General features: G+C 44.9%; 1 protein-coding gene across 1 annotated transcript; it reads left to right on the forward strand.

The window, feature by feature from the left end:
- The first annotated feature begins 44,493 nt into the window (after positions 1 to 44,493).
- Positions 44,494 to 182,141, forward strand: LOC143796654 (uncharacterized). The gene is made up of 7 exons (XM_077281041.1): positions 44,494 to 45,460; positions 46,552 to 46,660; positions 102,859 to 102,996; positions 103,082 to 103,238; positions 104,460 to 104,555; positions 143,620 to 143,735; positions 181,875 to 182,141. Exons 1-7 carry the CDS (start codon positions 44,494 to 44,496, stop codon positions 181,879 to 181,881), a joined length of 1,590 nt encoding a protein of 529 aa, XP_077137156.1. The 3' UTR covers positions 181,882 to 182,141.
- The last annotated feature ends 75,153 nt before the right edge of the window (positions 182,142 to 257,294 follow it).

Below are 257,294 nucleotides of genomic sequence, written 5' to 3' on the forward strand. Positions count from 1 at the left end.
TCACAATGTGGTATTATAATAATGTAGACATATATTTATTAATGTCAATATAAAACAATTTTTCCATGCACTATTTACCCTTCAGTTACCAATTTAACCTTCATGTAGTTACAGGGGCCCTGGTTAATCCTGTGCTTTGCATTCTCTCTCATATGACATCCTTTCAGCATAGTACTGCTGTGTGTAGACTGGAGCTTAAATATCCACATATCCTCATCAGAGAGAAATAGGACTAGAACTTTAGTGCCAACTAATGGAGTAGCAATCATAAAAGCTAATATCAACCATTGAACGAGCTTTGTCATATGACTTACGAAAGGGATGGGGAACCTCAGGTCTGTGGACAGTTTATGGCCCTTGATGAACTTTTATCCGGACCTGGGCAGGTTCCCGGAGACTGCAGCTGTATTTTGACTACCACTAGCTAGGGTTGAGCAAAACGGATCGGACAAATTCAAAAATCGCGGACTTTCGGCAAATTCGGGTTTCATGAAACCCGACCCGATCATAGTGTGGGATCGGCCATGCGGTCAGCGATCTTTGCGCCAAAGTCGCATTTCGTATGACGGGTTCAGCGCCATTTCTCAGCCAATGAAGGAGGACGCAGAGTGTGGGCAGCATGATGACATAGGTCTCAGTCCCCACCATCTTAGAGAAGGGCATGACAGTGATTGGCTTGCTTTCTGTGGCGTCACAGGGGGTATAAAGGGGCGTTCACGCCGACCGCCATCTTACTTCTGCCGATCTTAGCATAGGGAGAGATTGCTGCAGCTTCGTTAGAAGAAGGGATATAGTTAGGGAGGGAAGATTAACCCCCAAACTGCTTGTGCTGTAGCGATTTCCACTGTCCAACACCACCTTTTTATGCAGGGACAGTGGAGGCTATTTTTTTGTGCATCAGCTCTGTAGCTTATTAGGCTGACTTATAAGGCTCCCTGATAGCTGCATTGCTGTTTGCACGCTGCTGTGCAAACCAACTGCTTTTTTAAAAATCAAAAATCTTGTTGCTCCTTTCTGCAGTTATCTTGTTTATTTGTCCACACTTTTGTGTGCAGCAGTCCTTTTTGTTGCTGACATACTTGTCCTGAGATCATTGTAGGGAGATTGAAATTGTACTACAGTCCTTGGATTTTTTCAGATATCTTCCAGCCACTTTCTGCCACTTACATTGTGTTGTGTTACACACTGTGCCTGCTGTCTCCCCCCCCAAAAAGGGAGATTCAAAGTGTCACAAAGTGGATATACGTCAGTTCTGTTAGTTTGTCGTGTATCAGCCAGCCACGTTGTGCCACTTACATTGTGTTGTGTTATACACTGGGCCTGAGTTGCGGTGCTGTCTCCCCACAAAAAAAGGGAGATTCAAATTGTCACAAAGTGGATATATGTCAGTTCTGTTAGGTTGTGGTATATCAGCCAGCCACGTTCTGCCACTTACATTGTGTTGTGTTATACACTGTGCCTGAGTTGCGGTGCAGTCTCCCCCCAAAAAAAGGGAGATTCAAATTGTCACAAAGTGGATATACGTCAGTTCTCTTAGTTTGTTGTATATCAGCCAGCCACGTTCTGCCACTTACATTGTGTTGTGTTATACACTGGGCCTGAGCTGCGGTGCAGTCTCCCCAAAATAAAAAGGGAGATTCAAGTTGTCACAAAGTGGATATATGTCAGTTCTGTTAGTTTGTCATATATCAGCCAGCCACGTTCTGCCACTTACATTGTGTTGTGTTATACACTGGGCCTGAGTTGCGGTGCAGTCTCCCCAAAATAAAAAGGGAGATTTAAATTCTCAACAAGTTTAGATACACCTTCTACCTTGTTTTACAGTACCATATAACGGTTGTTATTTTGGTAACATTTTCCCAAAAATGAGGAAGTCTGGTGGAAGAGGCCGTGGGCGGTCATTGCCAGCTGGTGATGGTGGTGGTGGTGGAGCATCTGGTGGTAGTGGGAAAAGCAAAATAGCACCTAAAGCTGGAGGTGTTGAGCCAGCGTCATCGTCTGGCTACACAAGGCCTCGAAGGTTCCCTTATCTTGGAGTAGGAAAACCGCTTTTAAAGCCGGAGCAGCAGGAAAAAGTTTTGGCTTTCCTTGCTGACTCAGCCTCTAGCTCTTTCACCTCCTCTTCAGAAAGTTCCAAATATAAAAGCAGCAAGTCGTCAGTGGATGCTCCCGGTCAGGAACAAGACGTTTCCTTGTGTCCTTCACCCAAACCAAAAGTGAAGGATGCGTCAGGCGACACTACAGGATACTCCATGGAGCTCTTTACACATACCGTGCCTGGGTTAGAAAGGGAAATTGTTAACATGCCATTACAAGATGAATCGGACATGGAGTGCACTGATGCACAGCCACAGCTAGATTATTATGCTGTTCCATTGACTCAGATCACTAAATTGCCCTCGCAGTGTACTCAGCCAGAATCTGACCCTGATGAGACTATGGTGCCCCGTCCCAAACGCTATAGCATCTCACACGGTGACACAGAGGAAGGTGCACATGACATTGAAGAGGAGGTGATAGATGACCCAGTTGTTGACCCAGATTGGCAGCCAATGGGGAAAGAGGGTGCCGCTGCCAGTAGCTCAGAAGCGGAGGAGGATGATCCGCAGCAGCCACATCTACATCGCAACAGCTGTCTAGGCATTCAGGACCTGAAAATTACGTCACGGCTTGTTGTGATTGGTCGCGTCCCGGTCACATGGGCGGCACGCGACCAATCAGAAGCCGTGACGTCACGGAAGGCAGTAAACGCGCGCATTTTGAGCAAACAAGGCTGCCGGTTTCCTCGGTAAGGTGCAGGCTGCGTCGGAGAGGTGAATATAGCAATATTTTTTATTTTAATTCTTTATTTTACACATTAATATGGATCCCAGGGCCTGAAGGAGAGTTTCCTCTCCTTCAGACCCTGGGAACCATCAGGGATACCGTCCGATACTTGAGTCCCATTGACTTGTATTGGTATCGGGTATCGGTATCGGATTAGATCCGATACTTTGCCGGTATCGGCCGATACTTTCCGATACCGATACTTTCAAGTATCGGACGGTATCGCTCAACACTAGCGGTGATGGTTCTCACACGAGCCATAGGGGGCAACATGGCAGAGGTGTTAGAGGTGCACAAATCCGAAGTGGCGTTGGACAGAGGGGTTTTATGACCAGGTTGTGGAGTGATTTCGCAATGACCGCTGACACGACAGGTACTGCTGCATCGATTCAAAGTGACAGGAGACAGCATTTTTCCAGTATGGTTACGAACTACTTTTCCTCCCTCATCGATTTCTCCCTCAAAGGTCATTCCCCTTTGATTACTGGGCATCTAAAATAGACACCTGGCCTGAATTGGCAGAATATGCATAACAGGAGCTCGCTTGCCCTGCTGCTAGTGTGCTATCCGAAAGAGTCTTCAGTGCTTCTGGTTCAATACTGACCGAAAAAAGGACACGTCTGGCTACCCGAAATGTCGATGATCTAACCTTCATTAAAATGAACCAATCATGGATTTCAAATTATTTGGCCCCACCTTCCCCTGCTGACACATAGCTTGCCTGAAAAATGTCTTGCTTTTGGCCTCCTCTTACTGACTTCTCTAATTACTCCATTTGCAGCTGCTGAAGGCCCACTATAGGCCATTTTTATACCTCCCTAAATGGGCTGACTCCCCCCACAGGGCCGTGGTCACCACCTGGCGCAAGCACCCGTGCGAGTGCCGTTTGCCTGGAGAGGTGGGTGTGCCCACTCTTGGGCGACGGCACTGGCAGAGGGTCCCTCATAGTACAATGAAGTGTCTCTGACGGTGGTGGTGCACAACCAACGTCAGACACACCGTCGTAATATGAGGGGCCCTGTGCCAGTACTACCGCCCACGAGAGAGTGTTCCCCCCCAGCTCGAACAGTGCTCTACCACTTGCAATACTTACGTCTCCCTGCTCCACCACTGTGTAGTCTGTGCTGTTAAATCCTTCAATGGCACTGCCAATACAAATTTGTTGAAATGATAGATGATAATTAAAATATACAGGGGCACTGGCCTCCATTTAGACCAGTTAATACTTTGTACCTACTACCACTGTCTGCTACTCAGCAGAGGAGCCCACCCCTGTACCTAGCTATGCCACCTGTTTATTTATGAATAATTTGATTGGTAGAAATTTAGCCTACTTAATTATTTGGGCCTACTAACTGTGTCAGTCTCTCCTTACAGTTGTCCTCCGCTGAACAAAGCAATGCCGCCAGTTTAGTCCTGTTACCAATTTTGAACTGCATTTAGCCTACTTACTTATTTGGGCCTACTCACTGTGTCAGCCACTCCTTACACTTGTCCTCCGCTGAACAAAGCAATGCCGCCTGGTTAGTCCTGTTACCAATTTTGAACTGCATTTAGCCTACTTACTTATTTGGGCCTACTCACTGTGTCAGCCTCTCCTTACAGTTGTCCTCCGCTGAACAAAGCAATGCCGCCAGTTTAGTCCTGTTATCAATTTTGAACTACATTTAGCCTACTTACTTATTTGGGCCTACTCACTGTGTCAGCCACTCCTTACAGTTGTCCTCCGCTGAACAAAGCAATGCCACCTGGTTAGTACTGTTACCAATTTTGAACTGCATTTAGCCTACTTACTTATTTGGGCCTACTCACTGTGTCAGCCACTCCTTACAGTTGTTCTCCGCTGAACAAAGCAATGCCACCTGGTTAGTCCTGTTACCAATTTTGAACTGCATTTAGCCTTCTTACTTATTTGGGCCTACTCAGTGTCAGCTACTCCTTACAGTTGTCCTCTGCTGAACAAAGCAATGCCACCTGGTTAGTCCTGATACCAATTTTGAACTGCATTTAGCCTACTTACTTATTTGGGCCTACTCACTGTGTCAGCCACTCCTTACAGTTGTCCTCTGCTGAACAAAGCAATGCCGCCTGGTTAGTCCTGTTACCAATTTTGAACTGCATTTAGCCTACTTACTTATTTGGGCCTACTCACTGTGTCAGCCTCTCCTTACAGTTGTCCTCCGCTGAACAAAGCAATGCCGCCAGTTTAGTCCTGTTACCAATTTTGAACTGCATTTAGCCTACTTACTTATTTGGGCCTACTCACTGTGTCAGCCACTCCTTACAGTTTTCCTCCACTGAACAAAGCAATGCCGCCTGTTTAGTCATGTTACCAATTTTGAACTGCATTTAGCCTACTTTATTATTTGGGCCTACTAACTGTGTCTGCCCCTCATTACAGTTGTCCTCCGCTGAACAAAGCAATGCTGCCAGTTTAGTCCTGTTACCAATTTTGAACTGCATTTAGCCCACTTTATAATTTGGGCCTACTCACTGTGTCTGCCACTCCTTACAGTTGTCCTCCGCTGAACAAAGCAATGCCGCCTGTTTAGTCCTGTTACCAATTTTGAACTGCATTTAGCCTACTTTATTATTTGGGCCTATATCTGTGTTTCCTCCTTATCCTGCCCATTGCCCAGCCACTGCTAGATGAGTCTGCTGGTACATTGACCCAGACCACTACATTCCCCTTGCACTCTACACAGCCAGAATCTGACCCTGCTGAAAGTCAGGTTCCCCTTCCCGCATACTATACCACCTTTCACGGGGACAAAGAGGAAGGTGCAGATGAAAGTGCAGGTTCCTTCATCAGGTGGGGGGGCATACTCATTGGCGACGTCACTGGCACAGGGCCCCTCATAGTACGCAAAAGTGTCTCTGCCGGTGGGAGGCGCCACCCGCTGTCAAATACACCGCCGTACTATGAGGGGCCCAGTGCCAATGCCAACGAGTGGGCCCCCCTGCTTGCTCAGGATCACAGCTCTTGCAAAGTTGAAATACTTACCTCTCCCTGCTCCACCGCCATGACGTATTCCGCGTTTCCTGGGCCCACGAAAATCTTGAGCCAGCCCTACCTCCCCACAACTTTAGCCAAATGACCCCCAGTTTTCAATGCCTAACTATTATTATAAAGTAAATTAAGATTGACAAGCTTCTGTAATAAGAATTGATGTTTTTGGCATTAAAATGGGCACTGTAGGTGTTTTCCTGTCCTCCACTCACTGCCGACTTTGATTCCCCATTGACTTGCATTGGGTTTCGTGTTTCAGTCAGCCCCCGACTTTTTGCAATAATCGGCCGATTTCACCCGACCCGACTTTTGACAAAGTCGGGTTTCGCGAAACCCGACTCGATCCGAAAAAAGTAAAAGTCGCTCAACTCTACCACTGGCCCTTTAATTCCTTCTTGCTCTCTGAGCAAGCGCATGCAGTGTTCACTACTGAACGCTGAGATGTGTGCAAAGAAAGATTATATTTGAAAAAACTGACCGTCACATCCAAACATAGACTAAGTGTGAACAGGTGCTGAACCTTAGAGTCACCAACTCCTATACAGTCAAGCAAAAAAGGCAGCACACTGCAGCGCTAACACATGCAAACATGAAACACAGAAATTGAACTGCATTACTGCACTAGAAATATGAAAAATGAGAGCGTTTAGCGCATAAAAAAGGCCAATTTTATGTGTACCTGGTAGCCACTTTACGGCATCTCTCTTATACCAGGTCCTACGCTTTCCTTCCTCGCTGAGAATAAACGTCTCCATGTGAATGGGTACTGTTATGGTTCTGGTGGTTAGGAACACATGAACTGACCAGATAAGTAAACCAAAAATAAGGACAAGCTCTGGAATGTGGGAACTTTACTGACCGCAATCCTGATCCTATCAAACACACACTAAAGGCAGCCATGGAGCGTACCTGACTCGGCCTAGACGCCTCTTCACAGCCTGAGAAACTAGCTACCCCTAGAGAGAAACAAAGCCTTACTTGCCTCAGAGAAATTTTCCCCAAAGTGAGAGCAGCCCCCACACATAATAACGGTGAGATAAGAGGAAAACACAAACAAAGAAATGAAAACAGGTTTTAGCAAATGAGGCCCTCTAATAACTAAATAGTCAGAAGATAGCAAGGAATCTGTGCGGTCAGTATAAAATACTACAAAAATTATCCACACAGAGAATACAAAAAGACCCCCACACCGACTCACGATGTGAGGGGCGCAACTCCGCACCCCAGAGCTTCCAGCTAGCAATCAAATAGCATATAAGCAAGCTGGACTGAACTCATCATATACTGAGAAACATTTTCCAATAGCAATGAGCAAAAATAGACTAGAATAAACTTAGCTTCTCCACGAGGAGACAGGTCACAAGGGAAGTCCTAGAGAGATCTGAACCAGTACTGAATACAACGACAGAAGGCAACAAGTAAAGGTCCAGGTGGAGTTAAATAGGCAGCAAGCCTAGCAGGAAACGAGGCAGCTGGAGTCCAGCTACAGGCCAGCTGTAACACTCAAAGCCACCAGAGGGAGCCCATGAACAGAACTCACAAAGTACCACTCATGACCACCGGAGGGAGCCCGAGAACGGAATTCACAACAGTACCCCCCCCCTTGAGGAGGGGTCACCGAACCCTCACCAGAGCCCCCAGGCTGATCAGGACGAGCCAAATGAAAGGCACGAACCAAATCGGCAGCATGGACATCAGAGGCAACAACCCAGGAATTATCCTCCTGACCTTAGCCCTTCCATTTAACCAAGTACTGAAGCTTCCGTCTCGAAATACGAGAATCCAAGATCTTCTCCACCACATACTCCAATTCTCCCTCGACCAACACCGGAGCAGGAGGATCAACAGAAGGAACCACAGGCACCACATACCTCCGCAACAATGACCTATGGAACACATTATGAATGGCAAAAGATGCTGGGAGGTCCAAACGAAATGACACAGGATTGAGGATTTCTGAAATCTTATAAGGACCGATGAAACGAGGTTTAAACTTAGGAGAGGAAACCTTCATAGGAACGTAACGAGATGACAACCATACCAAATCCCCCACACGAAGTCGGGGACCCACACAGCGACGGCGATTAGCAAAGCGCTGAGCCTTCTCCTGTGACAACCTCAAATTGTCCACTACGTGGTTCCAAATCTGCTGCAACCTATCCACCACAGAATCCGCCCCAGGACAGTCAGAAGGCTCAACCTGATCTGAGGAAAAACGAGGATGAAAACCAGAATTACAAAAAAAAGGCGAAACCAAAGTAGCAGAACTAGCCCGATTATTGAGGGCGAACTCAGCCAATGGCAAAAAAGTCACCCAATCATCTTGATCAGCAGAAACAAAACATCTCAGATAAGCTTCCAAGGTCTGATTAGTTCGTTCGGTTTGGCCATTCGTCTGAGGATGGAAGGCCGAAGAAAAAGACAAATCAATGCCCATCTTGGCACAAAAGGACCGCCAAAATCTGGACACAAACTGGGATCCTCTGTCAGACACAATGTTCTCCAGAATACCATGCAAACGAACCACATTCTGGAAAAACAGCGGAACCAAATCAGAGGAGGAGGGCAACTTAGGCAAGGGCACCAAATGGACCATTTTAGAAAAACGATCACAAACCACCCAGATGACAGACATCCTCTGAGAGACTGGAAGATCCGAAATAAAATCCATGGAAATATGCGTCCAAGGCCTCTTCGGGACAGGCAAAGGCAAAAGCAATCCACTGACACGAGAACAGCAAGGCTTGGCCCGAGCACAAATCCCACAGGACTGCACAAAGGAACGCACATCCCGCGACAAGGAAGGCCACCAAAAGGACCTGGCCACCAGATCCCTGGTACCAAAAATCCCAGGATGACCCGCCAACACCGAAGAATGAACCTCGGAAATAACTCTACTGGTCCATCTATCTGGGACAAACAGTCTCTCCGGTGGACAACGGTCAGGTCTATCGGCCTGAAATTCCTGCAGCACCCGCTGCAAATCAGGGGAGATGGCAGACAAAATCACCCCCTCTCTGAGGATACCAGCCGGCTCAGAAACTCCCGGAGAGTCAGGCACAAAACTCCTAGAAAGGGCATCAGCCTTCACATTCTTTGAGCCCGGAAGGTACAAAACCACAAAATCAAAACGGGAGAAAAACAGCAACCAACGAGCTTGTCTAGGATTTAACCGCTTGGCCGACTCGAGATAAATCAAATTCTTGTGATCCGTCAAGACCACCACGCGATGCTTGGCTCCCTCAAGCCAATGTCGCCATTCCTCGAATGCCCACTTCATTGCCAACAACTCCCGATTACCAACATCATAATTCCGCTCGGCAGGCGAAAACTTTCTAGAAAAGAAAGCACATGGTCTCATCACCGAGCCATCAGAGCTTCTCTGTGACAAGACAGCCCCTGCTCCAATCTCAGAAGCATCAACCTTGACCTGAAAGGGAAGAGAGACATCAGGCTGACGCAAAACAGGAGCCGAAGAAAACCGACGTTTCAGCTCCTGAAAGGCCTCAACGGCCGCAGAAGACCAATTTGTCACATCAGCCCCCCTTCTAGTCAAATTCGTCAAAGGTTTAACCACACTAGAAAAATTAGTGATGAAGCGACGGTAAAAATTAGCAAAGCCCAAGAACTTCTGAAGACTCTTCACCGATGTAGGTTGAGTCCAGTCATAGATGGCCTGGACTTTAACTGGATCCGTCTCGATAGTAGAAGGGGAAAAAATAAAGCCCAAAAAGGAAACCTTCTGGACTCCAAAGAGACATTTAGAGCCCTTCACAAACAAGGCATTGGCACGCAGGACCTGAAACACCATCCTGACCTGCTTCACATGAGACTCCCAATCATCAGAAAAGACCAAAATATCATCCAGGTACACAATCATAAATCTATCCAGATACTCTCGGAAGATGTCGTGCATGAAGGACTGAAACACGGAAGGGGCATTAGAAAGCCCAAAAGGCATCACCAAGTACTCAAAATGACCTTCGGGCGTATTAAATGCTGTTTTCCATTCATCGCCCTGCTTTATACGCACAAGATTATAAGCTCCTCAAAGATCTATCTTGGTGAACCAACTAGCCCCCCTAATCCGAGCAAACAGATCGGACAGCAGAGGCAAAGGGTACTGAAATTTGACCGTGATTTTATTTAGAAGGTGATAATCTATACAGGGTCTCAGAGAACCATCCCTCTTGGCCACAAAAAAGAACCCTGCACTCAAAGGTGACGAGGACGGACGAATATGCCCTTTCTCCAAAGACTCCTTTATATAAGTCCGCATAGCGGTATGTTCTGGTACAGATAAATTAAAAAGTCGACCCTTAGGGAACTTACTACCAGGAATCAAATTTATAGCACAATCACAATCCCTATGAGGCGGTAGGGCACTGGATTTGGGCTCATCAAATACATCCTGGTAATCCGACAAAAATTCAGGGACTTCAGAAGGAGTAGAAGAAGCAATTGACACCAAAGGAACATCGCCATGTACCCCTTGACAACCCCAACTTGATACAGAAATTGCTTTCCAATCCAGGACTGGATTATGAACCTGCAGCCATGGCAGACCCAACACGACAACATCATGCAAATTATGCAACACCAGAAAGCGAATAACCTCCTGATATGCAGGAGTCATGCACATAGTCACTTGAGTCCAGTACTGAGGCTTATTCTTGGCCAATGACGTAGCATCAATTCCCTTTAGTGGAATAGGGAATTGCAATGGCTCCAAGATAAAACCACAGCGCCTGGCAAATGACAAATCCATCAAATTCAGGGCAGCGCCTGAATCCACAAAAGCCATAACAGAGTAGGATGACAGAGAGCAAATCAAAGTAACAGACAAAATGAATTTAGGCTGTACAGTACCAATGGTGACAGACTTAGCGAACCTCTTTGTGCGCTTAGAACAATCCGAGATAACATGAGTGGAGTCACCACAGTAAAAGCACAACCCATTCTGACGTCTGTGATTTTGCCGTTCCATTCTGGTCAGAATCCTGTCACATTGCATAGACTCAGGCTTCTGTTCAGAAAACACCGCCAGATGGTGCACAGGTTTGCGCTCCCGCAAACGCCGATCAATCTGAATGGCCAAAGACATTGACTCATTCAGACCCGCAGGCGTGGGGAACCCCACCATAACATCCTTAAGAGCTTCAGAAAGACCCTTTCTGAAAATCGCTGCCAGGGCACACTCATTCCATTGAGTGAGCACAGACCACTTCCTAAACTTCTGACAGTAAACCTCTGCTTCATCCTGACCCTGAGAGAGAGCCAGCAAAATCTTTTCTGCCTGGTCTACTAGATTAGGTTCCTCATAAAGCAATCCAAGCGCCAGAAAAAACGCATCCACATTTAGCAATGCAGGATCTCCTGGGGCCAGGGAGAATGCCCAATCTTGAGGGTCACCACGTAACAAAGAAATAATAATTTTAACTTGCTGAGCAGGGTCACCAGAGGAACGAGGTCTCAGAGAAAGAAACAATTTGCAATTATTTTTGAAATTCAAAAACCTAGATCTATCTCCAGAGAACAGCTCAGGAATTGGTATTTTAGGTTCAGACATAGGACTGTGAACTATATAATCCTGAATGCTTTGTATCCTTGTAGCGAGCTGATCCACACAAGAGGACAGACCTTGAATGTCCATATCTGCAGCTGAGTCCTGAACCACCCAGAGATTAAGGGGAGGAGAGAGGCAAAACACACTGCAGAGGAAAAAAAAAACCCTCAGAGCTTCTCTTATCCCTCTTTTGCGATGCATTAACACTTTACGGGCCTGCTGTACTGTTATGGTTCTGGTGGTTAGGAACACATGAACTGACTAGATAAGTAAACCAAAAATAAGGACAAGCTCTGGAATGTGGGAACTTTACTGACCGCAATCCTGATCCTATCAAACACACACTAAAGGCAGCCATGGAGCGTACCTGACTCGGCCTAGACGCCTCTTCACAGCCTGAGAAACTAGCTACCCCTAGATAGAAACAAAGCCTCACTTGCCTCAGAGAAATTTTCCCCAAAGTGAGAGCAGCCCCCCACACATAATAACGGTGAGATAAGAGGAAAACACAAACAAAGAAATGAAAACAGGTTTTAGCAAATGAGGCCCGCTAATAACTAAATAGTCAGAAGATAGCAAGGAATCTGTGCAGTCAGTATAAAATACTACAAAAATTATCCACGCAGAGAATACAAAAAGACCCCCACACCGACTCACGATGTGAGTGGCGCAACTCTGCACCCCAGAGCTTACAGCTAGCAATCAAATAGCATATAAGCAAGCTGGACTGAACTCATCATATACTGAGAAACATTTTCCAATAGCAATGAGCAAAAATAGACTAGAATGAACTTAGCTTCTCCACGAGGAGACAGGTCACAAGGGAAGTCCCAGAGAGATCTGAACCAGTACTGAATACAACGACAGCAGGCAACAAGTAAAGGTCCAGGTGGAGTTAAATAGGCAGCAAGCCTAGCAGGAAAAGAGGCAGCTGGAGTCCAGCTACAGACCAGCCGTAACACTCAAAGCCACCAGAGGGAGCCCATGAACAGAACTCACAAAGTACCACTCATGACCACCGGAGGGAGCCCGAGAACGGAATTCACAACAGGGCACCTATGAAAACCTCTTCTTAGACAACATTCTCTCTCTCTGTGGAGGGGTACTGGACCTGCTGCAATTAAGACACCTGTGACTAGGAGGCGGAGTGCTCGGTCAGAACGCTAAATAATACATTTGAAAAAACTGATCATCACATCCAAACATAGACTAAGTGTGAAGAGGTGCTGAACCTTAGAGTCACCAACTCCTATATAGTCAAGCAAAAAAGGCAGCACACTGCAGCGCTAACACATGCAAACATGAAACACAGAAATTGAACTGCATTACTGCACTAGAAATATGAAAAATGAGAGCGTTTAGCGTATAAAAAAGGCCAATTTTATGTGTACCTGGTAGCCACTTTACGGCATCTCTCTTATACCAGGTCCTATGCTTTCCTTCCTCGCTGAGAATAAACGTCTCCATGTGAATGGGTACCTATGAAAACCTCTTCTTAGACAACATTCTCTCTCTGTGGAGGGGTACTGGACCTGCTGCAATTAAGACACCTGTGACTAGGAGGCGGAGTGCTCGGTCAGAAGGCTAAATAATACATTTGAAAAAACTGACTGTCACATCCAAACATAGACTAAGTGTGAACAGGTGCCGAACCTTAGAGTCACCAACTCCTATACAGTCAAGCAAAAAAGGCAGCACACTTCAGCACTAACACATGCAAACATGAAACACAGAAATTGAACTGCATTACTGCACTAGAAATATGAAAATTGAGAGCGTTTAGCGCATAAAAAAGGCCAATTTTATGTGTACCTGGTAGCCACTTTACAGCATCTCTCTTATACCAGGTCCTACGCTTTCCTTCCTCGCTGAGAATAAACGTCTCCATGTGAATGGGTACCTATGAAAACCTCTTCTTAGACAACATTGTCTCTCTCTGTGGAGGGGTACTGGACCTGCTGCAATTAAGACACCTGTGACTAGGAGGCGGAGTGCTCGGTCAGAAGGCTAAATAATACATTTGAAAAAACTGTCACATCCAAACATAGACTAAGTGTGAACAGGTGCTGAACCTTAGAGTCACCAACTCCTATACAGTCAAGCAAAAAAGGCAGCACACTTCAGCACTAACACATGCAAACATGAAACACAGAAATTGAACTGCATTACTGCACTAGAAATATGAAAAATGAGAGCGTTTAGCGCATAAAAAAGGCCAATTTTATGTGTACCTGGTAGCCACTTTACAGCATCTCTCTTATACCAGGTCCTACGCTTTCCTTCCTCGCTGAGAATAAACGTCTCCATGTGAATGGGTACCTATGAAAACCTCTTCTTAGACAACATTGTCTCTCTCTGTGGAGGGGTACTGGACCTGCTGCAATTAAGACACCTGTGACTAGGAGGCGGAGTGCTCGGTCAGAAGGCTAAATAATACATTTGAAAAAACTGTCACATCCAAACATAGACTAAGTGTGAAGAGGTGCTGAACCTTAGAGTCACCAACTCCTATACAGTCAAGCAAAAAAGGCAGCACACTGCAGCGCTAACACATGCAAACATGAAACACAGAAATTGAACTGCATTACTGCACTAGAAATATGAAAAATGAGAGCGTTTAGCGCATAAAAAAGGCCAATTTTATGTGTACCTGGTAGCCACTTTATGGCATCTCTCTTATACCAGGTCCTACGCTTTCCTTCCTCACTGAAAATAAACGTCTCCATGTGAATGGGTACCTACCTCCACAGAGAGAGAGAATGTTGTCTAAGAAGAGGTTTTCATAGGTACCCATTCACATGGAGACGTTTATTCTCAGCGAGGAAGGAAAGCGTAGGACCTGGTATAAGAGAGATGCCGTAAAGTGGCTACCAGGTACACATAAAATTGGCCTTTTTTATGCGCTAAACGCTCTCATTTTTCATATTTCTAGTGCAGTAATGCAGTTCAATGTCTGTGTTTCATGTTTGCATGTGTTAGCGCTGCAGTGTGCTGCCTTTTTTGCTTGACTGTATAGGAGTTGGTGACTCTAAGGTTCAGCACCTGTTCACGCTTAGTCTATGTTTGGATGTGACGGTCAGTTTTTTCAAATGTATTATTTAGCCTTCTGACCGAGCACTCCGCCTCCTAGTCACAGGTGTCTTAATTGCAGCAGGTCCAGTACCCCATCCACAGAGAGAGAGAATGTTGTCTAAGAAGAGGTTTTCATAGGTACCCATTCACATGGAGACGTTTATTCTCAGCGAGGAAGGAAAGTGTAGGACCTGGTATAAGAGAGATGCCGTAAAGTGGCTACAAAGAAAGATTATGTCCTGACATCAGTGACAGCATCAGGACGTACTTTGTGCTTGGACAGGGCTGGCTTTAGGGGCAGGCAGACCAAGCAGCTGCCTAGGGCCCCTGCTCTTCTAGGGACCCCAGCCAGTGGGGTGCCGCTAATAGCCACATGCCATTATGGGGCCCGTGAATAAGAGGCCCGGCACCGCCCCACCACATCACGCATTCAACTTATCGGCATCACAGATGCCAGTACAGTTGAAAGCAGTGATGGAAGAGAGTGCATCAAATGACGCTATCTCTCCAATCATTCCCCCTCTGCCTCTGGCTCAGTGTGTGCCAGCAGTGGAGCTGATGAGATGCTCTGCAGAAGCCAGAGCAGCCAGGGAAACTAGTAGGAGAGGTAAGTATTGTGTGTGTGTGTTGTGGGGAGGCTGCATTATACTGTGTGTGGGGAGGACTGCACTATACTGTGTGTGGGGAGGCTGCATTATACTGTGTGTGTGGGGGACTACACTATACTGTGTATGTGGAGAGACTGCACTGTACTGTGTGGGGGGGGCTGCATTATACTGTGTGTGGGAGGACTGTAAATACTGTGCATGTTGGGAGGCTGCATTATACTGTGTGTGGGGGCTACACTATACTGTGTGTAAGGGGGGCTGCATTATACTGTGTCTGGGGGGCTGCACTATATTGCGTATAGGAGAACAACCAAAACAACAAGGAAAATGGACAGCCAAGAAAATATCAAGCAGGAAATAGATTATAAAAATGCCTTTATTAGGTAGAAGTGGCAGAAAATAAAATAAAAAAGAAATGTGCACGTATCAGGACAAAAAATCACATATAAAAAAGCCAGATCATAACGGCAGACCCGATAATTTACAAATATATTCCTCCATTGTGCAATTCATTGTGATAAAAAATCATGATAGACTGTGCAAATAAAATATCAAAAAGTCCAATCAATGTGGTTTAGTATATAGAATAAAAATCATAGTGCTGCGTGCAGGGAGGAAGTGTAACAATATATTGTTAATATACCTGTAAAGTAAAGGTCGCCACATCCTGTGATTGCGCACCCAAATGCGCGTTTCAGAAAACTTCCTTCGTCAGGGTTTTTTTATATATATATGTGATTTTTTGTCCCGATACACATTTGTATTTTATTTTATTTTATGCCTTTTCTACCTAATAAAGGCATTTTTATAATTTATTTCCTGCTTGATATATTTTTGGCTGTCCATGTTCATTGTTGCTTTGGTTGTTCTCCTAACTTAGTGGCACCCACTGTCTTTCACAGAACACCATCACTATTGATTTTATTTTTACATATGCACAATTTCTTTTAAATATTATAATTGAATAGTGTCTTTGGTGTGTCTGTGTTTTTAATGTTTGTAAAGAATGTAAGGCACTGTCGTCACTTGAGAGCGGTGTCCAGTAATGCGTTCATCGGGATATTGTCGGTCACAATGGGGAGGACCGGTTGTCCTCCCACGTACTTGGCTCGCCTGTTTTGTGGAACTCCTGGTCGTTTTACTCCTGAACTGCCCTCTGCATCGTTTAAATTGCAGAACATTGCGATGTGTCTCACCTGGTTACAGCGGCGGCAGATGGGTCGGCCGTCCTGATGAGGTGGGATCCTCTTCTGTCGTCACCAGGGGACGTCATCTGGACTGGAAGCCAGCTGGATTTTCTCCTTTGGGGATTTCTGCACTGACTGCATGGTTCTGGCTAGTGCAGCTACGCTTTTAGTCAGTTCCTGGACCTGGAGGAGCAGTCCTGCAGAGGGGTCATCCTCCAGGATCTGTGCGTCGGCCTCCAGGGGGGTCTGATGAAAGGTTGCCACCTCCTGGTGGTGCATGATTGCTGAACGCCTAGAGGGCACTGTGCGGCTGGGCAGTGGTTCATGCAGCACCGGGATGGCCCTGTCCTTAAAATGTGCAAAGTCCAGGTCAGGGTTTTGCAAGGCCAAGATGCGCAGCTGTGTCCTGTGGGTGCTGGACAGGAGTCCGTCAATGAACTGCTCCTTTAATAGCTTGTCCCCATCCTGCATGCTGTTAGGGTCAACCTGTTCAATAGCCCGCAGTGCCTCCTGGAGATTAAGGGCATAGTACCGTATGCTATCCTGTGCTCTTTGTTTGCACCCAAAAAACTTAATTTTGATTTCTGCAGCGGTGTGGGTGTCAAAAGTGGTTTTAAGTTTGGCAAACATCTGCTTAACAGTTCCTTTTTCCATATCCGGCCAGGATTTCACTTCTCTTTGGGCTGCGCCAATTAATTGACCAGTTAGAATGTTGACCTTTTGATGTTCTGTCAGGGGTGTAAGATTGTAGTAGCATCGTATGTAGTGAAGAGGCAGTGACCCACAAAGTTCCAACACAAAAGTCTCTTTAATGTGTTTCCTCACAGCATTCAAGTCCAATTCACACAAATGCATTTAACTTCAGTGTATATTATCAGTGTTCAGTTCACACCAGTTCATAGCAATACATATTATATGGCTTTAGATTTACAGTCCCTAAACAGGCCAGACTTCCCTTGTCCAGTTTCCCTGGACGACTGCATGCCATATTAAAGTCCCCATACACACAGCCTCATATGTTGCAGACACTACACACACCAGCCCCCTCCAACTAGTTCCCGTGGGTGTCCTGCATCACTGTATATGCATTTAGAAAAGCCGTGGAGACACCATCACGTGTTTCTCAACACAAGCAATGAATAGCCAGGTCTTTCACCGGGAAGGAACAACCACGGGAAGGGCAGCATCCAATAAAGGAAAACCACCTATGCCAAAACATGGTATCCATCCACAGATGCTGCCCTTCCCGTGGTTGTTCCTTCCCAGTGAAAGACCATATCCACCTGTTTGCAATCGTTACACATGCTTGTCCTCTTTCGGGCACAGGACATCCACCTCCAGGCACAGGACTGTACACATCTGACGCCTTCATGCCCAGGACATTCACCTCCGGGCACAGGACTGTCCACATCCGAGACCAGTTCCATGGATGACTTGCATCGCTGTATACACTACAGGTGCTAGGCTATTCAGCTGCCCTGGGTGCTGGCTCCGCTGGCCCATGCCTCCATGCTCTCAGCCAGGGCTCCGCAGGCCTCTGCTCTGCACACACCAGACTGACACTGACGTGCACCTCACACACCTGACACACCCATACCTCTTACTGCAGGGCTTTTAACACACACAAACCTGTGGCCTTCAGCCACATGGAAAACCCGGATCGGAAATCCATGACTCCCATGCACACCTATTGACTTCATCCATGCGCATTCTGGGGAGCACAAACAGTGCCCCCTAGCTGTAACAGGGGTCACTGCCTCACAGGGGATATACTTCAAACAATCTGCATAGCCTTTCTTCAAAGTCACTCAGCGTATGAGACTCCCCTGAATATTGTGGCAGCCAGGCCGCTCCTGGTATATAGGGCAAGGATATCGGCATTATAGGCGCTGTTACTGCGGCGGAGTTCAGCTGGTATGCAGGAACTGCGGGCATCACGGGGCCTGATGGCATCATGGGACCTGTGGCTGCATCCACCGCGCGGGCCTGGGGGCATCATGGGGCCTGCGGCTGCATCCACTGCAGGGTCTGGGGGAATCATGGGGCCTGTGGCTGCGTCCACCGTGGGGCTTGGGGGCATCATGGGGCCTGCGGCTGCGACCGCCACCAGTTCTCCCCTAGGGTCGGACATGTCCCTTCCCCCGTGCTAACCTCGCAGAGGCATGACGCCTCTCCTCCGGAGTCTGCAGCGGTTCCTCCTGCGCGCGGTCAGGTACTTCTCCCGGTCCTCCTTCTGGGGCTCCCGACGTCCTCACTTGCGGCTCTCCTGTCAGCACGGCACCCTCTTCCTCTTTGCGCTCTTTTTGCAGGCTCTTCCCACGAAGGTACGCCTCTTTCTTCTCCTCGCGCGCCACGTGGCATGGCAATGGCGGCTCACATACAAATCCAACACAGTCTATGGCACACAGTACCTGGCGATGCCAGGGCACGAAATCCTGTTCGTGACGCCAAGGTTGAGTCACCCGCCAGGGCCTAGGGGTACTCAGTACCGGGTCCAGTCGTCTTTAAAGGGGTGGTCACAGTGACGGCGACCCGGTCCGTGGCCCTGGGCGCCCAAGTAAAAGGGGTAGTTTTTAAAGGGAGTTGTAAAGCAATAAATGTTTGTGACGCCACCTGTGGTACTCGGCCAGGGTTGACTGATGCTTCTTAGAGGTGTCCTCTGGGGTTGATGGTACGGCAGCAAGATGGTATTGCTTCCTACAGGTGAAGCGGGGTCCCCAGGGCTCCCAATGTGTTTGGCAGTGATAGTGAAAGCCAGCAAATAAATGGAGTACACAGGGTTGCAGTCTTTACCTGGTTTACTGATGTTGGACAGCCTCAGTCCAGGGTACTGGCAACACGTGTCGATGGGGTCCAGGCAGCCTGAAGACAAGAGAAAATCCCTTTGTAAGGTCAGTTTGGGAACCTTCCACTTTGCGCTGATTACTAGTCCCTTGCTGCCTGTAGTGTCCTGACAAGGTCCTCGGTTACTCTCTGTCCTGGGACAGTCCCTGCATGGTAGGCAACCTGAGCCATTCCCTTGGGGTCTCTGTACATGGTGACTCAGGGCTCTAATTGTTGCTGTACCTCAGGTATTATGTGGGCAAGTCACTTTCAGCTTCCTGCCCTCCGGTTCTGCTGTGGGACTTGAAGTTCCACACAGGCTCGGGCTCCCGGTGCTCGGTTTTTGCATTCAGCTTAGAGGGGCCCAATCGCAGCCCTCCTCTAGCTCTTAAGTGCTCCTGTGCTCCTTCACTGTCTCTTGTCTGCACCAGACTAAGTAACACCTCCTCCAGACCAGAAGTATATAGGGAAGTTCCCCTAAAACTGAGTTCAGAACTCCCCTTTCTGGCCTGGAGTCAGAAAGTGTTGAATGTAAGATTACCTGCCAAAGGGATTCCTCCTTTCTCCAGGCATGGCATCACCCTCCCCGAGAGGAAGGCAATACCATTGTGGTACCTGAACTCCTGGGGTGCCACAGTGACTTCTAGGCGGCGGAGTGATACAGTGCTGGAGGATACCTCCTCTCACTGTATCACCGGAGCCCCTGTGGAGTGGTCACATCTCCTGATGTGACAGCTCTGCATGGGAGATCGTCGTGGGACACTCGTTATTAAATGGATTACATCGGAAAAGGGAGTATTGGGTTGGTTTATTATTTTATTTTTTTGCAGGAGATCAAAGGCATCGGGGATTAGCTGTTTGGTAAGTATGTACTGTATGTGCATATGTATGTACTGTATGTGTATATGTATGTATTGTATATGTATATGTACTGTAAATGTTTTTTTTCTTGGAATATTCAACACAGTAGCAGGATGATGGGACTACTATCCTATCATTGGCTAATGCTGTCACTATTTTATGTGACAGCAGACATAGCCGGATGGGACTAGTAGTGCCTACACATAGACCCGCCGCACACACACACACACACACACACAGCCGCGCAAACCCTCGCACAGACACACACGGACACGCACATCTTCTCCGCTCACACATAGTCTCCACCCACACACTCTTCCTCCTGCCTTTCTGCAGCGTTTTTCGCACGCACATCCGCTGCAAATCTGGACATCTTTTTACACCTGCGGTTTTGCTGCGGATTTGACTAACTCAGTGGAAGTAATTGGGGGCAGAAACGCTGCAGATCCGCAAAAAGAATTGACATAGCATGTGCACACCAATTCTGGATTCACATAGATTAACATTGGTTGTGCACTACATTGCAGATTTGGCGCAATTCCAAAAACGCTGCGGATCCGCAACAAAATCCACACCATGTGCACATATCCTAACAGTTGTACTGGCAATGTCCGTCGTGTTGGTGTTATGGGGAATGGTTGCCCATCTTCTGTCTGCGGCCACCACACTGCTTCTTCCTGCCTGTTGGGGTGCTATGCCCCCCTCCCCCTATGTGCTGCTGTCCTAGCTCTGCATGTCCTCCTGCCAGGTTGGGTCAGTTACTATATCATCCACCACCTCGTCTTCCAATTCTGCACCCTGGTCCTCTCCTGACTTTCTGGCAATTGTGTCTCATCATCGCCCACCTCTTGTGACACTTTCCAACCGTGGCCTTCGTGTGACTGTGGCTCCTCAAATATTTGGGTATCGCTACATGCGATCTCCTCTTGCCCCACTTCAAGTAGACCGGGCGAAAGGCCCGAATCTGTAAATGGAAAAGTGAACAGCTCTTCAGAGTGTCCAAGTGTGGGATCAGTTGTCTCCTGGCACTCGGCATGGTGGTAGGAAGGAGGATCAGAGTGAGAAATATGAGGTCCAGATTCACAGCTACTGAGACTTGACTGTGTGGAAGACAGGGTGGTTGTGGTAGTCGCAAAGTGACTGGAAGCATTATCCGCTATCCAACCAACAACCTTTTGACACTTCTCTGGGTTCAATAGTGGTGTGCTGCTATAGTCCCCTAGTAATTGGGACAGGAAGGTCAGGCGAGAAGACGTGGGTGTTTGTTGTGGCACAATTTCAGCTTGCCCACGGCATCGGCTTCTGCATGCACCATCACTGTCACATCCAGTTCCACGTCCTTTGCCACACGCCTTGCCCATTTTAAATGGAGGACAAAATTTTCCACGTTCACTACAAATGGCTGAATTATAGTGAACTTATATGTGATCTGTGTGATGGACAAACCACAGTTTTGAATAGCTGGCCTATAGGTAATTATTTTTACCAGCAAACTGGTGTCAATAACTTTGCTATCACACTGCAACAAAATTTAAATTGAGGCCAGAAATGGCAGAATTTTGAGCGCAATTATTTGTGATTAGTGTTGAGCATTCCGATACCGCAAGTATCGGGTATCGGCCGATACTTGCGGGTATCGGAATTCCGATACCGAGATCCGATACTTTTGTGGTATCGGGTATCGGTATCGAAACAACATTAATGTGTAAAATAAAGAATTAAAATAAAAAATATTGCTATACTCACCTCTCCGACGCAGCCTGCACCTTACCGAGGGAACCGGCAGCGTTGTTTGCTTAAAATTCGCGCTTTAACTTCCTTACGCGAAGTCCCGGCTTGTGATTGGTCGCGCGCCGCCCATGTGACCGCGACGCAACCAATCACAGCAAGCCGTGACGTAATTTCAGGTCCTTCAGGATTTTAAAATTACGTTCCGGCGTTGTGATTGGTTGCGTCGCAGTCACATGGGCGACGCGACCAATCACAAGCCGTGACGTCACGGGAGGCAGGAGACGCGCGCATTTTAAAATGCGCGCGTCTCCTGCCTCCCGTGACGTCACGGCTTGTGATTGGTCGCGTCGCCCATGTGACTGCGACGCAACCAATCACAATGCCGGAACGTAATTTTAAAATCCTGAAGGACCTGAAATTACGTCACGGCTTGCTGTGATTGGTTGCGTCGCGGTCACATGGGCGGCGCGCGACCAATCACAAGCCGGGACTTCGCGTAAGGAAGTTAAAGCGCGAATTTTAAGCAAACAACGCTGCCGGTTCCCTCGGTAAGGTGCAGGCTGCGTCGGAGAGGTGAGTATAGCAATATTTTTTATTTTAATTCTTTATTTTACACATTAATATGGTTCCCAGGGCCTGAAGGAGAGTTTCCTCTCCTTCAGACCCTGGGAACCATCAGGAATACCGTCCGATACATGAGTCCCATTGACTTGTATTGGTATCGGGTATCGGTATCGGATTAGATCCGATACTTTGCCGGTATCGGCCGATACTTTCCGATACCGATACTTTCAAGTATCGGACGGTATCGCTCAACACTATTTGTGATCCATGTGACGGACAAACCACAGTTTTGAATAGCTGGCCTGTAGGTAACTATTTTTACCAGCAAACTGGTGTCAATAACTTTGCTAAGGCTACGTTCACATTTGCGCCTTTGGGCGCAGCGTCCGCGACGCAACGAACGACGCTTGGTGAACGCATGTAAAACTCACGCTTCATAGACGCATGCGTTCGCCGCATGCGTCGTAAAACGCTGCGTTTTTTTGTAAAAACATTGCGTTTCTTACAAAAAAACGCTGCGTTTTCCGACTCATGCGTTTTCATAAAGTGATGTCATTCTTTACACAATTGCACAAAAAAAAGCCCCAATTAGTGTCTAGACACTAGATAAAGACCACCAATGGCTAGAAGAGGGTGGGTGTAATGAAATTTGTGTATATATACCCTGGCAGAGATGAATTCCTCACATTTTGCTGGTGTGCATCTTGATGGAGTGTCCCATAGTGAGTATCTACATGAATATGGAGTTGGATTTTGCCTTGGCTAATGCTTATGCTATTGCCTATTACGAGCAAAGGAAAAGAGATAAACGGAGAAGGAGTCATCGTCGCTTTTGGCTACACCCTATAGTGGAAGTCCGGGAGAGCCATGGAGCCAACCATTGCTTGTTTGGCAAGCTAAATGACACAAAAACAGCAATATATAATAGTTTGAATGTATCACATGATCCTACAAAAATCTTGAGAACATAGCATAAGCAGGAATTACCCTGCTTAAGATTAATAGGGGTGCCCAAACTCTTTCATATGACTGTATATTAAATAAACTGTCACCCAAAAAGTGTATCGATAAAAAAGTACTACTATACCCTTTCAGGGGACGTGCCATAAAAAATTTAGTACTTATACAAGATTTTATTTCAGACGCTGGCAGTGGTCCAGTGTTCTATCACTCAATCCAAGGTACCTGATTAAATGGTGATAATGCCTGTAGAAGAAGCATTTATCAAGTGTCAATACAAATAAACAGATAGCCTTGGTTGCATTAATATTAGCAGTTATCACAAAGCAAAGGGAGGGGTAAGATCAATTGGAAAAGACATGTACACAAAAGTAATATTGGAACAATCTCACCAATTGCTGAGGATAGGTAAGGTGGAGCCCCAATTCGCTTAGGTGGAGAGATTCTTCAAGCCACAGCAGCAGGAGACAATTCCCTGTCAGTCCCTGGAGGGCTATCAATAAATCTCAATCCCCGAGCTCCTGCCCTTACAAGGACAGTCCACATCTACCCCTAAGGTATAACATGCCCTGCACTCTCCCTATTTCCAGGTCCCAACGCGTTTCTTTGCAAGCAGGATCATCAGGGGACTAGCTTGCATGGGAGAAAAGGTGCTTCAGTGCTACAAAAAGAGCTGCCACCCTCTATACTATACTGCAGTATAGGGGTAGATACAGCTTCTCCTTGTGCAAAGTGCATTGTATAGTTGACCGATGCACAGTGACACCATCTGCAGCAAGGTGATGCTGCAGCTCTCTGGAGATGTATATATAATCCGACAAAGGAGTTTACACAACTGCCATTTAAAGTATAAAAAGTATTAACATTTATTTGGTTACCATCATAAAATACAGATAGGGTACATAATAATTAATCACAAAAAGGATAATATTCAAGTAACTATATGAAAGACCAATACAGGTAACAGGCACCACATAACACACCTAGGACTGGACCTCACTCATAGTCAGTCGTGGTGTGTATGCAGCAGCGCCAGCCCCTACGCGCGTTTCGCGTAGGCTTCTTCGGGGGGCTGTACAGCATACACACCACGATTGACTATGGGTGAGGTCCAGTCCTTTATATGACTATAGACTTATCGCTGGTAGAGGGTCCATAGTAGGACTAGCTGTACATACATGCTCTTAATTCACTTGATATGCTGAACTTGTGACCTCCAGTCATTTACCTTAGGTGTGTTATGTGGTGCCTGTTACCTGTATTGGTCTTTCATATAGTTACTTGAATATTATCCTTTTTGTGATTAATTATTATGTACCCTATCTGTATTTTATGATGGTAACCAAATAAATGTTAATACTTTTTATACTTTAAATGGCAGTTGTGTAAACTCCTTTGTCGGATTATATATGTATTGTGTTGGAGTTTCTTCTGTCCGCTTTAGGACTCATATGTGGCTCCGTTCTACTTATTTATAGCTCTCTGGAGATGGTCTGAGGATTGTCCTTGACTGATCTCACCATTCTTCTTCTCTGCCTTTCTGATGTTTTTCTTGGCCTGCCACTTCTGGCCTTAACAAGAACTGTACCTGTGTTCTTCCATTTCCTTACTATGTTCCTCACAGTGTAAATTGACAGGTTAAATCTCTGAGACAGCTTTTTGTATGCTTCCCCTGAACAACTATGTTGAATAATCTTTGTTTTCAGATTATTTGACAGTTGTTTTGAGGAGCCCATGATGCCACTCTTCAGAGGAGATTCAAACAGGAGAACAACTTGCAAGTGGCCACTTTAAGTAGCTTTTCTCATGATTGCATACACCTAGCTATGAAGTTCAAAGCTCAATGAGGTTACAAAACCAAAAAAAGTGCTTTAGTAAGTCAGTAAAAAGTAGGTAGGAGTATTTAAATCAAGAAAATAATAAGGGTGCCCATACTTATGCACCTGTCAACTTTTGTTTGAATGCAGATTGCACATTTTCTGTTAGTACAATAAACCTCATTTCAAGGCAGAAACATTACTGTGTCCAACAGTTATTAGATATATGAAACTGAAATAGCTGTTGCAAAAAAAACAATTTTTACAAAACATTAAGCTTAAGATTAATAGGGGTGCCCAAACTTTTTCATATGACTGTATTCCTTTATTTGGTTATACATTAAAAGTTATGTTTTAATTTTAATTCTTGCTTATGCTATGTTCTCAAGCTATATGACAACCTGGAAAAATATTTTGAATATACCAGGATGTCTCAAGACAGCTTCCGCTATCTGCTGCATCTGGTGGAAGGATCCATTACCAGGCAGGACACACAGCTCTGGAGATCAATTTCTGCAGAGGAACGGCTGCTGGTGACTCTACGGTACGTAATGTAGCTATATTTGAATGACTGATATTCTGCCCTTTTTTTTTTTTTTTTTTGAATTTTTTTTGGGTGGGTATGGTAAATGTATTTTTTTTATTACAATGTACTTTAATTACATTTATTTTGTTTTTCTTCTTGGCAGTTTCCTGGCTACCGGAGAGACCTTAAGATCCCTGCATTTCCAGTTTCGGATTGGAATCTCCACACTTTCTGGAATTATTGCCGACACATGCCGCGCTTTGTGGGACAATCTCCGGGATGAATTTTTACCCCTCCCTACAACTGAAATATGGGAGGCCAACGCCAATAAATTTGAACAACTGTGTTCTTTCCCTAACTGTATTGGAGCAGTGGATGGGAAGCACATTAGGATTACAAAGCCTGCAAGAAGTGTATCTCTGTTTTACAATTATAAAAAATATTTTTCCACCGTGCTCATGGCAATTGCAGGTGCGGACTGCAGGTTTCTCGCCATGGACATTGGTGCGTTTGGCCATGCTAATGACTCACGGACATTTATGGAGTCTGATATGGGCCGAAGGTTGTATGGGAACAATTTTAATTTCCCCCAGCCACGACCTCTTTCCAACACCGAAGGCCCGGCAATGCCATTTGTTGTGGTTGGGGATGAGGCATTTCAAATGTGTGCCAACCTACTGAAACCCTACTCCAGTCGGGGCTTGGACCACACCAAAAGTATTTTCAATTACAGACTGTCCAGGGCCAGAAGAACTGTGGAGTGTGCCTTTGGCATCCTGGTCTCCAAATGCAGTATTTTAGGATCCGCCATTAATCTGAAAATTGAGACAGTGGATGAGGTGGTGAAGGCTTGTGTGGTTCTCCACAGTTATATTATGGCCAAAGAGAGACTGAACGTGGAACTAGATGAACCCATACCAAACCCATTGCCTGATTACCAAGATCATCTACTGAGGACAACTGTTGAAATTGCGCAGATGAGGGATCAATTTGCTTCCTATTTTGTTTCTGATGTTGGCCGTGTGTCATGGCAAGATACAATGGTGTAGTGTTTATGTTTTACTGTTATACTTTATTCTGCTTCTAACTGAAAAATAATACCTTTATTGTGCTAAAAATAAAATAATATAATGACAATAAAAGATTTCTACACTATTTATGTCCACTAAATGTCACCAGTTAAGGTGCCTAATGTAATGTTATTTCTAATTTGGCATCTAGCTAGGTTTTAACAATGTTTGTGTTTTGACTAAACTTACTTTAATGTGCCCTAACATATAAAAACTTGCTACCCTTTTTTTCAAATGTTGTTATTAATAAAAAATTTTTTACACTTCTCCAAAGTCCATTTGCCTACCAACTGCTCTAAAACTGTGTACTGCCAAAAATGTACTCAGGTGATCACCAGATCCCAAATATACTCAGGTGATCACCAGCTCCCAAATTGACCCAGCAAAACCACCACACTTTTGTTCACATGGCCGTGTGTTGGATAGGTGAGCGAACTTGATCGTCTCCCTCCTTGGCAAACTGTCAAGCTTCCAGACTAGTAGCATATGAAACACGGCTTCACTGAGCGCGCTGGTTGATCATCAGTTTTCACCCGCCGCAGCTGCATGTGCCGCGGCAGTGTGACAGTCACTACACATGCATGGCAAGGGCAACAAATAGGCTTCGGTTGTGCATCTGTTGTGCCAGTCACACAGCCTTGGAACATGCGGCTGCGGTGCCGGAAAAAAGCAGATCATCAACCGCACACCAGGAAGCCGGGTCCATATGCAAGTAGTTGGAAAGTGTTTAGCTTGCCAAGGAGAGAGCCAATCTTGTTCGCTCCACTCTTGCGAGTCTAAACTATTGAAATCAGGATGCTGAAATACATTCTGATTCAAATAGTGTCGACACTTGGCCACGTGACCATTGCAACCACCTCACCACTGCCATGACCTCATTGCATGTGTACAATCTATGTGATAATCCTGTTTGTGTTTGTAAACACCTCATAGAACAATGAGAGACAGAAAAAAAAGGCAAATTAAAAATTGAGAAAATAGTGTCTGACATTGCATATATGAGGTGTCTAAAACACAAAATTTGTGTCGACGGCTCACGGTGTGAGTTACCGATAACTATAGTAAACAATAAAAACAAATAGTGATTGAAACAGAACTTGTTTATTAGGGGAAACAAATAAAAAAAGGGGGAAAGAGAACTATGGGGTATCTATTTCTGCTACCAGGGGTGAGTGGTAGCTCCCTGCTTGGGAGTGGTTAGAGGAAGAGGAGGATTTTGAGCCGTAGTCTAAAAGACTGGATGGCAATTCTGACCACCCAGTGTGTGATGGCGATGATACAGCCACCTCTGCAGGGGAGGGAGGAGGCAAAACAAGTCTGGTTAAAGGTCTTGACTGGCTCTGGCTGCTCCTGCTCCGGCTTGACCCCCGCCGAGATCTTGGTGTCTGTGTTGGAGCAGCCAGAGCCGCAGCAGCTGTTCGGCTTGTCTTCCTCCTTTTTGGTTCTCCCTCAGCGCCTTCCCCAGCAGGACGGGTTCGGGAGGTTGAGGTCCTAGCAGGAGCAGGACTCGGCGGCTCTGTGTGATGGTGTCGGTGGCGGCGTCCCTCGGCACCCGGACGTCGGTACAGTTGCTCTGCAGCAGGAGTCGGAGTCATGCTAGCCAGCGATGGTACTACGGGCATTGTAGTCGCTGACTGCATGATCCGAGCCTGCTGCAGAGCACTCACATAGGCATTGTTGCAGGCCTGCATCACCGAAATCTGGAGTTCCGGCGTAAGATGTTCCACCATGCCCTTCGCAATGGCACTAAAAAAATGTTTTGCCGGCCTCATGAGCTCGGATTCCATTGTTTCAAGGCGCCGGTCGATAGTGGCCAGAGCAGTGTCCATTCTATCTCCCAGTGCCTTGAAACAATTTTGGAAAACCGTGCCCAAATGAAAATATTCGGGCATTAGCGGCCTGTCTGAGGCTCGCTGACGCTGGCGGGAATACCCAAAAGAAGGAGCGACAGAGGCCTCGGCCAGGGGAACACCTGATGGACCGGCTGCCGGTTCTCCAGAAAGTGGTGCAAGCCTGCTCTCGCTGTGGGATTGCTGTGACGGGTCAGATGGCGATTCATGAAGGACCGCTCCAGATGGCCCAACAGGCTCGAGGGTGCTGCTGTGTGTTCTGTGAAAAGATAAGGAAAACATTAGTATTCCAAAAATAACATATGACATACGCCAAGTCCTGTAATATAATAAAGTTAACATGACATCACACAACACTATAAAATAATTTAAAATATAATTGCACGGTAACTTACGTCTGTCAGTCTGTCTGTCCTTAACTCACGGTTCATTCACTGATTGTTCTCGCCAGCTGCCTGTCATGGCTGACGCAACCAATCAGCGACAGGCCCAGTGCAGAAGAAAATGAGCGCTCCTTCGCACAGTCAATGCCTGTCGCCCGCATACTCACCACTGTCGGCCGGCGTTAACTCAAAAAGTTTTTTGACGAAAAACAGTGGTGTCAGCAACTGCTTAGTATTGACGCTGCCTAGGTCGCATCAATATTAAACAATTTAAAGTTACCAATTTGATTTTAACAAATAACCTGCTATGCTTGCCCTCTGTTGGCGTTTGAGACGACGGCCAGCTTTTATGCTGATCGCAGGACCTGCCATGACTTCACGGTCATGTGACCAAGACGTCATCACAGTTCCTGCGATCAGACCTACCCTGGCTCGGAACAGAACCTGTCGTGGACTACAAGGACTGACACGGACTGACGCGTTTAATTATTTTTTTTTTTTTTAAACTGTCACAATCCTGGATGGGCAATATACCGTGCCACTAGGGAAAATGTAACGTGGCTGGCCAATATACTAGGTGTACTACGTGGATGGCCAATATACTACATGGATGGGAAATATGCTATGTGGCTGGGCAATAAACTAAGTGGCTTGGCAATATACTATGTGGATGGGCAATGTAATACGTGGCTGGGCAATGTGCTATGTGGACACGCATATTGTGCAGTACCCTATGCGTTGCACTAGGTACACCATAAATACTGACTCTCGGCGGCCAAGGACCGGTCTCAGGAACTGCAACGCCCTTGTATATTTGTATGTGGATGACCTGGCCCAGCAGCACCACTTCGAACCTGTTCCTCCTTCCGCAGGCCCCGATTGAAAGGGTCCTTCATGGATCGCCATCTGGTCCTCAACTTTTTGACTGTGAATGCAAACAACAAAAAAGGTTAGATTTTGTTTATTTACAAATGATAACACAACCGTGTGCGATGCATCAAAGTTGAAGGAGTTTATCACATCACACACGGTTGTGTTATCCTGGACTGATGGGTCTGAGCGGAGTTTCAGAAATACTTACCAAAGTTTGATTTGTCCGCAGCGGAAGTGCTGTCAAAGCCATCTCACAGCGATTTTGCCACCTCAGCCCACATGCGCCTCAACACGACCTAGTCCGCGTGCCGGGGTCACGGCTGTCCCACAACGGGCCACGCTCCGGTATGCTGGCAATAAGGAGATCGACATTTAGACTCTCCTCGCGGTCCCGTTGTGAAACCTAGAATAATATAAAAACATTAGTGTTATACATTTTTGGAAAAATTGCCAACAAAAAAAACAATTGACAAAGAAAAAAAAACAGGCCCCCCCAAAAAAACAATACATTACAAAGAGCCATACTTTACAATACAAAAAAACAAGGACGGAGATATACGCCATACGGTTACAAACGTCTGAACTACATCAGAAACAGATAAAAAAATATAATAAAATATATACAAACAGAAATATACAATGGAAAATACAATGGCATATAGCCGCATGGACCAACCCAATAAAAATTTACTGAAACACCATAAATGTAGCCCCTCCCCCCAAAAAAAAGGCACACAGGCAAAAAAAAAAGACGGAAAACAAAAGGCAATCCAGTATAAACCGCCATACTTTACAATAAAAAACAGCAAGACATGAGCCAAGAAAACACCATACGGTTACCCACAGAACTGGAAACCATAATATAAACCACATAAACCAGACATTAAACAAGAAAATCATTAAAAACACAGTGGAACAACAGCATGACAACAGAACAACCCAAAATAAATTTAAACCAATCCAAAAACAAGCAAGGCCGGAGACAAGAAAACGCCATCATATAACGCCAGAAATAAATCAGAGCAAGATCTCAAAACACAAATTTTCAATAAAAACCCACAGTGGCATTGCCGTACTGAAGTACAGACCAAAACATTGCTCAAATTTAATTCAAAATGAAGAAAATAAAACACAGAAGAAAAATGCAATGAGAAATTATATACTTACAGCTTTGGAAAGCAGATCACTAGTGTTCTCTCTAGACTTGTGTCCTGATGCCAATTGAAAGACAATGCCAATCTCTTTGTTTACATATATAGGGTCTTTTGTCAGTGTCTAGACACCGTCTAGACACTTTTCTTGTCTTTTAATTAAAGGACGCATGCGTCGTGCAACGCGCTACGACGCAAGTACTTGCGTCTTCTGCGTTTCCAATAGACTTCAATGGGGGTTTTGGCACACAGACGACGCAAGCGCGACGCATGCGTTTTTTGAAAATTTTATGACGTCGAAAAACTGCAACATGTAGCGTCTGCTGCGCCCTGGCAGGTGCGCCGAAACGACGCATGCGTCGCTAAACGCAACAAAACGCATGACAACGCATGTCCATGCGCCCCCAATGTTAAAGATAGGGGCGCATGACGCATGCGTCGTTATGAGTCGCCGACGCTGCACCCAAAGGCGCAAATGTGAACGTAGCCTTATACAGTACATTGCAGCAAAATATAAAAGAAGGCCAGAAATGGCAGAATTTTGAGCGCAATTATATGTGAGCCATGTGACAGACAAAACACAGTTTTAAATAGATGGATTTTTAGAGCTGTAATATGGAAAAGATCTGGCTGCATTCTGCAGTGCCAACAAGCAAATGGAGCAGAAAAACTGTGTTCTCTGGATTGGATTTTAATCAAATAATCAGGATTAAGATCCAAAAAAATTATTCCTGGCCCCTGATACCTGGGTCTATGTCTAAAAATATCTGTAATAGCAACAGCAGCAGACAGAATTGGAATGTACCCTATTGCTTTATGCACTGCAGTCTGCCACATACACTGCCTGCCTGCCTAGCACTGATATCTATGCAGCTATTAGTCCTCAGAAGGACTGTTAGTTGAGATGGATATGTGTATAATATATGGTATACCCACACTAAGTAAGAACCAAGCAAATCTCTCCCCTAACTCAGCAGCAACTCTAGCTACACTGCCTCATTCCAGAGTAGACTGTGACGAGCATGGCGGCCCCAGGTCTGATATAGACCTGATAATGCTGGGCGGCCAGCCAATCACTGTAATGCCACAACCAACATAGCTGCGGCATTACAGTGTGAGGCAGACAATTCCTGCATGTTCATTGACTCTCTAAAGATCACCAAACATGCAGGGCAGGGACTCGAGCTTCCGCCGAGCAACCGCGGAAATACTCCGTGAGCTCCCAGCATCTCGAGCAGTGAAATGCTTGGGCGAGTACTGAGTAGTGGCGAGCATGCTCGCTCATCACTATTAAGGAATATACAGTCATATGAAAAAGTTTGGGCACCCCTATTAATCTTAAGCTTAATGTTTTGTAAAAATAGTTTTTTTTGCAACAGCTATTTCCGTTTCATATATCTAATAACTGTTGGACACAGTAATGTTTCTGCCTTGAAATGAGGTTTATTGTACTAACAGAAAATGTGCAATCTGCATTCAAACAAAAGTTGACAGGTGCATAAGTATGGGCACCCTTATTATTTTCTTGTTTTAAATACTCCTACCTACTTTTTACTGACTTACTAAAGCACTTTTTTTGGTTTTGTAACCTCATTGAGCTTTGAACTTCATAGCTAGGTGTATGCAATCATGAGAAAAGCTACTTAAAGTGGCCACTTGCAAGTTGTTCTCCTGTTTGAATCTCCTCTGAAGAGTGGCATCATGGGCTCCTCAAAACAACTGTCAAATAATCTGAAAACAAAGATTATTCAACATAGTTGTTCAGGGGAAGGATACAAAAAGCTGTCTCAGAGATTTATCCTGTCAATTTACACTGTGAGGAACATAGTATGGAAATGGAAGAACACAGGTACAGTTCTTGTTAAGGCCAGAAGTGGCAGGCCAAGAAAAACATCAGAAAGGCAGAGAAGAAGAATGGTGAGATCAGTCAAGGACAATCCTCAGACCATCTCCAGAGAGCTGCAGCATCAACTTGCTGCAGATGGTGTCACTGTGCATCGGTCAACTATACAACGCACTGTGTTTTTAGCCGCCATGCATAACGCCTTTTTGTATTACCAAACAACTCACTCTTGGTTTCATGAGTCCACAGGACCTTCTTCTCCAAATGTGCTTTTGCATACCTCAGCCGACTGTTTGTAGCGTACTTGCAGAAACGGCTTTTTTCACATCACTCTCCCATACAGCTTCTCCTTGTGCAAAGTGCGTTGTATAGTTGACCGATGCACAGTGACACCATCTGCAGCAAGTTGATGCTGCAGATCTCTGGAGGTGGCCTGAGGACTGTCCTTGACTGATTTCACCATTCTTCTTCTCTGCCTTTCTGATGTTTTTCTTCGCCTGCCACTTCTGGCCTTAACAAGAACTGTACCTGTGTTCTTCCATTTCCTTACTATGTTCCTCACAGTGGAAATTGACAGGTTAAACCTCTGAGACAGCTTTTTGTATCCTTCCCCAGAACAACTATGTTGAATAATCTTTGTTTTCAGATCATTTGACAGTTGTTTTGAGGAGCCCATGATGCCACTCTTCAGAGGAGATTCAAACAGGAGAACAACTTGCAAGTGGCCACTTTAAGTAGCTTTTCTCATGATTGCATACACCTAGCTATGAAGTTCAAAGCTCAATGAGGTTACAAAAACAAAAAAAGTGCTTTAGTAAGTCAGTAAAAAGTAGGTAGGAGTATTTAAAACAAGAAAATAATAAGGGTGCCCATACTTATGCACCTGTCAACTTTTGTTTGAATGCAGATTGCACATTTTCTGTTAGTACAATAAACCTCATTTCAAGGCAGAAACATTACTGTGTCCAACAGTTATTAGATATATGAAACTGAAATAGCTGTTGAAAAAAAAACAATTTTTATAAAACATTAAGCTTAAGATTAATAGGGGTGCCCAAACTTTTTCATATGACTGTATGTCGGTGAGGGTTTGTGGGGAAGTTTTTCTTTTGCAAAAAAGATAATTCCCCTCTGACTAGATATCAGTTTTTGGTTTTAGTCAAAGCTGGTATTAGAGAGTTAGGTTTAGTTCCAGCGGTATTTGGTACGCAGTTGTTCAGGATAGGGGCAGCTACTACAGCAGATGCTTGTGGTATGTCGGCTAATGAAGCGAAGACTTTGGGTAGTTCAAAATCAGAGTGTTTTCAAGTTTACATTTCTCCAGATTTGGTAAATAAAGGTTTTTTAGTTTGATGTTTTTTAGAATTTAGATTTGTTTTTAATAAGAGGATTGTTGTGGTTTATTGTTAATTGCATTATGTATTGCAGTTTCTATTCAGTCTTCTATTCAGTCAAAGGTGGTTTTTATATTAGGACTAGTGTTGAGCATTCCGATACCGCAAGTATCGGGTATCGGCCGATATTTGCTGTATCGGAATTCCGATACCGAGATCCGATACTTTTGTGGTATCGGGAATCGGAATCGGAAGTTCCCAGTGTATGGTTCCCAGGGTCTGAAGGAGAGGAAACTCTCCTTCAGGCCCTGGGATCCATATCCATGTAAAAAATAAAGAATTAAAATAAAAAATAGGGATATACTCACCCTCGGATGCGCCCTGGTAGTAACCGGCAGCCTTCTTTGCTTAAAATGAGCGCGTTCAGCACCTTCCATGACGTCACGGCTTCTGATTGGTCGCGTGGCGGTCACATGAGCGGCATGCGACCAATCAGAAGCCGTGACGTCATGGAAGGTACTGAACGCGCTCATTTTAAGCAAAGAAGGCTGCCGGTTCACAGCGGTAAGGTTCAGGCTGCGTCGGAGAGGTGAGTATATCAATATTTTTTATTTTAATTCTTTATTTTACACATTAATATGGATCCCAGGGCCTGAAGGAGAGTTTCCTCTCCTTCAGACCCTGGGAACCATCAGGATACCTTCCGATACTTGGTGTCCCATTGACTTGTATTGGTATCGGGTATCGGTATCGGCGATATCCGATACTTTTCGGGTATCGGCCGATACTATCCGATACCGATACTTTCAAGTATCGGACGGTATCGCTCAACACTAATTAGGACACATACATTTTCTGGGCAGAAAGGTGGTTGCAATTTGGGTATGCCACAAGTTTCGCTTTTTTAGAAAGATGTTAGAGGTTTGCGGTGGACTCTGGTGTTACCTGCAATTATCCTATGTAGCAAACAATATGCAGGTAATATGGTGCTGTTGATTCATGAAGGGGGTAACGATCTCTGCAAGGTGAAGGTGGGTAATTTATTGGAGCTAATGATGCAGGACTTGTCAAGGTTCGGGGAATTTTTTGAAAAAGTTACAGAAGTGTGTTCTGAGATTGTGCCAAGGACAAATTGGTGAGAGGCTGGAAGCCTTCATGGAGTGTAAAGAGCTAGAAGGTTGCTGAAAGTGAGGGTATCCAAACATGTGCAAGCAATGGGGGACATAGCAGTGAGACATAGGGAACTGGTAAGAGATAATGCCAATGGTTGAAGGACAGAGTGTTAATTTAAATGACATATGGATGGATATTTTCCTGTCGGGACTACAGGGCGGCTTGGAAAAGGCATTCATTCTTTCCGGTGGGGTTGGTTGGGTCACAACGTATGGTTACATTGTCCATCTCCATGGCGGTGTCTCTTCCATGCCCAATTGAGTTTCTAATTGCAAGGCCCACTGTACAACAGTGGTTGGCCTTTGGTTTAACAGGAAAGACACAAGGAAAAAAAACGATGCTTCAGCTCACCCTTATTTCAAACAAGATGGTGGATATCAGTCCGAGCACGGAGACAAAGTGTTGCTGCCACAACACTGGTTGACATGTAGAAAAAGACGGTGTGAATCCAGCTCCAAGGATAAAATGCAGAAATTTTATTTAATCATTTTAAAACGCTGCTAGAACATGACCGGCATGGTAGGTGACGGAGAGCAACCAGCACCTGACTGGACGCGTTTCGGGCAACAAATGTGCCCTTAGTCCTCAGTATGCTGACAAGAACATTTGGTTGCAATAAAACAGTTCACAGCAGGTGAGTACAATTAAAATGAACACATGATCCAAATACAAACGTGATAAACTCAGCAAAAGTGAACATAAAATTACATAACAAAAAGGTTGGCAGAAATAAATATAAAGAATGTATACATCTATATATAAAGAACGTGCAATTTTACAAAAAAGATAAGAAAAGCACAAACCACAGAATACTTTAGTAGTGGAGCATGATCTCCTTCCTTAAGTTTAACCCTAATGGAGCCCTGGTGTTGAGTCTAAAGATCCAAAAAGCCTCCCTATCACGCAGTTTCTTTTCCCGATCACCACCACGTATATCTTTTGGTATCTGCTCAATGGCAAAAGTTTTAAGATGCGTAGTTTGCCTGTTATGAATATTAATGAAATGATTTGAAACATTAGAGACATGTCGGAGTGTGGGATGCACTATATCATAAAGATGCTCCCTAAATCTTTCTTTGAACCTCCTGATGGTAGATCCAACATAGAACAATTTGCATTCAGTGCATTCCACAATATAAACTGTGTAATCAGAATTACAATTAAGAAATTTCTTTATAGAAAACATAGTTATATTTTGTGAACAATTGAAATGTGCGGTTTTTTTCATATACGTGCAAGTTTTGCAGGAGCGTGAACCGCACTTAAAACAGCCCGTAACAGACAGCCATTCTGCATTATTTTTAGTTTTTTTGGAATGTAAAAAACTGGGCGATAAGGCATTCCCTAAAGTGGGGGCTCGTCTGGAAACAATACTGATACCATTTTGCAAAATACAATCCATAATATGGTCATCTCTAAGTAAATTTAGATTACGTGTGACAATTTGAGAAACTGATTTAAAAAAAGTGCTATAAGTGAGAACCAACACAGGCTGTGTCAGATGCGCTCTGCAAGAAGAATTTATGTTAGGCCAGTCTCACACGTCCAGATAATTCCGGTACCGGAAAAAAACGGTACTGGAATTATCCGTGTCCGTGTGCGCCTGCGTTTCTGTGGCACATCAGTGTGGCACACATGTGCCTCCCGTGTGCCCACTGGGTACCACACGCACCATGCAGGAGACAGCGCTAAAGCCTCCCTCGTTGGCTGTCACTGCTTCCTGTCCTGGCCGCACCTTCTACTGTATGCGGTTACGTGGGGCCGCTCATTTACAGTAATGAATATGCGGCTCCACCCCTATGGGAGGTGGAGCCGCATATTCATGACTGCAATCGGCGGCCCCACGTGACCGCATACAGTAGAAGGTGCGGCCAGGACAGGAAGCAGCGACAGCCAACGAGGGAGGCGGGTGAGTATTTTCAGAACAGCGGGGGGGGCGCACAGGGGGTGGGGACATGGAGCTTTATTTTAAACATGAAATACCACTAAAAAAATAGATTATTCATATCTTCTTTACAGCAAACGTTGCTGCACAGAAGATATGAATCGCGGCTTCAGCACCATGTGGGGGGGACAGCGCTTACTGGAGTGCTGTCTCCTGCACGGCACACGGAGAACGTCCATGTGCGGTACGTGTTTTACACGGACCCATTGACTTTAATGGGTCCGTGTAATACGTGCTCTCCCACGAACACTGACATGTCTCCGTGTTTGGCACACGGAGACACGGTCCGCAAAAAATCAATGACATCTGCACAGATGCATTGATTATAATGTGTCTACGTGTGTCAGTGGCTCCGGTACGTGAGGAAATTGTCACCTCACGTACCGGAGCCACTGACGTGTGAAACCGGCCTTAGATGCAGTATCTGTTTGAGTGCGGCTATTAGTCACAGCGGGTTCAATAAGCTCTGACCTTTGTTTAGAGTCAGCAATATCGAAGGCTCTGTTCACAGACCAATTAGGATATTTTCTCTGGTGAAACCGCTGTTTGATAATTATCAAACAGCGGTTTCACCAGAGAAAATATCCTAATTGGTCTGTGAACAGAGCCTTCGATATTGCTGACTCTAAACAAAGGTCAGAGCTTATTGAACCCGCTGTGACTAATAGCCGCACTCAAACAGATACTGCATCTAACATAAATTCTTCTTGCAGAGCGCATCTGACACAGCCTGTGTTGGCTCTCACTTATAGCACTTTTTTTAAATCAGTTTCTCAAATTGTCACACGTAATCTAAATTTACTTAGAGATGACCATATTATGGATTGTATTTTGCAAAATGGTGTCAGTATTGTTTCCAGACGAGCCCCCACTTTAGGGAATGCCTTATCGCCCAGTTTTTTACATTCCAAACAAACTAAAAATAATGCAGACTGGCTATTTGTTACGGGCTGTTTTAAGTGCGGTTCACGCTCTTGCAAAACTTGCACATATATGAAAAAAAACGCACATTTCAATTGTTCACAAAATATAACTATGTTTTCTATAAAGAAATTTCTTAATTGTAATTCTGATTACACAGTTTATATTGTGGAATGCACTGAATGCAAATTGTTCTATGTTGGATCTACCATCAGGAGGTTCAAAGAAAGATTTAGGGAGCATCTTTATGATATAGTGCATCCCACACTCCGACATGTCTCTAATGTTTCAAATCATTTCATTAATATTCATAACAGGCAAACTACGCATCTTAAAACTTTTGCCATTGAGCAGATACCAAAAGATATACGTGGTGGTGATCGGGAAAAGAAACTGCGTGATAAGGATGCTTTTTGGATCTTTAGACTCAACACCAGGGCTCCATTAGGGTTAAACTTAAGGAAGGAGATCATGCTCCACTACTAAAGTATTCTGTGGTTTGTGCTTTTCTTATCTTTTTTGTAAAATTGCACGTTCTTTATATATATAGATGTATACATTCTTTATATTTATTTCTGCCAACCTTTTTGTTATGTAATTTTATGTTCACTTTTGCTGAGTTTATCACGTTTGTATTTGGATCATGTGTTCATTTTAATTGTACTCAGCATACTGAGGACTAAGGGCACATTTGTTGCCCAAAACGCGTCCAGTCAGGTGCTGGTTGCTCTCCGTCACCTACCATGCCGGTCATGTTCTAGCAGTGTTTTAAAATGATTAAATAAAATTTCTGCATTTTATCCTTGGAGCTGGATTCACACCGTCTTTTTTAACAGGAAAGCACAGAGACAAGAAAGGAAATGAGCATGGAATGAGATATGTTTTTGTATGGTTTGTTATAATAAAGCTGTGGCTTCCCCCTTTCCACAAACAAAAGTGTCAAGTGTTTTATTATATGTGTTAGATATAAAGCTGGCTGAGTTTTGTTAAAGAAGAGACTGGGGGGTTTAACACTCCTTGCAGTCAGTTTTAGCCGTCATTTCTGCTGCGAGCCATATTTTACCCCAGAAACCACCTAGACAAAAAGTATGGCATCTTACGGAACATCCTTCAAGCACTCTATACATACCACACATGAATATGGGCGATATTGCGTTCCTGTGGGTCTTCAGCTAACAAACAATTTAGCAATTTTACTCACTGATACGAATAGGATCACTGATCATGAGTTTTGTGAAACTAGAATCATAATCCAAAAAACCTTAAAATATTGAAATATTGTTTTACCTTGTCTTGTCTGTGCAGTATATAGGGAACAGCTACACAGGGTGAAATAATTGATTCCTCTGCATTTAACACATATATAACTCATAACTCCACTTATGATACTGAGTTTGTATCATTTTTCTTTACTTTGTCTCAGCAATTTGTTCATTTCATTTTTGCCTGCTCTTTTTTTTGTCATTTCCAATGGTATTCAATGGTGTGATCATTGGGATACATCTTCTTGAACACCTTTCTTGTTGCTGATGTGGAAATCACTATATTGGATCCGGAAAAAAAAAGAAGGGTATACAAATATGACAAGAAAGTAAAGTGGATTGAAAACTCTGTGAACTGAGCTGATCGTTTATGATTTTCCCACTTTATTATTGTTTGTATCACTATCTTTTTCCAACTTGAGGGAGGGACCAGCAAACCACGTGTTGGGGTGTTCCAGGCAACGGTTACACTGTTGGGGATGCAAAATGCATAAGAATTTTATTAAATACCTGTTATAATATGTGAAAGTGATATGGGTGAGTAATAATAGTAATTTTGCAATTGGTTGTCAAGCCCTCTGTGGTTGAGTGAATACTATGATTCTAATGACACAAATTGCTTAAAATGTAACTGCTAGTTACACCCATGATCTATTTCAAATATATGCTTATATTTCTATTTTGTTATTTTGTGTCCTGATACATTCTCTATGCTTGATATCTTGTTTGAGTTCTCCAAGAAGGTCTCCTCATTTTAGTATATACGTGTATTAGATTTTATTACTGCATATAAAATAAAAGTGTTTTTTTAACGGTATGGTATTTGTGGCACAATGGCTCAGTGGTAAGCATGGTAGCCCTGCACAACATCTGCAAGGAGTTTGTATGTTCTCCCCGTGTTTGCGTGGGTTTCCTCCGGGTAGTCTGGTGTCCTCCCACACTCCAAAGACATACTGATAGGGAAATTAGTTTGTGAGCCCCATTGGGGACAGTGATGCTGATGAAGACCTAATAGTGCTATATAAGCAAGGAAAACAAAAAAAAATAAATATAAATTTGTGAGTGACTCTTCTCTTAGGTGAATCAGTGCTTTGTCTGCAGTGACGATGTCACATTCACATGACAGATCACTGCTGCAGCCAATCAATTAGCTCAGCTGCTCAGCCAATGTGGACGGCGTGAGCCCCTGAGCTCACTGATTGGTTGCAGTGGTGCTGTGAGCTGTTAATGTGATGTCACCACTTCAGGCAAAACACCGAGACCGTAGCAGCGGCAGAGAGACGGCTCTGGACCAGGGAGGGTGAGTAACTGATCTGTTTGTTATGTTATACAGATAAAAAGGTTTGGGTGCACTTTTTTAAGTGGAAACCCTCTTTTAAGGCTACAATAAGTTTTTTTGTGAGTTTTTAAATTCTGCTATTTTCAAAAAATGCAAATAACCTATTTAATGGGAAATCTATTTAATGGGTTTAGAAATGGTGCAGAAAATCTGGAACATCAAAACTCACCAAAAGCTCAAAGTGGGAACGCAGATTCAGTATAAGTTCACAAGTCATGGATTTGTCTATGACAAAATCTGGCATGTATTTTACTGAAGGATCCACTGCAGAAATTTGCATCTGATACTTATTTCTGCCACAGTTTTTGCCTTAAATTCATGGATTTGCTCCACTGTAGTTTTATTGGGCTGTCCTTTCCACATGGAATCCAAAAGAATAATGAACATAATCAATATTCTTGCAGATGGCAATGCAAAAAACCTACTTTGGAAATATTTTCCATTTCATGTAAATGGGATTACAGAATAGCTCAGCGACTGAATTACTATCGAAGGCAATTATGACTTAGGAAACCAATGTTTCGTTCCAGGCACCAGAGGAAGGTTGCAGGAGGTTTAGTTTTGCTGCTTTGATTGTATTCAATTTGACCAAAGATAAAATGAATATGATTTAAGTTTGTGAATTATGTTCTTTGCTTCTGCACATAATATAAATGAATAATAACAAAAATAAATCATATGGACAATATATGGATTTGAGGCAACTAAACTACATGAGAAGACTCTGTAAGAAAAATGAGTCCGGCACCTGGAAATGACATGTCACACTACACTTAAGGCTGCAGAAGTATGAGAGCCTCTACAATACCTTTTTTCAAAGCAAATGTAGACTGAAAAAGTTAGCAAGGTGGTGAGAAAGTGATTGGGGGAGGAAACCAGATTTTTGGAGACAAGTACTGTGTGTGTAAGGAAGTGTGAACAAACACTGTGGAAAGGTCACTAAACATAGAGTAAGATTATTCTATTCAGTGGCTCTGACAGCTGGACAGAAACACAGAAAGTGTATGATATGTACTTGAGAATTTTCAGACACAATTTAAAAATACACATGTACAAGTGTAGAACTGCGTTACAGATGCTTTCTTGTTAAATATTATGGAAATGAATCCCTAGATCTCTCCTGTTTTTGTCCATACATTTAACATTGATGCCTGTGAATGTTTGATTTTGATCACCATTGAGATCGGAACAACATGGTGGCCGCGAGTGTTCCAACCTGAGCGTGACAGCCTCTTTGAAATATATAAAGCTGTCACACTCAGGTCACAATAAGTCCTGCTGCCAGGCTCTGCATTAGCGGTCTATTCTTGGACCGATTTGCATGGACGTCTGAATGAGACCTAAGAGGTCCATTGCTTTAATAGCAACTCCTGTATTTATCACCCACTCCTGGTTTTAGCTTATACATACTGAGGTAAAATACTGACCAATACTGATAGCGTGAATGAGGCCAAAGGGTGGTGAAACTCTGATAGTAAAAAATAACATGGATCAAAAAGTAAATGTGAACTGTTTTTTCGTACAAGAAAAATGACTTACATCTTAATGAGCCCTTATTCGTGGCATCAGAAATGACTAAACTACCAACAGAACCTCCAACTACTACAGATTTTAATAGAGACTTAACATGAATCGCAGTGGAAAACCCCTTGAGGAAGTGTCCAGTGCGGACACGAAACGCGCGTCGGGTCATCTACGATCACATACGGGTCTGCTGCGCACATTGCGGTAAGCTTTGCTGTACTCTGCTTTAATTCCATGTCATTTGTGAGGTTATATTATAACATTATTTATGCCTGCCCTATACCTACTAGAGCTATACTAGGCCGTTTGTTTTACTCTATATGCCTCCGCTGCCATGCTTAATACTCTATAGCACTGCTTGCCCGCCTAACTAATTACTGAGGCAATTACAGTGCCCCCTTTCAGTAATAATATGTGTGCGCACTCTACCTGTTACTGTCTATTCCTGAATATATCTGATATTCCGTTGTATGCACCGTTTTTATAATATTTTTCTAATAAAATTTGTATTTTGTTATATTCTATAAATTCGAGTTGACTCTACTATGTTCTCCTTATTCTGTAGTGGAAAACCAGTAGAGGAAGTGTGAACATATGCTAATATATATATATATATTTAACATCTACGACATTGCTTGATAGATTGATATCACTGTGAGGTCCACAGCATAAATTTGCATCTTTCTATTCAAAAATACATCACTGGTCAATTTCTGCAGATTTTTTTCCACAGAATGTAGATAAGACTTGGTAAAAATGTAGCACTCTGCTGTCACAGTAATGCACTGACAAATACTGACAAAATCTGAAGTGTATTTGTCACCATGTGAACATATACTAAAACATTATACATATACATTACTGGCTGAATATTAATGATTTCTGACAGGAATTTAGGCCTAGAAGTCATGCCTAAAATCCTGACAGAACAATCAGCATGTAAACATGACCTTACAGGATCCAAGTAGCCTATTGGAAGCCCATATAGTGCCTCCAATTTTGTATTCCACAGTCTGTGTTATTAGGCTTCAGTCAGATGATGATCTTAGTTTCTCATGGACTTGTCTAGGAGTGTTTTTCACGGATAGAACATGTTAAAGTCTATAGAGCTATTAACATGTTTATGTTTTTTGCTGGTTGTGTTTCCATGCAAAAATCAGACATGTCTATTTTTGATCATACAAGTTTGTGGGTCTGTGAAAATCAGACAGCACAGGGATTAATTAAGTGAAAATCACTGAAGAAACACAGGCTAAGCATCGATGAGACTCAGACCATTTTTTTATATATATGAAAACCACAGACATGTGAGTGAAGTAAATGTAATACCTCAAACACAGAGGCCAATATATCTACTATAGATGTCCAAACATCTAGTAGCCAAGTCTTTTTTTCTTCTGAAAAATCAAACACTTTTATTAGGACCTTTCAACTTGATTAACTTTTGAATTTATGCTATAATGGTTTAATTCCAGATTTTTATTGGATAGTCTTTTTATTTGAATCCTACAGTCATAGATTTGATAGATCATATTTTTATGTACTGCCTAATAGCATAATCTCTGATTTGTAATTTCAGGGTGCATGACTTCAATCGTACGTAGACTTTATACCAAACTAAACATACATGTCAATGTCTCCATCAGCCATTGTACAAATGTTCTTTTCAATAACTTATTATATTTCGACCATAGGATTCTCATATCTGAAAGATATCTGTTATTTTCAAGGGTTTGAGGACAGGACAGATCTTTGCATGTAATGAGCTACAATGTGCCAATGTGGCAGAACTTGAATTGTTATAAAAAAAAGTTTTATGTTGAGCAATACCAATTGAGCGACACTAAATTAGATTGCCATGTGTTTTAAGTTAGCCACCCTTTAAACTGAAGTGCAAAAATTTATTGTAGAGGTGTTGTATGTACAGAGAAAGCAGGAGAGGAAGCCACATAGGCATCTCAGAGAAAGGAGGTGTTATCTGTAGAAGGAGGGGGTGGTGGAAGTAAGAGGGTTTTACATTCACAAATGAAAAGACAGTATGATGTGTAAGAAGATAGAATCACTACACCTTACAGCTGGATATATCTGAGAAATGGCAATCCTATGAATCACAATACACCTCACAAGTACGGTGGCAAGAAACCATCCCCTTCAAAGAAATCTAAGAAGAACCTCAAGTACAGTATCCAAACAATCAATAGATGACCTGCATAGCCTCAAGGAAGCTTTATTTTTGTCAAGAAAGTGAATCTACTGCCTCTACTTCTCCAAGTTATGCCTCCTATCCTATTTATTCCATTGCTTCTACTGCTCTTTTCTCGTGGAGCACATCAAGATGGACCAAAAGGATCCTGGAGACGCAGATTTCGATGGGAGACTAATGGGAGAGTTTTTAGTCTTCAGAGTTCTGGCTCTGATCATAGAGTTGGTACTTTCTACATCTCTGAAATTCAAAATCATGCTAATCCAAGAAGGTTCTCGGGGCCACAGAAAGGAGAGCCAAGTAGTAGTAGACAAGGAGTCATTGACCAACGTCGAGGCATAGCTCAGGTTGCTATTCAAAGGAATGAAGCTACCTTACGAACGTCAACAAGTGAGGAAGTACATAGAGTTTCCACTACACAAAGAAGTGAGATCAATCAGAGGGAGACACTCCACAAGAATGATGTGACACGAGTACATCCAACACTATCCAAAGGGGAACTACAGCCCTCTTCTTACCAGGTTGGAGTCACAGAGGTGGCCAGTACACAGAGAAATGAAGCCACACTAAGATTACCTACACAAAATAGTGATGCTAGGGAGAACATTGTTACACCAAGGAATGCTGTAACAAAGGGAAGTCTAGCACAAACAAGCAAGGACACTCCAAGGACTAATTCACTGAGAAATAACATTACTCCAATGCAATCTAATACTATTAGTCACAGGCTAACTCTTCAGGTGAATGAAGCTCTGCAGAGGAGTTCTCTGGCTCAGAGATCTGTTACTCACAGGAATGAAGTCACTAATGGTGAGGTTAATCAAGGAACAACTTCCATTCAGAGAGATGTAACACCTGCAAATACAAATTACAATTCACGTGAAGCAGTGGTACCTATAAGTCCACCACTCGAGTCTCCAGCAGCCACACAGAGAATGGCTGGGGATGACCCCAGGAGCCCCTACAGAAACAGGAATTCAGTACAGTCCAATATGGTCCCAACAGGCAGGAGACCTGGAACAAGAAACTATCAGTATGGTAAGATGAGTAGTTAAAATGTTTACTGATATATTATTATTATTTATTTATATAGCACAATTAATTCCATGGTGCTGTACATGTGAAAAGGGGTCACATACAGGGTTATAGATATCGTTAACAGTAAAGAAATTTACAATGACAGACTGGTACAGAGGGGAGAGGACCCTGTCCTTGCGGACTTACATTCTTCGGGATATAAAGAATGAGTAATAAATATTAGTTTGTCAGACAGTGGCTATATGGGGTGCAGAGAGCCAATACACACAAATGCTGTGTGTATTGAACACCCACATTCTGTTTAGGTGATGTGGAGACACAACCTTACATTATGCTAATTGAACAGTAATATTTCTGTGCCATGCAGAGCTATTTCAAGCTAAATTTGATCTTTAAAGCTGGAATCTGGTTGTTATGTGCCCTGCTGTGGCTGGACCTTAATATTAGCAGAACCTCTTTCCCACAAAGCCTCCATTGCTCTTCTGAGTCTAGTGCTGTCTTAATCCTCTCCTGGCCAAACAGGAGCCTAAACTGAGTCCTTCTAAAGGATGCTATGATGCTGTGATGTACTGGTATGCTATGATGCAATATGCAGTATTTCCATGATTTGTTTTACCCAATACACATTTTGCAAAAATATATCTGCTATGCCTAATTTGTTCGGTACTTCTTGCCCATTCGATGAATGAGCAAGAAATATCTTCTGAATACATTCATTAAAATTACAGCGATTTACATATGCAAATTGTCTTTTCAGAGAGGAAGAGGACTAGAACTCTAGTGCCACCTATAGGAAATAGCAATCCTAACAGTCAATATTGACCATTTAATAGAAGCCCTGGCTGTCACGTGACTCGGGATTAAAGCCGAAACCAGAATCTCAATTTACAGACACTGTGTTTCGGGGTACTGCCCCTCGTCAGTGCAAAGTGTGAGATCTGGTTTAGCTGATACCAATTTACATTGAAATGAAGAAATAACTAATAAATCCTTTTCCCAGAACAATGATATGTGATAGTGTGTACATATAGTACTGGACCCTATTTGTTCTAATTCAGGTATATTTTGCTTCTCAATTGCCTCATTCATAGGACTTCCTGATCTGATTCCTGATGTTCTTTTCATCCAAACTGCCACGTATATCCAGAGGGTTCCTTTGTACAGTCTTCAATGTGCAGCAGAAGAAAACTGTTTAGCCAGGTGAGAGAAAATACACATGATCACAATTTCCTTTTTTTTGTTCTATAATTTCTCCCCTGTTGTAGAAAAATAGTGGCTCTATGGCGCAGTGTGTTTTAGGTGGTACAGTATGAATTCTGCAGAATGAAGGTGTGAAAACAAACAGTGAAAACACTTCAGGCTGTTTGTCTGTAATCCAGTACTCATCTGGAGCTTTCTCATGTCTCCATTGACTTCCATCGATCCAAGGGAGCATGCCATCATACAGATTGGTGTATTGTGCAGACACCAGAATGTCACCATTAAGTGGTCCCAGTTTCTCTGTAATCTGTGTAGATTGTAAACATACAGACCCCAGGACCACTGGGAGATAACATTCAGTTATCACCATAATGAGACAATCTGGATGATTTATAAACTACAGGCTATGCAGCAGCCAGAATTGGGTTTACAATGGGATGCTGACCTGTAAACTAGATGGCAAGGTGAACCACTCTACATTTTGTAAAGCAATGGAAATAAAAGGGAATCTGTCACCAGGTTTTCGTTACCCCTTCTGAGAGCCAAATGATGTAGAGACAGAGACCCTGATTCCAGCAATTTATCGCCTACTGGGCTGCTTGCTGCAGCTTTTATCTGACCACTATTTTCTCTGCTGCAGACCTGCCAGTTCTCTGAAAGCTGAGATCTGTGTAAGCCCGCCCACACCACTGATTGGCAGCTTTTTGTCTACACTCTGGATAAGGAGAAAGCTGCCAATCAGTGGTGTGGGCGGGCTTACACAGATCTCAGCTTTCAGAGAACTGGCAGGTCAGCAGCAGAGAAAACTGATTTCACAAAAACTACAGCTAACACATCACTGGAATCTTAGGTCTCCATCTTTATATTATGTTACTCTCACTTTAGCTGGTAAAAACCTGGTGAACTACTCTCTTTAAAAATTTTGCAGTAGAACATTGCGTCATTGCATCTTGCCAATGCACAGTCTAGGATCTTACACTGTATTGTTAAATATTAACTCGGTACCTCCTCTAATTTCAGCTACTCCATTGATTATGGGACACATTTTCTTTTTCTTCTGTGCAACTTTGGAATGGAGTGGCACAGAACAATAACAGAAACTATCCCAGAATTAGTGGAGCAGCATCAGACGGCGGAGGTTCTCAGTTTAAATAAAATATAAAATACATTCTCTTTAAAGCAAATCTGTCACTAGATACATATTTTTTTAAATACATCCCTACAACCTAATGTGGCTGGTGTATTTACTATGAAAACCTGTTCTGTTGGCTCTAAAATCCTTTCTGCAAGCCTTGGTGTTATCCATTTTGGCATTTCCATTTTTTGATCCCTGCTGTCCCCTTTTTTATTTTTCATTCAATATGGCCATGTGAGGGCTTGATTATTGCACATATCATGTGCTGGAAAACAGGAAAAAAATTCCAAGTGTGGTGAAACTGCAAAAAAATGCAATTCCATAATTGTTTTTTTTTTTTTACCATGTTCACCAAATGCTAAAACTAAAACCTATGTAAGAGCTCATACCCATATGTGAGAAAAAAAACAGTCTGATTTCCGGACCAAAAAAACAGAGTGTCATGCGAGTACAATGCGATTTTTACACCTAGCATCCAATTTACATCTGAGTGCATTGCGACTTTAACATGATCTTTCACATACAGCAGTTCTCTGTATGTAAAAGCTCATGTTAAAATCACATTGTAAGGCCGGCGTCACACTCAGCGTATGGAAATACGGTCCGTATTTTACATGCGTAATACGCAGAAATGTTTCCAAAATAGTGATCCATATGTCAGTGAGACACATATACATACACTAGATGGTGGCCCGATTCTAACGCATCGGGTATTCTAGAATATGTATGTATGTATGTATGTATATAGTAGCCACATAGTATATAGCACAGGCCACGTAGTATATAGGAGGCATGTAGTATATATCAGACAAATAGTATGTGGCCTGTGCTATATACTATGTGGCTGCTATATACATACATACATATTGTAGAATACCCGATGTGTTAATACAGGCCACGCAGTACATAATACAGCCTACGTACTGTATAGCACAGCCCACGTAGTATATAGCAGCCACGCAGTATATAACACAGGCGACGTAGTATATAGCACAGCCCCTGCAGTATATCACACAGCCCACGTAGTATATAACACAGCCCATGTAGTATATAGCACAGCCCCCGCAGTATATCATACAGCCCATGTAGTATATAGCACAGCCCCCGCAGTATATCACACAGCCCACGTAATATATAACACTGCCCATGTAGTATATAGCACAGCCCTCGCAGTATATCACACAGCCCACGCAGTATATCACACTGCCCATGTAGTATATAGCACAGCCCCCGCAGTATATCACACAGCCCACGTAGTATATAACACTGCCCATGTAGTATATAGCACAGCCCCCGCAGTATATCACACAGCCCACGCAGTATATCACACTGCCCATGTAGTATATGGCAGAGCCCCCGCAGTATATCACACAGCCCATGTAGTATATAACACTGCCCATGTAGTATATAGCACAGCCCCCGCAGTATATCACACAGCCCACGCAGTATTTAGCAGTGTGGGCACCATATCCCTGTTAAAAAAATAATTAAAATAAAAAAAGGGAATTAGACCTACCGGTAATTCGGTTTCCAGGTAGTCCCTCAGGACAGCACCATGGAGGACGTCCTTCCTTGACCTATAGTGGGACAGGATCATACAGAGGTTAAAAGGACCCTCCCACCTCCACCCTCCAGTGTTTTTCAAAGTACCACAGAAGGATGGAAATAAATAGTCTAAACGTGCCCTTACAAACACGTGTGTAATAAACCATTTAACGGCTTCATCTTAATTTCGAGCCATGGTGACCCAAAGGACGAATGATCTGCCGGTAGATTAATCCCGCACAAGCCTAAAAAGAGAAACATAAGGGTGGGAACTAAGGGTGCTGTCCTGAGGGACTAACTGGAAACCGAATTACCGGTAGGTCTAATTCCCTTTTTCCATTATGTCCCTCAGGACAGCACCATGGAGAATACCAAAGAAACGCTCCCAGGGTGGGTACAGAAGCCCAGGAATCAAAGTTCCAGGCAAAAACCAGACTAGATATATAAATGATCTGAAAGATCAGAAAAACCATAGATATCTAAAGAGATCCGCAAAGAAAATCACCGTAGTGAGTGTCTGATATACATCTATAATGGCCAATTTCAGTATGAATGTGGTAAACGAAATAAGCATCAGAAGCAGAGAGGGAAATTCACCCATTGTACTCCAATACCAATAATGAACCACAGCAAGTTATTTATTGTGACAGATACTTATAGACATCACAGCCCCAGAATAGGGTTAGAAAACCTTATTGCCCAGCAAAATATGGTGAAAGTCACAGCCACCACACAATGAGCACTGTACCAACCAATAATAAGCTGCATGTGCTTATAACAGGACTGTTCCTTCATCGGACCTTCTGGGCTCAGGTTAAGCCTTGGTTACAGACCAGCTTACCGTACTACAAGGAGACCTGCAGGACAGAGGTCCTGGACTGCGGGAAGATCAAACCAATAATAGTTAGTACATGGATAATGGCACAGCATTGGGATGTACGCACATTACTCATCCAGGAGATCACGCCTATTCCAAATCCTTAGATGCCTAACCCCAAGAAGAGTTATATATTATTGAAGCTAAGGAATACACCATCCGGCAGGTAATATCTCCTGCCATTACCAACGTCGGGCTTCTCATTAGAAGCGCTGAAAGAGAAACGTGGGTCATCACTCCTGTTTTACTGATGTTAGACACAGGGAGTCTGGACTCTGAATCGATGAAGGTGGTGGTGCTAGTAAAAATCTTCCGACACTTGAAATTATTCGAAACTGCATTTATACGAGTCATTAGTCCAGACATTATAAGTATGGACTTATTTGTCCATATATGCATATATACACATATACGCACATACATATCCCCAGCGGCAATCTTCTAAGGGATCTTTATACACTCAGACTGCCATTGTGGGAGTAACCATATTCCATGGCTAGAGAAAAGGTAGGTTTCTTCCTCATCACAGAGGGAGATTATCTACTGTGAAGCAGTGAGACTATGGGGTCTTAACAGTAAGAGCCCTGGATCCCGTTTCATTTATCTTAGGAGCCGTGACTGCTGTAAGAGCCGCGAGTATGGGATCCTCTGCCACACGACACAGTGCTGCTGCTTCACCACAAGGTACAAAAGGCAGTGCTGATGTCCCTGGAAAACAAACCGCAACAGACTTATGGCACAAGAATCTGTCTGATTGCCGAATGTGGAGTTTGGGAAGGATTAATAATAATAACAACAACAATAAACTTTATTTATATAGCGTCAACATATTCCACAGCGCTTTACAGTTTGACAGTTTCAAACACAACAGTCATAAGTAACAACCATATAATAATTAAAGCAAAATAAAACGACCCTGCTCGTGAGAGCTTACAATCTTCAATGAGGCGGGGAAGATACAATGTACAAGTGTGTATTAACAATGTTGTATTTACAATGATGGCACAGCCATCTTCAGGGGGTGGGGGATAGATGGAGATAGTGAATGGGCTACACACACACACAAACATAAAATGACTGATTAGGGAACGTGATAGGCCGCTCTGAACAAATGTGTTTTGAGGGAGTGCCTAAAACTATGCAAATTGTTGATGGTCCTAATATTTTAGGGCAAAGCATTCCAAGGAGGAACGAATCCTTCCTTTCAACTCCTGGGATTTTCGGCTCCCAGGACAGTAGTATGTCCTTTTATAGGATTATAGGATGTACCAAAATGACATATGTCATCTTTTAAAGCTAATTATGTAATAGACTTGCCTTTAGCACTCAAGGTAGAACCTACCTGAGAGATCAGTTCCAAACAGAAGAAATGCAAATTTTACTAAGCCAATTCAAGCATATCTGTTTGCTTGACTAAGCCCTGTTGTAAAGAATGAAGTAACAGAAACTGGATCTGGGTCCAAAAACACAAGGACTCTATATCCAGAGTTGAGGCCCAAGACAAAAATGTGAAGTGGTTGGCCGATGATACAATGTGCGGCCACACAAGGCACCAGACAGAAGGTCTAACCCAGTGGTTCACAGCCAGAGGCGAAAAAACCACCAGCCCCGACACACTAATGATACCCCCTGAGGCACAGGGCACTGAAACCCTATTATGCAATATGATGCATATAGGAACTATGAAGCAATATAATGCAATATGATGTCCAAAGGCACTATTAAGTAATCTGATTCAATACGATGCAATATGATGCAAAGTCACTATGAAGCGCTAAGATGCATATAGCAACTATGAAGAAATATGATGCAGAAAGGCAATCTGAAGCACTATGACGCATACAGGAACAATGAAGCAGTATGATGCATGAAGTAACTATGAAGTGCTATGGTGCATATGGAAACAATGAAGCACTATGATGCATATAGGAACTATGAAGCAATATGGTGCAATATGATGCATATAGGAATAATGAAGCACTATGATGCATATAGGAACTATGAAGCAATATGCTCTAATATAATGCACAAAGGTAATATGAAGCACTATGATGCGTATAGGAACCATGAAGCAATATGCTGTAATATAATGCACAGAGGCAATATGAAGCACTATGATGCATATAGGAACCATGAAGCAATATGCTGTAATATAATGCACAAAGGCAATATGAAGCGCTATGATGCATATAGGAACCATGAAGCAATATGCTGTAATATAATGCACAAAGGCAATATGATGCACTATGATGCATATAGGAACAGTGATGCAATATGATGCAATATGATGCAGAAAGGCAATATGAAGCACTCTGATGCATAAAGGAACCATGAAGCAATATGATGCACAAAGGCAATATGAAGCACTATGATGCTTATAGGAACAATGAAGCACTATGATGCATATAGGGACCATGAAGCAATATGATGCAATACGATACATGAAGTAACTATGAAGCGCTATGATGCATATAGGAACTATGAAGCAATATGATGCACAAAGTCCCTATGAAACAGTATGATGCTGTATGATGCCACAGGGGCACTCGGTATGTTGCATAGATGTACTACGATGCAGTATGATGCACAGAGGCACTCAATATGATGCATAGAGACAGTATGACAGGAAAAACACTGGAGGGTGGAGATGGGAGGGTCCTTTTAACCTCTCTATGATCCTGTCCCGCTAAAAGTCAAGGAAGGACGTCCTCCATGGTGCTGTCCTGAGAGACGTAATGGAAAATAGTTCTATACTCACCCAGGATCCACCAAAGCTCCGCCGAGCTGCGCACGGCTGCTGCCATCTTCCGTTCCCAGGATGCATTGCAAAATTACCCAGAAGACTTAGCGGTCTCGCGAGACCGCTAAGTCTTCTGGGTAATTTCGCAATGCATCTCTGGGAACGGAAGATGGCGGCAGCTGCGTGCGGCTCGGTGGACTACGGAGGGTGAGAATAGCAGGTTTTTTGATTTTTTTTATTATTTTTAACATTACTTTTTTTACTATTGATGCCACATAGGCAGCATTAATAGTAAAAAGTTGGGGACACACAGGGTTAATAGCAGCGGTAACGGAGTGCGTGCGGTCTGTTACCGCTGCCATTAACCCTGTGTGAGCGGTGAGTGGAGGGGACTCGAGAGTATGGAGGGGCACCAGGCACTGACTGCGGGGAGTAAGGAGCGGCCATTTTGCCACTGGACTGTGCCCATCGCTGATTGGTCGTAGCCGTTTTGCCGTGACCAATCAGCGACTTGGATTTCCATGACAGACAGAGGCCGCGACCAATGAATATCAGTGACAGACAGACAGACAGAAGGACAGACGGAAGTGACCATTAGACAATTATATAGTAGATTAGATGGTGGCCCGATTCTAACGGATCCGGTATTCTAGAACATGCATGTCCACGTAGTATATTGCACAGCGACGTAGTATATTGCCCAGCCACGTAGTATATTGCCCAGCCACGTAGTATATTGCACAGCCCACGTAGTATATTGCCCAGCCACGTAGTATATTGCACAGCACATGTAGTATATTGCCCAGTCATGTAGTGTATTGCCCAGTCATGTAGTATATTGCCCAGTCACGTAGTATATTGCCCAGCCACGTAGTATATTGCCCAGCCACGTAGTATATTGCCCAGTCACATAGTATATTGCCCAGCCACGTAGTATATTGCGTAGCCCACGTAGTATATTGCGCAGCCACGTAGTATATTGCCCAGCTATGTAGTATATTGCCCAGTCACATAGAATATTGCCCAGTCACATAGTATATTGCACAGCGACGGAGTATACAGCACAGAGCCACTTAGTATACAGAGTTAAAATAAAAAATAAACATATACTCACCCTCCATAGGCCCGTTGAAGTCCTGGCCCTGTGCGCGGTGCAGGCGTCAGCTTGCGGTCCCAGGGTGTGATGACGTCGCGGTCACATGACCATGACGTCATGGCAGGTCCTTCTCACGCAGGACCTGTGATGATGTCGCGGTCACATGACCGTGACAACCGCAGGGGGCAGCTTCCGGTCCCAGGATGGTATGCCAGAAGGATCTTCCATGACGTCACGGTCATGTGACCACGACGTGATCACAGGCCCTGCGAGAAGGACCTTCCATGACGTCACGGTCATGTGACAGCGACGTCATGGAAGGTCCTTCTCGCAGGGCCTGTGATCACGTCGCGGTCACATGACCGTGACGTCATGGAAGGTCCTTCTGGCATACCATCCTGGAACCGGAAGCTGCCGCTTGCATGGAGCGGTCACCGTAGCGACGCTAGGAGCGCGAAAGGTGGCCGTTGGTGAGTATAGCAGGTTTTTTTTTTATTATTATTTTTAACATGATATATTTTAAGCAGCATCAATAGTAAATAGTTGGGGACACACAGGGTTAATAGCAGCGGTAATGGAGTGCGTTACACCGCGGCCCGTTACCGCTGCCATTAACCCTGTGTGAGCGGTGACTGGAGGGGAAGGGGATTATGGAGCGGGCACCGGGCAGTGATTGCTGGGGAGTAGGGGAGGGACAAATCGGACTGTGGCCGTCGCTGATTGGTCGCGGCAGCCATGACAGGCAGCTGCTGAGACCAATCAGCGACTTGGATTCCATGACAGACAGAGGCCTTGACCAATGAATATCTGGGACAGACAGACGGAAGCACCCCTTAGACAATTATATATATAGATATATTTATATTTTATACAGCGCTAGATAGCAGAACAGCGGGTAATTCAATTGCCGGCTTTTGCTATCTCCTTCCCAAACCCGACATGATATGAGACATGGTTTACATACAGTAAACCTTTTCATATCCCTTTTTTTTGCATATTCCTCACTACTAATGTTAGTAGTGTGTGCGTGCAAAATTTGGGGGCTATAGCTGTTAAAATAAAGGGTTAAATCGTGGAAAAAACTGGCGTGGGCTCCATCGCAATTATCTCCGCCAGAGTGGGATAGCCAGTGACTGAGGGCAGATATTAATAGCCTAGAGAGGGACCATGGTTATAGGACCCCCCTGGCTAAAAACATCTGCCCCCAGCAACCCCAGAAAAGGCACATCTGGAGGATGCGACTATTCTGGCACTTAGCCTCTCTCTTCCCACTCCCCTGTAGCGGTGGGATATGGGGTAATAAAGGGTTAATGCCACCTTGCTATTGTAAGGTGACATTAAGCCAGGTTAATAATGGAGAGGTGTCAATAAGACACCTATCCATTATTAATCCAATAGTAGTAAATGGTTAATAAAACACACACCCATTATGAAAAAAGTATTTTATTGAAATAAAGACACAGGGTGTTGTAAAAGTTTATTATACTCTCAATCCAATTGAAGACCCTTGTCACCTGAAACAAAGTTAAAATAAAAAACCAACAATATCCCATACCTTCCGTCGTTCAGTCTTGTCCCACGCTGTAAATCCATCTGAAGGGGTTAAATAATTTTACAAGCAGGAGCCTGCTAATGCAGCTGCCCCTGCCTGTAAAAACTGGGGAATGAATGGGAAGAAGGGGAACGTAGCTACCTAGACTTGCGGTGCTGCGCCCCCTGCTGGTATAACCTCAGATGAACTCGAGCGTGAGAAAATATTCAGAAAAATTCCCACGCTCGATTATTGTTGGTCCATGTGTAATCCGTATTTTTCTCGCCCCCATAGACTTGCATTGGCGTATTTTTTGCGCAATACGCTGACAAACGCAGCATGCTGCAATTTTCTTCGCCCGTACAATACCGTATAATACGGATGTGTAAAATACGGCAGATAGGAGCTGCCCCATAGAAAATCATTGGTCCATGTGCAATGCGTATTTTCTGCGCCTTTCATACATCCGTAAAACTCGCTAGTGTGATGCCAGCCTAATACACACTGTACACATCCTTTTAAAACCAAATATTCTTCAATATATATACATACCGTATATACCCGAGTATAAGCCGACCCCCCTAAAACTTAATGACTAGAGTATAAGCCTAGGGTGGGAAAAGTAAAATTAATTGAGGCATCAGTAGGTTAAGTGTTTTTGAATATCCATATTGAATCAGCAGCCCCGTTAATGCTTTATAGTTTATGATGGCCCCATATGATGCTCCATATTAAAATATGCCCCATATAATCCTGCATAAAGGTTAATAATGGCCCCATAAGATGCTCCATACAGACACTTGCCCCATATAATGCTCCACAAACGTTAATTATGGCCCCATAAGATGCTCCATACAGACACTTGCCCCATATAATGCTCCACAAACGTTAATTATGGCCCCATAACATGCTCCATAAAGATATTTGCCCCATATAAAGCTGCACAAAAGTTATGGCCCCATAAGATACTCTATACAGACATTTGCCTCATATAATGCTACACAAATGTTAATTATGGCCCCATAAGATGCTCCATACAGACACTTGCCCCATATAGTGCTGCACAAATGTTGATTATGGCCCCATACAGACACTTGCCCCATATAGTGCAACACAAACGTTGATTATGGCCAGATATAGTGCTGCACAAACGTTGATTATTGCCCCATACAGACACTTGCCCCATATAGTGCTGCACAAACATTGATTATGGCCCCATAAAGATGCTCCATACAGACACTTGCCCCATATAATGCTGCACAAACGTTGATTATGGCCCCATACAGACACTTGCCCCATACAGTGCACGTTGTTATGACCCCATAAGATGCTCCATACAGACACTTGCCCCATTTGCTGTTACTGCGATAACAAAAAAAATCACATACTCACCTCTCCGTCTCTCAGGCCCCCGGCACTTTCAATATTCATCTGACTTCATTCTGGCGCCGCTCCATCTTCAGCGTCTTCTGCACTGACTTTCAGGCAGAGGGCGCGCACTAACCACGTCATCGCGCCCTCTGACCTGAGCATCACTGTAGAAGATGCTGAAGATGGAGCGGCGCCGGAACGAGGAGCAGGTGAATATCGCGCAGCGCTCCCCCCCCCATTATACTCACCTGCTCCTGGCGTGGTGCAGTCCCTGCTTCCCGGGCGCCGCAGCTTTTTCCTGTATTGAGCGGTCAACGTTACCGCTCATTACAATAATGAATATGCGGCTCCACCACTATGGGAGATGGAGCCGCATATTCAATACTGTAATGAGCGGTACCATGTGACCGCTCAGTACAGGAAGAAGCTGGGGAACTGGGGAACCAGGGACGTGCAAGGACCGCGCCAGGAGCAGGTGAGTATTATTACACTGCTCCGCTCCCCCTCCCCTGCCGACCCCTGGGTATGAATCGAGTATAAGCCGAGAGGGGGACTTTCAGCTCCCAAAAATGGGCTGAAAATCTCAGCTTATACTCGAGTATATACGGTATATAAATATTAGATAGAGTACAGTACAGAATAGAATAGGTTTTAATAGAATAGACACATAGAATAGTTGTATATATGTGTGTATATATATATATATATATGTCAGTGACACACACATATATATATCTCTTTATATTGCATAGAGATATAGATAGAGATTAGCTGTTAATTCATTTGTTGGCTTCTGTAAAATTAATGCAGGAGCTGACAGGATAGGAGACATTGTTTACATACAGTAAATCCATGAAGAATAGTTAGATATATAGATGTGTGTGATCAATACAATTAGTACAGTGTGTGTGCAAATTAGGGGACATGTGTCATGTCGGACGCTGTTCATACTAGGGTGTTCGACAGAGAGCGGTAATTCCGCTTTTGTCCACTATGCGCTCAGTGGCGTCGGCTAGATTTTGTCTAGCTGGTCCGGGGTTAATTTAGCTGGTGCTCGGATTGGAAGCTGGGTCACGCCCACTGCCTTTAAATTTTTCTTCTGAACATTGGGCGTCGCCGATTATAGCTTCTGTCTTGTGCTTGGTATCGTATCTGGTGGTGTATATTTCCCTTTGTCATATTTTCCTCCTTCCTATATTTGTATTTGTTTTGCCCTGTGCACTTATTGTATTCCTGGCGTGGTGTATATTTTCCGTTATCCTTGTCTGTGCTAACTGTGGGTATTGGTTAGTGGTCTCTTCACTGGGTGGTGGGTGGAGGTTTCAGCCTAGGGTTGAAACAGGAGACAGGGTGAGGGTGGAGGCCCAGACATGCACACCATCAGTGTAAACTCTGGGAGAGGGTCAGTCAGGGTTTCCCAGAGTTGAGGGAAATCGCAGGGGCCTGGGTTATTAGCTCTTGCCTACCTAGGCTTCCCGTGACATTATAATCAGCCAACATTATTTGAATTCCATGGATCCCATGACTTCCGTAACCCACCAGTTGAGGGCGCTGTTCCTACAGGTCACTGAGTTGAGGGGGGCAGTGCAGCAACAGGGACTAGCAGTATCTAATGTGCAAGCTGGACCCCGGGTCAGGGCCCGGGTCATTAGCTCTTGCATACCTAGGTCTCCCGTAACAAACGCTTTCCAAAATTTTGCCACAAACTGAGACCCCCTATCAGAAACGATGTCAGACGGAACCCCATGAAGTCTGACCACCTCCTGCACAAATACCTGAGCCAGAGTCTTAGCGTTAGGCAATGAAGGCAAAGACACAAAGTGTGACATTTTTGAGAACCGATCAACAGTCACCAAGATGACCGTGTTCCCAGCTGAGGAGGGCAAGTCAGTGATAAAATCCATGGAGATTTCCATCCATGGCTTACTAGGTACCTCGAGAGGAAGTAGTGTGCCAACAGGATGGGAGCGGGGCGTCTTAGCCCTAGCGCACGTGGTGCAAGCTGACACGTATGAGACCACGTCCTGTCGGATCTTGGGCCACCAAAACTGACGTGACACCAACTCCAAGGTACCCCTAACCCCTGGGTGGCCAGCCAGGACAGCATCATGATGCTCCGCCAAAACCTTTAAGCGGAGATGAAGCGGTACAAACGTTTTGTTGATGGGAAGCTCAGATGGTACCTCCTCCTGAGCCTCGGCAATCTCAGCCTCAACCTCGGTAGTGAGAGCCGAAACCACAACACCCTTTTGGAGGATGGGTACTGGATCTTCCCGGGGTTCTCCCCCCGGAAAACACCTGGACAGAGCATCCGCCTTAGTGTTTTTAGACCCAGGTCTGTAAGTGACAACAAAGTTGAACCGCGTGAAAAACAATGCCCAGCGAGCCTGCCTGGGAGACAGACGCTTGTCAGACTCCAAATAAAGCAAATTCTTATGGTCGGTAATAACAGTAACCTGATGAACCGACCCCTCCAAGAAGTCTCACCATTCCTCAAAGGCCAATTTGATTCCCAACAACTCTCTGTTGCCGATATCGTAGTTACGTTCGGCGGGCGACAGTTTCTTGGAAAAATATGCGCATGGTCGCAAACCACTCAAGGATGAGCCTTGTGACAGCACCGCCCCCACACCAACCTCCGACACATCGACTTCCACAACAAAAGGTTTCGATACGTCTGGCTGCACAAGAATGAGGGCCGAAACAAAACTGTTTTTAAGAAATTCAAATGCGCGCACAGCAGCCTCAGGCCAAACGGAGAAATTGGTACCCTTTTTAGTCATGTCAGTTAGCGGTTTAGCAATGATAGAAAAATCTTTGATAAACTTCCTATAGTAGTTAGAAAACCCAAGGAACCGCTGAAGAGCTTTTAGATTATCAGGCCGTTCCCAATGCAACACCGCTTGCACCTTAGCGGCATCCATTTTGAAACCAGAAGCAGACACAATATAACCCAAGAAAGGCAACTCCTGAACAGAAAAAACACATTTCTCAAGTTTTGCATATAGCTTATTCTCTCTGAGAAGCTGTAACACCTGCCTGACATGATCTAAATGAGTATCACGGTCGCAAGAATATATGAGAATGTCATCTAGGTACACAATAATGAATTTCCCCAAAACATGCGAGAGCACATCATTTATGAAATGTTGAAACACTGCAGGTGCGTTTGTCAACCCAAATGGCATCACCAAATTTTCAAAATGACCCTCAGGGGTATTAAAAGCCGTCTTCCACTCATCACCTTGACGGACTCTTATGAGGTTGTATGCCCCCCTGAGGTCAAGCTTGGTAAACCACTTAGCACCTGCCACCTGGTTGAACAAATCCGGTATCAATGGCATAGGGTATGGTGTTGTGAATTAGACTTTTTTGGCTCCCTCTTGTGGTCACTGGTGATATGACTCTGGGATTGTCTTTCTCAGTTTGGCACCCACCTGGGTCGTTAGTCCAGGGGTGTTGTTATATAAGCTTCCTGGATTCTCAGTCCAGTGCCTGGCATCGTTGTAATCAGATCCTTTCTGTTTGCTCCTGTCTGCTGGTCCTGGTTCTTGCAAAACTAAGCTAAGTCGTGCTTCCATGTTTTTTGGTTATTTGTATGGCTCTTATTTTCTGTCCAGCTTGTACTAAATGTGATTCCTGATTTTGCTGGTAGCTCTAGGGGGCTGGTATTCTCCCCCTGGGCCGTTAGACGGTTCGGGGGTTCTTGAATATCCAGCGTTGAAATTTTGATAGGGTTTTTGCTGACCGTATAAGTCATCTTACTATATTCTGCTATTAGCCAGTGGGCCTCTCTTTGCTAAATATCTAGTTCATTCTTACGTTTGTCTTTTCTCCTTACCTCACCGTTATTATTTGTGGGGGGCTTGTATCCAACTTTTGGGGTCTTTTCTCTGGAGGCAAGAAAGGTCTATCTTTTCCCTTCTAGGGTTAGTTAGTTCTCCGGCTGGCGCGAGACGTCTAGAACCAACGTAGGCACGTTCCCCGGCTGCTGCTATTTGTGGTGCTAGGATTAGATATACGGTTAGCCCAGTTACCACTGCCCTATGAGCTGGTTTTTTATGTTTGCAGACTTGGTATGTACTTTTGAGACCCTCTGCCATTGGGGTCATAACAGTATGCCAGGCCAAAGTTGAATGTTTAATGCATTGCAGAAGTGGGATAATAAGAAAGGAAATTCTGAGTTTTTTTTTCTTTTTCCTCTCTTTGTTCCTCCCCTTTACCTCTGAGTGGCTTGTGCTTGCTGCAGACATGAATATCCAGACCTTGATTACAAGTGTGGATCAGCTTGCTGCTCGTGTGCAGGGCATACAAGATTTTGTTACCAGTAGTCCAATGTCTGAACCTAAAATACCTATTCCTGAACTATTCTCTGGAGACCGATTCAAGTTTAGGAATTTCAGGAATAATTGTAAATTGTTTCTATCTCTGAGACGCCGTTCATCTGGAGACTCAGCTCAGCAAGTTAAAATTGTTATCTCTTTTTTACGGGGCGACCCTCAGGATTGGGCCTTCTCGCTAGCGCCAGGAGATCCGGCATTGGCAAATATTGATGCGTTTTTTCTGGCTCTCGGATTGCTTTACGAGGAACCCAATCTTGAAATTCAGGCAGAAAAAGCCTTGCTGGCTATTTCTCAGGGCCAGGATGAAGCTGAAGTGTATTGCCAAAAATTTCGGAAATGGTCCGTGCTTACTCAGTGGAATGAGTGTGCTCTGGCCGCAAATTTCAGAAATGGCCTTTCTGAAGCCATTAAGAATGTGATGGTGGGTTTCTCCATTCCTACAAGTCTGAATGATTCCATGGCGCTGGCTATTCAAATTGACCGACGTTTGCGGGAGCGCAAAACCGCTAATCCTCTGGTGGTGTTGTCTGAACAAACACCTGATTTAATGCAATGTGATAGAATTCAGACTAGAAATGAACGGAAAAATCATAGACGTCAGAATGGGTTGTGTTTTTACTGTGGTGATTCTACACATGTTATATCAGCATGCTCTAAACGCCTAACAAGGGTTGTTAGCCCTGTCGCCATTGGTAATTTGCAACCTAAATTTATTTTGTCTGTGACTTTAATTTGCTCATTGTCTTCCTACCCTGTTATGGCGTTTGTGGATTCAGGTGCTGCCCTGAGTCTTATGGATCTGTCATTTGCCAAGCGCTGTGGTTTTGTTCTTGAGCCTTTGGTAAATCCTATCCCTCTTAGAGGTATTGATGCTACGCCATTGGCGGAAAATAAACCGCAGTTTTGGACACAGGTTACCATGTGCATGACTCCTGAACATCGGGAGGTGATTCGTTTTCTTGTTCTGCATAAAATGCATGATTTGGTCGTTTTGGGTCTGCCATGGTTACAGACCCATAATCCAGTCTTGGATTGGAAGGCAATGTCTGTGTCAAGTTGGGGCTGTCAGGGAATTCATGGTGATTCCCCGCCGGTGTCTATTGCTTCCTCTACTCCTTCGGAAGTTCCTGAGTATTTGTCTGATTATCAGGATGTATTCAGCGAGTCCAGGTCCAGTGCTCTGCCTCCTCATAGGGACTGTGACTGCGCCATAGATTTGATTCCAGGTAGTAAATTTCCTAAGGGAAGACTATTTAATCTGTCTGTACCTGAGCATACCGCAATGCGTTCGTATATCAAGGAGTCTCTGGAGAAGGGGCATATCCGTCCATCCTCTTCCCCTCTTGGTGCGGGATTCTTTTTTGTGGCCAAGAAGGACGGATCTTTGAGACCTTGTATTGACTATCGGCTTCTGAATAAAATCACTGTTAAATTTCAGTATCCTTTGCCTCTGTTGTCGGACTTGTTTGCCCAGATTAAAGGTGCCAAGTGGTTCACCAAGATAGATCTTCGTGGTGCGTACAACCTTGTGCGCATTAAGCAGGGAGATGAATGGAAAACTGCATTTAATACGCCCGAAGGTCATTTTGAGTACTTGGTGATGCCTTTTGGGCTCTCTAATGCTCCTTCAGTGTTTCAGTCCTTTATGCATGATATTTTCCGTAAGTATCTGGATAAATTTATGATTGTTTATCTGGATGATATTCTGTTTTTTTCTGATGATTGGGACTCGCATGTAGAGCAGGTCAGGATGGTATTTCAGGTTTTGCGTGAGCATGCTTTGTTTGTTAAGGGCTCAAAGTGTCTCTTTGGAGTACAGAAGGTTCCCTTTTTGGGGTTTATTTTTTCCCCTTCTGCGGTGGAGATGGACCCAGTCAAGGTCCGAGCTATTCATGATTGGACTCAGCCCACGTCAGTTAAAAGTCTTCAGAAGTTCTTGGGTTTTGCTAACTTCTACCGTCGTTTTATCGCTAATTTTTCTAGCGTTGTTAAACCTTTGACGGATATGACCAAGAAAGGTTCTGATGTTGCTAACTGGGCTCCTGCAGCCGTGAAAGCTTTCCAAGAGTTGAAGCGCCGGTTTACTTCGGCGCCTGTTTTGTGCCAGCCTGATGTCTCACTGCCCTTTCAGGTTGAAGTGGATGCTTCTGAGATTGGGGCAGGGGCCGTTTTGTCGCAGAGAGGCCCTGGTTGCTCTGTAATGAGACCATGTGCCTTTTTCTCTAGGAAGTTTTCGCCTGCTGAGCGGAATTATGATGTTGGCAATCGGGAGTTGTTGGCCATGAAGTGGGCATTTGAGGAGTGGCGTCATTGGCTCGAGGGTGCTAAGCATCGTGTGGTGGTCTTGACTGATCACAAAAATCTGATGTATCTCGAGTCTGCTAAACGCCTGAATCCTAGACAGGCCCGCTGGTCATTGTTTTTCTCCCGTTTTGACTTTGTGGTCTCGTATTTACCAGGTTCAAAGAATGTGAAGGCTGATGCTCTTTCAAGGAGCTTTGTGCCTGACTCTCCTGAGGCGTAGAACCAGTTGGTATTCTTAAAGAGGGAGTTATCTTGTCAGCCATTTCTCCGGATTTGCGACGTGTGTTGCAGAGATTTCAGGCTGGTAGACCTGACTCTTGTCCACCTGACAGACTGTTTGTTCCTGATAAGTGGACCAGCAGAGTCATTTCCGAGGTTCATTCCTCGGTGTTGGCAGGGCATCCGGGAATTTTTGGCACCAGAGATCTGGTGGCTAGGTCCTTTTGGTGGCCTTCCTTGTCACGGGATGTGCGGTCATTTGTGCAGTCCTGTGGGACTTGTGCTCGAGATAAGCCTTGCTGTTCACGTGCCAGCGGGTTGCTCTTGCCCTTGCCTGTCCCGAAGAGGCCTTGGACACACATTTCCATGGATTTCATTTCAGATCTTCCGGTGTCTCAGGGCATGTCTGTCATCTGGGTGGTATGTGATCGCTTTTCCAAGATGGTCCATTTGGTATCTTTGCCTAAGCTGCCTTCCTCTTCCGATCTGGTTCCTTTGTTCTTTCAGAATGTGTTTCGTTTACACGGCATTCCTGAGAATATTGTGTCTGACAGAGGATCCCAGTTTGTTTCCAGGTTCTGGCGATCCTTTTGTGCTAAGATGGGCATTGATTTGTCGTTTTTGTCTGCCTTTCATCCTCAGACTAATGGACAAACGGAGCGAACTAATCAGACTCTGGAGTCTTATTTGAGGTGTTTTGTTCTGCAGATCAGGATGATTGGGTGACCTTCTTGCCGTTGGCTGAGTTTGCCCTTAATAATCGGGCTAGTTCCGCTACTTTGGTTTCGCCTTTTTTTTGCAACTCTGGTTTCCATCCCCGTTTTTCCTCGGGACATGTGGAGCCTTTTGACTGTCCTGGGGTAGATTCCGTGGTGGATAGGTTGCAGCAGATCTGGAATCATGTGGTGGACAACTTGAAGTTGTCACAGGAGAAGGCTCAGCGTTTTGCCAACCGCCGCCGCGGTGTGGGTCCCCGACTTCGTGTTGGGGATTTGGTATGGCTGTCTTCTCGATTTGTTCCTATGAAGGTCTCCTCTCCTAAATTTAAGCCTCGCTTCATCGGTCCTTACAAGATATTGGAAATCCTTAATTCTGTGTCCTTTCGCTTAGATCTTCCGGTGTCGTTTGCCATTCACAACGTGTTCCATAGGTCTTTGTTGCGGCGGTACGTTGTACCTGTGGTTCCTTCTGTTGAGCCTCCTGCTCCGGTCTTGGTTGAGGGCGAGTTGGAGTACGTGGTGGAGAAGATCTTGGATTCTCGTCTCTCCAGGTGGAGGCTTCAGTATCTGGTCAAGTGGAAGGGCTATGGTCAGGAGGATAATTCCTGGGTGGCTGCCTCTGATGTGCATGCGGCCGACTTAGTTCGTGCCTTTCACGCTGCTCATCCTGATCGCCCTGGTGGTCTTGGTGAGGGTTCGGTGACCCCTCCTTAAAGGGGGGGTACTGTTGTGAATTAGACTCTTTTGGCTCCCTCTTGTGGTCACTGGTGATATGACTCTGGGATTGTCTTTCTCAGTTTGGCACCCACCTGGGTCGTTAGTCCAGGGGTGTTGTTATATAAGCTTCCTGGATTCTCAGTCCAGTGCCTGGCATCGTTGTAATCAGATCCTTTCTGTTTGCTCCTGTCTGCTGGTCCTGGTTCTTGCAAAACTAAGCTAAGTCGTGCTTCCATGTTTTTTGGTTATTTGTATGGCTCTTATTTTCTGTCCAGCTTGTACTAAATGTGATTCCTGATTTTGCTGGTAGCTCTAGGGGGCTGGTATTCTCCCCCCGGGCCGTTAGACGGTTCGGGGGTTCTTGAATATCCAGCGTGGAAATTTTGATAGGGTTTTTGCTGACCGTATAAGTCATCTTACTATATTCTGCTATTAGTCAGTGGGCCTCTCTTTGCTAAATATCTAGTTCATTCTTACGTTTGTCTTTTCTCCTTACCTCACCGTTATTATTTGTGGGGGGCTTGTATCCAACTTTTGGGGTCTTTTCTCTGGAGGCAAGAAAGGTCTATCTTTTCCCTTCTAGGGTTAGTTAGTTCTCCGGCTGGCGCGAGACGTCTAGAACCAACGTAGGCACATTCCCCGGCTGCTGCTATTTGTGGTGCTAGGATTAGATATACGGTTGGCCCAGTTACCACTGCCCTATGAGCTGGTTTTTTATGTTTGCAGACTTGGTATGTACTTTTGAGACCCTCTGCCATTGGGGTCATAACAGTATGGATCACGAACCGTAATCTGGTTTAACTCCCTGAAATCCAGACACGGGCGTAGTCCGCCATCTTTCTTCTTAACGAAGAAGAACCCTGCTGCCACTGGCGAGGATGAAGGCCTGATGTGCCCTTTGCTCAAACTTTCAGCAATGTAATCCTTTAGCGCTAGGGTTGAGCGAAACGGATCGTTCATTTTCGTAAGTCGACGACTTTTGGCAAAGTCGGAGTCTCATGAAACCCAACCCGATCCCTGTGTGGGGTCGGCCATGCGGTACGCGACTTTCGCGCCAAAGTCGCGTTTCAATGTTGCTAAAAGCGCCATTTCTCAGCCAATGAAGGTGGACGCAGAGTGTGGGCAGCGTGATGACATAGATCTCAGTCCCCACCATCTTAGAGAAGGGTATTGCAGTGATTGGCTTGCTTTCTGCGGCGTCACAGGGGCTATAAAGGGGCGTTCCCGCCGACCGCCATCTTACTGCTGCTGATCTGAGCATAGGGAGAGGTGCCGCTTCATCAGAAGCAGGGATAGTGTTTTGCAGGGTACATTCACCCCCAAACCGCTTGTGCTGTAGCGATTTCCACTGTCCAACACCACCTTTTGTTTGCAGGGACAGTGGAGGCTACATTTTTTTTCCCTCAGCGCTGTAGCTCATTGGGCTGCCCTAGAAGGCTCCCTGATAGCTGCGTTGCTGTGTGTGTATGCCGCTGTGCAAACCAACTGCTTTTTTCAAAGCACAAATCCTGTTGTTCCTTCCTTTCTGCACAGCTATGTTGTTTGTTTGTCCACACTTTTGTGTGCAGCAGTCCTTTTTATAGCTGCCTGCCATACTTTTCTGAGATTACGCAGGGAGATAAAGATTGGCAAGTCTGCCTCTGTGCCAGTGCTGTGTGTGGCATCTGTCTCTCATTGTGTGCCACCGAAAACCAGTGTGTAATACTGGGCCATTTTTTTTTGTTTTGTAAATTCTCCCTGTAAAAAAATAAATAAATAGTGGGAGATAAAGATTGGCAAGTCTGCCTCTGTGCCAGTGCTGTGTGTGGCATCTGTCTCTCATTGTGTGCCACCAAAAACCAGTGTGTAATACTGGGCCATTTTTTTTTGTTTTGTAAATTCTCCCTGTAAAAAAATAAATAAATAGTGGGAGATAAAGATTGGCAAGTCTGCCTCTGTGCCTGTGCTGTGTGTGGCATCTGTCTCTCATTGTGTGCCACCGAAAACCAGTGTGTAATACTGGGCCATTTTTTTTTGTTTTGTAAATTCTCCCTGTAAAAAAATAAATAAATAGTGGGAGATAAAGATTGGCAAGTCTGCCTCTGTGCCAGTGCTGTGTGTGGCATCTGTCTCTCATTGTGTGCCACAGAAAACCTAGTGTGTAATACTGGGCCTTTTTTTTTTTTTTTTTTTTTTTATTCTCCCTGAAAAAAAAAAATAGTGGGAGATAAAGATTGGCAAGTCTGCCTCTGTGCCAGTGCTGTGTGTGGCATCTGTCTCTCATTGTGTGCCACCGAAAACCAGTGTGTAATACTGGGCCATTTTTTTTTGTTTTGTAAATTCTCCCTGTAAAAAACTAAATAAATAGTGGGAGATAAAGATTGGCAAGTCTGCCTCTGTGCCATTGCTGTTTGTGGCATCTGTCACTCATTGTGTGCCACCGAAAACCAGTGTGCAATACTGGGCCATTTTTTTTTGTTTTGTAAATTCTCCCTGTAAAAAACTAAATAAATAGTGGGAGATAAAGATTGGCAAGTCTGCCTGTGTGCCATTGCTGTGTGTGGCATCTGTCTCTCATTGTGTGCCACCGAAAACCAGTGTGTAATACTGGGCCATTTTTTTTTTTTTTGTAAATTCTCCCTGTAAAAAAATAAATAAATAGTGGGAGATAAAGATTGGCAAGTCTGCCTCTGTGACAGTGCTGTGTGTGGCATCTGTCTCTCATTGTGTGCCACCGAAAACCAGTGTGTAATACTGGGCCATTTTTTTTGTTTTCTAAATTCTCCCTGTAAAAAAATAAATAAATAGTGGGAGATAAAGATTGGCAAGTCTGCCTCTGTGCCATTGCTGTGTGTGGCATCTGTCTCTCATTGTGTGCCACCGAAAACCTAGTGTGTAATACTGGGCCATTTTTTTTTTTTGGTAAATTCTCCCTGTAAAAAAATAAATAAATAGTGTGAGATAAAGATTGGCAAGTCTGCCTCTGTGCCAGTGCTGTGTGTGGCATCTGTCTCTCATTGTGTGCCACCGAAAACCAGTGTGTAATACTGGGCCATTTTTTTTTTTTTTTAATTCTCCCTGTAAAAAAATAAATAAATAGTGGGAGATAAAGATTGGCAAGTCTGCCTCTGTGCCATTGCTGTGTGTGGCATCTGTCTCTCATTGTGTGCCACCGAAAACCTAGTGTGTAATACTGGGCCATTTTTTTTTCTCCCTGTAAAAAAATAAATAAATAATGGGAGATAAAGATTGGCAAGTCTGCCTCTGTGCCATTGCTGTGTGTGGCATCTGTCTCTCATTGTGTGCCACCGAAAACCAGTGTGTAATACTGGGCCATTTTTTTTGTTTTGTAAATTCTCCCTGTAAAAAAATAAATAAATAGTGGGAGATAAAGATTGGCAAGTCTGCCTCTGTGCCATTGCTGTGTGTGGCATCTGTCTCTCATTGTGTGCCACCGAAAACCAGTGTGTAATACTGGGCCATTTTTTTTTGTTTTGTAAATTCTCCCTGTAAAAAAATAAATAAATAGTGGGAGATAAAGATTGGCAAGTCTGCCTCTGTGCCAGTGCTGTGTGTGGCATCTGTCTCTCATTGTGTGCCACCGAAAACCTAGTGTGTAATACTGGGCCATTTTTTTTTGTTTGGTAAATTCTCCCTGTTAAAAAAACTAAATAAATAGTGGGAGATAAAGATTGGAAAGTCTGCCTCTGTGCCATTGCTGTGTGTGGCATCTGTCTCTCATTGTGTGCCACCGAAAACCAGTGTGTAATACTGGGCCATTTTTTTTTGTTTTGTAAATTCTCCCTGTAAAAAAATAAATAAATAGTGGGAGATAAAGATCGGCAAGTCTGCCTCTGTGCCAGTGCTGTGTGTGGCATCTGTCCTCATTGTGTGCCACCGAAAACCAGTGTGTAATACTGGGCCATTTTTTTTTTTTTAAATTCTCCCTGAAAAAAAAAAATTGTGGGAGATTAAGATTGGCATTTCTGCTTGAGTGCCGGTCCTGTGTGTGCCATCTGTCTCAAATTATTGGGGCACAGAAAACCTAGTGTGTCATACTGTTATTTATTTTTATTTTTTTTTTAAATTCTCCCTGAAAAGAAAAAAAATAGTGGGAGATTAAGATTGGCATTTCTGCTTGAGTGCCGGTCCTGTGTGTGCCATCTGTCTCAAATTATTGGGGCACAGAAAACCTAGTGTGTGCATTGGGCCTGATTTTCCTTTCAGTGTCAGGCACCTATAAAGGTATATATAAATCCTACAGAAGTTTGAGTTCACCTTATAAGTTGTTTTACAGTAACAAATACCGTTACTTTGGTTACGTTTTGCAAACAATGAGGAAGTCTAGTGGAAGAGGTCGTGGCCGTGGGCGGTCATTGTCAGCTGGTAATGATGGTAGTAGTGGTGGAGCATCAGGTGGTCGTGGTAAAAGCAGTACAGCACCTAAGTCTCGAGTTGTTGAGCCAGGTTCGTCGTCTGGCTACACAAGGCCTCGAACGCTCCCTTTTCTGGGAGTAGGAAAACCGCTTTTAAAGCCGGAGCAGCAAGAACAAGTTTTGGCTTTCCTTGCTGACTCAGCCTCTAGCTCTTTTGCCTCCTCTTCTGAAAATACTAAATGTAAAGGCAGCGCGTCGTTAGTGGATGTTCACGGTCAGGGACAAGTTGCTTCCTTGTCTTCTTCACCCAGAACAAGAGAGAAGGATGCGTCAGGCGACACAACGGGTTACTCCATGGAGCTCTTTACACATACCGTTCCTGGGTTAGACAGTGAAACAGTTAACAGGCCATGCCCATTAGAAGTTGAATCGGACATGGAGTGCACAGATGCACAGCCACAGCCAGATTACTATGCTGTTCCTTTGACTCAGACCAGAACATTGCCCTCGCAGTGTACTGAGCCAGAATCAAACCCAGCGGAGACTATGGTGCCCCGTGACGAACTCTATACCACCGGCTTACACAGTGACACAGACGAAGTTGCACCCGACATAGAAGAGGATGTCATAGATGACCCAGTTGTTGACCCCGATTGGCAGCCATTGGGGGAACAGGGTGCAGGCGGCAGTAGTTCTGAAGCGGAGGAGGAGGAGCCACAGCAGGCATCAACATCACAACAGGTTCCATCTGCCGGGCCCGTATCTGGCCAAAAACGCTTGGCAAAACCAAAACCAGTTGGAGGACAGCGTGGCCATCTGGTTAAAGAAGCTCAGTCTGCAATGCCTGAAAAGGTATCCGATAGTAGAAGGAGTGCAGTCTGGCATTTTTTTAAACAACATCCAAATGATCAGCGCAAAGTCATCTGTCAAAAATGTTCAACTACCTTAAGCAGAGGTCAGAATCTTAAAAGTCTAAATACAAGTTGCATGCATAGACATTTATCCACCATGCATTTGCAAGCCTGGACTAACTACCAAACGTGCCTAAAGGTTGCAGCACCCTCGGCCAATGAAGCTAGTCAGCAACGCTACATCCCTTCCCTCACTGTAACCCCACCATTTCCCGCAACACCTGCAGTATCTGTGCAGCTTTTGTCTCCAGGCCAAAGCAGTCAGGGAATCACCAGGTTCATAGTAGGAAACACTGCATGTAGGGCACCGGCAAGAATACCATCTCCAACCCTCTCTCAGTCTGCCATGTCCACCGGCACCACCGCTAGTTCCACGATCTCCAGCTCTCCAGTCCAGCTCACCCTACATGAGACTCTTGTTAGGAAAAGGAAGTACTCATCCTCGCATCCGCGTACACAGGGTTTGAACGCCCACATTGCTAGACTAATCTCATTAGAGATGATGCCCTACCGGTTAGTTGAAAGCGAAGCTTTCAAAGCGCTGATGGACTACGCTGTACCACGCTACGAGCTACCCAGTCGACACTTCTTTTCTAGAAAAGCCATCCCAGCCCTCCAACAGCATGTTAAAGACCGCATCGTCCATGCACTCAGGCAGTCTGTGACTACAAAGGTGCACCTGACAACAGATGCATGGACCAGTAGGCATGGCCAGGGACGTTACGTGTCCATCACGGCACACTGGGTGAATGTGGTGGATGCAGGGTCCACAGGGGACAGCAATATTGGGACAGTTCTGCCTAGCCCATGGTCAAGGAAAGAGTTGGCTGCAGGCGTTCGCCCCCCCTCCTCCTCTTCCTCGTCCTCCTGCAGAAGCGAGAGCTCGTCCACAGACCCCAGTCGCACATCCACTCCATCCGCAGCTGCCACTGTTGCACACCAGGTGTGCCATTATGGGACAGCTAGTGGCAAGCGTCCCATAATGGCGTCAGCCAGCTGTATTGGCAATGAAGTGTTTGGGCGACAACAGACACACCGCGGAAGTTCTGTCCGAGTTCTTGCAGAAAGAAACTCAGTCATGGCTGGGCACTGTACATCTTGAGGCAGGCAAGGTAGTGAGTGATAACGGAAGGAATTTCATGGCTGCCATAGCCCTTTCCCAACTGAAACACATTCCTTGCCTGGCTCACACCTTAAACCTGGTGGTGCAGTGCTTCCTGAAAAGTTATCCGGGGTTACACGACCTGCTCCTCAAAGTGCGCAGACTTTGCTCGCATATCCGCCGTTCGACCGTACACTCCAGCCGTATGCAGAACTATCAGCGGTCTTTGAACCTTCCCCAGCATCGCCTAATCATCGACGTTGCAACAAGGTGGAACTCCACACTGCACATGCTTCAGAGACTGTGCGAACAGAGGCGTGCTGTTATGTTTTTGTGGGAGGATACACATACACGGGCAGGCAGTTGGATGGCAGACATGGAGTTGTCAGGTGTGCAGTGGTCGAAGCTAGAAGACCTGTGTCAAGTCCTTCAGTGTTTTGAGGAATGCACACGGCTGGTTAGTGCAGACAACGCCATAATAAGCATGAGCATCCCCCTAATGCGTCTGCTGATGCAAAGTTTGACGCACATAAAGGAGCAGGCGTCTTCAGCCAAGGAAGAGGAAAGCCTTGATGACAGTCAGCCATTGTCTGGTCAGGGCCGTGTAGAGGACGCGGTAGCGGGCGAAGAGGAGGAGGAGGACGAGGAGGATGATGGGGATGAGAACTTTTTTAATGAGGAAGCTTCTCCTGGGCCAACCGAAATTAGTGGCGTTGCAAGGCCGGGTTCTGTTTTTTTAAGGGAGACAAGTGACGTAGATTTGCCTGTAACTGCCCCTCAACCAGCACAACTGCAGATTTGATAACTGGAACTTTGGCCCACATGGCGGATTATGCCTTACGTATCCTCAAAAGGGACCCACGCATTATTAAAATGATGAGCGATGACGATTACTGGTTGGCCTGCATCCTTGACCCTCGCTATAAAGGCAAATTGCAAAATATTATGCCACATGAGAACCTCGAACAAATATTAGCAACCAAACAAGCTACTCTTGTAGACCGTTTGATTCAGGCATTCCCAGCACACAGCGTCGGTGATGGTTCTCACACGAGCTGCAGGGGGCTACAGGGCAGAGGTGTTAGAGGTGCACAATTCAGAAGTGGCGTTGGACAGAGGGGTTTTCTGACCAGGTTGTGGAGTGATTTCGCAATGACCGCAGACAGGACAGGTACTGCAGCATCTATTCAAAGTGACAACATTTGTCCAGTATGGTTACTAACTATTTTTCATCCCTTATCGATGTTCTCCCTCAAACGTCATTCCCATTTGATTACTGGGCATCCAAATTAGACACCTGGCCTGAATTGGCAGAATATGCATTGCAGGAGCTTGCTTGCCCAGCAGCTAGTGTGCTATCAGAAAGAGTATTCAGTGCTGCTGGTTCAATATTAACCGAAAAAAGGACTCGTCTGGCTACCCAATATGTGGATGATCTAACCTTCATTAAAATGAACCACTCCTGGATTTAAAATTATTTTGCCCCACCTTTCCCGGCTGACACATAGCTTTCCTATAAAAAGGTCTTGCTTGTGGACTGGTCTTACTGAGTGTTCCAATCTCTTAATTTGCAGCAGCTGTTTGTCCAGCATACGACATGTTTACACCTCCCTCAATGGGAAAACTCACCCCACGGGGCCGTGGTCTCGCCACTTGGCGCAAGCACCCGTTAGAGTGCCGTTTGTCTGAAGAGGTGGGTGTGCCCGCTTTTGGTCGATGGCACAGCCACTGGGTCCCTCATAGTACAATAAAGTGTCTCTGGCGGTGGTGGCGCGCACCCAACGTCAGACACACCGTTGTAACATGAGGGGTCCTGGGACAGTACCGCCGGCCACAAGACAGTTCACCCCCCCCAGCTCAAACTGTGCTCTACCACGTGCAAAATTATCTCTCACAGCTCCACCAATGTTTAGTCTATGCGCTGACATCATTCAATGCCTGGCACTGACAATAACAATTTGTTGACATCTATGATGCTAGGTAAAGTAGTCTGGGTCAGTGTCCTATATTGGCACCAGTAAATACTTACTGCCAAATTACTATGTCAGAAACTCAGCAGATGAGCCCACCCCTGTACCTAAGTATGCCACACTTTTTTTTTTTTTTTGTTGTTGTTTTGCGAGACATTAACATCTATTTATTTTTTGTGAGTACTGTGTCAGACACTCCTTGCAATCGTCCTCCGCTGACCACAACAATGCTGCCTGTGTACCCCTGCGAGATAACTCTAAGTGCCTTGAGCCTATTTTTAGTTATTTTAGGCCTAGTAAGCCTGTCTGCGGTCCCTCCTTGCAATCCTCCTCCACTGACCACAATGCTGCCTGTGTATCCATGTAACCGATTTAAAACTGCCTTGAGCCTATTTTTAGTTATTTTAGGCCTAGTAAGCCTGTCTGCGGTCCCTCATTGCAATCCTGCTCCGCTGACCACAATGCTGCCTGTGTATCCATGTAACCGATTTAAAACTGCCTTGAGCCTATTTTTAGTTATTTTAGGCCTAGTAAGCCTGTCTGCGGTCCCTCCTTGCAATCCTCCTCCGCTGACCACAATGCTGCCTGTGTATCCATGTAACCGATTTAAAACTGCCTTGAGCCTATTTTTAGTTATTTTAGGCCTAGTAAGCCTGTCTGCGGTCCCTCCTTGCAATCCTCCTCCGCTGACCACAATGCTGCCTGGGTATCCATGTAACCGATTTAAAACTGCCTTGAGCCTATTTTTAGTTATTTTAGGCCTAGTAAGCCTGTCTGCGGTCCCTCCTTGCAATCCTCCTCCGCTGACCACAATGCTGCCTGTGTATCCATGTAACCGATTTAAAACTGCCTTGAGCCTATTTTTAGTGATTTTAGGCCTAGTAAGCCTGTCTGCGGTCCCTCCTTGCAATCCTCCTCTGCTGACCACAATGCTGCCTGTGTATCCATGTAACCGATTTAAAACTGCCTTGAGCCTATTTTTAGTTATTTTAGACCTAGTAAGCCTGTCTGCGGTCCCTCCTTGCAATCCTCCTCCGCTGACCACAATGCTGCCTGTGTATCCATGTAACCGATTTAAAACTGCCTTGAGCCTATTTTTAGTTATTTTAGGCCTAGTAAGCCTGTCTGCGGTCCCTCCTTGCAATCCTCCTCCGCTGACCACAATGCTGCCTGTGTATCCATGTAACCGATTTAAAACTGCCTTGAGCCTATTTTTAGTTATTTTAGGGCTAGTAAGCCTGTCTGCGGTCCCTCCTTGCAATCCTCCTCCGCTGACCACAATGCTGCCTGTGTATCCATGTAACCGATTTAAAACTGCCTTGAGCCTATTTTTAGTTATTTTAGACCTAGTAAGCCTGTCTGCGGTCCCTCCTTGCAATCCTCCTCCGCTGACCACAATGCTGCCTGTGTATCCATGTAACCGATTTAAAACTGCCTTGAGCCTATTTTTAGTTATTTTAGGCCTAGTAAGCCTGTCTGCGGTCCCTCCTTGCAATCCTCCTCCGCTGACCACAATGCTGCCTGTGTATCCATGTAACCGATTTAAAACTGCCTTGAGCCTATTTTTAGTTATTTTAGGCCTAGTAAGCCTGTCTGCGGTCCCTCCTTGCAATCCTCCTCCGCTGACCACAATGCTGCCTGTGTATCCATGTATCCGATTTAAAACTGCCTTGAGCCTATTTTTAGTTATTTTAGGCCTAGTAAGCCTGTCTGCGGTCCCTCCTTGCAATCCTCCTCCGCTGACCACAATGCTGCCTGTGTATCCATGTAACCGATTTAAAACTGCCTTGAGCCTATTTTTAGTTATTTTAGGCCTAGTAAGCCTGTCTGCGGTCCCTCCTTGCAATCCTCCTCCGCTGACCACAATGCTGCCTGTGTATCCATGTAACCGATTTAAAACTGCCTTGAGCCTATTTTTAGTTATTTTAGGCCTAGTAAGCCTGTCTGCGGTCCCTCCTTGCAATCCTCCTCCGCTGACCACAATGCTGCCTGTGTATCCATGTAACCGATTTAAAACTGCCTTGAGCCTATTTTTAGTTATTTTAGGGCTAGTAAGCCTGTCTGCGGTCCCTCCTTGCAATTCTCCTCCGCTGACCACAATGCTGCCTGTGGATCCATGTAACCGATTTAAAACTGCCTTGAGCCTATTTTTAGTTATTTTAGGTCTAGTAAGCCTGTCTGCGGTCCCTCCTTGCAATCCTCCTCCGCTAAACCACAATGCTGCCTGTGGATCCATGTAACCGATTTAAAACTGCCTTGAGCCTATTTTTAGTTATTTTAGGCCTAGTAAGCCTGTCTGCGGTCCCTCCTTGCAATCCTCCTCCTCCGCTGACCACACCAATGCTGCCGGTGTACCCCTGGAACCTATTTTAAAGTGCATAGAGCCTATTTCTTTTTTTTATGTAATATTAAAAAAGCCATGATGGACTACGCTGTCCCACGCTACGAGCTACCCAGTCAACACTTCTTTTGCGAGAAAAGCCATCCCAGCCCTCCACCAGCACCACCTCCATTGTCCATGCACTCTGGCAATCTGTGAGTACAAAGGTGCACCTGACAACAGACGCATGGACCTGTAGGCATGGCCACGGAAGGTTACGTGTCCATTACGGCGCAATGGGTTAATGTGGTGGATGCATGGTCCACAGGGGACAGCCTACTAAGTCTGTCTGCAGTCCCTAATTCAAATTGTCCTCCACTGTCTAAATGTGAGCTTCAACCTTCTGGCTCTCATTAAGTGCTGTTTTTAAAAAAATTGGGGGTTAGGGCCTACTAACGGTGTCTGCCGCTCCCTGGTGTTGTCCTCGACTGTATAAATCTGAGCTTCAACCTTCTGGCTCTCATTAAGTGCTGTTTTTTAAAAAAATTGGTGGTTAGGGCCTACGAACGGTGTCTGCCGCTCCCTGGTGTTGTCCTCGACTGTATAAATCTGAGCTTCAACCTTCTGGCTCTCATTAATTGCTTTTTTTTAAAAATTGGTGGTTAGGGCCTACTAACGGTGTCTGCCGCTCCTGGGTGTTGTCCTCCTGACTGAGTGTTCTCCTCCTCCTTGGTGTTCTCCTCCAGGTTGCCTTGTCTGAGCTTCAACCTTCTGGCTCTCATTAAGTGCTGTTTTTTAAAAAATTGGTGGTTAGGGCCTACTAACGGTGTCTGCCGCTCCCTGGTGTTGTCCTCGACTGTATAAATCTGAGCTTCAACCTTCTGGCTCTCATTAAATGCTGTTTTTTAAAAAATTGGTGGTTAGGGCCTACTAACGGTGTCTGCCGCTCCTGGGTGTTGTCCTCCTGACTGAGTGTTGTCCTCCTCCTTGGTGTTCTCCTCCAGGTTGCCTTGTCTGAGCTTAAACCTTCTGGCTCTCATTAAGTGCTGTTTTTTAAAAAATTGGTGGTTACGGCCTACTAACGGTGTCTGCCGCTCCCTGGTGTTGTCCTCCACTGTATAAAGCTGAGCTTCAGTCTTTTGGCTTTCGGCCTATAGTATCAGATATTAAACTGCATTTGGCCTTCAACTTTGGTTACGGCCTACTAACGGTGTCTGCCGCTCCCTGGTGTTGTCCTCCACTGTCTGAACCTGAGCTTCAACCTTCTGGATCTCATTAAGTGCCTTTTTTAAAAAAATTTGGGGTTAGGGCCTACTAACGGTGTCTGCCACTCCCTGATGTTGTCCTCAACTGTATAAATCTGAGCTTCAACCATCTGGCTCTCATTAAGTGCTTTTTTAAAAAAAAATGGGGGTTAGGGCCTACTAACGGTGTCTGCCGCTCCCTGGTGTTGTCCTCGACTGTATAAATCTGAGCTTCAACCTTCTGGCTCTCATTAAGTGCTTTTTTAAAAAAAATTGGTGGTTAGGGCCTACTAACGGTGTCTGCCGCTCCTGGGTGTTGTCCTCCTGACTGAGTGTTCTCCTGCTCCTTGGTGTTCTCCTACAGGTTGCCTTGTCTGAGCTTCAACCTTCTGGCTGTCATTAAGTGCTGTTTTTTTAAAAAATTGGTGGTTACGGCCTACTAACGGTGTCTGCCGCTCCCTGGTGTTGTCCTGCACTGTATAAAGCTGAGCTTCAGTCTTTTGGCTTTCGGCCTATAGTATCAGATATTAAACTGCATTTGGCCTTCAACTTTGGTTACGGCCTACTAACGGTGTCTGCCGCTCCCTGGTGTTGTCCTCGACTGTATAAATCTGAGCTTCAACCTTCTGGCTCTCATTAAGTGCTTTTTTTAAAAAAATTTGGGGTTAGGGCCTACTAACGGTGTCTGCCACTCCCTGGTGTTGTCCTCAACTGTATAAATCTGAGCTTCAACCTTCTGGCTCTCATTAAGTGCTTTTTTTAAAAAAATTGGGGGTTAGGGCCTACTAACAGTGTCTGCAGCTCCCTGGTGTTGTCCTCCACTGTGTAAAGCTGAGCTTCAACCTTCTGGCTCTCATTAAGTGCTGTTTTTAAAAAAATTGGTGGTTAGAGCCTACTAACGGTGTCTGCCGCTCCTGGGTGTTGTCCTCCTGACTGAGTGTTCTCCTCCTCCTTGGTGTTCTCCTCCAGGTTGCCTTGTCTGAGCTTCAACCTTCTGGCTCTCATTAAGTGCTTTTTTAACAAAAAATTGGTGGTTACGGCCTACTAACGGTGTCTGCCGCTCCCTGGTGTTGTCCTCCACTGTATAAAGCTGATCTTCAGTCTTTAGGCTTTTGGCCTATAGTAGCAGATATTAAACTGCATTTGGCCTACTAGTGTGGTTGGGCCCTTAAAACAGTGTCTGCTGCTCCTGGGTTTGCTACTCCACTGAACAAAGCAATGCCGCCTGTTTAGTCCTGTTACCAATTTTGAACTGCATTTAGCCTACTTTATTCTTTGGCCCTATATCTGTGTTTCCTCCTCATCCTGCCCATTGCCCAGCCACTGCTAGATGAGTCTGCTGGTACATTGACCTAGACCACTACATTCCCCTTGTACACTACACAGCCAGAATCTGACCCTGCTGAAAGTAAGGTTCCCCTTCCCGCATGTTATACCACCTTACACAGGGACAAAGAGGAAGGTGCAGATGAAAGTGCAGGTTCCTTCATCAGGTGGGGGGGCATACTCGTTGGCGACGTCACTGGCACAGGGCCCCTCAGAGTACGCAAAAGTGTCGCTGCTGGTGGGAGGCGCCCCCGCAGTGCAAACACACCGCTGTACTTTGAGGGGCCCTGTGCCAGTGCCAATGCCAACCAGTGGGCCCCCCCTGCTTGCTTAGGATCACAGCACTTGCAAACTTGACATACTTACCTCTCACTGCTCCATCGCCGTGACGTAGTCCACGTTTCCTGGGCCCACTAAAACCTTGAACCAGCCCTACCCCCCACAACTTTTGCCAAATGACCCCCAATTTCCAATGCCCAACTATTATTATAAAGTTAATTAAGATTGACAAGCTTCAGAAACAAGAATGGATGTTTTTGGCATTAAAATGGGCACTGTAGGTGTTTTCCTGGCCTCCACTCACTGCCGACTATGCTTCCCCATTGACTTGCATTGGGTTTCGTGTTTGGTCGATCCCCGACTTTTAGCGATAATCGGCCGACTGCACTCGACTCGACTTTGGACAAAGTCGGGTTTCGCAAAACCCGACTCGATCTTAAAAAAATGAAAGTCGCTCAACCCTATTTAAGGCTTGTCTCTCCGGACCGGAGATGTTAAACATCCTTGCTTTAGGCAATTTGGCCCCTGGTTTAAACCTGACAGTACAGTCATAGGGGCGATGTGGTGGCAACTCTGAACAACCCTTCTCAGAGAACACATCCACAAAATCCAGAAGTGACTCAGGAACGCTTGAAGTCACAGCAGACACACATGTGGCCAAGCAATTCTCCTGGCAGAATTTGCTCCACTGAATTATGTCCTGAGTTTTCCAGTTAATAACCGGGTTGTGCATAGACAACCATGGAAAACCCAGAACCAATTGTGCTGGAAGACTCTTGAGCACCTTACATGTAACCTGCTCGAAATGAAGAACCCCAATGTGGAGTTTCATCTCAGCCACAAGCTCAGTAATCTCCCCCTGTGGGAGAGGAGCAGCATTGATGGTGACCATGCGGATAGGATGAGGCAGTTTTTCGACCCTAATACCTGCTGTGCGCGCAAACTCCTCATCAATGAGATTTGTAGCAGAACCACTATCCACAAAAACCGTGATTGGCAGCTCTCTGCCAGCGACAATAACTTTGGCAGGGAGCATGCATTGAGAAACCACCATGGAAGATATACATAAGCTCAGATTGGACTCTTCCACACCCTCTGAGCTTAGAAGTTTTCCGCCGTTGCATTTTTCTTTGACAGCAGAGGACAAATATTAACAAAATGACCAGTTTTACCGCAGTAAAAACAGGCTCCCTGCTTTCTGAGCACAGGGGCTCGATGCTTAACATGTGACACCCCTGCGATTTGCATAGGTTCCGTGGGCTCACCTGCAGCAACCTCACGTGAACCTAAACCTTCTCCCACAGGCGGCGTCTCATGCTCCCCCTGACGCAAACGGCGATCAATGCAGACAACAAGAATCATAGCGGAATCTAGTGAAGCAGGAGTCTCGTACATCAGGAGGGCTTTTTTAACCCTTCCAGAAACCCCATGAATAAACTGACACCGCAGCGCGGGATCATTCTACTGAGTGTCGACCGCCCAGCGGCGAAATTCAGAACAGTAATCCTCTGCAACACGCTCCCCCTGGCGAATAGTGCGTATCTTAGATTCTGCTAGAGCCATTGTGTCAGGATCATCGTAAATGTGTCCAAGAACAGAAAAAAAACTCTCCACAGAGTTAAATGCAGCAGAATCAGATGGCAAAGAAAACACCCATGCTTGGGGGTCCCTGTTTAATAATGACAACACCAGGCCCACACGCTGAGCCTCATTACCTGTGGAGATCGGACGCATCCGAAAATACAGTTTGCAAGCTTCACGAAAAGGAACAAATTTACTGCGTTCCCCAGTAAACTTTTCAGGCAAAGGAAACTTAGGCTCAGCAACTCTACCTGTCACTCCGGCTTGCACATTAGATACTGCTAGTCCCTGTTGCTGCACTGCCCCCCTCAACTCAGTGACCTGTAGGGACAGCGCCTCCAACTGGCGGGTTATGGAATTCATGGGATCCATGGAATTCAAATAACGTTGGCCGATTATAATGTCACGGGAGACCTAGGTATGCAAGAGCTAATGACCCGGGCCCCTGCGATTTCCCTCAGACTAGGGAAACCCTGACTGACCCTCTCCCAGAGTTTACACTGATGGTGTGCATGTCTGGGCCTCCACCCTCACCCTGTCTCCTGTTTCAACCCTAGGCTGAAACCTTCACCCACCACTCAGTGAAGAGACCACACACCAATACCCACAGTTAGCACAGACAAGGATAACGGAAAAATATGCAACACGCCGCAGTCATTCAGGAATACACTATAAGTGCACAGGGCAAAATAAATACAAATATAGGAAGGAGAAAATAAGACAAAGGGAAATACACCACAAGCAACGATACTCCAACTCCTAGCTCACCACTCCAGACCGAGATAACCAAGCACAAGACAGAAGCTATAATCGGCGACGCCCAATGTTCAGAAGAACTATTTAAAGGCAGTGGGCGTGGCCCAGCTTCCAATCCGAGCACCAGATAAATTAACCCCGGACCAGCTAGATAAAATCTAGCCGACGCCACTGAGTACATAGTGGACAAAAGCGGAATTACCGCTGTCTGTCGAGCGCCCTGGTATGAACAGCGTCCGACATGACAGCATTTTGCTCACAGCTGGGGATCAAGTTGTCTCATTCTTCGGCGTTTCATCCTCAGTCGAATGGTCAGACCGAGCGTATGAACCAAAATTTGGAGCAGTACTTACGCTGCTTTGTTTCTGATAACCAGGAGGAGTGGTCGACGTTCCTTCCTTTGGCTGAGTTTGCCATCAATAATCACCGCCAGGAGTCTTCTGGGGAGTCTCCGTTTTTTTGTGTTTACGGGCTACATCCTCAATTTTGTACTTTGAGTCAGGGGGGCTCTTCCGCTGTCCCAGAGGAGGACCAGTTAGGAGCACAACTGTCATCAGTCTGGAGGAGAGTTAAGCAGCGCTTGTTGAGCGTGGGTGCTAGGTACAAACGTGTGGCTGACAGTAGGCGTGTGCCAGGTCCGGACCTGAGTGTGGATGACTGGGTGTGGTTATCCACAAAAAACATAAGACTCAAAATACCATCCCTTAAATTGGGTCCTAGGTTTATTGGTCCGTTTAAGGTCACCGCTGTCATTAACCCAGTAGCTTACCGATTGGAGCTTCCTACAGTGTATAAGATACACAACGTGTTCCACAGATCGTTGCTAAAAAAGATGGTGGGTCTTGTGGACGCGACACCGAAGCCTCCTCCAGTCTTGGTGGATGGTAATTTGGAATTTGAAGTCTCCAAGGTGGTTGACTCTTGTGTAGTGCGACGCACCTTACAGTACTTGGTACACTGGCGTGGTTACGGGCCGGAGGAGAGGTCTTGGGTACCAGCCTCGGACATTCATGCGGATCGGCTGGTCAGTATGTTTCATCGCCGCCCTCCGGACAAACCGGGTCCTATAAGTCGTGAGGGCCCTGGGGTCTCTCGTAGAAGGCGGGGTACTGTCATGTCAGACGCTGTTCATACTAGGTATATGACCATAATCAAAAAGCCCCCATACATATACACCTTGAGAGTATAAAACTCTCCCCGGATGCCCCAAGGGCCTCCACCTATCTGGACAACTTCAGAAATATAGCAACACAAACAAATGGAGTACGACAGTCCAAAGCAACATTATAATACGATTTATTAATAAATAATCAATTTAACAAGCATAAATATATATCTGCTGTAGGCAGAAATATACCAAAACAGAAAAGGCAGTACACGGAGGATATGACGGTACATCAGGTGGGATGTGGTATAGGTGAGCATCATCCCTAACTGGTACACATAGTATAAACCTGGTTAAGTATGTCACAGGGAAATAGTATCACAAAAACGCCATAAGTAAACACATAATCCCTGCCCCAGTGAACATACAAATGAAGTTGTTAGTATTAATCATGTGCACTTACCCATAGAACAGAGGGAACCCAGCCACAAACCACCTGAAGGCCCTGGACGCGCGTTTCGCGGTGAGCTTTTTCAACAGGGATAGATGAATAGCCCGTCTTGAGTGTTTAAATATAAGAAATACCGGAAGTCTGGCCGGGGAAAGCGGCGCATGCGCAGTTGCGGTCCGCGCACATCCCCCTCAGTGGCCGTTTCGAGAGACAGTCCTCCATTCTCACTAAACGCTTTGAGGACCGGGGGTACAGTCGCCGATGTATTAGGGCAGGATATAGAAGGGCCAGGTCCACACGTAGGGACGACCTATTATCACAGCCCAAAATTGAGTCATCTACTGAGTCTGAGGTGAGATTCATCTCTACCTCTAACTGCCACTGGGGCCGGATCCGTGAAACTTTGAATAGACATTGGTCCGTGCTGATGACTGATAGTGTCTTGGCAGCACAACTTCCTAAGGCACCGCTGATGACACAACGGAGGGGAAAAAATCTGAGGGATAATCTGGTGAAAAGCCATTACGTGGCCAAAACAAGAAATGTTTTTGGCATAAGCCAACCACGACAGGGCTGCTATCCCTGTGGCACGTGTGTCGCGTGCCCTAACATCCTGAGATGTGGGACCTTTAAAACATCAGATGGGAGTAGGGAATTTAAGATTCGAGAGTTCATCTCATGCAATTCCACCTTTGTGGTCTACTATGCCACATGTCACTGCTCCCTTATCTATATTGGTCTCACGTCACGGGAGTTGAAAGTTAGGACACGCGAACACGTGCGTGACATCGCAGCGGCCAAGGAGGTGATAGATATATCTAGTCTAAAAACCCTGCCAAGACATTTTCGCACCCATCACGGATCCGACCCCAGTGGCCTAAAGGTGAGGGGCATAGACAGAGTCCATGGTGGTATCAGGGGTGGCAATATGGTAAAGATCTTAGCACAGTGCGAATGTAGATGGATGGTCACCCTAGATACCATCGCCCCTAAAGGACTCAATGAAAGGCTTAGTTTTGCCCCCTTCCTATGACCGGCCCATATATTTAGTATTTGGCATCCTTCCCCCCCCCTTTTTGCACGTTCCACCATTTTTGTTCCGTCTGTGTGACATGTCAGGGGTTCTGGTGGTCATGGGACAAGGTCCTCTCTCTCTGTTAGATATCCCCTACTCATTTTAATTGTTTATTGTTTGCTGTTTATTGTCTTCTTTTTGTGTTTTTTAGTTTTTAATATTCTTCTCACCACTGAATAAAGACCAGAGGTGTTATAAAATATGTTGGACTCTTCTTCACCCTCACGTCGGATTTTTCTCATGGACCACAGAATTTACGGAGTCATCTTCGTTATAATACTGCACTTATAGCACTTTATTTAGTATGTAATATGTATTGCGACATATTTGTCACGATGTTCTTCTTATGTTATACATTAATATTTAGCTGACCTATATAGAGGATGTTTCTTGTTTTCCTCTTATTTTAATATATGGCTTTCCACTGATGTCCCCTTTGTGATATATTGTCCTTCTCTATATGATTGTGCCTCTGGTCTTCTGTAAAATGGCGGCGGGTGGAGCGCATGCGCGGTTGTCGTTTCCAGCGCTCACTCCCTCTAGTGGCTATCGTTATGCAGTAGTGCGTCCATACTATGACGTCAGGAGGCGGGTTTCCGCCCACATGGACGCCCTGCTGTGACGGCCACTGAGGGGGATGTGCGCGGACCGCAACTGCGCATGCGCCGCTTTCCCCGGCCAGACTTCCGGTATTTCTTATATTTAAACACTCAAGACGGGCTATTCATCTATCCCTGTTGAAAAAGCTCACCGCGAAACGCGCGTCCAGGGCCTTCAGGTGGTTTGTGGCTGGGTTCCCTCTGTTCTATGGGTAAGTGCACATGATTAATACTAACAACTTCATTTGTATGTTCACTGGGGCAGGGATTATGTGTTTACTTATAGCGTTTTTGTGATACTATTTCCCTGTGACATACTTAACCAGGTTTATACTATGTGTACCAGTTAGGGATGATGCTCACCTATACCACATCCCACCTGATGTACCGTCATATCCTCCGTGTACTGCCTTTTCTGTTTTGGTATATTTCTGCCTACAGCAGATATATATTTATGCTTGTTAAATTGATTATTTATTAATAAATCGTATTATAATGTTGCTTTGGACTGTCGTACTCCATTTGTTTGTGTTGCTGTTCATACTAGGGCATTCAACAGACAGCGGTAATTCCGGTTTTGTCCACTATGCGCTCAGTGGCGTCGGCTAGATTTTGTCTAGCTAGTCCGGGGTTAATTTAGCTGGTGCTCGGATTGGAAGCTGGGTCACGCCCACTGCCTTTAAATTGTTCTTCTGAACATTGGGCGTCGCCGATTATAGCTTCTGTCTTGTGCTTGGTTATCTCGGTCTGGAGTGGTGGTCTAGGAAAAGGAGTATCGTATCTGGTGGTGTATATTTCCCTTTGTCATATTTTCCTCCTTCCTATATTTGTATTTGTTTTGCCCTGTGCACTTATTGTATTCCTGAGTGACTGCGGCGTGGTGTATATTTTCTGTTATCCTTGTCTGTGCTAACTGTGGGTATTGGATAGTGGTCTCTTTACTGAGTGGTGGGTGGAAGTTTCAGCCTAGGGTTGAAACAGGAGACACGGTGAGGGTGGAGGCCCAGACATGCACACCATTAGTGTAAACTCTGGGAGAGGGTCAGTCAGGGTTTCCCAGAGTTGAGGGAAATCGCAGGGGCCTGGGTTATTATCTCTTGCCTACCTAGGCTTCCCGTGACAACATGTATGTATTTAATAAAAGATTATTTTCTGGGGAAAAAATGGCATGGGCTCCCTCGCAACTTTCCATACCAGCAGAGGGGAAGCCAGTGACTGGGGCAGATTATAGCCAGGGAAGGGGGTAATACCCATGAAGCTTCCCAGGCTATTAACCCCTTTCTGACCTTGGACGGGATAGTACGTATGAGGTCAGAAGCCCTTCTTTGATGCGGGCTCTGGCGGTGAGCCCGCATCAAAGCCGTGTCCGTCAGACATGTCCGTCAGCTGTTTTGAACAGCTGACATGTGCCCGTAATAGGCGCGGGTAGAATCGCGATCTGCCCGCGCCTATTAACTAGTTAAATGCTGCTGTCAAACGCAGACAGCGGCATTTAACCTGCTCTTCCGGCGGGGCGGCCGGAAATGAGCGCATCGCTGACCCCCGTCACATGATCAGAGGTCGGCTGTCATGGTTCTTAATGGCAAGAGACCGTAGTAAAGCATACAAAAGGACTAGCTCTTGGAAGATGGGAACTCGAGCTGACTGTGAGCTAAACCTACCGCACAACTAACAGTGGCCGGGTAGCGTGCCTACGTTTTATCCCTAGACGCCCAGCGCCAGCCGGAGGACTGACTGACCCTAGCAGAGGAAAATACAGACCTGGCTTACCTCTAGAGAAATTTTCCCCAAAAGGCAGACAGTAGCCCCCACATATATTGTCGGTGATTTTAGAGGAAATTGACATACGAAGTATGAAGATAGGTTTAGCAAATTGAGGTCCGCTTACTAGATAGTAGGAAGACAGAAAAGGGAACTTCACAGTCAGCTGAAAACCCTTTCAAAACACCATCCTGAAATTACTTTAAGACTCTAATATCAACTCATGACACCAGAGTGGCAATTTCAGCTCACAAGAGCTTCCAGCCTCAGAAATATTCAAACACAGAGAACTGGAACAAAAATGCAAAACAAACTTAAGACTACAAGTCCAACTTAGCTGATAGTAGTCTAGGAGCAGGAACATGCAACAGAAAGGCTTCTGGTAACATTGTTGGCCGGCATAGAAATGACTGAGGAGCAAGGCTAAATAGAAAACTCCCACATCCTGATGGAAACAGGTGAACAGAGGAGATGAAGCACACAAGTTCAGTACCACCAGTGACCACCGGGGGAGCCCAGAAACCAAATTCACAACAGTCGGCGATGCTTGTACATTGTAACCATAGAGGTCCTTGAGACCTCTATGGTTACTGATCCCCGGCAGCTGTGAGCGCCACCCTGTGGTCGGCGCTCACAGCACACCTGATTTTCTGCTGCATAGCAGTGAACAGCAGATCGCTGCTATGTAGCAGAGGCGATTGTGCTGTGCCTGCTTCTAGCCTCCCATGGAGGCTATAGAAGCATGGCAAAAGTTAAAAAAAAGGTTAAAAAAAATGTGAAAAAAAAAAAAATATAAAAGTTTAAATCACCTCCCTTTCGCCCCAATCAAAATAAATCAATAAAAAAAAATCAAACCTACACATATTTGGTGTCGCCGCGTTCAGAATCGCCCAATCTATCAATAAAAAAAAGCATTAACCTGATCGCTAAACGGTGTAGCGAGAAAAAAATTCAAAACGCCAGAATTACGTTTTTTTGGTCACCGCGACATTGCATTAAAATGCAATAACGGGCGATCAAAAGAATATATCTGCACCGAGATGGTATCATTAAAAATGCCAGCTTGGCACGCAAAAAATAAGCCCTCAAACGACCCCAGATCATGAAAAATGGAAACGCTACGAGTATCGGAAAATGGCGCAAAATTTAATATTTTTTTTAGCAAAGTTTGGAATTTTTTTTCAGCACTTAGATAAAAAATAATCTAGTCATGTTAGGTGTCTATGAACTCGTACTGACCTGGAGAATCATAATGGCAGGTCAGTTTTAGTGAACCTAGCAAAAAAGCCAAACAAAAAACAAGTGTGAGATTGCACTTTTTTTGCAATTTCGCCTCACTTGGAATTTTTTTCCCGTTTTCTAGTACATGACATGGTAAAACCAATGATGTCTTTCAAAAGTACATCTCGTCCCGCAAAAAATAAGCCCTCACATGGCCAAATTGACGGAAAAATAAAAAAGTTATGGCTCTGAGAAGGAGGGAAGCGAAAAACAAACACGGAAAAACGGAAAATCCCAAGGTCATGAAGGGGTTAATATCAGCTCACAGCTGTATACTTACCTTTACTGGACATTAAAATGGGGACCCCCCAAAATAAAGAAATGGGGTTCTCCCATAATTAATAACCAGCAAAGGCTATGCAGACAGCTGTGGGCTGATATTAATAGCCTAGGAAGAGACCATGGATATTGGCCCCCCTGGCTAAAAACATCAGCACTCAGCCACCCCAGAAAAGGCGCATCTGTAAGATTCCAATTCCAGCACTCAGGGCCCCTTTCCACTTGCGAGGAAAACGGACGAGTGCAATCCGATAAAAAATCGGATTGCACTCGGACCAATGTTATTTAATAGGTGTCTTTTCATTTGTGATTTTTTTCTCAGCCGAAATTGGACTGAGAAAAATCTGGGTCGGCTGAGAAAAAAATCGCAGCATGCTGCGTATTGCTGCGATTCTCGGACGAGACTCGCCAATGCAAGTCAATGGGTGCGAGAAAAAAAATCGCACAGCACTCGCACCATGCGAGTTCTGTCCGATTTTTACGCACCGGTGTCCTTTGAAAAGCCGGCAATTCAGCGCGGTGTACAGTAAAATCACACTGACAGGTTAGAATAGAGTAGATATATACACATAGAATGTGTATATATACGTACAGTGGGGCAAAAAAGTATTTAGTCAGTCAGCAATAGTGCAAGGTCCACCACTTAAAAAGATGAGAGGCATCTGTAATTTACATCATAGGTAGACTTCAACTATGGGAGACAAACTGAGAAAAAAAAATCCAGAAAATCACATTGTCTGTTTTTTTATCATTTTATTTGCATATTATGGTGGAAAATAAGTATTTGGTCAGAAACAAACAATCAAGATTTCTGGCTCTCACAGACCTGTAACTTCTTCTTTAAGAGTCTCCTCTTTCCTCCACTCATTACCTGTAGTAATGGCACCTGTTTAAACTTGTTATCAGTATAAAAAGACACCTGTGCACACCCTCAAACAGTCTGACTCCAAACTCCACTATGGTGAAGACCAAAGAGCTGTCAAAGGACACCAGAAACAAAATTGTAGCCCTGCACCAGGCTGGGAAGACTGAATCTGCAATAGCCAACCAGCTTGGAGTGAAGAAATCAACAGTGGGAGCAATAATTAGAAAATGGAAGACATTCAAGACCACTGATAATCTCCCTCGATCTGGGGCTCCACGCAAAATCCCACCCCGTGGGGTCAGAATGATCACAAGAACGGTGAGCAAAAATCCCAGAACCACGCAGGGGGACCTAGTGAATGAACTGCAGAGAGCTGGGACCAATGTAACAAGGCCTACCATAAGTAGCACACTACGCCACCATGGACTCAGATCCTGCAGTGCCAGATGTGTCCCACTGCTTAAGCCAGTACATGTCCGGGCCCGTCTGAAGTTTGCTAGAGAGCATTTGGATGATCCAGAGGAGTTTTGGGAGAATGTCCTATGGTCTGATGAAACCAAACTGGAACTGTTTGGTAGAAACACAACTTGTCGTGTTTGGAGGAAAAGGAATACTGAGTTGCATCCATCAAACACCATACCTACTGTAAAGCATGGTGGTGGAAACATCATGCTTTGGGGCTGTTTCTCTGCAACGGGGCCAGGACGACTGATCCGGGTACATGAAAGAATGAATGGGGCCATGTATCGTGAGATTTTGAGTGCAAACCTCCTTCCATCAGCAAGGGCATTGAAGATGAAACGTGGCTGGGTCTTTCAACATGACAATGATCCAAAGCACACCGCCAGGGCAACGAAGGAGTGGCTTCATAAGAAGCATTTCAAGGTCCTGGAGTGGCCTAGCCAGTCTCCAGATCTCAACCCTATAGAAAACCTTTGGAGGGAATTGAAAGTCCGTGTTGCCAAGCGAAAAGCCAAAAACATCACTGCTCTAGAGGAGATCTGCATGGAGGAATGGGCCAACATACCAACAACAGTGTGTGGCAACCTTGTGAAGACTTACAGAAAACGTTTGACCTCTGTCATTGCCAACAAAGGATATATTACAAAGTATTGAGATGAAATTTTGTTTCTGACCAAATACTTATTTTCCACCATAATATGCAAATAAAATGATAAAAAAACAGACAATGTGATTTTCTGGATTTTTTTTTCTCAGTTTGTCTCCCATAGTTGAGGTCTACCTATGATGTAAATTACAGACGCCTCTCATCTTTTTAAGTGGTGGAACTTGCACTATGGCTGACTGACTAAATACTTTTTTGCCCCACTGTATATATATGTCAGTGAGACACCTATATATGTATATTTATATTTAATGCAGCGCTAGATAGCATAAAAGCCGCTAATTCAATTACCGGCTTTTGCTCTCTCCTTCCCAAACCCGACAGGATATGAGACATGGTTTACATACAGTAAACCATCTCATATCCCTTCTTTTATTACATATTCCTCTTCACTAATGTAAGAAGTGTCTGTGTGTCAAATTTGGGGGCTCTAGCTATTAAATTAAAGGGTTAAATCGCGGAAAAAATTGGCGTGGGCTCCCGCGCAATTTTCTCCACCAGAGTGGTAAAGCCAGTGACTGAGGGCAGATATTAATAGCCTAGAGAGGGTCCATGGTTATTGGCCCCCCCTGGCTACAAACATCTGCCCCCAGCCACCCCAGAAAAGGCGCATCTGTAAGATGCGCCTATTCTGGCACTTGGCCACTCTCTTCCCACTCCCGTGTAGCGGTGGGATATGGGGTAATGAAGGGTTAATGTCACCTTGCTATTGTAAGGTGACATTAAGCCAGATTAATAATGGAGAGGCGTCAATTATGACACCTATCCATTATTAATCCAATAGTACTAAATGGTTAATAAAACACACACACATTATTACAAAGTATTTTAATGAAATAAAGACACATGTTGTTGTAATATTTTATTAGACTCTTAATCCACCTGAAGACCATCGTCCTGAAACAAAGTTAAAAAAACAAACAACAATATTCCATACCTTCCGTCATTATGTCCCACGAAGTAAATCCATCTGAAGGGGTTAAATCATTTTACACCCAGGAGCTGTGCTAATGCACTCGCTCCTGCCTGTAAAACCCCAGGTACTGAATGGAAAGCAGGGTGACCTGTAGTTACCATGAGTTGCGGTGATGCGCCCTCTGCTGGATGTCCTCATGAACTGGAGCCTGGTAAAAGTTCCCACGCTCGAGTTCATATGAGGACATCCAGCAGAGGGTGCCTCACCGCAACTCAAGGTAACTACAGGTCACCCTGCATTTCATTCATTCGACGGGGTTTTACACACAGGAGCACAATTGCATTAGCAAAGCTCCTGGGTGTAAAATGATTTAACCCCTTCAGATGGATTTACATCGTGGGACGTGACTGATCATCGGAAGGTATGGGATATTGTTTATTTTTTATTTTTCCTTTGTTACAGAACGAGGGTCTTCAGCTGGATTAAGAGTATAATAAAATATTACAACAACCTGTGTCTTTATTTCATTAAAATACTTTGTAATAATGTGTGGGTTTTATTAACCATTTCATACTATTGGATTAATAATGGATAGGTGTCTTAATTGACGCCTCTCCATTATTAACCTAGCTTAATGTCACCTTACAATAGCAAGGTGACATTAACCCCTTATTACCCCATATCCCACCGCTACACGGGAGTGGGAAGAGAGTGGCCAAGTGCCAGAATAGGCGCATCTTCCAGATGTGCCTTTTCTGGGGTGGCTGGGGGCAGATGTTTGTAGCCAGGGGGGCCAATAACCATGGACCCTCTCTAGGCTATTAATATCTGCCCTCGGTCACTGGCTTTACCACTCTGGCGGAGAAAATTGCGCGGGAGCCCACGCCAATTTTTTCTGCGATTTAACCCTTTAATTTAATAGCTAGAGCCTCCAAATTTGACACACAGACATTTCTTACATTAGTGAAGAGGAATATGTAATAAAAGAAGGGATATGAGATGATTTACTGTATGTAAACCATGTCTCATATCCTGTCGGGTTTGGGAAGGAGAGAGCAAAAGCCGGCAAATGAATTAGCGGCTTTTATGCTATCTATCGCTGCATTAAATATAAATATGCATATATAGGTGTCTCACTGACATATATATATGTATATATACACATTCTATGTGGATATATCTATTCTATTCTAACCTGTCAGTGTGATTTTACTGTCCACCGCACTGATTTGCTGGCTTTTCAAAGGACACCGGTGCGTAAAAATCGGACAGCAATACGGATGTCATACGGATGTTGCGATAAAAAATCGCTTGACACTCGCATAACACTCGCATGAAAATCGCATATGCTACATCCGTATTTTCGGTCCAGATTACGGACCGTTTTTTCTCTCGCAAGTGGAAAGGGACCCTTAGCCTCGCTCTTCCCACGTGCCCTGTGGTGGCAAGTGAGGTAATAGTTGTGGGGTTGATGTCACCATTGTATTGTAAGGTGACATCAAGCCAGCTTAGTAATGGAGAGGTGTCAATAAAACACCTATCCATTACTAATCCTATAGTTGATAAAGGGTTAAATAAAGACCCAGCCAGAATAAAGTCTTTTAATGAAATAAAACACTAAACACAGTTTGCCATCTTTATTATTCAGCTAATCCATGCGACGCCCTTGATCTCCTGTAATAAAGAAAAAATAATAAACCAACAATATACCCATACCTGTCCGGCGTTCAGTCCCAGGCTGTAATCCATATCTAGGGGATATACAGTTTACAACCGAGAGCAGTGCTAATGCGACCACCCCACCTGTAAACCACTCATGAATGTAGGCAAGCATTGCATATGGCATACTTCATTGCATACAGCAAGAGGGTCCATTCCATTACTGTCTGCTGCTGCCTATTACAGATATTTACCGTATATACATAGCCCCAGGTATCAGTGGCCAGGAATAATTTTTTTTCTTCATCTTAATCCTAATTATTTATGTTATGGGTTGAACTAGATGGACTTAAATTCTTCCTTCAACCTTAATAACTATGTTACTATGTATTTTATTCAAAAGCAATCCAGAGCACATGGTTTTTTTCTCCATTTGCTTGTTGGCATTGCAGAATACAGCCAGATCCTTTCCATAGTACAGCTTGAAAATCCAGCTATTTCACATCTGAGTGGCAAGAAAATTCTGCCATTTTTGTGGTACTGTAAAATTTTGTTGGAGTGTCTTATACAAGTTCTTGATACCAGTTTGCTGAAAAAAAATATTTACCTACAGGGCAGATATTTTACACTGGGTTTTGCCCACCACATGGATCCCATATCATTGTGCTCAAAATTGTGCCATTTCAGGCCTCCATTGAATTTTTTTTGCTATGTCTTAGCCTAGTTATTCAACTTATGTGAAGTTTTTGTAATTTATTGTAGTCATCAAAATAAACGTTTCGGCCTCAATGCCTGGCCTTCTTCAGTAACAGTTCCATAAGAGAGACAAAAAAAGCGTCTTAAGGCCCCGTCTCACATAGCGAGATCGCTAGCGAGATCGCTGCTGAGTCACAAGTTTTGTGACGCAACAGCGACCTCAGTAGCGATCTCGCTATGTGTGACACGTACCAGCGATCAGGCCCCTGCTGCGAGATCGCTGGTTGTGTCGGAACGGCCTGGGCCGTTTTTTGATCGTTGAGGTCCCGCTGACATCGCTGAATCGGTGTGTGTGACACCGATCTAGCGATGTCTTCACTGGTAACCAGGGTAAACATCGGGTTACTAAGCGCAGGGCCGCGCTTAGTAACCCGATGTTTACCCTGGTTACCAGCGTAAATGTAAAAAAAACCAAACAGTACATACTCACCATCTGATGTCCGTCAGGTCCCTTGCCATCTGCTTCCCACACTGACTGAGCGCCGCAAAGTGAAAGTGAAAGTACAGCACAGCGGTGACGTCACCGCTGCGCTCTGCTCTCACTGTACGGCGGCACTCAGTCAGAGCAGGAAGCAGACGGCAAGGGACCTGACGGACATCAGATGGTGAGTATGTACTGTTTTTTTTTTTTGGTAACCAGGGTAAACATCGGGTTACTAAGCGCGGCCCTGCGCTTAGTAACCCGATGTTTACCCTGGTTACCCGGGTGCTGCAGGGGGACTTCGGCATCGTTGAAGACAGTTTCAACGATGCCGAAGTCGTTCCCCTGATCGTTGGTCGCTGGAGAGAGCTGTCTGTGTGACAGCTCCCCAGCGACCACACAGCGACAAAACAGCGACGCTGCAGCGATCAGCATCGTTGTCTGTATCGCTGCAGCGTCGCTGTGTGTGACGGGGCCTTTAATGAACGTGGTGCAAAGTCAGCGGCACTAGTGCAGAGATAACTGCTTAGAGATATGATGTCCAGATTAGATTGTCCAATGTAAATAGAGAGCCCAGAGAGGTGTGCCGGCGTGTATGTCAGCGACGCGGCATCCACCGCTAGTCTGCAGACAAAATAGTAAAGGCCGCCTGATGGCCCTATAAAAATAGGCTTTGTCGCTTTCAGAGTCGCTCCTTCATAAATGAAACATGATGTGTCTGATGATGTGTCACACACCACATAGCCAGATAAGGTTGTAAAGTGTTAAAATGACATTTCCCAGTGAATGCATTTGTCTTGGTTGAAAGCAATGCTAAAGTTTAAAAACGCATAAAAAATGCTACATGTGAACATAGCCCAAGTGGTGGAGGAGCATTTTTGTTTTTGGCTATTTATTTTGCTTTATATACAAGTCATTACCCTGGAAATGATGTTCCTTAGCATATTTCCCGGGAAAATCAATTTTGGTTTCGATTTGTATGTTTTATTGTGAGTCTGTAAAAGTGGTGTAAGACTCTGACAACATTGTTCCCAGCAGTGACCTGGAAGTCAGAAATGCTTCCAGGGGTCTTCCCCCTGCTGTTTCCATGTCATTTGAGCACTGTTCCCATCCATTTCCACAATTTCTATTCCTTCTGCAGACCGCCGGGGGGCCGCCGGAAAAATGCTCGAGTTTCCCATAGACTTACATTGGGCTTGTTGCTCGGGTCGAGCTACCGAGCATTCCAATTTGCTCGACCTGAGCAACGAGCACCCGAGCATTTTAGTGCTCGCCCATCACAAATTATTATGTTGGGGGCACCAAAGGTACAATGTGGAGTAGTGCCCCCTTAAGCACCTACTTTATTACCTGCTTGATTTTTTTCCATGATGGTAGATATGATTACTGAGCAGTGGAAGGATCAGCAAGGCAGATCTTGGACAGCTAGTTGTGATGTGGAGAAACTGAGGGCACAAATTATGGGTGAGTTTTACACCTGTAACCTCCTTGTGTACACCCCTGCAAAAAGCAAGCAAACTGCTGACCAACCATTTTCCCCCTTCCTACCTCTGGAATAAATCATATAAAATCCCTATTTCAATAGTGGATTGAATATGATAAACAGTATAAAAATATCAGTTTGTACATCTGAACTATTACAACTAAACTTCTTATCCCTGGAAGGACTGTAAAAATAAAAAAATGTATGCTTTCTGTCTAAAAACATAACTTTTTGAATTGTATTTGGTATTGTAGGACATAGTTTTTTTTCCAAAGCCTAGGGAATCCTTATCCCTGGAATCAGGGTCTGTGTCTCTACATTATATTACTCTCAGTTTAGGTGGTAAAAACCTGGCAAAATACTCCGTTTAAAAATTTTACAGGAGAACCTTGCATCATTGTATTAGACTGTGCATTGGCATGTTATGTCTCAAGCCACATTTAATAAATACCTTCTCCAATTTCCGCTGCTCCACTCATTATGGAACAGATTTTCTTTTTCTTTGTATCTTTGGAATGGAGGGGCACGAAACAATAAGATAAACTATCCCAGAATCAGTGGTACGTACCTGCAGAGTTAAGACATAGTGTATCTCCTCCTGTTAAGAATATGCTACATATAATATGCAAGTGCAGTAGCGTCATTAAAGTGCTTGTCCACTACTGGACAACCCCTTAAAATGTCTCTAATGTACATAGTAAAACTAAAAAAAAAATCATACTTACCTCCCAGAATAGTACCACGCCTCTTCTGCAAGCTGTTTGTCTCAGTTGATCTCCTGACATTGTTTAGTGATAGGCTGCAGCCAGGGGTGGATTAAGGGTAGCCAGGGTCCCGGGCTGTTCAGACACTGTGGGCCCCCCGGTCATGTGATGGGGTCATGTGACGGGGTCATGTGACGGGGTCATGTGATGGGGTCATGTGACGGGGTCATCATATACCTGAACCAGATTATTCCAGAAAAATAGTTGCTGTGTGAAACTATAACCTGTCAAACATCCATTGATCTAGTCAATTTACCCTTCAGTTAGGAAGAAAAAAACAAAAAAACACAATACTATCACCATAAGTGGCAGTATTCACAGGAGATCTGTACTTAGTATGCAGTGTCTGTGTAGAGGTAATACAGTGATCACCAATGACATTGTACACAGGACCTCTGTATATAGTATTCAGTGTATAGTGTCAGTGTATAGGTAACACACTGACTCACCAGTGACGTCTCTAGGTGAAGTCCATCATCTTTCATCCAGCACAGACCGCCATCACTTCATCCAGCCAGGACTTGTCTCTGCAGGAAATAACATAGTTATATCGTGCTCTGCTTGCAGAACACGTTACATAATTTTTCCCAACTTCTACATTACGCCACATGAAGAAAAAGAGGCAACATAGTGTCACTCTGCACAGTAACAGGACCGCCCCCCCATTTAAAACAGTGTCCTCAAAAAATAAAAAAAAATATATCACTGCAGTAATAATATCCCTTAATTAGCCCCTATGGTAATAATAATATCCCCCATCCTGGCCCCGTGTATCTCAATCCTGGCTCCAGCCATATGTTCTCCCATCCTGCCCTCATGAGTATCCATTCTGCCCCATATGATCTCCCCATCCTGCCCCATCAGTCTCCATCGTATCCATCCTGCCCCATGATCCTGCACGATCTGTCTCCAATCCTGCCCCATGTCTTTCATTCTGCCCTGTGTCTCCAATCATGCCCCATATCTACATTCTGCCCATGTCTCCAATCTTGCCATCTGTCTCCAGTCCTGCCCCCAGTGTGTCCAGCATCTCTGCCCCCAGTGTGTCCAGCATCTCTGCTCCCAGTGTCCAGCATCTCTGCCCCCAGTGTCCAGCATCTTTCCCCTCAATGTATCCAGCATCCTGCCCCCAGTGTGTCCAGCATCTCTGCCCCCAATGTCCAGTATCTCTGCCCCCAATGTGTCCAGCATCCTGCACCCAATGTCCAGCATCTCTGCCCCCAATGTCCAGCATCTCTGCCCCTAATGTCCAGCATCTCTGGCCCCATTGTCCAGCATCCTGCCCCCAGTGTGTCCAGCATCCTGCCCCCAGTGTGTCCAGCATATTGCCCCCAGTGTCTCCAGCATATTGCCCCCAGTGTCTCCAGCATTTTGCCCCCAGTGTGTCCAGCATATTTCCCCCAGTGTGTCCAGCATATTGCCCCCAGTGTGTCCAGCATATTGTCCCCAGTGTGTCCAGCATCTCTGCCCCCATTGTCCAGCATATTGCCCCCAGTGTGTCCAGCATATTGCCCCCAGTGTCTCCAGCATATTGCCCCCAGTGTGTCCAGCATATTGTCCCCAGTGTGTCCAGCATATTGCCCCCAGTGTGTCCAGCATACTGCCCCCAGTGTGTCCAGCATATTGCCCCCAGTGTCTCCAGCATCTCTGCCCCAGTGGATTGCTGTTCGCAATAAAAAAAAAAAGTTCTCCTCACCTGACCACGCTCCTTCGGCGAAGCTCTCTCCTCGCAGCTGAAGCGCTCACTCGCAGGCGACTGACAATGACGTCAGACACCAGCGACGTGCGTGCTGCAGCTGATGTCAGCTGCCAGCCTCTGATTGACTGGCGTTTACCTGCCGCAGCGCCGGTAGGGGCCCGGTGAGCAGATGAGACGGGGCCCGATGCAGGCCCCCTCTGCCCACCGGGCCCATACGCCAGTCAGGGCAGTAATGCCCTGATGGCGGTGGGCAATCTGAGCGGTAGCCCAGGGCCCCCCCACACCACTGGACCCTGGGCTACCGCCCAGATTGACCCTATTATAATCCGCCCCTGGCTGCAGCCTTCACAGTTCCATCAGACGGTTCCAGAACTGTCTAATGAAACTATTAAGGTTGTAGCCATCAGCAGCTGGTGATAGGCTGCAGTGCTCAAATGACATCATCAATGCACAAGGTCGTTAGGAGACACAGGGCTGAGAGCGGGGGAGGAAGCATGCTTTTTTATTTTAGTAGACACATTAGTGACATTGAAAGGGGTTAACTTGTATGGGACAACCCCTTTCAAGATTGTTTTTTGGAATTCATTGCTTTTAACATATTTGCCTGGAAAAATTATAATTATCTACCAGTAATTTGATTTTCCTGAAACCCATGACAGCACACATGAGAGATTAGGATCTGCCCCTATTACTGGACAGGAAGCCCCAAGCACAAAATAAAAAGGCAACTCCCACTCCCTCCTCCAATGTGGTTTCCAAGGAGTCAAGTAAGAGTCACCAAATTTATCATAATTATTCTTGTTATTATTTATACATTCACTTAAGTCCATTCTTCATTGTGAGAAGAGAAGACTGAGAACCACCAACCACAAGCAAGAGGGAAGGAAAATTAGGATGTTGTCATGTGTTTCAGGAAAATCAAATTACCGGTAAGTATTTATCATTTGTCCCCTCACCCAAGACAGCACACATGAGAGACGATAGCCAAATAATCATCTAATAGGGAGGGGGCACCCCTATAGGATCTTACACCTGAAGAAAGATCCCCAGAATATCCAAATTCAATGGAGAAAGCTTCAGGAAGGAAGATTTTGAATGTTTAAGATATCATTTAAATATTGATTTGGAGCTCCAACAAAAATGCGCCAACAAGAGTAAAAAAGGAATACTTTTACTGTTTTTCTAACTTTTTCCTCTTTTTTTCAGAAAGGGACTTCACTTAAATGTATGGTTGGTTATCTTCCTCAGATTTGATTAGATATTCTGTTCTTATTAAATCACCTAACCAACAACTGAAGTATATAGGAACTGTTACTAAGACTAGTGAGCATGCTAATAGAAGCAGAAGTTAAGCAATGCAAAAAACCTGGTAACCTTAAGAAGGCTTTAAATAGGGTTTCTACCCTAATATTGTTGACATTTTCCATTGAAGGCCCCCTTTAAGGCCACAATCTGGCCCATAAGAGACCCTTCTAGTGTAAATGATCACATACAGTTGTGTGAAAAAGTATTTGCCTTCCTGATTTCCTACTCTTTTGAATGTTTGTCAAACTTAAATGTTTCAAATCGTCAAACAAATGTAAATATTAGACACAAGTTAACACAAAATGCAGTTTTTAAATTAAGGTCTTTATTATTAAGGGAAAAGAAATCCAAACGTACAGGGCCCTGTGTGAAAAGTGATTGCCCCCCCCCCTTAAAACATTAACTATGGTTTATCACATCTTTGGGAAGCTAAGTTAAAGTTCCCTAGCCAAACGCAGAGCTGATTACTGCCCCACCTGTTCTTAATCAAGAAATCACTTAAATAGGACCTGCCTGACAAAGTGAAGTACACCAAAAGAACCTCAAAAGCTACACATTATGTCGTTGTCCTGATCCAAAAAAATTCTGGAACAAATGAGACTCAAAGTAATTGAGATCTATCAGTCTGGAAAAGGTTATAAAGCCATTTCTAAAGCTTTGGGATTCCAGCAAACCACAGTGAGAGCCATTAGCCACAAATGGTGAAAACATGGGACAAAACATGGGACAAAATTACCCCAAAACCCAAAAATCTAACGACGACTCATTCAAAAGGTCACAAAAGACCTCACAACAATTTCCAAAGAACTGCAGGCCTTGATTGTCTGAATTAAGGTCAGTGTTCATGACACTGTCATAAAAAATAGACTGGGCAAAAATGGCCTGCATGGCAGAGTTCCAAGACGAAAACCACTGTTGAGCAATAAGAACATAAAGGTTTGTCTCAGTTTTGCCAGAAAACATCTTGATGATCCCCAAGACTTTTGGAAGAATGCTCTGTGGACTGATGAGACAAAAATTGAACTTTTTGGAAGGTGTATGTCCCATTACATCTGGCATAAAAGTAACACAGCATTTAAAAAAGGAACATCATACCAACAGTAAAATATGGTGGTGGTAGTGTGATGGTCTTTGGCTGCTTTGCTACTTCAGGACCTGGAAGACTTGCTGCGGTAAATAGAACTATGAATTCTGCTGTCTACTAAAAAATCCTGAAGGAGAATGTCCGGCCATCTATTTGTGAACTCAAGCTGAAGTACACTTGAGATATGCAGCAGAACAATGATCCAAAACACACCAGCAAGTCCACCTCTGAGTGGCTTAAGAACAATAAAATTAAGACTTTGGTGTGGCCTAGTGAAAGTCCTGACTTTGATTCTATTGAGATGATGTGGCACGACCTTAAAATAGCGGTTCATGCTCAGAAACCTACTCATTGCCAATTATCATAAACGCTTGATTGCAGTTGTTACTGCTAAGGGTGGCCCAACCAGTTAATAGGTTTAGGGGCAAGCACTTTTACACACAGGGCCATGTAGGTTTGGATTTTTTTCCATTAATAATAAAGACTTTCATCATTTAAAAACTGCATTTTGTGTTTACTTGTGTTATGTTTGTCTAATATTTAAATTTGTTTGGTGATCTGAAACATTTAAATGTGACAATTATGCAAAAGAATAGGAAATTAACATTTCAACCCCAAATTGGCTGGCTAACCAGGCAAAAGCCATATCCTCCACACTGTACATACCACTGAAATTCATACACCACTGAAGGCCCCATCAAGTCCCACCATGAGGCACACAGCCTAGGAAAATCCTAGACCTAACGTGGCAAGCTCTTCCACAACTATGAAGTGGCCTGAAAACCTTCAGGCAGGCTAAACACGAGACCTGAGGTGGCATGTTAACCATGAGACATAAGGCCAGACATATAGTGGCAGGCCAACCACCAAACATGAGGCCCAATACCCAAGCTATGAGGCCCAATACCCAAGTCATGAGGCCCAATACACAAGCCACAAGGCTAGTCACGAGGCCCAAGCCACGAGGCCCAATACCCAAACCACAAGGCCAGTCACGATGCCAAATATCCAAGCCACGAGGCCAGTCAGGAGACCCAATATCCAAGACATGAGGCCAGTCACAAGGCCCAATACCCAAGCCATGAGGCCCAATACCCAAGCCATGAGGCTAGTCACGAGGCCCACTACCCAAGCCACGAGGCCCAATATCCAAGCTACGAGGCCTGTCACGAGGCCTAATATCCAAGCCATGAGACCCAATACACAAGCCATGAGGCCAGCTCTGAGGCTCAATAACCAAGCCATGAGGCCAGCCCTGATGCTCAATAGCCATGCCATGAGGCCAGCCATGAGGCTCAATACCCAAGCCATGAGGCCCAATACCCTAGCCACGAGGCCCAATAAACAAGCCACGGGGCCAGCTACGAGGCCCAATACCCAAGCCACGAGGCCCAATACACAAGCCACGAGGCCAGTCATGATGCCCAATTTCCAAGCCATGAGGCCAGTCACAAGGCCCAATACCCTTGAATGTAAGTCCGCAAGGACAGGGTCCTCTCCCCTCTGTACCAGTCTGTCACTGTAAACCTGTTTACTGTAAATGATATCTATAACCCTGTATGTAACCCCTTTCTCATGTACAGCACCATGGAATTAATGGTTCTATATAAATAATAATAATAATAATAATAATAATAATAAATATCCAAGCCATGAGGTCAGTCACAAAGCCCAATACACAAGCCATGAGGCCAGTCATGAGGCCCAATACACAAGCCACGAGGCCCAATACACAAGCCACGAGGCCCAATACATAAAGCCACAAAGGCAGTCATGAGGCCCAATACACAAGCCATGAGGCCAGTCATGAGGCTCAATACACAAGCCATGAGGTCCGCCATAAGTTGGCAGTCTCAATACACAAGCCATGAGACTCATTATACAAGGCATGAGGTCTTGATACCCGAGCCATGAGGCCAGCCCTGAGGCTCAATAGCCAAGCCATGAGGCCAGCCCTGAGGCTCAATAGCCAAGCCATGAGGCCAGCTCTGAGGCTCAATAGCCAAGACATGAGGCCAGCCCTGAGGCTCAATAGCCAAACCATGAGGCCAGTCCTGAGGCTCAATAGCCAAGCCATGAGGCCAGCCCTGAGGCTTAATACTTAAGCCGCGAGGACAGCTCTGAGACTCAATATCCAAGCCATGAAGCCAGCCCTGAGGCTCAATAGCCAAGCCATGAGGCTAGCCATGAGGCTAAATACCCAAGCCATGAGGCCAGCCCCGAGGCTCAATACCCAAGCCATGAGGCTAGCCCTGAGGCTTAATAGCCAAGCCATGAGGCCAGTTCTGAGGCTCAATATCCAAGCCATGAGGCCAGTTCTGAGGCTCAATAGCCAAGCCATGAAGCCATCCCTGAGGCTCAGTAGTCAAGCCATGAGGCTAGCCATGAGGCTAAATACCCAAGCCATGATACCAGCCCCGAGGCTCAATACCCAAGCCATGAGGTCAGCCCTGAGGCTCAATACCCAAGCCATTAGGGCAGCCCTGAGGCTCAATACCCAAGATATGAGACTCAATACCCAAGCCATTAGGCCAGCACTGAGGCTCAATGATATGAGGCTCAACACACAAGCCACGAGGCCAGTCATGATGCTCAATACACAAGCTATGTGGCCAGTAACGAGATGGCATGCTGAATACACAAGATATGAAGCTACAGATGAGGCTCAATACACAAGCGCTATGCAAGACATTACTAAAAATTGAACACAGGATCTGTTGACAAGACAGGGTCTTTTAGCCAACTAAGCCAAAGCACCTAAGTGACAAACGCCAGGCTGCAAGCCACTTTCTCAGGCTGTGTTACTAAACCACAAGCTCTAGGCCAAACATCAAACATAGGTATGTACTGAATCAATAAAAGTAGATTCTTCCAGACTAATGTTAGCATTTCAGAGCCCCACTGGACCCCTGTACTCACTGCCTTTCTTACTAGAGGTTACTATGGAACACATCATGTTGTTCCTTGATTCACGGCCGCTTCAAACGTGTGCTCGAGGTTCTTACATCCAGAGGACAGGAAACCAAATTGCTCTGGGCTTCCTGTCCAGTAATAGGGGCGGATCCTACTCTCTTATGTGTGCTGTCATGAGTTAGGGGAAAAAAAATAATTTCATTTCAATTTTCTAGATCAGCGTATTCACCGGGTATTTCAGAAATAAGTTCCAGAGTTTTACTTCGTTTCCCTCAAAGAGTTAAAAACCGTGGCACTGCAGACTTCTTACCAGTGAAGCAAAGGCATTCATGGGAATGGCACAGCTGCCACCAGTAAGTACTGATTTTTGTTATGCATATAGTATTATATGCGTTTGATCAATTTGCTCATTTATATCACTGTTTTATCCATTTAAAGGCATTATCATAGTATGGATTCCTTTAGTCACTATGATCTCCTGGACTCAGCAACTCATAGAAAGGTGGCAGAAGGACACAAGGCTAGCTTCTGCTTGGAGGATACCTCATGTGATTTAGGAGTAAGGAGGCGTTATGCCTGTACAGCACACACCCAGGTGATTATTAATAGTAGAAGAAGCTACATGTAATATTTTAGATATTATAAATCGCTGTGTATGTAATAAAATGGCTGCATTGAATCAAAAGTTACATGAAAAAGTGTACACTGTTTAAAAAAAAAAAACCTGATCTATGTGAGTGCAACACCCGGCACCCCACCAATCACCTGTTCCTGGTGCCCCGCTGTCTGGATGTGATCAGTTGCGGAAATCAATCATGTCTCAAGAGCATTGAACAAATCCCAGACATTGGCCATTATACTATACAAGTAGAGTCAGATAGGTCCATAAAAGTCCATCAACCAAGCAGCAGGATCAACTTCTTCTCCTTTTGAGTCAGGAGGTCCTTATGTCTTGTAGTGGGAACTACAGACCAGCATTATACAGCTTTATTGGCATTCACCAGAGAACACCAGTTGGCGTTAGGCACCTCTATCTCTTCACATGAGAGCGGGTTCCCACTGACCACATGACAGATGTGAAAGTGTCTGGGAATGCCATGATAAACATTATGCTGTCTGATGGTGATGGTCCATCGAGGCATATCCCTGAAGGGTTGCACAAACCTCCACATTATTGGCACCCTGTACTTAGATGAAATCCTTACAGCCGCTGTCAAACCTTACACTGGGGCAGGGTAATGCCTGACCTCTTATGGCCCGTGTGTAGGCAATTCCTGAATGATGTAGGTATTAATGCCATTGATTGACCCTCATAATCCCTAGACCTAAATCCAAATGATAACCTCTGGGAGATGCAACTAAGTAGTGTCACAGACTGTCCAGGAGCTCATTGATGCCTTGAGCCAAGTCAGAGAGGAGATTCTCCAGAAAACCAGCCTTTGTTCTATTAGCAGCATACCCAGACATTTTTTGGAGTTCATTTGAGGACCGTATACACTACAGTTTTACTTTGCTTTTCAGGGTTATTTGGAGTACAGCCATCATTTGATTATTTGGTTTCTATTGACTGTTGATATGTCATTTTATTCTCAAAGATTTACACAATTTATGTCAGTAAAGATTTTCAACTTGAAACTTTCATCGAGACCCAATGTGTGATTTCAGTATTCCTTTACTATATTTGACCATAATTGACCAAATCCACTGATAAAATATTACATACATACACAGGCAAAATCAGGAATTTTATTTTTTAATTGATATATTGTCCAAAAATATTAATAGTAATATATCATATAACATATTTATGTTCCAGGGTCTGAGTCCAGGATGTTATGACACTTATCACGCCAATATTGATTGTCAGTGGATTGATATTACTGATGTGCCCCCAGGAAAATATATTCTCAAGGTGAGTATAGAGGGCAATAATTGTATTACTGTTTATGAATTCTTCACACATACATTTTGGGGGTGTTTTTTCTGTCTCGAAAAAAAAACAAAACACTAATTTTCATGCTTTTTTTATATACCTTCCCATAAACGTGAATATGGAAAAATAAAGTAAAAGCAATGCATTACTAGAAGAATACCACAAATTGTTCGTAAATATAGGATATGCCCATAAATAGTGGGCTGCACTTCTTAGAGGAATCTATGAATACACCACATGAATACTTATGTCTATAGCAGTCAAGGTAGGGTGAAATAATCTTTGTGTAAAGCCATAATTGAAAAGTAGAAATGGGAAAGCATAGAATACCTCAAATCAACTGCAGTATCGAGATGTTGTGAAGCTATAACCTCCTGGCCCCCAGTATTCATGTATTGTAACTATAATGTCTTACTTAGTATAGCCTATGGTGAGGTATGGTAGTGCCATCTAGTGGTCAATCACTAAAATAGCACTTTGTGTTTCTTTTTGACACTATTGATTCATTTAATCAGGTTGATCCTGAAATTAATTCGTTTTGACCAGCATTAGCACTTTAAACCTTTCTATATATTGAACACCTATCTATATATGCATTGGCACTTTAGAAATTATTTGCACATGGCTTTTTAATAGATTTTGCTATTATCTATACCTCTATATTTCAGTATCTATTCCTGAAATTTAAGGGTATGTGCACACGCTGCAGATTTTGCTTTGCTGTTAAATGTTTTTTATTTGTCATTAAATAAACATTATGTTTTAGAATTCCATTTTTTGGTCACTTCAATTTTTTGTTCCCGATCACGACATCAGGAACAAAACCTGTTTTTCATAGATGACTAGAAAAGCATTTTTAATGATTTGTTTCTATAAGGAAGCCTATGAGATAACATATGAAATAACATCATTAGCAGAGCATGCTGCATTTGAAAAAAAATGTGACCCAAAAACTAACCAAAAACATGAAAAATAGCACACAAAAAACACATTGTTTATAGTTTTTTCATAATTTCCTATTGACTTAGAGCCAATATCTGCCAGTGCTTATTTGATGTAAAAAAAAAGTAATCTCTCCTAATGTGTCTGATTTAAGAAATACTTGTAATCCCTATTAAATAACTATTTTAACCCCTTTACCCATCAAGCCTGCTTGCACCTACATGACAAAACCAAATTTTACAATTCTGACCACTGTCCCTTTATGAGGTAATAACTCTGGAACGCTTCAACAGATCCTGATGATTCTGAGACTGTTTTTTTGTGACATATTGTACTTCATGATAGTGGTAAAAAAAAAATTATATGACTTGCGTTTATTTGAGAAAAAAATGAAAATTTGGTGAAAATACTTAACATTTTTCAATTTTCAAACTTTTGATTTTCATGACCTTTTAACCCCTTCACCACCAAGGGTGGTTTGCACGTTAATGACCGGGCCAATTTTTACAATTCTGACCACTGTCCCTTTATGAGGTTATAACTCTGGAACGCTTCAATGGATCTTGGCGATTCTGACAATGTTTTCTCGTGACATATGGTACTTCATGATAGTGGTAAAATTTCTTCGATATAACTTGCGTTTATTTGTGAAAAAAATGGAAACTTGGCGAAAATTTTGAAAATTTTGCAATTTTCCAACTTTGAATTTTTATGCCCTTAAATCACAGAGATATTTCACACAAAATACTTAATAGGTAACATTTCCCACATGTCTACTTTACATCAGCACAATTTAGGAACCAACATTTTTTTTGTTAGGGAGTTATAAGGGTTAAAAGTTGACCAGCAATTTCTCATTTTTACAACACCATTTTTTTTTAGGGACCACATCTCATTTGAAGTCATTTTGAGGGGTCTATATGACAGAAAATACCCAGTGTGACACATTCTAAAAACTGCACCCCTCAAGGTGCTCAAAAACCACATTCAAGAAATTTACTAACCCTTCAGGTGTTTCACAGGAATTTTTGGAATGTTTAAATAAAAATTAACATTTAAATTTTTTTTACACAAAATGTATTTCAGCTCCAATTTGTTTTATTTTACCAAGGGTAACAGGAGAAAATGGACCCCAAAAGTTGTTGTACAATTTGTTCTGAGTACGCTGATACCCCATATGTGGGGGTAAACCACTGTTTGGGCGCCCCGCAGAGCTCGGAAGGGAAGGAGCGCCATTTGACTTTTCAATGCAAAATTGACTGGATTGAGATGGAACGCCATGTTGCGTTTGGAGAGCCCCTGATGTGCCTAAACATTGAAAACCCCCACAAGTGACACCATTTTGGAAAGTAGACCCCCTAAGGAACTCATCTAGATGTGTGGTGAGCACTTTGACCCACTAAGTGCTTCACAGAAGTTTATAATGCAGAGCCGTAAAAATAAAAAATCATATTTTTTCACAAAAATTATATTTTCGCCCCTAATTTTTTATTTTCCCAAGGGTAAGAGAAAAAATTGGACCCCAAAAGTTGTTGTGCAATTTGTCCTGAGTACGTCAATACCCCATATGTGGGGGTAAACCACTGTTTGGGCGCATAGCAGAGCTCAGAAGGGAAGGAGCGCCATTTGACTTTTCAATGCAAAATTGACTGGAATTAAGATGGGATGCCATGTTGCGTTTGGAGAGCCCCTGATGTGCCTAAACATTGAAACCCCCCACAAGTGACACCATTTTGGAAAGTAGACCCCTTAAGGAACTTATCTAGATGTGTGTTGAGCACTTTGACCCAACAAGTGCTTCAGAGAAGTTTATAATGCAGAGCCGTAAAAATAAAAAATCATATTTTTTCACAAAAATTATCTTTTTGCCCCCATTTTTTTATTTTCCCAAGGGTAAGAGAAGAAATTAGACAACAAAAGTTGTTGTGCAATTTGTCTTGAGTACGCCGATACCCCATATGTGGGGGTAAACGACAGTTTGGGCGCATGGCAGAGCTCGGAAGGGAAGGAACGCCATTTGACTTTTCAATGCAAAATTGACTGGAATTAAGATGGGACGCCATGTCGTGTTTGGAGAGCCCCTGATGTGCCTAAACATTAAACCCCCCCACAAGTGACACCATTTTGGAAAGTAGACCCCCTAAGGAACTTATCTAGATGTGTTTTGAGAGCTTTGATCCCTCAAGTGTTTCACTACAGTTTATAACGCAGAGCCGTGAAAATAAATTATTATTTTTTTTTTCCGCAAAAATGATTTTTTAGCCCCAAGTTTTGTATTTTCACAGGGGTAACAGGATAAATTGGACCCTAAAAGTTGTTGACCAATTTGTCCTGAGTACGCTGATACCCCATATGTGGGGGGGAACCACTGTTTGGGCGTATGGCAGAGCTCGGGAGGGAAGGAGCGCCATTTGGAATGCAGACTTAGATGGATTGGTTTGCAGTCGTCACGTTACATTTGCAGAGCCCCTGATGTACCCAAACAGTAGAAACCTGTTATGGTCTGGTGATTAAGGAGCGACATGCGACTAGCTCTGAGCAGGTGGTAACTATACCGACCGCAGTTCCTAATCTTAACACAGACACTAGCAGTAGCCGTGGGATGTTCCTGTCACTCCCTGGACACCTCGTCACAGCCGGAGAACTAGCTACCCCTAAAGGTAGAAAGAGGAAAGCTATCTTGCCTCAGAGAAAATCCCCAAAGGATAGGACAGCCCCCCACAAATAATGACTGTGAAAGGAGAAGGAAATGACATACGTAGTATGAAACAAGATTTAGCAAAGGAGGCCACTACTAGCTAGACAGAATTAGTACAGAACAGAAAACTGTGCGGTCAGTAATAAAAACTAGAAAAAGTCCACCGCAGAGAAATGCAAAAATCTCCACACCTGACTAAAGGTGTGGAGGGCAAACTCTGCTGCCCAGAGCTTCCAGCTTAGCTAAATAGATCCATACTGATAAGCTGGACAAATGAGCAAAACAGAAAATGCCAAACAACAAAGTCCACAACAAGTGAACTGCAAAAAGACAAGCAAGGACTTAGCTTTGCTGAAATGGTCAGAGTGGCAGAGAAATCCTCAGAGAGCCATGACTCCAAGCTCAACAATTGCCAACTGGCATTGAATGAGGGAACAGGCAGACTAATATAGCTGAGCTAGAAAGACGATCAGTGAAAACAGCTGCTGATGCTAAATCCCAGAAGCAGCCATACCACTCAAAACCACAGGAGGGAGCCCAAGAACAGAATTCACAAAAATGCCACTTACAACCACCGGAGGGAGCCCAAGAGCGGAATTCACAACAGTACCCCCCCTTGAGGAGGGGTCACCGAACCCTCACCAGAGCCCCCAGGCTGATCAGGACGAGCCAAATGAAAAGCACGAACCAAATCGGCGGCATGGACATCGGAGGCAACCACCTAAGAATTATCCTCTTGGCCATAACCCTTCCACTTGACAAGATACTGAAGCTTCCGCCTCGAAAAACGAGAATCCAAAATTTTCTCAACCACATATTCCAACTTCCCCTCAACCAACACCGAGGCAGGAGGATCAACAGATGGAACAACGGGTACCACATATCTCCGCAACAAAGATCTATGGAAAACATTGTGGATGGCAAAAGAGGCTGGAAGGGCCAAACGAAAAGACACTGGATTGATAATCTCAGAAATCTTATAAGGACCAATAAACCGAGGCTTGAACTTAGGGGAAGAAACCTTCATAGGAACATGACGAGAGGATAACCAGACCAAATCCCCCACACGAAGCCGAGGACCAACACACCGACGGCGGTTAGCAAAACGCTGAGCCTTTTCCTGAGACAATGTCAAATTGTCTACCACATGAGTCCAAATCTGCTGTAACCTGTAAATCACGGAATCTACACCAGGACAATCAGAAGGCTCAATCTGCCCTGAAGAAAAACGAGGATGGAAACCAAAATTACAAAAGAAAGGCGAGACCAAAGTAGCCTAACTGGCCCAACGGCAAGAAAGCCACCCAATCATCCTGATCAGCAGACACAAAGCATCTCAAATAGGTTTCCAAGGTTTGATTAGTTCGCTCAGTTTGGCCATTTGTCTGAGGATGGAACGCCGAAGAAAAAGACAAATTAATGCCCATCTTAGCACAAAAGGCCCGCCAAAACCTGGAAACAAACTGGGAGCCTCTGTCAGACTCAATATTCTCCAGAATGCCATGCAAACGAACCACATGCTGAAAAAACAATGGAACCAAATCAGAGGAGGAAGGCAATTTAGGCAAAGGCACCAAATGGACCATTTTAGAGAACCGGTCACAAACCACCCAGATAACAGACATCCTCTGGGACACAGGAAGGTCCGAAATAAAATCCATGGAAATATGCGTCCAAGGCCTCTCCGGGACAGGCAAAGGCAAAAGCAACCCACTAGCGCGGGAACAGCAAGGCTTAGCCCGGGCACAAGTCCCACAGGACTGCACAAAAGAACGCACATCCCGCGACAAGGAAGGCCACCAAAAGGACCTAGCAACCAAATCTCTGGTACCAAAAATCCCAGGATGACCGGCCAACACAGAACAATGGACCTCAGAAATTACCTTACTTGTCCATCTATCAGGAACAAACAGCTTCCCCACAGGACAGCGGTCAGATTTATCAGCCTGAAATTCCTGAAGCGCCTGCCGCAAATCAGGGGAGATGGCAGACAGAATCACCCCTTCCCTAAGAATGCCAACCGGCTCAAGGACTCCAGGAGAATCAGGCAAAAAACTCCTAGAGAGGGCATCCGCCTTAACATTCTTAGATCCCGGAAGATATGAGACCACAAAGTCAAAACGGGAGAAAAACAGGGACCACCGAGCCTGTCTAGGGTTCAGCCGCTTGGCCGACTCGAGGTAAATCAGATTCTTATGATCGGTCAAGACCACAATGCGGTGCTTGGCTCCCTCAAGCCAATGTCGCCACTTCTCAAATGCCCACTTGATAGCCAACAACTCCCGATTGCCGACATCATAATTGCGTTCCGCAGGCGAAAACTTTCGGGAAAAGAAGGCACATGGCTTCATCAAGGAACCATCAGAATTCCTCTGTGACAAAACGGCCCCTGCCCCAATCTCAGAAGCGTCAACCTCAACCTGAAAAGGAAGAGAAACATCCGGCTGACGCAAGACAGGGGCAGAAGTAAATCGGCGTTTAAGCTCCTGAAAGGCCTCAACAGCCTCAGAGGACCAATTAGTCACATCAGCGCCTTTCTTTGTCAAATCGGTCAGGGGTTTAACCAAACTAGAGAAGTTGGCAATGAAACAGCGCTAAAAATTAGCAAAGCCCAAAAATTTCTGAAGGCTCTTCACAGATGTGGGTTGAATCCAGTCATGAATGGCTTGGACCTTAACAGGATCCATTTCTATAGATGAAGGAGAAAAAATAAACCCCAAAAAAGAGACCTTCTGAACTCCAAATAGGCACTTAGACCCCTTCACAAATAGAGCATTATCACGAAGGATCTGGAATACCATCCTGACCTGCTTCACATGAGATTCCCAATCATTGGAAAAAATCAAAATATCATCCAAATACACAATCAAGAATTTATCAAGATAATTGCGGAAAATATCATGCATAAAGGACTGAAATACAGAAGGAGCATTAGAATGCCCGAAAGGCATCACCAGGTATTCAAAATGGCCTTCGGGCGTATGAAATGCAGTTTTCCATTCGTCACCCTGTTTAATATGAACAAGATTATATGCCCCTCGAAGGTCAATCTTGGTAAACCAACTAGCCCCCTTAATCCGAGCAAACAAATCAGAGAGCAAAGGTAAAGGGTATTGGAATTTGACCGTGATCTTATTAAGAAGACGATAATCAATACAGGGTCTCAAGGAGCCATCCTTCTTGGTAACAAAAAAGAATCCCGCTCCCAATGGTGACAAAGACGGACGAATATGCCCCTTCTCTAAAGACTCCTTTACATAGCTCCGCATGGCTGCATGCTCTGGCACAGACAGATTGAAAAGTCGGCCCTTAGGGAACCTACAGCCAGGAATCAAGTCAATAGCACAATCACAGTCCCTATGTGGAGGAAGGGAACTGGACTTGGGCTCATCGAATACATCCTGGAAATATGACAAAAATTCAGGAACATCAGAAGAGGGGGAAGAGGAAATTGACATCAAAGGAACGTCACTATGTACCCCTTGACAACCCCAACTAGTCACAGACATCGATTTCCAATCCAGCACAGGATTGTGCACCTGTAACCATGGAAAACCCAGTACAACAACATCATGTAAATTATGCAACACCAGAAAACGACAATCTTCCTGATGTGCTGGAGCCATGCACATAGTCAGCTGAGTCCAACACTGAGGTTTATTCTTGGCCAACGGTGTAGCATCAATACCCCTCAAGGGAATAGGACTCTGCAAAGGCTGCAAAGAAAAACCACAGCGCCTGGCGAATTCTAAGTCCATTAAGTTCAGAGCAGCGCCCGAATCCACAAATGCCATGACAGAAAAAGATGACAATGAGCAAATCAGGGTCACAGACAGGAGAAACTTAGGCTGCACAGTACTAATGGTAACAGATCTAGCGACCCTCTTAATACGCTTAGGGCAATCAGAAATAGCATGAGCAGAATCACCACAGTAAAAACACAGCCCATTCTGACGTCTGTGTCCCCTCTGTTCCGCTCTAGTCAAAATCCTATCACCTTGCATAGGCTCAGGTCTCTGCTCAGAGGACGCTGCCATATGGTGCACCACTTTGCGTTCGCGCAGGCGCTGATCAAGCTGAATGGCCAGAGACATAGATTCGCTCAAACCAACAGGCGTGGGGAACCCCACCATAACATCCTTAAGGGCTTCAGAAAGACCCTTTCTGAAGATTGCTGCCAGAGCATCCTCATTCCATTTAGTGAGCACAGACCATTTTCTAAATTTCTGGCAGTATAATTCTGCCGCTTCCTGACCCTGACACAGGGCCAAAAGTGTTTTCTCAGCATGCTCTACAGAGTTAGGTTCGTCATACAATAATCCGAGCGATTGAAAAAATGCATCTACATTAAGCAATGCCGGATCCCCTGACTCAAGGGAGAATGCCCAGTCCTGAGGGTCACCACGCAGCAGAGATATAACTATTTTTACTTGCTGAATGGGGTCACCAGAGGAACGGGGTTTCAGAGCAAAAAACAATTTGCAGTTATTTTTAAAGTTCAAAAACTTAGTTCTATCCCCGTAAAACAAATCCGGAGTAGGAATTCTAGGCTCTAAGGCCGGAGTCTGAACAGCATAATCTTGAATACTCTGTACTCTTGCAGCAAGCTGATCCACACGAGAAAACAACCCCTGAACATCCATGCCCGCATCCAAATCTTGAATCACCCAGAGATTAAGAGGAAGGAAAAAGACAAAACAGACTAAAGAAAAAAAAAATGGCTCAGAACTCTTTTTCTTTTCCTTCTTTTGAGATGCATTCAGCTCATTTTTGGCCAGTTGTACTGTTATGGTCTGGTGATTAAGGAGCGACATGCGACTAGCTCTGAGCAGGTGGTAACTATACCGACCGCAGTTCCTAATCTTAACACAGACACTAGCAGTAGCCGTGGGATGTTCCTGTCACTCCCTGGACACCTCGTCACAGCCGGAGAACTAGCTACCCCTAAAGGTAGAAACAGGAAAGCTATCTTGCCTCAGAGAAAATCCCCAAAGGATAGGACAGCCCCCCACAAATAATGACTGTGAGAGGAGAAGGAAATGACTTACGTAGTATGAAACAAGATTTAGCAAAGGAGGCCACTACTAGCTAGACAGAATTAGTACAGAACAGAAAACTGTGCGGTCAGTAATAAAAACTAGAAAAAGTCCACCGCAGAGAAATGCAAAAATCTCCACACCTGACTAAAGGTGTGGAGGGCAAACTCTGCTGCCCAGAGCTTCCAGCTTAGCTAAATAGATCCATACTGATAAGCTGCACAAATGAGCAAAACATAGAAAATGCCAAACAACAAAGCCCACAACAAGTGAACTGCAAAAAGACAAGCAAGGACTTAGCTTTGCTGAAATGGTCAGAGTGGCAGAGAAATCCTCAGAGAGCCATGACTCCAAGCTCAACAATTGCCAACTGGCATTGAATGAGGGAACAGGCAGACTAATATAGCCGAGCCAGAAAGACGATCAGTGAAAACAGCTGCTGATGCTAAATCCCAGAAGCAGCCATACCACTCAAAACCACAGGAGGGAGCCCAAGAGCGGAATTCACAACAGAAACCCCCCACAAGTGACCCCATATTGGAAACTAGACCCAAGGAACTTATCTAGATGTGTTGTGAGAACTTTGAACCCCCAAGTGTTTCACTACAGTTTACAACGCAGAGCCGTGAAAATAAAAAATCCTTTTTTTTCCCACAAAAATGATTTTTAGCCCCCAAATTTATATTTTCCCAAGGGTAACAAGAGAACTTGGACCCCAAAAGTTGTTGTCCAATTTTTCCCGAGTACGCTGATGCCCCATATGTTGGGGTAAACCTCTGTTTAGGCGCACGGGAAAGCTTGGAAGGGAAGGAGCACTGTTTTACTTTTTCAATGCAGAATTGGCTGGAATTGAGATCGGACGCCATGTCGCGTTTGGAGCGCCCCTGATGTGCCTAAACAGTGGAAACACCCCAATTCTAACTGAAACCCTAATCCAAACACACCCCTAGCCCTAATCCCAAAGGTAACCCTAACCACACCCCTAACCCTGACACACCCCTAACTCTAATCCCAACCCTAATCCCAACCGTAAATGTAATCCATACCCTAACCCTAACTTTAGCCCCAACCCTAACCCTATCTTTAGCCCCAACCCTAACCTAGCCCTAACCCTAGCCCTAACCCTGGCCCTAACCCTAACCCTAACCCTAGCCCTAACCCTACCCCTAGCCCTAACCCTAGCCCTAACCCTAGCCCTAACCGTAACGGGAAAATGGAAATAAATACATTTTTTAAATTTTATTATTTTTCCCTAACTAAGGGGGTGATGAAGGGGGGTTTGATTTACTTTTATAGCATTTTTTATAGCTGATCTTTATGATTGGCAGCCGTCACACACTAAAAGACGCTTTTTATAGCAAAAACGTTTTTGCGTCTCCACATTTTGAGACCTATAATTTTTCAATATTTTGGTCCACAGAGTCATGTGAGGTCTTGATTTTTGCGGGACGAGTTGCCGTTTTTAATGGTAACATTTTCGGAAACGTGACATTTTTTGATCGCTTTTTATTCCGATTTTGTGAGGCAGAATGACAAAAAAACAGCTATTCATGAATTTCATTTGGGGGAGGCGTTTATACCGTTCCGCGTTTGGTAAAATTGATAAAGCAGCTTTATTCTTCGGGTCAGTACGATTACAGCGATACCTCATTTATATCATTTTTTATGTTTTGGCGCTTTTATACGATAAAAACTATTTTATAGAATAAATAATTATTTTGTCTTTTTGATCGCGTGTTATTCCACTTTTTGTTCGGCGGTATGATAATAAAGCGTTGCTTTTTGCCTCGTTTTTTTTTTTTTTTCCCCCTTTTCACTGAAGGGGTTAACTAGTGATATAGTTTTATAGGTGGGGTCCTTACGGACGCGGCGATGCTAAATATGTGTACTTTTATTGTTTTTTTATATATATTTAGATAAAGAAATGTGTTTATGGGAATAATAATAATTTTTTTTTTCTTTATTTAGGATTTTTTTTTTTTTTTTTTTTTTAACACATGTGGAAAATATTTTTTTTTACTTTGTCCCAGGGGGGCACATCACAGATCGGTGATATGACAGCTTGCATAGCACTCTGTCAGATCACCGATCTGACTTAAAGCACTGCAGGCTTACCAAGCGCCTGCTCTGAGCAGGCACTCGGTAAGCCACCTCCCTCCCTGCAGGACCCGGATGCCGCGGCCATCTTGGATCCGGGACCTGCAGCGAGGAAGGAGGTAGGAGACCCTCGCAGCAACGCGATCACATCGCGTTGCTCCGGGGGTCTCAGGGAAGCCCGCAGTGAGCCCCCTCCCTGCGCGATGCTTCCCTATACTGCCGGCACACCGCGATCATGTTTGATCGCAGTGTGCCGGGGGTTAATGTGCCGGGGGCGGTCCGTGACCGCTCCTGGCACATAGCGCCGGATGTCAGCTGCGATAGTCAGCTGACACCCGGCTGCGATCGGTCGCGCTCAGCCCGTGAGCGCCGCCGATCGCGCTGGACGTACTATCCCGTCGGTGGTCATACGGGCCCACCCCACCTCGACGGGATAGTACGTCCAATGTCAGAAAGGGGTTAAATCAGAGAGTCATATCCCACAAAATAGTTAATAAATAACGTTTCCCACATGTCTACTTTACATCAGCACAGTTTAAAAATTTTTTTTTTTTTTTTTTAAGTTATAATTGATAAAAGTTGACCAGCGATTTCTCATTTTTCCAATAAAATTTACAAAACCATTTTTTTTAGGGACCATATCACGTCTGAAGTGACTTTGAAGGATTTATATGAAAGAAAATACCCAAAAGTGACAACATTCTAAAAACTGCACCCCTCAAGGTGCTCAAACCACATTCAAGAACTTTATTAACCCTTTAGGTGCTTCATAGGAAATTTTTAAATGTGGAAGGAAAAAATTAACATTTAATTTTTTTCACAAAAATTTCACTTTAGACTTTGTTTTTTATTTTCACAAGGGTAACAGGAAAAATGGCCCCCAAAATTTGTTGTGAAATTTCTACTGATCATACAGATACCCCATATGTGAGGGTAGTAAACTGCTGTTTGAGTGCTCAGCAAAGCTTGTAAGGGAAGGAGCACCATTTGACTTTTTGAATGCAAAATTTACTGGAATCATTAGTGAAAGCCATGTCCTGTTTCAAGAGCCTCCAATGTGCCTAAACAGTAGAAACCCCCCACAAGTGACCCCATTTTGGAAACTTGACCCCTCATGGAATGTATCTAGATGTGTGGTGCGCACCGTGAACCCCCAGGTGCTTTACAGAAGTTTATCACGTTGAGCTGTGAAAATTTTAAAAAAATCTGATTTTCCCCACAAAAAATATATTTTAGCACCAATTTTCTTATTTTCACAAGAGTAATAGGAGAAATTGCTCTAAAAAAATTTGTTGTGCAATTTCTTCTGAGTATGCAGATACCCCATATGTGGGGGAAAACTACCGTTTTGGCGCAAGGCAGGGCTGAGAAAGTTTGGAAATTCTCTGTTGTGCCTAAACAGTGGAAAACACCCTCAAGTGACCCCATTTTGGAAACTAGAACCTTTAAGGAATGTATATCTAGATGTGTGGTGAGCACCTCATACCCCCAGGCACTTCACATAATTTTACAATATTAATCTGTGAAAATGAAAAAAAAATGTTTTTCCCAAATGTTTGTTTTAGCCCAAAATTTTTTCATTTTCACAAGAAAACCAGGAGAAAATGGGCCCATAATTTGTTGTGCAATTTCTCCTGAGTATGATACCCCATATCCCATATCTGATCGAAAACTACTTTTGAGGCACAGTGCAAAGCTCAGAAAGGAAGAAGCACCATGTTGAAGTTCAGATTTTGCTGGAATGGTTTGAGGGTGCCATGTCACATTGGCAGAGCCCCTGAGGAGCCAGAACAAGAGAAACCCCTATATGTGAACTCATTTTACAAACTACACTCCCCAATAAATTCATCCAGGTGTGCAGTGATCATATTGACACCACATGTGCCTCACAGAATTTTATACTATTGGGCGGTGAAGAAAGAATAATTCCATTTTTACCACTAAAACTTTGTTTTTGCTCCTAGTTTTTAATTTTTCTATGGGCTAATAGGAAAAAATGTACCTTACCTTGTAAAAATGTCATCTGTGTGCGCTAATACCCTGCATGTAAACGGGAAATACTTGGATAACATTCAAACTGGAGGAAGTATAAGGCTGGGGTCACACTTGGCGTAAGACAATACGCCACGTATTATACGTCTGTACTACGGCCGTAATACGGAGAAATGTTCCCAAAATATTGATCCGTAGTCAGGGTGTGTCAGCGTATTTTGCGCATGGCATCCTCCGTATGTAATCCGTATGGCATCCGTACTGCGAGATTTTCGCGCAGGCTTGCAAAACCGACATCTAATGGATTTATGTGCTCAAATGTTCGGGAAAACATATATACAGTATATATATATATATATATATATATATACAGTTAGGTCCATATATATTTGGACACAGACAACATTTTTCTAATTTTGGTTCTAGACATTACCACAATGAATATTAAACAAAACAATTCCGATGCAGTTGAAGTTCAGACTTTCAGCTTTCATTTGGGGGTATCCACATTAAAATTGGATGAAGGGTTTAGGAGTTTCAACTCCTTAACATATGCCTCCCTGTTTTTAAAGGGACCAAAAGTAATTGGACAGATTAAATAATTTTAAATAAAATGTTCATTTCTAGTACTTGGTTGAAAACCCTTTGTTGGCAATGACTGCTTGAAGTCTTGAACTCATGGACATCACCAGACGCTGTGTTTCCTCCTTTTTGATGCTCTGCCAGGCCTTCACTGCGGTGGTTTTCAGTTGCTGTTTGTTTGTGGGCCTTTCTGTCTGAAGTTTAGTCTTTAACAAGTGAAATGCATGCTCAATTGGGTTGAGATCAGGTGACTGACTTGGCCATTCAAGAATATTCCACTTCTTTGCTTTAATAAACTCCTGGGTTGCTTTGGCTTTATGTTTTGAGTCGTTGTCCATCTGTAGTATGAAATGACGACCAATCAGTTTGGCTGCATTTGGCTGGATCTGAGCACACAGTGTGGGTCTGAATACCTCAGAATTCATTCAGCTGCTTCTGTCCTGTGTCACATCATCAATAAACACTAGTGACCCAGTGCCACTGGCAGCCATGCATGCCCAAGCCATCACACTGCCTCCGCCGGGTTTTACAGATGAGGTGGTATGCTTTGGATCATGAGCTGCACCACGCCTTCACCATACTTTTCTCTTTCCATCATTCTGGTAGAGGATGATCTTGGTTTCATCTGTCCAAAGAATGTTCTTCCAGAACTGTGCTGGCTTTTTTAGATGTTTTTTAGCAAAATCCAGTCTAGCCTTTTTCTTCTTGATGCTTATGAGTAGTGTTGAGCGATACCGTCCGATACTTGAAAGTATCGGTATCGGAAAGTATCGGCCGATACCGGCAAAGTATCGGATCCAATCCGATACCGATACCCGATACCAATACAAGTCAATGGGACTCAAGTATCGGACGGTATTCCTGATGGTTCCCAGGGTCTGAAGGAGAGGAAACTCTCCTTCAGGCCCTGGGAACTATATTAATGTGTAAAAGAAAGAATTAAAATAAAAAATATTGCTATACTCACCTCTCCGACGCAGCCTGCACCTTACCGAGGGAAGCGGCAGCGTTCTTTGTTTAAAATTCGCGCGTTTACTTGGTTACGTGAAGTCCCGGCTTGTGATTGGTCGCGGCGGCCATGTTGCCGGGACGCGGACCAATCACAGCAAGCCGTGACGTAATTTCAGGTCCTGCAGGATTTTAAAATTACGTCCCGGCGTTGTGATTGGTTGCGCCGCAGTCACATGGGCGACGCAACCAATCACAATCCGTGACGTCACGGGAGGCTGGACACGCGCGTATTTTAAAATGCGCGCTTGTCCAGCCTCCCGTGACGTCACGGCTTGTGATTGGTTGCATCGCGGTCAACCAATCACAAGCCGGGAGGCTGGACGCGCGCATTTTAAAATGTGCGCGTGTCCAGCCTCCCGTGACGTCACGGCTTGTGATTGGTCGCGGCGGCCATGTTGCCGGGACGCGGACCAATCACAGCAAGCCGTGACGTAATTTCAGGTCCTGCAGGATTTTAAAATTACGTTCCGGCGTTGTGATTGGTCCGCGTCCCGGCAACATGGCCGCCGCGACCAATCACAAGCCGGGACGTCACGGGAGGCTGGACACGCGCGCATTTTAAAATGTGCGCGTGTCCAGCCTCCCGTGACGTCCCGGCTTGTGATTGGTTACATCGCCCATGTGACCACGACGCGCCCAATCACAACGCCGGAACGTAATTTTAAAATCCTGCAAGGACCTGAAATTACGTCACGGCTTGCTGTGATTGGTCCGCGTCCCGGCAACATGGCCGCCGCGACCAATCACAAGCCGGGACTTCACGTAACCAAGTAAACGCGCAAATTTTAAACAAACAACGCTGCCGGTTCCCTCGCTGAGGTCCGGGCTGCGTCGGAGAGGTGAGTATAGCAATATTTTTTATTTTAATTCTCTCTTTTACACATTATTACATTAATGTTGTTTCGATACCCGATACCCGATACCACAAAAGTATCGGATCTCGGTATCGGAATTCCGATACAGCAAGTATCGGCCGATACCCGATACTTGCAGTATCGGAATGCTCAACACTACTTATGAGTGGCTTGCACCGTGCAGTGAACCCTCTGTACTTACTTTCATGCAGTTTTCTCTTTATAGTAGATTTGGATATTGATACGCCGACCTCCTGGAGAGTGCTGTTCACTTGGTTGGCTGTTGTGAAGAGGTTTCTCTTCACCATGGAGATTATTCTGCGATCATCCACCGCTGTTGTCTTACATGGGCGCTCAGGTCTTTTTGCATTGATGAGTTCACCAGTGCTTTCTTTCTTTCTCAGGATGCACCAAACTGTTGATTTTGCCACTCCTAATATTGTAGCAATTTCTCGGATGTTTTTTTTTCTGTTTTCGCAGCTTAAGGATGGCTTGTTTCACCTGCATGGAGAGCTCCTTTAACCGCATGTTTACTTCACAGCAAAACCTTCCAAATGCAAGCACCACACCTCAAATCAACTCCAGGCCTTTTATCTGCTTAATTTAGAATGACATAACGAAGGGACTGCCCACACCTGTCCATGAAATAGCCTTGAAGTCAATTGTCCAATTACTTTTGGTCCCTTTAAAAACAGGGTGGCACTTGTTAAGGAGCTGAAACTCCTAAACCCTTCATCCAATTTTAATGTGGATACCCTCAAATGAAAGCTGAAAGTCTGAACTTCAACTGCATCTGAATTGTTTTGCTTAAAATTCATTGTGGTAATGTCTATAACCAAAATTAGAAAAATGTCGTCTATATAAATCATGTGTGTGTGTGTTTTTTTAACCCTTTCATACAATTGGATTAATAATGGATAGGTGTCATAATTGACGCTTCTCCATTATTAATCTGGCTTAATGTCACCTTACAATAGCAAGGTGTCATTAACCCTTCATTACCCCATATCCCTATTAATATATTATATATCTGCCGTCAGTCACTGGCTTTACCATTCTGGCGGAGAAAATTGCGCGGGAGCCCACGCCAATTTTTTCCGCCATTTAACCCTTTATTTTAGCAGCTACAGCGCTGAAATTGTGCACATACACACTACTAACATTAGTAGTGTGGAATATGCAAAAAAAATGGGGATATGAGATGGTTTACTGTATGTAAACCATGTCTCATATCCTGCCGGGTTTGTGCAGGAGAAATGAAAAGCCGGCAATTGAATTACCGACTTTTCACTAACACCGCTGCGTATTTCTCGCAAGTCACACTGCAGGTCCGTGTGGAATCCGTATTTTTATCGCCCCCATAGACTTTCATTGGCGATTTTTTTGCGCAATACGCTGACAAACGCAGCATGCTGCGATTTTCTACGCCCGTACAACGCCGTATATTACGGATCCGTAATATACGCCTGATAGGACTAGACCCATTGAGAATCATTGTGCCGTATGTAATGCGAGATTTACGGACGTAGTTTCTGCGCTCTTACGTCCGTAAAACACGCATGTGTGACCCCGGCCTAAGAATGCAGAGTTAGGGTATGCTCAAACTGGCATAGATTCTCTCATGTGAGAGAGTCAGGCCCATTATGCTAACGATACTTGGCTCAAACTCTGTCAGAGTTTGATCTGAGTGTCATCTTACTGTGATTCGATTTTCTTGCATAAGAGAATTGCTGCACAGGTGCTGAGAAGATGAAGGATGTAAATAACTAAAGACTGACTGGCACATCCATGCTAGTGTGAATAGGTGCATACAGCTATATGAAAAAGTTTGGGCACCCCTATTAATCTTAAGCTTAATGTTTTATAAAAATTGTTTTTTTTGCAACAGCTATTTCAGTTTCATATATCTAATAACTGTTGGACACAGTAATGTTTCTGCCTTGAAATGAGGTTTATTGTACTAACAGAAAATGGGCAATCTGCATTCAAACTAAATTTGACAGGTGCATAAGTATGGGCACCCTTATCATTTTCTTGTTTTAAATACTCCTACCTACTTCTTACTGACTTACTAAAAGCACTTTTTTGGTTTTGTAACCTCATTTAGCTTTGAACTTCATAGCCAGGTGTATGCAATCATGAGAAAAGCTACTTAAAGTGGCCACTTGCAAGTTGTTCTCCTGTTTGAATCTCCTCTGAAGAATGGCATCATGGGCTCCTCAAAACAACTGTCAAATGATCTGAAAACAAAGATTATTCAACATAGTTGTTCATGGGAAGGATGCAAAAAGCTGTCTCAGAGATTTAACCTGTCAATTTCCACTGTGAGGAACATAGTAAGGAAATGGAAGAACACAGGTACAGTTCTTGTTAAGGCCAGAAGTGGCAAGCCAAGAAAAACATCAGTAAGGCAGAGAAGAAGAATGGTGAGATCAGTCAAGGACAATCCTCAGACCCCCTCCAGAGAGCTGCAGCATCAACTTGCTGCAGATGGTGTCACTGTGCATCGGTCAACTATACAACGCACTTTGCACAAGGAGAAACTGTATGGGAGAGTGATGTGAAAGAAGCCGTTTCTGCAAGCACACCACAAACAGAGTCGGCTGAGGTATGCAAAAGCACATTTGGAGAAGCCAATTTCTTTTTGGAAGAAGGTCCTGTGGACTGATGAAACCAAGATTGAGTTGTTTGGTCATACAAAAAGGCATTATGCATGGCGGCAAAAAAGCACAGCATTCCAAGAAAAACACTTGCTACCCACAGTAAAATTTGGTGGAGATTCCATCATGCTTTGGGGCTGTGTGGCCAATGCCGGCACCGGGAACCTTGTTAAAGTTGAGGGACGCATGGATTCCTCTCAGTATCAGCAAATTCTTGACAATAATGTTCATAAATCAGTGACAAAGTTGAAGTAACGCAGGGGATGGATCTTTCAGCAAGACAATGATCCAAAACACCGCTCCAAATGTACTCAGGCATTCATGCAGAGGAACAATTACACTGTTCTGGAATGGCCATCCCAGTCCCCAGACCTGAATATCATTGAACATCTGTGGGATCATTTGAAGAGGGCTGTCCATGCTCGGCGACCATCAAACTTAACTGAACTGGAATTGTTTTGTAGAGAGGAATGGTCAAAAATACCTTCATCCAGGATCCAGGAACTCATTAAGAGCTACAGGAAGCGACTAGAGGCTGTTATTTTTGCAAAAGGAGGATCTACTAAATATTAATGTCTCTTTTCTGGTGAGGTGCCCATACTTATGCACCTGTCAAATTTTGTTTGAATGCAGATTGCACATTTTCTGTTAGTACAATAAACCTCATTTCAAGGCAGAAACATTACTGTGTCCAACAGTTATTAGATGTATGAAACTGAAATAGCTGTTGCAAAAAAACCCAATTTTTATAAAACATTAAGCTTAAGATTAATAGGGGTGCCCAAACTATTTCATATAACTGTACTAGGAGCAGCCACCTCCATACAAAATATACGAAAAAAGTTACACTCTAACATGATAAAGCATGTCAATGTGAAATATATGAAATATGAATAGCAATACTGCTTCTGAATACTAGGAAAAAATGACTTGAACTCTATATAGTGCCACCTGTTGGAAGTAACGATCCTACAAGTCACAATCAACCTTTTAACAAGTCTTGCAATATGACTTAGGATGAAAGCCTAAGTCATATTGCAAAACTCGTTAAAGGGTTGATTGTGACTTGTAGGATCGCTACTTCCAACAGGTCTTCCAACATAGAGTTAAAGTCCTCTTTCTCGCTGAAGAGGCAATTTGCATCTAAAATTTCCCAGAGGAGCATTGCACAGCGAATAAGCCTCCTTACTTTGACAAGCCAGAGCTGGTACGTCACTCTCCACAAGGAGAAGCCTTACCCATTAGGAAAAAAGTGAGACATTAGCACATAATTTTCAAAACTGATAGGTCCCTACATATCTAATCTGAATACCTCTCTCAGGCAGAAGTCTGAATTCGTGGGTGAATGTGGACACCTCTCTCATCAAAGCCTGAATTTATGGGCAGGTCAGAACCTGCTGTAATTAAAACCATCACATATTGAAGGGCGGGATGCTCAGTAGGGACCCATCAATTTTGAGACCACCTTGATGTTGGTTGATGGGCTTGCATGAATTGGCCAAATTATGTGCTAAGCGTCTAATTTTTTCCTAGTATTAAGAAGCAGTATTGCTATTCATATTTCATATATTTCACATTGACATGCTTTAGCACGATAGAGTGCAACTTTTTTTGTATATTTTGTATGGAGGTGGCTGCTCCTAGTATGCACCTATTCACGTTCACAGAAAAAGAAAAAATGTCCTTGGGGATATACTTTATAACAAATTCACAGAAATAAAACCCCAGTGCTTAATGAATAAAAACTACCTTTTTATAATTTAATTTAAAAGAAAATCATGATTAGTGCAATACTCAAACCATCACCATAACAACAACATCCAATAGAAAAGGCCAGGGTTGTGCCTAACCCTACACTTCACTATATGCACCCTACCTGTCAGTGTAGGTTGGCACCCTATTACCTGCGCAGATGGCGCCCCCTCTTACCGTCGGCTATCCCTTCTACCCCTATTGGGCCCTTATAGGATGGGATAAGCGTTTTCATACAACGGTGTGCCGACTGTCATAATTTCAATCTTGATCCACATAAATATAGTGGCACGGTAGGGCTGTCCCTATCCTGTCCCTGCCTGTCAGCGGAGGTTGGCACCCTATTATTATACCTAGCGCAAATGGCGCTCCCGCTCCGACGGCTGATTCTCTGCTCTGTCCCTTATTACACAGCACAAGCAAAGTAAAATAATGTCCCTTAATGCTTTAAAGTGCCAATAATTGGAAATATTTAGAGGGTCCTCTCAGTGTAACATTCATTCGTAGCTCGTATATATGAAGTGGAAGAGGGTAAGGTCGCCCATGTATATCCATGATCTGGCCCAGCAAAACTTCCACACTCAGATTCCATCTTAACAAACGTATCTTAACTGTTATACATTTTCCTTAACACAGCGGAACGCAATAATAGACAATACAAAAATATGCCTATTCACAGAGATAACGTGTAATAACAAACTGTCCCTCACTGTCCCTATCCACACGTTACCAGTTCCTTTGCTCCAGGCGGTTATCTTCCCACATTGCAGGCCTGTCTGTCACTGCAGGGGGACGCTCCAGCCGAAGAGAAAACAACAGGGATTAAACAAAACTCTGTCTCTCAGGTCGGACTGTAGTCCTTGGGGTTCAGCAGGTAAGGGTGGAATGTTCGGCCTCTCAACAGAGGACCCGCTTACAGTTCATGGGCTCCAGGATCTGTGAAGATGTCACCGCTGAGTGCTCCGCAGTGTGGGAGCTGGGAACAATCTGGATGTCAGCTTCCGAGAGAGAGAGGTCATCCAGGCAATCTTCTATATCGCATCTACGGGAGGACGCCAGCACACACCGACCTCTCTCTGCACACACCAGTTTCCCGGGCTCTCTTTTTCCCTCCCCTTCCTGTTCACATGACACAACAGGGGGAAGTTTAGCCAATACAGTTTGTTTCTCTGTAATCACATTCGGCATAGGTATAACTTCTGGCCACACGGGGGCAGTGTCTGTCACAGATTCTATGTCAATGATAATAGAACAGTCACAGCCGGCCAGCTCACTACACGCCCCCCCCACTCAAAGGTTGGCAGTCCCTGTCAACGACTGACTCCAGGGCGGCGATGGCTGTGGAGTTTGTAGGACCCGGCTGTGAAGAGGGCCACACATATTGGTCTCTGTAGGACTGTCCCGGGGCACTCCCGCGGTGGTTCTCGCCATCCGCCTAACGGGTGCTAGTCTCTCTCCCCGATCGGTCACCCCACTCTTTACCCCAGTCGGTAAGTCAGTCAGGCGAGCAGGGGTAGGGATGTCTTTCACCTCTACATCCCCGGTATTGGTGTCTCCCACAGTATTAGTGATATCCATCTCTCTAGGTATCACAGGAGGGGAGTCAGGCTGAGAACGACAAGGGCGCAACATGTTGCGGTGCAGGGTGCGGAGGCTGCCGCTGTCTTCGCCTTGTACTTGGTAGACGGGGCCACCAGGGTACGGGTGTCCGATTATTCGATAGACTTCGGTCCCCCACTTGGGCCGGAGTTTTCCTTGCGGTTTCTTTATACGAACCAGGACCAGTTGACCCACATTCAGTAGGTCTTCTTGTACTGGAAGTGGATCAGCGTGGACCTGGTCCTGGATCTGCTGTTCCACCAGCCGGTAGGCAGTCTCCATCCTTTGATGGTGTGCTTGTAGCCAGGAAGGATAGGTACCACAGGTGTCTTCGTCAGAGTTAGATAGGTGTAGCTCATGGATGCCTTTGCCTGGGCGGCCAAAAAGGAGGGTGTAAGGCGTGTATCCGGTGACAGAATGGACTTGATTGTTATAGGCCCACAGCAATTCTGGGAGGAATCGAGGCCAGTCGGGTTTTTTGTCTTCTGCTAAGGTTCGGATCAGTTGTAAGAGGGTCCGGTTGAAACGTTCACACGCGCCATTCCCTTGTGGATGATACGGGATGGTCCTGGACTTCTTGATTCCATACATCTGCTGAAGTTCTTCAATGATTCGCCCTTCGAAACACGCCCCCTGATCAGAGTGCAGCCGCTCCGGACACCCGTAGACCCGAACGAAGTGTTGACAGATGGCCTGTGCAGCTGATTCGGCAGTCTGGTCTTTGGTAGCAACAGCGACGGCGAATTTCGTGAAGTGGTCCACCATCACCAGACAGTACTGGTAGCCACTATTCGCCGTTCCGATCAACAGATAGTCCACCATCAACAATTCGAGGGGCCTGGATGTGCTAATAGTCCGGACGGGTGCACGCTGCTCAGTAGACTTGTGGAGTTCACATGTACGACATCTTAGGCAGACGTTTTCAACCAGCTTACGGAGTCCTGGGCAAAAAATTAATTGCTGGGTCCACCGGAGGGTCTTGTCTACGCCGAAGTGGCCATTCCTTCTGTGGGCTTCAGCCACCATCTCATGGGCCAGTTGCACTGGGACGACAATCTGCAAACATTCTTCCAGCATATGGGATAAAAGAGCCCTGCGATACAAGACTCCATCCTTCACGATCAGCCGATCCCATTGGGCAAGTAGGGCAGAGGCCCTGGTTGATAGTCGGGCTCTTACTTCAGAGGGTGGTTTTTCTTGTGTCTTCACGTACTGCTTCAGTAAGACGTGTTCAGGGTCTCGATCTTGAAGTTTGGCCCATTCTTGTTGGGACAGGGGGGACCCCACTATGGCTTTGATCCCGCCTACAGCATACTGGCGGCTATCTTCTATTTGTTTAGCTAGCCGGCCAAAGTCGGGCAGTTCATCTTCCTCCAACTCTTCATCCTGGTCCCCCACTGGCGGGGATGATGTCACTCTGGAAAGGCTGTCAGCATTCTGATTCTCCGTCCCCGCTCTGTATTTAATTTTGTATTGGAATCTAGAGAGCCTTGCCATCCAGCGCTGTTCCATTGCTCCTAGTTTGGCATTTTCTAGGTGGGCGAGAGGATTGTTGTCTGTCACGACCAGCACCTCCGCCCCTGTCAGGTAGCCAGCAAATTTCTCTTTCATGGCCCAGGTCAGGGCCAGGAGTTCCAGGTGGAAAGAGCTGTAGTTGACGGGGGTTTTTTTTGGTGTCACGGAGGGATCTACTGGCATAGGCTATTACGCGTTCCTTGTTATCTTGGACTTGGGAGAGGACCGCCCCGAGACCTCGAAGGCTGGCGTCGGTGTATAACTGGAACGGCAAGGTGTAGTCAGCATATGCCAGAACAGGGGGTGATGTCAAAGCAGCCTGGAGCGCCCGGAAGGATTTTTCTTGGTCGGGCCCCCAGCTGATGCGTCGTCCTCTGGGACTGTTCGCGGTCCCTCGGAGGGTCTCATGCAGTGGTTCCGCAAGCCGGGCAAAGTCCTTGACAAATCGGCGGTAATAGCCCGCTAGCCCCAGGAAAGCCTGGACTTCTTTGATGGTAGTTGGTTGTGGCCACTCTTGGACAGCTGCTATCTTCTCTGGAGAGGGTTGGACACCTTCGGCCGAGATCCGGTGTCCCAGGTAATCGATCTCCTGCTGGAATAGACGGCACTTGCTGGGCTTCAACTTCAAGCCGTGTCTCTTCAAGCGCTGGAACACTTTTGCCAAGCTTGTAAAGATGATCCTCAAAGGTGGCGGAGTATACCACGATGTCATCAAGGTATATCAGCGTGAATTCGAAGTTGAAATCTCCCAGACAGCGTTCCATCAGTCTCTGAAAGGTCCCTGGTGCGTTACTCAAGCCGAATGGCATCCGGTCAAACTCGTACAGGCCCATGGGAAGGATGAAGGCGGTCTTTTCTCTGTCCTTCTCACTCATGGGGACCTGCCAATATCCACTGGCCAAGTCTAGAGACGAAAAATATTTGGCCTTTTTCAGGGCGGTCAGTGACTCTTTGATCCTGGGGAGTGGATAGGAGTCCTGGATCGTGCAGGCGTTCAGCCGACGGTAGTCTACGCAAAATCTCAGGGATCCATCTTTCTTTTTGACTATCACCACAGGTGCAGCCCATGGGCTCTGGCTCTCCCGCACCACTGCGGCGTGTAGCATAGATTCCAAGAGGCTTTTCACCTTCTGGTACTGTTGAGGTGGTATTTGTCGGTACCTCTCGCGAATAGGGGCAGTATCGCCCGTGGGGATCTCGTGTTGGATACTGGTGGTGTACCCGAAGTCGGTGTCATGCTTTGCAAAGGAGTCTTGGTGTTCTCGCAGTAGTTTCTCCACTTGAGACACTTCCTGTTTAGTGTACTGGGACAGGTCCAGTTGCACTTTTTCCAGTAGTTTTCGCCCAATGTCTTCATCATCTGCTTGAGCATTTATGGCTGAGACAGTTAGCGTCCAGCCATCTCCTGTGGACGGGGGGAAAAGTAAGGGTCCCATGGGGTTCACTTCTGTGGGTAGAGCATATACTCTGGCAAGTTGCGTGCCAGCTTCAAGGGCTACACCTACGTCTGTGGTGTTGTTCAGCCTGACAGGAACTCTTCCGTTCCTCACGACAGCTAGGGTGCGGGCGACTAGTGGGTTTAGCTTACTCCCACTTGGAGCCCTCGGCTCGATTAACACTTCAACTCCTTCAAGCTGTCGGCTGGTGTTAAGAGGCAGGAAAATGACTGTCTCTTTTTCAGCGGGCAAAGTAATCCGGGTACAGCGGGGCACTTTAATGGCTGCTAGGGGTAGTTGTTCCTTTGCCATCTGTTGAAGTCCAACGGTCCGGATTACGCGCTGGAACGCCAGACGAGTCGGTTTATGTTTGGTAACTTTCTGCCAGTACTTGGGCCCTTTTCTTGTCAACAGCATAAGATCCAGGTCTTTCAAGATATTCATTCCGATTATTACTGGGGTCTCGGAGCTGAAGCCTTCCTTGACAATGACGATTCCTCGTTTCCCTAGGTCTTGTCCGCAGGTCTTCATATCCATCCAGGCGACTCCGGTTACTGGAATGGGTAGGTTATTAGCCGCAATTATCTTAATGGTGGTATCTGGATCACAAGCAGTTCTTGGTTTGAGGTACTTTTCATAAAACTGTTCAGAGATCGTGGTCACTTGCGACCCAGTGTCCATCAATCCTTGCACTGCAACTCCCTCCAGAATAACTTCAAGTGTAGGACTACTCAAGGCAAGAGTACTCCGTTGCTGGCTCTGTTTTTCTACACCCCATTCTCTGCCCCCCCCTGCTGCTCGAACCTCAGCTGCAGGGGTGTCTAGTTTAACGGCGGCCATTGTGGTGAGACCTGGCGTGGCGGCTCTGCTCGTGGATGTAGCTGATATTCTGTTCGTCGTGGTAACTGATGGTTTGTTCGTTGAGGACAACGATTCGCCCTATGACGAGGGTCACCACATGACCAACACGGTCCCGCGGGATGGCTAGGTTGCATCCGCTGGTCTCTCTGTCGTTCTAGTGTTAACTGTGACACCTGTTGCTGTAAATCTGCTACCATCTGTTTCAGCTCCTCGGTGTCGCTGTTGGGCTGTTTAATGTCTAATATGGATCTGCATGCAGCACTTTGAGTCCCCACATCCATGATGGGTCCCCTAGAACGTTCTATGGCTTCCTGCTTGACTTCAGCGAAGGTGAGAGTCGGCGTCATCCGAATCAAGTCCTGTAGCGTACAGTTAAGATACTGGTCTCTCAGCCCTATAACGAACTGATCTCTCAGTACCAGATCACGAGGAGCTATGTTAGCCAGTTGTTCCCCTTTTGCACAGACTTGTTCAAGGAGTACCTGAAGGGCATTTGCATATTGGGGAATGTCCTCCCATTCAAGCTGTGTCCGTCTAAAGAACAGGTATCGCAGTGTTCCCTGGTACGTAGTAGGCCCATAGGTCTTTTCCAGCACCCGCACCAAATCCTCCAACGCACGCTGCCCCCTGACCGTTTCCAGTCTGACTGTCGTCCATGCCTCCCCCTCTAGCGTCAGTACCGCCATTTCTGCCAAGGTCTTAGGGTCAATATTATACATTTCTCCCAGTATCCGCACTTGTTCCGCCCACTCTGGTACGGGGTAGTTTCGCCCGCCAAACGTCCTGACCTGGTTTACAATGGACACCGGCGGCGGTTTCTGACTGTACACTGGGCCTGGGTGGGAATCTTGCTGGGCACAGATCCTGCCGACTACGCCAGATGAAGTGGAAGAGGGTAAGGTCGCCCATGTATATCCATGATCTGGCCCAGCAAAACTTCCACACTCAGATTCCATCTTAACAAACGTATCTTTACTGTTATACATTTTCCTTAACACAGCGGAACGCAATAATAGACAATACAAAAATATGCCTATTCACAGAGATAACGAGTAATAACATACTGTCCCTCACTGTCCCTATCCACACGTTACCAGTTCCTTTGCTCCAGGCGGTTATCTTCCCACGTCGCAGGCCTGTCTGTCACTGCAGGGGGACGCTCCAGCCAAAGAGAAAACAACAGGGATTAAACAAAACTCTGTCTCTCAGGTCGGACTGTAGTCCTTGGGGTTCAGCAGGTAAGGGTGCAATGTTCGGCCTCTCAACAGAGGACCAGCTTACAGTTCATGGGCTCCAGGATCTGTGAAGAAGATGTCACCGCTGAGTGCTCCGCAGTGTGGGAGCTGGGAACAATCTGGATGTCAGCTTCCGAGAGAGAGAGGTCATCCAGGCAATCTTCTATATCGCATCTACGGGAGGACGCCAGCACACACCGACCTCTCTCTGCACACACCAGTTTCCCGGGCTCTCTTTTTCCCTCCCCTTCCTGTTCACATGACACAACAGGGGGAAGTTTAGCCAATACAGTTTGTTTCTCTGTAATCACATTCGGCATAGGTATAACTTCTGGCCACACGGGGGCAGTGTCTGTCACAGATTCTATGTCAATGATAATAGAACAGTCACAGCCGGCCAGCTCACTACATATACAAGACAAAATTCCAACTTATCTAGAGCTTATGAATTAATCATCAGCCGGCCCAAATGCAAATTCACAGTAGATGATCTTATTACCTTTATCTAGTCAAATACATATACCCACATTGGAAGCTCAAAATCAGTAAATATGTCCTTTAGAAAACTCATCAATAAGTATGTCCCTTAGAAACTTGATGCGTTTCCCCTCTATAAGTATATGAGGTTCATCAGGAGTAAAAAAATAATGCCATAGGACTACATAGCTTATCAATAGATGATCGGTTTCAACCAATATGATCCTCAGCACATCAGGGCAGGTCCCCTCTTGATATAGTGCCTCAGAACAAGTGCCCAAATGTATACATTATATAGCCTCCTCATTGCCCATTTATCCAAATCACCTGGTTCCTTAGCGAGCGTGCGTATCAGCATCCCGCACATCCGGTTCCCGTCCTGCGTTCCACATGCCCCACATGCTAGAGATTACGTGACTGCACTTCCTGTAATTTATGTACGCAGGCGCGACCAACAGCGCATGCGCAAATGCTCTTGCGCTTCACATGTGCGTCTAACCCACTGCGCCTGCGCCACTTGGATCGTTGTTCGGTTCTAGAGATACTTTTCTTGTGTGATAATGCGCAGGCGCAGGCTGTGTTTCACTTTCTCAGATGCTATTGGTCAATACGCACGCGCCGAAGCGCTACTGCGCTCACCATATCTACTTCAACCACTGCGTACATGCTGGCCCTAAAAACCACCGATGTATTTCATCTCTTTTATATTCCCGGAATTGATAAGGCCAGTTATACTCTCTTAGTACAGAAATTTATATCAAGCCTCTAAATTAAAGAATTTTACTTAGTTATGCAGCGACCAAGCGACCATCTACATAGTCTATATTACACTTAATCCAAGAGATGGGCACATATTAAGGCTCTGTTAATTTTTTATAGAAAAACACACAATTTAACATTAGACATATAAAATTTGATTATGTAAAAGACATACCACCAATATCAAAATGCACAGCATAACCTATCTCTTTTTGGCCATACACGTATATAACATAATGCATTATCCCTGTCAAAAAGTACTTTTGACAGGTGCTAACAGATGTAATGTCCTTAAATGAGGACAAATAATAACATATAAATGACCCATTCTGGTCAATATTGCAGGTAAACTTATTGCCGATTTTATCAACAGAGAAAAAATCATAGGTAACAGCCAAAATTAATTTGCTCATTCAATCCCCTTGGGGAGACAGTGTCCAATCTATGGATCCATTTGAGTTCCTTTTGTAGAATTCTTTTGTCTAAATTGCCACCCTGAATTGATGGGGCCACCACTTCAATACCACAAAAAGAGAAGGAACTGAGGTCTCCCTGGTGTACCCCATGGACATGCCTCGATATAGGAGTATCTTTGGCGTGCCTGATGTCCCCCATCACCTATGCTTCTCCTCAGTTCCCTACTGGTTTTTCCCACATAGTTCATAGGACAAGTGCATTTGAACAAACATATCAAGCCACTTGTCTTGCAGTTGGCAAAGTGTCTATTTTCAAACACTTTGCCTGTACTTTCACTGGAGAATCGGTTCCCTGTTAATATGTAACCACAGAAAGAACAACCGCCACAGCGGAAGGTGCCCAGCTGTCTTCTATCAAGCCAAGTGCCACTCTTTTTAGGGGGAGTAAAGGTGCTATGTACCAATTGATCCCTTAGGGACCTCCCCCTTCTATAGGTGATTATAGGTGTTTCAGACAGGAACTCTTTTATGTCTGTATCCGCCAGTAGTATGTCCCAGTGTCTATTGAAAATGTTCCTCACCTCCTGGGAACAGTCATCAAAATTACCAATGAATCTCACAAGGGGGTCCAGTTTCTCCTTAGGATTAGGCTGGAGGAGGCTAGTTCTTGATATTAATTCAACATGCTTAAATGTGTCCAAATTATGTGCTAAGCGTCTCATTTTTTCCTAGTATTCAGAAGCAGTATTGCTATTCATATTTCATATATTTCACATTGACATGCTTTAGCACGATAGAGTGCAACTTTTTTTGTATATTTTGTATGGAGGCGGCTGCTCCTAGTATGCACCTATTCACGCTAGCTTGGATGTGCCAGTCAGTCTTTTGTTATTTCTATGTTAGCTCTCTGATGGGGCACTCCGCCCTTCAAAGTGTGGTGGTTTTATCTGTACTTCTGGCTGTAATCTTTGTATATTACTCTGTATATATTTGTAGTATCTAGTGAGCCTTTTGGCAATTAAAATATCATTTAATTTTGGGCTGCTCATTTATCTCGAAATCCGATTTCCCACGTCCGTGAGTTCGGCTAGTATTTATACGCTACCTGGGTTTGGCTTTTGACCTGATATAAGCTTGCTAACAGACCGGGCTTATATATATGAACATGATGAAGGCCCATCATGAGCGGGAGGCCTGTGTCCTCCCCGTGTGCAACCTTCCCAAGGCAGGAGAGGCAGAAACCCTCCTGGATCTGCTCACCCAGGCCAAGGTGGGTGGATCCATCGAGGAAGTGCAGGTTGGCAACCAGCTCTCGAGGACCAATGGTCCCAGCTGGGGGTCACCCTACACCACTTCTGGGAGCTGTTCAGCTGCCTATCCGACAGGACTAAGAAACCCATCCATGATGTGAACACCGGAAATCACCCCCGATCCGGCGTTTAGCATATTGGGTCCCTCTCGAGGTGCAGCAGCACATGCGCCAAGAGATTGATGAAATGCTGAAGCTAGGGGTGATCTAAGCATCCAGCAGCGCATGGGCTTCGCCCGTAGTCCTTATCCCCAAAAAGGACCCAACAACCTGATTCTGCATGGACTACAGGGGGCTCCATGCTGTGACGGTCACTGAGACGTTCCCCATACCACGCTTCAATGACCTGCTTGACCAGTTGGCCGGGGCTAAGTACCTGACCATCATGGATCTGAGCTGGGGATATTGGCAGATCCCCCTGACACATGAGGCATGGGAACGCTCTGCCTTGATTACCCCTTTTGGACTGTACGAGTCTACAGTGATGCAGTTCGGCATGAAGAATGCCCCTGCCACTTTTCAGCGGATGGTCAACACACTGCTCAAGGGACTTGAAGGATATGCAGCTGCATACCTGGATGATATTGCCATCTTCAGTCCCACCTGGGAGAATCACCTAGAGCATCTGGCGCAGATGCTCGGGAGGATCCAACAGGCAGGTTTGACCATCAAGCTGGAATAGTGCCAGCTGGGCATGAGCGAGGTCCTCTACCTGGATCACCGGGTAGGCTGGGGGGTTCTGAAGCCAGAGCCTGGGAAAGTGGATGCCATTGCATCCTGGCCCACCCCCAGGACCCAGAAGCAGGTGATGTCCTTCTTGGGGACCACTGGGTACTATAAGAGATTCGTCCCACACTATAGTACCCTGGCAAAGCCCCTGACGGACCTCACCAAGAAGAAGCTGCCCATCGCAGTTGACTGGACAGTCCCCTGCAAGACAGCTTTCTAGGAACTCAAGACTGCTCTCTCTAGCTTCAGAGTACTACAAGCTGCTGACTTGGAACAGCCGTTTGTAGTACAGACCGACACCAGTGACTTTGGCCTCGATGCTGTGCTCAGTCAGGTTAACTCGACGGGCCAGGAGCATCCTGTCTTATACCTGAGCAGGAAGCTATTGCCGAGGTAGGTTGCCTACTCCACGATGGAAAAGGAATGCCTGGCAATTGTATCGGCAGCATCTGTAGACCTACTTATACGGGCGCCACTTCACTGTGGAGACAGACCACAACCCCCTACGCTGATTACACATGGTCTCCGGGACGAATGGGAGGTTGCTACGCTGGAGCCTCTCGCTCCAGCAATACCACTTCACCATTCGCCACAAAAGGGTACGTGACCACGGAAATGCTGTCAGGTTATCATGGCAATTGGAGGTTGCAGAAGGGAACATAGGAATGTGATACCCCCTAGTGCCCTCTAGAGCAGGGAGTTGTGAGTGACAAGAGAGACTCCATTTTGGATTTATTTATTCAGGCCCAATATATTGTCTAGAGATCTTCCTCCACTCCTGAAGTGGCCCCCACCCAAAAGAACAGAACTTTACCATATGGCCAGAGAATTAGAGGCCACGTGTTAATGAAGGCAAGGAGGAGCAGAGCTGGGACCCCATGCTGTCTTTTGTGCAAGGCAGCCCACATCAAAGGGAAAGTGTAGACACTTAGACACTGACACCTAGAGATGAATTATTAAGTTCCAAAGGTGGCGCCTATGCAACTGGCACGTCATGATTCTGGTTTCGTCCTGTTGAAGCTGGAGGTCCAGTTCCCGGTGATGGTGAGGAGTCCTCATGGTTCCAAGAGGGATCCTGGATCCACGGTTCATCGTATGGGGTGCAGCACAGTCTGTTACACCGTTGGAGGGTGACTCAGCTCGGTGGAGGCATGCGGGTGAACAATGGCACAGTTCTGGTTGAGTCACCCGGTATGTCTTAGGCGAATGAGCACAGTAATCACCGGCCCGGAACGTACGTAACTTGCAGTCACGGGGGGCAATGGACACCCAGCATGAGTCTGTCCACAGTTAGTGTCACTGGACGCAGGGAATCTGCAGGGAATCTACAGAGCGGGCCTGCGCTCACACAATGCTCAGAGGATGGAGCACCAAACTTTCCCTGCTGCAAGCTCTGTTTTCCTGCCAAGTCTGCTCTCTCTTTCCCGTGCTCAGAGCCTTTTATCAATGTCACGCCCCCTGCTGTCAAGTGCAAAGGTCGGTCCGAGTTTGAAAGCTTTCCCCCCGGTAACAATGATGACAGCCCCGACAGATCCGGAACCGAAGCAAGAGAGATACCCTTGGTCCGGTCAATCTTCTTACGTCTGGACAGGGACAACCCATCATTCCCCATGTAAGGGGGGTTCCACTGTACTCAAAGTATGGGTAGGCACATCCTTCATGGCCAGGGGGCTCTTCAAAAGTGCAGCAACTTAACATGTTACGGTGACGGCTCTGTGAGGATCACCCTGCACCTACTGGCTCCACCTCATAAACCAGAATGCCAGGGTACACCCTCCTCTTCTCCATATTTGAGGCCACTTCCCACTGCACATTTAACTTCCTGTATGGCCTCTTGGCCCTAACCATCACCTGGAGCATCCTTCTGTATCGGTCTCAGATTGGGGTAAACCACTTGCCTCAGGCTCTACCCCATAACCTTGTGCACCAGCCTCAGCTGGCGGTGGTGCTCTTGTGCCCATGCAATGGTATTTCAGCAGTGGATCAGGCATATGGAGATCCTCAATCTCCTGGCCTGCCTTCCCAAACATTAGCTTGTGTAGTGAGTAACCAGTGGTCCTGTGTACCCAGTTGTTATAGGCCCACATTGATTTGGGTTGATATTCCGGCCACGAGGCCACTTGGCTATCCTCCAGAGTACGCAACATCTGAAGCAAGGTGCGGTTGAACCACTCACATGGCCCATTCCTTTGGGAGTGCAAGAGCACTTGATGCCGTAAAGCTGGTACAGGTCGGTCATCTGTATAAAATTCTTGCAGACCGCTTCAGCGGCCGACTTTGCCATATGATCTCTGGTGGGTACGGCCACCACATACAGTTGTGCTCAAAAGTTTACATACCCAGGCAGAATTTTTGCTTTCTTGGCCTTTTTTCAGAGAATATGAATGATAACGCCAAAACTTTTTCTCCACTCATGGTTAGTGGTTTGGTGAAGCCATTTATTGTCAAACTACTGTGTTTTCTCTTTTTAAATCATAATGACAACACAAAACATCCAAATGATCCTGATCAAAAGTTCACATACCCTGGTGATTTTGGCCTGATAACATGCACAGCAGTTAACACAAATGGGTTTGAATGGCTACTAAAGGTAACATCCTCACCTGTTACCTGTTTGTTTGTAATTAGTGTGTTGTGTGTGCATGAAAGCTGAGTGATATTCTGGGATCCAGACAGACTCTTTCATCTTTCATCCAGCCTTTTACTCAGCCCACAATACCAGCATTTGAGGAACACCTTGGACACTATGTCCCGCAAGTTGGGGCAATACACATGGAAGAAAAGACTGCCTATAGTCCCACCACGAAGCACGAGTATATCATTAGTTGCAAACGTCTAAGGCTGCCGTCACACTAGCAGTATTTGGTCATTGCTTTGAACTGTACCGGCAGATGCCGGTATAGTTCAATGTGGCGGGGGAGTCAGCGCTGGCAGCAGGCGGGCCCCCCTGCCTCACAGGGGCCCCATAGCGGCTGCGTGACTTGACGCTAGCTGGGGGCCCCTGGAGGGGTTGGGGCCCCAGGCAGCTGCCTGGTCTGCCTGCCCCTAACGCCGGCCCTGGCCATGGGAGTGATTCAGAAATGCTTCAGGTACAGCTTGCATTTAATGTGGTCTTGCTTTTTAGAGGCCGTAATGGCACAGCAAATATAAAAAACGTAGAGTAGGACTGCCCCATTATGAGAATGCCGTGAAGTGGCGGGGTGGCTCAAAGAATTGATCAATTGTTTGCTAAATGTCTATGACTATGTGGTGGTGTCTGTGAGGTGTAACATGGCCTACAGTGGTTTATGCTGAGTGTATAATAAACCACATGGACTGTTTAAGTAAGAAAACGTGACTGTGTGCATTCATCTCATTTTCAAGCGAGTATTCTCCAACCCGCTAGTGATCGCGGTATATACAGTATATATACAGTATATATGTTACTGTAAAAGTCAGAAGGACGGTAAAACCTAGGATTTACCGGTCAATCTGGACATTCACCAAGGCCGTCGGTAAAAGCTCAAAATGAAAAGTAAAATTGGACTTTTACCGGTGAAGTCTTGGTAAATGTTAACATTTCTCAACAGCATTGGTAAAAGTCAGATGTACTCCATATAAACGAACGATTTTGGACTTTTACCTGGGCGATTTGGTAAATCTTTATATTTACCAGCATGTGTTGGTCAAAGTAACGTTGAGTCACAGAATTCTGACTCTGACCAGCAGATGATGGTGGTAAAAGTTAACTAAACGCATATACAGTATATATTGCAATAATGAAGTATTGCAGTATATAGCACAATAGAATGATCGCATGTTCAAGTCACTTACAAAGACTTAATAAAAAATGAAAAGTAATAAAAAAAGTTTTCATAAATATTTTAAAAAATTACCAAAAATTAAGAAATGTGAGCAAAAACATAGAAATGTAAAAATAAAAAATAAGCATATTGGTATTGCTGCATCCATAAACGTGTAATCTATTAAAATCTAAAATTGTTTATCCTGTATGAAAAACGTACAGAAAAAAAGCCAAAATCGCTATATTTTGGTCACCAAACCACCCATGAAATTGTGCAAATAGTAAGTGGTTTATTAAGGCCGGAGTCACACTAGACCGTAATACGGCCGAGTGCAATGCGATAAAAAATCGCATAGCACTCGACCCAATGTTAATCTATGGGGCAGCTCCTATTATCCGTTGTTTTCTCGGCCGTATTCAGGATCAGAGTGAAATCGCAGCATGCTGGGATTGTCAGCGTATCTCTGCCGAGAATCGCCAATGCAAGTCTATGGGTGCGAGAAAAAAACGGATTACACATGGACCATCAGTGTGACTTGCGAGAATTACGCACCGGTGTTCTATAGAAAAGCCGGCAATTCAGTGCGGTGTACAGTAAAATCACAGTGACATGTTAGAATAGGATAGATAAAATAAATGTCTACACATAGTATAGGTGTATATATACTGTATATATATATATATATATATATATATATATATATATATATATATATATGTCAGTGAGACACACACATATATATATATATATATATATATATATATATATATACATATATTTATATTTCATACAGCGCTAGATAGCAGAAAAGCCGGTAATTCAATTGCCGGCTTTTGCTATCTCCTTATCAAACCCGACAGGATATGAGACATGGTTTACATATAGTAGACCATTTCATATCCCTTATTTTTTACATATTCCTCACTACTAATGTTAGAAGTGTCTGTGTGCAAAATTTGGGGGCTCTAGCTGTTAAAATAAAGGGTTAAATCGCGGAAAAAACTGGCGTGGGCTCACGCGCAATTTTCTCCGCCAGAGTGGGAAAGCCAGTGACTGAGGGCAGATATTAATAGCCTAGAGAGAGACCATGGTTATAGGACCCCCTGGCTAAAAACATCTGCCCCCAGCCACCCCAGAAAAGGTGCGTCTGTGAGATGCGGCTATTCTAGCACTTGGCCTCTCTCTTCCCACTCCCACGTAGCTGTGGGATATGGGGTAATAAAGGGTTAATGTCACCTTGCTATTGTAAGGTGACATTAAGCCAGGTTAATAATGGAGAGGTGTCAATAAGACACCTATCCATTATTAATCCTATATTAATAAAGGGTAAAAAAACACACACATTAGGAAAAAAGTATTTTAATGAAATAAAGACACATGGTGTTATAGTTTATTAAACGCTCAATCCAATTGAAGACCCTTGTCACCTGAAACAAAGTTAAAATAAAAAAAACAACAATATCCCATACCTCTCCGGCGTTACAGTTAAGTCCCATGATGTAAATCCATCAGAAGGGGTTAAATAATTTTACAACCAGGAGCCTGCTAATGCAGCTGTGCTCCTGCCTGTAAAAAGTGGGGAATGAAAGGAAAGCAGGGGAACATAGCTACCTAGACTTGAGGTGCTGCACCCCCTGCTGGCATAACCTCATATGAACTCGAGCGTGAGAAAATATTCTGAAAAATTCCCACGCTCGAGTTCATATGAGTTTATGCCAGCAGGGGGCGCAGCACCTCAAGTCTAGGTAGCTACGTTTACCTGCTTTCCATTCATTCCCCACTTTTTACAGGCAGGAGCACAGCAAATTAGCAGAGCTCCTGCTTGTAAAATTATTTAACCCCTTCTGATGGATTTACATCATGGGACTTGACTGTAATGCCGGAGAGGTATGGGATATTGTTGTTTTTTTATTTTAACTTTGTTTCAGGTGACAAGGGTCTTCAATTGGATTGAGCGTTTAATAAACTATTACAACACCATGTGTATTTATTTCATTAAAATACTTTTTTCCTAATGTGTGTGTGTGTTTTTTAACCCTTTATTAATATAGGATTAATAATGGATAGGTGTCTTTTTGACACCTCTCCATTATTAACCTGGCTTAATGTCACCTTACAATAGCAAGGTGACATTAATCCTTTATTAGCCCCATATCCCACTGCTACAGGGGAGTGGGAAGAGAGAGGCCAAGTGCCAGAATATGCGCATCTTACAGATGCACCTTTTCTGGGGTGGCTGGGGGCAGATGTTTTTAGCCAGGGGGATCCTATAACCATGGTCCCTCTCTAGGCTATTAATATCTGCCCTCAGTCACTGACTTTACCACTCTGGCGGAGAAAATTGCGCGGGAGCCCACGCCAGTTTTTTCAGCGATTTAACCCTTTATTTTAACAGCTAGAGCCCCCAAATTTTGCACACAGACACTTCTAACATTAGTAGTGAGGAATATGTAAAAAAATAAGGGATATGAAATGGTTTACTGTATGTAAATCATGTCTCATATCCTGTCGGGTTTGGGAAGGAGATAGCAAAAGCCGGCAATTGAATTACCGGCTTTTCTACTATATAGCGCTATATGAAATATAAATATATGTATATATATGTGTCTCAATGACATATATATATATATATATATACAGGTCCTTCTCAAAAAATTAGCATATAGTGTTAAATTTCATTATTTACCATAATGTAATGATTATAATTAAACTTTCATATATTATAGATTCATTATCCACCAACTGAAATTTGTCAGGTCTTTTATTGTTTTAATACTGATGATTTTGGCCTACAACTCCTGATAACCCAAAAAACCTGTCTCAATAAATTAGCATATTTCAACCGTCCAATCAAATAAAAGTGTTTTTTAATAACAAACAAAAAAAACATCAAATAATAATGTTCAGTTATGCACTCAATACTTGGTCGGGAATCCTTTGGCAGAAATGACTGCTTCAATGCGGCGTGGCATGGAGGCAATCAGCCTGTGACACTGCTGAGATGTTATGGAGGCCCAGGATGCTTCAATAGCGGCCTTAAGCTCATCCAGAGTGTTGGGTCTTGCGTCTCTCAACTTTCTCTTCACAATATCCCACAGATTCTCTATGGGGTTCAGGTCAGGAGAGTTGGCAGGCCAATTGAGCACAGTAATACCATGGTCAGTAAACCATTTACCAGTGGTTTTGGCACTGTGAGCAGGTGCCAGGAAGCATGAAGTGCTCCAAAATCTCCTGATAGCTAGCTGCATTGACCCTGCCCTTGATGAAACACAAAGGACCAACACCAGCAGCTGACATGGCACCCCACACCATCACTGACTGGGTACTTGACACTGGACTTCAGGCATTTTGGCATTTCCTTCTCCCCAGTCTTCCTCCAGACTCGGGCACCTTGATTTCCGAATGACATGCAAAATTTGCTTTCATCAGAAAAAAGTACTTGGGACCACTTAGCAACAGTCCAGTGCTGCTTCTCTGTAGCCCAGGTCAGGCGCTTCTGCCGCTGTTTGTGGTTCAAAAGTGGCTTTACCTGGGGAATGCGGCACCTGTAGCCCATTTCCTGCACACGCCTGTGCACAGTGGCTCTGGATGTTTCCACACCAGACTCAGTCCACTGCTTCCTCAGGTTCCCCAAGGTCTGGAATCGGTCCTTCTCCACAATCTTCCTCAGGGTCCGGTCACCTCTTCTCGTTGTACAGCGTTTTCTGCCACATTGTTTCCTTCCAACAGACTTACCATTGAGGTGCCTTGATACAGCACTCTGGGAACAGCCTATTTGTTGAGAAATTTCTTTCTGGGTCTTACCCTCTTGCTTGAGGGTGTCAATGATGGCCTTCTTGACATCTGTCAGATCGCTAGTCTTACCCATGATGGGGGTTTTGAGTAATGAACCAGGCAGGGAGTTTTTAAAAGCCTCAGGTATCTTTTGCATGTGTTTAGAGTTAATTAGTTGATTCAGAAGATTAGGGTAATAGGTCGTTTAGAGAACCTTTTCTTGATATGCTAATTTATTGAGACAGGTTTTTTGGGTTATCAGGAGTTGTAGGCCAAAATCATCAGTATTAAAACAATAAAAGACCTGACAAATTTCAGTTGGTGGATAATGAATCTATAATATATGAAAGTTTAATTGTAATCATTACATTATGGTAAATAATGAAATTTAACACTATATGCTAATTTTTTGAGAAGGACCTGTATATATATATATATATATATATATATATATATATATATATAGACTGTATATATGTTTTTACGAATATTTGAGGCCATGGATCCATTCTATGTCCATTTTGCAAGCCGGTGAGATCTCGCCATATGGATGCCATACGGATGCCATACGGATGACACATGGATAATTTTTGGAGAAAAAATTGCATCCTCACATTGAATACGGATCACTGTTCAGGACATTTTCTGCGTATCTCGGCCATCAAAAACGGACCGTATTTTTATACGTTGTGTGTGACTCTGGCCTTAAAGTCCATAAACTGTCCCAACTCACAAAACAAAACGGGCTTGTCTTGATGCAAAGGTAGAAAAAACAAAATAATTCATGCACACTGAGCGACACAAGCAAGTTCTTTCCTCCTCCACCTAAAGACCAGAAATGAAGCAGCTGAGATGCATTAAGTAGTCTAATTAACTCCCAGGGTGGAGATATGGGAGCAGCCAGACCCAGCCATCTATTTCTGACTGCTTCTAAAAATCTGGACCCATTGTACTCACTTAAATAAACCCTCACAGCACTAATTTTGCTGGAGCCTGCTAATCACCTTGGTGACACATATCTCCCATTGAGGACCTGTCCAGATGCAGTCATATAGATACAGCTATGGGAAATTAAACATATCAGGGGTGTTAGAAAATAGCAATACAAACCAATTTTTTTTTTTTACAATGCCCAGAATTTTTTTTTTAAGCTTCTCAAATAGAAAAAGCACGATGCACGTTTAGTATTTCCAATACTTACTGACCTGGATAATCATGTTGCTGGATTATTTGTACTGCACAATAAAAACCAAACTAAAACATGATGACAGAAATTTTCCTCATCTTCCAATATATTTTATGGTAAAATAAATTGTATCAATGAAAACTACAACTCATCCTGCAAAAAAACGAGCATTTATATGGTTATGTGCATGAAAAATAAAAAAAAGTTATGGCTCTTTGTAGAAGTGGTGGAAAAAGCAAAAGGCAAAAATGAAAATTGGTTGTGTCCTTATGTAGTTGAATACTTGTTAATGTACAGTGGTTTAGAGATACAAAACAATATCAAATTGTATGTTTCAGGTCACTGTGAACCCGAATTTCCAGGTCCTGGAGTCAGATTTTTCCAATAATGCAGTGCGATGTGAGCTAACCTACACAGGAAGCTATGTAATAAATCGTAATTGCCGCCTTTCCAGGTAAACTTGTTTTGTATTAAATGATAGATGAATACATTCACATAAACATTTTTTGTCAGAAAAATGTTATCAAAACTTGCATTTCATAAACAATTGTTGAATCGAAAGCCCACGTGAGTAAGATATCAAATTTGGTAAGGGGATCCTGTCACCTCAAAAAATACTATTTACCAGCAGATACAGTAAATAGCGTTGAAATCATGTCTGGCTTACTAGGTCAGTGAAGTTAAAATCTTCTTGCAGTTGCTCACTTCCAGGGAGCCGTTATAGTCACTGCTCATTACATAGTCTGCAGTGTATGTGCAGAGAGCAGGCTGTCTATCAACATGTAAATGGAGAGATGACAGTGTGGTCACTGTGTAGTGTGGATGACAATAACCTCCCTGCGCCACATCGGTGACTGGACGCAAGTGAATGGATGGAGGATATAAATTCATTTTCACTGCTGCTTCAGTAAGGCAGCCAGACATGATTTAAACAGTTTTGTAGAGGCGACACTTTCCCTTTTCTAAATTTGGTGCATCTTACTCAAGATCGATTTATGAAATGCAAGTTTTCATAAATTCCCCCACATTCCCTTTTTAAAGGTTTTTTTTTTATAAAGAAAACAAACTTGTTAATACATTTGTTTCATTTTTTTGCACTGTCTGTATGAAATTTACCCCAGGTACGAGTTGTTCTGAAATTATTTCCTCAAAAATTATGGAGTACGTTATTGTAAATTTGTTGCAGTTGGCCATATCTTAAACCATACACACTTTTTTATTTTTTTTAAATGGCAGAGCCAGTACACAAGGGCGAGAGTGCCATGCGTGTCTATATTTTAGATACTCTAGTGCAGTGGCGGACCCACTATTGGTGCAGGAAACAGGGCCCACTATCACCTCCATAGCAGCTGGAATTGTGCATTATGATGTGCTATTGGACTGTAAAGAGCCTGTATATTATTTTTGCACAGGTGCCCTCTTCTGCCTGTGTCCGCTCCTGCTATAATTTATAATTCTACCTAACTGATCTAATACTGCAGAACATAAAGTCACTTATTGTGAGAAATAATACTGCAGAAATGTTTGCATGTAAACATTTCCTATCACCACTTTGAGGCTGCCCTTTTTATTTATTAGGGCGGAGTCACACTGAACATATGAAAAATCGGTCCGAGTCTTCCTGCCAAGAGTCGCACGAGTGTCATGCGAGTACAATCTGATTTTTCACAACTAGTATCCGATTTACATCCGAATGCAATGCGATTGCTATCCGATTGCGACGCAATTTTAACATGAGCTTTTACATACAGCAATTCTCTATGTCATTTACACATCACTTTCAAAGGAAATATTCCTCAAAACACACAAGTATATATATATATATATATATATATACACACAGTGTATATACGCTATAATAATAGATAGATAGATAGATAGATAGATAGAATAAAAGCTAACAATTCATGTGCCGCGTACAGTAAAATCACAGAGTGACAGGTTAGAATAGAATATATAGAACAGAAATATACACATAGAATACATAGATATATAGATGTCAGTGACACACATATGTATATATGTATATTGCATAGATAGATACAAGAAAAGCCGGTAATTCATCTGCCATGTTCTGTAAAATCACTGCAGGAGCCGACAGGCTAGAAGAGATGGATTACATACAGTAAATACATAAAGAATAGATAGATATATACAGTGAGTATGGAAAGTATTCATACCCCTTTAAATTATTCACTCTTTGTTTCATTGCAGCCATTTGGTAACCTCAAAAAAGTCAATTTTTTTTCTCATTAATATACACTCTGCACCCCATCTTGACTGAAAAAGCAGAAATGTAGAAAGTTTTGCAAATTTAATAAAAAAGAAACACTGAAATATCACATGGTCATAAGTATTCAGACCCTTTTCTCAGACACTCATATTTAAGTCACATGCTGTTCATTTCATTGTGATCCTCCTTGAGATGGTTCTACTCCTTCATTGGAGTCCAGCTGTGTTTAATTACACTGCACTGATAGGACTTGATTTGGAAAGGCACACACCTGTCTATATAAGACCTCACAGCTCACAGTGCATGTCAGACCAAATGAGAATCATGAGGTCAAAGGAACTGGCAGAGGGGCTTAAAAACAGAATTGTGGAAAGGCACAGATCTGCCCAAAGTTTGCACAGCGAATAAGCCTCCTTACTTTGACAAGCCAGCTGGTATGTCACTCTCCATAAGGAGAAACGCTACCCCTTAGACCCCAGTCCAGAGCCTCTCACCTAGCCAAATCAGTTCTCATGCTTCGCACTGACAAGAGCCAACAGCCCGAAACACCGTGTCTGCGAATTGAGATACTGATTTGGCTTTTATCATAATGCACGACTCGTTAAAGGGTTGATTGTGACTTGTAGGATTGCTACTCCCAACAGGTGGCGCTTTAGAGTTTAAGTCCTCTTTTTCTCAGAAGAGGCAACTTGAATATTTAATATCCCAGAGGAGCATTGCACAGCGAATAAGCCTCCTTACCTTGCAAGCCAGCTGGTATGTCACTCTCCATAAGAAGAAACGCTACCCCTTAGACCAAAGTTACAACAGAATTTCTGCAGTAATCACAGTTCCTAAGAGCACAGTGGCCTCCATGATCCTTAAATGGAAAAAGTTTGGGACCACCAGAAGTGTTCCTAGACCTGGCTGTCCAGCCAAACTGAGCAATCGCGGGAGAAGAGCTTTGGTGAGAGAGGTAAAGAAGAACCCCAAGATCATTGTGGTTGAGCTCCAGAGATGCAGTAGGGAGATGGGAGAAAGTTCCACAAAGTCAACTATCACTGCAGCCCTCCACCAGTCGGGCCTTTATGGCAGAGTGGCCCGACAGAAGCTTCTCCTCAGTGCAAGACATATGAAAGCCCGCATAGAGTTTGCTAAAAAGCACATGAAGGACTCCCAGATTATGAGAAATAAGATTATCTGGTCTGATGAGATGAATATAGACCTATTTTGATAATTTTAAGTAATATGTGTGGAGAAAACCATGCACTGCTCATCACCTGCCCAATACAATCCAAACAGTGAAACATGGTGGTGGCAGCATCATGCTATGGAGGCGTTTTTCAGCTGCAGGGACAGGACGACTGGTTGTCATTGAAGGAAACATGAATGCGGCCAAGTACAGAGATATCCAGGATGAAACCCTCTTTCAGAGTGCTCTGGACCTCAGACTTGGCCAAAGGTTCACCTTCCAACAAGACAATGACCCTAAGCACACAGCTAAAATAACAAAGGAGGAGCTTAAGAACAACTCTGTGACCATTCTTGACTGGCCCAGTCTAACCTAAACCCAACTGAGCATCTCTGGAGAGACCTGAAAATGGCTTTCCAACAACATTCACCATCCAACCTGACGGAACTGGAGAGGATCTGTGTTGTGAATTCTGCTTTTGGGCTCCCTCCGGTGGTTGTAGGTGGTAATGCAGTTGTCCCTGAGTTGCAGTCCTGGTCAGGTGTATCTGCTGATTGCATTTCTGACTGGGGTATTTAGGCGTGCAGGATTCATTAGTCCTTGCCAGTTGTCCATGGTTGTTGAGAGGTTTTGGTCCTGGTTTGGTTCCATCTGCCTTCTGCCAAATCAGCAAAGATAAGTGTCTGGTTTTGTTTCTGTGGCACACATGCTGTGTGCGTAATAATTCTGTGCTATTCAGTGTTTTTTTGTCCAGCTTAGATTGTCAGTATTTTCTCAGTCTTGTTGGATTCTCTGGAGTGGCAGATATACATTCCATGTCTTTAGTTAGATTGTGGAACTTTTGTATTATCTGCTGTGGATATTTTTGGAAGGGTTTTAATACTGACCGCTTAGTATTCTGTCCTATCTTTCCCTATTTAGCTAGAGTGGCCTCTTTTGCTGAATCCTGTTTTCTGCCTGTGTGTGTCTTTCCTCTCCTACTCACAGTCAATATTCGTGGGGGGCTGCCTATCCTTTGGGGTTCTGCTCTGAGGCAAGGTAGTATTCCTATTTCCATCTATAGGGGTATTTAGTCCTCTGGCTGTGTCGAGGTGTCTAGGGTTTGTTAGGCACACCCCACGGCTACTTCTAGTTGCGGTGTTAGTTTAGGTTTTGCGGTCAGTACAGTTTCCACCTACTCCAGAGAAAGTTCATGCGGCTCCAAAGTCACCAGATCATAACAGATCTGCAAGGAAGAATCGCAGAGGATCCCCAAATCCAGGTGTGAAAAACTTGTTGCATCATTCCCAAGAAGACTCATGGCTGTACTAGCTCAAAAGAGTGCTTCTACTCAATACTGAGCAAAGGGTCTGAATACTTATGACCATGTGATATTTCAGTTTTTCTATTTTACTAAATTTGCAAAGATTACTACATTTCTGTTTTCTTTTCCAGTCAAATGGGGTGTAGAGTGTACATTAACGAGAAAAGAAGAAAGTAGAACTTTTTTGAATTTACCAAATGGCTGCAATGAAATAAAGAGTGAAACATTTAAAGGGGTTTGAATACTTTCCACCCACTGTATATATATATATATATATATATATATATATATATATATATATACTAGACTGTGGCCCAATTCTAACGCATCGCGTATTCTAGAATGCACAGCCAGGTAGTATATAACACGGCCCACGTAGTATATAGCACAGCCACGTAGTATATTGCACAGCCACGTAGTATATAACACAGCCACGTAGTATATAGCACAACCCACGTAGCATATAGCATAGCCACGTAGTATATAGCACAGCCCACTTAGTATATAACACAGCCCACGTAGTATATTAAACAGCCACATAGTATATTGCACAGCCACATAGTATATAACACAGCCCACATAGTATATAGCACAGCCCACGTAGTATATAACACAGCCCACGTAGTATATAACACAGCCCAGGCAGTATATAAAACAGCCCATGTAGTATATTAAACAGCCACGTAGTATATTGCCCAGCCACGTAGTATATAACACAGCCCACGCAGTATGTAACACAGCCCACATAGTATATAGCACAGCCCACGTAGTATATAGCACAGGCCACGTAGTATATAGCACAGCCCATGTAGTATATAGCACAGGCCACATAGTATATAACACAGCCACATAGTATATAACACAGCCCACATAGTATATAGCATAGCCACATAGTATATAACACAGCCCATGTAGTATATAGCACAGCCTACATAGTATATAGCACAGGCCACGTAATATATAACACAGCCACGTAGTATATAACACAGGCCATGCAGTATATAACACAGCCACGTAGTATATAGCACAGCCCATGTAGTATGTAACACAGGCCATGTAATATATAGCGCAGCCCACGTAGTATATAACACAGCCCACGTAGTATATAACACAGCCCACGCAGTATAGAACACAGGCCATGTAGTATAGAACACAGGCCATGTAGTACATAACACAGCCCACGTAGTATATAGCAATGTGGGCACCATATCCCTGTTAAAAAAAACAATTAAAATTAAAAAAATAGTTATATACTCACCTTCCGTCGGCCCCCGGATTCAGCCGAGGCCTTTACCGATGCTCCTCGCTCTCCGGTCCCAAGAATGTATTGCGGCAATGAGTCTAGATCATGGAGCGGTCTCGCGGGACCACTACTGTTATGGTTTCCAATGGCAAGGAAACATCAGAAGCACAGAATAAACGGACAAGCTCTCGGGTGATGGAAACTAGAGCTGACCGCGATGCTAAACCTACACACCACACTAGAAGTAGCCAGGGGGCATTCCTGCGTTGTCTCTAGATGCCGCGCGCCAGCCGGAGAACTAACTACCCCTGGTAGAAGAAAACACAGTCCTGGCTTGCCTCCAGAGAATGTCCCCACAGGAGATAGCAGCCCCCCACATATAATAACGGTGAGAGCAGATGAAAAGACACACGTAGTATGAAAGCAGATTTAGCACAGAGAGGCCCGCTAACTAAATAGCAGAAAGATACAACAGAGGACTTCGCGGTCAGCTGCAAAACCCTTCAAAACACCATCCTGAAATTACCTTAACTCATGTGACAACTCATGCCACTGGAGTGGTAATTTCAGCCCAACAAGAGCTTCCAGCTGCAGAGATTCACATAAGTGCAAACTGGACAAAACATACAAAAATAGACTTAAGGACTAAAGTGTCCAACTTAGCTGAGCAGAAAACTGGGAGCAGGAACATGCAACAGAATCACTCTGGATACATTGATGGCCAGCATTAGAATGACTGAGGAGCAAGGTTAAATAGGATACTCCCACATCCTGATAGGAACAGGTGAACTGAGAAGGCAAAGCTTGCAGGACACCAGTACCACAAGAGACCACCGGGGGAGCCCACGAACCGAATCACAACAGTACCCCCCCCTTAAGGAGGGGGCACCGAACCCTCACAAGAACCACCAGGGCGATCTGGATGAGCCCTATGAAAGGCACGGACCAAATCAGAAGCATGAACATCAGAAGCTGTAACCCAAGAATTATCCTCTTGACCGTAGCCCTTCCATTTCACCAGATATTGAAGTCTCCGTCTGGAAACACGGGAGTCCAAGATTTTCTCCACCACGTACTCCAATTCACCCTCAACCAGCACAGGAGCAGGAGGCTCAACAGAAGGCACAAGTGGTACCTCATACCTCCGCAATAATGACCGATGGAAGACATTATGGATAGCAAAGGATGCTGGGAGGTCCAAACGAAAAGACACAGGGTTAAGAATTTCCAAAATCTTATAAGGACCGATGAACCGAGGCTTAAACTTAGGAGAAGAGACCCTCATAGGGACAAAACGGGAGGACAACCACACCAAGTCCCCAACACGAAGACGAGGACCAACACGACGATGGCGATTAGCAAAACGTTGAGTCCTCTCCTGGGACAACTCCAAATTGTCCACCACTTGCCCCCAAATACGATGCAACCTATCCACCATGGTATCCACTCCAGGACAATCCGAAGACTCCACCTGACCAGATGAAAAACGAGGATGGAACCCTGAATTGCAAAAGAAAGGGGAGACCAAAGTGGCAGAACTGGCCCGATTATTAAGGGCAAACTCAGCCAACGGCAAAAAGGAGACCCAGTCATCCTGATCAGCAGACACGAAACACCTCAAATAAGTCTCCAAGGTCTGATTAGTACGTTCCGTCTGGCCATTTGTCTGGGGATGAAATGCAGACGAAAAAGACAAATCAATGCCCATCCTGGCACAAAACGCCCGCCAAAATCTGGACACAAACTGGGATCCCCTGTCGGAAACGATATTCTCCGGAATACCATGCAGCCGAACCACATTCTGAAAAAACAGGGGCACCAACTCAGATGAGGAAGGCAGCTTGGGCAAGGGCACCAAATGAACCATCTTAGAAAAGCGGTCACACACCACCCAAATGACGGACATCTTCTGAGAAACAGGGAGATCAGAAATAAAATCCATAGAGATGTGTGTCCAAGGCCTCTTAGGAACAGGCAAGGGCAACAACAACCCACTAGCCCGAGAACAACAAGGCTTGGCCCGAGCACAAACATCGCAAGACTGCACAAAAGTACGCACGTCCCGAGACAGGGAAGGCCACCAGAAGGACCTAGCCACCAAATCTCTGGTACCAAAAATTCCCGGATGACCTGCCAACGCAGAAGAATGAACCTCCGAGATGACTCTATTGGTCCACTCATCCGGCACAAACAATCTACCAGGCGGACAACGATCAGGCCGATCCGCCTGAAACTCTTGTAAAGCACGTCGCAGGTCTGGGAAGACAGCAGACAATATCACCCCATCCTTAAGTATACCCGTAGGTTTAGAATCACCAGGGGAATCAGGTTCAAAACTCCTAGAAAGGGCATCCGCCTTCACATTCTTAGTACCTGGCAGATACGAAACCACAAAATTAAACCGGGAGAAAAACAACGACCAGCGCGCCTGTCTAGGATTCAGACGTCTGGCCGACTCAAGATAAATCAAATTTTTGTGATCAGTCAAGACCACCACCTGATGTTTAGCACCCTCAAGCCAATGACGCCACTCCTCGAATGCCCACTTCATCGCCAAAAGCTCCCGATTACCGACGTCATAATTTCGCTCGGCGGGCGAAAATTTTCGAGAAAAGAACGCACAAGGTCTCATCACCGAACAATCTGAACTATTCTGCGACAAAACCGCCCCCGCTCCGATCTCGGAAGCATCAACTTCCACCTGAAAAGGAAGAGAAACATCAGGCTGGCACAACACCGGAGCAGAAGAAAAACGGCGCTTAAGCTCCCGAAAGGCCTCCACAGCAGCAGGAGACCAATCTGCAACATCAGCACCCTTTTTAGTCAAATCAGTCAAAGGCCTGACAACGCTAGAAAAACCAGTTATGAATCGACGATAAAAGTTAGCAAAGCCCAAAAATTTCTGAAGGCCCTTAAGAGAAGTCGGTTGCGTCCAGTCACAAATAGCCCGAACCTTCCCAGGATCCATCTCAATAGAAGAGGGGGAAAAAATGTACCCCAAAAAAGAAATCTTCTGAACCCCAAAAACACACTTTGAACCTTTAACAAACAGAGAATTGGTCCGCAAAACCTGAAAAACCCTCCTAACTTGTTGAACATGAGATTCCCAGTCATCCGAAAAAATCAAGATATCGTCCAAATACACAATCATAAATTTATCCAGATATTCACGGAAAATATTGTGCATAAAAGACTGAAAGACCGAAGGGGCATTTGACAGACCAAAAGGCATCACCAAATACTCAAAATGGCCCTCGGGCGTATTAAATGCGGTTTTCCACTCATCCGCCTGCTTAATTCGCACCAAATTATACGCACCGCGAAGATCAATCTTAGAGAACCACTTCACCCCCTCAATGCGAGCAAATAAATCTGTCAGCAATGGCAAAGGATACTGATACTTGACTGTGATCTTATTCAAGAGTCTATAATCAATACAAGGTCTCAAAGAACCATCGCTTTTAGCTACGAAAAAGAACCCCGCTCCAAGAGGAGACGAAGAAGGACGAATATGTCCCCTTTCCAAGGACTCCCTAATATACTCTCGCATGGCAGCATGTTCAGGTACAGACAGATTGAATAGACGACCCTTAGGAAATTTACTGCCAGGGATCAAATCTATGGCGCAATCGCAATCTCTGTGAGGAGGAAGAGAATTAAGAGTAGATTCCTCAAAAACCTCACGATAATCAGACAAAAACTCAGGAATTTCAGAGGGAATAGATGAAGCAATGGAGACCAAAGATGTGTCCCCATGATTACCCTGACATCCCCAGCTTAGTACAGACATTGTTTTCCAGTCAAGGACTGGGTTATGAGTTTGCAACCATGGCAATCCCAGCACCAACACATCATGTAGATTATACAGTACAAGGAAGCGAATCACCTCTTGATGGTCTGGAGTCATACGCATAGTCACTTGTGTCCAGTATTGTGGTTTATTACTAGCCAATGGTGTAGAATCAATACCCTTTAAAGGTATAGGAACTTCCAGAGGCTCTAGATCAAACCCACAGCGCCTGGCAAAGGACCAATCCATAAGACTCAAAGCGGCGCCAGAATCCACATACGCATCCGCAACAATAGAAGATAACGAACAAATTAGAGTTACAGACAAAATAAACTTGGACTGCAAAGTGCCAATAGCAGAGGATTTATCAACTTTCTTTGTTCGTTTAGAGCATGCTGATATAACATGAGTAGAATTTCCACAATAGAAGCACAAATGATTTTTGCTATAAATCTGTCGTTCGCTTCTGGACAGAAAGCTATCACATTGCATACTCTGTGGTGCCTCTTCAGAAGACACCGCCAACTGGTGCACAGGTTTGCGTTCCCGTAAACGCCGATCAATCTGAATTGCCATTGTCATGGACTCATTCAGACCAGTAGGCGCAGGAAACCCCACCATGACGTCTTTTACAGCATCAGAGAGACCTTCTCTGAAAATTGCCGCCAGAGCGCACTCATTCCACTGAGTAAGCACAGACCATTTTCGAAATTTTTGGCAATATATTTCGGCTTCATCTTGCCCCTGAGAGAGGGCTATTAGGGCTTTCTCAGCCTGAATCTCCAAATTTGGTTCCTCATAAAGCAACCCCAAAGCCAGAAAAAACGCATCCACATTGAGCAACGCAGGATCCCCTGGTGCCAATGAAAATGCCCAATTTTGGGGGTCACCCCGCAGTAAAGAAATAACAATTTTTACTTGCTGGGCAGGATCTCCAGCAGAATGAGATCTCAGCGAAAGAAACAATTTACAATTGTATTTAAAATTTAGAAAACAAGATCGATCTCCAGAAAAAAACTCCGGTATAGGAATTTTAGGTTCAGACCGAGGAGCATGTAACAAAAAATCTTGTATATTCTGAACTTTAGAGGCAAGATTATACAAATTGGTAGCCAGACTCTGGGGATCCATATTTCAACAGATAAAGTCTGAGCCATTCAGGGGTTAAGAGGAGAGGAAAACAGGAGACTGCAATTAGAGCTGGAGTGCAACTTCAGAGGAAAAAAAAAAAAAAAGGTTTCACAGTTCCTTTTCTCTCCTGCTTCAGCCTATAGATTAAACATTTTGGCTGGCCATACTGTTATGGTTTCCAATGGCAAGGAAACATCAGAAGCACAGAATAAACGGACAAGCTCTCGGGTGATGGAAACTAGAGCTGACCGCGAGGCTAAACCTACACACCACACTAGAAGTAGCCAGGGGGCATTCCTGCGTTGTCTCTAGATGCCGCGCGCCAGCCGGAGAACTAACTACCCCTGGTAGAAGAAAACACAGTCCTGGCTTGCCTCCAGAGAATGTCCCCACAGGAGATAGCAGCCCCCCACATATAATAACGGTGAGAGCAGATGAAAAGACACACGTAGTATGAAAGCAGATTTAGCACAGAGAGGCCCGCTAACTAAATAGCAGAAAGATACAACAGAGGACTTCGCGGTCAGCTGCAAAACCCTTCAAAACACCATCCTGAAATTACCTTAACTCATGTGACAACTCATGCCACTGGAGTGGTAATTTCAGCCCAACAAGAGCTTCCAGCTGCAGAGATTCACATAAGTGCAAACTGGACAAAACATACAAAAATAGACTTAAGGACTAAAGTGTCCAACTTAGCTGAGCAGAAAACTGGGAGCAGGAACATGCAACAGAATCACTCTGGATACATTGATGGCCAGCATTAGAATGACTGAGGAGCAAGGTTAAATAGGATACTCCCACATCCTGATAGGAACAGGTGAACTGAGAAGGCAAAGCTTGCAGGACACCAGTACCACAAGAGACCACCGGGGGAGCCCACGAACCGAATCACAACACACTACGTCATCTCGGGAGACAGCTACGTAATCTCGAGTGAGTGCCGTAATGCATTCTTGGGACAGGAGCGCGAGGAGTGGGAAAGGCTGCGGCAGACTTCGGAACGTGAGAATATAATGTTTTTTTTAAATTATTTTTAACATTCTATGTTTTCACTATTGATGCTGCATAGGCAGCATCAATAGTAAAAAGTGAAGCGGTGTTCAAATCCTGCCCCAATCTCGCTGATTGGTCGCGGCCAGCTGGCCGCGACCAATCAGCGACCCAGGATTTCCGTTACGGAAGTTACAGACAGACAGACGGAAGTACCCCTTAGGCAATTATATATACATAGATACAGCTCTGGCAAAAATTAAGAGACCACTGCACAGTTTTATAAAAATCAGCTTCTCTACATGTCTGACAGCCATTCCATTCCAGTGTCAGTTGAATTCCAACCAAAGTACACTTCAGTCTACTTAATGTGCTTCTGATTAGGTGATCACCTGGACCAAATCTTATTTAACGAAGGAAAGTATAAAAAAACACTGCTGTGGTGTTCACAATTCTCTTGTAATAGTACAAGCTGGATGGCGAAACAAGTGCTAGTAATATCCCAAAAGTAATAGGAATGAAAAAATAACTTTTCACCATGCCAAAGGAGTTGAAAAGAAAAGTCTTAAGTGAGGGAAAAAAAGGGCTCAATTCTGGCTTTACTAGCAGAGGGATACAGTGAGCATCATGTTGCCTCCATCCTTAAAATTTTTAAGATGGCAGTCCATTACAACAAGGTCATGCAGCAGACATTGGGGACAACAAAGCTACAGACCGGCAGAGGGCAAAAATGACTCTCCACTGACCGGGATGACCATCATCTTATTTGAATGTCACTCAGCAACCGCAGGATGACATCAAGTGACCTACAAAAGGAATGGCCAATGGCAGCTGGGGTGAAGTGCACAGCAAGGACAATTCGTAACAGGCTCCTAGAGGCAGGACTCAAGTCATGTAAAGCTAGAAAAAAGCCTTTCATCAATGAGAAGCAAAGGATAGCCAGGCTATGCCAGTATATGCCAAAGACCATAAGGACTGAACCATAGAGGACTGGAGTAAAGTCATCCAATGTTTACAGTAGATGGAGACCTGGAGAGGCGTACAAGCCACAGTGTCTCTATCTATCTATCTATCTATCTATCTATCTATCTATCTATCTATCTATCTATCTATCTGTATGTACACTGCTCAAAAAAAAGGGAACACTAAAATCCCACATCCTAGATATCACTGAATGAAATATTCCAGTTATAAATCTTTATTCATTACATAGTGGAATGTGTTGAAAACAATTAAACCTAAAAATGATCAATGTAAATCACAACTAATATCCCACGGAGGTCAGGAGTTGAAATGATGCTCAAAATCAAAGTGGAAAATGAAGTTACAGGCTGATCCAACTTTAGTGGAAATGCCTCAAGAGAAGGAAATGATGCTCAGTAGTGTGTGTGGCCTCCACGTACCTGTATGATCTCCCTACAATGCCTGGGCATGTGTTGTGAATTCCGTTCTTGGGCTCCCTCCGGTGGTTGTAAATGGCACTTTTGTGAATTCTGCCCTTGGACTCCCTCTGGTGGTTTTGAGTGGAACTGCTGCTCCTTGGGTTTAGCATTAGCAGATGCTTCCACTGATTGTCTCTCCTGGCTCTGCTATTTAACCTGGCTCTGGGCTTCAGCCAGTGCCAGCTGTCAATGTTTCTTGGTTGGATTCAGATCTCTCCTTGGATTTATCAGACCAGATTATATTAAATAAAATACATTTTTTTATTAAAAATAAATTGCAATCACAAAAAAACATCTTAATATTCTTAATAAATAAATATCTGTTGTAGATTATACAATTTTAGTAATAATAAAAATTTCCATACGTTTTGGTGATGTTTTTTGTGATTGCAATTTATTTTTAATAAAAAAATATATTTTATTTAATATAATCTGGTCTGATGGAATTTTTTAAGGGTTCATTTCTATAGTGTTTTTCCTCAGTTTATAAAAATTATTATCTCTGGTGTTTCTTTCTATATAGGTTGTTGTTCTCTCCTTGGATTTCTCTGATTGCCTGTCTGTTATGGTTCTCAATGGCAAGAGAACATAGCCCAGCAAACATAAGAACTAGCTCTTGGAAGGATGGAAACTAAACTGACCATGAACTAAACCTGCCGCACAACTAACAGTAGCCGGGTAGCGTTGCCTGCGTTTTATCCCTAGACGCCCAGCGCCGGCCGGAGGACTAACTAATCCTGGCAGAGGAAAATATAGTCCTGGCTCACCTCTAGAGAAATTTCCCCGAAAGGCAGACAGAGGCCCCCACATATATTGGCGGTGATTTTAGATGAAATGACAAACGTAGTATGAAAATAGGTTTAGCAAAATTGAGGTCCGCTTACTAGATAGCAGGAAGACAGAAAGGACACTTTCATGGTCAGCTGAAAACCCTATCAAAACACATCCTGAAATTACTTTAAGACTCTAGTATTAACTCATAACATCAGAGTGGCAATTTCAGATCACAAGAGCTTTCCAGACACAGAAACGAAACTACAGCTGTGAACTGGAACAAAATGCAAAAACAAACAAGGACTAAAGTCCAACTTAGCTGGAAGTTGTCTAGCAGCAGGAACATGCACAGAAAGGCTTCTGATTACAATGTTGACCGGCATGGAAGTGACAGAGGAGCAAGGCTAAATAGCGACTCCCACATCCTGATGGGAACAGGTGAACAGAGGGGATGATGCACACCAGTTCAATTCCACCAGTGGCCACCGGGGGAGCCCAAAATCCAACTTCACAACAGTACCCCCCCCTCAAGGAGGGGGCACCGAACCCTCACCAGAACCACCAGGGCGATCAGGATGAGCCCTATGAAAGGCACGGACCAGATCGGAGGCATGAACATCAGAGGCAGTCACCCAAGAATTATCCTCCTGACCGTATCCCTTCCATTTGACCAGATACTGGAGTTTCCGTCTGGAAACACGGGAGTCCAAGATTTTTTCCACAACGTACTCCAACTCGCCCTCAACCAACACCGGAGCAGGAGGCTCAACGGAAGGCACAACCGGTACCTCATACCTGCGCAATAATGACCGATGAAAAACATTATGAATAGAAAAAGATGCAGGGAGGTCCAAACGGAAGGACACAGGGTTAAGAATCTCCAATATCTTGTACGGGCCGATGAACCGAGGCTTAAACTTGGGAGAAGAAACCCTCATAGGGACAAAACGAGAAGACAACCACACCAAATCCCCAACACAAAGCCGAGGACCAACCCGACGCCGGCGGTTGGCAAAAAGCTGAGTCTTCTCCTGGGACAACTTCAAATTGTCCACTACCTGCCCCCAAATCTGATGCAACCTCTGCACCACAGCATCCACTCCAGGACAATCCGAAGATTCCACCTGACCAGAAGAAAATCGAGGATGAAACCCCGAATTACAGAAAAAGGGAGACACCAAGGTGGCAGAGCTGGCCCGATTATTGAGGGCAAACTCCGCTAAAGGCAAAAAAGCAACCCAATCATCCTGATCTGCAGACACAAAACACCTCAAATATGTCTCCAAGGTCTGATTCGTCCGCTCGGTCTGGCCATTAGTCTGAGGATGGAAAGCAGACGAGAAAGACAAATCTATGCCCATCCTAGCACAGAATGCTCGCCAAAATCTAGACACGAATTGGGTACCTCTGTCAGAAACGATATTCTCCGGAATACCATGCAAACGGACCACATTTTGAAAAAACAGAGGAACCAACTCGGAAGAAGAAGGTAACTTAGGCAGGGGAACCAAATGGACCATCTTAGAGAAACGATCACACACCACCCAAATGACAGACATCTTCTGAGAAACAGGAAGATCCGAAATAAAATCCATCGAGATGTGCGTCCAGGGCCTCTTCGGGATAGGCAAGGGCAACAACAATCCACTAGCCCGAGAACAACAAGGCTTGGCCCGAGCACAAACGTCACAAGACTGCACGAAGCCTCGCACATCTCGAGACAGGGAAGGCCACCAGAAGGACCTTGCCACCAAATCCCTAGTACCAAAGATTCCAGGATGACCTGCCAACGCAGAAGAATGAACCTCAGAAATGACTTTACTGGTCCAATCATCAGGAACAAACAGTCTACCAGGTGGGCAACGATCAGGTCTATCCGCCTGAAACTCCTGCAAGGCCCGCCGCAGGTCTGGAGAAACGGCAGACAATATCACTCCATCCTTAAGGATACCTGTAGGTTCAGAATTACCAGGGGAGTCAGGCTCAAAACTCCTAGAAAGGGCATCCGCCTTAACATTCTTAGAACCCGGCAGGTAGGACACCACAAAATTAAACCGAGAGAAAAACAACGACCAGCGCGCCTGTCTAGGATTCAGGCGTCTGGCGGACTCAAGATAAATTAGATTTTTGTGGTCAGTCAATACCACCACCTGATGTCTAGCCCCCTCAAGCCAATGACGCCACTCCTCAAAAGCCCACTTCATGGCCAAAAGCTCCCGATTCCCAACATCATAATTCCGCTCGGCGGGCGAAAATTTACGCGAGAAAAAAGCACAAGGTCTCATCACGGAGCAATCGGAACTTCTCTGCGACAAAACCGCCCCAGCTCCGATTTCAGAAGCGTCGACCTCAACCTGAAAAGGAAGAGCAACATCAGGCTGACGCAACACAGGGGCGGAAGACAAGCGGCGCTTAAGCTCCCGAAAGGCCTCCACAGCAGCAGGGGACCAATCAGCAACATCAGCACCCTTCTTAGTCAAATCAGTCAATGGTTTAACAACATCAGAAAAACCAGTAATAAATCGACGATAAAAGTTAGCAAAGCCCAAAAATTTCTGAAGACTCTTAAGAGAAGAGGGCTGCGTCCAATCACAAATAGCCTGAACCTTGACAGGATCCATCTCGATGGAAGAGGGAGAAAAAATATATCCCAAAAAGGAAATCTTTTGAACCCCAAAAACGCACTTAGAACCCTTCACACACAAGGAATTAGACCGCAAAACCTGAAAAACCCTCCTGACCTGCTGGACATGAGAGTCCCAGTCATCCGAAAAAATCAAAATATCATCCAGATACACAATCATAAATTTATCCAAATAATCACGGAAAATGTCATGCATAAAGGACTGAAAGACCGAAGGTGCATTAGAAAGACCAAAAGGCATCACCAAATACTCAAAGTGGCCCTCGGACGTATTAAATGCGGTTTTCCACTCATCCCCCTGCTTAATTCGCACCAAATTATACGCCCCACGGAGATCTATCTTAGAGAACCACTTGGCCCCCTTTATGCGAGCAAACAAATCAGTCAGCAGTGGCAACGGATATTGATATTTAACCGTGATTTTATTCAAAAGCCGATAATCAATACACGGCCTCAAAGAGCCATCTTTCTTAGCCACAAAGAAAAAACCGGCTCCTAAGGGAGATGACGAAGGACGAATATGTCCCTTTTCCAAGGACTCCTTTATATATTCTCGCATAGCAGCATGTTCAGGCACAGACAGATTAAATAAACGACCCTTAGGGTATTTACTACCCGGAATCAAATCTATGGCACAATCGCACTCCCGGTGCGGAGGTAATGAACCAAGCTTAGGTTCTTCAAAAACGTCACGATATTCAGTCAAGAATTCAGGAATCTCAGAGGGAATAGATGATGAAATGGAAACCACAGGTACGTCCCCATGCGTCCCCTTACATCCCCAGCTTAACACAGACATAGCTTTCCAGTCAAGGACTGGGTTATGAGATTGCAGCCATGGCAATCCAAGCACCAACACATCATGTAGGTTATACAGCACAAGAAAGCGAATAATCTCCTGATGATCCGGATTAATCCGCATAGTTACTTGTGTCCAGTATTGTGGTTTATTGCTAGCCAATGGGGTGGAGTCAATCCCCTTCAGGGGTATAGGAGTTTCAAGAGGCTCCAAATCATACCCACAGCGTTTGGCAAAGGACCAATCCATAAGACTCAAAGCGGCGCCAGAGTCGACATAGGCATCCGCGGTAATAGATGATAAAGAACAAATCAGGGTCACAGATAGAATAAACTTAGACTGTAAAGTGCCAATTGAAACAGACTTATCAAGCTTCTTAGTACGCTTAGAGCATGCTGATATAACATGAGTTGAATCACCGCAATAGAAGCACAACCCATTTTTCCGTCTAAAATTCTGCCGTTCACTTCTGGACAGAATTCTATCACATTGCATATTCTCTGGCGTCTTCTCAGTAGACACCGCCAAATGGTGCACAGGTTTGCGCTCCCGCAGACGCCTATCGATCTGGATAGCCATTGTCATGGACTCATTCAGACCCGCAGGCACAGGGAACCCCACCATAACATCCTTAATGGCGTCAGAGAGACCCTCTCTGAAATTCGCCGCCAGGGCGCACTCATTCCACTGAGTAAAATTCAGGCAAAGGAATTCTAGGTTCAGATATAGGAACCTGAACAACAAAATCTTGTAAATTTTGAACTTTCGTGGTGAGATTATTCAAACCTGCAGCTAAACTCTGAATATCCATTTTAAACAGGTGAACACAGAGCCATTCCAGGATTAGAAGGAGAGAGAGAGAGGAAGGCTGCAATATAGGCAGACTTGCAAGAGATTCAATTACAAGCACACTCAGAACTGAAGGGAAAAAAAAAAAAAAATCTTCAGCAGACTTCTCTTTTCTCTCCTTTCTCTGTCAATTAATTTAACCCTTTCCGGCCGGTCAAACTGTTATGGTTCTCAATGGCAAGAGAACATAGCCCAGCAAACATAAGAACTAGCTCTTGGAAGGATGGAAACTAAACTGACCATGAACTAAACCTGCCGCACAACTAACAGTAGCCGGGTAGCGTTGCCTGCGTTTTATCCCTAGACGCCCAGCGCCGGCCGGAGGACTAACTAATCCTGGCAGAGGAAAATATAGTCCTGGCTCACCTCTAGAGAAATTTCCCCGAAAGGCAGACAGAGGCCCCCACATATATTGGCGGTGATTTTAGATGAAATGACAAACGTAGTATGAAAATAGGTTTAGCAAAATTGAGGTCCGCTTACTAGATAGCAGGAAGACAGAAAGGACACTTTCATGGTCAGCTGAAAACCCTATCAAAACACATCCTGAAATTACTTTAAGACTCTAGTATTAACTCATAACATCAGAGTGGCAATTTCAGATCACAAGAGCTTTCCAGACACAGAAACGAAACTACAGCTGTGAACTGGAACAAAATGCAAAAACAAACAAGGACTAAAGTCCAACTTAGCTGGAAGTTGTCTAGCAGCAGGAACATGCACAGAAAGGCTTCTGATTACAATGTTGACCGGCATGGAAGTGACAGAGGAGCAAGGCTAAATAGCGACTCCCACATCCTGATGGGAACAGGTGAACAGAGGGGATGATGCACACCAGTTCAATTCCACCAGTGGCCACCGGGGGAGCCCAAAATCCAACTTCACAACACCTGTCCATTTCAGCAAAAGATAAGTTCTTGCTTGTTCTTTTGTTGTCCACCTGCTGTGGACTTAATCGCTCTGCTCATGTTATGTTTTTTCTTGTCCAGCTTTTCTGTATGAAATATTCAACTTAGCTGGAAGCTCTGAGGAAGCAGATTTGCCCTCCACACCGTGAGTCGGTGTGGAGATTATTTTTGTAAACTCTGCGTGGATTTTTTAGCTTTTAATACTGACCGCACAGTATCCTTTTCTGTTCTGTCTATTTAGGTAGTTTTGGCCTCCTTTGCTAAATCCTGTTTTCATTCTGTGTATGTCATTTCCCTCTCCACTCACAGTCAATATTTGTGGGGGGCTATCTTTCCTTTGGGGGTTTTCTCTGAGGCAAGATAGCTTTCTGTTTCCATCTTTAGGGGTAGTTAGTTCTCAGGCTGTGACGAGGTGTCTAGGGAGTGACAGGAACATGCCACGGCTACTTCTAGTGTTGGTGTTAGGATTAGGAACTGCGGTCAGTACAGATACCACCTCCTCAGGGCTTGTCCCATGTTGCTTCTTAACCACCAGGTCATAACAGTACAGCTGGCCCGCAATGTGTTGAATGCATCTCAAAAGAGGGAAAAAAAAGGTTCTGAGCCATTTTTTTTTCTTTTTCTCTGCAGCCTGTTTTGTCCTTTTTTTTCCCCTTAATCTCTGGGTGGTTCAGGATTCTGGCGCTGACATGGATATTGAGGGTTTGTTCTCTCGTGTGGATCAACTCGCTGCAAGGGTACAGAGTATCCAAGACTATGTTGTTCAGACTCCGGCTTTAGAGCCTAGAATTCCTACTCCTGATTTGTTTTTTGGGGATAGATCCAAATTTTTGAACTTTAAAAATAACTGCAGATTGTTTTTTGCTTTGAGACCCCGTTCCTCTGGTGACCCCATTCAGCAGGTGAAGATTGTCATTTCTCTGCTGCGTGGAGACCCTCAGGACTGGGCATTCTCCCTTGAGTCAGGGGATCCTGCATTGCTCAATGTAGACGCATTTTTTCAAGCACTCGGATTGCTGTATGACGAACCTAATTCTGTGGATCAGGCAGAAAAAACCTTGCTGGCTCTTTGTCAGGGTCAGGAAGCGGCAGAAGTATACTGCCAGAAATTTAGAAAATGGTCTGTGCTCACTAAATGGAATGAGTATGCCCTGGCAGCAATCTTCAGAAAGGGTCTTTCTGAAGCCCTTAAGGATGTTATGGTGGGGTTTCCCACGCCTGCTGGTTTGAACGAATCAATGTCTCTAGCCATTCAAATTGATCGGCGCCTGCGCGAGCGCAAGGTGGCGCACCATATGGCAGTGTCTTCTGAGCAGAGTCCTGAGCCTATGCAATGTGATAGGATTTTGACTAGAGCAGAACGGCAGGAATTCAGATGTCAGAATAGGCTGCGTTTTTACTGTGGTGATTCTGCTCATGCTATTTCTGATTGCCCTAAGTGTACTAAGAGGGTCGCTAGGTCCGTTACCATTAGTACTGTACAGCCTAAATTTCTCTTGTCTGTTACCCTGATTTGCTCATTATCGTCCTTTTCTGTTATGGCATTTGTGGATTCAGGCGCTGCCCTGAACTTAATGGGCTTGGAGTTCGCCAGACGCTGTGGTTTTCCCTTGCAGCCTTTGCAGAGCCCTATTCCCTTGAGGGGGATTGATGCTACACCATTGGCCAAGAATAAACCTCAGTACTGGACACAGTTGACCATGTGCATGGCTCCAGCACATCAGGAAGATTGTCGTTTTCTGGTGTTGCATAATTTGCATGATGTTGTTGTGCTGGGTTTTGCATGGTTGCAGGTACATAATCCAGTGCTGGATTGGAAATCTATGTCCGTGACTGGTTGGGGTTGTCAAGGGGTACATAGTGACGTTCCTTTGATGTCAATTTCCTCTTCCCCCTCTTCTGAAGTTCCTGAGTTTTTATCGGATTTCCAGGATGTATTTGATGAGCCCAAGTCCAGCTCCCTTCCTCCTCATAGGGACTGCGATTGTGCTATTAACTTGATTCCTGGCTGTAAGTTCCCTAAGGGCCGACTTTTCAATCTGTCTGCACCAGAGCATGCCGCCATGAGGAGTTATGTAAAGGAGTCTTTGGAGAAGGGGCATATTCGCCCGTCTTCATCACCGTTGGGAGCTGGATTCTTCTTTGTTGCCAAGAAGGATGGCTCTTTGAGACCCTGTATAGATTATCGCCTTCTCAATAAGATCACGGTCAAATTCCAATACCCTTTACCTTTGCTTTCTGATTTGTTTGCTCGGATTAAGGGGGCTAGTTGGTTTACTAAGATTGACCTTCGAGGGGCATATAATCTTGTACGTATTAAACAAGGTGACGAATAAAAAACTGCATTTAATACGCCCAAAGGCCATTTTGAATACCTGGTGATGCCATTCGGGCTCTCTAATGCCCCATCTGTGTTTCAGTCCTTTATGCATGATATCTTCCGGAATTATCTTGATAAATTCATGATTGTATATTTGGATGATATTTTGGTTTTTTCCGATGATTGGGAGTCTCATGTGAAACAGGTCAGGATGGTATTTCAGATCCTTCGTGCTAATGCTTTGTTTGTGAAGGGGTCTAAGTGCCTTTTTGGAGTTCAGAAAGTTTCTTTTTTGGGTTTCATTTTTTCTCCCTTGGCTATAGAAATGGATCCTGTTAAGGTCCAGGCCATTCATGATTGGATTCAACCCACATCTGTGAAGAGCCTTCAGAAATTTTTGGGCTTTGCTAATTTTTATCGCCGTTTCATTGCTAACTTTTCCAGTGTGGTTAAGCCCCTGACCGATTTGACGAAGAAAGGCGCTGATGTGATGAATTGGTCCTCTGCGGCTGTTGAGGCCTTTCAGGAGCTTAAACGTCGTTTTACTTCTGCCCCTGTGTTGCGTCAGCCGGATGTTTCTCTTCCTTTTCAGGTTGAGGTTGACGCTTCTGAGATTGGGGCAGGGGCCGTTTTGTCTCAGAGAAGTTCTGATGGTTCTTTGATGAAACCGTGTGCCTTCTTCTCCAGAAAGTTTTCACCTGCTGAGCGTAATTATGATGTCGGCAATCGGGAGTTGTTGGCTATGAAGTGGGCATTCGAGGAGTGGCGACATTGGCTTGAGGGAGCCAAGCATCGCGTTGTGGTCTTGACCGATCATAAGAATCTGATTTACCTCGAGTCTGCCAAGCGGTTGAATCCTAGACAAGCTTGATGGTCCCTGTTTTTCTCCCGTTTTGATTTTGTGGTCTCGTATCTTCCAGGATCTAAGAATGTGAAGGCTGATGCCCTCTCTAGGAGTTTTTTGCCTGATTCTCTGGGTGTCCTTGAGCCGGTTGGTATTCTCAAGGAAGGGGTGATTCTTTCTGCCATCTCCCCTGATTTACGGCGGGTGCTTCAGGAGTTTCAGGCTGATAAACCTGACCGCTATCCAGTGGGGAAACTGTTTGTTCCTGATAGATGGACAAGTAAGGTAATTTCTGAGGTTCATTGTTCGGTGTTGGCTGGTCATCCTGGGATTTTTGGTACCAGAGATTTGGTTGCTAGGTCCTTTTGGTGGCCTTCCTTGTCGCGGGATGTGCGTTTTTTTGTGCGCCCGTGCTAGTGGGTTGCTTTTGCCTTTGCCGGTCCCTGAGAGCCCCTGGACGCATATTTCCATGGATTTTATTTCGGATCTTCCTGTTTCCCAGAAGATGTCTGTTATCTGGATGGTTTGTGACCGGTTTTCTAAGATGGTCCATTTGGTACCTTTGCCTAAGTTGCCTTCCTCCTCTGATTTGGTTCCATTGTTTTTTCAGCATGTGGTTCGTTTGCATGGCATTCCGGAGAATATTGTGTCTGACAGAGGTTCCCAGTTTGTTTCTAGGTTTTGGCGGTCCTTTTGTGCTAGAATGGGCATTGATTTGTCTTTTTCTTCAGCATTTCATCCTCAGACAAATGGCCAAACTGAGCGAACCAATCAGACCTTGGAAACCTATTTGAGATGCTTTGTGTCTGCTGATCAGGATGATTGGGTGACCTTTTTGCCGTTGGCCCAGTTTGCCCTTAATAATCGGGCTAGTTCAGCTACCTTGGTTTCGCCTTTTTTTTGTAATTTTGGTTTTCATCCTCGTTTTTCTTCAGGGCAGGTTGAGCCTTCTGACTGTCCTGGTGTGGATTCTGTGGTGGACAGGTTACAGCAGATTTGGACTCATGTGGTGGACAATTTGACATTGTCTCAGGAAAAGGCTCAACGTTTTGCTAACCGTCGTCGGTGTGTTGGTCCCCGGCTTCGTGTTGGGGATTTAGTCTGGTTATCTTCTCGTCATGTTCCTATGAAGGTTTCTTCCCCTAAGTTCAAGCCTCGCTTTATTGGTCCTTATAAGATTTCTGAAATTATCAATCCGGTATCTTTTCGTTTGGCCCTTCCAGCTTCTTTTTCCATCCATAATGTTTTCCATAGATCTTTGTTGCGGAGATATGTGGTGCCCGTGGTTCCCTCTGTTGATCCTCCTGTTCCGGTGTTGGTTGAGGGGGAGTTGGAATATGTGGTGGAGAAGATTTTGGATTCTCGTTTTTCGAGGCGGAAGCTTCAGTATCTGGTCAAGTGGAAGGGTTATGGCCAGGAGGATAATTCTTGGGTTGTTGCCTCCGATGTCCATGCTGCCGATTTGGTTCGTGCTTTTCACTTGGCTCGTCCGGATCGGCCTGGGGGCTCTGGTGAGGGTTCGGTGACCCCTCCTCAAGGGGGGGTACTGTTGTGAATTCCGTTCTTGGGCTCCCTCCGGTGGTTGTAAATGGCACTTTTGTGAATTCTGCCCTTGGGCTTCCTCTGGTGGTTTTGAGTGGAACTGCTGCTCCTTGGGTTTAGCATTAGCAGCTGCTTCCACTGATTGTCTCTCCTGGCTCTGCTATTTAACCTGGCTCTGGGCTTCAGCCAGTGCCAGCTGTCAATGTTTCTTGGTTGGATTCAGATCTCTGTTGTGAATTCCGTTCTCGGACTCCCTCCTGTGGTCATGAATGGTACTTCGGTGAGTTCTGTCCTTGGACTCCCTCTGGTGGCTGTGAGTGGAGCTGCTGGTTCTGAGATTCCTTCCCCAGCTGCCCTCGTTTAGGGCTAGGCTAGGATTCTCTATTTAACTCCACTCAGATCGTTATTCCATGCCAGCTGTCAATGTTCTAGTACTGGTTCAGATCTCTCCTGGATCTTTCTGAGGACCTGTCTACTCCAGCAAAAGCTAAGTTCCGGCTTGTTCATTTGTTACTTATGGTTTTTCTTGCTAAGTTCTAGTCCAGCTTGCTATCATGAAACTACCTGGCTAGCTGGAAGTTCCCCAGAGCTTCCAGCTAGCCAGGCAGTTTCATGATAGCAAGCTGGACTAGAACTTAGCAAGAGGGAGTCCAAGGACAGAACTCACCGAAGTACCATTCATGACCACAGGAGGGAGTCCGAGAATGGAATTCACAACAGATCTCTCCTTGGATTTCTCTGATTGCCTGTCCATTTCAGCAAAAGATAAGTTCTTGCTTGTTCTTTTGTTGTCCACCTGCTGTGGACTTAATCGCTCTGCTCATGTTATGTTTTTTCTTGTCCAGCTTTTCTGTATGAAATATTCAACTTAGCTGGAAGCTCTGAGGAAGCAGATTTGCCCTCCACACCGTGAGTCGGTGTGGAGATTATTTTTGTAAACTCTGTGTGGAATTTTTAGCTTTTAATACTGACCGCACAGTATCCTTTTCTGTTCTGTCTATTTAGGTAGTTTTGGCCTCCTTTGCTAAATCCTGTTTTCATTCTGTGTATGTCATTTCCCTCTCCACTCACAGTCAATATTTGTGGGGGGCTATCTTTCCTTTGGGGGTTTTCTCTGAGGCAAGATAGCTTTCTGTTTCCATCTTTAGGGGTAGTTAGTTCTCAGGCTGTGACGAGGTGTCTAGGGAGTGACAGGAACATCCCACGGCTACTTCTAGTGTTGGTGTTAGGATTAGGAACTGCGGTCAGTACAGATACCACCTCCTCAGGGCTTGTCCCATGTTGCTTCTTAACCACCAGGTCATAACAGGCATGCTCCTGATGAGGCAGAGGATGGTTTCCTGAGGAATTACCTCCCAGACCTAGACTAAAGTATCCGCCAACCCTTGGACAGTCTGTGGTGCAATGTGACGTTGGTGGATGGTGCGAGACATGATGTCCCAGATGTGTTCTGTTATGGACCTGGTGGTTAGGTGCATCTGGAATGACCTGATGGTTAAACTAAAAGACAGGACAAGCTCTGGGAAGTGGGAACTCTGCTGACCGCAAATCCTAATCCTAACACACACACTAGAAATAGCTGTGGAGCGTACCTAACTCTCCCTAGACGCCTCTTCACAGCCTAAGAGCTAACTACCCCTAAAGATAGGAAAATAAGCCTTACCTTGCCTCAGAGAAATTTCCCCAAAGGTAAAGGCAGCCCCCCACATATATTAACTGTGAGTTAAGAGGAAAGTCACAAACACAGGGATGAAACAGGTTTCAGCAAAGGAGGCCAGACTTACTAGATAGACTGAGGATAGGAAAGGGATCTATGCGGTCAGCACAAGAAACTACAAAAAGCCACGCAGAGTGTGCAAAAAGACCCCCGCACCGACTCACGGTGCGGAGGTGCCACTCTGCAATCCAGAGCTTCCAGCTAGCAAGGCAATATCATGTTAGCAAGCTGGACTAGAACTTAGCAAGCACTAAGAAACATATTCAGTACAAAATGAACAACAAATGAACAAGCAGGGACTTAGCTTTTGCTGGAGTAGACAGGTCATCAGAAAGATCCGAGAGAGATCTGAACCAGTACTAATACATTGACAGCTGGCATGGAGTAACGATCTGAGTGGAGTTAAATAGAGAAGCCAGCCTAGCCGCAAACGAGGGCAGCTGAGGAGGCAACCTCAGAACCAGCAGTTCCACTCACAGCCACCAGAGGGAGTCCACGGACAGAACTCGCCGAAGTACAATTCATGACCACAGGAGGGAGTCCGAGAACGGAATTCACAACAGTACCCCCCCTTGAGGAGGGGTCACCGAACCCTCAACAGAGCCCCCAGGCCGATCAGGACGAGCCAAATGAAAGGCACGAACCAACTCGGCCGCATGGACATCGGAGGCAAAAACCCAGGAATTATCCTCCTGACCATAGCCCTTCCATTTGACCAGGTACTGAAGTTTCCGTCTCGAAATACGAGAATCCAAAATCTTCTCCACCACATACTCCAACTCCCCCTCGACCAACACCGGATCAGGAGGGTCAACGGAGGGAACCATAGGCGCCACATATCTCCGCAACAAAGACCTATGGAACACATTGTGGATGGCAAAAGAAGCTGGAAGGGCCAAACGAAACGACACAGGATTGAGAATTTCAGAAATCTTATAAGGACCAATGAAACGAGGCTTAAACTTAGGAGAAGAAACCTTCATAGGGACATGACGAGACGACAACCAAACCAAATCCCCAACACGAAGTCGGGGACCAACACAGCGACGGCGGTTGGCGAAACGTTGAGCCTTCTCCTGGGACAATGTCAAATTGTCCACTACATGAGTCCAAATTTGCTGCAACCTGTCTACCACAGAATCCACACAGGACAGTCCGAAGGCTCAACCTGCCCTGAAGAAAAACAAGGATGAAAACCAGAATTACAAAAAAAAGGCGAAACCAAAGTAGCCGAACTGGCCCGATTATTAAGGGCGAACTCAGCCAATGGCAAGAAGGTCACCCAATCATCCTGATCAGCAGAAACAAAGCATCTCAGATAGGTCTCCAAAGTCTGATTAGTTCGTTCGGTTTGGCCATTTGTCTGAGGATGGAAAGCCGAAGAGAAAGACAAATCAATGCCCATCTTAGCACAAAAGGACCGCCAAAACCTTGAAACAAACTGGGAACCTCTGTCCGACACGATGTTCTCCGGAATGCCATGCAAACGAACCACATGCTGGAAAAATAGTGGAACCAAATCAGAGGAGGAAGGTAATTTAGGCAAGGGTACCAAATGGACCATCTTAGAGAAGCGATCACAAACCACCCAGATGACCGACATCCTTTGAGAGACAGGGAGATCTGAAATAAAATCCATGGAAACATGCGTCCAAGGCCTTTTCGGGACTGGCAAGGGCAAAAGTAACCCACTGGAACGAGAACAGCAGGACTTGGCCCGAGCACAAGTCCCACAGGACTGCACAAAAGAACGCACATCCCGTGACAAGGAAGGCCACCAAAAGGACCTAGCCACCAAATCTCTGGTACCAAAAATCCCAGGATGACCAGCAAACACCGAACAATGAACCTCAGAGATAACTCTACTAGTCCATCTATCAGGGACAAACAGTTTCTCTGCTGGACAACGGTCAGGTCTATCAGCCTGAAACTCCTGCAGCGCCCGCCGCAAATCAGGTGAGATGGCAGACAGAATTACCCCCTCTTTGAGAATACCAGCCGGCTCAGGAACTCCCGGGGAATCAGGCACAAAACTCCTTGAAAGGGCATCGGCCTTCACATTCTTAGAACCCGGAAGGTATGAAACCACAAAATTGAAACGGGAGAAAAACAGCGACCATCGAGCCTGTCTAGGATTCAACCGCTTAGCAGACTCGAGATAAGTCAGATTCTTGTGATCCGTTAAGACCACTACGCGATGCTTGGCTCCCTCGAGCCAATGTCGCCACTCCTCGAATGCCCACTTCATAGCCAACAACTCCCGATTGCCAACATCATAATTACGCTCAGCAGGCAAAAACTTTCTAGAAAAGAAAGCACATGGCTTCATCACAGAGCCATCAGAAGATCTTTGAGACAAAACAGCCCCTGCTCCAATCTCAGAAGCATCAACCTCGACCTGAAAAGGGAGCGAAACATCTGGCTGACACAACACAGGGGCCGAAGAGAAACGACTAGTGTTGAGCATTCCGATGCTGCAAGTATCGGGTATCGGCCGATACTTGCTGTATCGGAATTTCCGATACCGAGATCCGATATTTTTGTGATATCGGGTATCGGTATCGAAACAACATTAATGTAAAAATGTGTAAAAGAAAGAATTAAAATAAAAAATATCGCTATACTCACCTGTCCGACGCAGCCTGGACCTCAGCGAAGGAACCGGCAGCGTTGTTTGTTTAAAATTCGCGCTTTTACTTGGTTACGTGAATTCCCGGCTTGTGATTGGTCAGGGCGGCCATGTTGCCGGGACGCGGACCAATCACAGCAAGCCGTGACGAAATTACGTCACGGCTTGCTGTGATTGGTCCGCGTCCCGGCAACATGGCCGCCATTAACCAATCACAAGCCGTGACGTCACGGGAGGCTGGACTTGCGCACTTTTTAAAAAACGCGCGTGTCCAGCCTCCAGTGACGTCCCGGCTTATGATTGGTCACGGCGCCATGTTGCCGGGACGCGGACCAATCACAGTAAGCCGTGACGAAATTACGTCACGGCTTGCTGTGATTGGTCCGCGTCCCGGCAACATGGACGCCATTAACCAATCACAAGCCGTGACGTCACGGGAGGCTGGACACGCGCGTTTTTTAAAAAGTGCGCAAGTCCAGCCTCCCATGACGTCACGGCTTGTGATTGGTTAATGGCGGCCATGTTGCCGGGACGCGGACCAATCACAGCAAGCCGTGACGTAATTTCGTCACGGCTTGCTGTGATTGGTCCGCGTCCCGGCAACATGGCCGCCCTGACCAATCACAAGCCGGGAATTCACGTAACCAAGTAAAAGCGCGAATTTTAAACAAACAACGCTGCCGGTTCCCTCGCTGAGGTCCCGGCTGCGTCGGACAGGTGAGTATAGCGATATTTTTTATTTTAATTCTTTCTTTTACACATTTATATGGTTCCCAGGGCCTGAAGGAGAGTTTCCTCTCCTTCAGACCCTGGGAACCATCAGGAATACCGTCCGATACTTGAGTCCCATTGACTTGTATTGGTATCGGGTATCGGTATCGGATTGGATCCGATACTTTGCCGGTATCGGCCGATACTTTCCGATACCGATACTTTCAAGTATCGGACGGTATCGCTCAACACTAGAAACGACGTTTCAACTCCCGAAAAGCCTCAACGGCCGCAGAGGACCAATTCACCACATCAGCACCTTTCTTGGTCAAATCAGTCAATGGTTTAACAACACTAGAAAAATTAGCGATGAAGCGACGGTAAAAATTAGCAAAGCCCAGGAATTTCTGAAGGCTCTTCACAGATGTAGGCTGAGTCCAATCATAAATGGCCTGAACTTTAACAGGATCCATCTCGATAGTAGAAGGGGAAAAAATGAAGCCCAAAAAGGAAACCTTCTGAACTCCGAAGAGACAGTTAGACCCCTTCACAAACAAAGAATTAGCACGAAGAACCTGGAACACCATTCTGACCTGCTTCACATGAGACTCCCAATCATCCGAAAAGACCAAAATATCATCCAAATATACAATAATGAATCTATCCAAATACTTTCGGAAGATGTCATGCATAAAGGACTGAAACACAGATGGAGCATTAGAAAGCCCGAATGGCATCACCAGGTACTCAAAATGGCCCTCGGGCGTATTAAATGCTGTTTTCCATTCATCGCCCTGTTTAATACGCACGAGATTATACGCCCCTCGAAGATCTATCTTGGTGAACCAACTAGCCCCCTTAATCCAAGCAAACAAATCAGACAGTAGAGGCAAAGGATACTGAAATTTGACCGTGATTTTATTGAGAAGGCGGTAATCTATACAAGGTCTCAGAGAACCATCCTTCTTGGCCACAAAAAAGAACCCCGCTCCCAACGGTGACGACGACGGGCGAATATGCCCTTTCTCCAAGGACTCCTTTATATAACTCTGCATAGCGGCGTGTTCCGGCACAGATAAATTGAAAAGCCGTCCCTTAGGAAATTTACTACCAGGAATCAAATTAATAGCACAATCACAATCCCTATGAGGAGGTAGGGCACTGGATTTGGGCTCATCAAATACATCTCGGTAATCCGACAAAAACTCAGGGACTTCAGAAGGAGTAGAAGGAGAAATTGACAACAACGGAACGTCACCATGTACCCCTTGACAACCCCAACTGGACACAGACATTGATTTCCAATCCAATACTGGATTATGGACCTGTAGCCATGGCAAACCCAACACGACCACATCATGCAAATTATGCAACACCAAAAAGCGAACATCTTCCTGATGTGCAGGAGCCATGCACATGGTCAACTGAGTCCAGTACTGAGGTTTATTCTTGTCCAAAGGCGTAGCATCAATTCCCCTTAATGGAATAGGATACTGCAAGGGCTCCAAGAAAAAACCACAACGCCTGGCAAACTCCAAGTCCATCAAATTCAGGGCAGCGCCTGAGTCCACAAATGCCATAACAGAGTAGGACGACAAAGAGCAAATCAGAGTAACGGACAAAAGAAATTTAGGCTGTACAGTACCAATGGTGACAGACCTAGCGAACCGCTTAGAGCGCTTAGGACAATCAGAGATAGCATGAGTGGAGTCACCACAGTAAAAACACAGCCCATTCTGACGTCTGTGTTCTTGCCGTTCAGCTCTGGTCAAAGTCCTATCACATTGCATAGGCTAAGGCCTCTGCTCAGAGGACACCGCCAAATGGCGCACAACCTTACGTTCACGCAAGCGCCGATCGATCTGAATGGCCAAGGACATTGACTCATTCAGACCAGCAGGCGTGGGAAACCCCACCATAACATCCTTAAGGGCTTCAGAAAGACCTTTTCTGAAAATTGCTGCAAGGGCACACTCATTCCATTGAGTAAGCACAGACCACTTTCTAAACTTCTGGCAATATACCTCCGCTTCATCCTGACCTTGACACAAAGCCAGCAGGATTTTCTCTGCCTGATCCACAGAGTTAGGTTCGTCATAAAGCAATCCAAGCGCCAGAAAAAATGCATCTACATTTAGCAATGCAGGATCTCCTGGCGCAAGGGAGAATGCCCAGTCTTGTGGGTCGCCACGTAACAAAGAAATAATGATTTTTACTTGCTGAATGGGGTCACCAAAGGAGCGGGGTTTCAAAGCAAGAAACAGTTTACAATTATTTTTGAAATTTAGATCTATCTCCAAAAAACAAATCAGGAATTGGAATTCTAGGCTCTAACATAGGATTCTGAACTACATAATCTTGAATGCTTTGTACCCTCGCAGTGAGGTGATCAACACAAGAGGACAGACCTTGAATGTCCATATCTACACCTGAGTCCTGAACCACCCAGAGGTTAAGGGAAAAAGAAAGACAAAACACACTGCAGAGAAAAAAAAATGGTCTCAGAACTTCTCTTATCCCTCTATTGAGATGCATTAACACTTTGTGGACCAGCTGTACTGTTATGGACCTGGTGGTTAGGTGCACCTGGAATGACCTGATGGTTAAACTAAAAGACAGGACAAGCTCTGGGAAGTGGGAACTCTGCTGACCGCAAATCCTAATCCTAACACACACACTAGAAATAGCTGTGGAGCGTACCTAACTCTCCCTAGACGCCTCTTCACAGCCTAAGAGCTAACTACCCCTAAAGATAGGAAAATAAGCCTTACCTTGCCTCAGAGAAATTTCCCCAAAGGTAAAGGCAGCCCCCCACATATATTAACTGTGAGTTAAGAGGAAAGTCACAAACACAGGGATGAAACAGGTTTCAGCAAAGGAGGCCAGACTTACTAGATAGACTGAGGATAGGAAAGGGATCTATGCGGTCAGCACAAGAAACTACAAAAAGCCACGCAGAGTGTGCAAAAAGACCCCCGCACCGACTCACGGTGCGGAGGTGCCACTCTGCAACCCAGAGCTTCCAGCTAGCAAGGCAATATCATGTTAGCAAGCTGGACTAGAACTTAGCAAGCACTAAGAAACATATTCAGTACAAAATGAACAACAAATGAACTAGCAGGGACTTAGCTTTTGCTGGAGTAGACAGGTCATCAGAAAGATCCGAGAGAGATCTGAACCAGTACTAATACATTGACAGCTGGCATGGAGTAACGATCTGAGTGGAGTTAAATAGAGAAGCCAGCCTAGCCGCAAACGAGGGCAGCTGAGGAGGCAACCTCAGAACCAGCAGTTCCACTCACAGCCACCAGAGGGAGTCCACGGACAGAACTCGCCGAAGTACCATTCATGACCACAGGAGGGAGTCCGAGAACGGAATTCACAACAGTGTTCAATCAGATTCAGGTCTGGTGAACGGGCTGGCCAGTCCATGGCTTCAATGCCTTCATCTTGCAGGAATTGCTGACACACTCCAGCTACATCAGGTCTGGCATTGTCCTGCATTAGGAGGAACCCAAGGCCAACTGTACCAGCATATGGTCTCACAAGGGGACTGAGGATCTCATATTGGTACCTAATGGCAGTCAGACTACCTCTGGCGAGCACATGGAGGGCTGTGTGGCTCTCCAAAGAAATGGCACCCCACACTATTACTGACCCACTGCCAAATGGGTCATGCTGAAGGATGTTGCAGGCAGCAGATCACTCTCCACGGTGTCTCCAGACTCTGTCACATCTGTCACATGTGCTCAGTGTGAACCTGCTTTCATCTGTGAAGAGCACAGGGCGCCGGTGGCGAATTTGCCAATCCTGGTGTTCTATGGCAAATGCGAAGCGTCCTGCACGGTGTTGGGCTGTGAGCACAACCCCCATCTGTGGATGTTGGGCACTCAGACCATCCTCATGGAGTCGGTTTTTTCACCGTTTGTGCAGACACATGCACATTTGTGGCCTGCTGGAGGTCATTTTGCAGCGCTCTGGCAGTGCTCCTCCTGTTCCTTCTTGCACAAAGGCTGAGGTAGCAGTCCTGCTGCTGGGTTGTTGCCCTCCTACGGCCCCCTCCACATCTCCTGGTGTACTGGCCTGTCTCCTGGTAGCGCCTCCAGCCTCTGGACACTACGCTGACAGACACAGCAAACCTTCTTGCCACAGGTCGAATTGGTGAGTTATCCTGGATGAGCTGCACTAACTGAGGCACTTGTGTGGGTTGTATAGTCCACCTCATGCTACCACAACTGTGAAAGCTCAACCAACATTTAAAAGGGACCAAAACATCAGCCAGAAAGCAATGATACTGAGATGTGGTCTGTGGTCCCCACCTGCAGAACCACTCCTTTATTGAGTGTGTCTTGATAATTGCCAAAAATTTCCATCTGTTGTCTATTCCATTTGCACAACAGCATGTGAAATTGATTGTCAAACAGTGTTGCTTCCTAAATGGACAGTTTGATTTCACAGAAGTTTACTTGGAGTTATATTCTGTTGTTTAGGTGTTCCCTTATTGTTTTGAGCAGTGTATATACTGTATGTGTGTTTCACAGACATCTATACTTCTATGTATTTACATTATAGATTGTATTCTAACCTGTCATGCTGTGACTTTACTGTATGTGGCAGATGAATTGCTGGCTTTTCAAAGGACAATGATGCGTAAAAATCAGATAGCACTCAAATGGTCCGAGTGCTGTGCGATTTTTTTTCTCGCGCCCATAGACTTGCATTGGCAAGTCTCATCCAAGTCTCGGTGACAATACACCTGAGAAAATAAACACTGGTGTGAGCTTATAGCACACACAGATTATAGCACTGGTCTGAGTGCTATGCGATGTTTTCTCACCCATATTCTATGGTTGTGTGACGCCGGCCTTAAAAGAGTGTGCAACCCAGACTTCATTTCCTTTTAAATCTAAGCTATTATAAAAATGCATAGAAGGAATCCTAATGCATCCTAACAAAAGTTTGGCCCTAACTTCCAGGCTGTGTGATCCCGGCATGGAGAGCGAGATCCCACAACCCTCCGCAACCCATAATGCAGTGAAAATACAAGATCTGTCTCTTTGAACTGGGTTAGTGCAAATAGTGACATATCACAATAAAATGTTAATGTAGCTGTTTCCTTTCAGTAAATGAGTATCCCCAGCTGCAGGTTTTTCTAAAAACACAAATTGTACTGTACTTATGTTCTTAGGGTCCTCCAGCGAGTCTCCAACAATACTTCCGATGTCTGGCATTGCCTACGGTGCTGAGTGTCAGTCAATCAGAGCTTAGTGGATCTGCAAGTGGAAACAGAATGCCTTTAGAGTAGCTGAGCGCAGTCAGTGGCTGCTGAGCTATCAACGTGATGTCCGTGCTGCAGACATCGGGTATATCAGCAGAGACTCTCTGATGAAACTAAGGAAAGTGAGTATAGTGCAGTTTGTTTCTTTATAAGAACCTGCAGCCATGGACATTCATTTACTGAAACAGAACAACCTCTTTAATATGGTTTTACTGTTAGAGGGGCCTCGGAGGGTTGTGGAATCCCGCCCTGCAGATCGGGATTAGAGATGAGTGAACCTTTCAAGGTTGAGTTCGGATTGGCGAACAGTTCATTGAACATATCCAAACCCCATTGACATCAATGGTAGGCAAAACCAAACACATAGGCAAAACCTTTAGGGGGACCAAAAACCTGCCTAAACAGCTCAAATTAGGGTCCGACACCAGGAAAAGTGGTATCAATTGACCCAGAGTACAAATAGTTTGATTGCGCAGCATGAACAGACAGGGCTTGGGACAGGGCCAGCATTTCTAGCTTAAACATTGATCAGTAACAGGTAACATAGTAACATAGTATTTAAGATTGAAGGACGACTTTAAGTGCATCTAGTTCAACCCATAGCCTTAGATGTTGATCCAGAGGAAGGCAAAATTAACCCATGTGTCAAAGAGTAAGCTCCATATTGTGGGAAAAAAATTCCTTCCCGACTCCACATGCGGCAATCAGACTAGTTCCCTGGATCAACGCCCTATCAAGGAATCTAGTATATACAGTATAACCTGTAACATTATACTTTTCAAGAATTCAGTCCCTTCTTAAGTTTTAGTAGTGAATCACTCATTACATCATACGGCAGAGTTCCATAGTCTTACTGCTCTTACAGTAAAGAATCCGCGTCTTTTATTATGCTTAAACCTTCTTTCCTCCAGACGTAGAGGATGCCCCCTTGTCCCCGTCTAAGAGTAAAAAGATTATTAGAAAGGTCTTTGTACTGTCCCCTCATGTATTTATACATTGTAATAAGATCATCAATAAGCCTTCGTTATTCCAAACTAAATAGCCCCAAGTGTAATAACCTGCCTTGGTAATGCAGACCCCCCAGTACTCTAATAATTGGTTGCTCTTCTCTGCACCTGCTATAGTTCAGCTATGTCTTTCTTATACACCAGAGACCAGAACTGTACACAGTATTCTAAGTGTGGTCGAACTAGTGACTTGTATAGAGGTAAAATTATGTTCTCCTCATGAGCATCTATGCCTCTTTTAATGCATCCCATTTTATTTGCCTTTGTAGCAGCTGCCTGACACTGGCCACTAAATGTGAGTTTGTCGTCCACGCATACCCCCAGGTCTTTTACAGTGACAGTTTTGCCCAGTGTTTTACAATTACGCACATAATTATACATCTTATTTCTTCAGCCAAAGTGCATGACCTTACATTTATCCCCATTAAAGCTCACTTGCCATTTATCAGCCCAAGCTTCTAATTTACGTCTTCCTGTAATATTAAATTGTCCTCCTCTGTACTGATTACTCTACAGAGTTTAGTGTAATCTGGAAACATTGAAATTCTATTCTGTATGCCCCCTGCAAGGTCATTAATAAATATGCTAAAAAGATGTTGGCCCAACACCGACCCATGCGGTACCCCACTGTTAACCGCGACGCAGTCCGAGTGTGCGCCATTAATAACTACCCTTTGTTTCCTATCCCTGAGCCAGCTCTTAACCCACTTACACATATTTTCCCCTATCCCCATTGTTCTTTCTTTATATATCAACCTTTTATGTGGTACCGTATCAAAAGCTTTTGAAGTCCATATACACCACATCCACTGCGTTCCCTTGGTCCAGTCCAGACCTTACCTCTTCATAGAAGTGGATGGTGGATGAGTGACAAGTGCAGGCCTGGTGCTCTGAGAGCCCTGCCAAATTCAGGCAACACACATGAAAGAGACTCAACTTGGAGTCCAAGCATTTCCAAAAATTATTGCCATACACCATTAAAGTAGCATAAATTTCCCCAGAGTAGAAATAGTATAATTGCGCAGTATTTTGTCAATTTCAGTTACTGGATGGGCTACTCGACTCCCTTTGTTTGGCAGCTGCACAGCGGTATTATTATTATTTATTGTTATAATGCCATTTATTCCATGGTGCTTTACATATGAAAAGAGGTATACCTAATAAAAACAAGTACAATCATCATAAACAATATAAGTCACCAACTGGTGCAGGAGGAGAGAGGACTCTGCCCATGAAGGCTCACAGTCTACAAGGGATGGGTGAGGATACAGTAGGTGAGGGTAGAGCTGGTTGTGCAGTGGTATGATGGAACGATGGTTACTGTAGATTGTAGGCTTGTCAGAAGAGGTGGTTTTTCAGGTTTCTTTTGAAGCTTTCCATGGTAGGCAACAGTCTGATATGTTAGGGTAGAGAGTTCCAGAGTAGAGGGGGTGGGTGGGATTAATCTTGTATGCAAATATTGGAAGAGAAAATAAGAGGGGAGTAGAGAAGGAGATCTTGTGAGGATCAGAGGTTGCATACAGGTAAGTACAGGGAGACTAGGTTACAGATGTATGGAGGAGGCATGTTGTGAATGGCTTTGTATGTCATGATTAGGGTTTTGAACTAGAGTCTCTGGGTAATGGGGAGACAGTGAAGGGACTGACAGAGAGGAGTGGCTGGGTAATAGCGGGTGGATAGGTGGATTAGTCAGGCAGTAGTGTTTATGATAGATTGCAGGGGTGCGAGACTGTTAGAAGGGAGGCCACAAAGCAGGAAGGTTGCAGTAGTCGAGGCTGGAGATGATTACAGATGAGCGAACCTTTCAAGGTTCGGTTTGTTTCAATTTGCCGAATGCTTAGATGTTCGCCGAACGGTTCAACAAGGTACCCGAACCCCATAAAACTAAATGGGAGGCCAAACTAAACATATACACAACACCTTAGTTGTGACAAAAAGCTTCCCAAACAGCTAAATTAGGAGCAGACAACATGAAAAGTGGCATCAATTCACTAACAGTAGAAATTTGGTAATGGCACAGCAGCAGTCAGCCATGTGCCATGCATGAGGTATCAGGGTCTGGGCCAGCATTCACAGCTTTGAATTGAAATTTCAGTTAAGACATAGTGGCTAAGGGAACGGTGTAAACCTTCTTTGTTGGGAGCCCTGATACCTCATGCAACAGCTCAATTTTTTTCCCCAGCCAGACTCAGGTGGCACAAATATCACCTTGTTAGAGCACTAATGTTAGAAAAATGTAAGGATAGTAAAAGTAGTAGTTGACTAAATGTTAGTGCAGGCCTGCCCGTCTGGGAGCCATACTGCAATAGTCTGCCAATGGAGGGCAAAAGTCATTGCGGATCCATGACTTGTTCATTTTGATAAGAGTTAGTCAGTCTACTCTTTCAGGGAATAGCCAGATGCGCTTATCCATCAGGACACCACCAGCAGCACTGAAGACATGTTCTGAGAGAACCCTGGCTGCCGGGCATGACAAAATATCCAAGGCATGACAGACAAGCTCAGGCCACTCTTCCATTTTTGAAGACCAAAATCCAAAGTATACAAATCCCCCCCTAATGGCATACCATGTACTCCATGGACTCCATATGCAGAGCCTCTAATTTCTAGAAGAGCAGAATTTCCCCTCAAGTGACCCCATTTTGGAAATTATACCCCTTTGGGAATTTATCTACAGGTGTAGTGACGATTTTGACTCCATGGGTATTTTCCAGAAACAAGCAGCAATGAATGTTGCCAAATGAAAATTGCCAACTGCCATTGTAGTGACCAGTACGCTGTATTGACCAGTACGTTGCAGTCACCAGTACTTTATGCCCAGGCCATGCTTCTGGAGGCATACACCTGTAAGTTAGGCGGGCGCTTATCGCTTCAGAAATGATAAACATGTGGCCGCTAAATGTAGTTTAGGTATACTGTGGGGCTCAGAAGGGAGGGGGCATTTGGATTTGGGAGCGCAGAGTTTGCTCAATTTCTTTTAGAGGGTTATGGAGCCATTTCGCTTTTCAAGAGCCTTTGTACTACCTGTAACGTGGAAGCCCCCTATATTTCTGTTAACAGATGACAGACCTGAGTGAGGGCTTGCTTTTTTTGTGGATTGAGTTGAAGCTTTTATTGAGAACATCTAGAGCCCTATGAATGTGTGCTATTGATGAAGCACTTAATGTGTTTGCAAATACAAGTATAAGATTTATTGTTATGGATTATTCTTGTCATGTATCTTCATGCTTTATATGTCCCAACTCACATTCTTGTCCTTTCACAGCATTTGAGCACAACGGATTAAATTTGAGTAGTCCGAAGCTGGGCAGAAATCAACATTGGTACATTGATTCATACAGCTAACAGGAATGCCTACCTGATAGAGATAAAAAATAAACAAAGTATGTTTTGGATAAAGATTCCCAAACTGATGAAGATTCAAAAGTCGTTTTTTTGTTCGTTTTTTACCTGATCTGTCGAAATAAATTTGGTAGCAAAGAAATCAGATGCAGACATGTTAACGTTTAAATGAGGAGAATCTTTCTGCAGAAGCCATACTTCATAAATTTGCTATGTGAATAAATGAAAATTCATTAAACTTATTGTGCTGTACTGTACTCTTTCGTTAAATCCTGAAATCCTTGCAGATTATCTGCAGTATATCATTCAGGAACCCAAAGTAGTAAGTTCTAGTAATTTTTACAAAAGCAAGTTAATTGTACTATTTTTTTTTTATTTACCTTTTGTTGTGCTTGCCATCTTTTCTTGAATGCCTGTGATACTCCTGGAAAAAGGTAAGAGCACGCAATTTTTCTGGCACCCGCTCATCTGACTCCTGTACATACTTACCTGTTCTCATTCCTACAAGCCACAATGACAGACAAGAGTTGTAGAGGACTACAACAATGGAGGCTGATCGAGCGTCTGTATTTGTTTATGTGGTTTAATCTGGGGTCTTTACTTATTTAGGGAGTGTAGTCTTGGATCTGTATCACCTTATGCAATCTGCTTTAGATTTGTATTTTTTGGGGGTATGATGAAAAGAGTCATGTATATATTAGTGACATATAGCCTATAAAAATGGGAACATTATGTGGAGAAACATTTTTATGCTGCTATATATATTTTTTATCAGAATGTCCTTGATGGCATTCTCAAAAGTTGGCATGTATGCCTTTTGCCAATACTATTTTAAAACAATATTCCAATTTTTACTATTCCAATCTTTTCCTATTCTCAATTTACCCCTTCCTGCAAATGGATGTAACTGTACATGCAGTAGCTTACTGCAATCTGGCATATGATATGGGCAAAGGATCAGAAGTTCACCAATCTGAGAACAACTGTGTCTAAAAATTTTAGAACAATTTCAGAAAAATGTTCCTCAACATAAAATTACGGACTTTGAATATCCCACCATCTACAACACATGACATCCTCAAAAGATTCAGAGATTCTGGAGAAATCCACGTGTACAATTGAGAGGACCAATGGTAAATGTTGGATGCTTATGAGTAGAGATGAGCGAATATGTTCGAAAAACGATCACCAGACATAAATTCGGCATGAAAATAGCACATCCGGATTTGTGATCGGAAACACAAGCAAATTTTCAGAAAATCTGGAAAAATTGGTAACATTCAGTAAAACTGAAGGAAAATATTTGCGTTGCCACTAAGGTATTTGAGCACTTTGAATACGATAATGGTGGTGTATGCTGAGAATGGGGCACGTGTTTGATGAGGTGAAGGGGTGGGGAGAGATCAGAGGAGCAGTGTGCTTGTAAAACTTTTTTCTAACTTTATGTGTGCACATTGTGGCTAGCCAATCAGGGCACAGGAAACATTCACAATGTCCTGACACAATGGCTTGTGTCACTGGCTGTTTTAGCACCATTTTGTCACTATAGCCGCACAGAGAAGCTTCTCCTGACTCTGGGCCTGGGTGCTGATGTATTTTATCTAGTTAGCTAGGCAGTTGTTTCAAAGTCAGAAAATTTAGATAGCTAGTGTCCTGTGTGACTGTGAAATCGACCTTCCAGCAGATTTTTTTTGTGCCATTGTAAGGGGATTGGTAAATATGTTTGCTATAATTCTGGTACTGCTACACTACTCAGTCTATTACCAATGTTTGCTTTACTGGCACTGCTACACAGTTATGTGTATTACCATTTCTGATAATTGTATTATGTATAATATGTTTTATACTGGTTTTGTATTCTGTTAAATGTGTAATTAACATTGTTGGATAGGGTAAGTGCAGTGCACACATTGGCCACTAGATGGGGGGCATTGTAGTGCACGTAGTTCCTAGCTAGTGTATAGTGTAAGTATATGGTTAACAATAGGAGGGGCTGCTATGTGGTAAGGTAAGGCCATTAAAGTGGGGCCTAGCCATCCGCAGCAGAAGGAAGAAAATACAGCAGGCTTGTACAGCAGAGTGCCCAAGGAAATGTCAGGATGTGGCAACTCTTGGCGTGGGAGGAAACTCTGAGGACCCGGACAGAGCAGTCAGGAAACCTCACAGAAGTAGTGAGTACAATCAGAAGGAACTTGGCACCTACACATAGACCAGCACAGAAAGGCAGTTTACTTTCCCAGTGGCAACTGACTCCGGCAATTAATGAACTTGTGTCTGGGGCGAAGCAGACCGAGGGAAGCTTAACCGTAGCAGAACTGTACAGAGAGTGTCCAGAGGAGCCTTCAGGGACGGTCCGACCAGGGCCCATGCTATGTAACCGTGAGAGAGGTGCAGGGAAAGATAAGGAACGATGCACTATGATGCCTGTTGTAAATGCCGTAAAGACCACAGATGTGTTAAGTAGTGTTGAGCGATACCTTCCGATATCCGAAAATATCTGTATCGGATTGGATCGGCCGATATCCAAAAAATATCGGATATTGCCAATACCGATAACGGAAACCAATGGAAGTCAATGGGACACAAATATCGGAATTAAAATAAACCCTTTTTCTCCTTGTAGGTTAATTCTACATGAAGGAAAACAACTAAGAATAATGTAGAATGTATTGGGGAGCTGGAGGAGACATTAAAGGCATAGAGGTTTAGCCCAATCAAATGGAATAGCAGGAATTAATTTTTTTTTTTAAGACGTTCGGAGTTACAAAGATATTGACTATGTTAAGCTTTTTTATATTTTGTCAGATACTTATGTTTCACTACTTCCATGCTCTTCACCTTCCTTTTTACTTCTCCCATACTTTCTTCTTCATCATCCTCAGCAGCAGCATCTTTTTCATCAACTTCTTCTTCACCTTATTCATCTTCTTCTTCTTCACCTTCTTCCTATTATTCTTTTTTTTACATTCTTCATATTCCTTTAATTCAACTATTATTCTTCTTCATATTCTACTTCTTCATCATATTCTTATTTGTGACAGGCATTCCTGTAGTAGTTATCTATAAAAGTTTGAAGATTACACCTTCCGTTCTGCCTGTCACAAAAGATTTACAACAGGATTTGTCCACGTTCAGTTTGGCCTGCAGCAGCAGGTTTTTTCCAGGGGCACCAAGAGGAGGAACGGACTCACCCCCATACACTGCTTAGTCTTCTTCTGCTTATAATTTAGATAATATATTTTGCTCTGATTTTTAGTCTTATGCTTAATGTTCTTCTGCTTTTTGTTCTGCAGCTTCTTGTTCTTCTGCTTCTTGGTCTTCTTCGGGGTGGTCTTCAGGGTCGTCGTCTCCAGGGTCGTCGTCTCCAGGGTCGTCGTCTCCGGGGTCGTCGTCTTCTTCGGGGTGGTCTTCAGGGTCGTCGTCTCCAGGGTCGTCGTCTCCGGGGTCGTCGTCTCTGGGGTCGTTGTCTTCTTCGGGGTGGTCTTCAGGGTCGTCTTCTTTAGGGTCGTCATCAGGGAGATCCAGAGTGATTACCAAAAACCATTTCAAAAAGATTGAACTTGGAAATGTAGCAAAAGGTACAAGAAGGCTGAGGAACTGCCGAGAACCAGCTGACGGTACTGGAACCCGGATGGGTAGCCAAAGGTACAAGAGCCAATGGAACTACCGAGGACCAGCTGACGGTACTGGAACCCGGTTACTAAGCAGGAGGTACCCGTGCCAGAAAGCACTACCAATGACCACCAGACATTGGTGGAACTCAGATACCGAGGAGGCACCTAAGCCAAAGGCTCTGCCTGGAACCAGCTGATGGTACTGGAACCAGGATGGGTAGCAGAAGGTACAAGAGCCAAAAACACTGCCGAGAACCAGCTGACGGTACTGGAAGCCGGATGGGTAGCAGAAGGTACAAGAGCCAATGGAACTACCGAGGACCAGCTGACGGTACTGGAACCGGTTGCTAAGCAGGAGGTACCCATGCCAGAAAGCACTACCAAGGACCACCAGACGTTGGTGGAACTCGGATACCGAGAAGGAGGCACCTAAGCCAAAGGCTCTGCCTGGAACCAGCTGACAGTACTGGAACCCAGGGGGACCTATTCAAGATTGACTTCTAAAGAACCAGCTAATGGTGTTGGAACTCATATAGTCAGCAGAAGGTCCACATGAACAAAAAATTGCAAGGCCGCGAGCCGGCCGGAGTTACCGAAAACCCACAGTCCTACAGGGGGAGCTTGTCTGTTATGATCCGGTGGTAGGATCACAAAACTGACCTGATAGGTAAACCTGAATTGTAGGACAAGCTCCGGGAATGTGGGAACTATACCGACCGCAATCCTGATCCTATCCACACACACTAAAGGCAGCCGTGGAGCGTTACCTAAAAACCTAGACGCCTCTTCACAGCCTAAGAAACTGGCTACCCCTAGAGAGAAAGCAAAGCCTCACTTGCCTCAGAAAAATAACCCCAAAAGTTTAGACAGCCCCCCACAAATAATAACGGTGAGTTAAGGGGAAAATACAAACGTAGGAATGAAAAACAGGTTTAAGCAAATGAGGCCCGCTAACACTAAATAGTCAGAAGGAAGCAAGGGATCTGTGCGGTCGGTACAAAAACTATCAAAAACTATCCACGCAGAAAGTACAAGAACCCCCACACTGACTCACGATGTGAGGGGTAGTGCGCACCCCAGAGCTACCAGCAAGCGAAAAATCACATATAAGCAAGCTGGACTGAACACATCATATACTGAGAAACATATTCAAGAAAACAATGAGCAAAAAGAACTAGCAAGACTTAGCTTCTCAGAAAGAGACAGGTCACCAGGGAGATCCAGGAGAGGTCAGAACCAGTACTGAATACAACGACAGCAGGCCACAAGTAAAGGTCCAGGTGGAGTTAAATAGGAACCAGCATAGCAGGAAATGAGGCAGCTGAGCCCAGCTCCAGACCCGCAGTATCGCTAAAGGCCACCAGAGGGAGCCCAGACGGAATTCACAACAGTACCCCCCCCCTTGAGGAGGGGTCACCGAACCCTCACCAGAGCCCCCAGGCCGATCAGGATGAGCCGAATGAAAGGCACGAACCAAATCGGCCGCATGGACATCAGAGGCGACAACCCAGGAATTATCCTCCTGACCATAGCCCTTCCACTTAACCAAGTACTGAAGCTTTCGTCTTGAAACACGAGAATCCAAGATCTTCTCCACCACATACTCCAATTCTCCCTCGACCAAGACCGGAGCAGGAGGATCAACAGAAGGAACCACAGGCACCACATATCTCCGCAACAATGACCTATGGAACACATTGTGAATGGCAAATGATGCTGGGAGGTCCAAATGAAATGACACAGGTTTGAGGATTTCCAAAATCTTATAAGGACCAAAGAAACGAGGCTTGAACTTAGGAGAGGAAACCTTCATCGGAACATAACGAGAAGACAACCATACCAAATCCCCCACACGAAGTCGGGGACCCACACAGCGCCGGCGGTTAGCAAAGCGCTGAGCCTTCTCTTGTGACAACGTCAAATTGTCCACCACGTGGTTCCAAATCTGCTGCAACCTATCCACCACAGAATCCACCCCAGGACAGTCAGAAGGCTCAACCTGACCTGAGGAAAAACGAGGATGAAAACCAGAATTGCAAAAAAAAGGCGAAACCAAAGTAGCAGAACTAGCCCGATTATTGAGGGCGAACTTAGCCAATGGCAAAAAAGTCACCCAATCATCCTGATCAGCAGAAACAAAACATCTCAGATAAGTCTCCAAGGTCTGATTAGTTCGTTCGGTTTGGCCATTCGTCTGAGGATGGAAGGCCGATGAAAAAGATAATTCAATGCCCATCTTAGCACAAAAGGACCGCCAAAATCTGGACACAAACTGGGATCCTCTGTCAGACACAATATTCTCAGGAATACCATGCAAATGAACCACATTCTGAAAAAACAGTGGAACCAAATCGGAGGAGGAAGGCAGCTTAGGCAAGGGCACCAAATGGACCATTTTAGAAAAACGATCACAAACCACCCAGATAACAGACATCTTCTGAGAGACTGGAAGATCCAAAATAAAATCCATGGAAATATGCGTCCAGGGCCTCTTCGGGACAGGCAAAGGCAAAAGCAATCCACTGGCACGAGAACAGCAAGGCTTGGCCCGAGCACAAATCCCACAGGACTGCACAAAGGAATGCACATACCGCGACAAGGAAGGCCACCAAAAGGACCTAGCCACCAAATTCCTGGTACCAAAAATCCCAGGGTGACCCGCCAACACCGAAGAATGAACCTCGGAAATGACTCTACTGGTCCATCTATCCGGGACAAACAGTCTCTCCGGTGGACAACGATCAGGTCTATTGGCCTGAAATTCCTGCAGTACCCGTCGTAAATCAGGGGAGATGGCAGACAAAATCACCCCTTCTTTGAGGACACTAGCCGGTTCAGAAACTCCCGGAGAGTCAGGCACAAAGCTCCTAGAAAGAGCATCAGCCTTCACGTTCTTCGAACCCGGAAGGTATGAAACCACGAAATCGAAACGGGAGAAAAACAGCGACCATCGAGCCTGTCTAGGAAATAGCCGCTTAGCAGACTCGAGATAAGTTAAATTTTTGTGATCCATCAAGACCACCACACGATGTTTGGCTCCCTCAAGCCAATGTCGCCATTCCTCAAATGCCCACTTCATTGCCAATAACTCCCGATTACCAACATCATAATTCCGCTCGGCAGGCGAAAACTTTCTTGAAAAGAAAGCACATGGCCTCATCACAGAGCCATCAGAGCTTCTCTGTGACAAGACAGCCCCTGCTCCAATCTCAGAAGCATCAACCTCGACCTGGAAGGGCAGAGAGACATCAGGCTGACGCAAGACAGGAGCCGAAGAGAACCGACGTTTGAGCTCCTGAAAGGCCTCCACGGCCGCAGGAGACCAATTCGTCACATCAGAACCCTTCTTGGTCAAATCCGTCAAAGGCTTAACCACACTGGAAAAATTAGTGATGAAGCGACGGTAAAAATTAGCAAAACCCAAGAACTTCTGAAGACTCTTTACCGATGTAGGTTGAGTCCAGTCATAAATAGCCTGGACCTTGACTGGATCCATCTCAATGGTAGAAGGAGAAAAAATAAAGCCCAAAAAGGAAACCTTCTGGACTCCGAAGAGACATTTAGAGCCCTTCACAAACAAGGCATTGGCTCGCAGGACCTGAAATACCATCCTGACCTGCTTCACATGAGATTCCCAATCATCAGAAAAGACCAAAATATCATCCAGGTACACAATCATAAACCTATCCAGATACTCTCGGAAGATGTCGTGCATGAAGGACTGGAACACAGAAGGGGCATTAGAAAGCCCAAAAGGCATCACCAAGTACTCAAAATGGCCTTCGGGCATATTAAATGCTGTTTTCCATTCATCGCCCTGTTTTATACGCACCAGATTATACGCTCCACGAAGATCTATCTTGGTGAACCAACTGGCCCCCCTAATCCGAGCAAACAGATCGGACAACAGTGGCAAAGGATACTGAAATTTGACCGTGATGTTATTTAGAAGGCGATAATCTATACAGGGTCTCAGAGAACCATCCTTCTTGGCCACAAAAAAGAACCCCGCACCCAAAGGGGACGAGGACGGGCGAATATGCCCCTTCTCCAAAGACTCCTTGATATAACTCCGCATAGCGGCATGTTCTGGTACAGACAAATTAAAAAGTCGTCCCTTAGGGAACTTACTACCAGGAATCAAATTTATAGCGCAATCACAATCCCTATGAGGGGGTAGGGCACTGGACTTGGGCTCATCAAATACATCCTGGTAGTCCGACAAAAATTCAGGGACTTCAGAAGGAGTAGAAGAAGCAATTGACACCAAAGGAGCATCGCCATGAATTCACTGGCAACCCCAACTTGACACAGACATTGCTTTCCAATCCAGGACTGGATTATGAGCCTGCAGCCATGGCAGACCTAACACGACAACATCATGCAAATTATGTAACACAAGAAAGCGAATCACCTCCTGATGTGCAGGAGTCATGCACATGGTCACTTGAGCCCAGTACTGAGGTTTATTCTTGGCCAATGGCGTGGCATCAATTCCCTTTAGTGGAATAGGGAATTGCAAAGGCTCCAAGATAAAACCACAGCGCCTGGCAAAAGACAAATCCATCAAATTCAGGGCAGCACCTGAATCCACAAAAGCCATAACTGAGTAGGATGACAGAGAGCAAATCAAAGTAACAGACAAAATGAATTTAGGCTGCACAGTACCAATGGTGACAGACTTAGCGAAGTTTTTTGTGCGCTTAGAACAATCTGAGATAACATGAGCAGAATCACCACAGTAAAAGCGCAACCCATTCTGACGTCTGTGATTTTGCCGTTCAATTCTGGTCAGAATCCTGTCACATTGCATAGACTCAGGCTTCTGCTCAGAAAATACCGCCAGATGGTGCACTGGTTTGCGCTCCCGCAAACGCCGATCAATCTGAATGGCCAAAGACATTGACTCATTCAGACCCGCAGGCATGGGAAACCCCACCATAACATCCTTAATGGCTTCAGAAAGACCCTTTCTGAAAATCGCTGCCAGGGCACACTCATTCCATTGAGTGAGCACAGACCATTTCCTAAACTTCTGACAGTAAACCTCTGCTTCATCCAGACCCTGGGAGAGAGCCAGCAAAACCTTTTCTGCTTGGTCTACCAGATTAGGTTCCTCATAAAGCACTCCAAGCGCCAGAAAAAACGCATCCACATTTTGCAATGCAGGATCTCCTGGCGCCAGAGAGAATGCCCAATCTTGAGGGTCACCACGCAACAAAGAAATAATAATTTTAACTTGCTGAACCGGATCACCAGAGGATCGAGGTCTCAGAGAAAGGAACAATTTGCAATTATTTTTAAAGTTCAAAAACCTAGATCTGTCTCCGGAGAACAGCTCAGGAATAGGTATCTTAGGCTCTGACATAGGACTGCGGACTACATAATCCTGAATGCCTTGTACCCTAGCAGTGAGATGATCCACACTAGAAGACAGACTCTGAAGGTCCATAGCTGCAGCTGAATTCTGAACCACCCAGAGATTAAGGGGAGGAGAGAGGCTAGACACACTGCAGAGAAAAAAAAAATGAACTCAGGATTTCTCTTATCCCTCTTTTGCAATGCATTAACTCTTTACGGGCCTGCTGTACTGTTATGATCCGGTGGTAGGATCACAAAACTGACCTGATAGGTAAACCTGAATTGTAGGACAAGCTCCGGGAATGTGGGAACTATACCGACCGCAATCCTGATCCTATCCACACACACTAAAGGCAGCCGTGGAGCGTTACCTAAAAACCTAGACGCCTCTTCACAGCCTAAGAAACTGGCTACCCCTAGAGAGAAAGCAAAGCCTCACTTGCCAGAAGAAAGCAAGGGATCTGTGCGGTCGGTACAAAAACTATCAAAAACTATCCACGCAGAAAGTACAAGAACCCCCACACCGACTCACGATGTGAGGGGTGCACTCTGCACCCCAGAGCTACCAGCAAGCGAAAAATCACATACAAGCAAGCTGGACTGAACACATCATATACTGAGAAACATATTCAAGGAAACAATGAGCAAAAAGAACTAGCAAGACTTAGCTTCTCAGAAAGAAACAGGTCACCAGGGAGATCCAGGAGAGGTCAGAACCAGTACTGAATACAACGACAGCAGGCCACAAGTAAAGGTCCAGGTGGAGTTAAATAGGAACCAGCATAGCAGGAAATGAGGCAGCTGAGCCCAGCTCCAGACCCGCAGTATCGCTAAAGGCCACCAGAGGGAGCCCAGATGAAATTCACAACACTTGTCCTATTGGCACTACAGAACCAGCCTTGATTGCCAGATCCCGCTGCCCACATAGGAAGCACCTAAACTGCAGGCACCATTGAGTTGGCTAACCTGACCGCAACCCGACAGGACAACGTATTGGAGGCAAAGTGACCTTGACACTACCCGGAAACAGCTGGCGTGCTGGAACCAGGCAGGGCAGGAGGGAGTACCCATGCCAAAGACACTGCCGAGAACCAGCTGGTGGTGCTGGAACCTGTATGGGTAGCAGAAGGTACAAGAGCCAATGGAACTACCGAGGACCAGCTGACGGTACTGGAACCCTGTTACTAAGCAGGAGGTACCCGTGCCAGAAAGCACTACCAAGGACCACCAGGCGTTGGTGAAACTCGGATACCGAGAAGGAGGCATCTAAGCCAAAGGCTCTGCCTGGAACCAGCTGACGGTACTGGAACCCAGGGGGACCTATTCAAGATTGACTTCCAAAGAACCAGCTAATGGTGCTGGAACTCAGATAGTCAGCAGAAGGTCCACATGAACAAAAAATTGCAAGGCCGCGAGCTGGCTGGAGTTACCAAAAACCCACAGTCCTATAGGGGGAGCTTGTCCTATTGGCACTACGGAACCAGCCTTGATTGCCAGATCCCGCAGCCCACATAGGAAGCACCTAAACTGCAGGCACCATTGAGTTAGCTAACCCGACCACAACCCGACAGGACAACGTATTGGAGGCAAAATGACCTTGACACTACCCGGAAACAGCTGGCGTGCTGGAACCAGGCTGGGCAGAAGGGAGTACCCATGCCAAAGACACTTCTGAGCAGCAACTGGCGGTGTTGGAGCCCAGGGATTACAGGAGAAACAGAGTGTGGGCAGAGGCCTAATTGGAGCAAGCTGAAAGGGAACCTGTCACCCCCCAGGTGTTTGTAACTAAAAGAGCCACCTTGTGCAGCATTAGAGGTGGCTCTTTTAGTTATGCTCCTTGCACACGCTCAAGTCAACACTTATAAAATGTGCCCCCTCATACCGTGAAACCGTCCCGGAGGCTGGACTTTCCTTCTTAATGAGACGCAGCACAGCCGTCATTCATACCCCCTTGGCGCTGGGCAGCACCTCCTCAGCGTTGTTTGAATCTGTCCCGGAGCCTGCGCTGTTATATTATCCCTTGGGCAGGCATAGTTAGCGCTGCCCATCTTCTGAAATCATTTGATGTCAGGCTGACTGCGCCTGTGCGGCCGCCCTGCCCGAGATCCCGCCCCGCAGTGTCTTCTGATTTATTCACACTGCAGGACTGGGATTCATGGGCATGCGCTGTGCATATCTTCGCCTCTCACTCATCTCCTTCCGCCTTCTTCAGACTGTGTGGCATCAGCTGATCCCTAAGCGCATGCCACGGCGATTAGGCACACAGCAGGAGAGCAGCTGACGTTACTGAACCCCACTAACACAGGAGCTAGTGTTTTTCTCTGTGCAGACAGCACTTCTGAGCAGCAACTGGCACTGTTGGAGCCCAGGGAATCCAGTGTGATAGAAAGATATATATCATGTAGATCTCTCTTGCATGTATACTGCTCTATAATCATATATACTCATATACTCACAGCTACTATATATATTATAATCAATGGCTTAAAATGGCTGACATAAACGGATATAAGCCAGACAAACTGTATGGGGTTTTCCAGGCAAAAACAGGAACTTAGGCCAGATGTCCTGAAGTAATGTCTAGAACATCGCTAAGTCTTGCTGAAATAGCAGGATAAGGGTGACAGCTGCGTCCAAGAGTGCTAAATCAGCTTGTTGCCAGGTAGACTTCAGTCCGAATATGCCATGTACTCAGTTAAATACATTATATACTCAGTCAGCCAATGAAATAATAGCTAGACAATATGGTAATTAACTAACCACCCCTAACAACCCCTAACCACTCCTTTCTATATGCAATTATAAAACTATGTATGTACAATAAAGTATCGGTATTGATGCAATGCTTTTCTGTCACAATGGTGTACAGTCCATTCTTGATGAGCACTCAAAATGCTCAGTCTTATTGGGAGCGGCCGCAGCACACACAGGGATAAATGTATCCAAACCAAATTTCCATATCAAATGGCACCAAGTGAGGCGTGGACGAAACACACGGGACCCTTCTGACCGGAGAGACGGAGGTGTTGGCCACGGCCTTGGTTCACGGGACGGAGACTGCGCAGCTCCATAAGTAAGGTAAGAAAATGTTATCATCTTACCTGAAAGTCCCCTGTGCCCATGCCGGGTCTATACCTCTTGCCGGTCAGGTGTGGTCACCACCGCATTCCCAGGTAGTGTAAAAAGTCCAAGCCTGTATCCAACAAACCCTGGGATATAAGGGTTTGCAAGAAAGCTCCCCTACCAGAAGATGACACCCAAGCCAGAATGATGTTGTGGATGCCCTGCCTGACCGAATAGATGACCTACCTGATAAAGAATACACACCGCTCACTACACATGCTATTGACTAAGAGACTGATTGCAACGAACGCCCATTAGGGACAGATCTCCTGACCGCCCATTTGTGAAAAGTCTGAACGGAGAGGGGCGCAGGCATTAGGCTTGCGTCAGTTCACCGGCAGCACAAAAGAGTTGCAGCGCTTTGGGACAGGAGGCTAGGATTAGGGCAAGTGATATCTAATGGGGGCTTGTGATAGAAATATATATATCATGTAGATCTCACTTGCAAGTATACTGCTCTATAATCATATATACTCATATACTCACAGCTACTATATATATTATAATCAATGGCTTAAAATGGCTGACATAAACTGATATAAGCCAGACAAACTGTATGGGGTTTTCCAGGCAAAAACAGGAACTTAGGCCAGATGTCCTGAAGTAATGTCTAGAACATCGCTAAGTCTTGCTGAAATAGCAGGATAAGGGTGACAGCTGCGTCCAAGAGTGCTAAATCAGCTTGTTGCCAGGTAGACTTCAGTCCGAATATGCCATGTACTCAGTTAAATACATTATGTACTCAGTCAGCCAATGAAATAATAGCTAGACAATATGGTAATTAACTAACCACCCCTAACAACCCCTAACCACTCCTTTCTATATGCAATTATAAAACTATGTATGTACAATAAAGTATCGGTATTGATGGAATGCTTTTCTGTCACAATGGTGTACAGTCCATTCTTGATGAGGGCTCAAAATACTCAGTCTTATTGGGAGCGGCTGCAGCACACACAGGGATAAATTTATCCAAACCAAATTTCCATATCACCAGGAGAAGCAGAGTGTAGGCTGAGGCCTAATTGGAGGCAGTTTAATATCTGTAGTAGTGTGAGTGTGGACGGAGCAGGAGAAATTGCCGGATACACAGCTGGGGAGCAGCTGGTGTTACTGAACCCCAATAACAGAGGAGCAACTGTTGACTGTGCAGACGGCACTTCTGAGCAGCAACTGGTGGTGTTGGAGCCCAGGGTCAATGCTAGAAGCAGAGTGTAGGCCGAGGCCTAATTGGAGCAAGTTTAATATCTGATGTAATGTGAATGTGAAGGGAGCAGGAGACATTGCCGGACACACAGCAGGGGAGCAGTTGACATTACTGAACCCCCCTAACACAGGAGCTAGTGTTTTTCTCTGTGCAGACGGCACTCCTGAGCAGCAACTGATGGTGTTGGAGCCCTGGGTCAATGCTAGAAACAGAGTGGAGAAATTGCCGCACACACAGCAGGGGAGCAACTGGCGTTACTGAACCCCAATAACAGAGGAGCAACTGTTGACTGTGCAGGCGGCACTTCCGAGCAGCAACTGGTGGTGTTGGAGCCCAGGGTCAATGCTAGAAGCAGAGTGTAGGCCGAGGCCTAATTGGAGCAAGTTTAATATCTGATGTAATGTGAAAGTGGAGGGAGCAGGAGACATTGCCGGACACCCAGCAGGGGAGCAGCTGACATTACTGAACCCCACTAACACAGGAGCTATTGTTTTTCTCTGTGCAGATGGCACTTCTGAGCAGCAACTGGCAGTGTTGGAGCCCAGGGAATCCAGGAGAAGCAGAGTGTAGGCTGAAGCCTAATTGGAGGCAGTTTAATATCTGTAGTAGTGTTTGCACCTGATGCAGCTGGTACTCCATTACTGCTGCCTGCTGCTCACACAACTGCTCCAACATATGTAACGTTGAATTCCACCTGGTTGGTAGGTCACATATGATGCGATGTTCCAGAAGGCGGAATCGGCGCTGCAGAGCTGCAATGCGCAATGTTTCCATGCTGGGACGCCGCAAGTGAGCGCACTCTAGGTGGACCTTGTGCAGCAGTGCATCAAGATCCGGTTAGTCCCTCAAAAAATTCTGCATGACCAAGTTGAGCACATGTGCCAGACATGGGATGTGAGTGAGGTTGCCTAGGCCCAGAGCTGCCACCAGATTTCGGACATTGTCACACACTTCCATGCCTGGCTGGAGATTCGCTGGCACAAACCACACATCGCTCTCCTGCTTGATGGCATTCCAGAGCTCCTGCGCTGTGTGGCTTCGATTCCCCAGAGAAATTAATACGGCCTGTTGACGTTTCGCCACGGCTGTGCTCATATCGGTCGTAACAGGTAAGCGTTCACAGGTCCATGTGGAGGTAGACTGTGATGGCTCCTGCAGCGGTGATTCAGAGAAACTGGAGTATGAGGAGGAGTCAATGTGTACAGACTGGATTCCTGCAATTCTTGGAGTTGGCAGAACATGTACAGCGCCAATCTCAAGATCTGTCCCCGTCTCCACAACATTTACCCAATGGGTAGTGATTGGAAGGTATCGTCCCTGTCCATGGTGACTGGTCCACGCATCGGTGGTCAGGTGGACCTTGCTACTGATGGCGTTTAGTAGCGCATGTTTAATTTTTCCCTCCACATGCATTTGCAGGGCAGGGATGGCTTGCCTGCTGAAATAAAAGCGGCTGGGCACGTTGTATTGTGGGACTGCCAATGCCATGAAGTTACGGAAGGTGTCAGTCTCCACCAGCCTGAATGATAGCATTTCAAGGGACAGTAGTTTTGCAGTGCCAGCATTCAGAGCCTGTGCTTGGGGGTGGTTTGCCGAGTATAGCCACCTTTTCTCCCATGCCTGTGCTACCGATGGCTGTAGACTGGCCTGAGAGTGTGAGGATGACAGGGAACGTGGTGCTGTGGGTTGAATTACACTGTGTCTCTGTCCAACAGTGCCAGAGGTTCTTTCATGGCGATCCTGTGAGGAAGAGGATCCAGCTGTGTATGAGCTGGAGGAAGAGGCTACAACACGAGCTGAAGAGGTGGTAGGTGCCGCTGTAGGTTGGCCTAGGTCTTCAGTGTGTTTTTGTAACTCCACCACATGCTTGGTCCGCACGTTTCCACATATTTGTGGTATTGAGGTGGCTGACACTTTTCCCTCTTTTGACTTTCTGATTACACAGCTTGCATTTGACAAAGCAAATGTCATCTGCAACTGTGTCAAAAAAGGACCAGGCACTGCAATTCTTGGGAGCGCCCGTTTGGGTTTTGGAAGAGGCATGCTCCTAATGGGTGCCGAAGTGGAGGCTACAAACAACGCAGTCTTCCCCCTCCCTCACCCTCCTTTTTGGGCCATTCGGGGCATCTCTTCCTCAGAGCTGCTCCCACCACCTTCCTGTACCTCACGCCATGATGGGTCAAGGACCTCATCATCTACACTACCCTCTTCCAACAACTGCTTCTCCTGGGTAGTCTTGGCAGCACAGTACGCACCAGAAAGTGGCACCGGAGTCTCATCATCAGATGCATACTGAGGTGTGCTGACCGTAGGCACTGGCCCACCCGCCTCTTCGGATTCAGAGAGACAAAGCAGTTGCGCATCACTGCATAATGCCTCTTCTTCAGTTTCTCAAATGCTGCTTGGCTGGCCCCCTCTTTCTAAGCCAAGTGATTCAGAGAACAGAAGTAGAAATGGCTCCTGTCCTAGGCTCTCTGACTGCCTGGGCAATTTGGCAGGTGGTGAAGAGACAGATGGGTGCTCTTCAGTGCTCTGTGCCTGAGAGGATGTGGCACTAATTGAAGTCGATGCGTTAGCTGCCATCAATCCGACAATGGCTTCAATTGGTTCGTCCCGCAGCAGTGGGGTATGGCGAGCTCCTACAAAGCTGCGCATGAAGGACTGTTCCCTGCTAAAACTGGGGTATGATGAGTCACAGAATCCCCACGTCCTCTCCCTGCAGAAACTCCACGCCCACGACCACGTGCCTTACTCCCTGCCTTCTTCATCTTGGTAGACTGATAAAGATAGGCAGAAAAGTACTAAGGGCTTATAGTGCTTATTCCTGAACAGCTGCTAACAGGTATAAGAAACACTAATTTTATAAAGTGTGGACTAGACTTTAATATGAGCTAAAGTGGCCTACACAACTGTAAAGTGGAGTGTTTGGTGAACTTTATTAACTTTTTGTTTTTTTCACAAAAAGACACTGGATGTGCCCAGAGATGTAAAACCGATAGTATCACAAACTTTTTGTAGCGATTACAATGCAGGAAGGTAACCTACAATGCAACAGATGAGGCACCAAAAAATAGACTAATACTAATCTGGCTGGGGCTGCAGGGCACAAGGCTGCAGAAAGGCTCCTCTATGTACTCCTATATAGTGTTTTTCCGCAATCTAGCAGGATACGGGTGGAAACCCACTAATAGGATAAATCAGAAAAAATGTGCAGCAGGCAGCACTAATTGAAAAAAGGACAATGGAACAGTATGAGGCAGTGACGCACGCTGAGCTGACTACAACCAGCTGTGGCTGCAGAACAGGCTACAGTGTGAGCTGCACTCACACAGAGACCTTGCAGACAGCCGTGAACAGCGCTGCAAGGCAAAAACAAGGTTCTCACACAGCGGTTGCTAAATTAGTCTGGGTAAAGCACAATGAAGCAAATTGCTATCTCAAACTATCCCTCAGTCAGAACAGCAGCGTCCTGTCCCTAACTGAATTCACAGCAGAGTGAACCCAAAATGGTGGCGGCGGCTTTTATAGTGCATCATGACATCATTTCAGCAGCCAATCACAGCCATGCCCTTACTTACATGCCTAACATGCATAACATGCATAACAGGATGTGCCCACACTTTTTAGAATTCCTCATTGGCTGAATTATATCAAACTGGCTCATTGCACTATGGGAACTTCCGATTCCGGTATTCGATATTGCAAAAGTATCGGAACTCAGTATCGGAATTCCGATACTGTGAATATCGTCCGATACCCGATATTTGCAGTATCGGAATGCTCAACACTAGTGTTAAGTAAAGATGATTTCGCTCAAGTTACTTTGGACTGTGTCTCACTTAATAAAAATCTGCCTGGAGTGGGTCTCCCGCATCCTAGGGAAGAACCAGAAGGAGCTGGACCTGAAGACAAAAGTTGTACTGACTAAGGACGTTTATTTTCCTTTGACGGGAGGCCAGGACACAGAAGCACAGGTGTCCTTGGCCTCGACTACAGTCCTGGCTGACCCTTACACCATTAATGAGGTCTACAGACAAGGACAGCAGGGCACATGTCATATAAGTGTGTTGTGCACTGTTTCTATTGTGCTCCATGCATGAGTAGACCTTTCTAAATCTTTTTTCAGATGCAAAATATGATACAGCATGCCATATCCCACCTTGTCATTTAGTGGTGGTGATATCGTTCTGTGATTTGAGCTGTTGTAGAGAAAAAAAAAAAATTGGGGGCAGTTGCTAATGTGATTCAGCATGCCATATCTCACCTTGTCGTTTAATGGCATTGAAATTCAGCTTTGTGCAGAACTGTTTTACAGTAAAAAAAAATTTTTTTTGCAGTTGCTAAAGTGATTCAGCATGCCATCGCTCACCTTGTCATTTAGTGGAGGTGAAATTCAGCTTTGTGCAGACCTGCTTTTCAGTAAAAAAATATTCTTTGCAGTTGCTAACTTGATTCAGCATGCCATTTTTCACCTTGTCATTTAGTGGTGGTGAAATAGTTCTGCGTGATTTGAACTGTTGCGCAGTAAAAAAAAAATTCTGTAGCTAAACGTAATACAGCCTGCCATATCCCACCTTGTCATTTAGTGGCAGTGAAATTGTTCTGTGTGCAGAGTTGTTGCACAGTAAAAAAATATTTTTTTTCAGTTGCTAATATGATTCAGCATGTTATATCTCAACTTGTCATTTAGTGGCTATGTGCAGAAATGTTTTACAGTAAAAAAATAAATTTGCAGATGCTAACGTGATTCAGCACGCCATATCTCACCCTGTCATTTAGTGGTGATAAAATTCATTTTTCTGTAGAGCTGTTGCACAGTAATAAAACTTGTTTTTTCTGTAGCTAAATGTGATTCAGCCCCCCATATTCCATCTTGTGAGTTGGTGGCAGTGAATTTCATAATTTCTGCACAGCTGTTGCATAGTAAAAAAAAATTTTTTTCTGTTGCTAAACGTTATACAGCCTGCTATATCCCACCTTGTCATTTCATGGTGGTGAATTTGTTCTGTGTGCAGAGTTGTTGCACATAAAAAAGCAGGCTAGTTCAGAGTTTCAAATTTTTTGGAGCATATCTTCTAGGATATACAGGTGTTATCCACACTAAAAAAATAATTTCTTCTGTTACTAATGTGATACAGTAGAGGAGATCTCAGTTTCAAATTGTTTGAAGCATATATTCTATAATATACAGGCCTCATCCACACACACAAAAAAATTCTTCTATTACAAATGCAATAGAGTAGGGAAGATCTCAGTTTCAAATTGTTTGGAGCATAAATTCTTTGATATACAGGCCTCATCCACATTAAATCAATTCTTTCTTCTTTGACTAATGTCATACAGTAGTGGATATCTTAGTTTGAAATTGTTTGGAACATATCTTCTTTGTTATACAGGCTTCATCCACACTGAAACAATGCTTTCTTCTGTTACTAATTTAATACAGTAGGGGAGATCTCAATTTGAAATTGTTTGGAGCATATAGTCTCTGTTATATAGGTCTCATCCACATAAAAGAGAAAATTTCTTGTTACAAATGTGACACAAGAGGGGAGATCTCAGTTTGAAATTGTTTGGAGCATATCTTCACTGTTATACAGGCCTCATCCACACTGAAACAAGTATTTATTCTTTTAATAATGTCACACAGATTCAGGGGGGCGTGACCGGATGGTGATGTGACCGACGCCTAGTCTGTGAGGCTCCAAGCCACGAGGCTGTCAGCAGCTCATGCCGGCTTACAGAGTTTCTTTGCTGCCAAAGACTTTTCTATTATAGCTGCTTCCCGTGCTGAAGCTGCATTGAGAGACACCAAAGCTGCTTTATCTCTCTCACAGAGCTGTACTGAGTGCCAGTTGTTCCTGCCAGAGGATCTGATTACTGCTGATTACTGCTTATCATCTCCAGCTACATGATGACCCGGGGGGAAGGGCAAACAAACATCACCTCCAAGGCTGCCAGACTTCTATCCCGGAGGCCAGACAGTACACGGGAGAGGAAAGGTAATTCCAGCTACTCCACCTAGTGAGCCACGCTCCCCTCAGAGAGGTGGGGGGAGAAGTGGGAGAAGCACTGCACCATCCCAGCACAATGAGGGCAGCAGCAGTAGCAGCTCACCCCCACTGACAAAAGGGGATATGAATGAGTTTATAGCTAAAGTGCGGGCATCACTGAAAGAAGATCTGTACGAAATGCTAAGTGAGATGAGGAAAGATGTGGATTCCCTGGGAGATAGAACAGCCCATATAGAATCTAAAATGGGAGAATACACGACAACCATTAATGCTCTTGTGGATGAAAATGAGATTTTAAAAAATGAGTTGTCTAAAGTGTATGACAAATTAAATGATTTAGAAGACAGATCCAGAAGGCAGAATATCAGAGTTCGAGGTATCCCGGAGGACATAATAGATAAACAGCTGGCCCCCTTTGTGTTAAGATTTTTGGCTGCGGTGCTACCTGACTTTTCGCCTGCTGAATTGCTTATTGAAAGGGTTCACAGGATTCCAAGACCAAGACACCTGGATTCTACATATCCTAGAGACACTTTGGCCAGATTGCTGCGTTTTCCTGCCAAGGAAGCATTTATACAACAAACAAGAAAGCCCCTTACACTCCCTACGGAATTTCAAGGGTTACAGGTGTATTCAGACTTATCAGCAGCAACACTGGCAAAGCGCAGAGAATATGCACATGTATGCGCGGCCTTGAGGGACGCTAACATTAGATATAAATGGGGGTTTAATCCTGTGAAACTCCATATAACATATGAAGGTAATATAGTGACTTGTACCTCACTTATATCAGCTGAGGAGAAATTAGCAGCGTGGAAAATTGCCTGTGCCCCTGTTACAGTGGGAAAAGGGAAGAAAGTAGCAAATGACTGGTCTAAAGTACAAAGTCTATTGGAGCGAGAATGCAGGCCTCGTGGCCGGACCTCTAGACATTATCTGGAGACAAATCTTGTTTTCCAGACCCCAATAAGGCAGATGTTTTTTTCTGCCCGCTGCCCGAGGTACAGGGCCTCCCCTATGGTATTTGTGATCAACCATAGGACATTGAATATATGTTGCTTTAATTTTCGTGGGGTTTTTTTTTTTTTTTTTTTTTGTATATTTCAGTGCAGCTTTGGGTCTGAAAGAGACGGAGATAACTGCTTGTTTTATAGTGTTGGATACCAGTGTATTTAATAGGATTAGTTCAAAGGGTAAGGAGGTGGAGGACTTTATAGCAGAAGATACATATATGTTGTAATGAGTATAAAAATAATGTCATTAAATGTTAAAGGCATGAATTCCCCTAGTAAAAGGAGCATGGTTTGGTCAGAGGTGTTAAAATCACAAGCAGAAATAATTTGTTTACAGGAGACACATCTGCTTGAAATAGATAATGGGAGATTTCATCATAATCAGTTTCCACATATTTTTTTTTCTAATAATACGGTTAAAAAATGTGGGGTCTGTATTATAATTAAACACACAGTGGCATGTGAAGTGTTACAGACATATGTAGACTCAGAAGGGAGATTTTTGATTTTGTCCTGTACTTTAAATGGGATAATTCATACATTAGCGACAATATATGCACCGAACAGAGGCCAAGGAAAATTCATTAGAAAGGTATTTAAAAAAATACAGGCAGTTGGAAAAGGAGGTAAAATAGTGTGTGGGGATTTTAATCTTCCTATGAGCAGAGAGATGGATAGTTCTCGAGGGGCAGTGCGGAGTCGAGGGGAGTTGAGATCATTAGCTCTCGAATTTCATTATCATGATTATTGGAGATATGTCCAAGCATCAGAAAGAGATTATACTTTTTTCTCCCACCGACACCACACATACAGCAGAATAGATTATTTCCTGGTAGATGATAACATTTTATTAAGGAGTATGGAAGCAAAGATTGGTCTGATAACATGGTCGGATCACGCCCCCATATATCTTAAGATTTCATTGTCTTATCAACATACGCCCATATTCAGGTGGCGCATGAATGAGGAAATACTCCTGAATGAAAAGGTATCTTCGATAGTAGGTTCTGCAGTAAGGGAATATTTTGATAAAAATGACAATTGGGAGATCAATGATGAAACCTTGTGGATGGCACATAAAGCGGTTATAAGGGGGTGTTATTACAACAAGCGTCTATCCTGAAACAAGGAAAGGAGAAGGAAAAAAGAGAACTTTTGGGCAGATTGCAAACCTTAGAATCTATCAACAAGAAGGTGGTTACCCCTCCAATCACTACTGAAATATTTTCAATCAGATTTAAATTGCGAGATTCAATGCTGTCTGCGCATGCGCATAACATGCGTAAATTAAAAATGAAGTGGTATTCCGCTGGGGACAAAGGGGGGGCCCTCCTTGCTCGAAGAATAAAAAAAAGAGAGATAAAGAATAGGATTGAATATATTTTGAAGTCAGATGGGTCTCATGTGAGAAACTCTATGGGAATAGCTGAGGAATTTGTTAAATATTACACAAAGCTGTATAATCTGGGGAGTGACCCGGGGATCCCACAACCCTCGGCGCAGGGAATAAAAAATTATCTTAGATCCGTGAATCTCCCTAAGATTTCAGATGAGCAATTGAGCTATCTGAATGCCCCCTTTACAAAAGAAGAGATTATTTCGACCATAAAACAATCTAAGAGGGCTAGCGCGCCTGGGCCGGATGGATTTCCTAATTATTATTATCAAACTTTTCAGGAGGAGCTAGTTCCTTTCTTATTGAGAATATTTTCGAGGTGGAAGGACAAGGGGTCAATCGCTAAAGTCAACTTGGAGGCTACCATTGTCACTTTACCGAAACCCGGTAAAACACCCATAACCCCAGAAAATTTTAGACCTATAGCTCTCTTGAACACCGATATAAAAATTTTTACCAAAATGTTAGCCTCTCGTTTAAATCAGATTATTTCAGATCTGGTCTCACCAGACCAGGTAGGGTTTGTGAGGGGTAGAGAGGCGAAAGATGGAATACGCCGAATGATGGATTTAGTTCGGATTGCGGAGCTGTCAGGCCTCCCCAGTGCATTCCTGTCATTGGACGCAGAGAAGGCCTTTGACAGGGTGCACTGGGGATATGTCCGGGCAGTTCTGGAAAAATTTGGGTTGGGAGGATCAATTCTCGCAGCTATTTTAGCCATATATGCGGCCCCTTCGGCAAGAGTGTGGACAGCGGGTGCTCTATCGGAACCTTTTTATATAACAAATGGGACGCGACAGGGCTGCCCCCTGTCCCCAATAATCTTTGTCCTATGTATGGAACCACTGGCGGAAAGGATTAGGATCTCGCCTTTAATTTCAGGGGTAATGGTAGGGAAGGAAGCTCATAAAATAAGTCTTTATGCGGATGATATTATTATCTCTTGTCTGAATATTAAACAGTCCTTATCGACAGTCTTAGAGGAGCTGAAGGAATTCAGTGAGATATCATTTTATAAATTAAACCTGAATAAATCATCAATTCTTCCAGTGGCAATGTCAATAGAGTCCATACAAGATATGAAGAAATTATTTTCATTTCAGTGGTTAAAAGAAGGAATTCCCTATTTAGGGATAATGTTGACAACTACAGATCAGATAATAAAAGTAAACTTTACAAATCTACATACACAAATTAAAATTTTATTAGAAGATATGCATAAAATCACCACTTCCTGGGTAGCCCGTATTAATGCTTTCAAAATGATAGCCTTACCAAAGATTTTGTATTATTTTAGGACCCTCCCCCTAAATATACCAAAAAAAATATTAATGATTTACAACTACTAGTTAGTAAATATATATGGGCATATAAGAAACCACGCGTAGCAAGGGCGTCACTATATCTACCTATGGAAGTAGGGGGGATGGGAGTCCCGGATTTAATGGCATATCATAGAGCCTCAATATTAGTGGGTTTAAAAGAATGGTGGCAGATGAATGGAAACCACAGATGGATGCAGATAGAAAAATTTTATTCTAGACGGGGTTCCACGCGTCTGGCGCTAGAGACAGAGTTAATTCAAACCGGACCCACCTCCCCCTTATTGCCAACAATGCAGGCGGCAATCCGGTTATGGAGATTGTTAATACCCTCGCTGCTAGGGATACCATGTGAAACATTGTCAATATATGCCATTGAGCCCCATATTCCTTATTTAAACCTCCAACAATGGCGAGGGGCGGGTATACAAACTTTAGCAGACATAATGGAAATCACTGGAGTTATCCCTTTTGATCAATTAGCCAATAAATATACCGGAATACGAAAATATTTTTATCAGTATTTACAAATTAGGAATTTTTTAAATAAAATTGTAAAAGCGAGATATTCTGGCACTATGGGAGAGGGAAAGATGGGAAAACTCATAGTAACATCAGGTCCAACTATAAAAGGAATATCAGTGTTTTATAGAGCTTTAATTAACCCAGTTGAAGAGATTAAATTGCCTTATATGGAAAAATGGGAGCTAGAGTTAGGGGAGGTATTAGAATTAGAAGTATGGGGAAATAGCATAAAGGAGGTTAAGAGAGTGTCATCCTGTATAAATCACGTGGAACAATTAAAGAAGACTCAAATGAGATGGTATCTATGCCCAGAGAGAATTGCAAAATTTAATCCGCAATCCTCCCATTTATGTTGGCGAGGATGTGGACAAGTAGGCAACCAGAGACATATCTGGTACTCGTGCCCGAGGCTTCTATCCTTTTGGGGCAGTGTGTTGAAGCTGATTATGGAGATTTCAGGGGTAACGGCACAAATTACACCCTCAATGGTGATTTTACACATTGGTTTGGAAATATTTCCAAAACAAATTAGAGGGTTGATATCACATATACTGATAGCAGCTCGAATATTGTTGGCTAGAAAATGGAAGGAGACCTTTCCTCCATCCCTAAAAGAGCTGACCGAAAATCTGAATGTGAATTGTAAATATGAATTAATGTTGTCTCAGTCTCGCACTAGGAGAAAAAAGGTAGCAAAGATTTGGCAAACCTGGACAGCGAGTAAATACCATTTGTCCTAAAACAGTTGTTATAATATATATATATAATTTTTTTTTTTTTTTTTTTGTGTTGTAATTATAATTTGTATTGGAATATTTTATGTTTGTGTTGTTATGTGTTATCTTGGAAAATAAAATAAACATTTAAAGGAAAAAAAAAAATAATGTCACACAGTAGGGGAGATCTCATTTTTATAATTGTTTGGAAAAAATTTTTGTTTACAGGCCTCATCCACACTGAAACATTTCTTTCTTCTGTGACTAATGTCATACAGTAGGGAAGATCTCAGTTTGAAATTGTTTGGAGCATATCTTCTTAGTCATACAGGCCTCATCCAGACTGAAACAATTCTTTCTTCTGTTACAAACGTGATACAGTAGGGGAGATCTTGGTTGGAAATTGTTTGGAGCTTATAGTCCATGTTATACAGGCTTCATCCACACACAAAAAAATTCTTCTGTTACAAATATGAGACAGTAGGGGAGATCTCAGTTTGAATTTGTTTGGAGCATATCTTCTTTGTCATACAGACCTGTTGTGAATTCTGTTTGTGGGCTCCCTCTGGTGGCTACTGGTGGTACTGGTTGACTTCTGTCTTCCATCTCCAGTGCACCTGTTTCCATCAGGAAATGGGAGTTTCCTATATAGTCTGGCTTCTCAGTCATTTACTTGCCGGCTATCAATGTTACCAGAGCTTCTCTGTTACTTGCTACCTGCTCCAAGTCTGCTTATTCAGATAAGTTGGATCATCTGTATCTTTTTGTCCAGCGTGCATTTATATTAACCTTGCTGCTGGAAGCTCTAGTGAACTGAAAAGACCACTCCGGTGTCATGAGTTGATACCGGAGTTTAAAGTCATTTCAGGATGGTATTTTGTAGGGTTTTGAGTTGACCGCGTAGTCCACTTTTGTATTTTCTGCTATCTAGTTAGTGGGCCTCTCTTTGCTAACCTGTATTCATACTGCGTATGTGTTTTCTTCTTAACTAACCGTCATTATATGTTGGGGGCTACTATCACTTTGGGGTTTTCTCTGGAGGCAAGCCAGGTCTGTGTTTCCTCTATTAGGGGTAGCTAGATCTCCGGCTGGTGCGAGACGTCTAGGGATAAAACGCAGGTACGTTCCCCGGCCACTGGTAGTTGTGCGTGAGGTTCAGCATCGCGGTCAGCTTAGATTCCATCCTCCTAGAGCTAGTCCCGTTTTTGCCTATGTCCCTGCCATTGGGAATCATGACAGTATAGCCGGCCCTACTGTGTTAAGTATTGGCTGAAGAAGGAGAGAAAAGAAGTCTCTGACACCTTTTTTTTTTTTTTTTTTTTTATTCTGAAGTCTGTCTAGCCATAATTGTAGTCTGCTTCTTTCCCCTCCTCTTAATCCCTGAATGGCTCAGATCTCAGCTGCTGAGAAATGGATATCCAGAGTTTAGCTTCAAATCTGAATAATCTTGCCTCTAAGGTTCAAAATATACAAGATTTCGTTATACATGCTCCTATGTCCGAACCTAAAATTCCTATACCAGAGTTTTTTTCTGGAGATAGATCTCGTTTTTTGAATTTTAAGCACAATTGTAAATTGTATCTTTCTCTGAGACCTCACTCCGCTGGAAACCCTGCTCAGCAGGTTAAGATTGTTATTTCCTTGCTGCGGGGTGACCCCCAGAATTGGGCATTTGCATTGGCGCCAGGGGATCCTGCGCTGCTCAATGTGGATGCGTTTTTTCTGGCACTGGGGTTGCTCTATGAGGAACCGAATTTGGAGATTCAGGCTGAAAAGGCCTTGATGGCCCTCTCTCAAGGGCATGATGAAGCTGAAATATATTGTCAAAAGTTTTGTAGATGGTCTGTGCTTACTCAGTGGAATGAGTGCGCCCTGGCGGCGAATTTCAGAGAGGGTCTCTCTGACGCCGTTAAAGATGTCATGGTGGGGTTTCCTACGCCCACAGGTCTGAATGAGTCCATGACAATGGCTATTCAGATTGACCGGCGTTTATGGGAGCGCAAACCTGTGCACCATTTGGCGGTGTCTTCTGAGCAGGCACCGGAGAATATGCAATGTGATAGAATTCTGTCCAGAAGTGAACGGCAGAATTATAGGCGTAAAAATGGGTTGTGCTTCTATTGTGGAAAGTCCTTGGAAAAGGGACATATCCGTCCATCCTCATCCCCTTTAGGAGCAGGTTTTTTTTTCGTGGGTAAAAAAGATGGTTCCCTGAGGCCTTGTATTGATTATCGGCTGTTGAATAAGATTACAGTCAAATATCAGTATCCTTTGCCACTGTTGACTGATTTGTTTTCTCGTATTAAGGGGGCAAGGTGGTTCTCTAAGATTGACCTTCGGGGTGCATATAATTTGGTGCGGATTAAGCAGGGAGATGAGTGGAAAACTGCATTTAATACGCCCGGGGGCCATTTTGAGTATCTGGTAATGCCTTTTGGTCTTTCTAATGCCCCTTCAGTCTTTCAGTCTTTTATGCACAATATTTTCCGTGAATATCTGGATAAATTTATGATTGTGTATTTGGATGATATTTTGATTTTTTCCGATGACTGGGAGTCGCATGTTCAACAGGTCAGGAAGGTTTTTCAGGTTTTGCGGGACAATTTTTTGTTTGTAAAGGGCTCAAAGTGTATTTTTGGGGTTCAGAAGATCTCTTTTTTGGGGTACATTTTTTCCCCTTCTTCTATTGAGATGGATCCTGTCAAGGTTCGGGCTATTTGTGATTGGACGCAACCGACTTCCCTTGAGAGCCTTCAGAAATTCTTGGGCTTTGCTAATTTCTATCGTCGATTTATAACTGGTTTTTCAAGTGTTGTTAAGCCTCTAACGGATTTGACTAAGAAGGGTGCTGATGTTTCCAATTGGTCCTCGGCGGCTGTGGAGGCCTTTCGGGAGCTTAAGCACCGCTTTTCTTCTGCTCCTGTGTTGTGCCAACCTGATGTGTCGCTTCCTTTTCAGGTCGAAGTTGATGCTTCAGAGATCGGAGCGGGGGCGGTTTTGTCGCAGAGAAGTTCCGATTGCTCGGTGATGAGACCATGTGCGTTCTTTTCTCGAAAATTTTCGCCCGCCGAGCGAAACTATGATGTTGGTAATCGGGAACTCTTGGCTATGAAGTGGGCCTTTGAAGAGTGGCGTCATTGGCTTGAGGGTGCTAGGCATCAGGTGGTGGTCTTGACTGATCACAAGAATCTGATTTACCTTGAGTCAGCCAGGCATCTGAATCCTAGACAGGCGCGCTGGTCGTTATTTTTCTCCCGGTTTAATTTTGTGGTCTCATATCTACCAGGTTCAAAAAATGTGAAGGCAGATGCCCTTTCTAGGAGTTTTGAGCCTGACTCCCCTGGTGATTCTGAGCCTACGGGTATCCTTAAGGATGGGGTGATATTGTCTGCTGTCTCTCCAGACTTGCGACGTGCTTTGCAGGAGTTTCAGGTGGATAGGCCTGATCGTTGTCCGCCTGGGAGACTGTTTGTTCCAGATGAGTGGACCAGTAGAGTCATCTTGGAGGTTCATTCTTCTGTGTTGGCAGGTCACCCTGGAATCTTTGGTACCAGAGATTTGGTGGCCAGGTCCTTCTGGTGGCCTTCCCTGTCTCGGGATGTGCGTGCTTTTGTACAGTCTTGTGATGTTTGTGCTCGGGCCAAGCCTTGTTGTTCTCGGGCTAGTGGATTGTTGTTGCCCTTGCCTATTCCAAAGAGGCCTTGGACGCACATCTCTATGGACTTTATTTCGGATCTCCCGGTTTCTCAGAAAATGACCGTCATCTGGGTGGTGTGTGACCGTTTTTCTAAAATGGTTCATTTGGTACCCTTGCCCAAGTTGCCTTCTTCATCGGAGTTGGTTCCTCTATTTTTTCAGAATGTGGTTCGTCTACATGGTATCCCGGAAAACATCGTTTCTGACAGGGGATCCCAATTTGTGTCTAGATTTTGGCGGGCGTTCTGTGCCAGGATGGGCATTGATTTGTCTTTTTCGTCTGCTTTCCATCCTCAGACGAATGGCCAGACAGAGCGAACTAATCAGACCTTGGAGACTTATTTGAGGTGTTTTGTGTCTGCTGATCAGGATGACTGGGTCGCCTTTTTGCCGTTGGCAGAATTTGCCCTTAATAATCGGGCTAGTTCTGCCACTCTGGTTTCTCCTTTCTTTTGCAATTCGGGGTTTCACCCTCGTTTTTCATCTGGTCAGGTGGAATCTTCGGATTGCCCTGGAGTGGACACTATGGTGGATAGATTGCACCAGATTTGGAGTCATGTGGTGGACAACTTGAAGTTGTCCCAGGAGAAGATTCAGCAATTTGCTAATCGTCGTCGCCGTGCTGGTAATTGTCTTCGCGTTGGGGACTTGGTGTGGTTATCTTCTCGTTTTGTCCCTATGAAGGTCTCTTCTCCTAAGTTTAAACCTCGGTTCATAGGTCCTTATAAGATTTTGGAGATTCTTCATCCTGTGTCGTTTCGTTTGGACCTACCAGCATCTTTCACTATTCATAATGTCTTCCATCGGTCTTTGTTGCGGAAGTACGAGATACCGGTTGTTCCTTCTGTTGAGCCTCCTGCTCCTGTACTGGTGCAGGGTGAATTGGAGTATATTGTGGAGAAGATTTTGGACTCTCGCATTTCCAGACGGAGACTTCAATATTTGGTTAAATGGAAGGGATACGGTCAGGAGGATAATTCTTGGGTGACTGCCTCTGATGTTCATGCCTCTGATTTGGTTCGCGCCTTTCATAGGGCTCGTCCAGATCGCCCTGGTGGTTCTCATGAGGGTTCGGTGCCCCCTCCTCAAGGGGGGGTACTGTTGTGAATTCTGTTTGTGGGCTCCCTCTGGTGGGTACTGGTGGTACTGGTTGACTTCTGTCTTCCATCTCCAGTGCACCTGTTTCCATCAGGAAATGGGAGTTTCCTATATAGTCTGGCTTCTCAGTCATTTACTTGCCGGCTATCAATGTTACCAGAGCTCCTCTGTTACTTGCTACCTGCTCCAAGTCTGCTTATTCAGATAAGTTGGATCATCTGTATCTTTTTGTCCAGCGTGCATTTATATTAACCTTGCTGCTGGAAGCTCTAGTGAACTGAAAAGACCACTCCGGTGTCATGAGTTGATACCGGAGTTTAAAGTCATTTCAGGATGGTATTTTGTAGGGTTTTGAGTTGACCGCGTAGTCCACTTTTGTATTTTCTGCTATCTAGTTAGTGGGCCTCTCTTTGCTAACCTGTATTCATACTGCGTATGTGTTTTCTTCTTAACTAACCGTCATTATATGTTGGGGGCTACTATCACTTTGGGGTTTTCTCTGGAGGCAAGCCAGGTCTGTGTTTCCTCTATTAGGGGTAGCTAGATCTCCGGCTGGTGCGAGACGTCTAGGGATAAAACGCAGGTACGTTCCCCGGCCACTGGTAGTTGTGCGTGAGGTTCAGCATCGCGGTCAGCTTAGATTCCATCTTCCTAGAGCTAGTCCCGTTTTTGCCTATGTCCCTGCCATTGGGAATCATGACACAGACCTAATCCACACTGAAACGATTCTTCTGTTACAGCAGTAGTGGAGATCTCATTTTTATAATTGTTTGGAGCATATCTTCTCTGTCAAACAGGTCTCAGCCACACTGAAACAACTCTTTCTTCTGTTACTAATGTGATACAGTAGCGGAGAACTCAGCTGGAAATTGTTTGGAGCACATAGTCTATGTTACACAGGCCTCATCCACACACAAAAATTCTTTGATATACAGGCCTCATCCACATTAAACCAATTTTTTCTTCTTTGACTAATGTCATACAGTAGTGGATATCTTAGTTTGAAATTGTTTCGAGCATATCTTATTTGTCATACAGGCCTCATCCACACTGAAACAATTCTTTCTTTTGCTACTAACGTCATGCAGTAGGGGAGATCTCATTTTTATAATTGTTTGGAGCATATCTTCTTTGTCATACAGGTCTCATCCACACTGAAACAATGTTTGTGTCTGTGACTAACGTGATTTAGCACGTCATATTTCACCTTGTCATTTAGTGCTGCTGAAATTAAGCTGCATACACAGCTGTTGGAAAGTAAAAAATCTAATTTTTTGTTGCTAATACTGTGCTACTACCACACTATCTGAGCAACATGACTGGGAAAAAGTGAGGTCGTGGTGGAAGGAGGATTAGGTTTGATATTCAAGGTGTATGTGGGGTAGGTGGTAATGTTAGTAAAAGCACTAGTGAACCAACAACGTTACATCCTATACAAACACAACTGACAACTTGTGTTACTGGATGGGCTACTCCACTACCTTTCTTTGGCAGTCACATAGTGGTATGCCTTGTTGATGATTCCCAGAAACAGCATGTACTCTAGCGGATGGCAAGTGCAGCTTCAAGTGGCCTTTCCTCCTCTTTCTCCACCTCAGCATCACACCCAGTACAATCCACAGAGGTGGCACCTCAATTACCATTGCTTGCTCTCGTGCTACAACTCTCCAACCGCCCAATTGACTGTAGAGGACCACAGATGGGTGAGTCTGAAGAGCTGTTCACACATTCTATGCCATGGGCATTAGAAGTGTACTTTAAGGATTCACAGAGTCAAGAGGAGGAAATCATCTGCACCAATGCCCAAAATTTTTTTTAGCTTAGATCCAGGTCAGGATGAAGTTGGGTCCAAGCAACATTCTGACCAGACGTTAACCCCCGGGGGAAGTGATTCTGATGATACTCAGATATCTGAGGCTCGTGCCCATTGTACTATGCTGTCAGGTCAGGAAGAGGAGGAGGGTGACTCTCACAGCAAGGAATGTGATAAGACAGAGGATGATGATGAGCTTGTAGATCCCACTTGTCGTGAACACAGAGGCATGCAACTGAGTAGGTCATCTGAGGAGGAGGAGGAAGATGAGGAGGTTATCTTGCACTGTACGATGCAGACACAGAGTGATGGAGCCACAACGAGCACTGCATCCTCAGCCACAACTGTGACTGTGGCCAGCAGCTTTCACGGGTCAGCAGCTCGCAGGGGCAGCAAGGGCTGCCTAGCCTAGGCCTTTTTTGACACCGCAAATGATGAGCCAACTCAAGTTATCTGCTAACTTTGCAAAAAAAAACTGAGTAGAGGAAAAAAGTGCAATAATTTGACTACTACATGCATAAACCTTCACATGCGCAATCAACATTCGTTACTCTGGCAATCTGATCTGCTGCTTCTTCCTCCTCCTCTGTTACAGTGCCAAGTATTGTCATGCAGGCCTCTGACCGCAGAACCTCTTCTTCTTTACCCACTCCAGTCAGACTGAGTGAGAGCCTGTCAGCTGTAACGGAAGTGTCCAGCAGTTTGTCTGGTTCCCCGTACTTCACCCTCTCTGAGCACTACAGTCAGCCTATGGTCCGCAGTTGTGGTCACGTAAAAGATTGATTCCTCTAGACATGACAAAGCTAAGAGGTTGAATTCCACCATCTCCAGTCTGTTGGCCACGGAAATTCTGCCTTTCAGCCTTATAGATACAGATGGTTTCCAAAAGCTGATAGCTGTGACATTCCCCCAGTAGCAGTTGCCCAATCGCCATTACTTCTCTAAGAAAGCTGTGCCTTTCTTGACTAGTTTCTTGACTAAATCTATGTCTACCAGGGTGCATTTCACCACAGACGCTTGGACGAGTAAGCATGGCCAAGGGCGTTACATCTCGCTGACTGATCACTGGGTGATTCTGGTGGCTGTGGGAGCAGACTGATAAGGGGCTGCTGCACAAGTCTTGGAATCCCTAAGGCTTTCAGGACAAATCTCTGTATTTCACACTTCCTCCACTGCTTCTGCCTCCTCCTCTAGGGCCTCCACATGTGTCTTCAACCTCTTCCTTAATGAGACACGCGTTCCTACAGTGCAGAGCGAATCCCCACCACCTTCCTTGTGCTCAGCCAGGGCTCACCCCAATCAGGCAGTGTTAAAATGTTATGCCTTGGAGATCACAGTCATACAGCTGAAGAGTTGTGTGCAGCTCTCCAGGCCCAGTTTACGCAATGGCAGTCTCCACTGAACCTGGATCCAGGGAAGGCAGTGTCCAATAATGGTGCAAACCTGGTGGTGGCCCTACGATGAGGCAAACTCACACACATGCCTTGCATGGCTCATGTCCTCAACCTGATGGTACAGCGATTTCTCCACCACTATCCTGGTCTGGGTGAGTTGCTTCAGAAAGCACAGAAGCTGTGTGCTCACTTCCACTGTTCGCACCCCTCAGGTCATCGACTTGCATCAATACAGATGTCTTTGTCCATGCCAGTTACCAGGTTGATATGCAATGTGCTGTGTAATGCTGTGGTAGCACACTTACGCAGTGAAGAGGCAGTGACCCACAAAGTTCAAACACAAAAGTCTCTACTGTGTTACTTCTCCAAGCACAGCTTCACATGTTTGCAGACACTACACACGCCAGACTTCCTCTGACTAATTCCCGTAGGTGTCCTGCACCGCTGTATCACAGTCTATCTACTCACACAGCCGAACACAGCCCAGGATATCCTCCATGTAGCAGCTGGGCACCATAGCCACCTGTTTGCAATCGTTACACATGCCAGTCCACTTTCGGGCACAGGACATCCACCTCCGGTACACCTCTGGGCACCGAACTGTGCAAGTCCGAGACCAGTTACCATGGAAGACTTGCATCGCTGTATACACTGCGGGTGCCAGGCTATTCAGTTGCCATAGCTGCTTCACACACAGCCAGCGCTCTGCAGGCCTCTGCTCTGCACAGCAGCCCACCAGACTGACACTGACGTTGCACCTGACACACCCATACCCCTTACTGTGGGGTTTTTAGCAAACCTGTGGCTTTCAGGCACATGGAAAACCCGGACCGGAAATCCGTGACCGCCATGCACACCTATGGACTTCATCCGTCTCCATGCACAACCTGGGGAGAACACACAGCGACCCCTACCTGTGACACGAGTTACTGCCTCACATATCCTCCCCCCTGTTCCTACCTGTGGGGCTGAACACTTGTTACCCTGTATAGGTGCGAGACAGGGCATCCATATGACCCTGTGACATCCCCATATACTGAAGTATGAAAACACCAACATCCATCCGACAGACAGGGGGACAGAGACAAGGGTAAAAAGAAAACTCCACACACAGAAAATATACACTCACATATAACAAGTATTCACCAGGGTGTGTAGGGAGGGGGAAAGAAAGTAAAATGGGAAAGGATAAGGAATTTCCAAGTGTACAAACCAAGCAACAGTTGCTAATAAACTCCTCCAGCTCTCCTTCACCACACCAGCTTCTCCCACTCCAGATCTATGTAGCTAAAGCTAACTCAGATAACGACTTCGTAATCGAGCCCAGCTTTTATAGGGAAGAGGAGTGGTTAACCAAGCATAGCTGAATGCAGGAATTTCCAACATGGCCAATTAACCCCTGTTCTGCTGAAAGAAACAAACACGTTTAAAGGGACTCTGTCACCCCCTCCAGCCGTTATAAACTAAAAGAGCCACCTTGTGCAGCAGTAATGCTGCATTCTGACAAGGTGGCTCTTTTAGTTATTGGTGCAGTCAAAGCAGAAATAAAGCGTTTTATAATTTCGCAAAAATACCTGTCTTTAGCCCTGGAGGCAGGTCTTAACCCCCCTGCTGCACACACCACACTGTCGTCTCTCAAGGCTTCTTCGGCGCCGGGCGCTGCCCCCTCCACGCTGTTTTCAAATCAAATCCGGCGCCTGCGCTGTTTTGTTCTGCCTGGGGCAGGCGCAGTGAACGCTGCCCGTCTGACCTCAGATGCAGTCTCGCAGATTGCGCCTGTGTGGCCACCCAGCTTGTGAATCCCAGCCCCACACTGTGCATAATGCATAACACACTGCGGGGCTGGGATTCACAAGCTGGGTGGCCGCACAGGCGCAGTCTGCGAGACTGCATCTGAGGTCAGACGGGCAGCGTTTACTGCGCCTGCCCCAGGCAGAACAAAACAGCGCAGGCGCAGGATTTGATTTGAAAACAGCGTGGAGGGGGCGGCGCCCGGCGCCAAAGAAGCCTTGAGTGATGGCAGTGTGGCGTGTGCAGCAGGGGGGTTAAGACCTGCCTCCAGGGCTAAAGACAGGTATCTTTGCGAAATTATAAAACGCTTTATTTCTGCTTTGACTGCACCAATAACTAAAAGAGCCACCTTGTCAGAATGCAGCATTACTACTGCACAAGGTGGCTCTTTTAGTTTATAATGGCTGGAGGGGGTGACAGAGTCCCTTTAATACACTGGAGAATTGCTTCTTCTCAGCGGCAGAGTAGGAGCCACCAGAAGCTGTGGTCATCTGGCTCTGCTCTGTTGTAGTAACCCCGCTTTTACACAACCTTAAAAGAGATTTTTCCCAAGACAGCAGTGAGGCACACAGTGTGCATCGCAGCTCTAGACTACCAATCTTCAGCACATCAGTTCGTCAACGCGAAAACATTAGCAGCTGCAGCAGAAGTGTAAATGGCAGAAGGAAATTGTGTGAGTCCTATGACACATTTATTAGACCGCTGTAAAGAGGTGGCGGGGACCCTCGGTTGCTCCCTCTCTCCTCTCCTGTATGTGGTCCCCCATACGGTGCCCCGCTTGTAATGTTTCCTGTATGTGATAATGTAATGTGTTATGGTTTTGTTGTGATGTATTTGTCTTGTCCCAATGTTTTACTACTGTACCATGTGATGTGTAGCTTAGATAGTAAGGGGGCTTGGTCAGCAGCCTCCATAGGGACAGGAAGTCCCTGTCTGCAAGCAGAGATCGGCCAGTCTTGGCCATGGCAGGTTGTGCTCCCCTGCTGGGAGAACACCATACCCCCTGGAAGGAACAGAGCTGCCAGTGGACTGTCGAGCAGCAAGCACAAGGACTGTGTGTGTGCCCTACAAGATGTTTGTTGCTCCTGGAAGCCGACTGGGAGCCATTGCCTTCGCTGCTGCAGCCGTTGCTGTGAATAGGGACAGTTCAGGGATTGTTACATTTCTTCTCTACCTCACCATTATTAAATCAGTTGCCATTGTTGTGCCCTAAAGAGTGTGACGTGTGGTGCATCCGTTCCAGCATGGAGAACAGCAGTATATCTGAAGTAACCCACTGTGACTCGGGGCTGGGACTAAGACTGTCTTTTCCTGTACAAGGGGCCGGGGTGCTCACTGACTGTCACTTAGTGAACTCACCCACGACTATCACCCCGTGCCACCTTGTTACACCAGTTTGTGCACCAGCACAGAGTCCAAGCCTAACACATGGTGAATGAATGGAGAGGATGGTGCATGCAGGGCTGCCACTAGGAATTTCAGGGCCCCATACAGGCAAAATTCTTGGCCCCCTTGAGACTTCGCCCAGACTCCACCCCAGCTCCGCCTCCACACCTCGAACCTTCCACAGTCCCACCACCCACTCTTGGAAACACTCCACTTCTGCACCATGTCCTCGCCAATCACACATTAATGGTTCCCATCTAACATCAGATCATATACATAGCCAGCAGCTTTTGTTTTGGCCAAAAGATTTTTTAAGCTGCCACCATGACAGGGTAGACTCTTCTAGCCGGGCCCTACTCTACTGTAACCTATTAAACATTTCTTTAAATATCCAATACTCTTTTTCAATATATTTTGATTTATTTTTCTTTAAGGGAATGTATCACATACATTTTTTTGCCCCATGGCCGAACCACATATTACCATCACATAGTGACCGAATAATACCACATACAAGGGACTAGGGTTGATCGAAACGGATCGGTCAAATTGAAAAATCGCTGACTTTCGCCAAAGTCGCGTTTCATATGACATATTCAGCACCATTTCTCAGCCAATGAAGGAGGACGCAGAGTGTGGGCAGCGTGATGACATAGGTCTCGGTCCCCACCATCTTAGAGAAGGGCATGACAGTGACTGGCTTGCTTTCAGCGGTGTCACAGGGGCTATAAAGGGGCATGCACACCGACCGCCATCTTACTTCTGCCGATCGTAGCATAGGGAGAGGTTGCTGCAGCTGCATCAGAAGAAGGGATATACCGTATATACTCGAGTATAAGCCGACCCGAGTATAAGCCGACCCCCCTAAGTTTGCCACAAAAAACTGGGAAAACTTATTGACTCGAGTATAAGCCTAGGGTGGGAAATGCAGCAGCTACCGGTGAATTTCAAAAATAAAAATAGATGCACCATACCGTTCATTATGGCCCCATAGCTGTGCCATATAGTGCTCTGCACCATTCATTATTGCCCCATAGCTGTACCATAGAAAGCTGTGCCATATAGTGCTCTGCACCATTCATTATTGCCCCATAGCTGTGCCATATAGTGCTCTGCACCGTTCATTATTGCCCCATAGCTGTACAATAGAAAGCTGTGCCATATAGTGCTCTGCACCGTTCATTATTGCCCCATAGCTGTGCCATATAGTGCTCTGCACCGTTCATAATTGCCCCATAGCTGTGCCATATAGTGCTCTGCACCGTTCCTTATTGCCCCATAGCTGTGCCATATAGTGCTCTGCACCGTTCCTTATTGCCCCATAGCTGTGCCATATAGTGCTCTGCACCGTTCCTTATTGCCCCATAGCTGTGCCATATAGTGCTCTGCACCGCTCCTTATTGCCCCATAGCTGTGCCATATAGTGCTCTGCACCGTTCATTATTGCCCCATAGCTGTACAATAGAAAGCTGTGCCATATAGTGCTCTGCACCGTTCATTATTGCCCCATAGCTGTGCCATATAGTGCTCTGCACCGTTCATAATTGCCCCACAGCTGTGCCATATAGTGCTCTGCACCGTTCCTTATTGCCCCATAGCTGTGCCATATAGTGCTCTGCACCGTTCCTTATTGCCCCATAGCTGTGCCATATAGTGCTCTGCACCGTTCCTTATTGCCCCATAGCTGTGCCATATAGTGCTCTGCACCGCTCCTTATTGCCCCATAGCTGTGCCATATAGTGCTCTGCACCGTTCATTATTGCCCCATAGCTGTACAATAGAAAGCTGTGCCATATAGTTCTCTGCACCGTTCATTATTGCCCCATAGCTGTGCCATATAGTGCTCGGCACCGTTCATTATTGCCCCATAGCTGTGCCATATAGTGCTCTGCACCGCTCCTTATTGCCCCATAGATGTGCCATAGAAAGCTGTGCCATATAGTGCTCTGCACCGCTCCTTATTGCCCCATAGCTGTGCCATATAGTGCTCTGCACCGTTCCTTATTGCCCCATAGATGTGCCATAGAAAGCTGTGCCATATAGTGCTCTGCACCGTTCATTATTGCCCCATAGCTGTGCCATATAGTGCTCTGCACCGTTCATAATTGCCCCATAGCTGTGCCATATAGTGCTCTGCACCATTCCTTATTGCCCCATAGATGTGCCATATAGTGCTCTGCACCGTTGCCCCATAGATGTGCCATAGAAAGCTGTGCCATTGCTGCTGCTGCTGCAATAAAAATAATAAAACACGTACTCACCTCTCTTGCTTGCAGCTCCTCAGCGTCCCGTCCCGGCGTCTCTCCGCACTGACTGATCAGGCAGAGGGCGGCGCGCACACTATATGCGTCATCGCGCCCTCTGACCTGCACAGTCAGTGCGGAGAGAGAGACGCCGGGAAGACAGAGCGGCGCCCGGCGTGTGGAACGCGGACAGGTAAATATGACATACTTACCTGCTCCCGGCGTCCCGCTCCTTCCCCCGGACAGCTGGTCTTCGGTGCCGCAGCCTCTTCCTCTATCAGCTGTCACCGGCACCGCTGATTAGAGAAATGAATAGGCGGCTCCGCCCCTATGGGAGGTGGAGCCGCCTATTCATTTCTCTAATGAGCGGTCCCACGTGACCGCTGAACAGGGGAAGAGCTGCGGCACCCGGAGACCGTGGGACGGGCAGGGGGAGCGCCAGGAGCCCCGGAAGCAGGTAAGTATGCCTCAGCGCCCTCTCCCCCTCACCCGCCGACCGTGACTCGAGTATAAGCCGAGAGGGGCACTTTCAGCCCAAAAATTTGGGCTGAAATCTCGGCTTATACTCGAGTATATACGGTAGTTAGGGAGGGAAGATTAAGCCCCGAAACTGCTTGTGCTGTAGCGATTTCCACTGTCCAACACCACCTTTTCTTTGCAGGGACAGTGGAGTTGATATTTTTGTGCATCAACTCTGTAGCTTATTAGGCTGCCTTATAAGGCTCCCTGATAGCTGCATTGCTGTTTGTACGCCGCTGTGCAAACCAACTGCTTTTTTAAGAGAAAAATCCTTTTGCTCCTTTCTGCACAGTTATCTTGTTTATTTGTCCACACTTTTGTGTGCAGCAGTCCTTTTTATTGCTGCCATACTTGTCCTAAGATCATTGTAGGGAGATTGAAATTGTAGTACAGTGCTTGGATTTTTTGATATATCTTCCAGCCACGTTCTGCCACTTACATTGTGTTGTGTTATACACTGGGCCTGAGTTTTGGTGCAGTCTCCCCCCCAAAAAAGGTAGATTTAAATTGCCACTAAGTGGATCTATGTCAGTTCTGTTTGTCGTATATCTGCCAGCCACGTTCTGCCACTTACATTGTGTAGTGTAATACACTGGGCCTGAGTTTTGGTGCAGTCTCCCCCCAAAAAAAGGGAGATTTAAATTGCCACTAAGTGGATCTACGTCAGTTCTGTTTCTCGTATATCTGCCAGCCACGTTCTGCCACTTACATTGTGTAGAGTAATACACTGGGCCTGAGTTTTGGTTCAGTCTCCCCAAAATAAAAAGGGAGATTTAAATTCTCAACAAGTTTATATACACCTTCTACCTCGTTTTACAGTACCATATAACGGTTGTTATTTTGGTTAGATTTTCCCAAAAATGAGGAAGTCTGGTGGAAGAGGCCGTGGGCGGTCGTTGCCAGCTGGTACTGATGGTGGTGGTGGAGCATCTGGTGGTAGTGGGAAAAGCAAAATAGCACCTAAAGCTCGAGGTGTTGAGCTTTACAAGGCCTCGAAGGTTCCCTTATCTGGAAGTAGGAAAACCGCTTTTAAAGCCGGAGCAGCAGGAAAAAGTTTTGGCTTTCCTTGCTGACTCAGCCTCTAGCTCTTTCGCCTCCTCTTCAGAAAGTTCCAAATTTAAAAGCAGCGAGTCGTCAGTGGATGCTCCCGGTCAGGAACAAGTCGCTTCCTTGTGTCCTTCACCCAAACCAAAAGTGAAGGATGCGTCAGGCGACACAACAGGTTACTCCATTGAGCTCTTTACACATACCGTGCCTGGGTTAGAAAGGGAATTTGTTAACAGCCCATTACAAGATGAATCGGACATGGAGTGCACTGATGCACAGCCACAGCTAGATTATTATGCTGTTCCATTGACTCAGATCACTACATTGCCCTCGCAGTGTACTGAGACAGAATCTGACCCTGATGAGACTATGTAGAAGGTACGAAAGGCTAGCACTCGACTGTTGAGGATATGACGGTGCAAGTGAACGGAACCAGTAGTCCCATCAACCATCCAAATATATAATCACTGCACACGTACTACGGAATATGCTTGATGCAGGTGAACAAGTTTATTGAAATAATTGTTGCAGTAAGGTGAACTGAAGAAGCGATAGGCGTAAAGACGTTTCGGCCAGCTCGTGGCCTTGATCACATCATCGCTAAAAATAAATCATATAGAAAGTAATGAATAACTATATACAAAAAGTAATAAATAGCAATATACACAACATATCTACATATATACAATTCTAGAATACATGTCAAAATCACCATAGTCAGAGTGATTCATATGATGCCAAAACTAGTACATCTACCATGTATGGTGAAATGGACGAAAAAATAGAACAACAAGGAGAACTGGAGGTAGATTTGGCGTGCATTGGAGCTGGAGAGTAAGGAGATGATAAACATAATGTAACATAATGTAACATACCCTGGTGAAAGGTTCCTTGTATACTGCCGTATTAGAGTGTTTACTAAGGGTATCAGCCAAAGATAGAGGAATAAGGTAATCCTATAAAGAATGATGGAATATAGTCAGTAGTGGCCATGGTATAAAAAGGCTGAAACGTACTCGCAGATCTGATGAGACTATGGCGCCCCGTCCCGAATGCTATAGCACCTTACACGGTGACACAGAGAAAGGTGCACATGACATTGAAGAGGAGGTGATAGATGACCCAGTTGTTGACACAGATTGGCAGCCATTGGGGAAAGAGGGTGCCGCTGACAGTAGCTCAGAAGCAGAGGAGGATGATCCACAGCAGCCATCTACATCGCAACAGCTTTCATCTGGCAGGCCTGTATCAGGCCAAAAACGTTTGTCAACCAAAAAAACAGTTTTAGGACAGCGTGGCCATCCGGTGAAAGTAGCACAGCGTGCAATGCCTCAAAAGGTATTCCATAGTAGGACGAGTGGAGTGTGGCAATTTTTTACCAAGATCCGAATGATCAGTGCAAAGTTATCTGTAAGAAATGCTCAAAGACCTTCAGCAGAGGGAAAAATCCCCAAAATTTAAATACAACGTGCATGCGTAGACATTTAACCAGCATGCACTTGCAAGCCTGAACTAACTACCAAACGTCCCGTACAATTGGTGCACCTGCTCAGAATGAAGGTAGTCAGCAACACTACATTGCTTCCCTCACTGTAAGCCCACCGGTTAGGACACTACCAGCAGCAAATGTGGATGTATCGTCGCAAGGCCAAAGCAGTCAGGGAATCACAAGGTTCTTGGTAGGAAACACTGTATGTAGGCCAACATCAAGAATACCATCACCAACCCTCTCTCAATCTCCCATGTCCACCACCACCCCCGCTAGTTCCACCATATGCAGCTCTCCAGTCCAGCTCACCCTACAAGAGACTCTCGTTAGGAAAAGGAAGTACTCATCCTCTCATCCGCGTACACAGGGTTTGAACGCCCACATTGCTAGACTAATCTCGTTAGAGATGATGCCCTACCAGTTGGTTGAAAGCGAAGCTTTGAAAGCCCTGATGGCCTACGCAGTACCATGCTATGACCTACCGAGTCGACACTTCTTTGTGAGAAAAGCCATCCCAGCCCTCCACCAGCATGTCAAAGACCGCATAGTCCATGCACTCAGGCTATCAGTCAGTAGAAAGGTGCACCTCACAACAGATGCATGGACCAGTAGGCATGGCCAGGGATGTTACGTGTCCATCACGGTGCACTGGGTTAATGTGGTGGATGCAGGGTCCACAGGGGACAGCCATAGTGGGACAGTTCTGCCTAGCCCACGGTCTAGGAAACAGTTGGCTGTAGGCGTTCGCACCCCTCCTCCTCCTCCTCCAGAAGCAAAAGCTCGTCCACAGAGCGCAGTCGCACGACCACTCCATCCACAGCTGCCAGTGTTGCACACGAGGTGTCCCATTATGGAACAGCTAGTGGTAAGCGTCAGCAGGCTGTGTTGGAAATGAAGTGTTTGGGCGACAACAGACACACCGCGGAAGTTCTGGCCGAGTACTTGCAGCAAGAAACTCAGTCATGGCTGGGCAGTGTACATCTTGAGGCAGGCAAGGTAGTCAGTGATAACGGAAGGAATTTTATGGCTGCCATAGCCCTTTCAGAACTGAAACACATACCTTGCCTGGCTCACACCTTGAACCTAGTGGTGCAGTGCTTACTGAAAAGTGCTCCTGAAGGTGCGAAGACTTTGCTCGCACATCCGCCGGTCGCCCACCGTATGCTGAACCATCAGCGATCGCTGAATCTTCCCCAGCACCGCCTAATAATCGACGTTGCAACAAGGTGGAACTCCACACTGCACATGCTTCAGAGGCTGTGCGAACAGAGGCGTGCTGTAATGTATTTGTGGGAGGATACACATACACGGGAAGGCAGTTGGATGGCAGGCATGGAGTTGTCTGGTGTGCAGTGGTCGAAGCTACAAGACCTCTGTCAAGTCCTTCAGTGTTTTGAGGAATGCACACAGCTGGTAAGTGCAGACGACGCCATCATAAGCATCAGCATCCCACTAATGCGTCTGCTGATGCAAAGTTTGATGCACATTAAGGAGCAGGCATCTGCAGCCGAGGAGGAGGGAAGCCTTGATGACAGTCAGCCATTGTCTGCTCAGGGAACTCTCCTGGACGAGGTGGCAGACGAAGAGGAGGAGGAGGATGATGGGGATGAATATTTATGGAAGGAGGATGCTTCTCAGGGGGCAAAAGAAACTGGTGGCGTTGCAAGGTCAGGTACAGGGTTTTTGCGGGACACAAGTGATGTTGATATGCAAGAAAGTGCTCCTCAACCCAGCACAAGCAGTGAATTGACACCTGGAACATTGGCCCACATGGCTGAGTATGCCTTGCGTATCCTAAAAAGGGACCCCCGCATTATCAAAATGATGACCGATGACAATTACTGGTTGGCCTGCCTCCTGGATCCACGATATAAAGGAAAATTACAAAATATCATGCCACATGAGAACCTTGAGCAAATATTGGCTACCAAACAAGCAACTCTTGTAGACCGTTTGGTTCAGGCATTCCCAGCACACAACAGCGGTGATGGTTCTCACACGAGCCGTAGGGGGCAACATGGCAGAGGTGTTAGAGATGCACAAATCCGAAGTGGCATTGGACAGAGGGGTTTTATGACCAGGTTGTGGAGTGATTTCGCAATGACCGCTGACACGACGGGTACTGCTGCATCGATTCAAAGTGACAGGAGACAGCATTTGTCCAGTATGGTTATGAACTATCTTTCCTCCCTTATCGATGTTCTCCCTCACAGGTCATTCCCCTTTTATTACTGGACATCTAAAATAGACACCTGGCCTGAATTGGCAGAATATGCATTACAGGAGCTCGCTTGCCCAGCTGCTAGTGTGCTATCAGAAAGAGTCTTCAGTGCTGCTGGTTCAATACTGACCGAAAAAAGGACACGTCTGGCTACCCGAAATGTTGATGATCTAACCTTCATTAACATGAACCAATCATGGATTTCAAATTATTTTGCCCCACCTTCCCCTGCTGACACGTAGCTTGCCTGAAAAATGTCTTGCTTTTGGCCTCCTCTTACTGACTGCTCCAATTCCTCCATTTGCAGCTGCTGAATGTCCACCATAGGCCCTTTTTATACCTCCCTAAATGGGCTTATTCCCCCCACAGGGCCGTGGTCACCACTTGGCGCAAGCACCCGTGCGAGTGCCGTTTGCCTGGACAGGTGGGTGTGCCCACTCTTGGGTGATGGCACTGGCACAGGGTCCCTCATAGTACAATGAAGTGTCTCTGGCGGTGGTGGTGCACAACCAACGTCAGACACACCGTCGTAATATGAGGGGCCCTGTGCCAGTACCGCCGCCCACGAGAGAGTGTTCCCCCCCCAGCTCGACCAGTGCTGTACCACTTGCAAAACTTACCTTTCCCTGCTCCACCACTGTGTAGTCTGTGCTGTTAAATCCTTCAATGCCACTGCCAATACAAATTTGTTGAAATGATAGATGATAGTAAAAATATACAGGGGACCTGGCCTCCATTTGGACCAGTTAATACTTTGCGCCAACTACCACTGTCTGCTACTCAGCAGAGGAGCCCACCCCTGAACCTAGCTATGCCACCTGTTTATTTATGAACATTTTTTTGGCAGACATTTAACCTACTTTTTTGTTTTAGGCCTACTACATCTGTCTGCGCCCCTCCTTACAGTTGTCTTCCACTCAACAAAGCTATGCAGCCTGTTTACTCCTGTTACCAATTTTGAACTGCTTTGAGCCTACTTTTTTATTTTAGGCCTACTACCTGTGTCTGTCTGCGCCACTCCTTACAGTTGTCCTCCACTGAACAAAGCTATGCCGCCTGTGTACTCCTGTTTCCAATTTTGAACTGCATTTAGCCTACTTTCTTATTTTAGGCCTACTAAGTCTGTCTGCGCCACTCCTCACAGTTGTCCTCCACTGAACAAAGCTATGCCGCCTGTGTACTCCTGTTTCCAATTTTGAACTGCTTTTAGCCTACTTACTTATTTGGGCCTAGTAACTGTGTCAGCCACTCCTTACAGTTGTCCTCCACTGAACAAAGCTATGCCGCCTGTGTACTCCTGTTACCAATTTTGAACTGCATTTAGCCTACTTTTTTATTTTAGCTCTACTAAGTCTGTCTGTGCCACTCCTTACAGTTGTCCTCCACTGAACAAAGCTATGCCGCCTGTGTACTCCTGTTTCAAATTTTGAACTGCATTTAGCCTACTTACTTATTTGGGCCTAGTAACTGTGTCAGCCACTCCTTACAGATGTCCTCCACTGAACAAAGATATGCCGCCTGTGTGCTCCTGTTTCCAGTTTTGAACTGCATTTAGCCAACTTATTTATTTGGGCCTAGTAACTGTGTCCCACTCCTTACAGTTGTCCTCCACTGAACAAAGCTATGCCGCCTGTGTACTCCTGTTACCAATTTTGAACTGCTTTGAGCCTACTTTTTTATTTTAGGCCTACTACCTGTGTCTGTCTGCGCCACTCCTTACAGTTGTCCTCCACTGAACAAAGCTATGCCGCCTGTTTACTCCTGTTACCTATTTGGAACTGCTTTGAGCCTACTTTTTTATTTTAGGCCTACTACCTGTGTCTGTCTGTGCCACTCCTTACAGTTGTACTCCACTGAACAAAGCTATGCTGCCTGTGTACTCCTGTTTCTAATTTTGAACTGCATTTAGCCTACTTACTTATTTGGGCCTAGTAACTGTGTCAGCCACTCCTTACAGTTGTCCTCCACTGAACAAAGCTATGCCGCCTGTGTACTCCTGTTTCCAATTTTGAACTGCATTTAGCCTACTTACTTATTTGGGCCTAGTAACTGTGTCAGCCACTCCTTACAGTTGTCCTCCACTGAACAAAGCTATGCCGCCTGCGTACTCCTGTTTCCAATTTTGAACTGCATTTAGCCTACTTACTTATTTGGGCCTAGTAACTGTGTCAGCCACTCCTTACAGTTGTCCTCCACTGAACAAAGCTATGCCGCCTGCGTACTCCTGTTTCCAATTTTGAACTGCATTTAGCCTACTTACTTATTTGGGCCTAGTAACTGTGTCAGCCACTCCTTACAGTTGTCCTCCACTGAACAAAGCTATGCCGCCTGCGTACTCCTGTTACCAATTTTGAACTGCTTTGAGCCTATTTTTTTATTTTAGGCCTACTACCAGTGTCTGTCTGTGCCACTCCTTACAGTTGTCCTCCACTGAACAAAGCTATGCCGCCTGTTTACTCCTGTTACCTATTTTGAACTGCTGTGAGCCTACTTTTTTATTTTAGGCCTACTACGTGTGTCTGTCTGCGCCACTCCTTACAGTTGTCCTCCACTGAACAAAGCTATGCCGCCTGTGTACTCCTGTTTCTAATTTTGAACTGCATTTAGCCTACTTACTTATTTGGGCCTAGTAACTGTGTCAGCCACTCCTTACAGTTGTCCTCCACTGAACAAAGCTATGCCGCCTGTGTACTCCTGTTTTCAATTTTGAACTGCATTTAGCCAACTTATTTATTTGGGCCTAGTAACTGTGTCAGCCACTCCTTACAGTTGTCCTCCACTGAACAAAGCTATGCCACCTGTGTACTCCTGTTACCAATTTTGAACTGCTTTGAGCCTACTTTTTTATTTTAGGCCTACTACCCATATCTGTCTGCGCCACTCCTTACAGTTGTCCTCCACTGAACAAAGCTATGCCGCCTGTTTACTCCTGTTACCTATTTTGAACTGCTTTGAGCCTACTTTTTTATTTTAGGCCTACTACCTGTGTCTGTCTGCGCCACTCCTTAAAGTTGTCCTCCACTGAACAAAGCTATGCCGCCTGTGTACTCCTGTTTCCAAGATTGAACTGCATTTAGCCTACTTACTTATTTGGGCCTAGTAACTGTGTCAGCCACTCCTTACAGTTGTCCTCGACTGAACAAAGCTATGCCGCCTGTGTACTCCTGTTACCAATTTTGAACTGCTTTGACCCTACTTTTTTATTATAGGCCTACTACCTGTGTATGTCTGCGCCAGTCCTTACAGTTGTCCTCCACTGCACAAAGCTATGCTGCTTGTTTACTCCTGTTACCAATTTTGAACGGCTTTGAGCCTACTTTTTTATTATAGGCCTACTACCTGTGTCTGTCTGTGCCACTCCTTACAGTTGTCCTCCACTGAACAAAGCTATGCCGCCTGTGTACTCCTGTTTCCAATTTTGAACTGCATTTAGCCTTACTTATTTGGGCCTAGTAACTGTGTCAGCCACTCCTTACAGTTGTCTTCCACTGAACAAAGCTATGTAGCCTGTGTACTCCTGTTACCAATTTTGAACTGCTTTGAGCCTACTTTTTTATTTTAGGCCTACTACCTGTGTATGTCTGCACCACTCCTTACAGTTGTCCTCGACTGAACAAAGCTATGCCGGCTGTGTACTTGTCACGGCCACTCCTTCTTACCCGCTGCGGTGCGCTCCTTTTGCAGGCGCACGTCCTCTCCTTCATTCTCTGCTCTCCGGTTCTCGTTGGGTGCGCGTGCGCACCGCCCACTCCAGCACTTCCTCTTTCTGATTTGCAGGCGCTCTGTATCTCTTCTCTGTGATCCTGGAGGACCGTGACCCGGAAGTCCTCCAGCACACCATGTATATAAGGTGATTCCTTCCTCTGCTCCTTGCCTGTCTGTCATTTGTGCTTCTGTGACTCAGGTCCACCATTGTCTTTGCACTGCCTGTTCTGGGTCTCCCCTCTGTCCAGCCAGTTCAGCTTCTCTGCCTTTCCCAGGCTTCCTTGTCTCCTTGTCCAGTCCAGTCCTCCCAGTGTCCTCTCTGTACTCTGTAGTCTGGTGTCTCTGTCCTGTCCTGCTTCCTTTGTGTCTTCCCCTTCGCAGTTCTCCTTTGGTCTCGCCGGTTCCCAGCTCTTACCTAACTGTACTTCATCTTGCCTCACTCTGTCCGTCCTACGCCTAGCTTCTTTATCTTGTACTTCCTACTACCTGTCTCCGGGTTCCAGCTTCTGCGGCAATAGTCTCCCTTGGGTCTGCCCCTAACGCTCCCTGTATAGGGGGGTGGTCTACCTGGTCAGCTCACCCTTGGGAGGTTCGTTGTCGTGGATCTGCGGGTCCACCCCAGGTATTCTAATAGGACTGCACTCGGATGACATCTGAGTGCAGTCTGATCCTCACAGTACTCCTGTTACCAATTTTGAACTGCTTTGAGACTACTTTTTTATTTTAGGCCTACTAAGTCTGTCTGCGCCACTCATTACAGTTGTCCTCCACTCAACATAGCTATGCCGCCTGTGAACTCCTGTCTCAAATTTTGAACTGCTTTTAGCCTACTTACTTATTTGGGCCTACTAACTGTGTCAGCCATTCCTTACAGTTGTCCTCCACTGAACAAAGCTATGCCGCCTGTGTACTCCTGTTTCCAATTTTGAACTGCATTTAGCCTACTTATTTATTTGGGCCTAGTAACTGTGTCAGCCACTCCTTACAGTTGTCCTCCACTGAACAAAGCTATGCCGCCTGTGTACTCCAGTTACCAATTTTGAACTGCTTTGAGCCTACTTTTTTATTTTAGGCCTACTACCTGTGTCTGTCTGCGCCACTCCTTACAGTTGTCCTCCACTGAACAAAGCTATGCCACCTGTCTACTCCTGTTACCAATTTTGAACTGCTTTGAGCCTACTTTTTTATTTTAGGCCTACTACCTGTGTTTGTCAGCGCCACTCCTTACAGTTGTCCTCCACTGAACAAAGCTATGCCGCCTGTGTACTCCTGTTTCCAATTTTGAACTGCATTTAGCCTACTTACTTATTTGGGCCTAGTAACTATGTCAGCCACTCCTTACAGTTGTCCTCCACTGAACAAAGCTATGCCGCCTGTGTACTCCTGTTACCAATTTTGAACTGCTTTGAGCCTACTTTCTTATTTTAGGCCCACTACCTGTGTCTGTCTGCACTACTCCTTACAGTTGTCCTCCACTGCACAAAGCTATGCCGCCTGTGTACTCCTGTTTCCAATTTTGAACTGCATTTAGCCTACTTACTTATTTGGGCCTAGTAACTGTGTCAGCCACTCCTTACAGTTGTCCTCCACTGAACAAAGCTATGCCACCTGTGTACTCCTGTTACCAATTTTGAACTGCTTTGAGCCTACTTTTTTATTTTAGGCCTACTACCTGTGCTTGTCTGCGCCTCTCCTTACAGTTGTCCTCCACTGAACAAAGCTATGTCGCCTGTGTACTCCTGTTTCCAATTTTGAACTGCATTTAGCCTACTTACTTATTTGGGCCTAGTAACTGTGTCAGCCACTCCTTACAGTTGTCCTCGACTGAACAAAGCTATGCCGCCTGTGTACTCCTGTTACCAATTTTGAACTGCTTTGAGCCTACTTTTTTTAGGCCTACTACATGTGTATGTCTGAGCCACTCCTTACAGTTGTCCTCCACTGCACAAAGATATGCTGCCTGTTTACTCCTGTTACCAATTTTGAACGGCTTTGAGCCTACTTTTTTATTTTAGGCCTACTACCTGTGTCTGTCTGCGCCACTCATTACAGTTGTCCTCCATTGAACAAATCTATGCCGCCTGTGTACTCCTGTTACCAATTTTGAACTGCATTTAGCCTACTTTTTTATTTTAGGCCTACTAAGTCTGTCTGCGCCACTCATTACAGTTGTCCTCCACTGAACAAAGCTATGCCGCCTGTGTACTCCTGTTTCCAATTTTGAACTGAATTTAGCCTACTTACTTATTTGTAAATACAAATACAACTGATGCATATCAATGCAAACCTATCATAGGGATACACCCTATCATGGACGTCAAACTAATGACGGGGCGCAGACTCCACTGCTAATTAACTCCTACAACAAACCACGGAGTAAAGATACGCCAAAAACTACTGGGTAAAAATAGTAACAACTCTTTATTAGAAATATTATTAAACAAATGTATACAAAACTAGACATACAGGGTACACAAATAGTTCATGTATGGCGGACAAAAAACACTGTAAATGGCACCAGGGGGACAGAAGACAGCCGGTAATTAACCAGGACAGGTGAGTGTCATCAATTAATAATGTGTCCTTAAAGTGCATAGTGCTGATGAATACCACTTATACCTGGTAAATCACCATACCTATCTGCATATCAGACACAGGGGTCAGTTAGAGGTGACACAAGAAGTTTTCCCATGTAATATATAATGCAGATGGATGCCACCTATACTTAATACATCCGGCGGCCGCCGGACAATCACTGGCACTGACTCTATTGGGTAAGACAGATTCAGTCCTTTTTGTACTTCTAAATTGACCATGCTCTTCTGCCTATGGATATATATTGTGATGTATTAAGTATAGGTGGCATCCATCTGCATTATATATTACATGGGAAAACTTCTTGTGTCACCTCTAACTGACCCCTGTGTCTGATATGCAGATAGGTATGGTGATTTACCAGGTATAAGTGGTATTCATCAGCACTATGCACTTTAAGGACACATTATTAATTGATGACACTCACCTGTCCTGGTTAATTACCGGCTGTCTTCTGTCCCCCTGGTGCCATTTACAGTGTTTTTTGTCCGCCATACATGAACTATTTGTGTACCCTGTATGTCTAGTTTTGTATACATTTGTTTAATAATATTTCTAATAAAGAGTTGTTACTATTTTTATCCAGTAGTTTTTGGCGTATCTTTATTCCGTGGTTTGTTGTAGGAGTTACTTACTTATTTGTGCCTAGTAACTGTGTCAGCCACTCCTTACAGTTGTCCTCGACTGAACAAAGCTATGCCGCCTGTGTACTCCTGTTACCAATTTTGAACTGCATTTACCCTACTTTATCATTTGGGCCTACTAAGTCTGTCTGCGCCACTCATTACAGTCGTCCTCCACTCAACAAAGCTATGCCGCCTGTTTAGTCCTGTTACCAATTTTGAAATGCATTTATCCTACTTACTTTTTTCGGCCTATATCAGTGTTTTCTCCTCATCCTGCCCATTGCCCAGCCACTGCTACAGTAGATGAGTCTGTTGGAACATTGACCCAGACCACTACATTCCCCTTGCACTCTACACAGCCAGAATCTGACCCTGCTGAAAGTCAGGTTCCCCTTCCCGCATACTATACCACCTTACACGGGGACAAAGAGGAAGGTGCAGATGAAAGTGCAGGTTCCTTCATCAGGTGGGGGGGCATACTCGTTGGCACTGGCACAGGGTCCCTCATAGTACGCAAAAGTGTATCTGGCAGTGGGAGGCCCACCCGCCATCAAACACACCGCCGTACTATGAGGGGCCCTGTGTCAGTGCCAATGCCAACGAGTGGGCCCCCCCTGCATGCTCAGGATCACTGCACTTGCAAAGTTGAAATACTTACCTCTCCCTGCTCCACCGCCGTGAAATATTCCGCGTTTCCTGGGCCCACGAAAATCTTGAGCCAGCCCTACCCCACCCACAACTTTAGCCAAATGACCCCCTGTTTTCAATGCCTAATTATTATTATAAAGTAAATTAAGATTGACAAGCTTCAGTAATACGAATTGATGTTTTTGGCATTAAAATGGCCACTGTAGGTGTTTTCCTGTCCTCCACTCACTGCCGGGTTTGCTTCCCCATTGACTTGCATTGGGTTTCGTGTTTCAGTCGGCCCCCGACTTTACGCAACAATCGGCCGATTTCACCCGACCTGACTTTTGAGAAAGTCGGGTTTTGCGAAACCTGACTCGATCCTAAAAAAGTAAAAGTCGCTCAACTCTACAAAGGGACAAATACCGCCACACCATGACCAGACCACATATTACCATCACATAGTTACCGAATAATAGCATGTACAAGGGACAAATAAAGCCACACCATGGCCGGACCACATATTACCACCACATATCGACTGAATACTACAATACTGATCATTAATAATAAAAAAATCCCACACTAATATTACATTATACACAGGAGATCTCTACATAGTGTACAGATAATACAATGATCACCAGTGACATTATACATAGGAGCTCTGTATATAGTGTCAGTGTACAGATATCACCAGTGACATTATACACAGGAGCTCTGTATATAGTGTCAATGTACAGGTAAGACAGTGATCACCAGTGACATTATACACAGGAGCTCTGTATATAGTGTCAGTGTACAGGTAATACAATGATAACCAGTGACATTATACACAGGAGCTTTGTATATAGTGTACAGGTAATACAAGGATCACCAGTGACATTATACACAGGAGCTCTGTATATAGTGTGCGTGTAAGTGTACAGTGTACACATTGACTAACCAGTGACATCTCTAGTTGAAGATATTCATCTTTGCGTTTCATCTTCATCCAGCACAGACCGCCATCACTTCTTCCAGCCAGGACTTGTCTCTGCAGAAAATAACACGGTTAACCAGAGCACCGCTTCCAAAACGCATTCCTCAATGTTTCCCCAACTTCTACACTATGCTAGATGAAGAAAAAAAAAGTGAGTGTCGCCCTGCACAATAACAGGACCCCCCCCCCCCCATTGAAAACAGTATTCTCAAAAATAATTATATCCCTTAATTAGCCCCAAAAGAAATAATGTCCCATATCCTGGTGCCTTCCTGTAATAACGACCCCCATCCTGGCTCCCATGTGTCTCCATTCTGCTCCTATATGTCCTCCCATCCTGGCCCCATGTGTCCTCCCATATATCCATGTCAATTCTTTTTGTGGATTTGCAGCATTTCTGCACCTATTGATTTACATTGAGTCAGTCAAATCCGCAGCCAAACCGCAGGTGTATAAAAGTTTGTGGATTTGCTGCGGATTTGCGTGCCAAAAACGCTGCAGAAAGGAAGGAGGAAGAGTGTGTAGGCGGAGAATTTGAGTGTGGGCGGAGACTGTGTGTGTGAGAGAATGTGTGGGTCTGTCTGTGTCTGCCTGAGGGTGTGTGCGGGTGTTTGTGTGTGTGTGGATGTCTGTGGGTGCGGGTGTCTGTGCAAGTGTCTGCGCGGCTGTACGGGTGTCTGTGTGTGTGCGGGTGTCTGTGTCTGTCTAGGGGTATCTGTGTGTGTGCAGGTGTCTGTGTGTGTAGCCAGGCATCGTCCACCGTGGGCTCAGTGTCTCTCTGTGAACTCCTGCTACCTATCTGACGGCACCGCGAGCATGAGAAAGTTCTCCTGCTCACGGTGCCGTCTGAAAAGTCCTGTGAGTTCACGGCCAATGAATTCACTTCACCTATGTGACGTCGGAGCACCCTGATAAGCCGGTTTTGAGGTTCCAAAGGTCTCTCGTAGAAGGGGGGTACTTCACGGGTTTACCGCGACAGAGAGGAGCCAGAAGACTGCAGCATCTGATTTCTCCTACTCCTGCACGGATTGGAAACACTTCACCTTATTATTAAAAGGTGTAAATTTATTTGGGCAGTGCAGGGGTTAATTTGCTCGTTAATAGCTTCTGGAGTTAAGGCTCTCAGTGGTGCCTTGCTAGCCAATCCCATCTCCTATATAAACTGATGCCTGGCTGGCACTCATTGTCAGAGTTAGCTTTTGCTGCATGGCTGGAGGTTATTGCTGGTGGTTATTGGAGAAAGGTGTTTGGTGGATTTATCTGTGACTGTTGCTAGGTTTTGCGTGTGTGATAATTCCCTTTCTTCTCCTACTTTGGTTTTACCCATCCTCCACTCCCCAGTGCATACCTCTGGTGTTTACGTGCGTATATTTGAATATTTGGAATTTTTCGTTACCCCATTTGTATTACCTTGTTAGTCTGGTTGGTGCAGACTGAGGGCGGATTCAGGAAATAAGGCAAGGCACATGACCCTGGCATCTTCACCATCAGCAGTAACCCAGGGAACAGGGCGAGCTAGGGGGCTCTGTAGTGTTAGGGACAGGGTAGGAGCCCCTGGTCCCAGGACACCCGACAACAGAGTCATGACACATATACTCTAAAACTTGGTGTGAAATTTTGTTGGCTTTAAAAATACCTAAAAAATTGAGCTGGTACAATTGTAGAAATTTGGTTGTTCAAAAATTTACTATTGTCACATACAGTGGGAAAAAAAAGTATTTAGTCAGCCACCAATTGTGCAAGTTCTCCAACTTAAGAAGATGGTAGAGACGTGTAATTGACATCATACAGGTCCTTCTCAAAAAATTAGCATATAGTGTTAAATTTCATTATTTACCATAATGTAATGACAATATAATGACCTGACAAATTTCAGTTGGTGGATAATGAATCTATAATATATGAAAGTTTAATTGTAAATTAAACTTTCATATATTATAGATTCATTATCCACCAACTGAAATTTGTCAGGTCTTTTATTGTTTTAATACTGATGATTTTGGCATACAACTCCTGATAACCCAAAAAACCTGTCTCAATAAATTAGCATATTTCACCCGTCCAATCAAATAAAAGTGTTTTTTAATAACAAACAAAAAAACAATCAAATAATAATGTTCAGTTATGCACTCAATACTTTGTCGGAAATCCTTTGGCAGAAATGACTGCTTCAATGCGGCGTGGCATGGAGGCAATCAGCCTGTGACACTGCTGAGATGTTATGGAGGCCCAGGATGCTTCAATAGCGGCCTTAAGCTCATTCAGAGTGTTGGGTCTTGCGTCTCTCAACTTTCTCTTCACAATATCCCACAGATTCTCTATGGGGTTCAGGTCAGGAGAGTTGGCAGGCCAATTGAGCACAGTAATACCATGGTCAGTAAACCATTTACCAGTGGTTTTGGCACTGTGAGCAGGTGCCAGGTCGTGCTGAAAAATGAAATCTTCATCTCCATAAAGCATTTCAGCCGATGGAAGCATGAAGTGCTCCAAAATCTCCTGATAGCTAGCTGCATTGACCCTGCCCTTGATGAAACACAGTGGACCAACACCAGCAGCTGACATGGCACCCCACACCATCACTGACTGTGGGTACTTGACACTGGACTTCAGGCATTTTGTCATTTCCTTCTCCCCAGTCTTCCTCCAGACTCTGGCATCTTGATTTCCGAATGACATGCAAAATTTGCTTTCATCAGAAAAAAGTACTTGGGACCACTTGGCAACAGTCCAGTGCTGCTTCTCTGTAGCCCAGGTCAGGCGCTTCTGCCGCTGTTTATGGTTCAAAAGTGGCTTTACCTGGGGAATGCGGCACCTGTAGCCCATTTCCTGCACACGCCTGTGCACGGTGGCTCTGGATGTTTCCACACCAGACTCAGTCCACTGCTTCCTCAGGTTCCCCAAGGTCTGGAATCGGTCCTTCTCCACAATCTTCCTCAGGGTCCGGTCACCTCTTCTCGTTGTACAGCGTTTTCTGCCACATTGTTTCCTTCCAACAGACTTACCATTGAGGTGCCTTGATACAGCACTCTGGGAACAGCCTATTTGTTGAGAAATTTCTTTTTGGGTCTTACCCTCTTGCTTGAGGGTGTCAATGATGGCCTTCTTGACATCTGTCAGGTCGCTAGTCTTACCCATGATGGGGGTTTTGAGTAATGAACCAGGCAGGGAGTTTTTAAAAGCCTCAGGTATCTTTTGCATGTGTTTAGAGTTAATTAGTTGATTCAGAAGATTAGGGTAATAGGTCGTTTAGAGGACCTTTTCTTGATATGCTAATTTATTGAGACAGGTTTTTTGGGTTATCAGGAGTTGTATGCCAAAATCATTAGTATTAAAACAATAAAAGACCTGACAAATTTCAGTTGGTGGATAATGAATCTATAATATATGAAAGTTTAATTGTAATCATTACATTATGGTAAATAATGAAATTTAACACTATATGCTAATTTTTTGAGAAGGACCTGTATGTAGACTACAACTATGAGAGTCAAAATAAGAAAACAAATCCAGAAAATAACGTTGTCTGATTTGGCAAGATTTATTTTGCAAAATATGGTGGAAAATAAGTATTTGGTCACCTAAAAACATGCAAGAGTTCTGGCTCTCACAGACCTGTAACTTCTTCTTTAAGAGGCTCCTCTGTCCTCCACTCATTACTTGTAGTAATGGCACCTGTTTGAACTTGTTATCGGTATAAAAGACACCTGTCCACAACCTCAAACAGTTACACTCCAAACTCCACTATGGTGAAGACCAAAGAGCTGTCGAAGGACACCAGAAACAAAATTGTAGCCCTGCACTAGGCTGGGAAGACTGAATCTGCAATAGGCAAGCAGCTTGGTATGATGAAATCAACTATGCGAGCAATAATAAGAAAATGAAAGACATACAAGACCACTGATAATCTCCCTCGATCTGGGGCACCACGCAAGATCTCTCCCCATGGGATCAAAATGATCACAAGAACGGTGAGCAAAAATCCCAGAACCACATGGGGGGACATAGTGAATGACCTGCATAGAGCTAGGACCACTGTAACAAAGGCTACCATCAGTAACACACTACGCCACCAGGGACTCAGATCCTGCAGTGACAGATGTGTCCCCCTGCTTATGCCAGTACATCTTCAGGCCTGTCTAAAGTTTGCTAGAGAGCATTTGGATTATCCAGAAGAGTATTAGGAGAATGTCATATGGTGTGATGAAACCAAAGAAGAACTGCTTGGTAGAAACAAAACTCGACATATTTGGAGGAGACAGAATGCTGAGTTGCATCCAAAGAACACCATACCTACTGTGAAGCATGGGAGTGGCAACATCATACTTTGGGGCTGCTTCTCTGCAAAGGGACCAGGATGACTGAGTCAAGTACATGAAAAAATGAATGGGGCCATGCATCGTGAGATTTTGAGTGCAAACCTCCTTCCATCAGAAAGGCATTGAAGATGAAATGTGGATGGGTCTTTCAGCATGATAATGATCCCAAGCACACCACCAGGGCAACAAAGGAGTGGCTTCGTAAGAAGCATATGAAGGTCCTGGAGTGGCCTAGCCAGTCTCCAGATCTCAACCCCATAGAAAACATTTGGAGGGAGTTGAAAGTCCGTGTTGCCCAAAACATTACTGCTCTAGAGGAGATCTGCATGGAGGAATGGGCTAACAAACCACCAACAGTGTGTGCCAACCTTGTGAAGACTTACAATGTTTGACCACTGTGATTGCCAACAAAGGATATAAAACAAAATATTGCAAAATATTGAGATGAACTTTTTTTAATAACCAAATTCATATTGTCCACCATAATTTGCAAAATAAATATTGCCAAATCAGACAAGGTGATTTTCTGGATTTGTTTTCTCATTTTGACTCTCATAGTTGTGGTCTACCTATTATGTCAATTACAGGCCTCTCTTATCTTTTTAAGTGGGAGAACTTGCACAATTAGTGGCAGACTAAAAACTTTTTTCCCCATTGTGTAGTGTAGAACTTGTTTTGGGTGAAATTTTGTTGGCTTGAAATAAAAAAAAATGTCCTACTATAGGTGTACAAATTTAGTCTCTCGGTACTCAGTCCCCAGACGCCAATATTTCTCCCACTATGGCGTCCCCTTCTACCAGCACCTGTCCAGAAACATCACCCATGCCCTTACCAACGTACTTACTGGTACTGTCCACTTAACGACCAATACGTTGCCAGGGACACTATATTTCCCTGACGACACACTGGGTGAACATTTTGAAGGCAGGGGTCGAGTCACACCCTGACATTGCACATGTGCTCCCGATGCCAAGGACTGCTGGCCCTACATTGATCAGGGTTTGCTCCATCTCCTACACCAGTTTCTGAACCCCTTCTGGCTCCTCCTCAACCTCCATCTCCAATGGGCTATCTCAGAGCATGTCATTCACACCAGCCAGAAGCTCTGCAGCACTGCCTCAGCAAAGTAGCAGTAGGCTCTGCTGAAGATAATGTTTCTAGCAGAGAAAAAGCACAATGCATCAGAGTTAATTAAAGGAATAACAGACCAAACAGATCTGTGTTTTTTGCTGCTGAACCTCCAACCAGGCATGGTTGTATGTGATAATGGGCGTAACATGGTGGCAGCTGTGAAGCTTGTCAAACTCACACACATACCATGCTTGGCACATATGCTCAGCTTGGTAGTTCAGCGTTTTCAGAAAATCTACCCAGATTTTCCAGTGCTTTTGGTCAAGGTACACCATATCAGCCCCCGTATACGCAAGTCAGCTAGAGCTGCCATTGCTCTGGCAGTGCTGCAGCAGCACTTGCAAGTTCCAGCTTACCAACTGGTTTGTGACATAACAACGTGCAGGAACTCCACCCTGCACATGCTGGCAAGACTTTGTGAGCAGCAGAAGTAAGTCGATATTCCGGTCAGCCTCCAAACATAACTGAAGAGTGGGTATGAATGTCACACATTTGTGTGGTTATCCAAGACTTTGAGGACTCCACTAAGATGATGAGCGGCAATGATGCATCATCAGCACAACGATCCCACTTCTGTGCCTATTTAAACAGTCGCTGCTGACAATTAAACATGAAGCTTTGCATGCGGACAGGTAGAAACGGAGAAAGACATATGACAGGGAGATACTACCCAGCCCAGACTCATTTCTTCTCCTCAGCATAGATTAACAATGAGGAGGTGGAGGCTGAGGAGGATGAGTAGGAGCTAGCTGATAAGAGAGACAAGCTTCGTTCTGTCTATCCTATGTGGATGGGCTGAGGAGAGTAATTAGGATGAAGAGATGGAAGAGATGGAGAGTCATCATCATGGTGGAGACAGGGAAGTGTTAGTTGTAGGGACCTTGGCACATATGGCAGAATTTATGTACCGCTGCCTTTCCCATTACCCCAGCCTTACATTCAACTTGGCCAAAAAAGAGTACTGGTTGTTCACCCTCATAGACCCATGCTACAAGGGGAAATTTGCATCTCTTCTTCCTGAGTTGGAGAGGTCGTCTAAAATGGAGCGATACCAAAAGGCCATTGTGGAAAATATGTTGAAAAAATTCCCATCTGACAACGCTGAAGTGAAGGAGACACACACCAGGTACAGCAGAGGCAGGGGTACTGTTATGACCCCAATGGCAGAGGGTCTCAAAAATACATACCAAGTCTGCAAACACAAAAAACCAGCTCATAGGGTAGTGGTAACTGGGCTGACCATATATCTAATCCTAGCACCACAAATAGCAGCAGCCGGGGAACGTGCCTACGTTGGTTCTAGACGTCTCGCGCCAGCCGGAGAACTAACTAACCCTAGAAGGGAAAAGATAGACCTTTCTTGCCTCCAGAGAAAAGACCCCAAAAGTTGGATACAAGCCCCCAACAAATAATAACGGTGAGGTAAGGAGAAAAGACAAACGTAAGAATGAACTAGATATTTAGCAAAGAGAGGCCCACTGACTAATAGCAGAATATAGTAAGATGACTTATATGGTCAGCAAAAACCTTATCAAAATTTCCACGCTGGATATTCAAGAACCCCCGAACCGTCTAACGGCCCGGGGGGAGAACACCAGCCCCCTAGAGCTTCCAGCAGAATCAGGAATCACATTTAGTACAAGCTGGACAAAAAATAATAGCAATGCAAATAACCAAAAAACAAGGAAGCAGGACTTAGCTTAATTTTGCAAGATCCAGGACCAGCAGACAGGAGCAAACAGAAAGGAACTGATTACAACGATGCCAGGCACTGGACTGAAAATCCAGGAAGTTTATATAGCAACACCCCTGGACTAACGACCCAGGTGGGTGCCAAACTGAGGAAAGACAATCCCAGAGTCATATCACTAGTGACCACAAGAGGGAGCCAAAAAAGTCTAATTCACAACAGTACCCCCCCTTTAAGGAGGGGTCACCGAACCCTCACCAAGACCACCAGGGCGATCAGGATGAGCAGCGTGAAAGGCATGAACTAAATCGGCCGCATGCACATCAGAGGCAACCACCCAGGAATTATCATCCTGACCATAGCCCTTCCACTTGACCAGATACTGAAGCCTCCGCCTGGAGAGACGAGAATCCAAGATCTTCTCCACCACATACTCCAACTCGCCCTCAACCAACACCGGAGCAGGAGGCTCAACAGAAGGAACCACAGGTACAACGTACCGCCGCAACAAAGATCTATGGAACACGTTGTGAATGGCAAACGACACCGGAAGATCCAAGCGAAAGGACACAGGATTAAGGATTTCCAATATCTTGTAAGGACCGATGAAGCGAGGCTTAAATTTAGGAGAGGAGACCTTCATAGGAACAAATCGAGAAGACAGCCATACCAAATCCCCAACAAGAAGTCGGGGACCCACACAGCGGCGGCGGTTGGCAAAACGCTGAGCCTTCTCCTGTGACAACTTCAAGTTGTCCACCACATGATTCCAGATCTGCTGCAACCTATCCACCACGGAATCTACCCCAGGACAGTCAGAAGGCTCCACATGTCCCGAGGAAAAACGAGGATGGAAACCAGAGTTGCAAAAAAAAGGCGAAACCAAGGTAGCGGAACTAGCCCGATTATTAAGGGCAAACTCAGCCAACGGCAAGAAGGTCACCCAATCATCCTGATCTGCAGAAACAAAACACCTCAAATAAGCCTCCAGAGTCTGATTAGTTCGCTCCGTTTGTCCATTAGTTTGAGGATGAAAGGCAGACGAAAACGACAAATCAATGCCCATCTTAGCACAAAAGGATCGCCAGAACCTGGAAACAAACTGGGATCCTCTGTCAGACACGATATTCTCAGGAATGCCGTGTAAACGAACCACATTCTGAAAGAACAAGGGAACCAGATCGGAAGAGGAAGGCAGTTTAGGCAAAGATACCAAATGGACCATCTTGGAAAAGCGATCACATACCACCCAGATGACAGACATACCTTGAGACACCGGAAGATCTGAAATGAAATCCATGGAAATGTGTGTCCAAGGCCTCTTCGGGACAGGCAAGGGCAAGAGCAAGCCGCTGGCACGAGAACAGCAAGGCTTAGCCCGAGCACAAGTCCCACAGGACTGCACAAATGACCGCACATCCCGCGACAAGGAAGGCCACCAAAAGGACCTAGCCACCAGATCTCTGGTGCCAAAAATTCCCGGATGCCCTGCCAACACCGAGGAATGAACCTCGGAAATGACTCTGCTGGTCCACTTATCAGGAACAAACAGTCTGTCAGGTGGACAAGAGTCAGGTCTACCAGCCTGAAATCTCTGCAACACACATCGCAAATCCGGAGAAATGGCTGACAAAATTACTCCCTCTTTAAGAATACCAACTGGTTCTGCGACTCCAGGAGAGTCAGGCACAAAGCTCCTTGAAAGAGCATCAGCCTTCACATTCTTTGAACCTGGTAAATACGAGACCACAAAGTCAAAACGGGAGAAAAACAATGACCAACGGGCCTGTCTAGGATTCAGGCGTTTAGCAGACTCGAGATACATCAGATTCTTGTGATCAGTCAAGACCACCACACGATGCTTAGCACCCTCGAGCCAATGACGCCACTCCTCAAATGCCCACTTCATGGCCAGCAACTCCCAATTGCCAACATCATAATTCCGCTCAGCAGGCGAAAACTTCCTAGAGAAGAAAGCACATGGTCTCATTACAGAGCAACCAGGGCCTCTCTGCGACAAAACAGCCCCTGCCCCAATCTCAGAAGCATCCACTTCAACCTGAAAGGGAAGTGAGACATCAGGCTGGCACAAAACAGGCGCTGAAGTAAACCGGCGCTTCAACTCTTCAAAAACCTTCCACGGCTGCAGGAGCCCAGTTAGCAACATCAGAACCTTTCTTGGTCATATCCGTCAAAGGTTTAACAACGCTAGAAAAATTAGCGATAAAACGACGGTAGAAGTTAGCAAAACCCAAGAACTTCTGAAGACTCTTAACTGACGTGGGTTGAGTCCAATCATGAATAGCTCGGACCTTGACTGGGTCCATCTCCACCGCAGAAGGGGAAAAAATAAAACCCAAAAAGGGAACCTTCTGTACTCCAAAGAGACACTTTGAGCCCTTAACAAACAAAGCATTCTCACGCAAAACCTGAAACACCATCCTGACCTGCTCTACATGCGAGTCCCAATCATCAGAAAAAAACAGAATATCATCCAGATAAACAATCATAAATTTATCCAGATACTTCCGGAAAATATCATGCATAAAGGACTGAAACACTGAAGGAGCATTAGAGAGCCCGAAAGGCATCACCAAGTACTCAAAATGACCTTCAGGCGTATTAAATGCAGTTTTCCATTCATCTCCTTGCTTAATGCGCACAAGGTTGTACGCACCACGAAGATCTATCTTGGTGAACCACTTGGCACCTTTAATCCGGGCAAACAAGTCCGACAACAGAGGCAAAGGATACTGAAATTTAACAGTGATTTTATTCAGAAGCCGATAGTCAATACAAGGTCTCAAAGATCCGTCCTTCTTGGCCACAAAAAAGAATCCCGCACCAAGAGGGGAAGAGGATGGACGGATATGCCCCTTCTCCAGAGATTCCTTGATATACGAACGCATTGCGGTATGCTCAGGTACAGACAGATTAAATAATCTTCCCTTAGGAAATTTACTACCTGGAATCAAATCTATAGCGCAGTCACAGTCCCTATGAGGAGGAAGAGCACTGGAGCTGGACTCGCTGAATACATCCTGGTAATCAGACAAATACTCAGGAACTTCCGAAGGAGTAGAGGAAGCAATAGACACCGGCGGGGAGTCACCATGAATTCCCTGACAGCCCCAACTTGACACAGACACTGCCTTCCAATCCAAGACTGGATTATGGGTCTGTAACCATGGCAGACCCAAAACGACCAAATCATGCATTTTATGCAGAACAAGAAAACGAATCACCTCCCGATGTTCAGGAGTCATGCACATGGTTACCTGTGTCCAAAACTGCGGTTTATTTTCCGCCAATGGCATAGCATCAATACCTCTAAGAGGGATAGGATTTACCAATGGCTCAAGAACAAAACCACAGCGCTTGGCAAACGACAGATCCATAAGACTCAGGGCAGCACCTGAATCCACAAACGCCATAACAGGGTAGGAGGACAATGAGCAAATTAAAGTCACAGACAAAATAAATTTAGGTTGCAAATTACCAATGGCGACAGGACTAACAACCCTAGTTAGGCGTTTAGAGCATGCTGATATAACATGTGTAGAATCACCACAGTAAAAACACAACCCATTCTGACGTCTATGATTTTTCCGTTCATTTCTAGTCTGAATTCTACCACATTGCATTAAATCAGGTGTTTGTTCAGACAACACCACCAGAGGATTCGCGGCTTTGCGCTCCCGCAAACGCCGGTCAATTTGAATAGCCAGCGCCATGGAATCATTCAGACCTGTAGGAATGGAGAAACCCACCATCACATTCTTAATGGCTTCAGAAAGGCCATTTCTGAAATTTGCGGCCAGAGCACACTCATTCCACTGAGTAAGCACGGACCATTTCCGAAATTTTTGGCAATACACTTCAGCTTCATCCTGCCCCTGAGAAATAGCCAACAAGGCTTTTTCTGCCTGAATTTCAAGATTGGGTTCCTCGTAAAGCAATCCGAGCGCCAGAAAAAACGCATCAACATTTGCCAATGCTGGATCTCCTGGCGCTAGCGAGAAGGCCCAATCCTGAGGGTCGCCCCGTAAGAAAGAGATAACAATTTTTACTTGCTGAGCTGAATCTCCAGATGAACGGGGTCTCAGAGATAGAAACAATTTACAATTATTCCTGAAATTCCTAAACTTAAATCGGTCTCCAGAGAACAGCTCAGGAATAGGTATTTTAGGTTCAGACATTGGACTACTGGTAACAAAATCTTGTATACGCTGCACACGAGCAGCAAGCTGATCCACACTTGTAATCAAAGTCTGGACATTCATGTCTGCAGCAAGCGCAAGCCACTCAGAGGTAAAGGGGAGGAAAAAAGAGAGGAAAGAAAAAAAAAAACTCAGACTTTCCTTTCTTGTAATCCCACTTCTGCAATGCATTAAACATTCAACCTTGGCCTGGCATACTGTTATGACCCCAATGGCAGAGGGTCTCAAAAATACATACCAAGTCTGCAAACACAAAAAACCAGCTCATAGGGTAGTGGTAACTGGGCTGACCATATATCTAATCCTAGCACCACAAATAGCAGCAGCCGGGGAACGTGCCTACGTTGGTTCTAGATGTCTCGCGCCAGCCGGAGAACTAACTAACCCTAGAAGGGAAAAGATAGACCTTTCTTGCCTCCAGAGAAAAGACCCCAAAAGTTGGATACAAGCCCCCAACAAATAATAACGGTGAGGTAAGGAGAAAAGACAAATGTAAGAATGAACTAGATATTTAGCAAAGAGAGGCCCACTGACTAATAGCAGAATATAGTAAGATGACTTATACGGTCAGCAAAAACCCTATCAAAATTTCCACGCTGGATATTCAAGAACCCCCGAACCGTCTAACGGCCCGGGGGGAGAACACCAGCCCCCTAGAGCTTCCAGCAGAATCAGGAATCACATTTAGTACAAGCTGGACAAAAAATAATAGCAATGCAAATAACTAAAAAACAAGGAAGCAGGACTTAGCTTAATTTTGCAAGATCCAGGACCAGCAGACAGGAGCAAACAGAAAGGAACTGATTACAACGATGCCAGGCACTGGACTGAAAATCCAGGAAGTTTATATAGCAACACCCCTGGACTAACGACCCAGGTGGGTGCCAAACTGAGGAAAGACAATCCCAGAGTCATATCACTAGTGACCACAAGAGGGAGCCAAAAAAGTCTAATTCACAACAGGGTACACTGTCAAAGGCCTGGGCCAATTTTATAACACCCACCCAGCGTTCATGCTCTCATGGCCAGGTTTTTTGACAAGGAAGGAAAAGTTTTTAAAAAATGGTGATACGATACCTGGCCGAACAAACGAGCTTACTTCCTAATTCCTCTTCGACCTTCAGATATTGGGTCTCAAAGCTGGACAATTGGTACGAGCTATTCTTTTATGCCTTGCAGGTGTTATGCTGCCCTGCTGCTAGTGTCTTGTCTGAGCGGATTTTTACCACCACAAGGGGGTCATAAAAAATAGGTGCTGTCACCAGTGAACAGAAAGTGCTGACAGACTCACTCTAGTAACAAGGAACAAAGCGTGGCTTAGACCCGACTTTTCCCCACCACCACACAAAAAGAGTTTATAATGTTAAGATATATATCTTTCCTGTATTGTAATGTTAAACTGGAATGAGGCCCGCTGGTTGTTGATTTTAGGGTCTATAGATGATCCTACTTTTTTCTTGGCTTTGAACTTTCTGCGACGCCTTTATGAGTGCAAGAGTACATTAACTACACTTTGTTCACAATATTTGAATGAGGCGCTACAGTTGGTGCCTTCAAGGGTGTATGGATGGCCCTGCTTGTATTTTTGGCAGGATTTGCACTGAGTTCTCTAGGCCCTCCTTTAGGTCTATTTTACAAGTCAGTGTCTCTACTACATGTGGTGACAGTTTTCACACGTACCAGAGACACTTACACACGTAGACCCATTCAAGTGAATGGGTCTGCACACATGTCAGTGTGTTTCCACAGACCATGTGTCCGTGGGCAAAAAACGCTAACATGTCCATTTTTTACCAGCAGCACAGGCTGCAAAACTGTTGTGAATTCCGCTCTTGGGCTCCCTCCGGTGGTTGTAAGTAGCATTTTTGTGAATTCTGCTCTTGGGCTCCCTCCTGTGGTTTTGAGGTATAGCTGCTTCTTGGATTTAGCATCAGCAGCTGCTTCCTCTGATCATCTTTCTGGCTCGGCTATTTTAGTCTGGCCTTAGCCCTCAATCAATGCCAGTTGTCAATTGTTCCTGCTTGGAGCCACAGCTCTTTGGATTTCCTTGACTCTCTGTCCAGTTCGGCAAGATAAGTCCTTGCTTGTCCTTTTGCAGTCCACTTGTTGTGGACTTATTGTTCAGCACATTCTATGTTTTGCTCATTTGTCCAGCTTATCAGTATGCATCTGTTCAGCTAAGCTGGAAGCTCTGGGCAGCAGATTTTGCCCTCCACACCTTTAGTCAGGTGTGGAGATTTTTGCATATCTCTGCGGTGGACTTTTTCTAGTTTTTATTACTGACCGCACAGTGTTCTTTCCTTACTGTCTGTCTAGCTAGACTGGCCTCCTTTGCTAAATCTTGTTTCATACTACGTATGTCATTTCCTTCTCCTCTCACAGTCAATATTTGGGGGGGGCTGTCCTATCCTTTGGGGATTTCCTCTGAGGCAAGATAGCTTTCCTGTTTCTACCTTTAGGGGTAGCTAGCTCTCCGGCTGTGACGAGGTGTCCAGGGAGTGATAGGAGCATCCCACGGCTACTGCTAGTGTTGCGTTAAGATTAGGATCTGCGGTCTGTATAGTTACCACCTGCTCAGAGCTAGTCGCATGTCGCTCCTAAATTACCAGTCCATAACACAAAACATCCCACACACACTGACCACACACGGATGACATCAATGTGTCATCAGTGTGACATGTACCAGAACCTGGGAATCAACGATCCTGTTTGCGCTGTTCCCCAGTGCAGGGTGCTGAAGATAGCTCACATCATTGTCCCCTGCTATTAGTGAGAGCAGAGGACAATGTGGAGAGTTGTTTTCAAGTGTAAAATTTAAAAAATCACATTATACTCACCTAATTCCCTCAAGGCATTGTCCCCTGTAAACAAACAAACATAATAAACAACAATATACCTCACCTCTCTGTAGTTGAAATGTTACTTTTGGTCAAAGGTGTGGTCTGATGGGACTACTACTCCCATCAGCCTTCGCCTGCTGTCGCAGATAACAGCGAGAACAGGCGCCGCTGATGGGATTATTCATCAGCTGTTGCCTGCGCTATAGAAACATTTTTTTTAAATGATGTGGGTTCCCCTGTACTTTTGATAACAAGCCAGGCAAAACTGACAACTGCGGGCTGCAACCTTCAGCTGTCAGCTTTAGCAAGGTTGGTTATCAAGAATAGAGAGGTCCCAATGCTGTTTTTTATTAAATTATTTAAATAATTAATAAAACAAAATTGCATGGGGTGCCTTACATTTTTGACAACCAGCTAAGCTAAAGCAGACAGCTGGGGGCTGGTAAGGGGCATGCACATTGCCCCTGCAGCCTAAAAATAGCAGCCCGCAGCCGCCCCAGAAAAGGCAAATCTTTTAGATGTGCCTCTCCATTACTAATCCTATAGTTATTTTGCAAATAAACACAAAGCCATTATAAAGTCCTTTATTTGAAATAAAAACAAAACAAATCCCTCACCTGTCTGAAATTCTGCAATAGTTTTCAACCTGGACAGTGCCAATATGCAACCGTCCAGGCTGAAAACCACTGGAGAATGAGCTGCTGCGAGTGCAGTGGTGACCTCTTTGAGGTTACTACAGTGTGTGCTGACGGAGCTGGTGTCCCCACAAGATTCGGTACCTAGGAAAACAGTTGATATCTCCAGGATTGGAGGCGTCGAACTGACGCTGCCTGTCGCCAAGGTGTATTTGGACTGGGACGCCGAGAGGGAATTGCAGAAGGTGGGGGTAACTTCAAATATTCTCATGAGTGTTTTGCTTAGGAGAGACTAGGGTTGGCTAGTGTCCCAGTATGTGGCCACTGAACCCCCAAGGACTGATCATCCAGACAAAAATGTAATGTCTGCCCCTATTGCTGTCAATGTGATCAAAATATTGTCACGCCCGGCAGTGGATGGCACAACATACACCAACAACGGGTAGGAAAATGGAGAGGAAGGCCCTTTCGAGGGACGGGGCACCTCCAGCCTCCAACCTGTGCCTGTCCCTAAACTCCCCTAACGCCTTATGTGGGTGCTTCCCCTTCGCCATCATCATGTGCCTGGTCCCTGATTGTCACCTCAATATACCCTGGCTAGTGCACTGGCTTGCAAGGATGCTTACCTCATCACTGCAGATGATATCAACACAGGGGAAGTGACAAACACGAGACAGACAAAAGGGAAACAATACTCAGCAGCTTGCTCTGCTTTAAAGCTTCAAACAGCAGAGGTTACGGCACCAGAAATCCCCAAAAGTTCACCGCAGCAGCAGCTACACCACTGACACCAGACAGCTCCTCACTCCAAGCTGGTCTGCAAAGAATTATTCTATTACCGAAAGCCAGCTGATGAATCATGTGACTATTTAAAGGATGATGGGAGTGGTCACCAACCACATTAGCTGACCAGCCAAAAAGAAGCCAGCAAGAATACTGACATTAACCTTTTCTGGCCCAAAAAGGAAAAAAGCAACATTTAAATTATAGCAGAACCAGAGCTGCCATAAATCCAAAAAGGAATTGTGACACATACCTTCTGATGGGAATGTGGGGGTGAGTGAAAGAGATCAATCAAGCCACCTGTAATATTGCCTAATAGTGTGGCCAGCCAGCATGCTGGAACAGTTTGTCCTGTGAGGTGTCATAGTGGGGACAGACAGGGGGAATACAGCTGCAGAGGGGGAGCATGCAATTGAGGGTGGGGCTATCCCAGGAGAGGTAGGGCTCCCAGGTGAGGCTTCATTGCAGGATTCCTCCACAACCTGGATGTCAGAGGGCCAGGTTATTCCGTCTGGACCAGTGGCTTCGTCTGAAGCAGAGAAGTGGATACCAACTGCGGTTGCAGTGGCCGTGGCCACTGTCACGTGCAGTGGTAGTGCCAAGGCCCAGGGGCCCCATAGGGGTCCAACTGCTTCCCCTCTTCCAAAAAAGTGGCTGCCGGGTCAGACGGAGGCCAGAAAACAGGTCCCAGAGAACTGACAGAAAAGTGGTTCTCTCATCTATTCTGGCCATGTCCAGTCATGCAGCGTTGGAAACAGATGACAGCCTGAGCACTCTCAAGGAGCAGGTAGCACAGCCTCCCTCAGATTCAGACCTTGAGCTGGTGGTCTCGGACCAAGAATAGCTGTACCGGTCCAGTGAGGTTTACGGAAGGTGTGGCCGACAGTTAGTGGTACCCTCTCCATTCAGGAGAGAGCTCAGATTGCGCATGAGATTCCGATGACCGGACATCTAGGGATCACTTAGACCAAAAACAAGCTAGCCCAGCATTGCTACTGGCCAAGGATGGGGGCCGATGTAGCTGCCTACTGCAATTTATGTGACACCTGTCAGAGGGTGAGGAAGGCGGGAGGTGCCCCAAAACACCACTGGTAACTCTGGCCATCATTGAAAAAACCTTTCAGGAGGGTGGCTTTGGATTTGGTTGGCCTGATGGCTACTCCCAACAACTCCAGGAAATGCATCGTACTGACACTAGTAGACTATGCCACCCGGTACCCGGAAGCAGTAGCCTTGTCGTTCATTTGGGCCAACGCCTTACTGGAGAATTTCTCCCGAGTAGGTTTTCCCCAGGAAATGCTCACTGACCGGGGACCCAGTTCATGTCGTAACTGACCTAGTCCCTCTAAGCAGATACAGGTGCAACATCTGGTGACCAGCCCGTACCACTCACAGGCCAACGGGGTGTGCGAACGGTTCAATGGCCTGACCTTATGATGTTGGTCAACTCCCACGGGTGTACACTCTGCTTTCCATCCTGATAGCTCTTCTATGAACTTGCTCCAGTTTTTCAATGTCTTTTTTTTCAATGTGGTGCCCAGAACTGAACACAGTATTCCAGATGAGGCCTGACCAAGGAGGAGTACAGGGAGTGTCAGCTAAACTATGCTTTTCTAAAATACAAGTGCTTCTCACTAAATTTGAATATCAACAAAAAGTTAATTTATTTCAGTTCTTCAATACAACAGGTGAAACTCCTATATTATATAGTCATTACAAACAAAGTGATCTATTTCAATTGTTTCCTTTCTGTTAATGTTGATAATTATAGCTTAAAGCCAATAAAAACTTGAAAGTCATTATCTCAATAAATTAGAATAATTAACAAAAAACACTTGCAAAGGCTTCCTAGTCGTTTAAAAAGGTCCCTTAGTCGGTTTCAGTAGGCTCCACAATCACGAAGAAGACTGCTGACTTGACAGATGTCCAGAAGGCAGTCATTGACACACTCCACAAGGAGGGTAAGCCACAATAGGTCATTGCTAAAGAAGCTGGCTGTTCACAGAGTGCTGTATCCAAGCATATTAATGGAAATTTGAGCGGAAGGAAAAAGTGTGGGAGAAAAAGGTGCACAAGCAACCGGGATAACCACAGCCTTGAACGGATTGTTAAGAAAAGGCCATTCACAAATTTGGGGTTATACACAAGGAGTGGACTACTGCTGGAGTAATTTCTTCAAGAGCCACCACACAAAGACGTATCAAGGACATGCGCTACAAGTGTTTCATTCCTTATGTCAAGTCACTCATGATCAATAGACAACACCAGAAGCATCTTACCTGGGCCAAGGAGAAAATAAACTGGACTGTTGTTCAGTGGTCCAAGGTGTTGTTTTCAAATGAAAGTAAATTTTGCATTTCATTTGCAAATCAAGGTCCCAGAGTCTGTAGGAAGAGTGGAGAGGCACACAATCCAAGCTGCTTGAGGTCTAGTGTGAACTTTTCACAATCAGTGATGGTCTGGGGAGCCATGTCATCTGCTGATGTAGGTCCACTGTTTTATCAAGACCAAAGACAGCGCAGCCATCTACCAGGAAATTTTAGAGCACTTCATGATTCCCTCTGAGAACAAGCGTTTTGGAGATGGAAATTTAATTCTCCAGCAGGACCTGGTACCTGTCCACACTGCCAAAAGTACCAATACCTGGTTTAAAAACAACAGTATCACTGTGCTTGATTGGCCAGTAAACTCGCCTGACCTTAACCCCATAAAGAATCTATGGGGTATTGTCAAGAGGAAGATGAGAGACACCAGACCCAACAATGAAGACGAGCTGAAGGCTGCTATCAAAGCAACCTGGGCTTCCATAACACATCAACGTGCCAGAGGCTGATTGCCTCCATGTCACACTACATTGATGCAGTAATTGATGCAAAAGGTGCCCCGACTAAGTATTTAGTATTTAGCATTTACTGAACATACATTTCAGTAGGAAAACATTTTGGATTTAAAAATCATTTTTCAAACAGGTGTTATAAAGTATTCTAATTTACTGAGACAATGACTTTTTGGTTTTCATTGGCTGTAAGACATAATCATCAACATTAACAGAAATAAACACTTGAAATAGATCACTATATTTGTGATGACTCTATATGATTTATGAGTTTCACTTTTTGTATTAAAGAACTGAAATAAATTCTAATTTCTAATTGTATTCTTATTTAGTGAGGAGCACTTGTACATCCTAGAACTGTATGCCTTTTCTGCTGCTGCATCACACTGTTGACTCACGTGCAGTCTGTAATCTATTAGCATACCCAAGTCTTTTTCACACGTGCTGTTGCTTAGTTCTATTCCTCCCATTCTATAGATATAATTTTCATATTCCTTGCCCAGATGTAGAAACTTGCATTTCTCCATTAAATATCATTCTATTAGTCACTGCCCATTGTTCAAGCTTACCTAGATCCTTCTGCATTCTTTCTCTGTCTTCTCTAGTGTTAACTATCCCTCTCAGCTTTGCATAGTCAGCAAATATGATTAGTTTACCTTCAGTTCCCTTATCTAGATCATTTATAAATATGTTGACTACTGGGGCCAGAACAGAGCCTTGTGTTACCCCACTTTAAACACTTTTCCAATTGGATGTGCAACCATTTATTACCACTCTTTGAGTACAATCACTGAGCCAGTTATGAATCCAACTAACCGTAGCTTTGTCAATCCCATACGTGGTCATCTTTTCAATAAGGATAGTGTGAGATACTTTATCAAATGCTTTACTGATGTCGAGATATACTATATCTACCACATTTTCCACCCAGTCAGTGATTCCATCATATAAGGAAAGTAGATTAGTCTGGCATGACTTGATTACTACAAACCCATGCTGGCTCTGGTTAATTACTGTATTCTTATTCAAGTACTTACATACATGCTGTTTAATAATTTCCTGGTATAGAAGTAAGGCTCACTGGCCTGTAATTTCCTGGCTCCATCTTCTTTTAATTTTTGAAGATAGGGACATTTGCCCTTCTCCAATTTTCTGGAATTTCTCCTGTTTTCCAGGATTTTTCAAAGATTCTGGCTAGTGGTTCTGCAATTTCCTCTGCTAACTCTTTCATTACCCTATGATCTAATTCCTCTGGACCAGGAGATTTAAATTCATTTAAATTAGCCAAGTGGTCCTTCATCATCTCTCTGCTTATGGATAGTATGAATTATTTTTTTCCTTCGATGTCACCGTGAAGATCAGTTGATATTACAATTACTTTCTTAGAATACATAGATGCAAAATAAGAATTTAAAAGTTCAGCATTTTCTTCAACACTTCCCAGTGAAAGTTCCATTCTATGCTATCGAAGGCCTTTGCTGCATCCAATGACAGCACCACTCTATGACCAATTTTATCAGCGCTAATTATTTGCTGTGGATTTGTTGGCCAGAACTGATTTAATTTCCAGAGACTAGGGGAGTTTGTGCCCAATTTGAGTGAAACCTGAAGAGGACTGCAATCCAGGATAACTCTAGGCAAGTACTGAATATCTCCCACCAGGCGATCCATAGTCATATTTCCCAGTGCCAAATCTAAACGTGACAAGGAATTATGTGTTGTTGAATAACACGAGTATTGATAGGTATCAGGAAATGTATTTCTCCAAAAATCTACCAGCGCAACCTCTTTAATGAAGGATCCAAAAGGTGTTATGTTCCCTTCTTTCCTAATGGGGTCATGTTTCCCTTTATCCCAATAGGAGTCCATAATGTTGTTAACATCCCCAATAATCAAGAGCGGAGTCCCCTGATTAGATGCAGATAAAGCTAATATTTTTGCATAACCTTACCAGGGTATGGAGGGGGGATTATAGACGGAGACGATAGAGATCACTGTATCAAATATCTTACCGGTTAAATATACAAATCGTCCTTCTCCATCTACCGGTATATCTACTTTAATTAGGTTAAACGGTAAAGAAGCGTGAACCATTATAGAAACTCCCCAGAATATGAAGAGAAGATGGAGTGGTAACTCGCCTGCATCTATCTCTTCCTCAGTTCGCATTTTTCTGAATTGCTAAAACAGACGACCTTGACAATCGCCTGAGACAGAATAATTTGAGAATAATAGGGATTCCCAAAAAAACTGAAGGGAATGCTCCCACTGAATTAACTGAAAAATGGCTTAAAAACAAAATTTGGTGAAGAAGTCCTTGCTGCACTGTTTGCAGTGGAGAGAGCCTACCGGATCCCTTTCAGACCCATGCCACCGGGTCACCCCCCCTAGACCAATGCTGGTAAAAATTTGCACTATAGGGATCGAGACACTATACTGAGGAAGGCCAGAGATATGACTGCTCTTTCTATTAATAGACAAAAGATCTCGATCTTTCCAGATTATTCCTTTTATGCTGTATCGTTTAGAAAAAACAGCAATCCAGGCACCTGACCTTGTCAAAAGTTCAAGAGTGTCAGGGATGATAATTCAAAACCTAATATAAAATGCATTCACAGACAAAATTGTTAAACACTAGCACAGAGAAAATTAACATAACACGTATAACAATGTCATGTCACGCATTCATTCAATGGGTCCAAGATCCATCGCTTTTATTATTTGTTTTTAATTTCATGACATTGTTATACATATTACGGTACATTTTTCTCTACGCTAGTGTTTAACAATTTTACCTGTGACTTTATTTCACTTTATTTGCACTTTATATCAGGTTTTGAATTATCAGCCTCGTGACACTGCTGAACTTTGACATGGTCAAGTGCCTGGTTTGACAGGTTTTTTAAAACAATACAGTAAAAAAGGACAACCATTTCTGTCAGTCACACTAGGTTTCTGTGCTGATGAAGAGGTCCTGCATGGCTTTGAAACGTGTTGACTCTGTAAACCTATTCAATAAATAATTCAATATATAATCCAATATATCCCGCTGGATATACTGTGGATTCATCATTGGCAGCGCATGAGTGGCACCTCAGTCACATTGTCTTCATCCAATTTTGTCCTTTCAAGACCGGTGTCCTTGCAGCAGCCGTGTGATAACTATATATGCGAGATACACCTTGCTTTGTAGCAACCATACTAGGTGAGTGGATTCCCTTCCTTTAAACCTCATTTTTTAATTGGCTAAGACCCTATTGCACGCTCTTTTTAAAGTTTTCTCTACTCCCAAGGTGAGTACAATGTGATTTTTTCTATTTTATTCTTAATTTTACACTTGAATACAACTCTCCACAATGTCCCCTGCCGACGTTAATTGCTGGCAGAGCAGGTGACAATTATGTGAGAGGTGTTCAGCACCCGGCGCCTGAGAACAGCGCAAACTGTGCCAGCTTTTCCCAGGCACCAGTACGTGTAATACAGATGCTGCACACGGTTGTCACATCTTTAATACTGGTTTTTCCAGTATGGGAAATATCAGGACATGTGAAAGAGCCCTAATGCAGGGTGTACCCTAGTTTCTCTGAATCCCTAGTTTTTAGGAGTTCTTGTTTTTTCCATAAATTACACTAAAATATCCTATTTTTTTTATAAAAAAAAATAATTTTAGTTTACTTAAATTATAATTTAAAAAAAATCATTTTTAAAGGTTGACTTGTATACAAGGCATTATACAAGAAAGTTTTTTTTTCTTGTAAACTGTAATTTTTGTTGATTTTGATTGTTTCATTGTCACTCAAAGTGGAGTAAAAGTGTGACACCATTGTTCTTAGCAGCAATCTGGGAATCAGAAAGGATTCCAGGGGTCTTCCCCAAACTGTTCTCCTTCCATTTAGCACTTTTCCATCCACTTCAACATTTTCACTGCCTCCCAGACCTCCTTGTAGGGTTTTCTGGAAAAATGCTCGGATTTCCCATTGACTCCCATTATACTCATTACTCAAAACAAGCACGTAAGCATTAGGAATTGCTCGGTCTGAGTAAAGAGCATTTTTGTGCTCACCCATCTCTAAGATATATGTTATCCACCTCTCCCTATGCCTTTTAAGGCCCAGTTGGACACATCTTGAGTGTTAAGACATTACTGGTTTCACATGCTGTTTTCTTAGACTCAATATCCAGCTTCTTCTGTTGCAGCTTTCTGCTCAGTCTTAGGAGCTAGTTGCAGAATCTCAAAACTAGTTTCCAGGGTCAGTAAACGCTGCGGGTTTGACACTGCGTTCATCCACAGCGTCAAACCTGCAGCTGCCAGATGTTACAGCATAGGGATGGGATTTGAAGAAATCCCATGTCCACTATGCGTGCAGGGATGCCTCCAGATTCCCTGCGGAGATGGACATGCGTCGGGTCTTTCCAGACCGCAGCATGTCAATTTATCTTGCGGACACGCTCAGTCTCCGCAAGATAAATATCACCGTACAATGTATAGGTTGCGGTGATTCTGCATGGTTCAATGAACACATGCAGAATCACCGGCGTTCAAAAGCCAGCAGAGCTTTGGACGGAGCGGACATGTGCTGCATCCAAAGCGCTGCCGGTTTCTGCCCATGGAAACATACCCTAAGACTCCACTATAATATCAGGTTAACCAATTATTTGCAGTAAGCACTATGAACTGACATATAAAGATAAATCACTATGCATTTGTGTTTGCAAAGTCCTGTTATCTTTTCAAATCCACAGATCTGGTTAAACCTCAATTGGTATACCAATCGTTTGCTTTTTCAGCATCACAAACTGTTAAGAGACTGTTCTCATCAAGTTATTTCTGCAACCTACATCTGTATGCTGGTTCAGACCTACCATTATCCTCTCTTCATCTACTCTCCTATTCCCGTGGCTTCCAGCATATTCCGTCTTGCCTGTTTGACTGCAGTCAAGCATAAGCTGCTGTTCCACTTCCAGCCTGCTGTAGCAACACCAAACATCCGTGTTTCCACCCTGGCTTGCAGGGTTTGTGAATCCAACTCACCAGGTGAGCTTAACAATATATAATTGAAGTTCTGCTATACATTTCACTGTGGCTGTACTCTGAGATAGCAGCTACACGGCAGGGGAAGGGGGGACACCTTTAGCATACCAACAGATAATATGATAAGTTATTGGTTCCCCGCAATTGCAATGGAAGTCGTTGCACACGTTTTGGCACGAACGTCATTTAAATGGTGCTGTCAGAGACTGACCACAATATTTAAGTAGTTAAATTGAAGAGAGAGCTTAAACCGCTGTATTGACGGGCAGATGACAGATATGTAACACAGCTAGGAATTTGCTTGGTATGGGGTGGGCTCAGCTCTTGAAACCACTAA

This window comes from Ranitomeya variabilis, chromosome 1, assembly GCF_051348905.1.
Source record: "Ranitomeya variabilis isolate aRanVar5 chromosome 1, aRanVar5.hap1, whole genome shotgun sequence".
Classification (NCBI taxonomy): domain Eukaryota; kingdom Metazoa; phylum Chordata; class Amphibia; order Anura; family Dendrobatidae; genus Ranitomeya; species Ranitomeya variabilis.

Bases quoted from the DNA above. Each gene is read 5' to 3' on its own strand.
- LOC143796654 (XM_077281041.1), top strand. From the start codon at position 44,494: ATGCCTCCTATCCTATTTATTCCATTGCTTCTACTGCTCTTTTCTCGT. The intron at 46,661-102,858 runs GTGAGAGAAAAT...TCAATTTTCTAG, and splicing joins GAAGAAAACTGTTTAGCCAG to ATCAGCGTATTCACCGGGTA. The intron at 104,556-143,619 runs GTGAGTATAGAG...TGTATGTTTCAG, and splicing joins CAGGAAAATATATTCTCAAG to GTCACTGTGAACCCGAATTT.